Below are 233,921 nucleotides of genomic sequence, written 5' to 3' on the forward strand. Positions count from 1 at the left end.
AAGTCAAGTCTCTTTCTGAGGTTCTTAAGTTCTTATGTCCCACCTTCAGTATACTTATGACACTTGAAATTTTCCATATACTTACATAATACCTGATTCTCCCACCATACCAGGAGCAGGCAATTCTGCTACCATGGCAGAGTTGAGTGGTTGCTACAAACACTCTTTGTGGCTTGCAAAACCAAAAATATCTGACCCTTTAAAGTTTGCCAATCTCTGTACCTGTGTTTTCTATTTGAGCAGGGACTAGATCTGTTTTCATTCACTATTGTAATCCCAGAGCCTAATATAATACTTGGCACAAAATAGGCATCCAAAAAAGGCTTGTTGATTACAGTTTAGAGTCAATAGTGAGACATGGGTGGAACCTAAAGTCAGGAGGAATTTCAATTTATCAGTATGTTCAATTGAAAACATTTCAGTGGCTGAAAATGGTACTGATTTTTAATTGAAATTCTTCTAACCAATAATTTATTGACTGAAAATACATTTTCAGTAAGAATATGTATATATAATGTTAAGCGACATTCTTTTCATTTTAAATGATGTGAGGGGAACATTTTTATTTTTTCCCAAGTTACAGTAACAGAGTAACAGAGCTCATTCATCATTATGTGGTCTAGAACAAAGAAGTCATCCCTTATTCTCTTATTTGGCTCAGTCTATATGATTCTTAGACTTTGCCATACTGCCAACAAAGTTCACCCACTCCATGAATGACCAAGGGAGAATATGATGTCAGTATCAACACCCTAGCTCAGAGGCTGGCAAACATTTTCTCCAAAGGGTCACAGATTAAATATTTTAGGCTTTGAGAGGCACACAGTCTCTGTCACAGCTACTCTGCCATTGTAGCACAAAACCAGCCATATTTAATATACAAATGAATAAGTATGGCCATGTTTCAGTAAAAACTTATTTATGGACATAGACATTTGAAAAATGTTAATATTTAACAGTGCTTGATGCTGGATATAGAGATATACAGGTGTATATGTGTGTGTGTGTGTGTTTATACTTTTCACATGTGCAACATTTCCAAATAAATATTAACTGGAACTTGTTCAAGTGATCTGGAACAAGTGCAATTTAATTAAGAGCCAAATATTTACTTATACTGATTGCCTATCAAATGAACTCAAATTTTAATTAAATGACTATACCGTTTAGATGGAATAAAATGAATGGCGCACACTATATTGTCCTATTATTTAACTTTGGGGGTTTATTTTCATTCAAAGCAACTGCCACTCTATTCTGAATATGATACTTTAAATTAAAAGTAGAAGTAAAAATTGAAATCCCTGCTAAGAGACTGAATATTCAAACTGACAGTGGCCAGACCCTACATAATAGAACTCTGACCGACAACCTCCGTAACTGGCCCAGAACAATCATAACTTGGTCAATGGCTGACATCTTCCCTACTTTTTGACTCTTCTAACTTAGGACCAACCAGAGAAAGCCAAATACTCTCACTAATGGATCACAGAGAATGTCTTGCTTCTAGTTAGCCTGCTGCCAGCTTCCCCAGGCCGACAACCTCCAATCAATGTGTACCTGAAGGCTTCTCTTTTCTTTTTCACAATAAACCTTTTCCACTACCCTGCCTGCCTTTGAATCTCTGCCAAATGCAAGTAATGGTAACCCTGTCTCCCTTGCTCTACCAAGCTTTATGACTCTGCTTGTTCCCATTTGGGTGGTTGCCCTTTATCTCCACACTGCAATTCTACACTTTACATAGAAAAGTCAACAAGACAATCCTCAAAATGCATGAAAAGGGGAATATGATATTAGTTATTCAGTGGGCTTAGCTTTTCAATATAGTTTATTTAAATTTGCTTCAATGCAAAGATTCCATCAGGTTTCAGACAATAAATGGAAGATTCGCTCATGTAAAAAAATCCAATTAACATTTAGAGATGATTTTGCTCTTAAAATACTGCCTCATCTAAGTTGCAGGGATGGCCTGGCCTAGCAAAGGAAATGCGAAGTGAAGCAAGGCCCACTGGGACTTATTATACGTTATACATAATAAGTATCATCTGGCACCAGAGGGACCACCGAAATAGCTTTTGGATGATAAGCAGGCTTACGCACAAAATTCTTCATTGGCTGCAAAAAACATTATTTCTCCTGTCAGCAATATCCTCAGAACATTGTTTTAACCAATTAATTCGATCACTTTATCACATTTGACTTTTATTTTATCTCATTTCACTTTCTAAAGCTCACCTTTATAATTACTGATGTAATGATATGCTCTTTAAAAGTAAACTTTACTAACCTCCAATAAGCTCATACACTTGCTCAACAATATTGTTTTCATTTCACCACTCCATCTCTCCCCTGCATGCTCTTCTCCTGCCTTCTCCCCAGCCTTCTCTATCTCCACCATCCCACCTTATCAAGGGATTCCACCTTGGGACCCCTGGGCAATATCTGTGCAAGGGCTCGCCTCCATTTCTCACTGTAGCACTAATCTGAACAGAGCTCTGCAGCCCCGTCTAACATGACAGAGTAGGGATTAAGGATGAAGTTGATATTCCCCTGGAGAGACCAGGCTGCTTGTTCACAAGGCAGCCCTGTTATATAGGCTGAATGAACATCTCAGAAGCCTCAGAGACATCATTAGATTTTCAGAGAAGGTAACAGTTGGTTGTTTTTAATGCTAAACTCACCTTGGGAAGAAAAGATAAAATGATGCTCAATATCTTCTGTTTTAAGAAGACAAGGAAGTACATAAAGCAGTTTTAAAAGACTTCTTTGAAAAATATTTAAAATAAGAGTTTTTTAAAAATCAGGAAAATAAGATTTAGTTACTTAGAAAACTCAGGTAGAAGGGAGACTGATCCAACAAATGAGAATCAGTGTTTAGCTCAATGTCTGTGACATGATTTAGGGATGAATTACAGGGGATAATTAAATTATTTAATAGGCACTCTTTTTTTTCGGGGAGGGGGTGCTCTACAGTAAAAGAGCAGGAAGTTCTTTGTTACCCAAAGCTCTTGAGATGCTACTTACGAGGAAGGTCCACAGCTAATCCATGTTCTGTAAGAAAACGCAGCTCGGCAAGATTCCCTTGTAGCCAGTTGCTGATTTGCTCAATTTTTTCATCTCTTTCACATAGCTTGTCTGTTAGATTTTTTATTTCTTTCAAGGTCTCTTCACCATCACATACCAAATTCTAAAAATAAAAATAACATTTTGGGTGTGCGAGTATATAAATTGCAACAAAATAAATGAAAACCATATTCGATTGAGTGAATCATATCAAGACAAAAATATACATGCAAATTTGGTATTAGGCATGCAAAATAAATGGGTGTACACCGCATATTCACAAAGTTCCATAAATGATCTCAGAAAAATAGATTGGTAAATGAGAAGATTTAATGGATTAAATCTCGCTAAACTAAAATTATTTTTCAAAGGTTAATATTCTTTTATTGAGATATAATTGACAATATATTAATTTCAGGGGTAGAACATAATAATCCAATATTTGTATATATTATAAAATGATTACCATAAGTCTAGTTTAACATTATCACCACATAGTTACAAAATTTTTTCTCGTGATGAGAACTTTTGAGATCGACTCTTTTAGCAACTTTCTAAAATATGCAATACAGTATTATTAACTATAATTGCCATGCCCTACATCACCATGACTTATTTGATAATGAAGTTTGTACTTTTTGACAAATTTCACCCGTTTCGCACCCCGGACCCGCACCACCATCTCACATCCCCAACCACTAGCGTTCCCTTGTATCCATGAGTGAACTCAAATTTTTAACTGGATCAGACAGCGGTGGTGGTAGCATAAAAAGCCAGCTCACTTTCAGAGCAGCACAAAACTGCCAAGAAGACGCAGCCTGGCTTAATGTTTTAAGCGAAAGAATTCTGGAGTCAGGCCGAATCTATGTCCCCACTCGTTTATTAACTGTTTGGTCTTGGGCAAATTACTTGAACTCTCTGAGTCTCAGTAGCTTCATCTGAAAGAGGCACTACACTACACTCACACTTTCCTTAACCAGTTTTAAGAGTTAAACAAGGATCATATCAAACTTTAAATACTTAGAAAGTGGCAGAGCCAGGATTTAAACTCCAGCCTCCCTGCCTGCAAAGTGGAAGGAGTGGAGATGCTGCATGGCTGGTAAAACGTAGAGGATAGATGGAGTTCAGAACTGACGACTCTGTCCTAAAACAATGTGTTCAATTTGAGCTTGTAAAAAAAAAAAAAAAAAAAAAAAGTAGCGCCTACTTTAATTGAAGTGGTAGTGTGGGAAGTTTCTCCCAAAATTAAGATTTCATAGTGATATTTGGCACAAAGGATACATTTTAGTATGTGATGGTCACAGTAGCTCTGTCATTCCTCAGTAATCCTGTCCTCTGTGGGTGCACACACACACACACACGCACACACTTATTAGGTAAATATTTTTAGAAATATGATAGGGAGATAACACAAAAAACTCACCTTTATGGTGATCTGGAAGTCAGCCCACAAACGCAAATATTGTGCTAAAATAAAGATTTTCAAAATGCAAAGTTTATTGAAACAATTTGAACAATTTGATAAAAGTAATGCTATTTGTTTTTTCAAAAATTGTTTTTATCTACAAATTTCTACTTTCAAAATGACAGAACTGGCTGGACTTGCTCTCTCACTGCAAACAAGCAGAGAGTAGGACACCAGATCAGACATGCATGTAAGTCTTAAGATGATTCGAGTCCCCAGCTACTGAATTACCCCTCAGACATCAAGTTGCCCCAGCTGACATCATGTGGAGCAGATGTGAGTTGTCTCCAGCAAGCTCTGACCAAATGGGCAATTTGTGAGCAAAGTAAATGATTTGTAATATTTGTTATGCTGCCATAGATAATTGAGTCAAGACACTTCACAAAATATGGCATATGAGTGGCCAAAAGGCATATGAAAATATATTTGACAACCTTAGTCAATAGGGAAATACAAATTAAAACCACAATGAAATACCATTACGTGCCTATTAAAATGGCTAAAATATTAATGATTTAAAGTGTTTTGACAATTTTAAGTGTGGGTGAAAATGCAGAGTATCCTGTAGCTAGCGGAATGATAAATTTGTAAAACCACTTTGGCAAACTAACCTTAGGACCCAGCAATTCCACTCTTCAGTATTTACCAAAAAAATAAAAATAAAAACAAACATTCATAAAAACACTTGTAAACATACAGCAGCCCCAAACTGGAAACAATTCAGATGTCCTATAGCTGGTGAATGAATAAACGAAAGATATAGTAGACTACTGTTATACAGCTACAAAAAGGAACTAGTCAATGACACATGCAACAACACGGATAGATCTTACAAAACAGTTAGCTGAGTAAATGAAGCCAGGTACAAGTGTGCATACTCTATCATTCCCTTTATATCCAATCCTTAGCGATGGGAAGCAGATCAATGGTTTCCAAAAACTAGAGGAGGAGTGGGACCCAACTACAAAGGGACACAAGATAAATTTTTCAGGGATGAAAATGTTCTGTACCTTGCTTGTGGTGGTAAGTGGTTACCATGGTATGCACACTTGCCAAAACTCACTGAATTTAAGACAGGTGCATTTTATTGTATGCAAATCAGTAGCATTTGATTTAAAATGATTTAAACAAAACAAAAACTTTATTTTTTTGCATGACACATTACTTACTCTGTTGAGCTATCAGATTCCAAGCCAGGTTACTTGAGATGTGTGTAAAGTCTTCTTCTTCCTGTTTGTAGTCCTCTATCCTTTTCTTCAGATATGCAATGTACTGGAAATTAAAGGCATGTAATTGCTTTAAGAAGTTTGGTTACTGTAGATTAGTTATCCATGCAATCATTCGGCAAACATTTATTGATTCCTCCTCTGTGCCACCAACTATTCTAGGTGCAAGGGTAATGGTGAACAGAACCTTTGTCAAGCTTACATTCTGGTGAGAGAGATAAAGGATCCTGCTTTCTAGGTAGGCACTTCAGCACCCAAATAGACATGGAATTCTGAATATAATTTTCCACAAAAAGAAAATAAAAAATATTCTACCTAATGCATTGTGTCCACACACACACACAAATGTTCCTTATACAAAATGTGATGCAAGGAGTGTCACAAGGCAGCAGTTCTGCCTGACTGGAGGAGTTGGGCATGAGATCTCCAGGGGAGGATTCATTGAGTCAGGAGACCCCACAGAACTGCTCACTCAAGTCGAATGTTTCATCGGGTTGGGTGATGGTGGTAGTAGTGGGTTGGGTACTGCAGTCATGGCTTTCTGACCACTCTAAGTCCCTGGGAACTCTGAAAGTATGGGCTTGGGGATATAAATTTGCACTGGCCCAGTTTTAAGGAAGAAATAGTTAGATACTAGAAACTACTGACAAAAGTCTAAGAAATGGCAGCCAGTACCATAGAAGGAGTAGACATGGGACTATTTATGTTCCATGCACATGGTACAGGGTCTGCTCATGCAGCCTGGAGCCTGTGTCAGGCTTTTCATGGTTTATTGGTAGGTTTTATTGTAAATCAAAGTGAAAGCCACCTTAATCCAAGTCCAAGTCATCATTCCTGTCCCTCTTTGAACATGGACCACTCTTTGTAGACTTGTCTATACAGCTGGCCTCTCATAATTCTCAAATGTGTTGACACATTGAATTGTAATTATCTATTTATATGCACACTCCTCAGTCAGAAACGGTGAGCTTCCTAAGGTTTTGGTTCAGCATCCTATTCATCTCTGTATTCGCTGCATCTTCCCCAGGGTTTGGGACTCAGTGGGTGCTTAAAATGTTTGCGGAATGAATGGATGTAATCAGCAAAACAGAAAGTGGTGAGTGAACAAAATAACGGCACAGGGTCATCCAGGGATCACTAGATTGGACACTGAATCCAAAAGCAGAACTTTTAGAATCGGTCTTTTACGTAGTCATTCATTTGCTCACTCATTACCAAGGTGGCAATAAAATTTCAACTATTTTAATAATAATCTACACGATCTCAATAGGAAGAAAGTATAGTGGAATATTTCCATGGGTGGATGCAATTCCTTACAGGTTTGTTTCAAGGCGCAGAAGAATGAACATGCATTGCATGTGTGTGGGTTATTGATGATGGTCCCCAGGCTTTGTGTGGCGCATTTACCTTTTCAAAGTCCATTAGTACTTCTTATGCCATTTTAATTCTACCAAAAAACCTATGCTATTGGTGGAAAAACTGTTGCCATTTAGCTAATGACAGCAATTACCCAGAGAGGTAAAGGGATTTGCCCCTTACTTAGAGTCTTACTGCTGTGGGACTGCTTTTATTTTTCCAGTTATTGAAATATTCTAAAAAATGTAGAGCTTCAATTTCTTCATCTGTAAAAGGGGGAGAATGTATTATCCACATTATAAGATTATTGTGATCATCAAATAGGACTGACTCCTTCTTACATATGAGGGATTGTGCAAAACATTTGGAATACACTGATACAGATCCTGACATGAAGGTCATTATGGTTTATCAAAATAAATGATATGATCAATACAAAGCAGACTGATGTTTTAAATGAGCAAGAGACTTGAACAAGAGCTTCACAAAGAGGGTATACAAGTGGCCAACAACGTATGGATAGGTGCTTCGTTAATCATCTCGAAAATTCAAATAAAAACCACAATGTGACACCATTGTACATCCTTCAGAATGATTAAATTGAAAAAAGACCAAGTTTCAGAGAGAATGTGGAACAACTGGTGCTTTCATACGCTACTGCTGGAGTGGCCATTATTGCAACTTTTTTGGGAGACGGGCACTGTGCACTCAAGTGGACCCTACGCATCTCTATGGCTCTGTGATTCCACCTGAGTGTGTACCCAACAGAAACATATACATATGTCCACTAAAAAGCATGTCCTAGAATGTTCACAGCAACACTCTTTGTAATAAAAGAGCCCACTGGAAACTCTCTAAACCCCCATCAACAATAAAGTAAATAAATTGTACTACAGTTATACAATGGATTTCTATACAGAATTATGAGAATCAACCAACCATAACTTCATGCAACAATAAGGATGAACCTGACAAACACAGTGTTGAGCGAAAGAGTGTGTATTTTATCAGTCCAGATACATAATATTCGAAAGTAGGCAAAACTAGTCTATGGTGTTAGTAGTATGGTGTTGCCCTTGTGGGGAGGTTAGTGACAGGAAGGGACATAGGAGATTTTTAAATATCATTAACACTTTGTTTCTTGATCTGGGTGCCCATTACCCAGGTATGTTCATTAAGCTGCACACTTATGGTTTAGGAATATATGAGTTTCTGCATGTACTTTATGCTTCATTTAAAAACTTTTAAGAGCTATTCTCTCCTTTTTGCTCATAGCTATTATGGGTTAGGCAATAACCAAAATCACTCCAAATTGAAGTGCTCTTGAACTTACTTCTTTCAACTTTTTATTTTCCAGAAGCAAAGCTTCTGCTTTTAGGTCATGTACATAGATTTCATTTTCTAAGTTCTTTAGAATTTCAAAATGATTTTTCATTTTATGACTTTCTTGATCTCGTAATCCTTTTAATTCCTGTTTCAATTTATCCTGCTCAAACATAAAACCAACAGTTATCTCACAGAGTTTCACAAGCAGGGCACCAAAATATTAAATTGCCACCAATATATTAGGACCCACATTCAGAGAGGGGTCCTAATTAATTCCTGAACCATTGGCGGAGGCTACGGATACTTTGCCTTAGAAAAACTTGATATTAAAGTCAAAACCTGATTCATGGAAATTTATTCATGGACTCAGGTACATGGACCTCAAGTTAAGTTGTTAAGACAGCTTCGCAAAATAGAATATACATTGATATATAAACAATCATCTGGCAAAAATGGAGGAGAGGAGAGTGAAATTTATTGAGGCCTTTCAGAGAGGATTTAATATTTTTCAAAGTGAAGGAGTATTACTTTATGGATTTTTCAGGATTTTCTACTGTTTACTGAATCTCTATTTACTTCTTAGTTTTTATACTGTTATAAAACATATAATCTTTATTCATTGTATAATCATTACTAGCAGCACCTTATTAAGAAATAGAATTGTATATATAGTACATTACTTGTAATTTTCCCCTTCAGATTTCTCTATACCCATGACATGTTAAAAGTTACTTGTGATATCAAACAATAGAATGTTCCTATTTTTAACTAACCAAGTCCACATATACATGTTTATCATTAACTATTAATTATATATCTAAAAAGGTGGTAAACATTTCTTTATCTGCTCCCATTTCATCCACTCCCTCTCTACCCTGCAACCTCTGACCACTTATCCTTGTCTTCATAGGAAAATACTGGATCTAAAAAGAACCTTAGAAGGCATAATCCAATCTCTACCTTATAAATAAAGAAACTGAGCCCCTCCCTGCCAACCGCACTCAGTAAATTTCCCATGGTTACATGTTAGTTTCTCTCAGTGTTTATATGTACATATACACACACATACATGTATTTATGTATGTGTATATGTATACATGTGTGTATATGTGTGTGTATGTTGTGACTAAAATTTCAAAACATCAGTAATAAAAGGGTAAGTTTAATAAATGTGGGTTTTCTGAAAACTCCAATGGTGCCAGGTAAGTATTACCGTCCTTATATACCAGCGTTCTAATAAAAGAAAGGAGAATGAATGCGTCAGCTCTTTACCACGCTGTTAAAGTATCTTGAAAAGTCTTTTGTCTTTTGAAAAATGAGACTGTTCAGTAAATTCTGATCCTGCTTTAGTGCTATAAAAAAAGAGAAAGAGAGAGAAAAATAACTACACACAATGTTCTTTAGTTTAAAATACACATTAATCAAAATGAGACGTTTGTCTGGTTTTCAGAGTAAATACTACTATAAGGCTTATAACAAAAACCAGCAGTCAAGTGCTCCCTAATGCCGCATCCATCCCTGTGTTTGCTTCCTTAAAATCAATCGTTTTTAACTAATTTTAGTTTTTTCGTCTTTCATTTTCTTTAAAAATGCTTATACGGTTATTTCTTGATGTGTCATCTTTAGACAATTTCTACTTCCTAAAATAGCAGAGGAGGGCACAGCATGCTTAAACCCATCCCTGAATCCCCAGCCCACACCCACAACTCCACATTTTCTCCTTGTAACCTCCCCATGAAGTTATGGTTGTCATTTAAATGAAATTTAACTGTTTAGATCACTATGACCATGTTGATACCATTCACTTATGAGACAAATGGTGTAGTATGATTATATTTCCTTTCTTGTATAATTTGTTTTCTGGAGTTAAAAACTGCCTCACTTTATTTTTATTTGCTTAGTTTTCCATGTACATATCATAGTTCCTATCGAAATCTATAAAAGAATTATAAAATCTTTCCGAATATTACTTCCCACATGGTCAAACACCTGAGGTAACCTATCAGTTCCATTTCTCTTCCCTCCTCCACTGCTTTCTGCACTTGTTTTTCTTTAGGCCTGATGCACAGCTGATCTTCTGGGACTTCCCTTTGCATCTCCTGTTGGACCTCCTGTTTGCCGAATCTTATATCTTCCTCTTTTTCTTGATTTATTCCCTCTGTTTGTTGAAGCAAATTTTGTAGTAGTTTCCTGAGACAGAGTAAATGAGGTATTTTCAGATCCTGTATATCTAAATATGTCTCTATTCTCTATTTATACTTGACTAGTAATTTGGATGGGTGTTTAAGGCTGGAAATTAATTTCTCCCAGAATTTTAAAGGCGACGTCCTCTAACTTCTGGTAGCATACTGCAGTGAAGAAATCTGAAACAATCTGATTCCTAATCTTTTGTATGAGATATGCTTTTTCTCTCCAGGAGCCTTTAGGATCTCTTTCTCTTTTTTCTCCTAAAACCCCACAGTGATGTGGCTTAGTGTTCTTTTTTTTTTTTTTCACATATTGTACTGGAGATTTGATGGGCCCTTTCAAATTGAAAATACATATTTTCCAGTTCTGAGAAATATTTTTGCATTATCTTTAATACTTTATCTTTTCCATGTATTTCCGTTCCCTTTTTCCAGACTTCCTGTTAGATATTTGACATCTCAGAATAGTCAGATTTTTTTTTAACCCTTTTATCCTGTTTCTCTTTTCCTTATTTTCTGAGAGATTTCTTTAACTTTTCTTATAATCCTCTTATTGAGTTTAAAATTTTTACTTATTATACTTTTCATTTCCAAGAGCTCTTTCTCATTCTCCATTCTTTATTTTAAGCATCTTGTTCTTTTTTTTCATGAATGCGTTATTTCCTTTCACTTCTCTACCACTATAGCTGTGAAATATATTCTCTATAAACTGTAGAGACTATATTCTCTAAGAATATGTTCTAATGTGCTTTGTGTTATCTGTGTTGCCACCAGGTTCTGTGACAATGTTAGTGTCACATTGGAGTTTCTCCTGAGATGTCTGGTAATTTTTGACTGCCTAATCCTATTTAAAAATGAGGCACTGAAAGGTTTGTTTCCTGGATAAACTCCTCTATACAGTGATCAGGGAGGGACCAGCCATTTTTGTTGGGAGACCCTCAGATGTTAGATACTGTGGGGCTTTTCTCTGAAACTTCAGTTTCTTTAGCAAAGACTCTAACCATCTCCTTCTTTGTGGTGGGGAAGGGATTACAGAAGAGTCGTATAACACGACTGGCTTGGAGCCGTCAGCAAGCTGAGCAGTGCGTAGAAGGGAGTCTCAGTACGACATCTGTCTTCTGCCCTCAGTGATATCCGATATTCTACTGATATGAACCCTCTGGTCCAATTTCTCTGCACCATTGGGAGGAATAGTCACGTAGCTACACAGAAGAGGACATTTGACCTGGAAGTCTAACTGCTCATCAGAAAGACTTTCAACCAATCTTCAGTCCTATGACTCCTATCAGCCTTCACGGTATCAGAGTCCTCCGATAGCCAAGATTTCCCAGGTCCTGTGCAGGGAACTTTTTGCCTTCATGGTGTGCTTCTTTACAGGCATTTGCTATTCATATTTCTCTCTCTGCTAATCCTTCTATCCAATTACACCTTCCAAAATTTTGTTAATATTTATTATCTGCCGATGTTTTCTCTGCCAGTCTCTTGTACTTGTGGGTTTATATCTTTTTAAAAAAAATCTTTTACACACATTATATGAAGTTTCATCAGGGAGAAAAGATAGATGCCCATGATTTATCCATCATATTTAACCAAAAGCCACAGGATCCTTATGGGTCCTAGGTCCTGATGTTCCATCCTGTGTAAGTCTCACTGCTGGCTGGTGATGTATATTTTCCTATTCTTTGAAGCACATTGCTCTTATGGCCCCTTTCCTTCCTTTCTCCTGCCTTCCCTTCTTTCCTCTACTTTGTCAGTATTTTCTCTTTTCTTTACCGTAAGAGAATCAGTAGTTGCAATATATTGCTTACTTTCATACAGTGTTTCTTACAACCTCTACTTAGTGTAAGGATGGATCAGAGGAAATGATTTAAAAAAAATAGAAAATTGGAAATGCAGTACATATTTTTCATGAGTCTTGGTAAAAGTGGTCAAATACCAAGAAAACCAACCTGAGTTAACTAAATGAAAACCTGATAAGAAGTGGAAAATCAGCTGAAGCATGGGAACCAGATCAATTACCCAGGCATTTATTCTTATAAAAGTTTATGTTCTTAAAAATCCACCTCCTTGGCAATAACTATTTATTTAAAATATTTGTTTATTTCAAATGTGAGCATATTGGGTTTCCATATGACTGTCCCTTTTTGACATGGACTGTCTTAATTTCCACCCCCATATTCATCTCACCAGAAGATCACTCCTGTTCTAGTGCACAATTTTGCTCCCATTCCACTCCTTTCTTTAATTTTGGTTCTGGCCTTTCAATCCTCCTGGCGCTTCCTCCGCCATTGAGAAGATAGATGTTCTGGAAGCTGTCCTGCTAAACAACCTGTAGGGACTCCTTAGATAATGATCCTTATACTCCCCAAATGCAAGACAAGACTCATACCTCTAGGGATGATCCTAGATCTGTAAATTTGGGGGTGCTACGTTAGATGACCAATTCAATCTTCTGTGTGTGTGGAGAAAATAATGATTTTTATATTAAACACACACATAGTTATGCCATGTAATAAGACACAGAGCATACATACTTTCAGACACATTTCACATTTTCTACAAAGCCCCTAGATATGAGACAAGCTCTAATTTATCTCCATCTCAGGTAGGTTAGTGAAAAAAATCTGAAGGGTACCTACTTGATCAAAGTCATAGCTGGGTATGAGATATAATTGGCAAATTCATGGTAAGACACAGAAAAAAAATCTCCACATGGTACTAAGAAATTGGTTCTACCTTTACCAAGTATAGAGAGGAACCATATAATATAGTTGCTACTAATTCTTAATTTTAAATAGTCTTTAAAATAGAAAAGGAAAAATTTGACAGCAGCAAGATTCTGTAATGTGGAGGAGAGGAAGTTAGTAGATGAGACAAAAATGAGAGAATAGAGAGTTAAAGCTGATGGGGAAAATTGGAGGAATGCCAATTGCTTTGATTGCTGACCTGTCTCGTGTTCGAAGACAACAGTGTAATCCTTACCTGGGCTTGAGGTCAATTAGTAAGTGCTTCATATGTACCTGTGAGAACATCATTGAGCTCGTGGGTCTTTTTGCTTTTGCTCTTATACTCTTCTTCTGCCATTTGAAGTTGAGGAAGACACTCAAATAGTTCATCTTCCTTTCCTTTGGTACTTTCTGTTTCCTTAACAAATTTTTCCTTCAGAGAAAGTAAAGCTAAATGTGAGGTATGATTTTAGAGAATTTACTCCAGAGTAGAATATAAGTTATTCAAGGGGGAGAGTTCTGTCTTGGGATCCTGAGGCATATAGCAAAGGTACCAGGAACATACTAGATATTTAAAAAATATTTGCTGGCTGACTCATTGACTCTCTGGCAATCTATAAAGTAAGATTAGGTTCAATAGCTTTCCAAGGAGTTGCTCAGTTCTATTGCTCTATTACTATGATTCTATTAATGCTTCCGCATATGTACCCCAAAACCATTTGAGGAAATTTCTCGTTTGATGATATTTTTTGGGAAAAAAAAATACCCAACCAGATAGCAAAACAGAATATACACAAGTTCTAAGAAATGTGCATGTAAGTAAGAAATGGGGAGAGGGATAACAGTAATTGGATATAATACTCTAACCAATGGGTAAGAAGTGCCCAGAGCAAAACACGAAGTTGCCTGCTTAATTACTCAAACTCAGGTTTTATTTAGTTTCAAATGGAATAATAGTTGGATCTCTAGCAGAAAGTCAAGATAGGTTTAAAACAATGACGAAGGCAGAGACGGCCAGCTAACATTTACTATCTATTCTCCCGTCCTTGAATATCAGGATTCCTGAGCTTCAGCTACACGTAAGGCTGCTGGGTAGAGTATTTCTCTGTTTCCCTTGCAGGTGAATGAGACCAACCAATTTGTGAGCAGAATGGTATGTGCTACATCTAGGTCTTGCCCCTGCAATGAGAAGGGTTATGTGTTCCCTTGGCCCTTTCCTCCTGCCCCTGGCTGGAAGAGGATGAAAATGGAAGCCACCACTTCGACTTGCAGGTGTTAGCCTCACACTGAGGAGGGCAGAGCTGCCCTCCCAGCCTGGGATTGCCTATACTGAGACAGAAAAATAAATGTCTCTTGCTGTCACGACCAAATCAGTGGGGCTTCTCAACTATGTACGCAGACTCTTAAGATTTATTTAAATAGGCCATACTTGACCCAGTTCACTCTTAAAAACATTAATTTTTAATTTTAATTTTTATCCAAGTTGTCTGCACATAATTTGAAGAAATACTTGAGTACTACCAGGGCAACACCAGGCATGCTTCCCCAGCAGGAGTTGTCCTAAGACAGTCGGCCAGAGGCTGATGCCCTTTGACTCCACCAAAGGGCTAACTCATATGCAGGAGAAAGAGACCGACAGGGGTGGGTGTGATAGCCTTCCTGGCTTAGAAGCCCCTTGTTCAAATAGAAACCGACATCTCTCGGGCATATCTTCTAGGACCCTGCAAGGATGTGCCCACGTAAAGCAGGCTCCAAACCCAGGGAATCCCTGTATTCTGGTCTCCCACCAGTTATTCTCCCAGTCAAGATGCAACATGCCAGTCAAGGGCCATTCTATACAAACGATGTTACCTGATAATACACCTTTATCTGGCTTCTAGAGGAAGAAGCCAAAATGTTAAGCCAAGGTCAATTTCCCAATAAAGGAGAGAGGGTTGCTAACCCTTTAGACACATCTTGCTTGTGTTCACTGTATTTTGGCATCCCACTGATAGAGCAGCTTGCTCTCGCCCTAATTAACACAGTGGCCAGATACGACTCCTTCCAAATTGCCATTAGAATCCTTATAAATAAATATTCAAAGAAAAACACACATAAAACACCATAATTTAAAAATATCACAAAGCAGAATCAGGAATAAATTTCTCCAGACTGCATTTTTAAAAAAACTCAATAGTGAGTTATCTATATTATATTCTCTAAAAAAGAATAGCTTTGGGGGATAAGGAAGTATGCCAGTGCTTTAATTCATTCCCATTGTCTGCATGTGGCTTAGACCACCAGAGTTCCCCTGACAGAAACCATGCTCTTGTTTTATGCTTTGAGAGAGGGTTTGGGTACCAGGCACTGCTGCAGCTCAGGCAAGCCAGTGTTTGTCTTCTGGCTCAGCTTACTGGAGTGAGGCAGCTGGTCAGGCCCGCAGCTTCTTCAGTTCCTTCAAATTCTCCATCGTCTGCTTTCCTGACTCCTGAGCTGCACACACACTTAGCTCAGTGATGACCCACTCAGTGACGCAGCTTCTGCTGCAACTCGTTGGAGTCAGAGACTTGGAGAAGAGAGAGACCAATGCGGGATGCAGGTACCATTCCACACTCGTGAGTTCCAGCTCATCCTCCGACGTGCAGTTTGACCTTGCCTTTCTCTGCTTCCTGTTCATCTTTCTTTCTCAACTGCCTCCTTGCTGCCTTTAGGCCCCAGCTCCACATGCAAAGCTGACAGCCTCAGTAGACTGTGTCATCAGCTCTCACAATTTCAGAAGGTCAAATCCTCTTAAAAAGCCCCTTTCTGGTGGCTCTGTTTCTCCTCCTGAACCCCACCAGATACAGGGCTGTTGGACCCAGCAATCCAATCATGCTCCATATGTCAGTGCTAGATCATAATGATGTAGACTCCTGCTGTGAGCTCTGATTGAGAATCGGAGTGGAGGCCCCAGTAGTGGTGCCAAGTCTATAGAGGACTTAGGCACAGCACTCACTTTCTGGGAGGCAATACCTATCAAGATCTGGAAGTTTATATTTTAAATCAGTCACTGATATTCAGCACTATTTTCCTTAGACAGAATCTATGTGTCAGGGGCCCAAGTGGTGGCGGGACTTCTCACTATTAAACCTAATGCTTTTGCTTTCCCTTCCCATGAGTGTGTCAGTTTAGAGATCCTACAACTGATGAGAAGAATGATTCCACCAAGAGTACAATATTGATTCCATAAACCAAAATCTGAAATTGCTTCTACTCCATTTTGGGCTCCTCGTGCCACTAAACCAAAGACAGAAAATGGGATTCCGAATGCCCAGCATTATTGATGATGATTGTCAAGGAGGAAAAAGGTTACACCATTACCTTGAAAACGTGTGTTTTCTGTTGCGTTGCCAGGGACATGATGCCTCTGGGTCTCCCGGGTAATTTCAATGCCCTTTTTTGCCACCTCCCCCAGCATCCATGCCCTATTCTGTCCCACGTCAGCTCTTGGCACTTTCCAAGTCAGTACAATGTCCTCTCCCTAAGGAGGGTTCCTGAGGCTGGCCGGCCTCACTGGTCTCCCTTCCCCTTTGGTCAGGCGTCCCAGCCACTCTCATGCCAGCTCAGCGTGGCATCCTGCACCACTCCACCTGTCTCCATGGATTTTTGCCAGTCCGTCTATGAAACTTAGAGTGCATGATTTTTTAACTAAAAAAACTCCGACTGATTAAAATAGCATGAAATATACCCCCTCCCCTATATATAGCCATCTAAAATTATTCTTAGATGTAAAATAACATTTACCTCGTATTTGGTCAATTCTGCAATTAACTTTTTTTCTTTGATGACAAATTTCTCCTCCTCTTGTTTTAATTCTGTTGTAATTTTTTCAATCTCTGCCAAGTATTCATTGATCTCTTTTTCTCTAGATTTGGTCTAATTAGAAAATTAAAAAAGAGGATTTGTCATTTGTCTTGTAGTAGTCGTCCTTATATCTTCAAACAGCCAAGTAAATTAATATCTCTTTGCATGAGATTTGGCTCTCATTTCAGGTCATTATTTCTCAGGTTTTTTTTTTTTCTCTCCAGAGATTAATTTCTATGCCAAACAATATCTGTAAATGACATGAAGAAATGGAGAATGGGAGCAGTGGAGGATGGAGAGTGGGCAGAGGGAAAATATAGGAGCTAAATAAATGATGTTTGGCCTCTTTATTTTTAGAGATAGATTCTCAAAAAACTATCAAGTTTCTGGTTACAGGCTTTAAAAGCATATTCTGGAGAGAACTGCTACTTCATTTGCTAAATTCCTACATTTAATACACAGTAAATGGATAAATTTCTTAAGAAAGTTATATAATTCATGGTAACATGAAGTCAGCAGACAGAAAAATACCTTTTTATTACATTAAATATTGAAGGAAAATTATCGATAATGCAATATAGGGGACAAATAGCAAGTCTATTGAATTCCCTTACCTCTTGTAATAATTCAGTGCGTCTCAATTCTGCAGCCATAATTTTATCTATATATTCTTGTAATTCAGCTTTTATCTTGGCTATCCAACGTGCATGTTTTTTTTGCAAACAAGTTAGTTTCCACTGAATTATTACGCTAGAGATTAGAGCAAAAAGAATTAGCATTAAATTGACATAATAGTCTACAAAAAAGATGAAGGAATTTAAAATGAAGCAAATTCTACTACAATTATACTAGTGATGCAAACTATGCACATCAGCTGAAAAAATAACACAAAATGTTAACTGCCTCAGTGTCATCTCTGCAAGTTGCTTCAAAGCAAGAAGTTATGTTGGCACATTCAGTAAGACAGTGGACAAACCATACTTGGCAGTTTGCCTCCTTTAGGTAAAGAATAGAAATAAATGGGAAAGGTTCAGGGCCAGGAGGAAAAAGAAGAGGCCCAGGGGAAAATAGAAATGGAATTAACCAAACTACTCAAAGTGCTAATAAGAGATTTCAAGCTTCCGGGTTCTCAAATTTTTCTCTTAACCACAACATTAAAAATCTACATAACTGGAGAAGGCTGAACATGTGTAATTGGAGTTTTATAAATAATATTAATAACAATGACGACAACAACAATAACACAGAGCTAAGTTTTCCCAAGTGTCTCCTAGGTGCCAGGTGCTGATCAAAATACTTTACATGGATCATCTCATTTACCATTCACAGCAAACTTATAAGGTAGATGATACTATTATTCCCCTCTCTATAAGGATGGGAGCAAAGATGATTGAATAATGAGCCTTGGTTACAGAGCCAGTAAGAGGCAGAACAAAGTAGTCCATCCCCAAAACCTGTATTCTTAACAACTCTTTACTGTCCCTGCATGTCACCTTCCCTACTGATTTACACAGAAACCTGGATGAGCAAGGGGCACAGCACAAATCCTGGCAATTTTGCTTTTTGGTGACTTAAATTCATTTGAAGTGGAAAACTTTGGTTCTCTTCAATTCCCGCCACCCACCCCATTCCTACACCTCCCCCTCCCCCCCCCAAAAAAATCAAACTAACACATCTGCGTCGGAGAGCATTCACGCAATTAACTTAGGAAAATCAGTTTCTTGGATTCTAGCAACTAACAAGTACTTTGATTCCTCCCCAACTCCCTTCTTTGAGGCACTGTTCATTCAGAAAACATATATCGTTTATAACACAAAGGAACTTTTTTCTTTACCTTCTCTGATTTTCTCTTTCCAGGTTATCATTCAGGATTCTAATTTGTTTCCGATAGACTTCCATTGTTGCTCTAAAAACAGGAAAAAATATATTGGATTTTGCATTTGTGAGAGCTGTTAGAATATATAAAAGACTTGATGTATAATTGGTATGCACAATAAGGCTACTGCTTAATTGGTAAGCAAAATAAAACTTGTGAAACAAGTAAAGATTTTAGTGACAGGTTAATAAGAAGGCAATTACAATTTGGGGAAAGTGCAAACTGATTTTGCAAGTATTGAGGTATATATCCAAGGATAGAGAAGAATAGATTCTGATGCGGCAGATGAGGAAAGATTATTAGAGGTTAATGTTTAACAAAAGGAAGAATACAGATTGTCAGAATGGAGATGTAATTTCACCAAGGAAAGGATGTCATCATTTGCAAAGACATGGAGGAAAGGAACTGCAAGTCAGGACTCTTGTGATCAAGGCAGACTTGTTGCATACAAAGGACATGAATGCAATAACGCTGTAACACATTGTCAACAAATTGAGGAGGAACTCTGGATTCTAAATTGAGTTATAATTTGACACATCATATAATACAGAAAGCCAACAGAGGTTCTTGAACTAGGGGAAATAGTAATTAAGGTGACGAAAATGTATGAAAATGTTAAGACTCTCATACAGATATTAGAAGCTTTTATTATTTGTATTCCTTTTTTCCCCTATTAAATGCTTCATGAACAGAGACAAATTGAAAGCCACATAAACAAAATGTGACAGTATATATTTTTGAGAAGTAGAAATATTCATAAATGAAACTTAGAATATAAAATGTTGTTAAATGAACCAGAAACACAATTGTGCTTGTGGGGGTTTTTTCCCCCTCTATCTGAGATCATAGTATGGGCTCTCAAATTTTCTACATAAATAAACCTAATTTCCTCCCCTGGAACTACAGGGTTCTTCACACTCTGTGTCAACCTTATTGATTTTATTCATTTACATATTTAATTTAATCTACAAAACAGTTGAACTAGTTTAAAATAAAGCAACAGTAATATAAAAAATCCTAAATGGATGCCAATATTGGGCCACAAATTTGGTTCTGAGTTTCCAGAGTAATTATGACACTATAATTGATTACAAATTTGCATTAATCACAAGGAAATTAAAACCCCAATCAACCCAGTTCTATTTTCTTGTTTTTTATAGAAAAAAAGTTACAGTTTCCTTTCTGAAGCTAACATGATGAGAAATAGATGTTTAAATATATTATTTAACAATATATGAACAAGCAAACAAAAAGCTACACTTCCAGCCACATTCTAGATTTCTGTGAGTCAAATACTCATCACCACCCATCTTATATGTTTTCTATATGTTGGTCTCTTCATTCTTCTGCATTCATATTATTTATTTCCTTGTTTATGGTGATATTATTACCCCATTTGATAAGCAAACAAAAAATCTGACTTTCTAAAGTTTTAAATCCTTATGCAACAAAGAACTCCTTGACTTCACTTTCTTTCCTCTTTCTTTGATTGTTTTTTTAATAATTCATACTCTATTCTTCAGTCATACAAGGTTCATTAGTTATTGCATGTGTGTTAGTCTCGCTCATCTGCCCAACTAAAGTATGAATTACTTTATGCCTTGTGTCAGTGAGAGTGTAAAACAGTAGAATATTTACAAAGCACATTTTGATAATTATAAAAAAGAAAAATATGCAACACTCTTTGGCCCAGTAATTCAACTTTTAGGACTTTATTGTAAAGAGATAGTCACATAGGTGGACAGAGATGTATTTAATGAGGTTACCTTTGACAAATGTTTGTAATATATTTAATGAGGTTACCTTTGAAAAACGTTTATAATATAGGAAACAGAAAAACCCAAATGTCCATCAATAGAGTATTGGTTAAATAAAATACAGTATAATCTGCAAAAGGATACTATGCAGGTAGAGGGAAAAAATGAGGAAAGAGATCTAATATATATACAATTTTTTTAAATTTTGAAATAGCTTCAAACTCAACAGGTAAGTATAAAAATTAGTACAAAAAATTCTCATACATTTTCCACTAATTTCTCCAAATGTTACTATTTTACCTACCATATTTGTTTTATTATTGTCCTGGGCATAATTTTTTCCAGCTTTACTGAGATATAACTGACATATAACATGGTGTAAGTTACCCAAATATAATTATAAGTAGAAAAAAATCCAGTTATGGAAGAGTACAATCCAAGTTTTGGATACATACCACACACATATATTCAAGTATATATATTAAAAAGCATACATAGCAAACTGTTAACAGTAATTATCACTGTGGAGAGATGGAGAGATTAGGGAGTAACTTTACCCTCTAAGTTATCCATTTCCATATTTGAATTTTAAAATCAGATACAGGCATTGCTTTTTTTAATCAGAAAAATTAAAATTAAAGTGATTTAGAATAGCAGAAATGAACATAATAGTGGGGGTCAGTGTTGTAATAATGTTCGGGCACTTTCTGATTACTAGACCATTAACTGGTCCATTAATCATGTCTCACAGCTTATACAGCACTCAGAACTTGCTTATCCTTTCAATTAGAGATTCAATGATAATGACTTTTCTGGACTGTAAAACAAAGAGAGCTCATTATAAATCTCCTTTGTTATAGTATATTAGAAATTGACATAGATTTATTGTTACTATTTATTAAAAAATAAATGCAGAGAAGAATGAAGCTTAAAAAGGTCAAAGGCAACAAACATACCGATAAAGTTCATTAAGTGTGACAAGTCCTTCTTCCATATTTTTGATGTCCACTTTTCTTTGTGATAGGAAGTTTTCTTTCTGAGCAATAAATGCCATTTGTTTCTGATTTCTACCATAGGAAAAAAAACAGCTGTTATACATTAAAGGTTGAAGTAGTCATTTTTAACTCTTCAGCATAAGAAAACATGACTTCACAAATGAAAATTTTAACAATAGTTTCAAAAATTCAGTTTATGGACTATTTATCCAATGAATTAGTAAAAATAGAAGCAAAGTCTTCTTGCTTGTGGTGGGTAAATCTAAATTTATCAAACTTCCTAAGCCACGAAAAGAACATTAATACAATAGTAACCATGAAACAACAAGAGTAGCTCCACGGTGCTTCATCCCTCTCCTAATGATCAATTCTGCCATATTCTTTTGTGAAAGGTAAAGGAGTTCAATCAGATCAATTTTGAGTACTGGTTCTACTTCTTCCTAGGAATGTGACCTTGCAAAGAAACTTTACCTGAGAATGAGCTTATGTTTCCCCATCCACAAAATGAGGATTACAACACCCATCTCATCAAGTATAAGAATTAAGCAAGATGTAAAGTGCTCAAGCCATTGGGTAGTACCCAAGAGGCTTTTGACAAAAAGTGGTTATGTTTTCTCTAACTTACAGAAAGACTAGTGGGAAGTCTATGGTTTTGTTTACATTTCCAGACATTGACAGGAACATGCCTGCAACAGAAAGTACTCTGAGGGTCTTGTCTTCTTCAAAACTGTTGTGGACTAAATTGTGTCCTCCGCAAATTCATGTGTTGAAGCCCTAACCACCAATAGTGGTGGTGTTAAAGATGGGGCCTTTGGGAAGAGACTAGGTTTCGATGAGGTCGTAAGAGTGGGGCCCTCATGAAGAGATTAGTGTCTTCATAAGAAGAGACACTGGTGTGTCTGCTTTCTCTCTCTACCACGAGAGAACACAGTGAGAAGGTGGCCATCTACAAGCCAGGAATTGGGCTCTCATCGGAACCTGACCATGTTGGCATCCTGATCTCAAATATCTCACCTCCAGAACTGTGAGAAATACATTTTTGTTATTTAAACCACCCAGTTTATGGTATTTTGTTATGGCATCTCAAGCTGAAGAAGACAAAGCCCAATAAAGGTAGTAAACATGTTAGTGTTACAATTGTATGTCAGCACATTTTATGTTTCAAACTGATAACTGACTTAGTATGGATCTGAGAAAAGTTTTTGCCTGAAGACTATTAACAGTATTGTTCTCCATAGGCTGTTCAATTGGATGAGATAAAATGATTCCAACAACTCCCTGCAGCTTAATTGTAACAACAATGAACATGAACTCAGCTTCATACAAGCGGGTCCACACACTGTAATTACACTTCCATGTGATTTAACTTCAAGTGATTATTACTTACATAATTATGCTTGCAAGATGTTATTCTGGAATATTTATTAAGAAAACATTGGTAAATTCCCACAACCTGTTGAGCAATGTACAAGATCTTGGGGATATAGCACTAGGACAGCAACTGCCTTGATCTGTTCATAGATCAGTAGGACAAAGGGATTTGTACGTACCCAGTTGATTATAATGCAGTGACTGATGAAAAGGAACAGCATCAGAAGGATGTTTCAGAAGGATCATTCTGGTAGAAGGAAGGTAGATGAGATAGAGGTGATAAAGCATAGAGTGGAAAGAATTGTTAAGGGGCAAGCCAAACCAAAAAAGACTTGAAAGAGGTGAAAAGATTGAAGTTGGAGAGGAGGATAGGACATATTTGAAAAATATTTGGGAGGTACAATTGACAAGTTGTGGTGCTTGGATGGAGGCCAATGAGCAGTGAAAGAGAGGGATTTCCTTGAATAAGTTCCCAATCTCTAGGTTGGAGGATTGTGTCAATGACCAAAGCCTTTTCTGAAATAGGGAATACAGGTGCAGAGTCAGTTTCTGATGAAGGTAGATCTCATAGTTTCTCTAGATCATCTTATATGGTAAAAACAATTATTCCTTCAAGAAACCGATTTAGAAGTAAAAAGATTTGATCTGATCTGTATGAAGAAAGCATTACTTAATATTATAGAGGCAGATTAAGAGTGTGTTTATTTATTATTGGGTGAAGAATTGTTTGTCGTTGTCAGTAGATTTTAAACCTAGGATAAGCTTAAGTGGAGAATCATCACTTTGATAGCAAGGAAACACCTCCATTAACTATGACATGTTGGTTCATGTATGGATCATGAAAAGAAACATACTCATCATGAATTTTCCTTTTCTGCAAAAAAATTTTATCCTCCTCTTGTACGAAAATCATATATTGTCTGGTAATAGTATTCAATTTATCTTGTAGTTCTTTGTTCTCTAAATTAGTTTTGTGTAGTTTTTCAGCCATCTAGAAAAAAAAAAGGAATTGATGTAGAGGACTTGTTCACAGTTCCTTTAAGGGGAGTCAGAGTCAGGTAGCAACTCTCTAGGGCACTGAGCACATTGCTTAGCACACAATGACAATACCATAAATGTTGAGTGATCTAATTCTACATCAAATATGCATTTTTACACTTTGGAGCCTCTTCTATAAATTATGACAAAAGTGTAGAAAGGTTGTAAAATCTGATGCAAAACCACAGAGAAATATTTTTTTTATTGAAATAAGGATTGGGATTAGCAAACTGAGATCATTCAGCAAGAATCGTGTGTCTTTTTTCCAAGAAGATAAACTACAATGGGGAAATAAAGTATAATATCGACAGGAGCTCTTGCTCAGAAACTCTTTGGGTATTATGCTTGCTTCCTATTAAAAATTTCTATTCAAGAACAACAACAAAAGAGTACCCATTACTGTCCTGAAGGAGACAAGAACATGGTACTTAGATGTCTCTATTGAATTGCTTCAAATGAGGTGAAAAATATAGATTTACTATGCATGATGGGCTCAGTAGTTCAAAATAAACTTCTGACTGAGAATCACCAACCTATCTAGATGAAAACAGAAATTTTAAGTGTTGGAGAAATAATACAGTAATGAAGAATGATTGGACAGGCACAAGAGCCCTGCTAAAGTGAATCCTGCTCCATAAGGTAGGCCCCTCATCAGCCAATTCTCATAACCAATCAGCCCGAAAATCAACTTCTCCCATCAACATGCAAACAACAATCACGGCTCAACTACAGGAGGATGACTCAAAACCCACACAAGGGATACACCTTGAGGATCTTGTTCAGGTGACCAGGGAAGACTGCGCCACTGGGTCCCACAAGATGCCTACTCTACTAAGACTGGGAGACTTAGTAGCCCTACCTAATACACAGAAACAAACACAGGGCAGTAGCCAAAATGGGGAGACAAAGAAACATGTCCCACATGAAAGACAGAACAAAGCTCCAGAAAAAGAACTAAATAAAATGGAGACAAACAATCCATCAGATGCAGAGTTCAAAACACTACTTAAAAGGATATTCACTGAACTTAAGAGAAGAGTAGATAAACTCAATGAGAACTCTAAGAGAGAGATAGAAAATATTAAAATGGAGATGGAAAAGGGAACCAGTAAGAAATGAACACAATATCTCAGATGAAGAGTCCATAAAAAAGAATCAACAGGGTGGATGAAGAGGAGGATCGAATCAGCAATTTAGAGGATGGGGTAGCAGAGGACACCCAGTTAGAATACCAACAAGAAAAAAGAATCCAAGAAAATGAGAATAGTTTAAGGAGCCTCTGGGACAACATCAAATTTAACAACATTCACATCATAGAGTTTCCAGAAGGAGAAGAGAGACAGCAAGGAATTGAAAACCTATTTGAATAAATAGTGACAGAAACTTCCCTAACCCGGTAAAGGAATTAGACATACAACCCCCAGAAGCACAGAGTCCCAAACAAGATGAATCCAAAGAGTCTTACACCAAGACACATCATAATTAAAATGCTAAAGGTTAAAGATAAAGAGAGAATCTGAAAAGCAGCAAAAGAAAAGTAATTAGTTACCTACAAGAGAACTTTCACAAGACTATCAGCCAATTTCTCTACAGAAACTTTGCAAGTCAGAAGAGATTGGCACAAAATATTCTAAGTGAAGAAAAGCAAGGACCTACAACAAAGATTACACAACCAAGCTATCATTTAGAATTGAAGGATGGATAAAGAATTTCCCAGACAAGAAGAAGCTTAAAGAATTCCTCACCAACAAGCCAGGATTGCAGGAAATGTTGAAGGGACTTCTTTAAGAAGAAAAAAATATGTAACATAAATATGAATAATAAATGGCAATAACTATGTATCTATCAACAAGTACTTCAAATGAAAAAGAATTCAATGTTCCACTCAAAAGATAGGGTGGCTGAATGGATAAAAAAGCAAGATCCTTACATATGCTGCCTAAAAGAGACTCACTTCAGATCAAAAGACACACAGACTGAAAGTAAAGGAATAAAAAAAGATTTATCATGAAAGTGGAAACAAACAAAAAAAACCTGGGGTAGCAATATTTATATCAGACAAAATAGACTTTAAAACAAAGGCTATAACGTGAGACAAAGAAGGACCCAGTAATCCCACTTCTGGATATTTATCTGAAGAAACCTAAAATACTACCTTGAAGGGACATGTGCATCTATATGTTCATTTTAGCATTACTTACAATAGCCAAGAAGATATAGAGGCCACCTGGTGTCCATCAATGGAAGAATAAATAAAGAGGTGATACACATATACAATGGAATATTACTCAGCCATTTAAATGAATGAATGAAGAAATGAATGAATGAAATCCTTCCATCTGCAACGATATGGATAGACCTAGACAGCATTGTGCTGAGTGGAGTAAGTCATACAGACAAAGACAAATGCCATATGATTTCACTTAGATGTGGAATCTAAAGAACAAAATAAACAAAACAGAAATAAACTCTTAGATACAGAGCATACTGAGAACTGCCAGATGGGTGTGAGGTTGGGAGCATGGCTGAAAAAAGGGAAGGGATTAAGAAGCACAAATTGGTAGTTACAAAATAGTCATGGGGATGTAAAGTATAGCATAAGGAATATAGTCAATGATATTATAATAACTACGTGCAGTGTCAGATGGGTACTAAATTTATGGGGGTGATCGCTTTGTAAGTTATATATATATGTCTAATCATTATGTTGCACATGTGAAACTAATATAATATTGTATGCCAACTATAATTGAAAAATAAAAAAATATTTTAAAAAAAGAATCGGTAGAGGTCTAGCCCAGAGGGAAGCCATCCTTAATGCAGAGAGTTCACAACCGAAAATGGAAAGAATTTAACTGGTACAAATCATACTTCTGGGAGAGAACTGCCTTTGATGTCCCTGCCTCAGGGTCTAGGTGCAGACTTCAAGGGGGAGAACAAAACTCTTTGTAACAGAGGGACGAGAATTTGGCTATGGGGTGGTGGAGAATCCTAGAGCAAAAGGGCGAACAGGGAACTGCAGGAGAAAAACGAGATGCCTTTACACTCTACAATGAGATTCCTCCCTATGTTGACTCAAATTTCCAGAAAAGTGTTGTTTTTTTAGAAACTAGTGAAAGAAATAAATTTTACACTCTGGTTGACCAAGGGACAAAACAGAGGTAGAGAATGTAGGCAGGGGGTTCCTGACATTACCGGTACTGGACTATTGTAATTAAATATGTATATATGTATGGGAGCAGGAGGAGATGCCAAGAACATTTTACCTTCAATCCAAGAGGAAAGAAGCATTTCAGTGATACCTGGTGTGTGTGTGTGTGTGTGTGTGTGTGTGTGTGTGTGTGTGTGTGTGTGTGTAAATAAATAAGGTCATATTATGTGCGCAGTTCTATATTTGTCAATCAATAATATATTATGAACTATTACCTATTTAAGGCCTTTCTGTCAAACTTTAATTGTATTTTCTCTCTAATTGTTCAACTATCATAATAAATGCTTTGTAGAGTATCTTGTGAATAAATCTTAGTTTACATAACTCCTTTTCTGTTTAGAAAAAAAAAGTGCAGCTCGCTGCCAGCATTAATTTAATTTTACATAAACATACTCTTTGAGGGTGAAGCAAATCTGACTGGTTTTCAATGTGAAAATAAAATATAAAAACTTTTCTTGGAGTTATTTCTAAATAGAACTTGTCTCTAATCCTAATGTAACAGAAATGTATACGCAAATTGATTCATTAAATGAACCTTTGGCTAACAACTGTTCAAGAACGATGTTAATATCACACATAAGAATGCTGCGTTTTCCAATATTTGACATTTTCAGCATCAAATATAGAGAATAACTATATTTTGTAAATGGAAATACCACTACTGAAAACAGAATGTTAGGACAAGGTCCCACATTGTAGTGGTTAGCATGTCTGCCTTATACTCAGAAGGTCCTGAGTTTGCACCCCAGTGGAGCTATAGTCTATAGTCTATGGTCATGCCACCTTGAACAAGCCTGATGTCTGATCTCATGAAGATAAGCAGGGTCGGGCCTGGTTAGTACTTGGATGGGAGAACACCTAGGAAGACAAGGTACCGTAGGCATAAGTAATAATAATAAGTAATAATGATTTTAAAAAACCCTGAATGTTATAAACAGAATGGTGTTATTTGTTCTCAAAGACTGTTGATACACTAGAGTAAAGCAAGATATTTTGTGGCAAACTTTGGGAGTAAGTTTAGGACTGTAATCTGCGAGTTATCTCCAGGTAAACCTTGCAGCCACAGGTGCCGTGGCCAAGTATTCTTATGGCAAATGGGAAATTGATTAAAATATCATATTCCTTTTAAACTAAGTTCTAAAATGTCTAGATAATTCTCCTGCAGGCTAAATTTAACTCAAATATTTCACTAACATTATTAAGTGTAATATGTGTTGCTACACTTCACAGCTGCCACACAATAAGGTTCTAATTTTTCTAATTAACTGACCTGAAAAATGTCCATTAGTCATGAATATTCCTAATGTAAAATAACCATACCCACATGAAAAGTTACCAAAAAAAATGATTCATCTCCACATGGACAACTTTGTTCTTTTATATATTGAAAGTGCTTTGGGAAGGAATAAAATCTTTATTAATTACTGTGAATGGTCATGATTATTATTAGTTAATGAAAAATCTACTTTAGAAAAATTCCACATTTCTTACATTATTTAAAATATTAACTACAAATAAAATATAATTACAATCTAAAAATCATCATTTATGTTTTCCTACCTCTTTTATCTTCCGTAATAATTCTTCTTTTTCAAAATTTGATGTATCATCCAGTTTTTCCCTGTTAGTCTTAAAAAAATGTCTATGAACAAAGGAAGCCAAACATATTAAGACACATTTTCCAGCAAAGCCTCATCTCCCTATGTAACATATTCATTTGTATAATCACTAAAATAGACAAAAGATTTTACTGTTTTGGACTGATAAATTTATGTTTTGTTATTCTGGTCAATCATTTAAGAAGCAATTATTGAACACCTACAATTCACAGGTGTTACAGGTAGTAGAGATACAGCACAGGCGAAGTCCCTACTTTCATAAAAATTACATTCCAGTAGTCAGAACATAAGCAAGTTATCAAAAAAATAAATAGGTGATATATATCAGGTAGTGGCAAGTGCTCCAAAGAACACAAAGTAGGATAAAAGATAAAGAAATCCTGAGAGGAAGGATGCTATGTTAGACAATGGTGGTTAGGGAAGAGCTCTTGGAATGACTTGTGAAAGACTTGAACAATGAGAAGGAGCCAGATATGGTATCTGAGGGAAGAGCTTTTCATGTAGAAGGAACAGCAAGTGATGATATCCTGAGGTGGTACCAAGTTTCGTGCATCTTACAAAGAGAGGAATATGAGAAGACTGGAGAGGTAGACAGAGGCTAGATTACACAAGGTAGGTACCAATTTGCCTTTATTCTGCAAGTGCATCATGCTGGCTATCAATAATAATAAAGAACAAGGATTAAACTATCAATACATCCTGTGGACTTGTAGAGCATTTGAATTACTCTTCACTGTCTACATATAGAATTTAAACTCATGATTGAGTGATTTTTGTTTTTCCTCAATATTTTGACAACAAAGTAGATACTAAGCTTGTAAGTTAAAGGTTGTATGGGGTGAAAATTATAAGTTAATTGAAAGATAAGTTGTGTAAATTATTTTAATTTCTTAAATAATTCTTAAAGAATCTTATAAAACGTCACTGTTTGATTCTTCAAATCCACCAAGCAAGAACTAGGCTACCTCTCCCCACCTCAATGAACTAAATGAGAAAATAAAAAGAATACAGAGATTTTTTTTTTTAATTCGCCAAGCAATAAAAAGGAAAAAGGAAAGTTTTATTAATAAAAATGAGGGTAACCTATATCCTCAACCACTAGATTAATGAAAAGCACTTTTCCTCAGTGAGAGTCCACATAAATGAAAATGCTTGAAAAGCTGGGACTGGAGAAAAAAATGAACCATTAAAAATGGAAGATCTACAAATCTCCATTTTCTTCTTGAATATATATTTAAAAGAAGTTAGCTAATACTGGAGACTGCTTATAAATAAAACTTCATCGATGTAGCAAGGTTTCTAATCATAACTCCTAGAAATAATTTAAGAGCTGATCTATATCTTCTACTATGATTCTTTGCTTAGTTTTTCTTCAAAACATGTGTAAACTAAAATTGTTGAATCACTTTCAAAGGAAAAGATTTTCTATTTTTAATTTTAATTGTAGCAACACTTGAATTTTCCTATTAAATCTGGTATTAAGTGCAAAGATTACTGCCTATTTTATGCACTGACGATGCTGGTACTATGCAATTGCTGTTTTAGAAGATGTCATTTTAGTCATAATACATTCAAACCGTTGTATGTAGAAATAAGCCATATTATGACAGGATGCCACATGTGATGTTAACTTGCCTTTTGTGGAATCTGCTCGATTCACAATTTGTCTTTTAAACTGTCAGGGAACCCTTGGGGTAGGACCAGGAGCTATATTTATTTGTATTACAAGACCCCACCTTCTTGTCCAGAGGCGAGCCAAACAGCTTCTGATGGGAAATCTGGGAATTCTCCTGAGAGAGAGACTGTTGGTCAATCTCTAAAGATAGATGGATCTGTGGTAAGTAAACTCAAGAGGGTTTATAATGGCCATGCTTAGCCAGGAGCTCACCAAGAAAAGAACACAAAATGTAGATAAAAAGAGAAGAATAAAACACCTTTGCAAAAGGAAACAGACACTGTGGGCCTTGTGATAGACCAGAAGATTTCCTGGTCTCAGCCATTACTAGCTACAGAGTAACAGGGGTCTGAAATCCTAGAACTGCCATTAGGTTTCTGGTTCTAATCCTTCAGGTAAAAGTTTTTTCCTGAGGCTTTCCTATGTTTTCTCAATAAGTTTTGCAAGTCCCCCTTAACTAAGAGCAACTGTGACAGGTCTCACTAATGCCTTCCCCAGGGCATAATCATTTGCAGGTGGTCAGGAAACCAAGTGAGGATAATACCTTCCAAAGAGTCCCTTCCTTTTCCTAAACCGATTGCATCATCCCCAACATTTTCCCTTAATCATCTAAAAGACCAGTTAATTTCAAAATGAAGAGGTGCTTCTATAAAGTTGACAATCACATGTCTTAGTAAACTAGAAGATTATAATTTTCATCTAAAAATGTTTTTTAAGTGGAAGGAACATGAAGTCTAGAAATGTTTCAGTAAAAATAAGGTAGCATACTTACATTTTCTCCTCCAGGGTAGTACAGGAATTCTTTGTATCTTCGATCTGTTTTTCCCATCGTCTTATTGATGCCTGTAGTCGTGCTATCTCTAAATTGTGGTCACTGAGAACCTATTGAAAATTTTAAAGAATTATGGCATTCAATCATCATCAAATGATTCATGACAGCAGTTCAATTCACTAAATATTCATGCATCACTCACTCAACTTTTGCACTAGAGTGTCCTTTAGTTAAAATAAAAGGCAATCATTATAACTGTTTCTTCAAAACACAAATTTGGCTAAAAATAATTTTGAAATTATCAGGAAAAAAATTGAGAAGGAAGAACAATCAGATATAACTGAGGATGTGAAAACTCTAAGAACAACTTTCAAGACATGAATTCATTTTGACTATCATTTAAAAAAATAAACAAATCTATATTTTTATGCTCACCTTCAAAATATTATTCCAGGATCTAGAAATAATCATTATAAAAAAGTCAAAACAAATTGGGTCTTTTACTTTAATGGATAGCTATGTTCATGCCGAAAAGAATTTTTCTTTCTTAACTCTTAATCAGAAGTTTGGAAATGAAACAATAAGATACTGTGAAAATATGGATATTTTCTTCAATATGGATGAAGAAAATTCATAGTGAAATAGATATTTTCTTCAATATGGATGAAGAAAATTCATAGTGAAATAGATATTTTTACAATGCAGGAAGCAAACTTATGCAAGCTTGGGTCTGCATTTTGGCTGGTAAGGGAGAATGAAACTGGTCTAATTCCCCCTCTCCCTGGTAGAGAGTTACCATGGACAGATTATTTAAAGCCATTGAACCCTGCACATCAACATGGGGGCAGAGAAACACCTGCGGAGAGGATAGAGGTTCTCTCCACCACGCCAGGTGAGACAGGTGAGTGATAGCTCCCCCTAAACTATTTCTTTCTCTAAAGCACTCATGTGACTGAATTTCTCAGCCATTACTAGCTACAGAGTAACAGGGGTCTGAAATCCTAGAACTGCCATGAAAAATTAGCAGAATGTCTAAAGGACTCTGGCCAGCCATCAGGATTAGTGACTAATGGCTAAAGGCTGTCAGCTCTGACGCGGGTTACTGCTACCCTTCAGTCCTGCCTGCCCTGGACATGTAGGCCATCTTGAGAATCACACACTATTATCTTTTTCTGCCAACATGACTTCAGCTTGACCTGGCTGCAGAGTTTTCTAAACCAAAGGTACCATACGAAGATTAATCTGAAATTCCCTATTGTCTCAGTCCACGGTCACAATGTTTTCAAATCTCAGACAATAACAACCACAGACTTCACCAATTACAAAGCACTCAGCTAAAAGCCTTACAGGCATGACCTCTTTTGACCTCCACAAAAGCCCTTTGAAGTAGGCAATAATGTTACCACATTCTATAGGAGAGAAAACTTGGCGCTGGTAGAGCCAATATTTGAACCCAGGTCTCTGTGACACTCAAGCTTCTGCTTTAAACGCTATTCTCCACTGTAAAATGGGGTGGGAATTAACTAGCTGCAAGCTAGATGGGGGAAGGTGGAAAATGATACCTTCAGGCCTTGTCTAATTTGGCTTTAGAGATCTTTGGAGTACAGGTTAAGGAACATGTACTTCATTTTCCCAAGCTAGGGCTGGAAGAGGGCACTTGGCTTATGATTGATAAGGCCCAAACTGGAGATATGAACTTGGACCCACACATAAAATCTATTTTACAACCCCTATGTTCTCCTTTGAGCCCATACTGACACATGCTTCCTTACTATGTTAGTATTTAAGAAAACAGATAATGATCTTTTTAAATGCTCCTATTTCGTGGAAAGTTTTGATTTTATTAATGTTTTGTAATTGGATATCATAACCGATATAGTCTAAGATGATCAGAACCACCCTATAAAAAGTATAATGAAATTAGCTGAGTATTCTGATAAGAAGTGTGATGCTTCAGTATTACTGTTGCCCCAAACAGTTTTACATGTATTTCTCAATACAGATAGAAGAAATAAAGACTCAGTAATTTAACTAATTGTGATAGAAGATTAACAGGTCTTTCCATTTTAACTAACGTAGAAGTGTCATTAACATTAACCTCCTCAATTATAGTCACCTCCATAAGCTTTGGTTTTCTTGAAGAGTTCTGAATTATTTTTGAATTCAAATTGACAAATAGTCCCCTTTCCATATTAATCTCCTTCTACCCAATATAAATGGAGAGCCTAAATTCTATTGTATTATCACACATTCAGAATTAAGGAATCTTCTCATGGTTATTCATTTTGTTATGTAAAATAAAGCAATATCAAAGAAATGTTCTGCGCATCATATGGTTCTGTATGCATTGGTTGGTTCTCTGTACATCTTTTAAAAATCATCTTTTATAGTATTTTGACCCATCAAATGCAATTTGCGCCTGAGGCATGCAAAGCTTCCTCCTTTCTACCATACTCCTAAAGAAGAAAATGTAATTGCACCATAACGCTTTAAGTAAAGTCTCAGAAAATATTAACATGACAAAAATATTTTTCCAGAATGGCATGAAGATGAATTAAAATCAATTCCTTTTTTTAAAAAACATCCACTATCAGTTATGTTTAAGGTTGTATATATTGAGGTGCCTGGGTCAGGCTTAAAAAAGATAGTTTATTCTTTCTTACCACTGAGCTGGTAGTGACTGTTTCTTTAATTTTTGTCACTTTCTGACTTAATTTATCCAATTCTTTCTTCTTTTGACGAGTGTCCTGTCTCTTAATCTTACAGAGACTTTTATATTCATTCATCTGTAGTGACAAACATAACAAACCAATCAAAAAACATGAGGACAACAAAGTTTAAAAAATGTTTTTGTATTTTGTCAACCTAATTCAAATTCAATCTAAGCATACTATATTTAATCTAAATACATCAAAAAATAAAAAATCAATAAATCAAGGTTTGCCTGTTTTATAGAATCACAGAAAAATTAGCGAACCACGAGGAACATTACAAAATGTTAAAAAAGCAAATTTATAAGAGCAACAAAACAATGATCATTAATAGCAAATTATAAAAGCAATAGCCATTACTAGTAAAGCATCATAGCAGTAGTTACCAGATTTACAGTGTGCTACACAGATTAGGAGAGTCGAAGGAAGGAATGAAACCTAGTTCCACATTATTTGATGGGAAATAAGACAGACCAATGGCAGAGTAAACAAAATATTGACAATAGGGCTGCTTACAATCCTGGACAACTTCTTACCATTTTACCAAGATCAAACATTCAGATCACTTGTCAGAGCCTAATGGAGTAAGTCACCCACTTATCGAACACATTGATGAATTTGTCTGGCAAAATGAATTATCAAGAAAAGGTAACTGACAGAGTAGCAAGGTCTGAAAAAGCATGTTCAACTGTGTATTAAAGAGTTATAAAAACATATGTTTGAGTGGCTTTCTAACAAAACCACCGGCCAAGTCACCCAAAATGGTTACTCTGAATGAACGTGATCATAATGATCTCTGCACCAGAGCACAATTGAATAAAACTTTGTGATGAATAATTTTGCTGAAAATTGGAATTCTGTGTTCATGCTTTGGTCTAAGCCTTCTCCCAAGGTCTTGCAACTATAGAAATAGTGTTAGCAAAAAGCATTTTGTTTTGTATTAGGGGAGATCTCAAGGGTTTGAAGACTCTCTACTACTTGTAATAGTTTTTCCTCTCTCTTAGGAAGTAAAGAGAATTAACAGACTGTTACCACAGCCTATTGTGCCTTTAGCGAACATTGGTGGTTTACTCCTTCATATCCACTTCAGTTGGCCTAGCCCACTGGCACATGACATTCCTTTAGGATCCATTACTATTCCCAGGATGGGTGATGTCTTAACTGGGCTGGATCAGACACAGTGAGAAGACTTATGGTCTTTGATTAAGACAGGTTTTCCTCTTTTTACTTGAATAAGGAAGCACAGAGTCCAGTTGTCATTATTGGCAGCCGTCTTGTGACCATGAGGAAAACCAGGCTTCAGATAAAAGAGAGAGGAAGGATGAGTCACTGAATTAACTTGTCCTGGACACTGCCCTACATCGGGAATTCCTACTGGTGCACTTTCCCAGGGAGGTATACCAGGGGTAAACAAACTACTACCCGTGGGCCAAATCCAGCCACCACTTATTTTTGTAAAACTGCTCTCATTCATTTAAGTATTATTTATGGCTCCTGTCATGCTAAAATGTCAGAGTTGAGTAGTTGTGACAGAGATCATATGGCCCACAAAGCCCTAAATCTTTACTATCTGATCCCTTTCAGAAAAAGTCTGCGGACCCTGAGACAGACTATTCACACATAGAGGAACACGTTATGTTTGCAAATTCCCTGTTTGAAGCCCTTCTGAGCTTCCTTTCTTGCATTTTAACATTTATATTAAAAAAAAAAAAATAGAAAGGGTGGGGGAAACTTCCCCGTAGGACTTAAAATGAAGTTAGAAACTCATTCACTCACTGAATCGATACTATAGAGTGCCCACCGTGTGTGAAGTACGCCAGGCACCGTCCCTGGTGCTGGGATACAGCCATGAAGAACACAGAGAGAATCCCTGGCCTGCGGAGCCTTCCTTCCAGTGGGCAAAGTGCAGATCCAGGGCCACTGCTGACTGACCATATAGGTCCCAGGGGAAGAAAGGACAAGGGACAGGCTCCGCACTCCTCGCCCCACCCCCAGCTCTGCCCACACAGACATACCCCACTTTAGACCCCCATAATTTAAGTGAGTGGCTCCAGCTTGGGGGTCTGGGCTGCGCAGAGAGAATGGAGTCGTGCATTCAGAAAAGGGCCAGAAACAGTGGGGTGATCCGAGTGCTGCTCAGCCTCGTTGTCAAAAGGGCATGAAAACAGCAAAATGCCTTTTGGCTCTTGCTGTTCTGAAATTTCCATTTCTTTGTGATAACAGTAAAACCGAGTGAAGTCTTGCCCAGCGATGTGTGTCCCTCTCTGTTTTCGAGACATACACTTTAGCTGATTCCAGCGCTGCAGCTGGCTTCAACCCCCCTTCATCCAGCCCCTCTGGGGGAGCCGGGCTTTCACAAATTCAGTTTAGTGACTACAGCTGGCCCAAGGAACAACTGGCCAGCTGCTTTACAAAGTGCCTGTTCCAAGGCTGACTAAGGCCGAGCTATCTATACAGAAGAAAAATAATACTTTTAGTGTAGAACTATTCCAGAAGATGAAGGTGCTTCGAAGGATAAAGAAGCTTAGACCTGAATGGAATTTTTTAATAGCTCAAGTCTTATCATGGTATCAATCACCATAAGAACCAAATGTTGGTCATTGCCTGATTGTATTCCTCTAAATTTTTAATGAAGACTCAAGAAAAGCAATTTAATAATTTTTTTTTTAATATAGAAGTATTGTGAGCTCCAGTTCAATTTCCTGCATTTATAAACTGAGGTTATGGCAACTCTCATCACAGATAAGACATCAGGAGCTCAACAGCAATTTTCATCATGAGGTAGGCCCCCGCTACAGATGGAGAAAGAAAACTGATATGGGGCACTGCTAATACGGAGACAGCCCTGCTTGTCCTGGGGCAACCGGAAGCAGAACAAAGAAGAACCAATGGTAAACTATTCTGATGGTGAATTTTAATTAATATAGCCCAGCAGACAGCAAGATGTAGTCATTATTCCCTCTACTCTGCTCACAGAACCGGTGGTCTCAAAAGACTCTGTTGTCTTAGGGCCTTTGGCTCTGCCCAGCCCCTCTACTGGCTGCTTCTCTGAGATTCATTCAGCAGGAGCAGCAAGGTGGGGCAGGGCTGAACTCCCTGGTCCTGTCCAGAGACACATGGCATCAGAACTGTTGCAGGTAACCAGATAACATGGAAGCAAATTCCTTTTCCCTGTAGGGTTGTGTATGAACAAGGGGACACCTAATGTTACAAATCTTGTCATTCTTATTCTTTCTCATGAACTGAGATGCTGCTGTACGATCAAATGTATTCCCAAAGACTCCAGTGTCCTTGAGTCTCTACTTTATTCCCATCTCAGTGTTCACAGAAGATACCATGGGAGCACTGGCTGGCCTTGAGGACAAGTAAATGGTTTTCCATTTCCTGTCCAAGATTCTGTACAATTCTTTATTATAAAAAATAGATCATGCCACTTACCTCCTCATTCAACTTATGTTTTCTTTTCAAATAGTCTTCTCTTTCTTTTGCTATTTGCTCCTCTATATCTTGAATACATTTTTCTTGCAATCTTATTTCTTCTCTCTCCATATTTATTTTGGTATAAGTCTCATTGATGTAAATAGTGGTACTGGCTTTTTCTTGCATTGCGTGGTTGAGTGACAGGACAACCTTTTCATGCTGCTTCATCAGCTCCTCTTGCTCTTCACTAGGAGAAAAAAAAAAAAATCATCGCATGAAAAGTCTGGCTTTTAAGAAAGGAATTCAAAGTTTGGTGGGACGAACCACCACAAAGAGGGAAATTGTAAAGGATACCGATTTTAGAGTTGTATTTATATTAGTGATCGCCTAAACTTGATTGAGATGAGGACACAAGACAAGTGTCAACCTCGTCAATGTTTACCACTGTAAAAATGTCATGTAGTCCTGCCTCAATCCCCTCTCCCCCCTATATACCGGGTAGTAACTATGAGATATTTTGGTTTAAAGAATACAATGATTCAAAAACACTTTTGAACTGGTAAATGAAATCTGGCCAGACAAATGGTTTGATATGTAGCACCGCCATATCTATCTTATCATCCGGAGATATGGAGGGAAGCCAAAGAAAGATCAACATCCCACCACCCTTCCAGCCATCTTTTGATGCCATCACTCAGCAGGGAGGGCCCAGGAGAAAGCTAGCCTTCACTGATGGACAAGAGTTAGGGGAGGAGAGGGCTGGGTCCATCTTCACTGTTCAGAGGGTACCTGAAACTTAATTTGAACCCTCTTATGTTCTCTCAGCTACAGCCAAATCTGAGTTTAAGAGGGGACATTAATGTCACACATCAATTGGTTACATCTACTGGAGGAAGACCTTAAGACTGCAAGAAATATTTACCTTGGGGCTAACAATAAAAGATTTGGAGGAGGGATAGTTTGTATCAGTTTCTTTTTTAAAAAGCTCCTGCAATATAAATTTCTTTTTTCCTTTTCCTTTTCCTAGTCCCCAGTACTAAAGATGTTAGTTCAGGAGACTGTGTGCAAAGGTTCAGGAAAATAGAAACAGGTTGTTGGTAATTTCAATTTCCAGAAGTCAGGTCCACCACAGAAATGCAATAAAAAGAAGCCTCGGCTAGAGGGGGTTAGATAATGGGTCATTTGTGGGCCTAACAGAGGAAGCCTTCTAAGAATGAATCGAGTAGCCTCAGGGAGGCAAAGGGAAACAAAACTTGTCAAATCAAAAACCCAAATTATGTATTCTGGGATGGGTTGAGAAGATAGCAGACGGGCAACCTAATGCGGGACCTAAGGAAATTACACTCAAAAGCTTTCTTGTATTCAGTTTTTGAGGACTGTCAAGAGAGGACCACCTCTCAGAGTGTGGGCACCTTCACATGCAGCTTTTTTTGAAAATTGGGTGCAACAGTGATTATAGCTTGATGAAACTAGCTTATCAAGCAACCCACCTTATGTCTGCGATTCGCCTTTCCGTAAAGATTTCTCTAGATCAGTGATTCTCAAAGTGTGGTCAGGACCTACCAGTAGCATCAGCATCACCTGGGAACTTATTAGAAATGCAAGTTCTCACCCTCACCTCTAGACCTACCAAATCAGATAATTTAACCAAGGGTGTCCATGATAATTTGTGTTTTCACAATCACTCCAGGTGATTCTGATGCACGATGAAGTTTGAGAATCACTGGTCCGTAAGGATGTAATGATGCTGGCCATCTGAAATGAGTATGCCAGTCCTGCTACATCTTATTTGTTTAGAAATTGACAATCTAATTTATATAGCAGTCTCTAGTGATTGCAGTTAGCAGGCACCATGTGCAAATCTGCATTGTGAATCCCCAACAGGGGTTAGAGTATGCAATATTTCTCAAACTTATGTGATGATGAACTTTCTTTTTCATGGAAATTTCCCAGAACAGATGTTCTGAGAGCTTACTTCAGGAAAGGCGTCCCTGGACTCTGATGTCTCCACCCAATTCCTCATGCTGGATTGCTTCAGGAATTTTACAGGTCTCCTGGCTGCAGTGGTTGAAGATTTTCTGCTCTCCTTCCCAGCTCTCTACAGCCATCACACACCCCTCATCAGCCCAGGTCATCTTCTACAAGTGATCTTCATCTCTTAACTTACCCTGCACTAATTAGGCCAGATGGCAAACCCTTTAGGACAATTTTCTCACTCCAGCCCCAGACCCCATTTGCCTCAGGTACTGAATAAAAAAGGAGTACCTACCCCAAAGATTCATTAATTTCACGCAGATCAAGTATTGTCTTCTTCAGAAGCTCGATTTCATTATTCATCCTTGTAATTTTCATTCGTAATTGATTTATCTCAAAAAGATTTAATCTGCGAGCATCTCTGACACATTCTTAAAAGAAAGTGGAAATGTTACTAAATTATTTGAGAAGCAGCGCAATCGTAGATACTGACTTTTTGAATCATGAACAAATTGTCTTCCTTTGAAAAACTCTTTCAATTAAATTCCTGTATCAGACACCTCTTACCCCTTTAAACCCTTGTGACCTTATCTATCAATTATTTCCCTTATTTCAGCTCTGCTATGGTGACCAGCTTTTTATGGGCTCTGAGCAACTTCAGACTGGAGCAGTGTGACAGCACCTGATTCCTGCCTTTTCTATTCACTTCTTGCCTTTTGCCTAGGACTTCTGTTTCCTTTACCATGGGAATTCCTTAGACACCCATACTCATGCATGTGTAACCCAAAGTCGGGGAGATGGGGAAAACCCTTGAACCAATGATAGGCAGAAGCAGGTGCCTGGATGGTCCTAAGAAGAGGTAACTCTGTTCTCATACTTCATCAGTTGCATTGGCAGCAGTCATCTTGCACCCCAGATTAGCTCTGCCTTCTCCCTGCTTTGGTCTCCTTATTCCACCCTCCTCCTTATACTCCCTAATAAAATTATACTCCTTAATAAAATTAACCATCCAAAAGCCATTGCCTTTGGTTCTGCTTTCTGGGGAACCCAGTGTGTTAAAGCACTAATTATTCACCTATAAATAACAAATCAGTGTAATCACATAAGACTTCAGAGGAGTACTTCAGTGCATGATAGATAGATGGTAAAAATACACTCATTTTTGAACATTGCTGTTTATAAAAGTACTGGACGACCCATTTCTACACATCACATTTCCTAGAAATGAACTGGTACCTTCCCTGAGAGAGCTGGGTTACTTTTTTAGGCTGCTAGTTAAATTGCTCATTGTCGAAGGGCTTCTTGAAATTTCTGTCTCAAAAATGCATATATATCATTTGGGGATCTTGCTGAAATAGAGATTCTAATATAGTAGGTATAAGATGAGCCTAGAGATTCCACATTTTGTAACAAGCTTTCAGGTGATGCTGATGATTCAAGAACCATATTTTGAGTAGCAAAGCTTTATTCATAGGCCAATTAAATTTCCTTGGTTAAGTATTCCACATGTATCAAGAATCTTATAAGCTTATATGTAATGTTTTTCCTTCTAAAATATTTTTCCTTTTTTTAAAATAAAATTTATTGGAGTAACATTGGTTAATAAATTTATATAGGTTTCAAGTATACAATTCAATAATATATCATCTGTATATTGCACTGTGTGTTCATTGCCCAAAATCAAATATCCTTCTGTCACCATATATTGACCCCCTTTACCCTTATCTACCTCCACCCCTTCCTCCTTTCCCTCTGGTAACCACTAAACTGTTGTCTGTGTCTATGAGTTTTTGTTTGTCTTATTCGTTTGTTGATTTCAGGTTTTTTATCACACATATTAGTGAAATCACATGGTTCTCAACTTTTTCTGTCTGACTCATTTAGCTTAGCATGATAATCTCAAGATCCATCCATGTTGTCACAAATGGCAGTATTTCATCTTTTCTTACAGCTGAGTAATATTCCATTGTACATATGCACCACATCTTCTTTATCCAGTCATCTATTGAAGGACACTTTGGTTGTTTCCACATCTTGGCCACCGTGAGTAATGCTGCAATGAACAGCAAGGTGCATATTCTTTACAGATAAATATTTTAAAATTTTCTGGGTAGATACCCAGAAGAGAGATTGTTGGGTCACATGGTAATTTTTTGAGGAACTGCCATACTGTTTTCCACAGTGGCTATACCAATCGGCATTCCCACTAGCAGTGTGTCAGGGTTTCTTTTCCTCCATAACCTCTCCAATACTTGTTATTACTTGTCCTATTGATGATAACTTTTCTAACAGGTGTGAGGTGATATCTCATTGTGGTTTTGATTTGCTAAAATATTTTCTCTGGCTATAGAAGTAACTCAACCTAGAAAATAAAAAACCAAAGAGAACTAAACAAAAACACTCTTAATTCTACTGCTGGCACACAGATTTCTTCTAAGTGTTATTTTCTCTCTGCATGAGTAGTTTGTTGTATTTTCCTTGCCTAACTAGACTCACACCATGCATATTGTTTTAAAACTGACTGCATCACTGAGGGTCTACTTAGGTCATAGAAATTTTTATAGGAAATTGATAAGGAAATTTTAATATAAAAAATTATTAACTATAACAGAGGGTTAGAGTGATGAAGGAATGAATAGTAAGAAAGTAAAGAGAACTCTAAAGAATTCAGAAATAGCAGGCATAAGGAGTAGCCACTATTCCTAGGGCAGAGACAGAGTGCCCTTGAGGAAGCAGCATCTGCACACATGAGATCTAGACCTCATTAGAGGAGGCTGTGGCTCACTGGATGGTAAAGAAGTTTGTGAAATGCTGGGCTGGCAAACTTGCTGGAAATTGGGCTTCTGGGGTGTTGGGAAACCAGTCCAAAAGAGGTGCCATGCTTTAGAATTCACTGTGAAACCACCCAAGGGTGCTGGGGAAGCTGTTCACAGGGAGGTGCCTCACTGGTAGCAATCTACCATGAAATTACCCAACAGCTACTCGAGAAAGCTACCAGGCACTTTGGACGGCTGCATGCTGCAGGAGCCTGGCATGGAGAAGCTGCATGCCCTGCAAGAGTCTGCCAAGCCGAGCACCCTGAAACCAGGAAGAGAGCCTCTTCTTTCTCCAATCCCCCTCCAATGTTTTCTACTAACAAAGCTTAACATTGTGCCAGCTGAAATTTACAGGGTGCAGCTCCCTTAAGACAGAGCCGACAATAAAAGTAGATTTGGAGCTGCAAGGTAATAAGTGGATAACTGAAACATCTACTTAAAAAGTGTTTTGTAAAAAATTATTTAGACCACGATTTTAGGTCGGGATCCCAGGGAAACAGGTTCCAAAATGTGTGTGTAGGAAATTCGCTGGGTAGTGCTCTCAGCCAAGTCTCCTCTGAGGAAATAAGGAAAACAAGGGTGAACAGAAGGAGAGATTAAGTGGCGATGCACTTTCGAGCTGTGATGACATTTTGGAGTGGCTCTCCATCAAGTCAAGGGAGGTAGGCCTTGTACTCTCACAGTGACCAATCGGCAGCACCTGGAGAGGGACTTCAACCTGGAGTGAAGCCTTTCTCTTTTGTCAAGGGCAATTCCTGCAGAGGAACTGAGCTGTGTGCCTCAGCCGACACTCCTGGCGGCTGGGGAAATAGTGTTGGACCCTTACCTTGTACCAAACACAAAATTTAACTCAAAATGGATCAAAGACCTAAATGTAGGAGCTAAAATTATAAAACTCTTAGAAGAAAACATATGGGGAAGGCTTCATGCGATGATTGCTTGAATATGACACTGAAAGCACAGGCAACGATGAAAAAAATAAACTGGGCTACATCAAAATTTACAACTTTTATGCATCAAAATCACTATGAACAGAGTGAAAAGGCAGCCCATGGAATGGGACAAAATATTTGCAAATTATATATCTGATACGGGGTTAACATCCAGAGAATATAAAGAATTCCTATAACCCAATAACGATAAAATAAATAACCTGATTAAAAGATGGGCAAAGGACCCGAATAGACATTTCTGCAAGACAGATATACTAATGGCCAATAAGCACATGAAAAATGCTCGACATGACCAATCATTAGGGAAATGCAAATGAGAATCACAATGAGATATCACTTCACATCCATTAGGATGGCTATTATTTAAAAAACAAAAAAAAAAGAAAATAACAAGTGTCGGCAATAGTACAGAGAAGTTGGAACCTTTGTGCATTGTGGGTGGGAATGTAAAAAGGTGCAATCACTGTGGAAAACAATTCAGCAGTTTCTCAAGAAATTGAATAGAAAATTACCATATCACTATACAATCCAGCAAATTCCCTTCTGCATATATACCCAAAAGAATTGGAAGCAGCAACTCAAATAGATATTTGTGTGCCATGTTTATAACGGTATTATTCACAATAGCCAAAGGAAACAACCCAAGGGTCCATCAGTGGATGAATGGATAAATACATAAAACATAGTGTGTGTGTATACACACACACACACACACACACACACACACACGATGGAATATTGATCAGTCTTAAGAAGGAAGGAGATTCTGGCACATGCTACCACTAGAACGAACCATAAAGACATTATGCCAAGTGAAATACACCAGTCACAAAAAACAAATATTGTATAATTCTATTTACAAGAGGTACCTATAGTAGCCAAATTCATAGAGATGGAAAATAGAACGGTGGTTTGGGCATCAAGCTGCCTAATTTAAAAGGATAAATATTTATTTGGAATGGGCTGACTTAATATATCATTAATCTATTTAGAAACTAAATTATATAAATTTAAGTTATATATACACTGTTTCCACTGCAAATGTCAGGAAAAAAATTATTATGGATCTCACTGTGTGTGTGTTGTGTACTCTTTCTAGGTATGTTTTGACATGAAATAACTAAACTAATCTATTTAATCATAAATTAAACTCACCTCTTACAAGTATTTGGTTCTATTTTTCTATAAGAGAAACTAAATTTCTATAGTTATTAATTTCAAAGTACCTTCTAATTCTGTTCTAATGTTATACGGAAGAGTTTCCAATAGAAAATATAGTCTGCTGAGTTCCATGCTTTCAATTTCTAGAAGATCAATTGTGTCTTTTCTCATTTCTTCCTAAAAATTTAAATTACATATTTTAAAAAGTTAAGACATTAAAACAATAAGGTTTATCTCCTAATCAATGCCTATAAATGTTTCGAAGACCAAAATGTGATTTTCATTAAACACCTTCTGCTGTTATTTTAATTTGGAATGGAAAGTAGAAAAGGTAACTGTATTCTAAAATCAGTTTTTAAAGTGTCATTGTTAGCTTATCTTTTAATTTCTGATGATTTTCTTCTACTCAGAAATCATCTTTCCCAGTATGCATGTGTTTCTTATTTGTAGTTTCAATCAATTTAAAAGCAACGTCTCCAACCAAAAGGGTAACATTGAGAGAGAAAGCAACTTAGTCAAAAAATAGAAAATGCCTATAAAAATATGCATAGGTATAAAGACAATAATGGTTGTCTTATATATACTTACAAATCCAAACAAAGAGTCAGATGGGAGCGTTATTATTATTATTATTATTTTATTATTTTTGGTGGGGCTGTTTGAAAAATGAAAAATATTCAAAAATCTGTTAGTGGAAAAAATAGATAAATTATCTTTTAAATAAATGGTTGTAATGACTATAGTTACTTTATGACCCGAGAAAGTACCATTATATTTTATGATTAGTGAAAAGAAGATTATGTAATTGTGTATATAGTATGATTACTTTTCTATAAAAAATAAAACTCAGTACAGGCATCATCTATATCCTGAAAGTAGGAAAGCCATTTGTCAAAGAGTCAATTGTGATTATTTAATGGTCGTGGGGTCATTGTGGTTTTTACTTTCTTCAATTTACTTGTTTATTTTTTTCTAAGTTTTCCGGAATAAACAAGTAGTGCTTTTATAATAATGATAATTTTTTATTTTAAAAAATGGAGAGATTTATCTCTATTGAAGAGATGTCACAGCTCGGATATTAAATTGAGACATGCTAGATACTTGATTAAGCCACAAGAAATGTTTTGATCCCTTCAATTCCTGGAGAAAAACATAACTAAAAACAAAGCACAAGGAAAGGCTTTCACAAGACCACAGTGCAGTGTAATATACACGAACTAAGCACATGTATTCAAGTAAGTGTGATTATAAAGTATAATTCTGTAATATACAAACACAACTATACATAATTCCATAAAAATATAAAGTAATGAGATTAATTTTTATCAGCAGTCTGTAGACCCAAACTTATTTACTTTACAGCCATATTTCTATATTTTTAGATATTTGATATGTAGTAGATTCTTATTCAATATTTTTTAAACAAATGAAGAGACTTCACCATTCTGACCCTGCCAAGGAGGCATTGTAAACGTCATCCAGGACCAGAGAAATGTTTGTGATACTTCAAAAGGAAATTCTTTAAATGTTTATTTTGGGGGTCAAGTTAGTATAACTGAAAAATTTCCATTTGCTTTCGCTGAACAGCACAGTCTACTTCAGTGAAATAAGTGCCAAAATCTTTTAGCAGTTATATAAGAAATTGTATATAGAGAACTAAGTTAGTTGGCACCATACATGCAATTTATTTCAGAGGTTGTTTGTTTTAAGTGATGCTTACATAGTGGTGTCCCAAGCTTTTGCCCATTTGGCCAACCCCTTCACCGAGCTCTGTTATCACCAGCACCGCTCCTCCCTACCTGGCTTGCCCTCATCATAGCACAGGTCTTAATTCAGTGTTCTGTGTGGAAAATTGGGCAAACAGTCCATTGTTGAGCAATCCTGGTGCTTAGAAAATCGAAGGAACATTTTTTTTCTTTTATTCAGAGTAAACATTTTCCCTATTCATCTACTGAAATACCTTGAGCAGAGTTGGTGCTAAATTAAAGTTTGATAAGGAAATAAGTGGAAGATTGAAAAAAATAGCTCTTACAGATGATACAATACCAATTTCTTGACAGCTACAGCAATGTCTTTAAGAAAGGTCCTAGCTTCTTCGTCGCATTTAAAATAGTCACCTTGCAGTGATTGTTCTAAAAAAAAAAAAAATCAGAAAATTAAGATCTCCTATTTGTCTATCCAAATCCTAGTTAACCCTTTAAGATCTAGCTCAAATGCCTTTGTCAGCTGAAAATTATATCTTCTAGCTCTGAATTTCTATAGCACTTTATATGAATCTCTTTTGTACTTCTTATATTCTATTTCATAGTATTCTGGTTTAGGTATGTATTTTATGCTCCTTGAGAAAACCTCATTTTAAGAGTCCATCTTTGCATCTCTCGTGGTAGAATGAGGGATGTGTATAGGTTAGAACAAAAAAATTAAACAAATATTTATGAAAGGAATAAATATAAAAAGCCTACAACATAAGCTTGTTGAAAAATGTTTTCATATATATTTATATACATATATCCTAAATATAGTATCTTGCCAAAAACCACAGGTTTCATTAACTATATAAAAATTATTATGTCACTTTTATTTCTATGCCAAAATTTTAATCATGGGATGAGATCAAGTATTTGTAAAACTGGTCAGTGTGAGGTAGACAGAATTTCTAACCCTTTTCATCCACAGATATACTTTCAGACGTCTCCTTTTCTCCCACACACTGTAAGTGGAAAGCACATGAGAAGAGAGGCTTAAGAAATGTTGGCAAAGGTAATGAAGACAGATATAGAATAGGGAAAAAGAAATAAAAAGAAAGGATCAAGAGAGCAGAGAGAACAGATGAAGCTCTACTTACCTTGGTTCTGTCACTACTGCATTGAACAGACTAAGTGGATTCCAGGCCTGCATCCTCGTGTGTGGGAAGAGTCTGATGTGCTTAATATTTTACATATATTATCTAAGTCGATTCTTATAATCTTATCAAGATTCCTATATCATAGGTGAGAAATCGAAGACTTTGCAGTTGTAGGTTCTAGGTCACAAAGCCCATCACTGATAGAGTCTGGATTCAAATGCAAGTGGCACGGCTCCAGGGTCTATGCTCTTAATGGCCACATTCACCTCTCTGAAGAGTAAATAGCAATTTCTGGGAACTTGGATTCTCTTAATGAACTAAGCTCTCAAATCAAGTGAAAACCAATTACTGAGTTTGTAAGCAAGTGCGTGTTAAGGAAGGACAGACATTGCCTGCTATTTCCTTTCCTTTCTTCCATGGAATGAATGAGCACAAGTTTGTTCCCACTTGCAAATGGGCTGGAGAGCTACATATTTCATAACTCACATTCAGGGTAAGAGGCTTAATGAAGTTTTTTCCTATGGAAAACTCTCTGAGGGTCCAGGAATTATTAGCGAAAAAAGTATTTGTGCCTAAGTACTAGGGTTGAATGGACACGCTGAGCCAGATGGCCACATTTCAGGTCTCTTCGGTAGTTAACATTTTAAATGAAAATACTCATCCAAACTTTTCAGAAGAATTGTAAAGTTACATTAGTTCATCTAAGAAGGAAAAAAGAAACTATGCTAAACTGAGTAACATTATGATAGATACCGATATGATTGTCTTGAAACAATGAGATGATCAGAGTAAAGCAAGGAGATGCTTTGTTGTTTGGCATACATGGTTTGTGAGCTGAACAAGACATACCCTTTCCTGAACTGTAAGCTTAAGTGACTTGATTAGAGATTCAGCTTTCTAACTGAAGTATTTTAACCGGACTCCATCCATGGTTATTGTCCAATTGCATTTCATAAACATCCTTCTCTATCTAATTTTCCTTGCCTAATATAACAGGAGCTTCTTAAACATCCTCTTTCTTGTTTGCCTGTTAAATTCTCAAGTTTGCCATGGCATAATGTTGGAAGAAATTAACTTGCAAAGAAAAGGCAAGAAGGACAAAGCTGAAATTGAATGCATAATCTAAATGTAGGCGGGCACTTCAATGGCTGGTAAATGGCAGTGGCCTAGGAGTCGAGGATTTCCCAGGATTCGCCACCACCTACTAGTGTGAACTGGGCTGAGTCACTCCAATGACACCGCAGCATGAGAGTTGAGCCATGAATTCCACCCTGTCACCTCTCTCTCCCTCCAGGAGCCGAAGAAGGCTCTGTCCCAGCCAGAGATGCCCTGGGTTCCGCGAGGAGGGTCCCTACTGAGGGTTCTCGCTGAGCGCCACCTAGGCGCCACTTTTGAGGTGACGTCCCTTCAGGCTCTCCCGGGCCTCTCACCCACAACAAAGAGTTGCTCCAGCGCTGCGGCCGCGACCGAGGAGCCCAGGGTGGAGGGGAAGGTGCATAACTCCAGGGAGGGGCCGGTGGAAACCGCGGCCTTCCTCAGCACCTTCTCACTGAACCCCAGCTCTGGAGACCAGGAGCTCAGTGCCATCTTGCTGCTCCTGCGCATCGCCAGCCAGGCCGGAGGCAATGACTACCGTTGCCACGGGCAACAAGGACGTCAAGGCCGGTGCGCTAGCTCGTGGCCCTTGTGGCCCTCACTTGGGGTGGGTACCTTCCCATGCCTCAAACTTTAGCCACAATAATTAAACCATCCCGGAAGTATGAGAACCTCTTTAGCTCTTCTTTCCTTCTTTCATTTCCATTTCTTTAGTTCAGGTCTTGTACCTTTCTGGTGATCCATTGGAATCTTAATAATGATCACCTTTGAAAATTTCTGCTTCAGGCAATACAGGAGGAGCTTCATTTTCACAATGGCTTTATGAGGCAGGTTCTTTTATTACCTTCACTTTTACAGACACTGCTAATGGTTTTAGATCGGCCTAGGTAATTACAGGGCAGCGAGGCATTTTGTGTTTTTACAATATGTACATTTTTGCAACTGCTTCCATGACTTATTTAGTCTTTATCATAACTCTTCAGATACCGAGATGAGCAACTCAGTGAACTGAAGGAAAAACTCTGACCCTTAGAATTGAACAATAGCAGAGCAGTCTGGACTCCAGGTCTGGGGCACCAGCATTTCTGCCTGAGCTGCCTGCGGCTATTGAGACCAGGGAAGAAAGCTGGGTTGGAGTGGGGAGTGTTCTGGGTTGGACCGGATGTCAGCAGAGCCAGGATGGTGTGGCTGTAGAACATGGGGTGCATGGAGGGGAAAACCAAGAGTCCAGCCAAAAATTTGGGTTGTGATTTCAGTGTAAAGGGCCTTGAATTCCAGACTCAAGCGTTTGAATTTTATTGCTGCAGGCAATGATGCTGTGAATACAATGATGGAGAAAAGATTAAGCTGCTCCCTGCTGGCAGCTGCTTGGTAATTCAGTTTACTTCTGGTTAAGATAACATTTCATGGTAAGGTAGACTACTATCCTTGTAAATTACAGCCAGCATGATTTTTTTTTTTCAAGGAAGAATCTGCAGAATAATCAGAAATTAAATTAGGCCCGAGATAGCCAATGACATATTTATCAAGAATATATTTTATTATTATTATTATTTTTAATTTTATTATATCACTGATGTTTCCATTGGCATCTTCATTTAGAAATGTAGCAGTGGAGATTGTTAATGTCGCTTAATAATTTCTTAGACATTTCAAACACACATGATCTTAAAGTAGCAATATTCTTATTTTCCTTATTTCTTCTTAGTTTAATTAATTTAATTCTTATTTTCACAAAATGTTTTAGATATGATGATTCATCTGAAGATGATTCATTAAAAATCACTGGAGGAGGTAAACTCTCCAATCTGATTTAAAAACCTTTGTCCTCTCTCTCTCTGGCTGGGGTTCGGGTGACTGACCATTCCCTTACATAGGGATGCAATAAAGAATTTCCAGAGCTCATTTGGAGAATAAAAATACAAGTAAGTCATTGCTGCTTTCAATTCATTTCTTCCTACCCCCTCAGGGACCTTCCTCAGTTAACTCCTTCCTCACTGTGTCTTCCACATGTTCCTTACAACTCATGCCATTTTCTCTTACTAAATCCGTCTTTCCCAAACCCTTCTGCAACCCTACCTCTCTGCTTCATTACCAAAATTCTTAAACCTGTGGTCTATATCTTGACTATAATGCATTCCTTCACACTGAATTTTAAATTGCCTCCTCCTCATCTTCTAAGGCCTTTTCTCCAGCCCCATTCCAACTCATCCCCTTTCCTGCAGAAGTCGACACCAACTCTTCCTTGATACTCACCTCATCGATTGGTTTCAGCTATTCCTTCTTCGCTTCCTTCACTGGCTTCCTTGTCATTTTCCTCCTGTTTGCCAAAAGCGGACATTCTGTCTGGGCTCTGTCCGTGGCTTCTTTCATACTCTCTAACGTCTTCCCTCAGAGTCGAAGCTACACAAATAACTCGTGGGTTTTATCTCCTGCCCAAACTCTCTTCTAAGTATCAGTCTTGTAGACTAAACATTCTCATCCAGTTATGCTGCGAGGATATCAAATTCAACCTGTTCGAAGTCTGAATTTTAGGTGGTTTATCTGCTTATTGAAATCACACTTGTATTGTCAGGCCATCTGAAAAGCTGTCTCATCTGAAAATTTTCTTGATCCCAGTATCCACAAAGCCTCCAAAACACTTTGTTCAAACTTCTTGTAGATGGTAACTATGTTAGGCTGAGTGATTTTACAATTATTTCTGTGAATAGTTTTATTACTGAATAGCTTTGTAAACTTTATGCCTCAATTTCTCATCCACAAAATGGGGCCCTCATTGTAGGGTAGTCATGAGAATTAAATAAATTAAGATGAAGTGTTTAAATCAATGCCTGGAGCAAAATGAGGCACTGTTATCATCTCTGTACCACTAGGAACTCTATAAAAAGGGGACTGCGTTGTACTTATCTTGAATCTCTTGTAGCACTGAGTACAGCAATTTGTACACAATAGGTGCCTAAGGTATTGTTGAAATGAATAATAGCAAAGATTCTCATTTTTCAGGATTTTTAAAAGTATAGAGCTCAAAATTGTCTGCAATTCAGGCTTTATTAGAAAAAGAGAAATACTAGAGGAAAAAGGCAACTTTCTCAGGCAGTCACACTGCTCTTATGTCTAGGCTGGTGTGGCAAGAACTGACATTCACAATGGCCTTACTGATCATTACTATTATAAGACCCTGAAGCACATTTTGAAACCCCAGATTAAATTGTGTATAGTTAAAGTTTGGTTCTGAGTGAATTTTATTATACCAGAATTATTACTTATTATTTTAAAAATGGTAACTTATTTAACTGTGATTTCAAAATTAATCAGTTCTCGGCTTTGCCAGATGAATGTCATGGTTTCAACTATTTCTTTTCCTGTTGCTGTGTAGAAGTGTGTTCTGATTCAGGATGTAGGGATATATGAAATTAAGCCAGGATTTAGAGCTCTTCAAGATTTGCACACTGTCCTTTCTGCCTCTATTCATGGCAGGGATTTTAGGAAATGGCTGAATTTAACCACTTCCGTTTTTAACCACAAAGGTCAAAGCAGAAAAATGGTGTTTGGAAAAATACTCAATTTCCTGCAGTGAAATCCTTAGACTCCTTAGGTTCTTCCAATAAATGCCCATTTGTGGTTAATATTCATTAGTGAGTTTCTTTCCTAGTAACCAAATAGCCTTGCTGAGGCTGTATTGCTCTGAGCTAGTTTGTAAGAAGGACAGAGAAATAGAGGAAAGGCAGGACGGCTCAGCGGAAGGAGCCCAAGCCTCAGATCAGACAGACGAGGTCCCGAATTCTTACTTACCAGTTGTATAAACTTGCGCCAATTATTTAAACATCTTTAGTTTCAGTTTTCTCACTTGGACAATAAAAATAAAGACATTAATCATGGTTTTTTTTGACAATCTAAGGATTAGAAATGTTTGTAGAGCCCAGCATAGTGTCTGGCTCAGTGATGCTATATTATTGCTAAGATTACTTTAATAGCCTTAAAGTAATTGGCTTAATGTAATTTATTAACTAAGAAATCAAGTAGCTAATTTAATAGTTAATTGGCTAAATTCACTTAATATAATAACCAATTTAGAAATTAAAGAACAAAATTTAAAACAAGGTAAATTTGTGTGAAAAGGAAAAAATGTTAATGTACTTTATCTAGGAAGAAATTCTTTCCTGGAAAGCCAGGAAAGAGTGTTCTTGGTTTAGTATTATTCTTCCCAGTAAAGATTTATCTTTACGGTAAAGATTCTACTATAAACTTGACATTGGAATGGGTTCATGAAAATAAGTTAACAGACTGTAATAAAGTCCCCGAAGAAAGCTCCATTTATTCTGTTGGAAATTTATTTTGTGGTAGCAAGCATCTGGGTATTCTCTCCCACGTAGGGGAAGCAAGGAAAAGACGAGCTATATTCTGTCGAGCAAAAAGGAATGCGGGATTAATTTGCCACCAAGAGATTATAGAGTGGTAGACCCTCTTCTAATTTTAGAGTGCTTACGCACATTTATTGAATAGAGCTAATGCTATAGAATTTCTGGGTATTTTGATGACTGACGTGAAAAATTACATTATTGCCTATTTCAATTTACAGTTATCTCAAACTAGATGCATCATATTCATTAGGTAATTTGTCCTTATAAGAATTTACATACTGAGGTTCTATTTTGTAGTGAACGATTAATAAGTGAGTATCAGAAAGAAAATACAGATAAACTAGAAGTTTGTGACTTATATGCCCTGGTTGGGAAGGGGGGACCTCACTAAACTCAGTGGATCATTTAATTTTGAATTTTTGAAGTAACCTTTTAAATATAGACCTGAAATAATTTTCTGTGATAGTTAAGAGAACAGTGAGAAGATTATTACCTGGGCTTTCTCCATGATAGTCTTGGAGGGCTGGGTGCCTCTGTCCTCTGAAAGCTTCAGTTCTATCAGAAGGCCCACTCCACGTAACGCCACTTTCTCTGGTTCCAGTGATATTAGAGAGTGAACTGAGAAAGGCTGGCCTAGGCTCCTCTCTCCTTGTCATCCTGGCCTGTCCCCAGACTCACCCCTGCTCTGTTCCCCTGAATTGTGAGCTCTGCCTAGTGCAGGGGTAAGGTGAGCATCGCCAGTAGGAGAATTGGGAGAAATATTTCCTACCAATTCATAGGTTGCCTTTCCTTTAGTGCAGCTTTTAATTTGCCGTAGTCACATTTGTTTATTTTTATTTTGTTACTTGAGCTTTTGGTGTTGTATCCAAAAAATCATTGCCAAGGCTGAAATAAAGGAGCTTTTTCCTGTGTTTTCTCCTAGGAATTGTACAGTTTGGGGTCTTATGTTTAAGTCCTTAATCTATTTTTAGTTGATTTTTGTATATGCTATAAGATAAAGGGTCCAATTTCATTCTTTTGTACGTGGATATCCAGTTTTCCCAGCACTATTTATTGAAGAGTCTATCCTTTTTCCCATTGTGAATTCTTGGTGCCCTGGTCAAAAATTAGTAGACTATACATGCTTGAGTTTATTTCTGGGTTTTCTATTCTGTTTCATTTTGTCTGTGTCTTTTTACATGCCAGTACCATACTATTTTAATTACTGTAGCTCTGTCATAGGATTTGAAATCAGGAAGTGTGATGCCCCCAACTCTGTTGTTTTTTCTCCAGATCGCTTTGACTATTCAGGGTCTTTTGTGGTTCCATACAAATTTTAGAATTGCTTTTTCTACTTCTGTGAAAAATACCATTAGAATTTTGATAGAGATTGTATTTTACTTTGGGTAATATAAACATTTTAACAATATTAACTCCTAATTCATGAACATAAATTATCTTTCCGTTTATTTGTGTCTTCTTCAATCTCTTTCATCAATGTCATAGTTTTTAGTGTATAATTCTTCTGTTTTGCTAAATTTATTCTTAGGTATTTTATTCTTTTTGATGCTATTGTAAATGAGATTGTTTTCCTGATTTCCTTTTTGGATAGATCAATGTTGGTGAAAAGAAATGCAACTTTTGTATGTTGATTTTGTATCCTGCAACTTTACTATATTTTACAGTTGTGTATGTGTATGTGTGATCTTTAGGGTTTTCATATAGGATAATGTCATCTGCAAACAAAGATAGTTTTCTTCTTCCTTTCTGATTTGGATGCCTTTTACTTATTTTCTTGTCTGATTGCTCTTTCTAGTAATTCCAGTGTTATGTTGAATAAAAATGGCAAGGGTCGGCATCCTTGCCTTGTACCAGATCTTACAGGAAAAGCTTTCTGTTTTTCTTCAGTGATTATGATGTTAGCTGTGGGCTTTTCATAACTGGCCTTTATTATGTTGATGAAATTTCCTTTTATACATATTTTATTGAGAGTTTTTTCTCACGAACAGTTGTTGATCTCTGTCAAATGCTTTTTCAGCATCTAAGAGGATCATGTGATTTTAACGTAGTGTATCGCATTAGTTGATTTGTGTATGTTAAACCAAGCTTGTATCCTAGGGATAAATCTCCCTTGGTCATAGTGTATAACCTTTTTGATGATGAATTCAGTTTGCTAGATTTTATTGAGGATTTTTGCATCTATGTTCATCAGATATATTGCCTTACAGTTTTCTTTTCTTGTGGTGTATTTATCTGGCTTTAGTATCAGGATAATGTGGGCCTCATAAAATGAGTTTGGAAATATTCTCTCTACTTCTATTTTTTGGAAAAAGTTAAAAAGGATTGGAATTCATTCTTCTTTGAACATTTCGGTAGAATTTATCTGTGGAGCCATCTGGTTCTGGGCTTTTCTTTTTGGGGAAATTTTTGATTACTATTTCAATCTCCTTATTTGTTATTGGTCTGTTCGAGCTTTCTATTTCTTCTTGATTTAGTCTTGGAAGGTTGCATTTCTAGAAATTTATGCTTTTCTTATAAGTTATCCAATTTGCATATGATTGTTCATAATAGTGTCACATGATCCTTTTTATTTCTGAAGCTTCTGTTATACTGTCTCATCTTTCATTTCTTATTTTATTTGAATCTTCTCTCTTTTTTCCTTAGTCTAGCTAAGGGTTTGTCAATTTTGCTGACTTTTTTCTTCTATTCTTTTTCTATTCTCTATTTGATTCATTTTTGCTTTGATTTTTATTATTTCTTTCCTTCCGCTAAGTTTGGGTTAGTTTGTTCCTCCTTTCTAGTTCCTTGAGATATAAAGTTAAGTTGTTTATTTGACATTTTTCTTCTTTTTTAATGTAAGCATTTACCTTTGTAAACTTCCCTGAGTACTGCTTTTGCTGCATCCCATAAGTTTTGGTAATTTGTGTTTTTGTTTGATTTTTCTCCAAATACATTTTAAATTCCCTTTTGTTTTCTTCTTTGATCCAGTGGTTGTTTACAAGTATATTATTTAGTTTCCACGTATTTGTGAATTTTCCCATTTCTTGCTTTTACTCATCCGTTTCATCTCATAAAAGATATATGGTATAATATCTATCTTCTTAAATTTGTTAAGACTCATTTTGTGACCTAACATGTGATTTATCATAGAGTATGTTCATGTGCCCTTGAGAAGAATGTGTATTCTTCTACTGTTGGTAAAAAGTCCTGTATATGTCTATTAGGTCTATTTAGTCTATAGTGTTGTTCAAGTCCATTGTTTCCTTAGTAATATTTCTGTTTGGAAGGTCTAGCCATTATTGAATTGTGGGTGTTTAAGTCTACAATTATTATATTGCTGTCAATTTCTCCTTTCAGATTTATTAAGATTTGTTTTATATATTTAGGTGCTCTGATGTTGGGTGCATATATATTTACAACTATTGCATTGTCCTGTTGAATTGACCCTTTTATCATTAATCATTACATAATGACCTTTGTCTCTAAAGACAGTTTTTGACTTAAAATCTACTTCACTAAGGAGTTTCATACTTCGTACTCTTGTACTGCTGTTTAGTGTTCTTTCATCTCTACTTGAAAAGTTCCCTATAGCATAGTAGGGAGCAACCAGAGAGAGCTAATTCCAGCAGAATTCTTTTAAAAGGCAACTGTGACCCAAGACACAAAAGAATTCATCTCGATTTATTCATCAAAGAAAATTTGGCCAGCCAAATTAATTTTATGATATTGAACATACTAAACTAAAAAAAAAAAAAAAAAAAAAGAACTTAAAGAAAAAATCATATTGAAGAGCCTGAAGATAGTGCCAATATAAAACAGTAGAGAAGCAGATTGGAGAATGAAGACAAAAGGCCTTTTGCTTGGCTCGGCAGAGCTTGTTTATTCTCTATTAAACCACTACCACATTGGCTAATAATAAAACACCAGTGGTGGCTCTTCTACATCCCCTGCCTGCTTCTCTACATTCAGAAGAGTGCTAAAGTTTGGGTGCTCAGAGCTGCCTTATTTAAGGACAATGTGGCAATTGCTGCATGGTAGCGATGTAGGGACCAGCGCTTGGCCACGAGTGCATTTTGGATAAGAGAGGAGCTGTTCTACCACTTCTCAGCAGTAATTCTTTACAGTGATAAGCAAGTGGAGAAATAGATCAGGGCTCTGACAAGAGGGAAAGTCTTCACAGTGATGTAAGGGCCAATGTACAGCACAAGATGGCGTTATGGGTTTAATTATATCCCCCAAAAGGGTATGTTGAAGTTCCGCATACCTCAGAATGTGATCATTCACAGAGGCATTCAAATTAAAATAAGGTTATTAGAGTGGGCCCTAATACAATATGACTGGTATCTTCGTAAAAATGGGAAATTTGGACACATATGGAAGACGATGTATAGAGACACAGGAAGAAAATGGCCATGTGTCTGGAGTGATGCATCTACAAGCCAAGGAATATCACAGATTGCCGTAAACCACCAGAAGCCAGAAGAGGTAATGAAGGACTCTCCCTTAAAGCTATCAGAGAGCATGGTCCTGGTGACACCTTGATTTCAGACTTCTAGCCTCCAGAACTGTGAGAGAATTAATTTCTGTTGTTTTAAGTCATCCAGATTTCGGCACTTTGTTAGGGCACCGTGTCCTCACATTCTGTCTATCATCTTGAATATCACCTTGACTGATGCTCCCTGTAGAAGCAGGATGTTATGGGCCCCAAGTTCCATTTGGTAAAATTCTATGTCCATACCTATCATTTTGTAAGGCTGGAGTTTCCTCGGGAAAGTTTTTTCACCACTGTTGGCAAATGGAATTCCTCCTTAGATTCTCCTAATGAGCAGCTGCCTATGAAAAGAATTCTGGGCCAAAAGGAGGGAGGAAAAGGCTGTAAATGAAGATGTAGAAGAATATACACAATAAAGCCATTTAGGAGGAACTTTATCAATGTTTGGAGATGGAAAAACAAACATAAAAAAGTATGTAGTAACTTTAAAAAACTATCAGGTACCAAACTAAGCTTATTATCTTCCTTTCCCAAACCAACTCTTCTGGACTTTCTAAATCTCAAAAATGATACTACATTCTCCTGATTAGTTAGTCTTAAACAGAGCCGAGGCTAGCGTGAGGCAAGTGAGCTGCCTGGGCTGCAGTATTTCAGGAGGTGCTAACCTAAAGGGTCAGGCTTGGTCTTGAAACTCCGCATCCAATTAATCACCAACACCAGTCCCATCTCCCTCCATGTCATCTCTCTTAGCTGCTCCTCTGCACACAGTAGGTACTTGACATGTTAGGCTGATAAAAAAGATCGGGGAAGGTAAATATTTCCTTTCTGTTCTCACTGCAGCTACTTTGATAGAGGCCTAGTCATTTGTCACCCGTTTGCTGTTAGTCAGGTTACAATTGTCTCCTGTATTCTTCTAATCACCAGTATCAGGTGCCCTCATTGTGTTTGTGTGACTCTCTGAGCTCTAAAGAATTAAGACCAAACTGCTTGGAGTTCAAGTTTATTCCTAGTGTGGTCTGGACACAGCCTTTCACCCTTGCCTGACATGACCGTTCCTACCCCAAGCACCTTACAGCCCAGTTCAGCTTATTACTCCCTGCATATGCCACGCACTTCCGTGTCTTAGCGCCTGAGTTCATGTTCCTTTTTCATACTGGAATGAACTTTCTCTACTTGGAAAAAGCCAGATCAGGACCCAGCACCCAATTTCACCTCTCTGTTGCTCTAGTTTTGTGCCGCAGCTCTTGTTTCACGCTGCCTTTTATTTAATTAGCATTTCCACGGAGCCACCTCCCATCTCCACATCTTGACTGTCGACAAAGAGTCCAGTTGCCCTCTGCTTTCCGTAAGTGCTTATTTAACCTATGTTTAAAGCTGGTCAAAGGCAGCTTTTGTCATATAACTATTCCTTTTTCTCCTACTTCTTTTATTCCTTTTCATGCTACTACTTTCAGCCACTTTTACCTCATCATCCTTGACTTTTGACCCGAATGGTGAAATAAAATATGCAACTGGACGTTTACAAAAAGCCGCGAGTGCTTATTAGAAGACTTACCATGGTGATGGCAGGAATTGTTGCCTCTCCTATTCACATCCCTATTCGCAGTGCTTGGTACACAGTAGACAGTAGGTACTCAATAAATAATTACCAAAAGAGTGAGTTCATAACGATTATAACTGCTTCATGCCAGTGTTGTGTTGCATATTATTATGATATGTTTACGGAAGCATTTATATCACTTTCAGGTTTTTTAAACTATTCAAAATATCTGCATCTACCACACAGTATAATATGAAGAGTGTTTTCCAGTTTTACTACTCTTCAGTGATTTCTGTTAATAACTCAAAGCAGCCATGTGCCCAGTTGGGGTTGAACCATGTAGTCATGGGACAAGAGTAAAGTGGGCACTTGGTCTCAGCCTTTCCAGCATGCCCTCAGGAGATTTTGTCTCTTAGAACTTTTGCAATTTCTGGTAAGACCAGGAGACGAGAGGGAGAAGTTTTTACATTTAGTAACATTTATTTATGCATTCAGTATCAAGTACATAAGTGCAAATATCCAGAGTCCATAATTAAGTCCATTAGGAACTACAGAGAAAGTAATACAAATTTTAATAAAGTTAACATGCTGGTACTTTTTAGTTACCATACATGTAAATCAGCCCATCAGTCCCACACAACAAAAGTACTGCATGTTTGTTTTGGATTTATTCATTTGTTTAATTATTTTAAGTTATACAAAACTGATTACCATAAGTACGGTCGACTGTTTTTATTTTTACGCTGTATGTGTTGGAAAAACACGAAAACATTGGTCTACAATTCTATATATTGTGATTAAAGAGTAACCCAACCAGCAACCCAAGGACATAAAAGCGATTTCCACTATTGCATCAGTGCACTCAGCAGGAAAGGCCTAGCCACAGGGAACATTGAAAGCTACAGAAGCATCGCAGAGAGAAGAACACTGAGGAAGGAAAGATAACTTGGGCTCTCACCATCATGCACTTTTTTTTAGTAACACAAAATTAAAAACCACATCTAATACACTTTTCTCTATATTTTAGTGCTTGACACAAGTGACTCAAATATCCTAAGAGTACAGGAACAGCGTAAAAACAGCTGTTTTAAAGTTTGTCTCTAAGATTATGGTACTGGGGGGAGAAACAATCGATTTGCTGTGACATGTAAGAACAGAGCTGTTACCACTGCAGACATTCCTATTTGTATCCAGTCCCGGTGAGATATTGGTTTACTCAGCATGCCTTTTAGCACCTGGGATTTTAGCCTGAATCCTAAAAAGACAATATTAAAAGGTAGTAAATCATGAGTGTTATTTATGAAATTATTTTATGACTTCATTATATGTCATTGCTTTAATTAGCTAATTGACCAAATAGCTTAATATTTCAAAATACATCATTTTTATGACTGTCCATGCAGCAATAAGAACATGCAAATTAGATAATAAACTACCCAAGAAAGCCTCATTCCTTAAATTATAACTTTTTAGGTAAATGAAGATGTCGATCTATTTCAGGATTCCAGGATTCTGCTGTGATACAGTTAGGTGACCGTTTATCACTCAAGCTAGGACACTTTCGAAAGAGAAAGATGGTGCTATTACTATTCCAGGACAAGGCGCACAAACAGGATGGTTCCAGGTAAAGGAACCTACGGTTAACCTCTACATAGACAAACTACTCAGACCTGGAATTAATAAACCGACTCCTAGTCCTCACTGTGCTACTTACTAGTTAGCTGTGTGACAGATCAGATGAGCTAATGAGCTTCCCTGGTCGTAGAGCATCCATCTTTAAAATGCAGGTCTGGATTAGATATCTCCAAGGCCCCTAAAATTCTGTGATTCTCACAGAATGGCAGCATTATTTTAGGGTAAGTACATACAGAAAGCATTTTGTTTTATTAGATCAGAGCTTTATGAGCTCATCATGCAGACTTTTACTGAGACCGTCCTCTGCACCAGGCAACCTTCTAGATGCTGGAGTTCAGTGAACAAAAGAGAGAAGGTGCCCGCTTTCAGGGAGCTGCCATTCTCACAGGTATTGAGGAGCCAGAAATAAACAAGTAGACAAACAAGAGCAGTTCAGATGATAAAAGTGTTATAAAAGAAAACAAAACAAGGAGGTGTGCTAGGCAGTGAGGGAGCAGCAGTGAAGGTGGGCTGTGCCTACTTTAAATCCACTGATCTGAGAAACATGCTCGACGGGCAAGAAGGGGCCACCAGACAAAGATCTGGGCATGTAGTGTTTCCGGAAGAGGAAGCAGGGAGCGCAGAGGCCCTGAAGTGAAGACAGACTTAGGGGGTGAGGAGAGTCGAGGTCAGTGTGCTTGAGGAGTGGGGTGAGGAAGTCTAAAAGGCAGGCAGTGGTCAGATGGTACTGGAACTTGTGGGCAGTGGTAAGGAATTTGCATTCTATTCTGTGTCATTTCCTGTTGGGTCAGAGTCATAACTCCTTCTAGCATTCAATATTTGACCTCAGCCTCTCGAGATGCTTTCTAGTTGATCTTTCCATTCATTTAGCGTTAGAAAAACTCTCTGACTCAGTGTTTACTAAGCATTACCTCCATTTTCATGCTTCTGCCTCTGCTTATATTATTTATTCTTCTTGTAATGCCTTTCCCTTCGTCATCCGCCTGATGAATGTTTACTCATCCTTCAAGGCTGCTATAGACTGAATGTTTGCATGCACCCCTAAAGGTCACATTTGAAACGTAACCCCCAATGTGTTGGTATTAGGAGGTGAGGGGTTTGGAGGGTAATTAGGGCATGAGGGTGGAGCCTTCAAGAATGGGATTAATGTCTTATAAAAGAACAGTTGTTCCCTTATGTCTTCAATATTTTATACAACTGAATTGTAATCTTACATTGTCTAACAGTTATTCCTTCACTTTTGTCTGCAACCGTAGGCTGAGAGCTCAGCTAGGGTGGGATCATCTCACTCATCTATACACCCTCTGTGCCTGTTATATGTGGTACCTGGGACATAATAGGGTATCTCTTTCTGGAACCAACCAAGCAATTGGCCAAATAAAAAATTCATAGATGCTATTTGTTCAAGATCGCCAAACTAAGTATTGGACAACTTAGGACTAGAACTTCTATCTTCCAGTTTCCAAGCTCCCATTCTGGTGTTCTTGGCTACAGCTCCTGAATACAGTCTTCACTGCCAAAAAGTCACCTGCAGAGTCATTAAAATATAGATTCCACGTACCCAATCCTAGAAATTCTAATTCTATAGGTCTATTGTAAGAAATTGAAAATTAGTATTTTTAACAGATTCCCTAGGGTTTTGGCACTACCAAGTTTTATACTATACCATGCTGTCATTTTTAATACAAATGACTAAATATCCTCAATTTGTTGATTTTCATTAGGTATTGGTTGCACTGGGTCCTGATAATTTCAGGCATTTTGAAACAATCAGATACAGATCCAAATTCACCATGAACTTAAGAGGAAGAATATAAACAGTACACAGTAAAACACGAGATCTTTGTATACTTCAGGAGAGAAATGTAACTGACAATTTACAAATCTAATAGCAGAGGAAGTTTAATTTAAAGTAGTTGTTTTTTCTTGTTTGTTTTGTTTTATACATCTTTGGCTATCTAAAATATTTCCCTTTAATTCTGACCATCACCTAGGTCCAGGCACAATATTCTAAGATTATTAGAGGGTGTTCCTAAGGACAAAGACTAATCCTTTTCCAACATCTATTTGTAGGTGAAGTCTAGGTCAGCTTTTGATTAACAAAAAATCTTGAATAATAAAGACAACATAAAAACTATCATTTTAGGCTGAGAGACAGCTAAAAACATTAATATAAAAATTAAGGAAAGGAAACTTTAATGACCATGTTTGCTATGGATACTTATAACTGGAATCTTTATCTCCTAATGTATAAAGTAGTCATAAAGTAGAGTCTATCAAAGATTCAGGTTTAAAAATCCATAGTGTTAATTAAATAAGCAAACAGACACACACACTTGTTGAGTTGAAATAGTGTAATTTAAAATGCTAATAAAAGTTTTAGATTTAAAAATTTTTTAAAGTTTTCAAAGTAATTTCAATGGTTTTAAAAGCAGTGATATTTGTTGTTTAAAAGATTGAAAATGTTTGTTGATGTGTTTTTATTTCATTTAAACTGTTGTAAGTTAATTTCACTTTTCTGAATCAGGTTTCCTTCTTTCCCCCACCCAACCCATCTTGGTTTTAAACACAAGCCAGTCCCCAGATAGAACTTAATATCATTCATTCTAAAACTCGTTCATCATGATACCTGAAATAAACCAATCAAAGTTTTGTTTAATTGAGAGTTTTAAAATTTATATACTTATTTTTTGAAATAATATCATTGGGAAAGGCATGAATATGGCCCAAATAAATGAATGATCATAAATCAACCTATTGTTTTATTCTTTTTACTACCCCTACCTAATGCACTGAAATGTCTGCTTAAGACAGTCTCTCCTGCAGTTTTATAAATTGCACTAAGTAACTTACTTTGCCACAACTGTATTTATGTGAGTCCTCACAAGTCCCAGGTATTGGTCAATCTGTGCCTACAACAAGGAAGAAGTCATGAGCATATCCAAAGGTCACAAGGTCAAAATGTAATGTGAATGTTTGACATCGTATAGGACTTACCTGGTGCTTAACATACACTACAGGTAGAGTAAACATTGAAACCACAGCTGGGATGAAAAACAAATATAGTATTAAAATTCTGAGAGTTATCATTAAGAATAAGCTTATAGATACGTGTTTATATAGTTCTATAGTTTATATAGTTTGTATAATTCTAAATATAAAATTATTTATTATAGTTAACAATCTAGATAAAAGATGACAGGGTGGTTCATAAGGAAAATAAAGAAATGCTAAGCCATTTACAGATATTAATTATTCCTGGAATAAAGGCAGACTGTGCCCTCCCAAGATGAAAACGGATTTCTGTCCATAACTGCCCTGGTAAATATATGTATTAGAAACCAAGTAAAACCAGCTGTGGTTGAAGGGGAAAAAAACTTCAGACTAAGAAATTTATTATTTATATGTGATTCATTATAATACCATTTACTTAAAGAAGGTCAGGGGAATGTGCACTCAGGGATATCTGACATATTTCTGTGTTCCCAGAAATATGTCGAGACAAGCTAACAACCAACAGCTTAGGAAGCTTCATGCTCATGGAGTGTGTGAAGGAAGACAGAACATGCTCTCCTTTCCTTACCCATGAGCAGCAGGGTCAGGCCATTGAAGAGAGCGCCAACGTAAGTCAGGAGCCACATCAAGACTGCAAACTGAAAAATGAAATGATTGGCACAGCTTCTAGATCTGCGATGGGTAAGGGTCTCATTTCATTGACATTTTTTAGATTAGAATTTGAGGCAAAATTTTCATGATGTCAACAGGGAATGTAGGAGCGCTATTAGCTGATCACAGAATTACTGAAAGAAGATCCACTCTTTGCTTTTCTTAGAACCTTTTAGATCTCCTTGTTTTAAGACTTGAGGACTCAATAAAATAATCACCTAGGGCAGGGATTGGCAAACTGTGGACCTTGGCCTGTTTTTGCATGGGCCCCCGAGTTAATGGATTTTACATTTTTAAATGGTGAAATAAAATCAAAACAAGAATAACATTTCATGATATGGGAAAAGGATATGAAATTCAATTTTCAATGTTCTTAAATAAAGTTTTACTGGCACATGGCCACAGCCATTCACTTATATATTATCTGCCACTGTTTTCCTGCAATAATGACTTAGTTGAGGAGCTGTGACAGAGATAGTGTGGCCCACAAACCCTAAAATATTTACTGTATGGTTCTTTACAGATAAGGTGTGCTGACCCCTGCTCTAGCCTACAGTATTTACATGATAAATACAAATAGAAATGTCACCTTAAGCCTGATGGTTAAGTAATTATAATCTCTCTGGTATCCCTCTTTAGTTATTACTTGGCAAAAGGTTATTCCAGGAAGGTACCTTGAGGGTCAAGGCCACGGCACTCACTTTTCCTTCTGTCTTTCCTTGAACAGTTATGCAGCAGCCCCTGGTGCAAGGCCCCTACCCGGGGTGTACAAAGTGTTCTGGAAGCACTGGGAACTCACAACGACCTTGCCAGGGCCCTAAAGCATCGTGACTGATTGACTTCGATTTTACATGTAAACCTTAGGGTGGTCAAAACAGCTAATAGTGAAATGTCCAAGAAACCCCATGAGTTCAATGAAAGCATCAGGAATAACACTCAAGTGCTGAGGGCCTTTGCCCTTCAGTGGTCAGCCTCACAGCCCACACTGCTAAGGACACTTGGACGTTTTACTAGTAGCAGAGTTTTTCAATGAAAAAGCACACATGTGCTTCATATTCCCCAAACTAGGTTTTATTTTAAAATTAATTTTAGGAAATTGGCTGAGAATTTTAAATGGTAAGGAGAAACAACCTGGTGTGTTATAAAAAGTATGGAACTAGAAGCTGTGTGGCTTGGGTTTGATCTCATTTCTGCCAATGACTCACTGGGCAACCTCAGGAAGTATCTTAACCTCTCTGAGCCACAATTCTAGCATCTGTAAAATGAGGGGATTCAACTGGATGAGCTCCATGGTACCATACAGCTAGAAGTTTTCTGACTCTAAAATGTAATTAATACTTGCTTTTTATTCTCCATTATGTGGTGGTTTGTTATATTATACCTTTACAAAAAACAAAACTCAAGGCTGTCAAGTGAACAGCTTAAGCAACCATACTTTTAAGGAATCCACCAGGTCCTGGACGAGGAAAAGCCTCCTCAGTTCTTTAAGTGTGTTGTTCACATAGAACTGCAGGCAGTCCGTGTACTTCTGAATCTGCTCTTGAGAAAGGGTGATCTCGAGCTCCAAGTAGGTCCTGTCAACAAACCATCCCCACAGAGAACGCCATCAGAGAAAAGCACGAAAGAGCTAAGTTTTCCTTCTTTCACTCTGAGCATGACAGCCAGGTCACCCTGGGGGGTTTACGCTAGCCAGTGGGCTGCAGGGCACCCTACTTGCCCTGGGCAACACAGAATCATGGGGCCTAGTGGGGCGCTGTGACTGCTCTGTCTCCCAAAGACAGCATTGCAGTGTGAGATGATATCTGGAACAACTGGCTGGAAATGGAGAAAAGTCAATCCAAAATCAGCTCATTTGCTGAATTCTCTATAAATCTCCGGCCCATGATGTAACTGTGAAAGTCCTCATTTCTCCTTGGCCGAGTGGGGAAAAATTATCTTTTTAAATAGTGGAAATATCTGAAAATCCCAGTTGCCAATTATTATTTATCATCTAAAACTTTTAAGATTTCATATTTAAATTCTGGAAAGTTCTTTCAGATTTTATCTAGAAAGCTCTAAAAACTCAAGTGAGCTGGGCCATATTAAAATGTTCCCTGGTTCTATTAAGAGTGGTATTTTTAATAATTGCATTTTTCATTTGTTCAAATGGTTAAATTTAATTCTTGAGTAGATAAAGGAGACTCCTCGAGAGTATAAAAACCAGTCCACCCTCCTGTTCGGCCATGTCTCCCACAGGGGTCCATCCTCGCATGTCGTCTGCTGACCCAGAGAATGTCCCTAGAATTCTCACAATGTTTATCTAACTCTGGAATAGTGCTAAAAAGAGGAAAGCAGCACTTGGCTTGAGTTTTAGGGAGTTTAGAAAAAATAGAAAAGTACTGATTTGTCCAGATAAGACATTTTGATTCAATATATATTTTGACTCAGGTATTTCTTTTAGTGACAAAACAACCAGCAGGGAAGTTCGACATTTTAAAATAGTCTCCTAAAGGAAGATAAAGTAGTTGAGCTAATTTGCCCCTATGGTTGAGGGCAGAGGCTGGGTTAGGGCGAGACTCTAAATGTGTGGTTTCTGGCCACAGGCTGGGGTCACTAAGCAGGTGTGGTATTCACCCTGATAAAATGAGTCTCCACTTCTCCCATCTTCCCACTTTTGGGATAGAAACTTGTGTAGCCACGGTATAGCCCCAAGATCCCTTAACTCTCCAATAGATGAAGGCCAAATACATCCCAAGGGCAAGAATGCTCAGACTATAACTGGGTTTGACACTGAAGTCAGGAACCAGAGGGTGGGAAGGGTCTTCCTATATGCAGCCTTTTCCCCTTTATCAACATGTCCCCATAACACAGGCATCTTTGCCCATTTTAAGAGACTTGGTGTCATGATGCCTTGATTTAGCTGACTGGTGAGGGTGAGCCAGGGAGGTCTGAGGCTTTCCCAAGGAATCACTGGGACTGGCTGAGAAACCATTGTGCAGCAGCATCTGCATGCCTCATCCAGGACGCAGAACTGTCCCTCGGTTACAGAAATGGCCTGCACTCTGGGGCCAGCACCAGGTGAGCAGTGACTCTGACAGTCAGTGCCAAAAGTACCTGGGTTCACAATCTAGAATCAGGAGATAAATTGGGGTGGAGGTGGGTGGCGTGCAGCTGGCAGTGCTGATACACCCCTTTGCCACGTTTCATATATCCTTTGAGTATACCGTCTTTTAAAAAAAGTCCTACTTTTCAGTGTTCATTCCAGTCAGATTTCCCTATTATAAAAATGCAGGGGAAGGGAACATTATAAGACTGTTCATGCATCTTGAACCCTTCAGAAGTTTGGCCCGTTGGTATTAACTTCCAAAGAGCACAGAAATAAAAAGCCAAACACCCTAGTCTTGGCTCTGTGCTACTTACTGGCCATGTGACCTTGGACGAGCCACTTTATTTCTTAGAACCTCAGTTTTTCCACCTGTAAATAGGGATTAGAATGCTCTGCCTTCTTCACAGAGTTGGGAGGATTAATTGTTGAAACACTCTTTAATTAAACATTATTTATATATCATGGATTATGATGACTATTAGCAATAAACATAAAATATTAATATTAAATATAACTATATTATATTTGTTATATAAATTATTTAAATTTATATCAAATATAAAGTATTTAATTAGTAATTGAAATATAAAAACTCAAAACAATAAGTGTTAGAATAGAGATAATTGAGTTTGTCCTACAAACTCACCAGAAATACCAGATGTTAAAAGGTAAGTGCTAAAGGAGACTATAAGAAGCCTGTTCTTTCTCAGAGAAACATAACCCAAAGTGCGCAGGGGTGAAACAGAGGCAGAGGGAGAGTCCCATGAGAGGCTGGGCAAGGGCTGGTCCGGCTGGGAAACTCACTTGAAAGGGTGGCCCTCGTCGGTTTTCTGCACAGCTTGTAAAACAGACTTGTAGATGCGGAAACTGATGGTGGCCGAGAGCGCGGCCAGGGCCAAGTAGGCCACGACGCTCACGACGCTGAACTGGGTCAGGGAAAAGAGCAGCAGTAGGAAGCTCCCAAACACGATCCCAGTCTGCTTGATGTCCCGCCAGTACAGCAGGTCAATAGCTGTGGGGAGGAGACACAATGCACACACCACTTAACAACGGCGGGGCCCTGGGAGAGCTGCTGTGGCTCATTCACAAAGCCAGGGCTGCTGCAGGCTGTCACCGGCCTTCACGCAAGTGAGTGGACCAGGGCTACGCCCAGGGCACTTACTGTCGCTTCATTTTGCTTTGGAAGAATCATTTCGATCCCTGACAACTGCTCATAAATTCATAGATAAGAAAAAGGCTGCTGAATCTCCAGCGACCGTCTCTCCATGAGCACATCTCAATGGGCTTCGCCATCTGCACAGTGGCCCAATTTATGTGATTTTGAAACAAAACTGAAACCACAGAGGACTCTGTGAGGAACCTGTTTTCCTCTTTTGGATTGTGTGCATCTTGATGCCCCGCTGATAATTTTATGTCTCAGTGGTGGCCTGTGGATGTGTACATCAGTCGCACAAATGTTCCTGCTGCTGAGAAAAGAGAGGTTCTGGAGAAACTGTGCCTTCTGAAGCAGGGCAGCGGGCCTGGGAGGTCCCAGCCAATGCCAAAGGCATCTGACTGAAAATACGGCCTGCCTCCCAAACTGCAGAGTTATGGGCTTTCTCAAGGAACCCTGGAGCTGACATTTGGATTAAATCACTTTGTACATGATTTGTTCACTTAAATCTTGTGCTTAAAAATCTAGAATACAAGCTTTAAAAATCTATATCACATTTATCATTTAGTTACTTCCCTCTTTCAACTTAGGAAAAAAAATTAAATTCAAAAGAATAAAGCCATGGTATTCAAATGTGATACAAAATGGAAATATTTTGAGTAGTCCAGTTACCAGATTATTTAAAAAGCATGGAAGTCTTGTTTAGAAATGTACATAAATTTATTCTCTAATTAGGCAAGTAATAAATTTTTTAATTGCAATATAATTGACATAACATTGCATAAGTTTAAGGTGTACAGTGTGCTGATTTGATATATTTGTATACTGTAATGTGATTACTACCATTGCATTAGCTAACGCCTCTATCACGTCACAGAATTATAGTTTCTTTTTTGCAGTGAGAACATTTAAGATCTAGTCTCTTAGCAACTCTAAAGTATATAATGCAGCATTGTTGACTATAACCGCTATGCTGTGCATTAGCTCTCTAGAACTTATTCATCTACTAACTGCAAGTTTGTGCCCTCTGACCAACATCTCCCCATTTCCCTCAACCCCTAATGCTCAGTAGTCACCATTCTACTCTCTGTTTCTATGAGTTTGGATTTTTTTAGATTCCACACATCAGTGAAATTATACAGCATTTGTCTTTCTCCACCTGACTTATCTCACCTAATACAATGCCCCCAAGGTCCACCCATGTTTTTATAGAATGTTATGTCCATTTCCAGAAAGAGAAAATAAGTCATAAATTTTCCATCTCAAACCAAATGAAAGTGGCGGTTACTTACGCTGCCAGCTTCATGTGTGGGGCACCTGAAGGCACCTGGTTTACAGAATTAGTTGCCAGTTTTTGCTCACAGGAAAATGAAGGTGACCAGGTTGAAAAGACCAGGGAGCTGCTTCCATCATACACAGGCATGTAACTAGCTCAAAGAACAGTATGAAAAGGTCCCATAGCCTAATGACAACCCTGATGCTGTAGAGGGGACATTAAGAAATGTCGCAGAGCAAAGTATGACCCGTGACAGCAGGCTTACCTTGGGCTGGCTAGGGAGAAAACCAGAGTTTTAAAGGTGGGGAGGCTGTTTATAATAGGCTGAGGAAACCCTAGCAATCTGAAGCTGGAAAGAGAACTTCTTTTTAAGCTCATCTGTCATCCATCCCCACCGACTCCCCACTTACCACCACTACCAGGTCTACCAATGACGGGAATGCAGCAAGGTTACTGTAGTCAGCCATTTTCTTGGGAAAAATATTTGTTCATTTTTTTTTTTTCTATAATACGTATGCAATACAAGAAGTAGAGAAGAGGATCACAAGCACGTTTTGGGGTGAAACGAAGACTTTCTTTTTCTCTTTTGAGTGGGGTCAGTTCCACAAGCAGGTTTTCAGGGGCAAGAGAAAAGTACTGCTGCTTCGAAGCCTCTCTTCATCCCAGCCCAATGCGAGCAAGTGAACCCGAGCAGTTCAAACCTGTGTCGTTCAAGGGTCAACTGTATTTTCCATCTGTGGTTGGGAATCCACGGATGCAGAGGGCCCACTACAGTCATTCGTGGATTTTCAACTGCTTGGGAGTTGGCACCCTAAAGCCCTGTGTTGCTCAAGGGTCAGCTGTACATGATATGACAACATGATCTGTGCTAAAAGGGGAACACCTAAGTGCTAGGGAAAGTGGACTGACCTACCTCTGGAATGTGAAGGGCATGGGAGACTCTACAAGTAGCTTAAAGACCAAGAGGAAATAGAATTTGCTTCTTTCAATGGCATCCCCTCTAATCGAATTGCTTAACATCTATCAAAAATGGTACCCTCTAAAAAAGCCTTCTGAATATCTGGACACCTGTTTAAACAGTTCTAGAATGACAGACACCAGGAACATATCCCCCATACATAAGGGGGGCAACTGTATAACAGGAGAGAAAGTTAAAAGTGGAGAAACTTGTCTACTGACTAGTTAATAGGAAAAGCAAGATCAAACCCTAAGTTTAAAGCTTTTTCCAAAACTGTTGCTTCTCTCATATTCTATGGTTATATGCTAAATGTCCCCAAAAGCATGCAAAATTAATTCTGGCAACCCAATTATATTTAAATCTGCTTCCAGTGCTAGATAGTTAAAGTGAAATTTTTTCTTTAAGCAAAAATGAGTCATTATCCACGGTAAAAAATTATCGGTCATCTATTTATCTAGTAAGCACAAGAATGAAGAGATTGTAAAATTTTGTTCCTGCTTTTAAGACTCTACCTAGGAAGATTCAACATTCATTTAAAAAATGCTGCATCAATGCCAATATATCTTGTATCGGAGGCAGTAAAAGTTCAGTTCAAGGAAGGGATAGCACTGGGATCGATGAAAGAGGATGTGGGCTGGTTTGTGAATGTGGGGAACAATCTTTTAAGGAGATGGGGTGGATGAAGGGAAATATTATGAAGAATTAGTTGACAAGAATGGTGACTAATTAGCTGTGGGAGAAAGGGGGAGAGCTAATTAAGGGCGAAAACAACATTTCAAAGCTGGGTGACTGAGTGATTAGTATCACTGACAAAAAATAGGAAATCTGAGAGTGAACTGGTTTGAGAAAAAGCTGACACTTGTTTCTAAACCTCCAGGTTCTGATGTGATGAGATGAGGCTGACAATTACACACAATACATATTAATTTTTTTAAAGCTTGGAAATTCAATTTCTTCCCTAGGGTTTGTTACAGTAGCCTTGAGTTAAATGGACAGTAATATCATATTCCAATGATTTTCAGATGATTATGTACAGTAGGCAACTGGAAATACAGCACTGAATTCTAGTAAAAAGGGCTGAATATTTACATTTGGGTGTATTCTGAGTGAAAATGATGACTGAAGTCATGAGAATAGAGAAAACTTCCAAGAGAGGAGAGACAAAGGTTTGCAATTGTGGATAAAACCACAGTTTAAGATTCAAAGGAATAAGTGGAGCTATAAAAAGAGTCCTGTGTGATGTCAGAAGGTACCACATAAGCGTAAGTTATGGCAACCAAGAAGAAAGAAACTTTCCAGAAGAAAAGGGTTGGCTACGGTACAGAATGCTGAAGACGTAACAAGGGAAAAGTTGACTGAGAAAGGACCACTGGATTTGGAGCTGAAGGTCACTCCTAACCTACCAGAGACTGTTCCCAGCAGTGAGGATCGAAGCCATATTGAAAAGGGTTGAGTAGGTGGTGGGAAGTTCAAAGTAATAAAGAAGATGATAAACAGAATGGCAGTTTAAGGAGTAGCAACTAGTTAACCTTTATGTTGCACAAAACCTGGGAATGTTAGTGGAAAGAGAGGAGGTGAAGATTCTGGAAAGGAGATATTTGATTGAGTAAAGCCTCAGAGAAGATGAGGAAAGGTTGGGATGAGTCATAGCTCTTTCTTTTCAAAGAAGGGAGGATGAAAGGATGGGTAAAGAGGGAGAGTCATTCTGAGAAAGTATGGCTGTGGCCACAGATATGTGTTGAGCTGGAAAGGGAACAACATAAAGTGGCTGGAGGTAGATCTACACAAACCTTCTCTGGAAAATGAGTCCTGAGGTGTTCCAGAGACTGAGGACGGGGTAAGCCTTGAAGCAATTAGGAAAAGTCGAGACCTGTGTTGTTCAATTGAGTAGTGATGAGCCACACGTTGTTACTGAGAACTTGAAATGTGGCTGGATCCATTTGAGATGTGCTACAAGTGTAAACTACATATTGGATTTCAGGCATACCAAAAAAGGATATAGAGCATCTCATTAATGCTTTTTATATTGATTTTTTGTTGTTGTTGCTAGGCTAATAGGTTATGTTGGAATAAATAAAATATATTATCCAAATTAATTCTGTTTCTTTTTATTTTTAATGTGGCTATTAGAAACTTTGAAATTACTTATGTGTCTCGTTATATTTTTATTGGACAGCACTGATCTAGAAAAGCACAGTAATGATTCAAAAGGGATTGGATAAAGGACGGCCAGAAAGTAAAGAGGGTTTCGTTACAGTAAAGGGTCTTTAATGGATCCAGTCAACAGGGTTTGAGGCTGGGTGTTCTGAGCAGTGGGGCTGAGCCAGGGCTGGGAAGTGGCACAGGGGGCATGGCTAGAGAAATTCGAGATTCAAAAGGATATTCAAGAGGATAGAATTGAAATGAACACCATGGGCTCAGGCTGGGAACGACAGGAATTTGATGACCTAGGAGAATGGCCATGGCCATGTGTAGTCAGAGCGCCAGCAAATGGACTGAAGCTTTGATGATTCAGTGGGAAGGGTAGGAAGTGATAAAGTGTGATCAGAGAAGAGAATTTCTGTGTTCCAAATCTGCTGTGTAAATGCCAATTTTTTACATTTTAATTTTGCTTATAATGATGTAAGCTTGTGTAGGAAGTTTATGGTATCTGATCCAGAAAAATGAATATTTGAATAAAGTTCCCTTAGAATCCAAGTGAAAATACATATATATCTATATCTATATCTATATCTATATCTATATCTATTATCTACCTATCTATCTATATCTATATCTATATCTATATCTATATCTATATCTATATCTATATCTATATCTGTAACTGCAACAAATTACTCCCAGTAGTCTTTGGGTATAGATAACAACAAGGTATAGATAACTTTTCTCTTCCTTCAATATCCTCCTTATGTAGAAAGATCAGATGAGAGTTTATACAGCTGAGTACACTTTCACTAAACATACTCACTGGGGTAGGTAAATTACTAAATTGTTTTGCCAATTATAAAAATTCTGTTACTCTGCTAAAAATCAAGGAGAAATGCATTGGCTTTGAAATGAAAGATCAGTGTCCGCTATCAATTCGATAAATGGACTGGGCTTGGTGATTTCATCTTAGTCCCCAAACCACAAGTGGGGGCACAGACTGCAGCCTGCCTGGGGCTAACTTAGTATTAATTCAGTGAAGAGTGAACTGGTAGATTTGGCAGATTTGAAATGCCGAAGTCAGTGCTACCCTCATTTTTATAATCCAAGCAAGAACAAAATAGAAAAATAAAAGTGATCCAAAGGTTGAATTAAGAGCTAAATGGAAATAAATGCTATGTCAAATTTCTAGAAAAAAAGCCCTTTGCTGTAATCCAAATTTTTTTGGTTTGAGAAACTATTTTAAACGTCTTTGATTATATGATCCAATAGTGGCTACAGTATTCATAAAGTGTATTAAAAATGTATGAACCAAAAAGACAGCAGTGGAGCTATTCATATTTTATTTACAAAGTAAATGTGGTATAAGTGGATAATATAAAATGGGAATAAATTGCGCATAAGTATCTGCATTATTGTATCATATTCTGAACTGTATTTATTTATATTTCATCTTGGCCCAGACAAGATTTTGGGTAACACTGCTTAACTTGCTATGTGAAAAGTTAATGCTACTTTTTAAAAGGCCAAGTGAGAAAATGTGAGAAAATCCCTATTCATAGCATTTTAACAAAAGCATTGTTGAAAAATGACATGGTGTTGACTTTCATTTGTTTTTTACCAAGTTTCCAATAATTGACTATAATAATTAACTACCTTCTAAAAATGATTAAAAGTCTAGAAAAACCTCAGTTCTTTACAACTCAGTGTCCAAAGCAGTAACAGAAAAGTCAGTTTCTCTGGTCTTCATGAGGCAGATAAAATATCATCACAAAAAATTAACAAGAAGGAACAGTAATGATTTTTCCTACTTAAACTTTCCTTCATTTTGCCATCAAACTTGAGCAACATAATAGAAACAGATGTACGGAAATACTTTATACATACAGAGAGACCTTCAAAGATGACATCTTTTAGTCAATGAATCCATGAGTTTCCTTTGCCTTAAAAAGTCTCTTACATTATTTAAAACTTTAAATGGTAACCCCAGGCACCTTGGGCCCAGAGAGGAAATTGCTGTAAAGGACTTTTGCTAACACACCTGCAGTGATTCCATTTTCCAGTCCCTTCCTTCACATCTCCTAAATGCAGCCCACATGACTGTCAAGAGAAAAATGCCAGCACTATTTCTAGATGTATAAATAAGTCTGTAGACATTAGAAAGGGGAGATACATTAAGCCTGGTACTCCATGTAGATTAAATAGAGGAGCACATTATTTAATCCACATGGATGATCCTCTACTCTCTATGAGCTTTTGTGGAACCACAGGAAATGACGGATTTGATTGCTAAAGCCAAAGCCAGCAATGATCTCTGGTACTTTTTTTTTTCACGGGAGACAAAAGCAAACACATTCTTCTAATGACTATCCTTCAGATTGGACTGAACACCAAAACTGCTTTTATGTTTCTATGACTTTTGTGAAACAGCTGAATGTGATTTGTTTACTAATTCTAAGCACTAAGACTACATTCTGGTCTCCATGCTGCAAAGTGAACACAATGATGCTTAGGCCCATAGTCACAGCAATGGAGTAGGCCTGGCTAGGACATGGAACAGCAGGGCTCAGTATTTAAGACATTGCTGCCAGCTCCTCTGGCTAAACCTCCTGCAAATAGGCTCATTTGGAGGGGTCTCCACAGGACAACTGGCATCGAAGGAAGAGACCGCCATATGGAGAGAAAGACAGGATTTGGACACATGGTAGTTGAGAGAGGCACCCAGTAAGATTTGCAGATATTGAATAATAAATGTCTTCACGTGCTTTTTCTTTCTTTACGCTTTCTGGCCGGATGAAAATACAAAACTATTTATGTGGTCGGTGGTCATTAGTCATAATTAGCCACAAAATCTTAAATCTGGGCCACACCTTAACATTTATCATTGTATTGGAATAAAAAAGAAACATGGAGGTAGACAGCTATTGATTCTTTATAAAAAAAAAATTAATAGATTTAAATTTTTGACCAAGACCATAATGGCAAAAATATTTCTTCAACTAAAAATATGTAAAACGAGAAAAAGAAATGATCTCTCTTTGTACCTCTGTTCCATTCAATAAAATATTATGTCCTTCCTGAGTCTTATTAGAACTAGATTTGATCTGTAGTTTGATGAAATATTTCTGAAGGCAAGACATACAGTATGACCGCGTTTGAAGCCCACGGTGAAGTGGGTGGAACTGCGGTATAAGTTCTAAAATTAAAACCTGTTCCATTTCTACTTTTCATTTGTTCAAAATTAACACCAGTTTGGGCAAGTAACTTGTAAGTAATGCTTCAATGACTTTCTCTCTTTGGCAGTAAAGGAAATAAAAAAGAGTTTAAGGATTCGATTGTGTGAAACGATAAGACAACCTTGCTCAGATTTAACTTCAAAGTATAGCTCAGGTATACTTGGAGGAAACAGAACTTTACACTTCTAAGATCTAAAATCTCTAACAATTTTCTTATTTTATTTGAACGATACACTATAAGTTTGGAATATAATTACAATTATCAAGGTTTTTAATATACTTATTAATTGTCACCTAGGCAGAAGATGGCTTTTAAAGAATTCTTAATGTCAAATTCTTAGCTTTCAAATCGTGAGCTTAATTTGAATGGATACGTGTATTTTCATAACAACTGGAAAGGTGACAATATGTAAATATTAATACATGGTTAAATATGCACATAGCTTAGGAGATCAGGTTGAAAAGGGAAATGTGGTGGTGATGTACATTTAATCAATTCCAAAAAGATAGGTAATATTCTGAAAGCTATCTAATCATGTTAGCTTTTGTTTGCTGGATTCAATCATTTTAGAATTTTATTATAAGCTTTTAAAAAATAGATCAATTACTTCACAGAGTGTTCCTGAATGTATTAACTTATCTAAAAATGAAAAAGAATTGAGTAAAGAATGTAATTCACATGTAAGAAGAAAGTGGGAGTGAAGAAGGCATAGAGAAGGGAAGAAAAAGAGAAAAAAACTTTAAAAAATGATGCAGAAGGAAAGGCCTGCTGATTGTATGAAAGATTTCATCCACAATCCCTATCAATATATAATGTTTTAGTAATAGTAATCATACCGCTTTATTTATAGAGTATTGGGAATATTAATATTTTTAAGTTAAAGAAATATTAATTCATGGAAATCTGAGAAAAATCATAGATTTGAAGACGGGGATTTAGATCAGCATTTTTGTCAACCTTTCTCACCCGTGGTGGATCTTCCTTTTGAAAAAAAGGACACTGCGGAGAGTCCATCTGTACAGTCTAAAACCAAAACGTGTAATTTAGAAATGATTCCAACCTATTGATGTTTATCACAGTCTTTTCTTTAATTTTAGTAATAGCTTATATAGTAAAGAAACAGGCATTTATTTGAAGTTCAGCTATTCTTTCAGTTTCAAGTCACTTTCTTCCATTAAATTATTTCAAATAATTTTCGAGATATGTACAATCTTGTTTTATGAAAGCTGTTTTGTTGCCTATCTAGCCCTCTAGCTTCATTTTATATGTCATAGAGATATTGGATAATATTCAGAAAATATTAACATGATTAACTAAAAGTGGTAGGAGTTTGGGTGATTTCAGTCTTTACTTGAACCTTTTTGCACAAATGGAAAATTTCATAATATGTGTTTATCATTTTTAGAAGAATAAAGCCATTATTCGCTCCCCAAACTTTGAAGTGTTCCCTTATAAAGACTCTCCTGAAAATGATAATACATAGTGAAAAAGAATACTTTTATTTCTCAATGGAGTAATAACTACCTGCATTTGGTATATTATCTGTATAATGAAAGTTTTGTTTCATTTAAAAAAAAATCCCGAGATCCCCTGCTAAGCCAATTTTCCTATTAGATCTCATTAGAATCTGAAGAGAGGGAGTTTAAAAATGTAATTATGTTATAATATTTGTACAGTATTCTAATGATGTTAGAATCCAAATAAAATGCTATTTTTGATAGAAGGTGATATTGGTCTACCTTTATGTTTGTAAAATTGTCTTTATCAAAGTAAGATATGTCACAAGAGCTTAGGACAGTAACTGGCACATAGATAATATTAATGGAGACTTTAGGATGACTTGAATGTGATAATGATGACGACAATGGCATAAATTGGTTAAGATCACTGGCATGCTAGTAATGTTTGCTATTTGTAGAGAGAGAACCTATGGAAAGATACCTCAGAGGGGGTAAATGCGAGTTTACTTTGGGTAACTCAGCATTAGTAAAAAAGGCGGTGACTGTTGAGAGGACAAGAGTTCTAGATCTGAAGCCAAGAGTCATCTTTTCACCATTCACTTTACCACTTCTCTAGAACCCTTGGGCAAATCGCTTAACCTCTTTGAGCCTCTTGAGGTCCAAGATTAAGCTGAAAATCTCCAATGGGAAGATGTTTGAAAAATGAAAACTATGTAAATGTGTGGAGTTATTAATTCCCCACAATCATCATCACCTAGATAATTCACATTTTTAGAAAAACTATTGAGGAAAAGTCATCTACCATTGAAACAGATGTTAAGAGCAGTGGTGAGTGAGGGGCTCTGGGGTCAGGTCGCCTAGGCTTGAATCAAGCCTCTGGCATTACCAGCTGTTTGCCTTGGTGGAAGCCACAGTTCATCACCAGTAAAATGGGTAATAAAACTTACACATCATAGAATTTGTGAGGATTATATGCAATGATGCAAGTAAAGTGTTCAGCAAAAGTATCTAATAAATACTAGTATTATTGTGGTCTATAGGGTTACTGTACATATAGGTTTTATTAGGTTATTGTTTAACAATCTTTTCATTTTCACTGAGTTGAGTGGGCTTTTGGTTTATTGGGCTTTGGGTAGTAGTATCATTGTTTTTTTAATTGGAAGCAGAATCTGTGTTGATGTAGTATAATGTGGACTTTAATCTCTCTAAACGTTCTTGTTTGTAGCTGAAATCATATTTATTAATAAATGTAAGATTCTTTTGTATGTATAGTACAGTTCTTATGATATATTGTATTGGATTCAATAGAGTCTTCATGTAATATGCCACGGGCTGTACTTTCTCCATGCAATGTTTAATAACATGGAGGAAACCTGAAGCTCACTTTCTTTATTTCTTTTTCTAAGCAAAACTTTCTCCTTATAATATTTCTGGAGGATATTATCAACAGTGTTACATGAACTTCTTTTAATAACCTTTGCAACTGCTCCTAGCTCGCACTCATTTCATCATTTGCATACTGGACCTTTCTCTATTAAGTCTGAGGGTTGGGCTCACTAAGAATTATTACACACCAGTGGCTTTAACCCTGATTATGTATTAAACTGAGAAGCTTTTTAAAAAAATATTGATGTTTGACCCAATTGATTCAGAACCTCTAGGGGTAGAGCCCCAAAATCATGTGCTTTCTTAAAGCTCACTATGTGATGCTAATGTGTAGCCAGGGTTAAGAACAACTATTTCTGATAATAAGGGAACTACAATAAAGAAGATACATTAAAAACGCTAACCAAAAGTCTTATTGTGGATTTAATTTAGATGAAAAGTTCTAGTGGGGAGAAAAAGGGATAAAGTACTTCTTATCATTTCTTCTTCATTCCTATAAACCGACCCACCTTTATTAGTCAATTTTCAAGATAATCGCTTTGTTCTATTTGACAAAAGGAAATCAATGGTACTGAAGGCTACCAAAGGTCACTGAATGTAAAGGACCCTCAATGATCTTGCAATAATCTTCACAAGTAGCTGTATATTAAAATGAAAATGATTGTCTTCAATGGACGAATAATGGCATTTTGTGTCATTTTGTGATTATAAATGTCCATGCTTTTTTTACTCCCCGCCTCCCCCTACCCCCCCCCCCCGCCCACCCCGGCAGTGAGAAGGTCAACTGAGCCAAAATGCATAGGATTGTGATGAAAAAATGTCTTATATTTATACAAATAAAACAGAAAATCTGCCATCTTTTGGTATCTACTTTTAGTAAAAAGATACCCATAATCACAGTCTAAAACCCAACTTTGTTATGTCGTTGTGTCCAACTAAATTTGATATTATATGAAGCCATAGGTGGTTGTTGAGTGTGTATATCAAGCTGGATGAATCTAAACACATAACAACAATAAAATATTACCAAGAATTTTCACACTGCCTTCTGTATAAAACATACGCTATTCCATGTCATTGTCATCATTCTCTAAAATTATACTTCCGAATTGCCATACGTTTCTTAGATCCTGGCTTTTAAATCTACTAGGTCCATTTATTTACTTTTGACAGCTGTATTTCCAATAGATCCACATAATTTGAACTCGACTATTGTATTTTATGTCATTGACATCAACAAAAAAGCAGCAGAGAAAATGTATTCTTAACTCTAAGGTTGATGTTTACTTTTTCTTTGCTTAAATGTTACCAAAGAAAATTTCCATGGGGCATTAAAGATGAAAAGGTATCCTATTCTTTCTGTTACGTAAAATTATAAGGAGAAGATGCTAGGTTTTTAAAAACAAAAACAAAAACAAAAACAAAAACCAGCTTCTGCTCCAGAGTATTCTTGGTCCCCTGAGTGATGCTGCAAGCCTGCAGGTTAAGTCAAATGCGCCTTCTTCAGAACCATATTTGTTAAATATTAAAAGACACCTCATCTTACAAACACCCAAGTTTACTACACATAATTCATTCTTGCAAATTATCTCTTTCTCTTTATAATCTCGAACTGAGCTAGGCAAAGGAGAAAATCTTAATGTAACAAAGGAGAGATGGATGTGTGAAGTATGAGGCTGAATAAAAATGGCTGAAAAGCAATCCAAGCTAGGCTGGAGGGTGGCCACACCCAGTGCTAATATGGACTGTTTCAAAATAAATCTGTTACACCAGAGGGCAACCAGTAGTGCTTTTTTATTTCCCTCCACTTGTTCCACAGATACCCATTATTAATAAATAGTAGTTACAGATTACCCCAATGACAGACAACAAAAAAACCCTGAGATATTTCCAAGTGAACCATCCTAATATGTGGCTACGCCATCATATCTTCAGGATTAGGAGAGCTAGTCTGCATTTCCAGGCTCCTTTGTGTGACCACAAATAGCAACCCTAAAATGGGTGTGTCCCTCTTAAAAGGCTGTACTAGAGCCCTCTCAGTTAATGGTTCTACCGGGAGATTTAGACCTTTAGACAGAAATGAAATACAGTGGGATGCATGGAACAATAAGAAAGCATTTTAACTTCAGGGAAGAGATTAAACAAGTACTAAATGATCAATGGATCCCAAAAGAGCTCCCGGAGGAGGCAAATGATGCATTATTTAAAATATTAGCATTACAACAAGAAAACAAAGGGGTAGAGGTGGTAGGTTAAAAGAAAAAGGAAAAAGAAAAAAAAAAACATCAAACACCATCCATTTTGATTTTTGACATAACAACTTTACTCCCCCCCAACGGAAAGCTCTTGGGGATAAAGCATGCATAAGTCCCACAGGTGAAATGATGCACAATGGCCGAGTCCGGGTCCCAGGGTTCCCGTGCGCCGCAGGCATGCATTACTGAAATAAAGAGAATACCCTGACTTTTCCAGTTGCTCCACACACAGTCCATCTTGGTGGAATCAGCAGTGGCCTGCATCGTACGGGCTTTGGAGGCTCGCCGTTGCTGTCCTCGGGGTTGCAGAGCCGGCACTCAGGCGTCGGCGCCCCGGCAGCAGCGGCTGGGCTCGCGGTGGCCTCGCGGCTGCAGACAGACTGAGGCTGCACCAGCCCGCGCGCGCCGAGGGGCGGGCGCGTCGCGGGCGCTGCAGTCTCCGCGGCAGCGAATCAGTGCGGCGCGGCCCCGGAGCTGCCTGCGCGCACGGGGATGCGGGCGCCGCTAAGACGCGAGAACGTAGGCTTGGTCGCTCAGGGTGTGCTGCCCTGGAGACAGTTAGGCCGGTTCGGACCGGGAGGGCACAATCGCGGACCGGGTATGAAAGGTTTGGGGTAAGTAGAGGAGGAAAAGGGCCCAGGGCAGGGAGAGAGTACAGGACTGGCTGCTCCTGGGAGCTCCTGACTGACGGGGTGCATATTCTAGAAATTTCTTAGAAAACCGAGAAACCTGTTGGATAATACAGAGTCGATGGCAGTACAAATGGCAGGCATTCAGCATAATGTCCCTTAATTATCGCCATCGTTCACTCTTTCCCCAATTCTTTACATTCTGGCCACACTTTATTTTAATTGCTTGGCATCTTCAAACAATTGCCAGTTTCTCCCTCTGTCTTTTGGAATATTCCGCGGCTATCCAAAATCTTTGTTGGCATGCCACAATCACTGTAAAGAAATCCTACTGCTCAATCCCTGAGGGCTTGTGTATTTCTCCTGCTGCCCCTATTCTCCAGCTCTGCTTGTGGGTGGAATGAATAAATAAGTATCAGAATGCAGTGCCTGTAGGCATCAGATCTAAGCCCCTGGACTCTGGCACATGGAGTTACTGGTCCCTGCAGTGACACTCCAGTTGTGGGACATCCAAACAGAACTTAGGAAAGCAAAAGGCATTCTGCCTCAACAGCAGCTTCTTTGAGGGCGATGGAGGTGAAGAGTGTGCATATGGGAGATAAAGTTGGTTTCCAAGTCCAATGAGTCAGGGATTCAGAAGTCCCCAGTTACAACGCAAATGGCAATGTTAGGAACGGAACAATGATGGTGACCTACTACCCAAATCTTATCATGAAATACTTTATCAGATCATACATCAAAGCCCTGAGAGAATGGACAGGGGATAGGTATGTTTCTGATGAGGAAAGGTAGAAATAGCACAGAGAAAGGACTGGAATGGGCACTGTCTGGGAAAGGATGTCCTGGTGGAGGGGACCTTTGAGGAGGCAAGATATACCATGAAGATGGAGGACACTTTGGGGGCCAAAGGGAATGAAGAAAGAAGAGTCCCTGCTTCATTTGTTGTAGCATGGCCTTATCCGTTGCATATGATTTCTTTCCCCCTCTTGGAGAAGTGGACTCATCAAGATTCCTCCACAGTTCCCAGTGGCTTCCTTCCCAGATCCAGATCTACATTTGGGTATCCTGTGCCAACAAGAGCCTCAGGATAGCAATCTCAAGGTTATGTTTGTAGGCTGGATTTATCTTTCATTTTATGAAGCATATACACTTTAAAATATGATCTTTAGGATCATGCAGGTTCTTTTTAGGATATAAGCTTCCAGAAAAACCAGCAAAGCCTCTCTGGAATTATTCTTAAGGAAGCTGAATAGGAGTGGCTTCAGCAGGATAATTTGACACTCGTGGACTGCTGAAGTCTTCTACAAAAGGGAGGGTGTCACGGCTCACGGGACTGATGGGAAGGAAGAACAGCGACCACATCATTTCAAAGCACTTTTCAAAATGACCTGCTCTAGAGACATTAGAGACTTTTTAATATTTATCTACCCTACCCCCTGCCTCCCAATTTTTTTTCATCATCATGTTTGGGAATTTCAGTCAGCAAAATAGCAAAAAGACTGGTGCCTGATGATGAATTCTCACTGCATGATGTCCAGCTGCATGAACTGCAAACAGGACTCAGAAGGATGGGGAGGGAAGGAGTTGCCAGGTTGGGCTGCTGACCGCTTTCAGATGGAAACCTTTGAAGCCTCGGCCACTGTGAGGCACTGCCAGTTCAATGATAGTCCCTGCCATCAGTCTTCAGTGCAGAAGGTGCCCCCAGGTGTCTTAGTGGTGAGTATTCACCGTCCACCACGTTACCACAGCCAGTGAATGTTGCTAATATAACTAGTACTGAGCAACAAGTGAGAGCAGCAAGTCCCTAACGAGGAAGAGGAGGCAGAGGTAAGCTTTAAGTGGAGGGTAGCTGTGTCAGACTTCCTGGGTCATGCATTTTCACTGGCCACAGAGTTGACCTTGGAATGTCAGCTTATGTGAAAGACCACATTCTTTTCAGTCATGCCAAGTCTGGAGAGAAGCTTCATGGCACCTCAAAAATCAATATAGCAGTTGGATAGTTGAAGATTTAGAAGGTAAGACATCTTGTGCCACAGACACACGCTAATAAGAATGGGGGGGGTGCTTTAGATTAATGCATAGGTGGTAAGGGAAACATCAGTGAACTAATTAAAGGAGAATCAGAAGACTATGAAGACCGTGACTGGGAATTGGAGGATGTGGGTGTTAGATCCACCTGTGTTGCAAAAGTTAATTATGTGGCCTTCAGCAAGTCGTGTATCATCTCTGGACCTCTCTCTCATAGCATACAAATGAATTACAGCTTTAGATATTTGTTGCTATGAAAGAATAAGGATTTATTTCCCATAGACATTATAAACAGGTGATTCCTTTGCACAAGTGCTCATACAGTGGTAATTAAAATCTCTTCCCAAGATCAAAAGGATAACATGGGAAGAAAGATATGTAAATTGTCCTCAAGCAGTAAAGAAAACAGAAATCGAGATAAAGCTTGCTAAATGCAGGCAGGAACTGCCACTGTCTTTAAACCAAGAGAGAACAGACGGGCTTTGTGTGCAGCCAGTTTAGAACTCGGTTTAGGTGCCTGCCAGGAAAGGAAGTGATTTCTTTAGTTTTCAGGATGAAATCATGCATTCGGCAGTCTGTTCTAAGGAAAAGCAAAACAGTTAAGTTTTGTAATCTCATCCCAGATCAAGATGAATGTTGAAGGCTACCATGCCCAAAGTGGCTGTATTGTACCTGTCTCCTGTAGCACCAGGATTTCACCGATGAGAATAAGGCACCTACCTACATTGCTACATTTATTCAATAAATACTTACTGAGTACCTCATAACAGTATGCTGGACATTGTTCTAGGCATAAAGCAAAGTTCCTAAAAATAAAAAGTTTATATGCTTTGTGTATATGTGGGGCATATGATAATAAAAGAGGTAAATATATTTTTCATTTGTGGACAGTTGTACTGTGGAAAATAAAAGAGGTAAAGGGACAGAGAATGGAGGTGGCATGGAAGTTTGCTATTTTATAAGGAGGGTCAGCAAAGGACTAACTTATAAGGTAGAATTACAGCAGATACCTAATGGAAGAGGAGAAAGCCATTAAGATAGTACATGGGAGAAAAGCATTCACAGATACACTGAGAATAGACAGAATGTAATAGTTGGTAATCTATAGCATTCTTATAGAACGCCTTGATTTTTTTTCTTTTTTTTCTTTTTTTTTTTTTTTTTTAGCTCCAAGAAGTATAGCAATTAGAAAAGGCACAGAACCAATTTAAAGGAATAACCAGTCTGGTGCATAACCCACTGTAGAAAAATAATGTATGAACTGTCTTTAATTCAAACAGCAGATTAGCACTTGTTATTTGCCAGGTGTTTTCTCATGTAGTATACATTTAGTTATACATATGCTATATATATGTTCTACATTTAGATCCTTATGAGGTAGGCAGTGTATGCCATCACGCATTCATTCAAACTACAAACATGTACAGAGCCCATACTTAGTGCCTGTCTCTATAAAAACTAAGGGAACTGCCCACTAGGAACTTGAGTCTCCTATGGGGGAGGTTTACATATAAATAGATAAATGCAATCAACTGATAGATGTATGAGCCTGAAAGACTGGATACCAAAAAAGTGGTTAGAGGGAAGAGGAGGTTCAAGAAAGTCTTCCGAGTAGATGATTATTAAGCTGTGTTATGAACAAGAAAGAGAATCACCAGTTTGAGCGATGAGGCTTTCCTAGCACACAGATATGGAAACTTAATTACAGACATGTGCAGGGGCCAGATCCTGACAGGCCTGAGTAGTAATACTGTCAACAAATGAGTGAGACACTGCAGGGTTGCAAGGAGAGGAGCAACATGAGAAGTCGAATAATTTATCCAAATTTGGCTGATAACTTTCCAGAATTGGTAAAAGACATAAATCCTAGCCTTGAGCAAGACAAGAAGAAATTAGTACCCTGCTCCCCATCATGGTGAAACTGGAAAACATTAAATACAAGGAGAAATCTTAAAGGCAGGCATTAGTAAAAGACAGATCACTTCAGGAAAACTGTTAAACCAACAGCAGTTTTTCATTAACAGAAGCCAGAAGACAATGGAATAATGTCCTCAAAGTGGTGAGGGAAAAAAAACCCAGTTACCTAGAAATCTATACCCAGCAAGACTAATACAGGGATTTTCAAATATGTAGGAAATGAGAGAATTTTCTAATTGCGGACTCTCATTTTCTTTTGCTAGTCTTTTATTAGCTCCATAAAATGGAAGCTTGGATTATTTTCACCATTTCTTCTTTCCTAATATGTTCATTTAACAGTATAAAATTCTCTGTAAGCATTGTTACAGTTGTATCCAACAAGTTTTGATACATTATGTTAATGTTAAATTGTTCAGTTCAAAATATTTTCCAGTAGTCATTGTGATTTTTTTCCTTTGGCCCACTGACTATATAGAATTAAGGATTGTTCTAACCTTATTGTTTATTTTCAGTTTAATTCTTCTCTAGGCAAACTGTACAATTTTAATCTATTGAAATTTGTTGAGACTTGCCTTAGAGCCTGGGAAATGATTTATTCTGACACACATGTCAACTGGACTTGAATGTATATTCTGAAGTTTTAAGGGAAAATATAGGTGTCAATTAGGTCACACTAATTAATAATATTATTCAATAATCTATCTCCCTACTAAATTTAATCCCAGCTAGATTTTTTTTGGCAGATATTGACAACTCGTTCCTAAAATTCATACAGAAATGCAAGGGACCCATAATAAGACAATTTTGGAAAAAAAAAAAAAAAGAACTAAGTTGTAGGCTTCTCATGTCCTGATTTCAAAACTTACTACAAAGCACCAGTAATTAAAACATGTGGTACTGGCATAAGGCTAGACATACAGATCAATGGGATAAAATTGAAAGTCAAGAAATAAACCCTTACATATACATTCAATTGATTCACAAGGATACTGAGATTATTCAATGGAAAAAAAATAGTATTTTGCTGGGACGGTGGGATATGTAAAAATAACAAAGTTGGACTCCTAATTATACTATACACAAAAATAAACTAAAAAAAATCAAATACTAAATGTAAAAGACAAAACTAGAAATCTCTTAGAAGAAAACATAGGCATAAATTTTCATGAACTTGTATTAGGCAGATGTTTCTTAAATGACATCAAAAGCATAGGGAACAAAAGAAGAAATAGATAAATTAGACTTCATCAGTTTTGAAGAAAATTTTTTTTCACTTGAAAAGAACTTCTGTGCATTAAAGGAAGATATTAAGAAAGTTAAAGAATAACCCATATAATGGGAGAGAATATTTGTAACTCATCCATCTGACAAGGGACATGTACCCAGAACATATAAAGGACTCTTTCAAATAAACAACTAAATGACAACCAAATTTAAAAGGGGGCAATAGATTTGAATGACATTTTCTAAAGAAGATATACAAATCACCAATCATCACATGAAAGAGGCTAACCAGTATTAATTAAGTAAATGCAAATCAAACTACAATGAGATGTTACTTCAAACTCAGGACAATGTATATAATTAAAAAGATAGAAAAGAACTAGTGTTGGTGAGGATGTGGAGAAAGTAGAATCAATATACATTGCTGGCGAGAACAGTAATGTGGGGAAGCCACTTTGAAAACATTTTGGCAATGCCTCACGAAGTTAAACATAGAGTCACAATATGACTTAGCATTTCTACTCCTAGATATATACCCAAGGGAACTGAAAAGAAAGCGGAAGGGAGGGAGGGAGGGAGGGAGGGAGGGAGGAAGGAAGGAAGGAAGGAAGGAAGGAAGGAAGGAAGGAAGGAAGGAAGGAAGGAAGGAAGGAGAAGGGAAGGGAGGGGAAGGAAAGAAGGAAGGAAGGAAGGGAAAGGAAGGAAGGAAGGAAGAAGGAAGACTGACGCATTCCTTGCACGCCCCCCCCGCACTTCCAGCAGCTCGCTTCTGCGTCCCCCTCCCTCCCTTCCCTCCCTCCTCTCTCTCTCTCTCTCTCTCTCTCTCCATCCCCTGTCACCTCCCTTCCATCCCTCTCTAGCTACTCACTCCCCCGGCAATGAAGGACTAAAATGAAAAGAATATTAATAAACTACAAGAGCTAGTACGAGAGAGCGAGGAAGGGTTTTCTTTTGGGAGTCATGAAAATGTTTTGAAATTAAATAGTGGTGATAGTTGCCCCACTTTGTAAATACACTAAATACGACTGAACTGTACACTTTAAAAGGGTGTGGTATGTGAATTATATGTTGATTAAAAAATGTAGAAGAAAAAATTAGAATAAGATTCCCCTTCCAGATGGCCGCAGTGCTGCATCTCAGCGAGAGGCTTGGTGAACAGTGTGAGCTGGAATCGAGCCTCGCTTGCTATCTTGGCCAGACACTCTTACAACGGGCACCCTGACAACCTCACCTGGCAGCCTGGATTGCTTCTTAGCACCCTCTAGGCCAGCCTTGTGCCTCTCCTGACAGCACAACTCCTTGACGCAGACCAAAAATTTCACTCTGGAACTCCTTGGCAACCTGAGTTTATTGCTCTCCCTTTACTGGTCCATCTTTCCCATAGCATGTGTCAGAATCCTCCTGCCGGACTTCCCAAGCACATAACTTGGATTGGTTTCTGCATTGTGCACACTTCCACCAAACCCAGACACGATTGTATTTGTGGGTTTTTTTTCTCTTACTAAAGTTTCGGTTCCTCAGACTTGCTTTTCACACATCCTTGCCATATGACCATGGGTGGCTCTAATTTTCTGTGTCTTCTTTGCTACATGGCAGTCACTGGCTGACTCACAAGAATTAGCATGATCTCCACTTGTTTTTCTCAAGCATACATAAAACATTTCATGCTTATAGCAAAAAAAAGCATGGAGTTTGAAAGAGGGAAGGCTGTGTTTATCAGAAATTAATATAGCTACTCCTGTTTTTATTAATATTTATATATTTCTTTTCCATTCCTTTAAACCTACCTATGTCACTGAATTTGAAGTGAATTCCTTGTAAGCAGCGTGTAGTTGAGTTGTGGTTTTTATAAACTCTGCCAATCTCTGTCTCTTGATTGGTGTACTTAGACCATTAATATTTAAGGTAATTATTACTATGTTTTAAATCTTCATATGATTATTTGTCTCCACTTTATTTCCTCTGGTTCTCCTTTACTCTGTTTCTCTCATCTTGCTTTCCTGTGAGCTACTGACTTGAGAATTTGTAGGATTCCATATTATTTTATTTATAGCATTTTTTGAATATATCTCTTTATATAATTTTCTTATTGGTTTCTCTGGGTATTACAATATACATATATGACTTACAACAGTCTACCAGTGCCAACATTTTACCACTTTTAAATGAAGTGTAGAAACCACTTTCATTTTCCTTATTTTTAAATATTATTATCTTTAGCATTGTGGTCTTCAGCATGTGTATTTGTTTTTGTTCCAGTCACCAATTAGGTTTTATAAAAGTCATAAAAAGTAGTCTATTTTGTACACATATTTCTGCTCTTTGTCTTTCTTTCTTCCTTTCTAATGCTCCAAGTTCCTATTTTCATTTCTTTTTCATTTGAAGAACTTCCTCTAAGCCAATCTTTAAGGGGAAGTCAACTAGTGACAAATTCTTTTAGTTTTCTTTCATTCGAGAATGTCTTTATTTCTTCTTAATTCCTGAAGGGTAGGTTCACTGGCAGTTCTTTCCTTTTAACACTTTAAAATATTGTGCCAACTCCTATGGCCTCTGGAGTTTTAGATGAGAAATGTGCAGTCATTTGAATTGCTGTTCTCATATAGATAATGTCATTTCTCTCTGGTTGCTTTCAAGACTATGTCTTTAGTTTTCAGAGGTTTAATTATGATGTGCCTTGGAATGATGGAATGTACAGATAGATAGACAGACAGACAGACAGACAGACAGATAGATAGATAATAGATAGATATAGATATATGTAGATAGATAGATAGATAGATAGATAGATAGATAGATAGATAGATAGATTTGTTCTGTTTGGGATTTGCTCAGCTTCTTGAATCTGTAGCCTTGTCTTTTATCAAAAATGTTATTTTTCAGCCATTATTTCTCCAAATATTCTTTCAGCCCCACTTCCTCTCCTCTCCTTCTGGGACTCTGATGATACAAATCATGGATCTTTTGTTATTTCCTAACAGGTCTCTGAGGCTCTATTCTTTTTTTTATTTTTTATTTTTTGGTATATTTTCTCTTTGTTGTTCAGGAGAACTCTGTTGTTTTGTCCTCGAGTTCTGTCCTCTGTCATCTCCATTCTAGTATTGAGCTATCCAGCAATTAAAAAAATTTCGTTGCTGTACTTTTAGCTCTGTCGTTTTCATTTGGTTCTTTTTTATAAGTTCTATTTCCATTTTATTTCAAAATAGGATTTTCTATTTTTTCATTTGTCTCAAGAGAATTAGCAATTGGTGTTGAGCATTTTTATGATGGCAACTTTAAAATCCCTTTCAGATAATTCCAACACCAGAGTTATCTTGGTGTTGGCAACAGTTGCTTGTCTTTTCTCATTCAAAATCTAGTTTTTAGTATAATGGGTGATATACTCTATTGTATCCCAGATGTTTTATCTATTCTATTAGGAGATTTTGTTTCCTATTTAAATCTTTTATTTTAGTAGGCAGGCACTTTGTTTAGGTTTATGTGGGGTTTGGTCAAACTCTGTTAACAGTTGTTCCAAATACCTTTGAAACTACAAAGATTAACTGGTAATCTTAAATAGAGGGGGAGACAGAGAGCTGGGGCAGAAGAGCTAACAATATAATGACATTTTTGTTCTCTCTCTCTCTCTTTTTTTTTTTTTGGTAAAGGGATGTTCTAATATTTCTAGGAAACTAAATGATGGCCAAATTGATTCTAAGGAAACTGAAAAGTCCTGAAAGGGAAATCTGGAGCAAGCTAGAAGGTGAGGTTGTAGCAGATAGGTCTGCATGTATTTATAAATGTGGTTGGCCCACTGTGGTAGATGCCACAGTCATTTCAACCCCTATTCTCCCATGTCTTCCTCTTACTATGGAGCCTATAAAAAAAAATAGAGTAACATATTACTATAGGACATGTCTGTCTGTCTGTCTACCTATCTACCTACCTACCTACCTACCTACCTACCTACCTAACCTAACCTATCTATCTACCTATCCATCTACCTGTCCATCGACCTATCCATCTATCTATCTATCTATCTATCTATCTATCTATCTATCTATCTATCTATCCTAATCTAATCTAATCTAATCTATCCATCCGTCTATCGAACTAATCTCAGATATAAACATATAGCTTTTCCAGAATACCGTGCACATAGGAATGGCAATGGAACTAGGTTTTAGCCAATGAGATATAAAAGAAAGTCTACTAAAGAACTTCTGGGAAAGATTTTTTTTCCTGATGAAAAAAAAGAAAAACTCTTTTGTACTCTGGCTGTCCCCAGCATTCTGTGAGGACATGATGTTGGAACCGTTGCAGCCATCTTGTGATGATAAGAAGACCCTGATAACTGTTGCGGATCTGTTGAGCCACCTAGGTCTCTGGTATTTCTATCTCTAAACTTGTTATTAAATGAACAGTCGGTGTCCTTATTGTTCATACTGATGATAGCTGGATTTTCTGTCACTTGCAGCTAAAAGCATTCCTGCTGGTGAATCACTGACTGACTGAGATTCAGTAGCAGAATTAGCATAGCGTTTTCTGGTCCCCTCTTCATTATACAGACTCCTTGTACCAGTGAGGACAGCAACACCCTCTATATCCATTTTCTACTCATTCTTCCCACCATGAATGGGTTAGATATTTTAAACCATTTTTTTTGAAGGTCATTATTGACCCTTTGACAGAAGCTACAGCTAATAGAATAACTAAATGAATGGGTTGCTATTTCAAAATTTTACCTTGTACATCAATATAAAAGAAACATTATCAATAAATCATCATAGAAGGGAGATACTGATGATTTTGCAATAGTGCCTCATTAGTATATAGTAACCAAAAAAAAAAAAAAAAAAGTTCTGTCTGCTGAACATGCATTAAAGAACAAGGACCAGAAACTAGATTTAAAATAATGATCTCATTAAATATTTATAGCACAGCAGTATATTTTTGCAAACAGTTGCAATTTTACAAACCACCCCTAACATATCTAGAAGGAAATCTTTAAAAATATGAAGCTGAAAGCCCAGAAAGCTGTTGAAGCAGCACTGAATTTTTTTCTCAACAAGAGGCAACCTGAATGTACAAAACCAGAGTTTCACTATTTAAGGTTTGGAATTGCAGTGGAGGGCTTTTGTGTTAGGGAAAAAGTATGACAAAGGATGAGAATAGTCCATTATATGGGGAATACGTGTAAGAACAAACCCACTGCAAAGTTCTGTAGCACACAACCACAGAAGCACAGGAACAAAAACACTAAGGTGGAATTGATACACTTCTTAAGAGTATAAAAGAACTTCTCTCCACCCTTAGCTAACCTCACAATCGTTTAACCTCTTACTCTGTCTTGTTTTAACGTGTAGGATGCTATCTGTGTTACAGTGAGTCTAGATGTTTCAGGGACCAGAAAGGTAGTCTTTCTTTTATAACGATGGGTATCGCAAGTCCCAGGCTAAAAACTCATGTGAGGTAAGTATTAAGAGATGCTTATAAAGACTCTGTGGTTGTCCAGTGACCCAGCTGTAATGGTTTTGAAATTGATTAACTAGAGATCTAGACAGATGAGTCGTCTCATAGGTCTGCAGAGCTCGATGATATAGTTAGGGCCACTTTTTGATTTAGCTTCAGTGTTCTTAGCAAAAACTTAATTTTGCACTATAAAATAAAGATAGACCTGTGCTCCAGTTATATTCTTATTTTCCTTTAATTAATCAAATATTCTAAGTAATAATAGTTTTTTAAAGTCCTGAAGGTTAGAGACACTAATTAAAGGTAATTCAGCAAAGCTGACATCTGATGTTCAACTCGAAGTGAAAAGAACTCTGGCATGTTTTGACCAACCTCCTTTAACTGTGTTTCAGAACCTGCATAGGAGTACAGCAGTCTTTCTGCCCACATTTGCTTGAAGATGAAAACTATGTGCTAGTATAAGCTGAATAAGTGTTCATACACCAAATTAATATGCACAAAGAAGGTAGTAAGTGACATCCAATTATCATAAATGATATCATATATTTTTACATGTATATTTTGAGCCATGTCAGAAGGTGTTTACTGCAATCAAGAAGTTGGTTTCCTTGGAATTCTCCTACAATATCAATATGGTTAGTAACCAAGGCTTTTATGTAATTGCCAAGAGAATACAGGCGAATTGAGCAAGTTATGCTTGCACAATATTTGAGGACTTTCTAACCTACGTTACCACAAGAGCTAAACTCCATTGAGATGGTGTTTCCATCACCATTTCAATGAGCACACAATACTCTACCCCGTCACATTCTAAGTGGTGGACTCTACAAAAGTACATTCTGTTACAGTTTGTGCTTGGGTATATGTGGAAGTGTACATGGGGAGGAAAGTTATTAAGTTTTTAAGAGCTGTTTGTCTTGCAAAGACACAAGCCAAAGAGTCAAACTTGTGAAAAGAAAAGGAGAAAATGTCAAGTGTCAAAGTCTTCCTTCTTTGAACATTCTTTTATAGTTAGTTATACCAGATTTGTGGAAGGGGATTCTTACTTCCTATTTTTTACCTCTGTTAGTTAAAGACAAACCATCTGGAGTTTGTAAAAAGAAGTCTTTATTCTTCCTTTTGCAACTGTAGGATACCATGGAATGAAAATTGTGTGTAACTCATACATAAATCAAAGAACAGAGAAAAACATCCCACACTTGTAAGATGGAACAAAGGTCTCAAGGCTGGGCACTTAACCAAATGCTATTCTTGGTAAATGTTAAAATGCATTTTGCAGACATAGCTGTAAACAGGATGAGCTTGAGAAGAACTCAACCAAATAAGTGTAGCCAACTGCAAAGAAGAAATCAATGTGTAATTAACCATGTTATATGTATATATAAGCAATAGCTAAGCCTTCCTTGGGAGAGACCAAGCTTTGGATGTGAATCCTGTCTCCTTTACTTGCTGCAAGTAAATGAAATGACCTAATGACAACCATGTCTCCTTCTTGAATAGAACATCCTAAGTGGTGAACTCCTTTAGTTCAGTAACACACTTAAAAGAATAAGAACAATACCAATATTAGCACGCATTTATTAACATATACCAAGTGACAGATGTTGGGCTATGTTTCACATAGATTCTCTAGTTTAACCCTCACAACACACTTATAAGGAAGGGCTGCTAAAGCTCCCATTGTTCTGGGTTTGGGAGTGGGAGAGTCTCAGGCTCAGACTCAACCTCCAAAGCCCCTTGGTGGCAAAGTTCGGTTCAGACCTAGGTTTGGTTGGCTTCAGAGCTCCAGCTGTGATCCCGATACTTTATTGTCCACTGACATTTTCTAACAACCACCGTCTGCACCAGAGAAGGCACGTGCTGGGCAAACAAAGGGTTTACACCTCCCGAACCTTAAAAAGCCAATTCCAAAGTAGAGGTCAGTGTGTCCTTCCCATGAAGCTGGATTGGATCCAGAAATCCATAAAGAGAGATGATATCACATGTTTAATGTTTTGTTTTGCCCACAAAATGAAAATGAGAAAGCTCACATATTATATTTGTGACATCTAGTTCCTCCCTTTCTCTTTCTAGAAACGGGCACCACATAACTTGATGTCGCTGTGATTACGAAGTGATCTGTCAGGAGCACAAATGCTGAGAGTCTCTGAAGTCAGCTTTGTTTTCTCTCTGGGCTTTGGGATGTGAATCTAGTCTGGTTGAGATGCAGCAAGGGCAGTGGAAAGACTCTGGCTCTGCCACTTACGGGCCTCACTACTTCAGACACTTAGACTTCCCGAGCTCAGGTTTATCAGCGGGATAAAGAAGATAATGCTCACCGCACATATGTAAATAGGCCAGCACCTGGGTGTTCCTTAACCAGCAGCTGGGGGCAATTCAGAAGAGGGTTGAATTAGTGCACCTCAACGTGAAAAGCCATTCCACAGTAGCAAGTAAAGCACCATTAAGTTGCCTCAGTTGGATCAGAGTCAGTGTAGGACCTTAAAGGATGTTACCTTAAAACATTGTTACGGTCCAGGAAAAATGGTCTTTCTACTATGCTACTTTGACTTTCATATAATCCACATAAAGGTCACACCATGTGGCAAATCATTTTCCAAATTAATATCAAGGAAGGTATAAACTTGCTCAAATTATATATTTTTAGATAACGATAGTTATTTAACAGGTAATTATTTGTTGAATAAATGAATGAATACAAAGCATATCTTTTTTTGCCTTGACATTTTGCTCAACCGGGAAGCTCAAAGCCAAATTTAATATAAAATCCAGAGAACTATACTAACATTTGCAATCGTGCATTTACTTCACCCACTTTTCTTTATGGCTCTGATTTTCTGTTTCTTTTTTACTTTCATTTTTTAAATTGACATTTTTGAGACACTTGCAGATTCATCTGCAGTTGTAAGAAATAATACAAAGACCTTCCTTGTATACTTTGTGCAGTTTCCTCCAGTGGTAATATTTGCAAAATTAGAATATAACAGCATAACCAGGGTGAGGAAATTGATTCAATCCCCCAATCTTATTCAGATTTCCCGAATTTTAATTATACTCATGTGTGTATGTGTGTGTAGTAAAAATAGTGAAAAATCTTCATCTTGTATACTGGAAGACGTTCATGGCTTCATACTGTAAAAAGAAAGCCACCGAACATGAATAATGATAAATTGAAAGATGCAAACAACAGAGGACATACCTAGCCAAAAAGGAGGAAAGCAGCAAAAGAAGTCAATAAGAAGTACTTCAAAGACTGCAGATGGCAAAGAGTGAAAAGACAAGTGATCTGTAAAAAATTATAGTGGGGAACCCGATAAGGCTAGAATAAGTGCACTAAATACAGTCTTCACCCATAATTAGGGGAAATTTGATAAATTCCTTCCTTCATTCAAAAATACTTATTGAAACCTATCATGGGCCAGGCTGTCTTCTAAGTGCTGGACGTAAAAGGTGACCAAGTCACACGCGAGCCCATGTAGCCTGCCAGAGTATGTAGATGAGCGCACACACTATCTCCATACGGTGGGAGAGGCGCCCCACCTAATGGGGAAGGACAGTGAATTACGGTGACCATGAGGGGGGACACTAACCAAGACATGGTGAAGAGGGTCAGGGAAGGTTTCCTGGCAGAGGTGATGGCTACACAGAGTCTTGAAGGATGAACAAGCTAAGTTGCACATGGAGCATGAGCATAAGTGGGTGGGGAAGAGAGAAAAGGGAAAACGGGATCCTATGTGCTCAGTTCTTGAGGCCAGGGAGTGTTGAGGCAAAAGTCAGAGTGCTCAGCAGGAAACCAGAACGCTAATTTGGGAGTTAAGAGACTAAAGTAAAAATAATCATAATAATTATTTGAGAAATTCAGGAGTTGGAGAAAGGAGAACACTAAAATTTGTTGAGCATTTACTATGTTCCAGACACTGCACTAGATGCCTTTTCATATGTTATTCACAACAGCCCTGCGATTTAGGTATGCTTAATTCTGCTTTACAGAGGAGAAGCCTCAGATTGGGAGAGATTCAGGAAACTGTTTCCAAGCCATGCACTGTATAAATGATAGAGGATCCACTCCCAACACCCAGGGAGTGGATCCTCTATTTTTATCGATTTTTCTAATGCTACAATCAATATAAAAATCACAAGAAAATAAATTCTGGAGTTTTGTTTTAAATAAAACCAACCATCAAGGAATGATCTAGGGGAGGTATATTCAGCCCCCATTCAGACCTTTAGTCCTACTTTTAGCTTCAGTTTTCCAAGGGGCCTCCTGCTAGCTCCTCGCCCCTCTAATGCTGGATTAGGTGCCACCACATACGCGTTCGTAATTCCCTTCGGCTTCTCATCTGCTCTCCAACTAGATTGTAAGCTTCATCAGTGCAGGTTCATCGGTGTATCATTAGTACCTAGTGCAGTGCCTGACAGAGAGCAGTTAGTCTACAAATATCCATTAAATGAATTTTCTAAATCAAGGAAAACTTTTTTAAAAGGAAAAAATTAACATTGGAATGTGCACTTATGACCAATTTTCTTCAAATGGAAAGAGGAAGGAATAATTTTAGCTAGTTTTTTCAGAGACTATACAGATTTATAAGTCAAGGTCCTCAGAAAGGGTGTATGTAGCAAATGCTACTATTTTTCTGTGATGTAGAAATGACCTTGAGAATACCATCATCATTTGTAACTGCAGTGGCAACAATTAAGGAACAGGTTCAATTAAATATAGTAGCTTTATGGCCTGAGAGATAAGTCAGAGTTTGACGCAAAGAAACACTAACAAGATTCTGTGAGAAGCCCAAGAGAGAAATGAAAGCTTAAGCAGATACCTAACTAATTGATGACTAGAAAAGACTTGAGGGCAAAGGACACATGCACAAACATTTTGGAGGAATGCCAGAAAGGAGGCACGACAGTACGAAAGATGGAAGCATAAGAAAGCAAAGAGTAGGGAACTGTAGCTTTGTTGATTTACTTACCAGCTTTAAAACCTCTTGGCATATTCACTGAAAGTGAAGATTTCTGGATCCATCCCCGATTAACCAAATCAGAAGTATTAGGGAGGAGGCCCAGGAATTTGCATTTAAAAAGGCTTCTCAGGTCATTTTTAAGCACTGAAAAAAAAATGAACCTCTAGTTCTTAAATCTATGAAACATGATAAATAACCACAGCATAGAAAGTAATGAGGTTCAGATATGCTTATTCTCTAAAAGCTAAGATGAACAGCCCAAAGATATTTTTTCGGAAAGGCACTATGAATTCATGCGTTGCGAACAGATTCATCATATGCTCAGGAAGGCACATCTCTCCACATATCTGCACGTGTGCCATGCTCCACTGCTCATCTAGCCACAGTCCCCTAAGTGTGGGGGTTTGGCTACCCCCTCAGGATTGTCTTCCTGCTCTTTCTCCTTGTGATGTGCCTTATGACCCCCTTCTTCCAGAATCCCAGTCTTTGAGTCCTTCTGTAAAGAATATACCCATAGGTGCTAATAGTTAGATTGTGTTGGTTTGATGTATTTATGGTTGTTACATCTCCGTATTTAAAAAAGCAACATCAATTTTATTTTTCTCAGCTTCTACCAGGCAAAGGCTCTTTCCATTTGATTTTCACTCTAGGTTATTCAGGACATCTTTTACCAGGGATAATGGTACCTCACTGCTCTGGTCAATGAGGAAACGGTAGTTGTAATTTGGAGATAAAAGCAATAAATAAAGACATGAAGAGAGATTTATGATTTGAAATATAGCCAAAGGGTCAAATCCTGATTAAGTGGCTAGAGCATGATGTAGAAGGAAATGAAACAAAACAAAAGACTGATATTAATACTGGAGATTTTTAATCACTAAAACAAAACTATCAAAAAAGCTGGTCCTGTGAAGGGAGATGATGCTGGTGGTCATAACTACTCAGCCGAAGGAAGATAAAGGCCTAATTTTCACAGGTTGATGGAGCAAATGAAGCTGGTGTTGGTTTTTCTTGAGTTAATTCAAGCAGTTGGCAAGGCCCATGCAACCTTCCAGCTTCTAGAGGTGGCCATAACTCAGGAATCACACCCTCACTTCAGAGAAAGTGGGAAAGTGACTAACTACCCCACGCATGTAAGGCAGTCACGTGAATTTTAGCTTTGCAAGGAAATTTTCTAACAAACCATATGGCCCATTTCTGTCTTTTAATGTTATAACAATCCCCTAAAATAGTATTTCTGACAAAAATAACATTCTTTTCCCACCCAAGTATCTTGGCATCTAAATGCTATTCTAAGCATTCTAGAAAGATAAATTAACCAGAGCTATTTACGACAATGACTAGCACTGCTGTGGCCAGAGATAGCTTCGCTAGAATTGCCAAGAAGGGAACAAGGGCATCACATAAGCCCTGGAAAACAAGCCAAGGGGACCAGTCCCACTCTGGGCTCCCCAAGGATTTGGAAGACTGCCAAAGCTTAGGCAGCCACACTGGGGGTACACAGAGAATGAGAAATGGAGTCTTTTCTCCAAAGTTTTGGATAAGGATTGCATACGAATGCTTAAGTGGCCCAGCTCAATTATTTTAGCTATTTTAGCCTGGCCTTTTTAATAGCAAGAAAGAAACCACAAGTTACAAAACTTTTCATTTCTGTAAAAGGCTGGAGCCTAGTCTTTGTTTAATGTATTCTGGTTTCCAATATCTGGGAGAAGAAAATTGATTTAAACACTTAGGCAATTACAGATGACTCTCACCAACTCAGGAGCCAATTATTCAGATTTCACGTCACCGTTTCTCTGTTTTTCTGCTTTGTGCCTCTTCCTCTGGGAATACTGAATGCTTGTTGCTTTTTCACACATAGACAGGTCCAGTCTGGGTCATAGCACAGGTTGGGACCTCAAGGGCAGAAGGCTCCTCGCTGGGTTTCCAGTCACAGTGAAGAGGAATTTTTACTCAAAAGGCTAATCAGCTCTTTGTTCTGCCTCTGTAGATATGCTTGCTGCATAGGCTATACTCGAAATTAACTAAAGACTCATCTTCCCTTTTGCTTGTTCTGTCTAAGCTATAAATGTAACTGCCTGTACCCCCCGCCCCCCGCAACTCCCTCGCTTTATAACTCTTTGTAACTGTCTGCAACCCATAGCGACTCCCGTGCTTTATAACCATATGAGGACAAATTAACCAATCAGCCCATGCCAAATAATTTTTATATAAAGAATATTGCAACTCAGCTCTGGGCCCAGCAGATCTTCAGAACACTAGCTCCTCTGGGACCACTGGCATAATAAACCTGAGTTCTCCAACTCTCCTGAGTCCTGCTTGGTTTCTCACCAGTCTGATTTTTACAACTTTTCTGTAACAACAGAGGCACACGATCCCTTTTCACTAGTGCTACCTCTCTAACTTCACCATTGTCCCCATTATGATCAGGACCACATGCATGGATGAGACTGACAAATTCCTTCTCGAGAGTATCCAAGTGAGACCCACACATCGCCTGCTTCAGAGGCATCAGAAAAGCTGTTTAAAATGCAGCTTCCTGAGCCTCCCCCCGGCCTACTAGGTCAGAATGGGGGCCTAGGAATTTGCATTTTTAATATGTTCCCCAGGCACTTCTTATGCACATAGAGGGTTAAGAACCATCATAACCACAGGTGCAAAGTCTTAGTATCTAAATCTGTATGGTTCTTGAGTTCAATAGTGCATCCAAAAAAGCAAGGAATAGCATCTGGATCTTGCTGTTTTCCTGGGATTTGGAAAGTGAGAGATTGGACTGTGAGGGATAGCGATACTTGAGAAGGACTGGGAACAAGTAGGGAAACAAGTAGGAAAACAGGTAGGAAACAGGCAATGTAACCCCTAACTTGACTGTATCGAGTATCACATTTTAGTGTAATTGTTAGGGAGGCTTGGGTACGAATTGAGGGAATATTCTGAACTTGCCTCTTAAGCATCAAGAGTTCCATAGGTGCTCCAAAATTAAACAACAGTACAGCTCTCTCTGTTCAGCTCTATAATCTGTGAAGCAGAGCCATGATGGTAACCCTCACACCTTTCACTCAGGTTTTGTCTTTGCCACTGCATCGATGTTTAGAAAATAAAGCTAGAGATTGGTGCTTTAAATTTTATGAATGCCTTAGTCGAGACCATCAGGTTTTTATTTCTTCTCTATGCTTTAATTTCTCTCATCATGGAATAGACAACTTATAGTACCAACCATATGTACCTTTTAGGGTTGTTAAAGAGGGCTGAGCAGTAAAAAAAACGCAGGGCACAAAACAGGTACTAATACTAGTAATCACTATTAATTTCACATTGTCACTTTAAAAATTAACACTGAATTGACCAATGAGGAGAAGCTGAACTGCTTGGCTAAAGTCTGGGATATATTTATGGATTTAAATTATCCACACTGCCTAGCACCTATTGGCACAGATACTTCAAAATTTTCAGTTCTTTAGAACATCACATAATTTTCATATAAGGTTCCACACAGAGCTGCTTATTCTTTTAAAAGATGTCCATGAGCCTTGCAAACTGCTCTCATTTCATTTTAGGTCTGATAGGATAGAGGTTGTTTTTGTTATTTTTTTAAAATATATATAAAAAAAAAAAATCTAGGTCAGGCCTATCGACGGGATCTAAATAAGCCTTAGTATGTTGGACAACCCCTACAATGTAGCAACAATAAAATGTTGGCTGCACCTGCTGCCCTCATCCCCAAAAGCATGTACAATACATCTGACAAAGTGTGTCTATTTCCATGGTACCTATCACCATGGTAGCTGAGCCGGATTCTTTCCAGAACAATCAAGTTAGTAACATAGCCCTTGGTTACAGCCTCCTAAAAGCCTTGCTCTTGAATAAATAAATGGGACACTTTGTTTGTTTTTAATAAGCCATAAAACTCTTCAAAGTAGACAATTATTACTAAATACTGCTTAATGTTACTAAAAACAAAATGACAGCCATCTTCTCCTTGATACCAGTTAGAGAAATATTTTGTTTCTTTCTTTTAGAGATGCATTTCCAATCTTCATGACCACGCAAAATGTATAGAATATATTGTGCTTTGAACTACAGCTCAAGATTCTCTTGCTTAAAGGTTAAATAAGAAAAGAGATAGTAGTGATTGTTTACCATAAGGCTGCCTTTACACTAATTTGAACTGATCAGTGTATTTATTGAATCAATAAAGTAGGATAGTGCTAATTCCCAATAATCCCAAATACGGACTTTAGAATATGCTTCACAACATTGCCATATAAAGATGATGGAAGTATAACTTGATATTGTCTTCCTAAAAAAGCAATTTGACAATAGAAGCCTTAAAATGTGCACTCCTTTTATCTTAGTCTATTCAGCCAGCCGGCTGTAACAAGATACCACAGGCTGGGTAGTTTATAAAAAAGGGAAATTTCTTATAGTTCTGGAGGCTGAGAGTCCAAGTTAAAGGTGCCAACACAGTCACATTCTGGAGAGAACCCTCTTTCTGGTTCACAGCTGGCACCTTTTCGCTGTCCTCACATAGGAAAAGGAGGTAGATAGCTCTGTGGGGTCTCTTTTACCACCAAGTCCATCTCCAGCCTGTATCTTGCTCCTGATTCCAGGCTCAGGTCACCAATCGCTTACTAAATATATCTTCCTGAATGTCTCATAGGCATCTATGAACTCATCCTTTCTGCATCACCTTCTCTTCACGCTGTGTTCTGATAACTAGCGCTCCCATTCCCACAGTCGATCAATCCAGAACACAAGGATCACCACGGATTCTTTGCTTTCTCCCACTGTCCCCTTCAAGCCCATCCTCATACATTGATTTCTGCTTCTCACATCTCTCTCAAATTCATCATCTCATCTGCTACTGCTTTAGTTTAGAGTTTAAACCCTCATCACCATTCAACAGATTTTCGTTATGATCTTCTAAAAATCTTCTTGGTTGCCAATCTATCTTTCACATGGAGAAGTCTTTCTAACTACCTGATCTAGCTCCTTCCCATCCGCCCCACTACATCTCCCATGGCTTCACCACTGACATCCTACTTTTCGCACAAACGAACCATCTTGATTCTGAACCCACATGCTATGTCCCCCTTTTGGGACTTCGCACATACTCTTCTCTTCAACTGGAATCCTCTCATTTACTCGATCTCTCCACAGGCTACACATTTTCCTTGACTTGGCTCATGGTTCAATTCCTCTTGTTTCCCTTCCTCTGTGGCATCACTATTTCTCGCACGTACTCTCGTGATATTTTATTTATTCAATCAAAATTTGCTAAGCATCTAATATTATGCCATGCCCTGTGCTGGCTGTTGGACATATGGACAATCTCTGGCCCAGAGAAAGAGACAGAAGGACTGCCATCACCTTTAATGCCCTTGCTTATTTACATCCTTTTTTACACTTTGCTTATTTACACTGCTCTGGACTGCTAGAGGGCAGGGACTGGATGCATCATAATGACCTTTGTATCCCCAGAACATGGCATAAGTATGGAATTAATAAATGTATGTTGAACCAACTGAAATTGTACTGTTTTGGCTACGCCATCAGAGTGATGAAACTTTAAAACTGTAAAAGTAACTCACCATTTTCAATGAGTAGTGTTTGATACATCGTGAGAGTGAAACACAACTCTATGTTTCCATGGAGTCAGATCAACAGTGTTCAGAGGGCACATGGTTCAGCAGTCCTTAAAGATGCTTTGGGATATAAGTGGATAATTTCAGGTTCCCTCATAATCCTATGAGAAAAGTGACTGAGAGTAGGGAATATATTTAGTCCCATTGTAGTCCCCTTCCAAAAACTGTGATTTCTAATCCGCACTGCATTAATTTTCCTGATAGAAATCTTACTTGTAAGGTTATTCAGCATTTAAGAATACAGACAAAAGAAAGGAGTAGGGATTTGAATTATAGATAAGGGAGTGCCATTTTGGTTCTTGGCTAATATTCAAAAAGTGTAATGACAAAATATATGATGACATTTATTTACTCTGTAGTTGATATACGAATCTGAAAACCCCATTTTCTCTTACTAAGGCATTCTTTTGGTTTTATACTCAATCTCATGTTCTATTTCTATTGTAAATTATTAATTGTCGTCCGTCTTTTACTTTTTTTGCTGAAGACATACATGGATTAATTGGTTTTAAAGTGTACAAAGGTGGTATGAATTAACGTCATGACTTATTTTTAAATTTAAGTATTTCCAAATCATCCGAGGGTAGAGGAAGTAAAAAATTGCACATTTGCAGTATGTTTGGAATGGGAAACATATTTTGCAGATTTGAAATGATATAGATTCAATATAAATCTTTACCTGTCAATTTATTAAGCATGTAAGACTAGAATTTCTTTCATTTTTAAACTTTCTTTTAGAAAATTGAAAGAAGCTTGGTTGGAGCAATGTCTCTGGCCGGTTCCAAAACACTTTCCAATCTACTTTCCTAAGATCCATTCACTGTTGGATTGAATGTCACAAATGAGTTTTACCACATCTGAAAACTTTCTTTGTTCCTCAAACCAGGTGAGCCAAGTTACAAATCTGTTTATTCTTTTCTATTTCCTGAAAGATTAGATACTCCAGCTCAATAGCACTTCCCTTGAAGGGCTCCTTTCACTTGCTTTAGAATTACTCTCTTATTTCCTTAATCTCTTTGGTTTCAAGAAGTTGACCTTATTGGTCAGAAAAGTGTTTCTGGTTTTTGTCTACCATGAAAGAAAACTGATGACCCATCTAATTTGCTCTTCTTGGTTTTCTATTTTTGTTAAAGCCAACTCCCTTCACTATGAATAGTACCTCAGTTTTTTGATAGTCTTCGCGTTATTCTTATTATCAGGTATTGTGTTCTGAGTAGTTTCTTAAAAGTAATAATTTTAGCGATTGACTTTCACAGGCTAAGAAAGCTTCTGCATTTAAAGATTTATAATGAATTAAGCAGATTATGTAGAGTGTACATTTAGTTTGCAATGGTGCAATCATACAACTGAGAATATGAGTTTCAATTAGAATAAAGCTTTTTTTTTTTTTTTTAATTTAAAGTCTTCCTCACTCCACCCATTCTTCCTACCATGTTTCTGTTTTTTACTTATGGTGGTTACTATGATTTACCCAAATTATCTATTTTGCAACTGTTTCTTGATTTATTAATACATATCTATTCCTGGATTTGCTACAAATCAGTTTCAATTATTGGGAAAGTAACAAAATATGTTTATGTTGGTTCTCCTCACTTTTAAAGTAAAGAAAGTTAATAAAGAGTAGTACAGCATTAATATTTAAGAATTCAAAAATTTTCTTTAGTATCATAGAATTCTGCCACTATATGAAAATCAGGGTATCAGCATAAAATTTATAACACTTCTTTAAAATGGAGAGGCAGGACTCATGTGTATTATATAGCTAGAAACCTGCTGGCTCCTCCAAAGTTAAATTATCTACTTTAGAGAAAGAACTAAAATAGGATAATGTTCAAGCAACTAACATGGTAGCTACTTTAGATTTAGTGGTCACAAAAGGCCTCTTTAAGGAGGTGTCATATAGGCTAAGAATAGAATACCAAGATAGAAACAGCCATAGGAATATCAGGAAAGGAGAGAATGCTGGGTGAAGAGAACAGCTAGTGTGAAAAGCCAGGCAGGAACGAACTTGGCATGCCGGAGAAACATAAAGAAGTTCGGTGTGCCTGGAAAATGGTATATGAGAAGGAAAGTGGTAGAAAGTAAGGTCAGCAAGTGAGGCAGAAGTTAGATGCTGCAGGGTGTGTTAAGTCACAGTAAGGAGCTCAGATTTTATTCTGAGAGCACTGACAGGACAGTGGGTGGTTTTCCACTGGTCACTGACATCCTTGGAATCACATTTTTGGGGCTGTCATGTTGAGAACAGCCTTTTAGGGGCAAGAACGGAAGCAGAGGACCTAATGAGCAACCTTGAAGATAAGTTTTTGCACAATTTACTAGACTATTTATGAACATCTCTACATTCGTTTAATTGAATGTGGCTCCTGGTTTGGGCTGTTTTGTATAAAGTACGCTTTAACTCTAATAATAGTCCAACTCACTGTGAATGTTGCTGCCCCAAATCGTTTTTCTCCCTATGCCTTACCCTTGTTTATAATGCATTCAAACAAGGCTACTGCAGAAAAATTCATTCAGTAAAAGAATCCCTGAGAGTCCAAACAAAGGCTAATCTATGCCACAACAGGTAAGCGAGTTCACCCAAAAAAAGGAAGTTTGCCTGCTCCATGGCGACACATTCGGAGATGATTTCTGCCAGATCCTAACATGCTCAGAACCAGACTTATTTCTTCAGTTTCTGCCACCTTTGACCACACCTTGATTTGATTTAAGAAGATGCATCTCAAAGCAAGTGGTCCATTTGGGTTCTGAAACCTTACTTTGATTCTAAATACTACCTTTCACCATAGGGTCTTCATTGTGCTTGCCTTCCTCAGGTGTTTTGTTACTAGGCATTTTTCCCTTAGCTGGCCAGTCACATTTTATTTTTTAATTCAGGATTTTTTTTTTACTCCATAAAATACTGATCATAGTCAATTCTCAATAAGGGTAATGCTAACATGACAATTAAATGCAGCAGATTACCTATCTGAAAACAAGGAGAACCACAGTTCAGGAGAGGTGGGAGGGAGGTAGAAGTCACTCCCAATGGATGTAAATGATTGACAAATACTACAGGAATGCAAGAAAAAAATAACACATGTGAGTGTGTGTGTGTGTGTGCGCGCGCATACGTACATATGTGTAGCACTCTTCTCGAGTCAGCATCTCATCACAATATACTTCATATGACAAAGGATAATTAAATATCTTTTTAAAGAAACATTAATTACAAACTTCTGAAACTAGGTCTGAAAATTTGCATGGTGCAAAGACATTAAAGTGCATCAGTTACAAAACAGAAAATGCCATATGGTGTCTTAAGGCCTCAAAACTTCAGGTTGAAAGAAAATTACTGTTATATTCTTATACCTTCCATAATATTCAAAATTGATTGCCAAACTCCCAAGGTTATGGGTCAGTTTATAGTTAGGATACACAAATGACTTGTGACACAACACAAAGTAGCCTGGTAAGGTTGTGAAGTTACACCGGCTGCTGGTTCCCTCCCCTAAGTCTGACCCTGGATGGTACAGAAAGGAAACGGAGACTGACAGATCTCAGAGACTCATATAGAAATTGGGGAGCTCTTCAGGGGAAAGGAGAGGTTGGCTTTCAGTGTAGGCAGCAGACAGCAATCCAAAGTGGGAAAGAATGGGCACCCACAGAGGAAAGACTGGAACGGAGCTGCCCAGTTTTCTTTTCCTCTTATTGTCCTGGGCTAGATAACTGGAGGCAGAAAACCAGCAGTACCAGCTCTCAGGGGGGCATCAGAGCATTCCGTTCTCCTCCAGGGTGAAAAGACAGAGAGGTTCCCAGAAAGGCAAGGTCGCTGGGTGGTTCCACGGTTGAGTGATGGGGAGGGCATAGTTGGCAGTGAGATAGTGGGACAGGAAAGAAAGATAAGCCCAAATCGTAACAGCAGAGGCTTTCCGCTCTGAGGAACATTCCCTCTGCCACTCCCTAGGCTTACGGTGAGGGGCCCGAGCTAGAATCTCAAAAGATATAAAGCATAATTGATCAAACTACGGAGTGAACTAGATTAATCAAAAATTACAATTGGAAAGTTTAAAAAAACCTGCACAGAAACTCATAGATCAAGCACAGAAAAATTAGCAAAAATATATCAGATTTAAATATCATCATTATAAGCTCAAACTAATAGAGAACTTTACATCCAACAGATAATATATATTTTATTTTCTTCAAGCACATATGAAATATTCACAAAAATCAAGTACTTGTTTGGGTATGATCAAAACCTTACTGAATCCCAGTGAATCAACATTATAGACACTCAAAACTGACAAAAAATGTAATAAATTAATAATCATAGGGGAAATTATAAAAGCTTAGATCTGAATGACAGTGAAAACCCATGTCAAAATTTGTGAGTTTTAAATATATGTCAAAAATAAAATGAAAGCGAATGAGCTATATTTTCAACTCAAGGAGAAAAGCAACAGAGAAAAATTCAAAGAAGTAAGAAAGAAGGAAAATAATATCAGTATGAAAATAAATCAATGAAATAGAGCAGAAAGCAACAAAAATGGGGAAGATAAAGGCCAAAAGCTGCTTCTTCGAAAAGATTAGTAATATGAACAGGACTGATCAGTAAAAGGAGAAAGAAGCAGTGAATAAACAAAACATGACATGACAAAGAAGAAATAGCTACAAACATAACAGAGATTATGAAATAACATATGCAACTATACATCAATAATTTGCAAGCTAGAATAAAATGAATACATTTTGGGAAAACAGAGTACAAGTTAGTACAAAAAAAGAATCAAGAATCAAAATCTTACACAGAAAACAACCTTCAAAGAAACTGAAATGGTAATCAAAGACTTCCTCTATACACCCACACACACACACAAAAAACCCATTAGTTTCAGATTTACATTTTAGTGCTACCACACTTTCAAAGACTAGATGATGCCTATTTTACACAAGTTGTTCTAGCAACAGACAAAGAGGGAAAGTTAGCCATGTCATATTATGTTGTAAGTATAAAGATTGCAAAATGGGACAAGGGCAGTATGAGAAAAAATGATTATAGGCTCTACTCATTTACAAGAAGCAGTAATGCACAGTGTGTAGGAACACAGATTACAGAGCCAGGCTCTCTGGGTCCAAATTGAAACTTCACCATTAACTAACTAGCCGCGTGATCTTGAAAATGTTACTTAACTTTTCTGTGTCTCAGTTTCCTTACTGGTAAAATGAAAATGACAAATATTAGTATATCTGTCATAGGTTGTTGTGAAGATTAAATGAGCTAATTATGTAAAGTCTTTGACCAGTGTCTGGAATGGAATAAATATTCTGTTAGTGATTATTAATATTGACATGAATATCAAAATTATAAATAAATATTAGCTAACCAACAGATGTTAAGATGCTACATAAAATAGTAGTTAACCAAAATGGTGGCAGGCTAGTGGTGAAACAGGACTCGTAAGTGCTCTCAGTTGTCACCAACGTGCCTCCTTCAAGTAGGTAAACTCTGATCACCTTCCAGTTTGATATCCACCAACACACTATTGCCCAGCCTTGTGGGGAACTACCGGAAAGGAAATGCTGGTATTTTTTTTCATATTTTTATTTACTCTTTATTTCCATGTGGTGCTTAGTATAAAGCTTGCAAGTTATAGGTATTTAATCATGCTTGCTGAATGAGTGAAGGAATAAATCTATGCATGATGAAATTCCCTATTTGTTTAAATGACAGGCAAAGAAGAGATTGAGAGAACATGCTTGTAAGTTATATCAACTATTTCTCATCCCAGAGATGTGTCTATCAGTGTCGTTTCCGCCTTTGCCTTTGAATAGGAGTTGGCCACAAAGAAAGGGACTGCCAAAGAAGATTCTTCTCTGACACTCCTCTTGTCTTAAGAGTCTTTATCAGTGGCACTACTCTCCAAAAACATTCAGTTCTAAGCCAATTTGTGTGGAACCAATATGCCAGGCTGAGGGCTCAAGAGGCAGAGATAGAAGGGGCAACTAGTAATTGTTACTTTTCTCCCATTGGATCCTGAGTTCCTCTGTGTCAAGAAGGACATGGTGCTAGGCAGAGAGTATATAAACAATGAAAAAACAAAACATGGTCCATGCCCTCCTAGAGCTTACATTCTATCAGGGACACAGTTATTAATGAATGAATATAGGTATAAATCTGCAATTTATAAAACCATGGTAAAAGCTACAAGGCTAGCAGAAATTTAATGTTATGAAAATTTTACTTTTTAGGGTCCTCATTTTATTCTCGGCTTCTCTAGAGATTTAGACAGCTTTAGCGGGTGACTTTGTCGAAGTTAGAACAACTATTCAGCTAAGTTTGCAACAATTCAGGTAAGTTTTAAACAACTCCACTTCTCTGCTGTCAACAGCAATTTAATACCTGTATTTACTTGCCTGGCAGCAGATGAGGACATGTGCCTTTATGCCGAGGCAGCAGGTAGAATGACTTTGCTTTTAAATGCTGCAGGATCATTGCTAAATGGAATGGACACTTCCGACCAAATGAATGACTTGGCCCACAGCACAATTACTTTGTTGTCTTCAGATGGCTTTCTGCCCAAGCCACTCATCATTCCAAGGGCCAAGATAACACTTAAAGGGTCAGAAGCATAACTTAATAAAAAGACAAGTTCTTTTACAGTCTCAGGTCTTGCTGTGAAAGAAAAGAGACTGTTTTAATTTTGTTGCAGTTTTTAAAGGAGTAAATCTTTTGATGAATTGATTGTTCTTGTAGAAATATTAAATGGAAAATGCTATTCACTGCAGCTCCATGAGCTGGTCGTAGGGTCAAGACTGGCAGGCCTAGTGACAAATCGATTTGTTGTCAGCAATAAATTTTTAAATTTCTAGGAAGGTGTGGAGTCCACTGTTGAGTCTCAGGGGTCCCAAACACTGGTTGAAGAAGCTGGAAGCTACTATAACCTACCTGTTGAAGGATCTAATCTGAACAAGAGTTCTTCCTGCATTATGGATGAGTCTGTCACAAGGCAAAGATTCAGATCAATAAAGAGTAGCCATCAAGAAACAATTTTTCAAGATTTTCTATTCTTGGCTTCTAAGAGCTTCCTAACCACCTTCAAGGGGCAAAGAACAGGAAAACACAATATCTTGGAAATTTTGAAATAGAACTTCCCATTTGGAAAGATTTTGATTGCTATGTGTTGTGAAGTAACCACTGAATACTCTCAATTTAGGTTAGGTTGGCTAATATTTACAGTGGTAGAATCTCAATTTTTGGTCTACTTGCTCCTCAAGGGAAGAACTCTCAAGAAAAATAATATTTTGTTTTCCTATGGACAAATGCTGATTAATGAATGGCACTCAGACTCTCCTTCTCCTTTCCTCTCACAAACACCTCCTCTTTCAAGACCTGGCTCAAATATCACCTCATTTTGGTACACATCATTAACCTTCCCGGGTAATTAATGGCCTCTCTTCTGTGTTCTTGTTCACATCTTTGTTACTGTACTCATTATTGTATACTATGCTTATTTCTGTGGATGTCTTTCTCTCTATATAGAGCAATAATTTGCTTGAGACTACCATCTTATTTTGTTTAGTAGTTACCAAGTACATGCCGAATAAATGTTTATGGAATTAAATTTAAGTCTGGAGAGAAGAGATCAAACTGGTGGTTGCCAGAGGAGATGGGGTAGAGGAAATAGGTGAAAGGGAGAAGGGGAATTTAGTCACTAATATTGTGATAAGTTTGCACGGTGACATGTGATTACTAGACTTGGTATGGTGATCACATTGTAAGATCACTATAATGTATACCTGAAATGAATATAAGATTGTATACCAACTATACTTAACTAAGAAAATAAGAAATAAAAAAATCTGGAGAGAAGTTTCTAACAGCCCATCACAGGATTTGGACTCTCGAACCTTTCATAAATAATATGTAGGAAGCAAGTAATCATACCTATAGATAATGCAAAAGTTGGCAGGGATAGTAAATGCACTGAGTGATAGAATCCTCCCAAATCTTGACAGATCAGAAAAATGGGGTAAACCTAACAAGATCAAGTTTAATAGAGATAAAATGCAAGGTCTAGTACTTTGACCCAAAATGCTAACCATAATAATATGAGCTAAAGGAAACAGAGCTTATTACCAGCATATATAAATAAAGACTTATGGGTATTAATGATATCAGTTCAAAACCAGTCGACAGTGTGATGTGGCTGACAAACAAGTAAGGCGTCCATAACTTGAACTGGTAGAAATTGGGTGTCCACAGTAAAGGAAGCCATGGTCTTTTTATAGAATGTACTATCCTGCTCACGTACTACTCAGAAAGATGTTCTGCTTGAGCATACCTCTCAGAAAAGGGGTTTGGAGAATAGAGGGCATACAAAAGGGAATAAATGGTATATGGATTTGCTATCTGTGTTGGTTGACAGCAATGGAAATTGATGGTCTAGAAAAGTGACTGTTCAAGGTTAACATGGGGGTTATCTTTTTATTTTATGGCCCCACACGATGCAATAGGATTAGTGGAGAAGTAGCATCAATATTTGAGATAAATTTCTGAACTGACCAAGCATGAAAAGTCAACTTGAAAGATGGTGAGTTCCCTGTCACTGAAGATATTCATAAGGTCTTTTGTATTGGTTCCTTCTAACCCAGAAATTCTCCGATTCCGAGCTCTTCAATGAGTCAGGTAAAAAAAAAAAATGAGAATATTCCTTGATTTCCAGAAAAAGATAACATCATCTCAACACTTGATCATTTCTAATATTATGTCCTGCTAGAACACATGAATAGCCAGTCATAATAGCCTGCCATTTCATTAAGAAATTACAACAGCTAATTTTTTGGTAAAGCATTCAGAATCAAGGTAGAAAAATACTGTGACTGAGAAAGGCCTCTTTTTGTAAGCACTAGATTTAATTAAAGTTTGTTTTTCAGATAATCTTAATTTCCCAGATAATCTTAATTTATATTTCTGAAGCAGTCAGAAATTATGATTGGAAGTTATGATTGGAAGTCTGCATTTTATCTATACAACCAGAGTGTTGAGTAATACTTTGATCCAATTTGGTGTAGTCATCATCCTTCTGGGCTAGATTCAAATATGGAGCAATGGGAAACCCATTTGAATCTGTTCCAGCTAGAAGCTTGTCGCCATCTATACCAACAAAATAGAGACTGCAGGAGACATATGTTGGTGGCTCAAGCTGTTGCGTTCTCCATCTCATTATGGTGAATATAAATGTGTTCTACACATTTATGAGCCAAACTGAAACACCATTACCAAGAAACAGAGGTGATGTCTTTTTTGTAAAAGAATAAGAAAACAAAACAAACGTCCCAATATCACCTAATACTGAGTAACTAACATATTTTCCTACACTTAAATTTTTATGAAGAAGAAGCAAATGGTATGAAAAGAAGTCATAAAGGCACATCTGGAAAACTGATGGGAAGAATTTAGTGGGGGAAGTAGGGAAGGAGCAACGTTTAGATTATATCTCTTAGTCAGAGATTTGACTTCCAAGTAGTAAAAATGAAAATGAACAGAAAGGTAGAAGTTCTGAGTTTGTGGCCTCGTTCTTGACACCGACTCTTCTATTGACATTATCAAGTCACCATCTTCCCTCATAAGAAAAGGAAACTAAAATTTCAAAGAAGTAAAACAGAATTTCAGAGACATCAAATAGACAGAAAACGATGGCCCAGGATTTGGACCTAGGTCTCAATAACTCCAAAACTCACCCTATCCAATGTCATTTGTATTTCTCAACATTGAAAAAAATGACTCTGATTCCTCTTATATCTTACCAGACAGCAGGGAGAAAAGAAGAGAATCAGAGTTTTCTGAAAACAAATTATGTTCTAGAATAGAGATTAGCAAACTTATTCTGTAAAGGACCAGACAGCAAATATTTTAGGTTTTGTGGGACATATGGTCTCAGTTGCAATTACTCCACTCTGCCCTTGTAGCGCAAAAGCCAAAGACAATATGTGAGCAAATGCGTGTGGCTATGGACCAATAATAGTATTTTAAAAAACAGGTGGTGGTATGATAGAATCAAAAAGAATAAAGTAATTACGAATAAATAAAAGAAGTACAAGTTGTGTGCAATAACTATAAAACATTGTTGAATGAAATAAAATAAAACTTAAATAAATGGAAAGATATTCCACGTTCATGAATTGGAAGACTTATTATTTTTCAGATGGTAATACTCCCTTAACTACAGATTCAACGTGATCCCTATCAAAGGATTCCTATCAAGGTCCAAGCAATCCCTATCAATTTCTGTTTTTCAGAAACTGACAAGTTGAATCTAAAATGTATAGGGAAATGCAAAGGACCCAGACTAGCCAAAACAATGTTGAAAAGGGAAAATAAGGTTAGACGACTTACATTTCTAGATTTCACTTACTACAGAGCTACATTAATCAAAAGCAGCATAAGGCTAGACATACAGACCAATGGAATAGAACTGAGAGTCTAGAAATAGACTCTTAAATTTATGATCAATTGTTTTTTGACTAGGATGACAAGACACTGTAATGAGAAATGAACAGTCTTTTTAACACATGATTCCAGGACAATTGGATGCCACAAAGAATAACATGGGACACTATCTCACACCATTAACACAAAAATTAACTCAACATAGATCAAAGACCTACATATAAGAGCAAAAACTATAAAATTCTTAGAAGAAAACATAGGAGTGAATCTTTATGACCTTGGATTAGGCAATAGTTTCTTAAGCATCTCCCAATGGCCCCGCTTCCTAATACCATCATCTTTGGGGATTAATATTTCAACATATAAATTTGGGGAGGGGAGACACAAATATTCAGACTATAACATAATCCCAGCATAAAAATCCCTGAATTCTAATCCCTTTAGAAACACCCCCTGAATAATCAAATCTCTGCCAGATTCAAAGATTTATTGAGAAGACCATGGAAGAATGCTCAGAAATCCTATCCAATATTTAACAACATTCCCTTTCAGCCAACTACTCCTTATGTTTTGTGAACATGAAATGAAAGAACAGTGGGTACAATATGGTCTGCCATCAGGAGAAGAAGAAATAGAAACAGAGTTTTAAAAACCTGCTGGAACCTAAAGAGTCAGCTCTCAGAGGTCCAAAGGCTCAGAGTCACTAGAATCTACACACTAGTTCTGATTTTTATTGACAGGGTATTCCCATGATAGAATGAAGTGAATCCAGCCTTGTCCTCTGCAGACAGCACAGAAGTAAAGGAAATTGGAGGAATGATTAAACTACCAGCTACTGAGAAAGAGATGGGAAGAGAGGACATGGAAATGGCAGTGAAAGAGTCTGGGGAGAGAGAGCCAGTGCTGGTTTTGGAGTTTGACTTGCTACTGCTGTTTTCTACTGATTTTCCCCGAGAGTGTGATAAGGAGGAAAATCTACCTCTCACAGAGATGCTGCCACAGACCACAGAAGTATCATTTTAATGCCAGCTGAGCATATTGGTTTGGGGGAAGGGAAAAGCGGGTAATCAGAGCTAGATAATCACTATAAACACTCAGCGAGAAGCAGCATTTACAGCCTTTAGTTAGCTCAACAAATACTTTCCTGGCTTTGAAAAGTGCTACTCAACTGGTTGGAAATTTTACATACAGTAAGGGTAATATGATAGACTTAAAGCTCTCCCCAGAAAAACCTGATTAAAAGCACACCAAGAGGTTAAGGAAGATATGAAACAGCCTCTCCCTATTCCCAAACTCAATTTCACTTTTGCTTCCATGCAAGTTATTACAGGTTCCCAGGTGCAGGGCAGGTGAGTACCGTGCATACTTGGAAGTGAGTATAGGCCTACCTTCTTCAGTTTGTAGCTACTCTGTAGTCAGCCTCTTCTGAGGTGAGCATTTACATTGAATAGTACAAAGGGCTAATGAGTTTCTAAAGTTGTCCAACTAACTCCAAGTACATTGTATAAACAGGAAAACAAGAATCAAGTACATTCTTACCTCTTGCTTCTCTCCTACTAGAATACCATCACTGCAGTGTCTGATCATGGTACTCAGGCTATTAAAGCCATTCTGTGTATGTAGCTCATTTCCCAGTAAGCCAAACAATTATCACTTCAGGATAATTCAACCTTTCTCCTTAAAATAAGAAAGGGATAGGAATCATTATTCTGCTAATACTTCTCTCTACTCCAGATTTTTTAAGATGTGGGAAAATAGGCACAGAATGGTCAGAATGCTCATTTGAATCAGTAACAAAGACAGGACTAGGGCAAGTATTGCTTTCATTGCTCCTATAACATTTTATTATACTAATTTGTTTACATGTATGTCTCTACAAACGCGGGCAAGGACTATGTCTTATTCTTCTCATCTTCCTTAGCCATAGCCCAGTCACTCACATGCAATAGGCACCTGAGACTTCATTCTTGAATGAGTGAATGAATGAATGGATGAGCATGTGCACGTGTAAATGTGTGAACATGTGTGAGTAAATACACACACACATTCACACAGGTTGTCATGGTTCTAACACCTGACTCAGAATCTCCTTTGTTTCTAATGACAGGAATATTAGTAATGTCCTTGGGGCTTAATGTTCAGCTCAAACTGCTCTTTAAGAGACTAGGTGAAGAAAAATGCACTGGACATCATGATACTTCTCCCTCCTTTAAAATCCAATATGATTGCACTAGGATTGATAACATTTGTAGTGATAGTTAAACATAACTGTACCTGGCATTGTTATTTAAATGTTTCATATGCATTCATTATATCCCCTGGATAGGTTGAGGGTTGGTGAAGTATTCAGGTAAAAGCTCCTCCTGGAGAGACGGTCCTGATTTAAAATTATCCTGTGTTCCCCATGGAACCCAGCAAAGAACTAGACATATACAGGTGCTCTAACCATGTGCTGAATTACAGAACTGTCAACCTGAGGAAAGTCCAAGGTTCATTCAGTTCCACAGCAATTATAAAAACTGTCTGGCAGCTTTCAATGAACAGATTTGTTTTTCATCTGTATAATGCATCTGGTTAATGTTAAAAGATAACTAATTAGCTATCTATAAGACTAGTCTGTCTTTAACAAGAGCCTCAAGGCACAGGGCTGGAAGGCGCATTTGTTGTCCTTGTAGCAACCATAACACAATAGACATGTCCATTGCAGTATTTTAGTTCTATCGTGTGTCTTTGACCATCCTATTTAAAATAGCTCCCCTTAGCCTGCTTTATTTTTCTCATTCACAGCACTTGCTTCTAAGTGATAACTGTAATATGTGTATTTACTTGTATACTGTTAGTCATCCCCACTAACTGAACCCCATGGGAGCAGAACAACTGCTTTGTTCTCTATGCTCCTTCTCTGTCACTGTGCCTAGGAAGGAGCCTGGCACATAATAGGTTTCCGTAACTTTTTATTTATTGATGTTGCTTAATTTACAAATGTTCACTCACCAAAAGTCAAGCTCACTTGAGATAAAGTAGAGAAGTCTAGGAATGTGTCAGATGCTTGTTAATTATCACACATGCATGTGCACATTCCACTAAGCTGAAACAGAAGTCTCCAGGAAATGAACAAACACCTAGAGCCAAGGAAACATATTCATCTGATAAAAGTCTCATCCACTAATCAGTAGAAAGAAACAGGGCCAATCGGTGTAAAAGATTTGGAAAGAGATTTGCTGTGTTCTACTGAGACTGAAAAGAAAAAAAGGGGAGAATTGCTGCATATAAGCCAGATGGGGTAGAATGCCATGAAACTTACAGCAGATGGCACTAAAATATTAAACTAGCATTTCTTTATGCTCCAGGCTGAGCTCTGCGTTAACGCTGATAAGGAGAGTCGGTCTATTTAAAAACATGCAGATAAAAAACAAATCCTGTATTGTTAAATCTTTCTGCTAAAAACAGCTCCAAGCATTAGCTTCTAATGTGCCTTCGCACAAGCAATATGCTAATATTGTTCAGGCAAGGTTATGTCTAACAAAACCAGCCAGCATAGGAGGCAGAAAAGCCCACAGTATCATGAATCTGTTCAAAACAAGCTCAGTGTGGTAAAGCCGTGAAAATCTGCTTCTCTGATCTCCATAGCAACAACAGCTGCCCTCAGACAGACGCCTTAAAAGCCAGATTTGTTTTTCTCTTTTTCAAGTACCTTTGCATGATATTTTTAAATAATGTTGAAATACAACTGACACTGAATAAGGTGTAAACACACTACTTGTTCCAATTACTTCAGTATTAGACAAGGTGGCTTGTCATTCTTAACCCACAGTAGTTATGCCACTGTCACGAGGTAGCACCTGGCTCTCTGGGGATGGGCCCCCAAAATGCTGTCAACTGAAAGTCAGGCTTAATAATATTTATAGGCTGGCATGAGCTACCTAGTTGGAGGAGAAGATACTCTTAAGATTTATGAACCAGGCAAAGTAATTGGCATATTATCCATCTGCTTTGCAAACATTAAGGCTCCCATCTAAAAAGAAGCCATAGAATACTGACTTTCTCACTGAATCGAAGGTATAGACACTATCAAGTTTGTCACACCAAGAAGTCAGGGAAAGAATTAAAATTAGAACCACATAAACAAGTGTGCAATGAAAAATTCTTTCAACTATTTTGAATTTTTTAAGATGTTCATAATAAAATGCTGAGGAAAAGGAAAATACATCTGATCATCACATCCTATAACAACCAAGGGAACGTTCCACTGTTCCATATTCTTATTACAGTCAATATAGTGGAAAAAGTAGAAGTTGAGAGGTATTTGTTCACTGGCTAATTAAAAGTGACCAACTGAAAAAAAAATGGAGGATTCTTTAGGGAATTTTAATAAGAATTGGGCATTAGATGATGTTAAAGTATTTGTTTTATTAGATTGTAATAATGGTCCTGTGGTTATGTAAGAAAATGCTTTTATTTTTAGAGATATTGAAACCTTTCGAGAGTGAAATGTCTTGCTGATTGTGACTTAATTTAAAAATGTTCCATGTCCGTGAGTAGATAAAATGAATGTGAAAACTGGTAATGATTGTTAAATTTTGTTGATATATATTTGGAAGTTCATTTTACTATTCTTTCTAATCTGTGTATGTAACTTTCCATAATAATCTATCTTAAATATCTTGAAATTAAAAAAAAGAACCATGAGGACTCATTTTCAAATCACAGATAAGAGTTAAGTACTTAAGGGCCATCTCTAACCTTGTCTTCTTAAAAGGATGATTAAAATATAAACTATTTTATGCATAACAATTCCTTGTCAGTGCTTGTGAAATATCTTACATGGATTTTTGGAGGGAGTTGATGCATAATTATTTTCAAAAGCATGAAAATGGTGCACAAAGATGAAGCAAAATGCACAAAACAAGCAAGATGTTATAAGAAACATCCCTGGAGAGAGAGATAAATTCTGCATAAATCCTGCCCTGGCCTGGGATCAGTCTGCCTGCCTTATAGGGGACTGGGAAGACAAGAGACTGCCCTAATTTGAGGGCACGCCAAAGTTTACTTCCCACCTAGGAGAACTGAAAGCATATAACAAAATGGAAGAGCTTTTTGAGAGAAATGACAGTCATTTGAAGCATTTCACATAAGCAACAAATCCCCAAGGATTTGTCTATCTTCTCTAAAGGGTTGATTCCATGTTTATCACTGTTGAGAGTATATAGCTAAACCTTACCCCCAAATATTACTTCAAATATTCTTAAACGATCTGATTGTCCATAAGAATAAATCATAGGGATGAACCACCTTCTTTGTGGGTAGAGTTATACTTAGGGAAACGGGGAAGAGGAGCCTGCAACATTCCAAGCTTGCCATGAATTCAGTCCCTGTTAAAGGAAAGTAGCCCTAAGAGTTCTTTCCGCTAAAGCTGCTACCACCCTGGTCATTCTTCCTTATTGAGAGAAATCCATCCTGCTAGCCTGATAGACCACAGTCGGGTCTTGAGCTAGATATGGATGAGGGGGAATCATGTCTCTGAGGTAGGCTGCGACAGGTGAGTACTGGATGGTGATGAAGCAGTTCTTGGGCATCAAGAATGCTGAGTGCACAGAAGGGCAAGCTGTTGATGGAGCTTAGGTGCAAGGCTGGGCGGCCATGGCTGTACTCCATAGGCCTGCCATACAGCCACCGTTGGAAGACCAGGGGGCTGATTCACCCAAGAGAGCCCATCCCTGCTGGCCCACATTCTCTCATATCCTTGGTAACCCCCATTACTGACTATAATCTGGATGCATAGCCCTATCTAATACAAAAAAACATGCTCTAATCATAAAATATGATAATAACTGCTGACACTTATGATATGTCAAGTCTTCTACTAAATAAAACTCCTTAAAAATGTTAGTCAATATCTTCAATGCAAATCTCATTACAATGCTAGGGAGTAGAAATTATTGGCCACATTTTATAGATGAGGCCTGGGAAGTTTTAGGCCAGCAAGTGGTAGACTAGGGTTCAAACCCAAATCTGTCCTATTTCAGAGCTCATGCCTTAATCACTATGTAATACTGCCTTTCTCTATACCAGCCTTAATAACAAGCCTCGTTTTTAATTGGGTTCTGCTGTACTCAAAATAACAAGCAGCAACCACTGAAGAATGTTTTCCTATTTTGTAGGGGTTATAAAGTTTCAATAGACTGGTTCTGTACAAATTCCATAGGCTCAGCAAAGAAAGGCTGAACACAGGCCTACAGTGACATCATCTGCTTTGTCAACTCAAATCTAATATTGGCTATGTCAGCTGAATCTCAGAAAGCATCGTTCTCTGCTGACTGCACTTGCCCTTTCCTGAGCTGATCACTCCAGGGGTGCACAGCCAAGAGGTAGAAGAAGCTCTTCCTGTGTTAACAGTAAGGGATCCACACACAATGCTTTTTTTCTTAATTGGCCTATTATTCTTTAACCTTTCATTGGATTCAATAACATTTAAATGAGATCTTGGAAAAGAATACGCAAGCTATAAAACACACCAAATTATAATAAAATCTCATCATATACTTCGGTGGCTTCACCTATGTATCTGGAGTCGCCATTATTTATTTATTCATCAAATGTTTATTAAGTCCCTACTACTCACCAGGCACCATGGTAGGTGCTGGAGCTACAGCAGTGAAAGAGTGTGTGATCTTAAAGAACTTAAAGTCTACATGGTAAAGACAAGCAATAAACAAATAAAACGCACATATAATATATTGGGTGTTGATAAGTGCTACAAAGATTGCAAACAAGAGATCGTTGCAAGAGGTCTGCGATATGGACTTGACGCTCATTAAATTTCCAGTGTGCCCCACGCATCAGGGGAGAGTCATGTTACTAATTCTGGCCAATGGACCATAAGCAAAAGTGACATGTGTCATTTCCAGGAGGGGACTTCGAAGAGCTAGAGTGCCCCTCTACTCCCAGTTCTCTCGTCCCCTGGCATGACAACCTAGGAAGCCATATGTTGATATTCCTGGGAAAGGAGCTTGGATCCCTTTGTAACTGGGTAAAGGAGAACCCCTACCAGCTAGCATCGGATTTAGTGTGAGCTAGAAATAAACATTCGCAGAGCTTAGCCACTGAGCTTTGGGGGGTTGTTACTGCAGTACGGCCTAACAGAGGAGACACAAGAAATGGGATGGAAGCTAACAGGAGCCTATGCACCACAGATGGGGTGAACTCAGCGCCTATAAATCCTGGATGGACGCTTCAAATCACGTGGGGATACTAAAAAATGCTCATCTACGGATGTTACACCCGAAGATTATACTCTGGTATATTTAGGTTGGGGCCTAAGCATATATATTTTGGAAAAAAAAAATTCATCAGAAGATGATAAATTGGGTCATCTGGCTGTAGGAAACCTTCCCAGAGGCAACCTGTCCACAACGTGCTTGGGAAAGAGCTTACTAGTGAGATCAAGTTAACATCCTTATTAGAAAGCAGTCAAACCATGACACATGCAGAAAACCTGTAAACTTATTAATTGAATTTTGATGAAAGAGTATGTTGCATTAAAAATTCTTGCATTAAATGAGTAACTGCACTAGATTCTTCCATAATTATTATTCATAATTATTCATTGATAATTATTATTAACATAGAATTTTAAATAGTAATAAAATAAGACAGTAACTACTTAATCTACTTAATCTAAATTATCTCAATTAATCCTCACAAGAATTCCGTGATGCAGGTACTATTCTCTCCTTTGAACAGATGACAAAACTGAAGCGCTGACAGGTTAACTTGCCCAAAACCACACAGGCAGCAACACGAATGGACCCAGGATCCAAACCCAGCTGGCCCACGATTCCTTGTCCCAGTGAAGAGAGGGGATACGCCATCAAAAAACACAGAGCATAGAAAAAGGGAGTTGAGGCAAGGGGTCAATGGAAGATAAAGGACCTCATTCAGGCATGGGTTCAGGGAAGCCTCTCTAATTCTGGGTGAGAATCCCCGTCCTCAAGAGAACAGAACAGTTCACAGGCTGCCAGAGTGCGACAGGCATTTCCGATGAAACGATCCGCTCTTCTTGCTCCAGTTCTCTGCTCTCCAGGCAACAAGGAGGTGATCGCCACACCAGGATGGAGTTCCCCTGGTACGTCTCCAGTGTAAATGCATAAATTGGCATTCTGGTTTATACCAGATTCTGATGTCTGAACACATAGCGCTGGGAATGGAGTCTCGGGTTACTTACTACTCTCTAAGGCAGTACACGAGCTTTGCCCTAAGGTGCCTCATTCCTTCAGAACTTCAGAGACTTTTGGAGATCTGTTTAGGAGGAATCACACACTAGTTCATTAACACATGAAAAATAATGGGCTTATCAAGTCAAACCTGTATAGTTTACGAAATGGAGAGCATGAGGACCTCAAGGATACAGGAAACAGGGAATGTGTGTTTTGAAAGGGAAACTGGGAAAGCTCAGGAGCAGTGGTCTCCATAGTGGGGGTCTCGAATGGCTGAGGAACAGCATTGAGGCTGGGGATACATGAATGGTGGGAAGCAAAGGTACTGTGTTTATTTTCCAGTTTTGCCTGGGGCTAGCCCTAGACAGAATTCTCCGGTTCTCTAAGTGCTCTGTCTCAGAGAAACTTCTTGTGCTTCTGGTCTGTTGGACCTGAAGCTACTTCTCACTTTGCACAACTCCAGGGAGCACCAGCTACTCACCTTGTGATTATTAACCCATTTCCAGTTTAGAAAAAAAGTACAGCTCTCTGCCAGTGTTAATTTTACATAAACATGCTCTTTGAGGCTGAACCAGTTCTGACTGGTTTTCAATGTGAAAATAAAATATAAAAACTTCTTGGAGTTATTTCTAAATAGAACTTCTTTCTAATCCTAATGTAACAGAAATATATCCATGAATCAGATTCATCAGACAAATCTTCAGCTAACAACTGTTCGAGAACAATGTTAAACATCACATGTAGGAATGCTACATTTTCTAGGATTTGACATTTTCAGTGATTGAGAATTACTATATTTTGTAAATGGAAATAGCACTACTAAAAACAGAATGCTATAAATAGAACAATGCCATTTGTTTACAAAGACTATTAGAGCAATGCAAAAATAATAAAAGCAAGATATTTCGTGGCAAACTTTGGGGGTTAGGTTAGGACTGTAATTTGCACGTTATCTCGGGGTAAATGCTGTAATCGCAAGTGCCGCTGGCGAATATTCTTGGGGCAAATGGGAAATGGGCTAAAGATCTGTTCAGTTTTTATGAAAATATTTTGGGAAGTAGCAATAAAATGTTCTGAGGACAGAGAAAAGACAAATGTCATATGATTTCATTTATATGTGGATTCTATAGAACAAAGTAAATGAACAAACAAAACAGAAATAAACTAATAGATATACAGAACACTTTGATGGTTGCCAGATGGGAGGGAGGTCGGCGGATGTGTAAAAAAGGGGAACGGAGTTAAGAAATACAAATTGGTAGTTACAAAATCGTTTTGGGATTACAAAGTATAGCATAAGGAATATAGTCAATAATACTGTAATAACTGTGTATGGTGTCAGATGGGTACTAGACTTATCGAGGTGATCGCTTCGTAAATTATATAAATATCTGATCGCTATGTTGTGCACCTGAAACTAATATAATATTGTTTGGCGACTGTATTTGAAAAATAAAAAAATTACTTTAAAAAATGTCTTGAGGACAGAATTAACTTTTTCTAATTTGCTCAGAATTACCCTACCAGTTTTTCCAGCAGTAGGGCCAATTAGCATCAGCAAAGGAGAGTACAAAGGAGGAAGGTATAGGGGAGAAACAAGATATAAAATTATGGGGCATATGTTCCAACGTACATTCTAACCTCTTTCTCAATCTATGTTACATAATGGGTTATCATATTAATGAGGATGAGGCTGACTACAGTAACAAATAACTCCATAATTTCAATGGTTTAACATGGGAGAAATTTATCTTGGACTAGCTTCATAGGTCAATGTGAGTGTTCGTTAGCTAGCAGCTTTACTCAAGGTAGTCATTTAGGGACTGAGGTTCCTTCCTCTTTGACACCCCCTAGGTCTAGAGCTTAGAAGGAGGAAAAGGCACAATTCCGTCTTCATCACCTTGCCCCAGATGTGACCCACATCACTTCCACTCCCATTCCATTGATAAGAATTAAGCTCATAGCTTCACCTCCATGCAATGAGGGCTAGGAAATGCTGTCCCAGACTCTGTGGCCACTTCCTGGCAATGACTCTGGACTATAGAAGAGGAACTATCAACTTGGTGGAGAGTAACTCATCTTTACCTGTTACCAACTGGACATCATATATATTACAAGGGCAAATATTACATATAGTGGAGATATAAAACTTAAATTCAATGGAATGATCTTATGTCTCATCCTAGAGGCAAATCAGTCCAGATTTGACAGATGAGCAAACAGTAATGCTGAAATCCAAAAGGTGTCTCCTTTACAAAGGACTTTGCCCTCAGCCTCTAGGGTTTGGCGCAGAGATTTCTCCATCAACAAGGCCTCTTGCATTTTTTAGCCACACTAAAGGGGAAAATGTGGTCTCCAAGGGCACCAGAATGTATAAACCACGAGAGGCCTTTCAAAAAGGCCAAAAAATGTGGACCCCAAGAAAGGGAAGAGAAAAAAATAAAAGGGAAAAATTGACAATAAGGTCAATTTTCTACTATCAAAATTATCTAGAATCAAGTTATTTATGATTTTGTTTCCAACAATTGAGAAAACTATAACTCTATGTAAAATTGATTCAACCAGCGGTTGGCTAACCTAACATTTTTTAAATTAAATTCTTTCCAGGTGATTAGATTGAATTTCCAGCTGATTGACCACATTAACACTTGAACTAGCTGTGTGTGTATGATTATAAAATTATATACTTTGGATATTAGATATATATTTAAGATATTAAATCTTAAATCTCCAAATTCTAAGGCAACAGAGTAAAGCACTTAGGTTTGCTTATAAATAAATCAACTACCTTGAAATCAATTTAGTTAGAAAAAGACACTGGATAAGAATCAGGAGATCTTATTTCAAACACTGGTTTTTCTATTCCCGTAATACCACCTAGAATAACTGACTACCTCAATCTTTGACCTCAGTTTAAAATGTGGGTGCTAATCCAAAAACTCTAGTTAGTACAAAACTATGGTTCATAAGTGCTACATAGCATTATATCTTATGTTTGGATACAGGCTTAAAATTAATGGGCCAGCTTAAAATTAATTCTGGTAAAAACTAAGTTACCCATTTAGAAATATTTTTGGAACCTCTATCCTTGTGCTTTTTCCAAGGAAAATACAAATGGTGATTCAAATGATTGATGACCACATAAATGACCCAGCCATGTGGACATTGTAAAATCATTCAAAGACACATTTTCTTACATCATAACCCAGGAGACCTATAAATTTTAAATCGTGGTGATTTGAGAGGAGGTTAAAAAGCAGAGAGGATGGATATTTTCATCACAACCACTGGATGGCAACAGATATTAACAGTGAGTGTAGATAATCAATAAGAAAAGCTACTACTGTTCTGCTTTAATTGATTTCCTCCCAAGAGTTAGATGCAGAATCCAACAAATCTCCCGGAGTTGGTAAGAGGAGGTAAACAGTAATGAGTTTGGAAGTAAAAGAATTAGTTTTGGAACACATATTCTGCTTTTATAAGTGCTTTGTGTGTAGAGAAATCCCACAAGATTTCAGTGCTCATTGTAAGAAAATGAGGTACTCGCCAGAAGGGACGAGTTAAGCCAGAACACTATATTTACCAGAATACACAGTTTTGCACTGAATAATGTATTAGTGGTAGTAAAAATTTTGATCCTATGTAATAAAATCGAGCTTCTACTCCCCATTTGTGACTGAAAGCATACAGCTGAATCCCACCTTCAGGCATATGGCTGAATCCTACTTTCAGGCCTTCTCCCCTCCCATGAATTTTCCAAGCTATGGAGGACCCCTCTGACCCGGGATGCCTCAAATTACTGGGAACACTAGAGGCTAGTTATCTGTGTTCCCACCATGGCCTTTTGGGGTCTTTGTTTTGGAACTCTGTGAGGTGGAGAGATCTAAGGAGCATCCTCCAGAGTGAGCTGGTGAGGCCAGGGCATACTCACATTATCTCCCCTCCACTTCTCTCATGAAGACGTGGAAGTCTCAGAGTTAATAGTATAAATTTCATTCTAAACCCCACACATGAACCATTTTAACTAATATCTAAGCCCAAATCAAAAAAAAAAAAAAAAAAAAAAACCAACAACAACTTTCAGCATTCTGGCACAGGCCCCGGAAAAAGTTGAAACACTAGAGAAAAAACCTGTCAAAGATTACTGTGAGGGCTTTGAAAAATCAGCCTCAACATAGTCCTTACAATAATAATTCTCAAATTCTGGTGTGCCTAGGATTGACTGGGGAGCTACTTGATGAAACAGATTCCTGAGCCCCTCCCTGCGAGATCCTGGGGTAAGCCTAGAAACCCGTATTTTAACAAATGGCTTCTGATGTAGATGGTCCATACCAAGCACACTGTCTAGAAAAACCAAACAGTTCCACTGAGCCCCTAATCCAGTCTTCTTACCAATTTCTACAAAGAGAGGGAAAAGTCCTAGATCAGTATTTACCTGGAAGAAGAGAACCACCCTCTCAAGCCTAGATCATTTAACACTTGGAAGAACTATTACAGAGGCAGTGTTGGCTGAGGAAGCACTGAGTAATTGCAGATAAAGATAATGGTCAACTGCAGTGATGAGGCGAAGTGACTAGGCCAGTGGTATGTTTGTTCCCACCTCAGAATGCAATCTGAGTCTTCCTTACAACTACCTTTCTCTGACTTGAACCTCTGCTCTCTGGCAGGCTGCTGTCTTTTCTTTGCCTGTTAGTATAATTCTGATTCATATTTTAAACCGTACTTTAGACTTTCTGAAGCTTTTGTGAGTTCCTGACCCTAGCTAAACTTGTGTCTTACTCTATTTAAATAATCAACTTGCTTGTCCACAATCCCTGCCTATCTCACTACATGTCTTTTTTAATCTCCACAGGTACCATATTTGATCTTCATTCCACCTCCAGTCTCAGTCACCCAAATATCACTGTCACCTAAACACACTGATGACTATTACACCCTTAGATACTTAGTCACGGAAATATATCAAATATAGAGCTCAAACTGTGAGAGCATATTTCAGTGCCATCGTAACCCAAAGGAATGATTTTCCAATAGCAGACACAAAAAAATGGGTTCGATGACTATTTTTTTCACCATAAATATTTTTGCATCTATTTATTATCAATTTGGTGATAGAAACTGAAAGATAATTTAAGAGGTATTGGGGATAAAGTCACCCCCACAACCAACCCAATGCTACAGTAAGTCCTATTAGGTCGCTCCACAAAACATATCTCAATGTACTCATTTCTCTCCATCTCCATCTACACCCTCCCCCAGTCAGTTATTTCATGCCTACACAATTTCAATAGCTTCTTAGTGGGTATTCCGTCTTCCATGCCTGTCTTCCTCCAATCCTTTGCCCCACAGCTCCCAATATGACTTCTAAAAAATGCAAAGAAGGTCATGTTACTTCCTAGTTTAAAAATCTTTCAGTAGCCTCTTCAATGTTTGGGATAAAGACCAGACTCTGCACCCTGGTCTGGGCATGAAAGGGCATTGCCAACCTTCCAACCCCATTTCTTGCTAGTCTCCCTTTTGTCTACCACACTCGTAGCCTCACAGCCTTTTTTTCTAGAATGACCCCAGAACTTTCCTATCTCTGGTGTTTGCATTTTCTATTGTTTGGGACTTTTCTTAATTATTTCTTGCCATAGTTGACTTCTAAATTTCCTCCTTTTCTACCTTCCTACCTAAGAGTCACTGCCACCAGGTATTCTCTCACACACCACTTTATTTATTTCCTTTTGAATTTTTTAACACCTCTACCACCCACAAGGTAAGCCCTGTGAGGGATGGATTCATGTCTGCCTTGGTCACCTGCTATATCTCTAGTGTCATGAACATAGAACTCCCTATTAGCTCAATCAAAGGAAGGATGAATGAATGAATTGGTAAGGTCTTGCTTTGGCGTAGCTGGCATAACCTTGAGTAAAACTTTTAAGTGTTTTACAGGGATTGCAAAGATAGAATCCAGAAGTGCAGAGGCCATATTTTTGAGTTTCCCAGACTTCAGAGGAAAGTGAGCACAGCATTTAAAAGGGGGTAGAGAATTCCCTGGAGCCAGTGTTGGGTCTGAAAAGTATGTAAATTAGTATGTAAATTACATCATCCAAGGCCCTGTGATTGTATTAGCAAGTGAAGATGATTTATTTGATAGATAAAGGGGCTGTATAGGAAATTGGGATCACCATCTAAATTGGGTCATCATTCCTTAGAAATATCAAAATGTTTGCCATCTGTGAACTCTACAGGCAAGTTCAAGGTTGACTTGAATCCATCTAAGGAGCTAATTTATGCCCCATTTTGTGCCTGGACAAAATCTATTAGGAAGGTAGAGTGTACTATGACCAAAAGAATTAGTATCAAAATGTCAGAGAGTACAACAACCATTTTGGATCTATATACACACCCTGGGGGTGAGTGTCAAGAATATCTGTCCCTAGAAATAGTAAGTGCTGGGGCCACTAAGATTTGGAGCAACTCTATTCAAGGCGGAGAAAGAAACCTCCCCAGTGTTTTGAAGCCAACAATTGAAAAACAAAGATCAATATCCAATCTGGGACAATGCTAACGTTGTGACTGCCACCAAAGGAAAAATCAGTGAGGTGAGCTGGCTACTGGTGGCCTCATTCTAGAAGGCCTAGACCAGGAGAGTACCTTTTGTCACTGGGCAAAGTCTCACAAAAGTAGCTTAATGGCTTTGAATAGTCTAAGATGGAAGGCTCACTGTCTCCCTCTGAATATTTACATGGCATCTATGCTCACAGAAGCCAGACTTTATCCAGCAGTTACGGGCCCATCTTGCAGAAAGCTGGCATGGTGGCAGCAGCCGTATAACAGAAGGGGCATAAATCCTCAGGCTGATTCTGAAATCTGCACCATGAAAGAAAGAGACTCTCCCAGAGTCTTCCCAGCCTGATTCATGAATTCAGTCTCATGAAAGCAAATAAATATGGGACTAGAGTATAATGTCATTTTTAGAATTGCGAGAAGAAAAGTAAATGGGTCACTTATTTTGCTTCTCTCCCAAATATTTTAGGACAGAAGCAATATCTGGCATAATAATGAAAAGTAACAATAACCATCATAAATGTCAGAAGATCTCTATCTGGTAGCCTTCCTGCAAATCATTCTCCCCAAGGAGGAGATAAGCTTTACTTTGCCACAAGGAGCCGAGCCCTGAAAGCTCAGGCTGTTGCCGCTGGTGTCCATAGAGAGAAAGTACACAGTCCTGCCTCCCAGGGCCCAGGAAGGGATGGAAATGGCTGAGAGCCCCTTTGGTCTCTCTAATTAAAAAATACCATATGCCTAGAACAATCTCACCAAGATATCTTTTTTTTTTTTTTTTTTTTTTTTTTAAACAACGGATCTGGGCTGTTTAGTTCATCTGCTTACAACCCAAATTCTCTTCTGCATGCTTATAAAAGTGCAGGTTGATGCCTGGGTCCATTTCGATTCTGTTGTTCTGGGGCAGGGACAGAGCCGAACCTGCGTTTGTAATCCGTACTCCTGGAGAGGCTGATGAGCCTGATGCCCAGGCCACATCTTTGCAACCACTGGCTTAAACCAACATTTCTCCAGCTGGGGTCACTGGTTGCATCCTTGAGAGTTCCACAGAAAGAATTTTTACATTTCGTACCTTTATTTGGATAATAATTTCTCAAATATTAAGAATATCCAGATTATTTTGATGGTAATTTTATAACCAAACGCTATTACAAGACTTCCACTAAAGTGTTTATAATCAGTTCTACTTTTAAATTCGTCTCAGGCTGACGAGTCTTTACACAGATCTAGACCTAACTTGTTTACACCAAAGCAAAGCCTGAACGATGATATCCTTTCAGGATAGTAGGGGGAGGTAACAGAAGAAGGAAAGAAGAAGATTTGATGAATAACATCAATGTATCGAATTGGGCTGGGGGCGCCTACCAGATGTCTAATGAACATGAGAAAATGGGCTTGCATGGAGTTCAGAAGATAAGACTTCTTGTCTTGAGAGTTAGGATACATATAGCAGCGACTGAAAACCTGCATGGGTGAGAGCCAGGAAATGCGGGATAAAGAAAGACAGGGATATAACTCAGCGGTGAGACAGAGGAACTGGAAGGAAGGTAGCAAAAGACATTGTAAAAGAGGGCAGACAGTAAGAGGAGAACCAGAAGGGGGAAACATCAGGGATGGAAGGGAAGAAAAAGTTCCGAGAAGGAGAAAACAATGTCTGTGTGAGCAAGTGTTGTCTACAATTTTACTGTTAAATGGCAAGTAACAAAATAGTTACAAAATAATCTGTTCAATATGATATCACTTGTGTGCTAAAAAATTGTCTATGTCCAAATACTTAAAGAAAATGTCTGAAAGTAACAAGAACAACAACAAAAACAAAAGAAAAGCCTATGGTTATCTCTGAGAATTAGGAACAGGATGGTGGAGTAGGGGAACTTTAATTTTTTATTTTGTACCATTTTTAGTTTAAATCTATTATTATGAACATATATTACTTTCTCACTAATGTTTTAAGGACTGGTCAGCAGTATAACATTAAATTACCAGAGAGGATACGAAAGATGAGACTCAAACGAGGCCATTTTAGGGGCAAAAAAGTTGTCATTTGTGACCTTCATCAGAATGGTTTCAGGCAGCAATGTGAAAGCTGACTGCCATAATCCGAAACGGTGGTCTCCAACCTTTTTGGCCTCAGGGACCAGTGCTCCTATGACAATCTAATGCCTGATGATCTGAGATGGAGCTGAGGCGGTGATGCTAGCGCTGGGGAGCAGCAGCGAATACAGACGGGGCTTCGCTCGCTTGTCACCTCCTTCTGTGTAGCCAGGTTCCCAACAGGCCACAGACTGGTACTAGTCCGTGGCCTGGGGGTTTGGGGACCCTTGGCCTACAACACTGCTTCTCAAGCTTTAACCTGCATATAGGAATCACTAGGGGATCAGGTTAAAATGCAGATCCTGATTCAGTAGGTCTGGGTGGAGCCTCAGATTTCTAACAGGCTCCCACATGATACACACGTGGCTGATCTAAGCACCATACTTCTGAATTGCAAGGTAATCAGAATGGAGAGAATGAAAATAAGTGGGAAGAGACCACTATTTCCCAAAAAGTGTTCCCCAGAGGATGAACCCTGAAGCTTGCTCTAATAAAAAAAGATTCTACAAAGAAGGTTTGGTAAATACGACACACGCCCATCCTGACAGTAATATATTGGGTATTAGCGTTTTATTGAGACTTTTCTTTGTTGGATTGTCACTCAGATGTTCATAACAGTGAAGGCCAACTTTTCAGCAATGAAAATTTATCCCTGCTGTCAGGGTCTAACGTTCATAACAGGCCATCTGGAAGGTACGGGGAGAAGAATTACAGGGTAGCAGGGGCTCAGGGGTGCGCAGAGGAGAGAAACTGGAATGTGATGAACAGCATTTTGTCTCCAGTACAACAGCAGCAGAGGTCTCTGAAAAGTGAGGACGTTCCCCAAATAAACCTTGTTAGGGCATGTGCACCAGTAAAGCCTGACACTACTTGACAGTACCTGCGATAATGCCATCAGGCATCTGTCGAGCCTTATTCTAAAGATTTCTGGACCTTTTTGAAACTTAGCCCAGCATCAGCAGTATGGTTCTGGAACCAGTGGGATAAGCGTACTTGTGAAAACCTGAACTTGAAGGCATTTTTACTGCTGGTGGCTTCACTGGCAAGAGCAGGAAACCACAGAAGCTGACTTGACCTCGCTGCTGAAAGGAGGCCAGCTTGACAGGAGCATAATGCTACTGTCCACTGACAAGTGATTAAGAACTGCCTGGGGGAGGCTGGGCAGCACTGATCCTCTCACCCGCTGAGATGGAGCAGGTGAGACCAGAAGGAACCTCAGGGTTCAGATAACATGCTGGCGGCAGTGCTGAGTCATCCGCCCAGTGCCTCCAGTGTTTGGCTGCCCCAGAATGGCTGTTAGACTCCTTTCATAGGTAATGCAGCTGAGCAGTAAGTTTCAGTGGGAGACTGGATTTCAAAGGAACCCTCAGTGAAGAGGAGAACAGAGGTCATTCATCCTGGCATGCCTTAATCGTTTGAAAAGACTGTTACTCTCTCCTCTCTGACATCTAAACTTGGCAGCAGAGGGTCCAAGCCATATGGGGCAACTTGTGCAGAGATTAGAATGACACTAGAATTGGCCATGAAAGATGCTCTGAAGCCTCTGCATTCACAGCTGCAGTTTTCTATCACCTCAGCTCTTCATTGGATGTCTGGTCACTCAGTCAATCCCAGCTGTTGCATTCATCTCTCAAATTTACTAGGGAGGAAAACGGGTCAATTCTGTTTTCTCTTTATTAGCCTTCGATTTTTTTACTTTTGCAAATATATTTGAAAAGCTCTGTGCACGTGGTGACTATTCCAAGGACACTAGTTAGGGGATAAGATGGAAACACATGCCTCAGGATGGCAGGGGGCCACAGGTTGTTCGTGCTAATGCTGTTTTGTGAGGCTCCCTGCAAGGTGCAGGGTCCTTTCCCAAAAAAGAGTGATGGCAAAAGAATCCAAATTAGTTTCAATAGTCATCCAACGAATACACGTTTCCTCTGTTAAATCTGTCATCAAATAGCCTCCCTATTGGATACACTAAATACACTTTAAACTCACAGGGAAGTTATTTGGGAAATCAAGATCAATTATATCAGCCCCCACATAATGCCATGTGTCTAAGCTACTACCAACCGTGCTGCAGGGTTATCTTTTTATTACATTCCTCTAGGTTCCCCCATTCCAATGTGTTAATTTTAAAGAATTTAAGAGCTAGCTTCTCATCTATAATGAGAAAGATGTTACCCTCTATTTTTATATAAAACACTTTAATTGCTACTAACATCATTGAAGTTAGCACATACACAGGAAGGAGGGTGTACTCTGGAAACCATGTATCCCCAAAAGGCAAAATACTTCTAAAGAAACAAAAAGCAGAGGACATGGGTGGGAGGGAAGCTTGAAAAAAGTTGTGTTCAAGGTTTGTTTTGAAATTCTACCTGGGTGTTCTCCACCCTGGAGCTGGGGAGAGGTTCTTAACCTTCATTCTATGTAGTCCATTAACCAGACTGCACAGGGCCTAATTTATTCATCTGACTTTAATTCCTCTCCTGGATTCTATAATACAATCCAATGTGGTTGATGATTTTGGAAGAAGAATGCCTCTATACATACAATGTCTGGAAGATAAAATAATGACTTCCATTTTTCTTGCATTTGAAGACTTCAGATTTCTCACGGAAAATAAAACGGCCACATTAAAATCATTCTAAGTTATAAGTAATGTTAGAAATTAATTTGTCACCTTAGGTCTTGCTTAGGGACAGGAGAGACTCTGGAACCCACTAGTCCCTGTCTTTCCAACTAGCTGGGACACAAAAACTTTATCAAAGTCCAAATTCCTTGTTCCTTGGGTAAGAGAAATGATGGCAGCAGAGATCAATTCACTCAGCCCCTATTAAGAAGCACATTTGGCTGGCAGAATGGATGTGCCTAATGGTAGGTTTCAGTACCTGGAGAGACTGTAGCTATTCCACATCACAGATGGGGTGGCAAAATGGAAATGAGCTTGGAATATAACAACAACAACAACAACAACAACAACAACAACAACGAAACACATCCTTTGCCTAGAGAGGAAACTCAGCCCTGGAATGAAAGGAAGGATACATTCACCCCATTCAGGAGATCGTGGAAGATTCACAGCACCGTTCATTATTGGAGATACTCAGGTCTTGCCAGTACTAAGCCACTGCTTTGAGCACATGGTTCTGCCACCAGAGTCTCTGCTGCAAATCTGAATTCTGCCCTCTCCTCCCGTCCCCCTGGACTTGTTCTCTGGTGACCATCTAGGACATGACTACAGGGCTGAGCCTGAACCGCCCTTGTGCTGAACACATCCGAACACCCTGAGAAAGAAGGCGAAGCAGACAATCTGCTTCAATCGGGAAAGCTGTCACTTTACCTTTTTGCTTATTGAGAAATGGCAGAGGGGGCGCGACACCAGGACCTTGTAGTCCAGGGACCTTCGTGGCCGTGGAGCTTTCGCTGGAACTCTCTGCAGGTTTCTGCAGCCCTGCGGGCTCTTCGGGTGCCAGGGCTCCATCTCCGGAGGGCAGCTCAGGACCAGTTTGGGGGGCAGGCGAGGGGAACTTGAGAAAGGGGCCCTGTTCGGCAAGGCCCCGCCTGCTAGGTGCTCGCTCCTCGGCCCTGGCGCCAGGCTCCTCCCGGATGGCGTCCAGGGCACCTGACTTCATTGAGGGTGAGTCCTGCTCCCGCTTGGGGCTCTCTTCTGAGGCTGAGGACGCATCGCATGATTCGATGATGAGCTCGCTGTCCAGCTCAGCCTCGCGCTCCTCCCTCAGGATGCTGTACTGGATGGACGGTGAGGCTGGCGAGGGCGGTGGGCCGCCCACGTGGCCAAAGGTCACATAGCCAGAGGCAAGCGCATCCTCAGTAGCCAGTGGGTCCTCAGACACGAGCTCAATCTCCGAGTCCCCTGACTCTGCACTGCTGGCCTCGTGGTCCAGGGGACTAGGGATGGTCGGCAGCCCGGACCTGGCCTTGACCTCGGGTCTGTCGGCTACCTGGCCCACTGGCCGTGGGCTCTCGGCTGTTTCATATGATAACCCCTTTGCTTCTTTAATGGCAGTGATCAGCTCATCCTCCGAGATGCTGCATTTCCCCTGGGATTCTGCAGCAGATGGTTCTGTCGTTCCACAGAGCAAAGAAGAGTCGGAGAGGCACACACACCCGGACAGACAGATGGCCAGAAAGAAGAAATAAAACAAAGTTCCATTAGGGGAGATGTTTTCTCCCTGGTTGAGAAACACATATCTCATTAGCACAAAAATAGTCTATTTCCAGGGCTATGCTGGGAAGACAAGCCACCTGAAATAAAAGGCTAATTACTGTTGTGGCCCAATTAATCAGTGTTTTACTTACCTATCTATCTTACTCTAGCTATTTAAAAAATGACCCAGCAATTTCTTAGCAACAGCATCACCTCAGTTGGTTTTTCTGTTTCAACATGAAAAAGATTCTAGAAGTCATTGTTTTAATTTATGATTTACTCTCCCAGGAAAGTTCTCCAATTTCACAGATTTCATCAGATAACCTGATGGATATAACTCTAATGTAGCCCACCAATATCAACAAATCATCTATTATTCCATGTGCATTGCTGTGTGTGTTCCTTCCTTTAACAAGACAAAAAAGAAAAGCTACTTTGGATCCTTATATACTACTCACTTTCTGAGCTTTACATTTCCCCTAAGAAACAATAATTGTGCCCCTTTTTAGTGAAAACTGTAACTAGGTGGAGCCACATAAGAGTTCTTGTTCACTCTACCAAGCCTGCTGTGCAGATGACCATGGGGCACAGTCCCACAGAGCTCCTAATGTGCAGCCCACAGCTATTCTTTTCCCTCTCTGCACCTCCTCCTGAGAAGAACTAAATCCGAGAGTGCCCCCTCCCCCACCCCACTGCCTCCTGGGTGCATGCCTTCCTTCTGCCTCATGTTTATCCAGATGGTCCGAAAACCTTACTGGCAATCTTGCTATTATTTCCGTCTCTCAGATGAGACTACCTGGGATCACCATGACAACACTTTTCAGGAGCTTGGTTTTCCCTTGCTTTATTTCAGAATATCCTAGATAGTGATCTCTGGCCCTTTTGTTAGCGAGAACTACTCTGGAATCGTCGTTAAGGGGTACAGCGTTTCTCTTGGGGGTAATGAAAGTGCTCTAAAATTTACTGTGCTGACAGATACACAATTCTGTGAATATAGTAAGAGCTACTAAAATGTCCACTTTAAATGTGTGAATTGTATGGTATGTGGATTATATTTCATTAAAGTTGCCTGAAAAAGAAAATGGAGAGATGGAAGGAGGCTTTTTCTCTGAATTAGCACTTGTAGGAGAACTGCCCTTCCTGTATGAGACCGCAGTATGAGCGAGAAGAAACTCTAATTATATTAAGCCACTAAGAACTGGAGATTTGTCTGAATCTGAAAGAATGTGCCCTTTCAATCTGGATTCTGCTCTGCTTGCCTAAGTTCACTGATAATTCCCAGATCACTTTTGAGTTCTGACCCATTAACAGGATACTGCAATTGTTGAGAGCAGGAGTTATGACAACCTAATGAATTGTGGTGGTCATAGGGGTGAAAAAGAGAGGATATTCAAGAGACACTGAAGAGAGGAAAACCATAGGCTTGGGGTCTGATCCATGTGGTGAGTGAGGAAAAAAATGGGGTGCTGGAGGTCACTCAGAAATGGGTAGCTTGAGTGAGTAAAACAAAGACGTATTCCATATCCAGAAACATGGAAGTCAGAACAGTGAGCTGCTCTGAGCGAAGAAAAGTCTTATTTTGGAGATCTTCCCTTTCTGTGGCTCATACTCTCAGTTTCTCATGCCAGAAGCCTCTGTCTGATTATTTAAACTGCTAGGACTGACCAAACTCCTGCCTCTTCAACATTCCCAGGAGACTACAGAGCAGGCAGGCAGGTAGGCAGGACCTTGGGCTCAGAGGGCTACAAGTGGCCCTGCTGGGCAGCCCAACCTGTGAGCAAGCCAGCCAGGTGATACCAGGAGACCGCCTGCTGCTCACTCATCCTGCACAAACTAGGAGCTCCTGGGTGGTTTGTATTTGTTTGTGATGCTCTTATTAATGTCTGTCTCTTCACCCTCCCCCAGTCTCCCTGGCTGCAGACAGAAAGCACCAAGAGGGCAAAGGGCAGCCAAGGTATTTATGTTCACTATCATTTCCGGGACCTAGTGCAGTGCCTGGTACACAGAAAGCATTAGATAAATACAGCTCATATGAGGACTAGCTCAGCTCCTCATTTACTTAGGAGTAAGGATGCTACCAGATGGCTGTGGGGTGTGGGAGGAAGGGGCTTGATGCGTTTCATCTTGGGCAAGTGAGGTGCTACCTTAAAAAGAATCCATCCTTATTATGAGTCGAAAAAGACTCAGTAGATATTATAGACATTGCCCTTCATTCTTAATGGAAACTAAAAGTTTAACAAAGTGCTAGGAGGAATCAGGAAATAATTTAGAACAAAACAGAAGTTTTCCTACTCTTATTTAAGACCTTATGGGCCTCCAGCTAAGATACTGGTTATTATGTGTCAAAACTGACACAGCAAAGCTAGAAACAGTTAATAAAGATAATCAAAGGAATCTAGAAACTGAGGAGGTTAGATTGCCCTACCTGGAAAGATATGTTTGCTGCTGATGTTAATTATGATGATATAATTAAGAAGGATAAAAGGAAAGGTGAACATGAGCCAGTTTACCAAGTTACAGTTGTCGGTGTCCAACTGTGAATGACATTGTTATTCAGGCCTGCCCTTTGCACCTGGCTCATTTTCCACTCATTACTCAGAGGGATCATCTGAAAACACAAATCCAATCCTGCCAGTCTTTCCTTCCTTCTCCCCACTCCTGCTCCATTGACCTTCTAGCTGCAATGTGAATACACAGGGCATTCGCAACTCCGGGCCTCTGCGTTAGCTGTCCTTCCTCAGCTATCTACATGGGTTACTCTCTCACCCTATTCAGGTCTCTGCTCAAGCCATCAGCAGAGAGAAGCCTTTCCTTACCACCTCTCCATCACTCTCTTACACTCTATCTTGCTTTATTTTTCATCACACCCATTATAACTACCTGATTTATATACATATATATGTAATTATTATAAATATAAATATATGTAAATATATATGTATGTGTATATATATATAGTTCGTGTGTACGTCTTCCTACTAGAATGAAAGCTCCTTGCAGGCAGTGATCTTGCGTTGCACCACTGTATCTCCAGTGGTAATGATGAACAAAAACATAAATGACCCCTGCTGTCATGGAGCATAAAATCTAGTTAGACGTCTGGATTACTGTCCTTTCTGAGGGCAGTACCTCCAGGAACACCCATGGTGGCTATCACGTGCTCTGGGTGTTTTTGTCAAAGGCAACGTGGTGCCGATAGCCATAGTCCAGTACATCAGGGCAGTTACCAAGTTTAACTAAAATGCTCTGCTTACACTCACGACTGATCTTTGCTGAGAAAAATTTTTCAATGTTTAAGATGTGAAAATGTTTGCCTCTGGACCTCAGGGTATATTATTAAATAAGATGAAAACAGTTATGTGTGTTGGAGAAAGTTACAAAATGAAATTATTGGAATTAAAGAGAGTATATTAGACTCTTTGCTTAAGTTTCAGGGTCTGTGGCTAAAACTGTTCTAAATTAGAATTTCTCCTGATTCATAATTCACATAATTACAATTATCCCAGAATTGATTATTTCCTCACTTATTAAACAATGATAAACAAAGCTCCTTTTGCTTAGAATGCTTTCCTTTCCTTCAGTTTCTGTGCAGGATTATTTGTAATTCTTGGTGTTTGTCTTATCTGTCGGCACTGGAAATGGCAGAATGACCCAAGACCCAACAGATGTAACAAAGCTCAAATTTTCCAGAGTCTATGAGCAGAGTGTCACATGATGCCAGAGACTCATAAGTTGGAAAGGAGGTTAGGTTAAGGAATATCCCAAATCTCAACCTTTGTACAATGGGCACAAGACTGAAAAAGTTGTATGTCAATTAAATCAATTAAGCTGAGACTTAAGGGGACCCTCTAGTATTCTGAATGCAAATCTTCATTCTTCAGCATTCAGATTTCCACATGCTGGTTTTTTCCAAGGCAAGAACACCAGTTTCCTTACCTGTTCCAGAAGATGGGGGAGTGACGGATCCTGGGCTGTCATCCTCAGGCTCTGAGACAGTGACAGTTGGGACTGTATCAGGACTTGGTTTCAGACAGATATCTTGCTTTTCGGGGGTTTTCTCTTGGGTAGCAGTTTCAACGGAAGGCTCAATCTCAGTAAGTGTGATTTTGACAGGGGCAGTGATCAGAGGCACCCTGTGCTGCTCTTCAGAGAGATCATCTACATAAGTTGCAAATGTTGATTCTTCAAATAAATGGTCCTTGAGGATTTTTCCCTCCACAGGAACTGGTTTCTCTGGCTCACAGACCTTTTCGGATTTTGTTGAAATTTCTGTCTCCTTATTCTTAAAATCCAAGTCTTTCTCTTCCAACGTGGGGCGACTCTGCTCCTGATATTTCACCTCCTCTGGCCTGGTTATGTCAATGTATTTGTAGGCTTCTGCTTTCATCTGGTCCAGGGGGTCTGCTAAGATCTTGCTCACTTCGATGGACTCTGCAGGAGTCATCTCTATTCCAGAATCAGAACTAAATAAGCCACGAGGCTCTGTCCCAGGCACATCTGGTAAGGAGGGCCCGGGGGTGCTCAGTTCCTCAGGGGTCTCTGACGTGGTGGCGTGGCCATTTTCCTTTTGAAGAATTCCTGTGAAATACGTAGATTCCTCCTGAGATGGGTAACAGATGTCGGAAATCAGAGACGTGTAACACGTTTTTTCCCCACCTCTGGATGCTGTTGAAAAGGGATGATCTATGGCACTGGAGACATCTGCTGCCCCTAGGAAGCAAAACAGCAGCAGACGGTGAGTGGGCTCCAGGCTTTGGTTCTCCCTTCCACCTAACCCACCGCCCACACCTGCCCTAGGGAGACACGCCATCCTTTCCCTCCAAGACTTCGCAGTTCCCTCACAGCACTGGCATGTTCATGTTCCTTGTCTCCCCAATAGTAGCCCACGGCACTGATATTTCCCCGGCAGCAGACCACAGAGGCTCACGTAAGCTGTCACGCCCAGAGGAGTTGGAGACAGATCCCAGAGGACTAGAAAGTTGATATTCGATATCTACCACCTCCGTACACAGTGACTTGGCCTTACTCAGTGTTACTCAACAGATGCCCTCTTTGGATTACTCATGACTCTTTAAGCAGAGGTGGATATGTAGGGCTAATTCGGGTTTGTAAGTACAACAGGAAAGTAGCCTGGGAGAGGCACTGTCCTTGGAGACTCCGGAGACCCTCTAGTTCAGCCCTTTCCTCCAGGGACTCCTGCTCTGCCTGGGTGGACAACATCTCTTCTCTGTTTAAAGGTCCTCAGAGAGAGGGACTCCTACTTTTCTGACGGCTCATCCCCCAGTGGTATCACCTTAATGCTGCTCTTCCCGATTCCTTCACTTTTCCCCTCGCTTTGTCTCACTCTTCATTCACTCATTCACTCATCTACTGCCCACCCTTTGCCTTCCAGGGATATTCAGAAGGACTCACCAAGAATTTTTTAGGGCCACTGGTGGTGCTAAGAGCAAAACAAGTTTCTAAATTTCAGTCTATTCAATATTTTCACCTGGCCTTCATTCTATTCTTAAATCAACCAAAGGTTCATTAGTAGCAAGCAGAAGAGGAAAAATCTCTATTATTTTTCTTACTGTAAAATGCTATCAGAGGAAGAAAATAATGTTTATTGAGGTAGTACTATGTGCTAAGCAGTTGGATTTGACCTCATTCTCATAATTATTTTATAAATTAAACCCCACACTATCCACACACATACAAACACACACACACACACACACACACTCACACACACACACACACACACACACAGAGCTCTTAAGATGCACCCAAAGCATTCTAGATTATGACACGAACTCGTAAAAGTAATAAAAGTAGTAGCAGTACTGTAATAGTAATAGCTGATATTTGAATGCTTGCTATGTGTTAAACATAGTTCCAAGCTTTTTACTAATATTGACTCATTTAATTATCAAAGCAATCCTAGGAGATTGGTACTATTATTAGCCTCACTTTACAGATGAGGAAAATGAAGAACAGAGGGCCTAAGTAACTCATCTAAAAATCTTACAAGCAGAAAGAGGCACTAACTCCATTAGCTTTTTGAGCTCTGTCTTGCACTCTCCAATTCAAACTCTGAGCTCTGGTTAATATAAACTACCCATCACTACTTTATCCTTCCAATCTTCACCTTTTAACCTCAAGTCATTAAAGTTAAGCAGCTTTAAACATCCCCTTCTTCATGATGAATTTGCTGACCACACCCATCAGGACCTGACCCCCTCCTATTGTTCTCCCTTTTCTTCATACAGCACTTCATTATACTGCTCATGTGGCATGTATGACATACGACTTCTCTATATCCGTGTTATTGCCTAGTAATTTGTCAGCTCCTGGAGTCTGAGGCTCATGGCTTGCATACTAGGCACCCAATACAAAATTAATAAACAAATGAATGGACCCATCGATCAATCAATGGACTTATTCTATGCAGCTATTGAGAACAAACCAGGACTAATTGATGCAAGTTACAAAGAGAATGTTTTTAATCTATCAAGTGAAAGAACAGAATTTAAGTTATCCAACGAGACAGAGCTGCATCTCAGAAACGAGTGTTTTGATCCAGGTGGGCAATCAAATAGACAGGGGGCTCAGCGTCTGTCAAGGCAGGCTTTTGGTGGAAAGTTGGATGAGCTAGAGAAGTCCTTTCCAATTTTTTATGTAATTTTGTACTGCTCAACTGCCACTGTAGTCAGACACAACTTGCTTTACTTCTTCCTTACCTGTAAAACACAATATCATCTTCCTCGAAGTGAGGCCACAGCATACAGGAATTTCTCAGATGTATGGTAATAACTGAGAGAACAGAATCTAGAGTACATCTAAATTATTAGAGTCTATAAATAGAATCAATCAAGAGGAATTCGCATCCCTGAAATTCTTATCCTACCATCTCTGTCATGTTCAGAGAGCCCAGCATGAAATGCAAAGGACCCCTTTGCCATACTCTTCAAATATCGCCAACTAGAGGAAGAGGAACGAGTGACTTGTGCAAATTACACATTTCAATAAGACCATGTCAGAACCCTCAGAAAAGCAACAAATAATCTAAATACTTTGAATGTGGCCATGTCCACTCTTTCTTAAGTTGCGCTAAACACTCTGAAAGATTCTCTTACTGAATTTGAAAATGTACATACATTACAGGGTGCCTAGCAGTTAGAACTCTTGAAAATAGAAAGTCCTTCTAGGCGGCAAATTATGCGATAGCAGAGTCCTGTGGGATTGCTGGGCCTGGGAAGCAGAAGGAGCCTCAGGCTCAGGAAAGCCCATTAATTCCTGTCAGTGCTTCCTGCAGAGCTGCCAGATTGGGGACCAAGAGGGAGAGGATCAGCCAGTTACCCCAGGTAGGAACCAATCTCGTTATGTCGTTAAATACGAATTCACTAAATAAAAGTGCTCTCCTTGTCTAGACTAGAAATTACTACTTTCTTCATATAACAAAAGATTCCTTGGAGCATCTGACTTCTTTCTCTCTGGATATTCCCATGGCCATCTAGAAGTCTGATTCGTGTGGCGGCAGATACACAGTGGGTGCACTCACAGGCGGGCTCTCAGGAGGTGACTGGGACAGGAGGGCACAGCAAATTCAGTTACCTGGATGAACTTAAAACGAGACTGATTTTCAAATTTTTGTTTACGAGTAACTTTTCAGGAAAGTACTTATAATAAAAATTGAAGGATCCAAAGATCACTATTTCTAGTCAAAAGCTAAGTGGAAGAAAGATGAAAAAATTAAGCTCAAACTATTGCCATTGAATCACATGTGGTGAGAAAATCAGGCTTTTGTAGCCATCAATGTCCTAGATCAGAAATACTAATCACAAGCTAGGGAAATTCAGTAATCTCATAAAGGATGTTTTATTTTTTTAAATTCTCTGGCAATCCTACAGAATGAGACGACAAAGATGCCTTGCTGAAGATGGTTTTACTTTCCCCAAGAACAGTTTCAATCCTGGAATTCTAGTTCTCAATTCTGACTAATCCTCACAGAATCGAGATCATTTGATTGGTGGCCTACAGCTTAGGTTTGTATTCAGGCTGTACTACTGTGAGTTGTGAGACTCTGGGCAAGATAGCTTCTCTGAGCCTCAGTTTACTTGTTTTTAAAATGGGAACAATAATAGTTCTTGTCTTATTTGGCTGTTATGAAGATTAAATGAGATGATACACACAGTACGCAATAAATGAAAGCTGTAGATTTTATTCTTACCTCTATTTTGCAGGGAGGACACTCATCATTTACAACATATCACCTATTTATTAATTTGATACTTTATAACTAATTAAATGTAGCCAATCCACATTCATGCTGTCCTTTAGGATCTGCCTTGGATGCTCAAGTCCCTAAAGTGCAAGGTCACAGCTGTCTGCAGAACTCCATGAGCAGGTGGTTGTTTGTTAAGTACTTTCTAGTGAGACAACTGACATAGATCCTGTCACAATCGTAGTAATGACTGACAAGTATGAAAAGTTGAATTTACCAACACGATATACAGAAAATAAATTACAGTGTTCAATACCCATGGATGAGCTTTCCCCCTTGTGGATGGAGTCCATTCTGACTCCTCAAGATAGAGATAAGGGGTCCATAGTTTAAGATGACACTTTCATAACTCAATAAAGCCCTACTGCTCTGAAATGGAAACCTAGCGAATGCCATAAAGAATGATATCACTTATATGTGAGATAAACCTAAAAGCAACAAATGAGCAGGACAAACAAACAGAGACTCATGGACATGGACAATAAATTAGTGGTTACCAGAGGGTAGAGGGGAAGGGGGAAGGGGGAGGAAGGAGGTAGAGGGGGTAAAATGGGTCAAATATGTGGTGACAAAAAGAAATCTAACTATGGGAGGTGAATACACAATGTAAATATATATATTTGCCTTACTGTTAAAATGTACAGCTGAAACTTATTGGATTTCGTTAACCGATGTCACCATAAAAAATAAATTAATTCGTTTAAAAAAAAGAGAGGAAAAGAAAAAAAAATACAAACTGATTATACCAAAAGGTTTTCTTAGCACACAGGTTGATATGCTCCATTAGAGAAATATCTGGATTAAAAAAAAAAAAAAAGGCAAAACACCAATTATTGTTTGAATAGAGCCAATACTAACAGGCATAGGTGACACTGGTCCCATTAAATTAAGAAATACTTTTTAAAAAGGGGCATAATAATAATAAAACTAGAAGGATAGTGGGAGTGAGGAGAGAGATGCACATTAAAATTCAAGAATTAAAGACCAGAAACAGTGACCCAAAATCACTCTGCAGTCCCTTCTTCCAGAGCCATCTGCCCTTGAGTTGCCCGAGTGATGGATGGCAGTAGCCTACACAGAGGTTAGGCAGTGAGACATTTTCCCTGAAACTCCCACTCGTCTTTTCTGAGTGCTAAGAAATCAGCAGGCCCACAGGGTGGAGTCTGTGACACATTTGACAACAGAGCCATCTAGGATGGATGGATATGCCAGGGAAGCTCCAGGAGCCTCTAAGTCACCTAGAAAACACTCTCCTTCTGAAATTAAGTGGCCTGTGATTTAACATGACAAATGGGTGTTGAGAAAACAAGGTACACTCATTCTTTAAAATTTTACCTATGCGATTGGTTAATAGAGTTTTTAAAAAAATGAGACTGCATTCTCTAGCAAACACTCTAAGCCAAAGCTGATGACATGCTCGGGAGGTTACGAATATAAGGAACTACTCTTTCTTTCCCCAGCTCGCTGCCTTATTTAAAGCTTGCCTGCCTGAATAATAGATTTAGCTGTTGGGATTGCAAGATTAATATTTAATAAAAAATGATTCGGCAAGTTTTGGGGTTTTCTTTCCCTCTCTGAAGAGCTGGGGCTTGCACTGCCTGTAGAGTTTTCACTTCAGCTGAAAATTCTGTTAGAGAAAATAATCTGGTCTGGCAGACAAACTGCTATCTAAGTTTCTTTGACAATTCCCAACAGTACCTGAGAAAGCATAAGAGGCAGAGTGCTGAGATGGAATGGGAGCGGAAGTCCTAATGAGCTTGGAAGTGTGAGATATTTTTTGCCTGCTGTCCAAAAAGTGAAAATGTGATTCTATGGCTTTCTTTGGGGGTCAATTTTTTGGGGTGGGATGTTTAAAATTTACTTAGATCTTAAGAAAAGGTCCTTAAAACCCTATGTAGAGTCTCATTGCTTTTTTTAAAATACAACTTTATTGGGTTCTTTTTGGTAATTCGCAAACCATAAAATTCACTCAAAGTGTACAATTTGGCAGTTTTGATATATTCACAGAATTATGCAACCAGCTCCACTAGCCATTCAACTAATTTAGATGCACTCTGCTCTTCATGTTTTCAGTACAGAGGAAGCTCTATAACACCTTTACCACGCAAAGAATTACTTTTGGAATAAAAACAAGAACTACCTCAATCTATTGATCATTTGTTGATAGAATTTTGCTGTCTGATTTCCAAAAAGAAAAATAATTGTTCTTGGTCACATTTCCTCAATGCTATGTGTACATGGATAGTAGCAAAAATAAATAAATAAATAAAATGTGTACTATAAATTTCTATTGGTACTTTAATGGTTCTTTGCACCCTTACCCTACACAGAATCATCTAGCTAATCTCTATAATTCCTTTTAAATGAACTTTATCCTTCTAAACTAGACTGTTCTCACCTTCTACTTAAATGATTACGATAATTTCCTAAAGTGTTCTCTGACTTCCAGCCTCACCTCTTCTGTGTGCTACTTTGCATACTGCTGACATATTTGTCTCCCTAAACATCACTTTTACCATGTCATTTCATTATTCCAGAGCCTTTGGTGACAATTTTTGCCCATCCATTGGCTTAGAATTCAGCATCCTCATCAATGAGGTCCCGTCTGCCTTTATAATTTTATTTCTGAGACTGCTAAAGAAACACACTGTTCAAGCCCACAAACATTTGATTTTCAACTTCCATGCTTTGGCTCAAGCTCTTCCCCTCAACTGAAAGTCTCATTCACTTCTCCTTAAATCCAGATAAAGTCTGTGATGATGTCTTACCTCCTCTAGGAAGTCTCCCTCTAAACCCCACTCCTCAATGCTTTCTCCCTCATCTCTACTCCAAGGGCTGTGACCATTCTTTTGGGGTTCATGAACTTTTATATTTGCTGCCCCGTATATTAGTTGCATTGGAGGACAACTAAAACATGTAGGGATGTGAGTTCTTTTTTTGGTTTTTGTTTTTTCTAAATAACTGCATAATTCCAAAATGCACTTTTTGGCACAGTACTGGGTATATTTCATAAATTTGAAAGACATTAAAATCAGATGCAAAGAATTTTCACGATAATTGTCTAAGACCTGCATCTATCAGAACATACTGAAGAAGATCCTAGAAAGAGAATTTACCTCGGTCTGGAGTGATTCACACGATCAAGCTAAAGCTAGAGTTAGAGTTTCTCATTAGAATGTTACTTTATTTATTTTATTTTATTTTATTTATTTTATTTATTTTATTTTATTTTATTATTTTATTTTATTAGTTTCAAGTATACAGTGCATTGGTTATACATTTATATAGTTTATAAAATGATCCCCCAAATGCTCTTTCTCTCCTCTGGCTCTCCACCCAGCCCTTACATTAATGCTAAGTGCATTCCCTATGCCATGCTCTCCATCCCCATGACCCTTTATCAACTACTTCTTTAACCTTTCACCCCATTCTCCCTGCTCCTCTGTCCGTCAGCAGGTTGTCCTCTATATTTGTGAGTCTGTTTTTGATTAGTTTGTTTTTGTTCCTTCGATTCTGCATATAAGAGAAGTCACATGATATATGTAAAAATTTATTCTGCTAGGTATACAGAAAATGACCCCCAGAAATTGCCATACTAATCAAGAAAAGTGGCAATAAAGATTAATGTCCTTTATCAATAACAACATTCATTTGGCTTCTCTGAGATATCTGATCTATGGGCCAAGGTAAACTGTGTGTTTAAAGGAAGACAATAACTCAGTAGTTGACGTGCTAGAATTTGGAAGTATTGATCCAAGTGGCTCTGAGTGTTTGGTCAGAAAACTACATCAAGATTTCTTTTCTTCCTGTTTTCTTTCTTTTTAACCCCAGGAAGAAAAAGGACAGTAAATAATAAGCAATAAATTCAAAACATGCATAGTTTCTGACATCAATGCAAAATTTCAATCAACTGCACATTCTAGTATAATCTACCTACATCATGATCAATACAATGTGTTTTTACAAAAACACATTGTTTTTCTAGGAATTTGGAGAAGTGTTTCTATTGTGAGGAAGAGTTGCTTGCACTGTGTCTTTGAAAATAGGTATGATTTTAGGCAGAAGGAAGAAGTAGGGAGTTATGTTAGGGTTAGAAATAATATTAAAGACAAAGGTGAAGTAATGAGTAGAAAAGTATCTCGGCTCCAACAGGAGAGCTTGGGAAGCAGTGGGAACTCAGGCCAGAAGGGATGGTTGGGATTACGGAGCCAATGTGATGGTTTCATAGAGGTGGTGGGAGACAAGGATCCAGTGGTTATTTTAGAGCATAGAAGTACTTGAACCATTAGTCTAATAATAGCTTCTACAATTGCAATATACAGGTTTAGTAGTCATGTCAAACGAATGTGTGATTTTTTAATTATAAAGAAATAATACATGATTACTATAAAAATTTTTTAAAACATAGAAGTACACAAATTAAAAAGAAGAATCTCTATCCTTACTCCTATTTCTCAGAAATAAGAACAGCTATTTGGGAAGTTGTAGAAATTTTATTATTTTCTTTGTGAGTAGGATAATTACATATATTTATATATACTATACCAGATATATATATTCATATATACTGTATACACTATACTAGGAACACATATATTCTATATACTATATACATGTATATATACTATATGTGTATATTTACTATATATATGTATACATATGTACATATGTGTATATATGTATGTACTGTATACATGTATACTCTACTTACTATATGAAGGCCATACTTTCACTTAGGTATACAGAGAGCTACCTTATATTTTTAAAAGTCGGTATTCCATAAAATGAACAATCTAAAATTCAATCTAAGCATTCTCTTTCTGTTGGACATTTATGTTGTCACCACTTTTTTTGTCATTATAAATAATGCTGCAATGTATATCTTTGGAGTACATAACATTTTAATGAGACCACTGAGGCTCAGCAATGTAAATATTGTTAAGTGTCTTTTTACTGTACTACACAGTTATTTGAAAATGGACTAGTAAAATACTCTTCTCTGGCATGTCAAACTGAAAGAAAGTGAAAAACGTATCAAAGGACAAGATTCAACAATACAGAGACTAAGAAAAAGAGTGCTTCCCACGGAGGCTATGAAATATAGTGACCATGCACCAGGCCTTGCATTTAAGTAAAGCCTGGAGTTCTAGGCTCCAGATAGAATAGCTCTCAAAGGGACTGGAGATGGGTTCCAGAGCAAGTCCCTTTACTTCGGAAGTGCCCCGTTAGGAAAATTTCACAGAGTTGAAAGAATTTAAGCTCAACTCAAGGATATGGAGGATTTGTGTAGGCTAAAGAATAGGTAATCAATTTCCAAAGACAGAGGGTTGATGCTTTGATGTTCAGCCCAATAAATTCAGAGAGTTATTTGAATTTCTACATATTCCATTTAAACTTTAAACACCATCTCACAGTCATCCTTTTTGATTTGACTGAAATGGATCTGTCATGTTTGAGGGCAAAAACAGGCTGCCTAAACAAGCTAGTATGTGAACAGTTAAAATGGTGTAAGTAAAACTCTAAATAAATAAGAGCTTGCAGAAGACATTGCATTTTTTTGTTTTGTAAGATTTCATAAATTGAAAGCAGAAGCCAAAACCAAATGTGTCCTGGAAAAGGAACCAGTAACCAATTACTATGTCAATAAATCAATATAAGCATTAAATTTTCATGGGTTTTTTTTAAACTTCTAAAAATAATCTGCAGACATTATCTCCTGTATCTGGTGAGAGTCCTCTAATCATGACTCCTAAGAATTGCACTTCGTTTTAGTTAAGGACTGAATTAACAGACTGATCTCCAAACAAAAGTCAATTCCATTTAAGTGCTGTTTTTTTAAAAAATTTAATTAACAGCTGGAATTTAAATATGTTCCTCAACACAAAGTGGTTTTCAAAGTAAATGCTTCTTAAAAACAACCGTTGGAAAGAAATCAGAGAATCAGGTTTTCCCCTTCCTGAGTGTGCAGAAACAGGCCGACGTCAATAAACTTTGGTTCTATTTCTGTTTTTATTATTTTTGCTCCAAACTTATGTATGTTATTCAATATATAATTTTTTATTTACCTTGAGGTTATTAACACAGATTCTCTTATATTTGGAGAAGAAGCCAAGGATTAAAACAGAGCTATCCAGTTGCCTGTTACCTACTGGTCACTGTCGGTTGACCCCAGAGAGGCCTGGTTTTTGAAAATAAACCCCTTTAAAGAAATTCTTTAATACTTCAGATTTCTTCTCTGAATGGCAAGATGGATAATTTCAATATTATTTCCTAACATATTTTTATATCTTATACATGAATCTTTTCTTCCTGACTAAAAGAAATGAAAGAAAACTTAAAATTTATTGAATACCTGCTTTGTGACTGCCAGTCACCATGCTAGGTCTCAATCAATGGCTTAAAGTCTCAATTATGCCAATCCATAAATATGTGGAAATTCTAAAGTAGGGCTTTGATAAAACCACAAGAATTATGAAGATAAGCTGAACCTATCAATGAAATAACAAACATGATATTTGTGAAGGTTTATTGAACTTCATTCATCCAATTTATACTGAATACCTACTATGTGCGAGGCATTTATCCCAGTTTCTGGGGATATAACAGTGAATGAAGCAGATATATAGCCCCTGGCCCCATGGATGGCAAAAACAAACAACAACAAAAATAAATTATGCAAGCATGGCCGAGACTGTTAACTGTCCCCCAGTGTCCAACCTGTTCTTCCTCCCTTTGGTAATTGACACACCTACCCCAGCCCAAGGAATTTTAGCCTATGGCCACCCAGCTGAAGATTACATACCCTTCCCAATGTCCCCTTAGGTGTGAACACATGATAAGGATGTGTGAAAGTGAGGTGTACTGCTTCTGGATACTGTCTTTAAAGAAGCTGATTGCCCTGCACTCTTTCTCTGACCTTCCCATGAGTTAGCCCAGAACGTGGTCTCTGAGCCAGCTTTAACAATGCAGATGACAGCAATGCTCGAGGGGTTGGTGGGATACCAGACAGAAGGAATCGAGAGCCCTGGATGACTTCCTGGAACTGACTTTTACCTGACTGCTCACCTGCCTCTGGACTATTAAATAAGAGAGAAGTAAACTCGCTTATTTGAACCATTCTGTTTTTGTATCTCTTTGTTATAGTACCTTTAGCTATATTCTAATATAGCAGACAAATAAAATAGCTGACCGTTATAATATATGCTCTGAAAGAAACAAACAAGTGGATAAGAGAAAAAATAAAAGGTTTTCAGTGAGGAGGGTTGAGTTACTTTAGATAAGATGGTCAGGCCATTCTAGAGAGGTGACATTTCAGCTGAGACCTAAAGGATAAGAGGAGGCAACATCCCACTTTTTTGTTTCCTTATGATGCCTTCTTTCAGTTCTTTCCCCCTCTCTATGTTTTGACTGCTTGGTCCTTCTTACCCTTGTCCATGCATCAGGGTTCAAATACCAGACACCTATCTACAAGCCCCAGATAGGCCCTTACTGAAGTACTGATCTTTCTGAATGTGCCACGGTTGTCATCTTCATGTGAAAAGACAGAAGCATCAGTTAACCAGCTCATCACAAATGTTATTGAAGGGCTGTCCACCTTGTCTAACAGTCACACTACCCTGGGAGATACCTGAGGGCAAGAGTGGTCATATTTTCTTTGCATCCCTAGCACAGTACTTAGCACTTAGTAAAAGGTCAATAAAATTTTTTGAATGCCTACATTTACAAAGTAGGAGTCATCAAATATTTGAAGAATTCCCTTTTCTTTGGTAACACAAAGATATGGCCTTATAGCAGCTGTATCTTATATGACAGTTCTTCCAAAGTGTGGTGTGGCCCAATGACTAAATTCAGGAGTTAGATCATCTGTCCTGCCCTCACTTGGGCTGGACAACTAGAGATAACTGAGGTGAGGCCCTATTGAAGAATGTAGATGCATCATGGCTCTTGATCTGGTTTGTTTTTGTCGTCTTTGCCCACATACTACAGAGTCCTAGATTGCACTTAAAGGGCTAATCATCTGTGCTCTCATTGCCCCACCTCAGTTTCCACTCCATCAATAACTCAAGGATGAGCAAGAGGAGCCTTAGCTATGAAATGACTATAACAGGGCCTTGAACTGTGTTATTAACATATTAACACGGCTCTGTTCCACTCCTTGCATTTAATTGTGTGTCTCACTGTATGTGTGTGTACACACACACACACACACACATACACACACACACACTAATAAATAGTATGGCAATTGCTGGATTTATTTAACTTTTCTGTGTGCTAAATGCTGTGCTGATAGCTATACATACATTAACTCATTTAAGCTCTATAACAACCTTCTGAGGCAGGCACTATTATCATCGCCATTTTACAGATGAGGAAACCGAGAATTAGAGAAAGTAAGCCACTTGACCAAGGCATCACATTTCTAGGGTGACCAAGACCAAGGGGTTTTCCAGGATATAGGGCATTCAGTGCTAAAACTGGGAGTGTTTTGAACAAATCAAGACAAGTTGGTCACCTGTAAGTCGCTGAAGAGGAATTCGAACCTGGATAGTTGAATTCTAAAGCAGTTGCTCTGAACTATGATGCTATACTGCTTGATTCTTTTTTAGGCATTCACTACTATTATGGACTGAATGTTTGTGTCCACCCCCAATCTACATGTTGAAACCCTAACCCTCTAATGTGAAGGTATTAGGAGGTAAAGCTTTGGGGAGAGGCTTAGGATTAGATGAAGCAGAGCCTTCATGAATGGGATTAGTTCCCTTACTAGAGTCAAGAGAAGCTGCCCTCTGTTCTCTACCATGTGAGGACACAGCAAGAGGTCTGCAACTCAGAGGAGAGCGCTTACCAGAACCTGACCATGCTAGCACCCTGATTTCAGATTTCAAGCCTCTAGAACTATAATAAGTTTCTGTTGTTTATAAGCCACTCATTTTATGACATTTTATTATAGCAGCCTGAACTGATGAAGACAATTAATAATAATAATAATAATAATAAAATAGAAATTCTTTCTAGGGGATCTAGCAAATGTTAAATAAATCAACGATAGCCAGAAAGATTTTTACATGAAGTCATATCATTTTGCAGTGCAATCACCTCCAATAATTAAAGAATTTTTCAAAACATCATTAACATATCCACTTTGGAAAGGACAGTTTTTGATTTGGTGCCCGAATAAAGTCAGTACCAATACATAGCAATCATTTCTGAGGCTGTAAATTAGGAACATGAATATAAAAAGATTCACTACTAACCCTCATTATAAAGTAAAAACAATTTTCATGGACATTTTCCCCAGCAATGAATTGTTTTGCCTCTAGAATTCCAGAATAATTGATGAGAACTCTGCTGGGAACCCTGAAGGAGCAAGCCATGCTCCTTGCAGAATCGATCCCACCATGAAGAAAGCTGAGAAAGCAGAATGAGGAAATGCAGTCTTATAAGATTGGCCAATCAGATTTGTTTTGCATTAAGATTAAAATTAAACAGAAGATTAAATGGGTTATTTCTCTTTGCTTTTTACCACACAATGGTGGTCTACACGATCCATGACAACATCAAGGGCCTTGGCACCTCTTGGTTGGTTGAAGGGAAAAAAGTCTGCTTTGGTTCACCACGTGGTCACTGCCAACCCATCTGCCACACTGCATCAATAAGCACTCTCATGAAACCAAGGTAAGACGTAATCTGCTGCCTTCCAGTTTATAATACATTGGTTACAGCTGTAACCAAAGGTAATGAAACAGAAGATACAGGAAGGACAACGTGCTATGGGAATGCAGATGAGGGAGCGGTCCTCTCTGACTTGTGGGACATGGAGAAGCATCTCAGAGGAGTTGGTGTTTGGGTGGATAAATGGGACTTATAGTGATTAGATCAGTTGCAGGTATTTAAAAATGAAAATAAAGACTTAGATTTTCAAACTAGGTTTATTTCCCACAAGGCTTACCAGCTTTGAATATTTTATTTAAAATTGTGTAATGTCATGGTTTCCTTCTTACAGCAAAGTCACTCATTATCAATGGGATCTGTATTTTGAATTATGTCTCTAATAACTCTGATTGATTTACGATGACCCTTTTACATCCTCTTTCCCCAACTGACATTTTGCATATTTGCAAAATGTCTGGGTAGAAACAGGGAGCTACCTGTAGCCGTGAAATCCATCAAAACTGCAGGCCTTTTCAGGGATCTTCAGCAGGCTTCTTATCAAACGGGTTGACTAAAAATAAGAATTGCTGGTAAACCCATCAGTCCGAACTATGTACAAGAAGTGCAGGCATTGCTTTTTAAGGTGCTAAGTTGGCTTCTTAACTTTTACAAAATGAAAACCCAAGTACATCTGTGAGCACTATGGAAGAATGTGAATCATAAACATTCATCAAATGTCATGCCTAAATTAAATCTTATCATCAAATAGCGTTTATTAAACGCCCACATACTGCATACACATGGCAGTGTGTAAGGCACATTATCACCGGAATGCTGCATCTTCAGCCATGAAAACAGTTCATAATAAAATGCTAAACTGTTGCTAGAGGTCATAAAGATTATTCTACATGAATATTCTCATCATAAATTCAAATGAACAATGGAATGGAGTAACTTTTCCCATATGGTGAATCTTCCCTGAAGTGCTTCACATTCAATTATGTTTATCATAAATGAAAGGCTTATATGCAATTCCAATTATGCCTCTTGTGGACATTACAAGACATTCTCACAAGAATTAATTCTTGTCAGGTCATTTGATGTAATACTTTTAAAATTGCGGGACAATAAGAAATGCAGCGAAGCAAAATATTTACACTTAAATTTTCAAAGTACTATTTTGTTTTAGACTCAAGTAAATTATTCATTATTATTTGCTATTGTTTTTTGTAATTACTTCTGATAATACACAGACTAAAAAATTTCATAAAAGCTGAACAAATAGAATGTTTGAAGACAACAGCACCAAAATTACTTTTTATATCTGGAAGCTGAAGACATACACAATTGCCAGAAAAATTTTTGGTCACTCAACCAATGTTTTGTCTACAAGATTTTTTTTTTAAGTTTTTATCTCATATAATTGACTTTTAAAAAACTAAACTTATGAATCATGTTGTTTCTACATCTTTTAGAACAAGATCATGAGATAATTTTAAACCTGAATGAGTTATGTTATTCCTCACAAATCTTTTCAACCTCCTTAATCCCTTTCACTCACAAATGTGCCCATTATAAGCTAACTCCACTGTTCAACTTATCAACAAGTACATTTAACTGCTGTCAGTGTGCTCAGCACGCTGTTAGGTAATATAAGTACTACCAAAGAAGCAAAAGGAGGTCAAAATAATAGTTTGCACCTTTCCAAATTAAGTTGTGGGACAGCCTAATTCCCTCCTATCCTTCTCCAAGATTTACAGGGGGAAATCAATACACTAAGAGGAAATTTTTGCTGCTGCCTGATTCCTTAGGTAACATGATGTTAAATCATAAAACTGACTGTGCATCTTTTCAGTCACTCATTTTCAGCTCCTGGGCTACGAACAAGATGAACAAGACTGAGAAACAGTTCTTGTTCTTCATTATTTAACATCTCAGGTTTTCAAAGAACTTGGGCAACCCACCAGTAATATCCTTATTAGTCAATAAAGGAATACTTTCTCCATTTTAAAGATAGAGAAGTTTAGGGCTTAGAAAAAATGGAAAGATGTATTACTTATGAAACCCTGTGGCTATGTCTCTAGGATACCCGTAAATGAACCCCAGGCAAATGGCCCAGGCTGAAAATGGAGCTCTTTGGTGCACCAGTCATTGAGCTTCCTTGGATGAGGTTCAACTTATGCCCAACTTATACTGCATTCTCTCTCTAATAAATAATGTCACAGTAAAATCTCAGAGTAATGAGTTTCAGATGGTTTGCTATAAATTAATAAAGTAGTAAATTTGTTAATTAAGGACATAATGCCTTATCTTAAAGTAGTTCATAAGTTAGGTTTTAATTGAATTATCCTTTCCTTAAGTATTTTATTTTAAGTGGCTTCTCATGTAAGAGCCCTAAAGACAATAAAGAATAAATCTATGAGACGTATGGGTATTTTACCTCATTAGCTATAAACTATACCATGTCTAGGTAGCTATATTACAAAAAACATTCTTATCATTTATTTCTTATTATAGTAAAAATGATATATTATATCTAATTAACAAAAAAACTAAAGCTATTACTATGTCATGTAATTTACTGTTGTGGTTCCAAGAAAAAAAATGAAGAAGTATTATATATCTCTTGATACAAAAATCTAATTTCTGATAAATAAACCAGGACAAAAAAGAAAACTCATTTTAATCCAATAACAATATTAATTTACAGATGATAAATAGTCTCATTTTGGATTAAGCCATTAAATGTCTCAGGAAAGGTAGTTTTTCCATAGTTGAGTGTGAGAAGTAGTTTTTCCAGCAACTGAAGAGTCTCCTGAGGTCATCGACTCATATCTCTATATCTAAGATTTAACAGGAACAAGTACATTAAGTTAAATGTAGGTGGAAGCACCGTCATTTCTCGGTTATTTAGGGGCTGACTTATCTTGGCTTTTCATTTACTGTCTTTCTTCTTCCATTTACCCTGCTTTTGACCATCTCATCTTACCCAAAAGAAGATGAAAAAAAAGGACAAGACAAAAAAAGAAGTGAATATTCAGCCCATCCTCTGATACCACATTTTTGGCACTTTCAGAAAGAAAGATCATAATAGGATGATGGAATATAGTGACTGAAATGAGAATTTTAGATTATCTGAAGCTTAATAAAGAAGAGTTACTATTATTTCTTCATTATCGAAAGCCTGGGATAAACCTGTATACATAAACTAGAATGTCAGATTTACAAATCTTGGGCTAGTATACACAATATGGTAAAAGAGTATCTATAGCGAACTGCCAGTTTCACTTAAATGAAGGGAAGGCTTTAAGTGCCTTAAGTAGCACGGTTTAAATATAATACAACTGCTGAGTTAATGATAATACAGCTGTTTATTGTGTGAAGGCAAATAATGTGAGTTTCCTTTAAATGACTTTAAAATTTGCTGAATTCCCTTCCTCCCAAAGCATTCTACATCCCGCTTGGTATAATGTGGAACCAACTCTGAATAAAAAGTGTGTAAATGTGACTTATAATCTATAAAACACTATACAGATTATTATAATTTGGCTCTGGAGGGTTGTTGGTTTCTTTCAACCTCTGCAGTTTTAGTTGGGTCACCCGCTGTTTTAGCTGTGTCAACATGGGCAAAATAGAGAGCTGAAGTAATTAGGCAAATAACTCAGGCCAAAAATATGACTGAGTAAGAAGCTATTTGGCAGTCTCTCTCTGCACCGATCAAATTCAGTTTGTAATAGTCCAATTCTTTATTTTTTCTCCCAAAGGTCTCAAATAAAAACATATGAAGTCAATGAAATTCAAGTATTTTCATTTGGAATCTAATATTTATATATGTACTCTTAATGCTTCCCTTCTGAATAAACCACAATCAACACAGATAAATTAGGTCACACTACTTTATCGCCACCAAAGTTGAGCTTTGGGGAGTGGTAGGTATTTGGTAAAGTCAGCCAAGAGCCAACTCACAAAACATCCACAAATATCCCCACAGAAGGATGGCATATTCCTAAATTCCTCCTCTAGAAAATTTTTTTTTCTGATAATCCAAGTACCCTCTTTTCCTCATTAATTGAAGAGGCAAAGATGGCCAAGAAACCACTTCTATATTGCTTTACTGAATTAACATTTCAGGGTGAAACTGTTGCAATAATAAACAGATACCACCTGCAAAGCTATCGTGGCAATGGCTGCCTGTCCACCTAACACTTATGAACTGCTTACTATATGTCACTAAATCCTCTATAGGTATCAACTCGCTCAATTTTATAATAGCCCCATGAGGTAGGTACTATTCATTATTTCCATTTTACAGATGAGAACCCTGAGACACAGTGAGATTAAGAACACATAGTAACAGAAATTGAACAAAAATACCAGATATATCTCCAGACCAAAAATAAGACATTTTTTACTTTATATTTTACACAACAAATATCAAGGTCTTCTATTTCCATGTATATTTTATACATTCTGTAAATAGGCAATAAAGCTGTGAGAAAAACATCAGGTACCGAGCCACTGTTCTCCTCATTTCTGATGAGGTCCATAAAGCAGAAACTTCCTTCGTCTTGGAAGTGTTTGGCAAGGGGAGCCCTTTAGCCCTTCTCTCTGCTTCTTCTGCCCCTGCCCAGTGAAGAGGCTGAGCCTTCCTCTGCTGGGTAGGGGCTAAGGAGCTTCGATCTGCCCTCAGGGCCCTGCCTCTCACCCTCTCTGAAACTTTTTTTGGAGCCACACACCTGCCCCTCTCCCTTATCCAGTAGAAGACTGCTGGGGACCAGATGGAAAATTCTTTTTGGAATAAGTAAGAAGCCCATTTTACCATCACCAAGTCCAAGCTGTGTCCTCCAACCTAGGTTTACTAAAAATAAAGCAATCGTGCAGTCTTAAACCTGAGGGGATTAGTTCAGAACTCGGAAGGGAAGGAATGAGATTAATTGGCACTCTGAAACTCCCACAGTATCCTATAATAATAAATTATTTGAGTTATAGCTCTCAAACTAAAAATAATCCACCTATCATTGCTGACAGGAGAGGACATTTAAGTGTTTATCATGGGGCAACATGCTCCTCACCTAAGAAGACTGAATGTGTCAGCATGAGCAAACATGGTCCCTTGGCAGGGGAACCTCAGTATCAGAATTCTGCCCATACGGCACAAGAGCATCTTCACCTTGCACTCTCCTTTGTCTGATGCCACGTTATTAGAGGAGAGCAAACGCTGGATGTCATCATCATGGGTACGATGGTTCACCCATCTTCTCTTGGTTTAGAGGTATAAAATCTGGGGAGTCTGCTTACTTTTTCTGTATGTTTGTTTGTCTTTCATCATGGCCCGCAGACTTTTTACTCCTCAACGCTTCCTCTTCTATCAGTAATATTTACTCATCAGTTGGAAATAGAGCACACTATGTACTTACTAAAGCTGCAAGAATAAGCCCAACCCCTTTTTTAGCAGTGTGTCTTTTTAAGATTCTGCTGACCTAGTGGTTTTTTTTTTTTTTTTTTTTTTTTTGTCTAAATGTCCTTCTAATATGACTGGTACCTACTACTGGCTTTTTATTCCCTTTGGCCATTAACTTGATGGCACTCCTTCCAAATAATCTCTTTCTGGAATAAAATGAAAGTCAACAATGGCTTCTTTGACCCAGCCAAAGGATGTTTTAATGCTGGACTCTGGATCCCAGCCCTTTGCATTTTTTAAAGAGTTAGGACCAAGGGGACATCCTCTTTTTTGTGAAGAATGAGTAGGTGTCTAATGAGATTGACACTACATTTTTAGCAAAACAGAATAATCTTTTTTCCTCCATTTTTTCTCTAAGTCTTTAGAAATCAAAGATGAGGGAACGTCAAGACAAGGGATTATGTCTTTCCTGTGCCAAGTTACGACTGTATAGTGAAGCCTCCACCTGCCTCTGTTTCATGCTCTACATTCACCTCTTGCTTCCCAGGGACACTGGCTTTCTTTCAGTTCCTTCAATGCACTGTGCTCTGATGTCCACTGCATGGAAAATACTTTCCTACCTCTTCACCTGACAGCTCCTCCTCATCCTTCAGAATTCTACTCACTCATCACTTCCTCCAGAAAGGCTTCCCTGACTTCTCTGCCCAGGTCAGTAGCTCCGTCATAGACTCTCCTGGCTCCATGTGGTTCTGTTTTAAAGCACTGATCGCAGTTCTAATTTTACATTTATTTTTATGATTATTTTATTTTCTCCAACTAGATGTTATGCTCCATGACAGCAGGGGTCATTTATGTTTTTGTTCATCATGGTATTTTAATCCATGCACTGAATTAATGAATACATGACTTTCTTTAATTCTCAGGAAAAAAAAAACTGTGCTATAGATGTTTTAAACTTATTTTTTTTTAATATAAAGAAGCACTGATGCTGGATTAAATAATTTGTCCAAGTCACAGTAAGTGAAAAAGCCCAAGACCATATTTATTCATACATTCATCCAATATTTATTGAATGTTCACTGCGTGCTTTGCTCCGTACTTAGACAGTGGACTAAAACAATCAATAAGTCACAATTCTTTTGGGAGCTCCTAGTCTATTTGAGCAAGAAAGGTTTATAAATAAATACATCAAATAAAATATGGCACAGGCTAGTACGTTTGTCCTGCCCGTAGAAGACATACATAAGAAAGGATGGGCAGGTCTACAGGAAGGGCAGTGAATCCTAAAATACAAGCAACTGCTTACCAAACAGACCAGTAGTAAGGACATGAGGGTGGAGAGAGCCCTGGAAGCAAAAACATGAAATTCAAGACCATGAAATCGAGACCTCTGAGACAGGGCAAACAGATTAGAGATGCAGGACACAGGTTATGTGGCTGGAGTGGGCAGGAACAGATGAGTCTGGAAAGTGGAAGATCAGAATAAAGGACACAGCAGTGACCCAGGAAAACAGCAATAAAGACCAGAACCAGAACAATTGCAATAGAGATGGAGGGAAGTAGATACAGAAGATGTTAAAGGAAGAGAAATCAACAGGATTTGATACCCTTTGGGTGTGAAAGCTGAGGGTGAGGGAGGAGTCTGGGGTGATCCTTGATTTCAGATGTAGTTAATGGGTAGAGAGTAATAGTATGTTCTTGCATACAAAGGGCAGAAAAGATTTAAGACGGAAACTTAATTCTATTTGGGATACACTGAGTTTAAACTCCCTGGGAAACATACAAGTGGAGTGGCCCAATGGGCTAGAAAAATATATATGGGAAACCTCAGGTTAACACTGGTAGGTAGAGCCAGGGGTGTAAATGGGGTCCTGGGGAAGGCTGCAGAGAGGGAAGGTGGAATCCCAAGGAACCAAACCTACATTTCTGGTGTGGACTAAGATGCTAGAGTCAGCAAAAAAGACCAGGATTCCCACCATTATTACTTTATACAATAAAGAATGGCAAATGGCTCCTATCATATTAAAAAATCATACTCTCTTCCTCATAAATTATGTTCCTTTTTCAGGCATTTTCATTGTGTTTTGGCACATTCTTACCAGGATGCTTAGTGATCTTGCCTGACCTGTTTTAGAGAAACTAGTCCAGCTATGTGAATACACATTTTAATTGTCCATATATTGCTAAAGTCTTTCATTACTGCTCATAATCTCATTGCTTTTCTTCTTCCCCCTACCTCTACCCCGAAATCTCAGAGAACATTAATGCAAAGATGTTAAATGATTTAGCAAGGATTACATCACTAGTCAATAGCAGGATGGAACTTAAACCCAGAATCATTAAGTTTTCCTTCTTCACTCAAAAGAAAAATTCATAGATACCCCTGCACTGATTGGTATTTCCTGCATATTCTGGCCATGGTTCTTTATTCACCATTCTTGTGCCGGGCCTTGCTTAAGTACAAAGGATAAAAGGGAAAACACGTGATTCTTGTCCTCAAGGAGCTGCCCGGCTGGTGGGGGGCTAGGCTAGTTGACAGCTAGAAGACTCTGGGCTATGTGCTGTGAAAAGGAGGTCTTTGCAGATGTTAGCAAAAGTGGAGAGGGGATGTCGAATTCTATCTTGAGGCCTAGAGAGGAAATGCAGTGTATGCACTGAAATCCAACTTTGTTAGCATGTAAATATAACCATAAAAGCAAATAAATTCAAGTAAATTAAAGAGAATCTATGGCAAATATTAACAAAACTTATCATCTTGGATTTATACCCAACTGCCATGAAATGGTGAGGAAGCTTGGGGGGAAAATCATAACAAAAGCAAGTGTTACCTAACACTGCCAACCATTTAAGAGGTCATCAAAGCTGATTGATAGGTTATCAAACTCTAGAGAAAATATGGAACAGAACCATTTTAGCTGAATGAAGAAGCTATAGAAAGTAGAGAGCCACGGTCTGGGGCAGATCCCAGATCTCATACACTTCACCAGTTTTCCCTCCTCCTCCTTCCTCCCTCCCTCCAACTGTATGGAACTAGTGTCCTATCCCCACTATGTGGATAAGGAAATAGAAGAATTAAAGTTGAAATGATTTAATAACTCTCCATCAATTTTGACAGTGCAACTTTCCCCTCGGATGACAGCGCCAGGACCATCCTAAAGCACTAATAAAACATCACCACACACAGTTGCAGTGGGAAGAGTCAGCCTTTTAACCCGTCTCTTACCTACATTAATTATTAAGAGCCAACGAAGAGGCAAAATGTAACTAAATGGATAAGGAAGAATAACGTGCGATCATGATTTTCTAAGAGGCTATACTGTTCCGTTTTTCAGGTCGAGGTCCTGATTTATAGCTGCTCTGTTACTGCAAGAAAAGGCATGCACTTCACCAGCTTTTTCAAGTAGCTGCTATAGAATGTTGCTGAATTGCAGCAGTTAGTTATGTCGGTGCAATTTTTCTCTCTCCTGTCTCTGCCATGAGCTTCCCTTTTTCTTGAGGAGAATGACTGTTTGATCATCGCCCACAAAGGGACAGTGGAGATAGTTAGATCCAAGTTTACCCCGAGGCTATGTTGAATGATAGTTTGGTGATGGCTGCAGTGACCCTGATGACCGTGCCCCCCTGGGCTGTGCTAAGCACTTGGCATACTTTGCATATATCATGTTGTTTATGCCCTACCGCAGCTGCATAAGGAAAGCTGTCAATCTGATTGTACAGATGAAGAAAGCAAGACAGAGGCTAAAGAAAGTTGTCCAAGGACACAGAGTGAATAAGCTAAATTTCTAATCCATTCCTATTTCTTGATCTTTATGCTATGTTACCTCCATAAATGCCTAGGTGTATGTGTTTTTAGTCAGTCAATCACAAATACCACCAAATTTCCACTGTATATTCAATAAGATGGAGAAAAATATGCTCACTGAAGTTCTGGGTGAGGTAGGGAGTAGAGAAGGAAGCAGGCAAGAAAGTTACCTTACAGGAGAAGTATTTGGAGTGGGGCCTGGGTTATACTCACCAAAGAGCTGGGTGTACGTAGTAGGGAATAACATCACCTGAATTTGGAAGAAGTGGAGGATGAGATGACCAGGAATGGAGAAAGGTGGGGGAGAGAGGAACAATAGGTGAGGTGGTCAAAGCTGTGATGTGGGATGTGATTCCTCCTATACGGCCTTACGATATTCAGGAGAAACTAAACTCACAAAATGCTCTATGTATTTGGATTTCTTATAGAGAGCAGTGAAGTAACAGAATCTCATAAAATCTTATAATTTCCCAATCTAGTGGTCAAAAAAAATAGTATTTCGTGGTTCATATTTGTATTTTCCTGATTTCCAGAAATGGTATGAATCTTCACAAATGCTTATTGGGTATCTGTCATTTCTTCCTCTGTGCACTGGGTTTTCATAGCCTTTGCACATTTTGTATCAGGCATTAGTTTTTCTTCCATTATTTTATTGGAACTCTCTATATATTATTAATCTTGTCTTTATACATGTTTCAAAATTTTCCTTTATCACTATTTTTCATTTTAATTGTGATATTTTGGGTTACAAAGAAGTTTAAGTTTATATGTGGCCAAATCTGTGGATCTTTACCTCTATGTTCTTTGGGTTTTACTCTAACAGTATTGGTGTATACTTTGGGAATATGCTTTGGTCTAGCCTTTTAAAAAGGCAAGTCAGCAGTGTTTCTTTTTTCATACTGAAAATTCACTTTTGTGAAACATGCCATTCCCTCTTCATCTGAATATTTTAGGAGGAAGAAACTGTATACCATATGCAAATTTGTATGGCTGGGATAGTTAAGGGACTCTTAGTGACTGAGGAGTAAGTAATTAATGACTCTTGATTCTGTAAGTACTGGGGCAAATATTGCAGAGACAATGGGATTGAAAACGAGAGTAGGAAATGGTAAACTTCTTGGACCACGAGTTATACTTTTTAATTGAAACATTTTAATAGCAGAAAGCCTTTCTGAACCTACTGATAGATTTAAATATATTTCTGATTGTCAGTTTTTCTTCCAATTTCGTCTATTTTCATAGATTGGACAACATTGTAAAACGTGTTCCCGATGAATCCTGCAATAACTGCTTCAAACGGAGAGGTGTCTATGTCTTACAACTGTTAAATATGCTGGCTTATGTTCCAAATGGCTGAGTTTTTAGCAGTCTTTCTGCAGCCTTGGTTACCTTTTCCATTAACAAAATAATGTGTTTCCCAATCTTTATGTTAATCTGATTAATACTCATCAATGCTCAAGCTATTTCATTTTCATTCTCCCTACAACACTGATTTCATTTATCTTCTTCTTAAAACAGACTCATTTTGCATTACGTGAGTAAATTTTAGTAACTAATGATATAAGTACATTGCTAAAACCCATGTGAAAAGTTATAACAAAAGTAAAACATGTAAGATCTAAGTGCCAAGATAAATTTTGTCATCTGGTGCTTTGTCTCTACCTCAATACATTTGTTTCTCTCCCATCTGTTTGAAAATTTATTTAAATAAATTAACATTTCTCCCAGAATTAATCTGTCTTCTCTATCAACTGGCAAATACCTTTATTTGAAGAAACTTTGCATACTTTATTATTTAGTCCCCATCATACACTCTATGTTGTAACTATAATTATCACCATTATACAAATAAAGAAACTGAATCTGGAAAAGGTAAAGTAGTTGCCTAATGTTATACAGTTCTTAAACAGTATAACTGGAATTTGAGCTAGTCTTATCTAGCTTCATACCCTTCCACTCAACATGAAGATCAGGATGATGTTGTTTGACTCGGACTCCGGGGTTAAAGCTCTCAGTGGTCTCCCTTAGGAAAGAGTATATGTGAGGGAGGTCGTAAGGGCTGAAACTCCAGCTGGCATGGACAACACTGGGCCACCCGTGGAGGCAATCCTTTTTCTTTCAAAAGGAAGAAAGTGCTTTCTCTGTGCTTTCTCTCATTGGACACAAAACCTGGTAAACTTCCCCTCTAATCAGTAAACAGGAAGATATAAAAAGCAGCTCTCTGTTTCACCATCCAGAAGGTGGAAGACCCATCAATAACTCACAGGAGTCAATGGCCCAACAAGGACCACAGGCAGCAGAGAGTAGAAAAAGGGACCAGCACTTTGCTAGATATGACTATGTCTATTTGTCTGTCTAAGATGGCCCAGTTGAAACCATCTCAAACACAAGTCCACAAAAGAATAATAAACTTGCAGTCAAGGAGACCTAGGTTTGAATTTCAGTGATACTGTTTATGTGACTCTGGGTGCAACTTTTAGAGCTTTTATTTATCTGTAGAATGAAGTAAAGAGAACCACCTCAGAGCACTCAGTAAATGGCAGTTAACATTAAAATTATTAATAGCAGACGTGTAGGCCTATGCTTCTCTTTCTTCTATGCAGAGAAATAAATGATACTGACTATAAAGTACCTGCAACAATGCATGCTCATAATGGGCATCCAATAAGTAATTATTATTATTATTGTCATCACTATTACTATTAGGAGAGAAAATTGCAACTGGTCTTGTCAATGTCTCTTTCAGCTTCTGGATTTAGGGAAGGGCAGAAAGAGTTATAAGAAAAAGGGTATAAAGATAAAGAAGAGGGAAGAACACAATCAGGCAAAAATCTATTAACTACGGAAAAGTCCCCTTTAGTTTCTGTTCAAAGAGTCTGATGAATATGTAGTCTAAACTTTATGATCGACATAAACTTCTAGCTAATTATTTTACATTTGCTGTCCGAGCCAACATAGCCATTGTGAGAAAAAAATAGTGACTTGCCTGGGACTGTGTTTAGCTGTAAGAGTCATCATGTCATCATGTCAGAACTTAGTGACTGAATGAAAGCAAAAATACACCTTTAAAGTACCAAAAATAGTCCCTATGACTATAAAATTGAGCAATCGGAAATTATTTGGGGAAAGTGATCAAGGGACATAGAAGTACTTAAGGCACTACTACTGTATATGTAGTATTGAAAACAAAATAACATTAAGTTCAGATGGTCCTCAGCCTTTTAGGGAGTTGTATTTCCCAAAGGCCACCTGAGTCAGTATTTGGAACCTGAAACATATATCCCCACCAAGAAAAGAATTCATAAACAGCGGCTTGCCTGGGTCCAGGGAACACCGAAACTGAGGCATGCTTTGAAGAGTGCAGTGGAGACAGTGCAAAGGCCTCAAAAGCTCTAGCTGGGGTTAGTTAGGCACATCAGGCTTTGCACCCTTGACTTGGCTTCTTTTTAGATAGGTAGAGCCAGGGCAAATAACTACATCTCTATAATCCTCAGTCTATTCTCCCTCCTTTCCCTCCCTCCACCCCAAGTTTATTGATGTATAATTGGTATAGAAAAAATTGCATAAAATTAATATATATGATGTGGTAAATCTGGATATATGCATACACTTGTGTTACCATTACCACAATCCAGGTAATAAACATAGCTATCATTTCCAAAAGTTTCCTTGTGTCTCTCTCTTTTCTTTTTTTTTTCTTTCTTCTCTCTCTCTCTGTTCTCTCTTCTCTCTCTCCTTCCTTCCTTTTTTCTTTTCTTCTTTCCTCCTTCCCGCCTTCCCTCCCTCCTCCCTCCCTCCCTCCCTCCCTCCCTCCCTCCCTCCCTCCCTTCCTTCCTTCCTTCCTTCCTTCCTTTGTGGCTGCAACACTCGACATGAGATCTACCCTTCTAACAGATTTTTAAGTCCGCAATACTTTATTGTTAACTGTAGGCACTGCATTGTATAGTAAATCTCTGGAACTTATTCGTCTTGCATAACTATTACTTTATACTCACTGAACAACACCTCCCCATATCCTCGCCCCCCACTTCCTGGTAACAATCATTCTATCATCCACTCTGACTATTTTAGATGAGGAATCACGCAGTATTTTTCCTTCTCCGACTGATTTATTTCCCTTCGCATAATGTCTTCCAGGTCCATTCATGTTGTCTCGGATGGTAGAATCTTTTTGTCAAATGGGCTTAAAATTAGTACCAGTCTCACGAGCGCCTGTGAGCAGGAACTGAGGCCATCCTGGAATTGCTCAGCACAATCAGCACTGAGTAAATGTCAGTGACTGCTAGCGTTGTTAACAGAAGTGTGGGCCTGATCTCTAACTTTCTTCTATGCAGCTTTTACCTGGCAGTGATGTCAGAACTAAAGAAAAGGCCATGAACATGATAGAGGTGTACTCTCCTAACAGGAAAAAAAAAGAAGAGCTGATGGCAAGACTAGTGTGGTTGGGGTACCATGCAGACTGGCTGATATGTGTAATCTTTACACGTGCACATTGTTAAAAATGCAAACAGGACAAAAGACATAATATGGGAACAAAAATGCTTCCTCTCCTTCTGATACCCCATCATTGAATATTCTCATGTATCTCTCAGGGAATTCTTATATGCCTAAATTAACCTAAATTGTTCTCTATACCTTTTTCTATCCCTATATTGGTGTCAAAACCTCTAACTATTTACACAAAGGAATTATGCTATATATGTGACCTTTCTCCCGTTTTTTTTTGTTGTTGTTGTTTGTTTGTTTTTACTAAATAATACATCTCAAAGCTCTTTTTGCATGTACAATTATAGGTCTGCCTCATTCTCTGTAATGATTCAGACATGCTCCATTGTATAAACATATTTTAATTTTTTAACCTAATTCCTAAAAATGGACACTTAAATTTTTTCTCAGCATTTTATAATAACAACTGCAATGAACAACCTCGTATACATAAATTTACATATTTCTGAAAATTTATCCAGAGAAAATAACATCTTTTAGAATTTTCCTATTTAAAAATAAAGTATACATTTATATAAATCTTCTCGTATGTCTTTTGGTAGATTTTAAATGTTAATTTTACATTGAACTTTTGCATATTTTGTAAGATTGTTAATTTTTTCCTCCATCTTTGTCATTCGCTATTGTGACAAATAAGATCTCTTCTTCCTTCATATTCTGTATTACTTATGTCTTTACCTTAATTATATAATGAGCTACCTTATATTCCGTTAACATTTTAAACAGTTTCTTTAGTTTGATTCTCTCAGATTTTCTTGATACATAGTATTTTGCCACCTCTTTTCTTCTTATTTCTGTTAATTTATTTCTTAGGTCTAAGTGTATGTGCCAAAACAAGAAAATGCTAAATAATATAGACGGCATCTGTCCGTGATTTTAATGAAAACCATTTAATGTTTTATGATTTATGTTCTTTAGTTTAAACTAATGTTAAGAAAATATTCATCCATTCCTATTTTGCTGAGTTACTTGTTCCTTTTATTCAGTATTAAATTTTATCAAGTGCCTATTTGGCATCTATTGAAATGATCATATGGTTTTTATCCTTGAAGAAACTTTGACAAAGGAAAACAAAATGAATCATAAGAGAATACTTTGCAAACTTTTATGCAAATAAGTTTGAAAGCCTGGTTGAAATGAATGCTTCTCTAAGAATGATACTACTGGAGACAGTGTATGTTTGACAATATTTTGTTATCCTTAACAACAATTTGGCTGGGTATAACATGCTTGAGTCGAACTAAAAAATGCTCAAATCCTGAAACTCAGAAATTCTGATGTTTACCTTAGAAGAACATTCACATTTGTGCACATAGAGACACCTAAGGATGTCCTTTACAGCTTTATTTGTAAAACTAAGAAAAACAGAAAAAATCTAAGTATCTATATATAATGTAATAAAATACATAAGTTAAAAATAGGTATTAATGAGGACAGATCTAAAATTTTTGGTCAAAAAATAAAGCTAGTTGCAAAATGATGCATATAGCATGATACCATTTATCTACATAAGAAAACATTAAAGTATAGTATGGTCCTTATTGGTACATTTCATATAAATGTATAAAAAATGAAGACTGGAATGATATATATATACTGAATTTAGAGTCTAGATGTGCTTCTTGGGACATTTTAACTTATCTGTAATTTTGTAACTTTTTAAATGGTAATGATGTAATCATTTTATATGACACACACTCAGAAAAAAGTGGCAGGAATGTGGCAAAACATTATTAGTAGTTATTTCTAAATGCTAGCAACAGGAATTTGTAATCTTTTTTGGTTTCTGCTTGTTTATATTTAAATTTTAAACTAATTATGATATGAAATTCTTGAGCCATTTTTTTTCTTTAGAACTTTGTATAGTTTGCCCCATTGTCTTTTGGCTTTGTTACCTTGAAGAATTTTGAGGTGAGCCTGATTTTTCCTACTTGTAGGTGATTTGTTTTTATGTGTGAAGAAGACGCCTGAAGAACTGATTCTCTACCAGGTGAAAAAAGTGAAAGGATCAAGAAGTACAAATTGGCAGTTACAAAATAGTCACGAGGATGTAAAATTGTATGGTTTATGTTTGTATGATTTACAACACAGAGAATATATAGTCAATAAAATCGCAATGATGGTAGGTACTAAACTTATCAAAGGGGGTCACTTCATAAATTATATAAATGTCTAATCGCCATCCTAGATGCTTGAAACTAATATAATATTGAATGTCAACTATAATTGAAAAAATTCTTAAGTTTTTTAAAAAAAGATTTGATTCTCTAGCTTCCAACATCAAACCGAGAATTCATGTTTTGGCATTAAGGCTTCTGTATTGATTTTTCATGGAACATAGTATGTTCTGATCTAGAGTATCAGTGATTTTAGATTTTTAGTTTTTCAATTCCATTTGTTCTATTTTCCAACTCAAATATACCAATTTTTCCTTTTGCCATTATCATCTTTGAGTTCCATAACTATTATCTTCTAATGTTTGGATTTCTTCTTTCCATTTTACACCTACTGATTACTCCAAATTTTTTTCTGTGTCATTATTTTAAGTTTTATCCATGTCTCTCCTCTTCCTCTTATTTCTAATTTATTTACGACTGGGGTTACAATATTGTTTTGGTCCTCTGTTTATTTCCTTGACTCCGGCATTCTTTTTGTCTCATTCTTATAGCTTTATCATCTTGCCTCTAGTTCCCTTTTTATCGAATGAATAATATTTTAAGTTTTTTATAGCAAAAACCAACATTTAGATAATATGCTTCCATTTCATAGTCAGTATTCTTCCAGAACAAATTATTTCTCTCTCGTTGGCATTCTATCCTCCCCTCATTTTTCCTTTTTGCATCTTTACTCTTGCTTAGTTTCCAAGCATTTTATTTTCACCTTGCTCATATTTAATAACCCAAATGGCTCTGTCAAAAGACTATAGTTGCTTTTTGGCTCTCCTACATACTATCTGACTCTCATCTTCTCCATTATTTTTAGTCTGAGAGTTGGGAGGTTCAGGTTCTATCTGGGGGTGAGTTTAGCTGGGACTACAGACAGCTAATGGTTAATAGACCTGGCTGCTGCTCTAGCGTCTCTGCTCCAAATAAATAAAGATCCTGCATCTGGGTCTACACCTTTTAAGTCACCCTATGCTTATCCTCTCTATTATCATGTATGTTATCTTCTTTGTCTCAATTTCCCAAAAAGGTGGAGCCAAGGAAGCTTCATTTAGTCAGACCCAGTGTCTACTTTCTCTGGGTTATACCCCTCTACCCAGCAGGGATCTATCTCACTCTCTTCCCAGGCAACAGAGGTCAAAGAAAAGCATTTCATCCAATTAACATGCTGTTAAAGTCTAACAAAGGGGCCCTCCACATCCCTCTTCTTCCAGGCTCCTGTTTCCCCATTTACTTTACTCTTCCAGTCACCTAAATTACCCATTAGTCCCAGAAATAATTTGCTCAGGATAATCAGAGTCACTCCCTATTCCCTCTCAGCTTGCTTTCTACCTGGTCAGTTTCATAAACGTTAGTACTGATGCTTTTTCTTCCTTTGGTGAGACACTGAAGGCTTGGGAAGGGCTTTTAATATTCTTTTAGGAAAAACTGAACACCCCACAGATGACTTCTCTCTAAATGGAGGCAGACTGGAGACACTTCTTAGGGCTTTGTTCACTTATACTCTATTCTTTCAACTGCCTCAGGGGAGCAGGAAGGGAATGACATCAGCAGCCATGAAGGTTCCTAGAGACTTGTGGTTCTCTTCTAGATTTCCTGGAAGTTCTAGTGAGTATTTTTCTGTCATTGAAGAGAATTGTTAAGAAGCTTTTCTTTTGTGTCCCCCAGAATGAACACAAAAGCTCCTTTTTCATTCTGTGTCGTTCTGGATTGAAATTACCTATATTATTTCATGTGCCCATAGCAAGGTAATAAGACAATGAAAACCTATCTGAAATCATGTGACAATCTTAGACTGATACTTTTTAAAAGGCCCTAAAAATACCATTTCAAACAATAGATCCATTCTGGCCCCATGATTGAACCATGACAACCATAGAGAGAAATTATTGGAACTGGCCAAACCTGAACACACATCATAGTATTCTACTGAGAAACAATGACTTACCATTAACATGGCTGCCTTTAATAATTCATATAGAGTGCACATTTTAAAACCAAGATGTAACATTTTACTTTGTTGTAGATGAGACTAAGATTTTTTTCCACATAAATTTGATTTCCCAGTTTTAGCTATCCTGCCAAGTGACAGAAGTAGAGGTCTATGTTGGGCACAGCCCAATGATTCAGGATATATAAACTATATATATAAACTATATAAATTATAGTCTCCATCTTTACTTTCAACTGCCCCTAGAATCAAAGGTGTGCTTAAACTATAAATGCAGCCATTTTTTCTTAAGTACAGAAGCACCTGGCTCCATTCCAAGTCTGTTCAGCCAAGGCAAAGCAGATGATTGTGTCAATTGTCTGGATAATTTAGGTAAAATTAAAACAGGAACAACAACAACAACAAAATACCTGATTCATAAGCTTTAAAATTTAATAGGAGACTCATTACTGTATGTAAGTGTGTGGATGTGTTTTTAATCATATATATTTCATTCTCTGTGCCCAGGGCCTTTTATCAGAGAATTCACAAAAATTCTATTACCTTCTCAGGAACACGAATGCTCACACCCGCACGCGGGCATGCCCGCGCACACGCTCACACACACTCACACACACACACACACACACACACACACACACACACATACACACACATAAAGTAATAACATGAGGAAAACATACACATTCCCTTAGACCCTCTTAGGAGTCACTATACTAATTTACACTTGCTATTGTGCTACTGTCAAAAATTACCTTCATCTAGGCCTGCTTTGGCCTTAGCCCAAATGCCCTAATAATATACAAAATTTTGATCATGACTTTCAAACACTTTCTGTAGCAGTTCTACACAATCCTATATACATCACTCCTACACCTCAGCATGTGTATTTTACTCCTGTGCCACATAAGCCCCATGCTCTCTCCTTAGGTCTGCTCACCTTTAGTTGTAGATATTGTCTAGATGCCTCTCCAGCATCCATTACATGCCTCTCCCACTGCATAGTAGCTGTGAATCTTGAATTAGATGGAACCTTCCTCCAGTCCCAGGGATAATCATTGGCTTAAATTTTTCAGGATGATATCTCCTTTGCCACAATTATTGATAACCCAAAGATAAACCAGTAAGTATATGGCATTATCTTGGCCATACTGATTCAGGTATAGATATATGACCTAAAATTATTCCAGTCAAAATGAAACTCAATTCCTTTTTCAATGGTTTAAAAATAAAAAGCTCTCTGCATGACACCCCACCCCAAAATGAGAAACTAACAAAATGCATGTAGCTTTGGGAGCTGCTAGCAGTATCTTACTCACTTACTGAGGAAGAAAGATGGAGAGAATTATGGACAAAAAGCATCACGGCCCTGAAAGTATTATAAAGCAATGAGTTAAATCACCCCTGAAGCCTCTCTACCTCTAAAATTTCCACTATCATTAGCCAATAGATTTCCTTATTGTTTTTACCAATCCGAATTGAATTTTTGTTACTTGCTACATAAAGACTCTTGATCGACACATCTTGTTCCTACTTCCCAACTGTATTAGGATAAAGTTTTATTTGCTGTAACAAAGATCCAAAATAATAATGACATAGTCCAGGACCAATATGGTGGTTTCATGGTGTTGAAGCCCAGGTTCTGTCTGTCATGTTGCCCCGTCACACCTTAGATGTGTTGTCATCTGTATGGCTGAAAGTGGCTCATCAGCAAGTCCACATTCCTGGCTGAAGGATGAAGAAGGAAGAAAAGAGGAAGGAAATAGTATACCCTTTTCCTCTGAGAGCATAATTCAGAAGTAACACATACCACTTACAGTCATAATCTATTGATTAGAAGATGGTTTTATGGCCACATGCAGCTATAATGGAGGCTGAGAGATGTAGTTTTATCTGAGCAGCCCAGCTAAAAGTCTTCCACTATGGAAGAAGAAAAGAGTGGATACTGGAGGAAAACCAGCAGTTCTGCATCCTGACTTTTAGCACAGATTGTTCCAAATAGGTGCAATAACCTGTCTGCTATGATCTACCAAATCATTTCCATTTGTTCTTTTAAACCTCTTTAAAATCCACTCCCATCTAGCAGAATCTCAATTCCCATCTGCTGAGTTCTACATGAAAATAATTCCATATTGTGTGTATGTTTGTGTGCATATCAACTAAAGTTCAAACTCTGGCTAATTTCAATATTCTGTGACTAATTGTAATCTTTGATAGGACAAACTGGAGTTAGCCTAATCTGATTTCACTTGATGACATGAAAGATTTTTTTAAAAAAATAGGTAGCATAACAAGTGTATCCACTGACTCTCCAAGATCAATTAATGACAGAATGGTTTGCTTTTTAAATGATTTCAAAATGACTAGATTAATGTTAAATGTTAGAGACAATGGCAACCTTAGCCACAATTCTGAATTTCTTCTAATACATAATCCATCAGTTTATATTATCTATTAGTGTTTATCTGCATTATGGTGAATAACTTCCCCGTGCCTAGGAAGCTGCATTCACTCATAGAATTTTGAAGCAAACATCTCATTAAGGTGTTTGCTAAAAGGTAAAGGGCCAAACCTTGGCATTGATACTTGGTACATATACATCACATAGGTACGTTGAATGTCAGATTTAGATGTACATATATGTAGTTATTGATAATTGTCATAGAAAATTATTTTGTTTTTATCCTAATGCTTAGGTAGGAACTCTACTCAGGAATATAATATGTTTTTAGGGTGAGGAAAAGACCAGAATTGGGATTTATAATAAATGATTATTAAAATAATCTACATCAACTATTTTCCAAGTACTATGTAGGTACTGGGGCAAATAAAGGAGAATAAGACAAGGTTCCTGCTCCAATGATATATTCAGTCTGGTACTGTAGGCAATGTTGTTGGTTCAGTGTACCCACTGCTTGCAGGAAAATAATCCTACTTCTTGGCAAGATACACAGGAGTTTAAAAACATGATGGCTCTTGTTTACTTGACACTTCCTTGTAACAATCTACATCCCATCCTTACATCAGAACATTGGAAGCTATTTCACATCTCTATGGCTTTACATAAAGTCCTAGCTAGCCAGGTCTCCCCATCCACTATTCTGTCTTCAAGATTCAGCTCAGGTTTCACCTTCATTGTGAAAAAAATTGTCTCCAACCTCTGTAAACAGTATCTAATTCTCTCCAAAAAAATCATTCTCTCTGGTTGCATTCATCTCATTATTTCTGATAATTTACTGATAATTTACTGACATTTTTCACTCACTAGACTGTGGGCTTCTGGGAGGCAGTAATTTTATCCTGTCCATCTTCATACTTTTTGTGCATAGAATAGAGCCCTGCACAAAGTAGGGGTTTAATAAAAATGTGTTGAGTTACTGAATAAAAGATCAAGCACGTTAAAGCTATAAAGTAACTCAATGCAAACTCCTATAATCCAGAAAAACTTCTTCAAATTCTAACAGAGTCGCTTGAATTCTCTGAACACTGCCCCATCACTGTTTCGAATAAAAGAAGCTTTTGGCTTCCACAGAGGATTATTTTGGAAGATTTATTATTTATTGTGCATGATGCAGTTCGAAGTCCTTATTCTATGTGACAAACTATTGCTAAACACTAAATCAATCTTCATCACCACCACTCTGCACCATTTTCTGAGCAAATTCTACAAGCACAGAGAGCATGAGATAATGAAAACTATGGGGAAAATCCCCACGTCTAACAACCACCTTGGGTTCCCTAATTCAAATGCGCTAATTGTATTGGTAATGCAACCTCTGTGCCATTTAAAAGTCAACATTGGTAAGAGTCAAAGTGGGAAACAGTAGATTCTGATTCCAAAAAGGCAGTGCATCATCTGGCAATCTTCTCTCCTATGAAGCTGTAGAGAGATCTTTCTCCTGAGCTATTCAAAAGTCCATTGTACAACCAGTAACCAAAACCTACTATTTAGTGAGAAGAGTAACCCAGGGGTGCTTCGCAGCATAGTTAAAGAGACAGCTTCCCACATGGCATGATATTAAAGTTATACAGAAGATCTGAATGCTGCCAGCTCTCTGCCCACTATTAGAGTCACTCTTTTGGTTGAAGGCATTAGGTCCACGTCTTCCTTTCATGGAAGTAGAGGCACTGGAGTCATATTAGAGATGAAAGTCTGCTTTTTCATTACCTTTGCCTAGCGCCATCTTTGTTAGGGCCACCGAGGAGTAGTATTTTATAGCAATGAGGATCCCAAGATTTGGAAGCACGTATTTCTTGGTACAAATCTAGTTCTTCCACCAATAGCTAGCTGCATGACCTTGGGCAAGTTACATCAACTTTCGGAACTTCAATAACCTATAAAGTAGTCATAATAATTACTTCTAAAGCTATGAGGGTTATATGAGATAACTGTAAGTGCCTAGCATAGAATATTGCTCACAGTAAATGAAAATACATTATTGTTGTTGTTGCTGTTGTTGTTACTACAAATAATAACGACTTGGCTTTGAAAGGAGCATTAACTCATCATGACCACAAAATCTATAGTGAAGAGACAATGTATTCAATATTAATCCAGGAAAAAAAATGACACAGGAAATATATTCCTATTATAAGGATAGGAGGTTATCTATTATTATACATGATAAAACAGGGCATCACAGTAAATAGCTAGGATAAAGGGTATAATACCCACTTTCCCAGGATGAGAGGCCACTAAAAATGAAGCACAAGAGAAAATGATGCAATCAAGAAATGTAGTAATACAAGATGCAGGAGGCTACTGCTAGCATAACAGGGCATACTGTTTTACAGCAAACTTTTTTATATAAGTAGAAAGAGTAATGATAAAAAAAAAAAGTATAGTTTCGTAAATACATAAACCAGTAACATAGTCATTTATTATCATTATCAAGTATTATGTACTGTACATACTTGTGTATGCTATACTTTTATACAACTGACAGTTCAATTGGTTTGTTTACACCAGCATCACCACAAACGTGTGAGTAATGAATTGTGTTATGATGTATGACAACTATACGTCGCTAGGTGATAGAACTTGTTCAGCTGCATTATAATCGTATGGGGCTACTGTCATATATATGGTCCACCGTTGATCTCAATGTCGTTATGCGGCCATGACTATATATATATACAGTTGATCCTTGAACAATGCAGGGGTTGGAAGTTTCAACATACGGTCAAAAATCCACACATAATCCTCTGCGTATGTGGATTCCCAACTGTCATTTGGCCCTTGGACAATGAGGGTTTGAACTTCAAGGACCAATTGAACTGCGCCAGTCAAATGAAAAATCCACGTATAAGGGGACTTACACAGTTTAAACCCATGTTGTTCAAGAGTCAACTATATTTTATATAGATATAAATGTGAATACAGACTTATAATAAATGTGGCATTAGTTGAAATAGTGTATCAGTATTGACTCATTAATGATAACAAATGAACCACATGAATGCAAGATGTTAACAGCAGAGGAAATGACATGGAGCTTATGGGCACTCTCAGTATTCACAACTTTTCTGTAAACCTAAAACTATTCTAAAATAATGTTTAAATAAACAATTATTTTTTTTAAAAAAAAAAACAAGAAACAAACACAATTCTACATGGAAAAAGAGAGACTACATGGAAAATAAAATTTTATACGGAAAATTCTACATGGAAAATAAAACAAATAAAAATTTACATGGAAAAAGAGATTCTCTATCACGTATAGACAACAAAGTAAAGACTCCTGGGGCCTCAGATTTCTGAATCTCCACGTCAAGAGGCCTAGACCCCCCACCTGCTTACTGCTTCATTTGCTGTTTACTACTGTTTCTCCCTTGGTTCACAGGTAGTGCAGCTCAGAAAAAAAGAAAGAGCTGTTTAGAATGGAAGTCAAAATGTAATGTATCCAGCAGAAAGAGCGCAGCGGGGGCGGGGGGTGGGTAGGAGTTAGATAAAAGTGTGTCACATTAATACTCTCACCTCTCACTTATCTGAGGCAGTAAATGATGCCAATTTCCCAAGTAAGAAAATGTCCGGAAATCTCAATCCCCCCAGAATTATATGGGAGACCAGATCCTGCAAAGAAGATTGCCTTTTAACTTGAATAATTCAGGCCAGAGTAGATTTGGGTGTCCTGAATTATCTGGATAGTTGCCCTGATTCTTTGCTTTGACTGTGGAGTCCTGGCCTTTGAGAGAAATAGGCCATTCATTCCCTGAGATACTTGTTTCCTTTCTGGAAGATAAAAACTTACTGAAGGTTCTAGAAACTTTCACATCTAAATTTAATTATGAGCTCATAAGGGGATTTACCCACGTAAACTCCTCGAGAGGAAAGACAAGTCACACACAGCACCGTGACTTGTACAGAATTGATTCTCCCTCTCCCTTCAACAGGCAGTCAGGTGAGCCAGCTACAATCACAGCTCCAGAGGACTCTGATTACATGTGTCCTCTCTCCAGCTGTTTTTAGTCATACGAGAAGAGGAGGCATCCTGTCTTTGTGATTTCATTTAGATAGACAGCTATTTTCCGCCTGGCCTGTGTGTTTTACCTCAGAGTAAATGACTTGTTATCTTCATCGGTTTCACCAAGGGGATGGTGGATTGTTGTATAGGTCCTTTTTCTAAGTGGTGAAAGTTGAAAGAATTAAAAGGCACCTGTAAATTCCCAACTCCATTTCTCCTCTTAGTAAGACTTATCTTTTATAAAGGGCTCTTTCCATTTTGTTACTTTGAGACAGACCAAAAGATGGCACCTGGCCAGCCTCTGGCTTAGCAAGGTTGTGACATCACCCTTGATAAAGAAAAATAATTTGTCGATACAACTTATATTAGTTGCTATTTTAGCAAGTGAGATTTGGGTTTAGGTTATGGTCCGGTATTGGGAGGGAAAAACCTGTGAAGCTTCCCCAGTGGTGACATTCTCGGACAATCCAGAAGCCTCCTTCTTTGCTGTGGCTGCCTGGATAACGGAAATGGCAACTAAAGAAAATCTAAATTGCTGAATATATAAATTCTAAATGTATTACTGAATTCCAAATGCTTACTTCATCTAAAATCATATATAAACATGAAATTTAAGGAGTATGTGTTAACAACCAGAATTCGGATAAAGGATTGTTTTCCAAGAGGCATTGAAGCAAATGCAAACGTGGATACTCATACAGCTCAGATTCAATAGACTTAAATTCAGAAAGATTTAAATTACATCTCCCACCATAAAATGAAATATAGAAAGTCATATTTCACTCTTTGGTAGCCTAATGCCCTGTATTTTTCTAGCTCAGCACGGATTGCGATGCAGGAGGTCTTTGAATTAGCTTGAAATTCTGTACTTCGGTCAAGCTCCCAGGTAACACTGATGCTGCCAGACTATGGACAACACATTGCCTAGCAATGTTCTACCCCTTTTTCCTCTGAAAAAAATCACAATTCTGTTTATCAAGTTTTTAATTAATCCATCTTCCAATTTTCCATGACCTTATTTTTACCAGTAAGTAAATGGAGCCAAAGATACAAAATAGCTCATTTTTTTTCAGACTTCGTTCAATATTAGTAACTTTATCAGTTGCTTCAAAAACGTCCGTTGCCTGTGATGTGCTATATCCAGGCACCCAAGTCACATCCCTTAGAACACAAGTCGTGAGATGTTTCCACACTCAAACGTGTGGGGAATGCTGTGCAAGATGGAAGAGCACATGAATGGGCCTCAGAGGTTTCCTAAGAACTGTCTGACTCCAAACATTTTTTCAAGGTTTACCCATGAATTACTGAGATGTTACATGGAAATATATGGGAAAAACTGAAAATAGTGGAATTTTCTCTAATATCTAAGTACAGAAGACCTTAACTTATCATTATCTTCGAAAAATATTAAAATATTTTGTCTTCACGTATAGTCTTATCTAGTCACAGATCTCTTTCACAGAGAGGCCTACTTTAACCATCCCACCTAAAACAGCACCACCAAACCCTAGTCTCTATCTCCTTATTCTCATTTTTCTTTTTGATACTTACACACTGTGACATTGTTCATTTGTTTATTGCACTACCCCACCCCCAGGATAATGTAAACTTCATAAGAGCGGGGACTTTTCTTTATTGCTCTGCCCCTAAATTCTAAAATCATTTCTGGTGCACGGAATCCAGGCTCACAAGCATAAGCAAGGTTGGGGAAGAGAGGGAGGTCACCAGCATGGAGCACTTAAGAACATTGGGACTAAACCATGGCTACCCACCTATTTCCCCACAAGGCCTTGATTTATATCAAAGGACAAAATATTAAGAGCATACGACAACAGCTTAAAACCAAAACCACTGATGCTCAAACTAATCATACCCATACATGAATCTTTTCTTGGAAAGCTGACATAATATCAAAAACCTTGATTTTTTTCCACAAAAGTTTGACCTAATTGCAAAATGTGATTATGTTTTTTGCCACATAAGATAGCTGTTTTCTTTCCCAACAGCGACCAGGCATGTTATGAAACAATTCCAGCATTCATCCAGGAAGCAGGGAAGAACGGGTCTCCTAAAGCAGTGGGAAAGGCCTCAGGAGGCAAGAACAAAGGTTTTGTTTGATGCCTGTGAGCCCTGCTCCTTCGGTGCACCCTGACGTATATTGTTAATTGGTTCTTACTTGTAGTAAATAAAAGTGCTTTCATCTTCATAAGCATGTTGGAATTTCCCAATATTTTACACCAGAGAATCAAGTTGACCAAATACTTTCTTATGCTAATATCACTAAACCAAAGTAAAAGGCCATAATTTTACAAAACAATGGCTTAGTGAGATATGAGTAAGTTGAAGCATAATTAATGAATCTGTTCATTGTCCCTCCTCCTTGTAAGCATTAGCATTCAGTCTTTAACTGTAACATATCCAATGGACAGGAAATAACAGAGTTCCACAGGAAAGTGGTTTTTTTCTATGCAGGTCTTCCTGCCTTGGGCCCCACCCCCACAAAGTAGCTGAGCAAAGCTGAGGACTTACTGAGTACAGAAATATGACAGAGCTTCCAAATGCCTCTGATAAGGTAGTGAGAGTGTTTCTGGATGACTTTCATGCTTTTTTGCATGCGAAAAGAAATTGGTTGCCATTCAAAGATTTTGAAGGGAAACTTTCTGAAACAGGCACTTTTTAATTTCCTCTCAATGATTTTTTTTTTTATTAAACTTCCAGTTGCTTTCAGTCGACCTTCAACAAATATTTACTGAATACCTACATTCCCAGCCCTGTGCTTGCTGCCAGAGAGAGAGAGAAAAAAAATTAATGCTGGTTGATAATTCTCTTGCATTTCTGCATGTCTTATGATGAGGTGTTCACAGTTTTGTTAACTATCCTTTTAAGAATACTTGTATAAAAATTGGGGGGTGGGGAAAGTTTGTAGAGCAAACAGCCTTGGAAGGTAGAGTGTCTCCCTCCCAGTCAGAGGGCAGGTTGTTTCCCAACAAGGAAATGATGCCTCTGGGCAAAGGTGTGGCGAGTCCCCTAGCAGCCACAGCCCCTTAGAAGACTGAATGTTTTCCTAAACTAATAGTGTTTGGAGTGTGACACAAACCCATTGTGTATGCAGCACCCATCAGCGCTGCTCTGCATTGCCCTGTGGGATTTGGGGCTGGCAAACTGATGCAAACATGAAGTGCTTGCTGTGCTGTGAGGAAAGGTCTCTGTCTCTGACCCAGGAGTCTCCAGTCTTCTGCTAGCACCCAATAAACTGGCAGGCGAACTTGTTAGCTTGCAGACAGGATAAAATCTCCAAGAATGCCACAGTTCTTGACATTCAGTTACTCACATGAAAGGAGCCCATGGTCTTTGAGGGCAAATAAAAACAAGAAAAATTCTAAAATAATGTGTACGTGGAATAGAAATACGCTTCAGGTGTTATGAGTGCATTATAAAATCAGGGAGGAGGGAAAATCAAGATAGGTTTTCAGGAGGTGATCAAATTTGAGACAGAATCTTCAAGTATGCACAGGTGTCAGTTAGCCAAGTGAAAAAGAGAATAGTCAAATGCAAAGGCATGGCAGTAAAACAACAAGGTATGTCCAGAAAACTAAATGATTCACCAATGCGGGAGCACCAAGTGTGAGCCTAGGATTGACCCAGACTATGGCTGGAATGGTAGGTAGAGGCCAAATCATACCCTTTATATATATATCTCTTCGCAGGAGCCTAAATTCTAGTTGCAGCCCTATGGTCTCGTAAGAGAGGCATACAAGGCAAGAGACTGTGGCACTGGAAGAAATACAGTGGAATATATATATCTATATATATATACACACACACACACACACACACACACACACATATATATGCAAATATATATTTTACACACACATATTTTATTGAAAAAATAATTTAACCTTATTAATATCTAATACTGGATTGACACTGACTCCCTCACTTGATTTTTTGGTTCTCCTGTGTCACACATCACATGAGGATTCCCGAGGGAAGAGTGTGAAGCTCCTCAATCACTAGCATGTTGTGACATTGCAGTCTATGAGTACTCAGATAAGACTACGTGCCTAGTTTTATTAAGCTAACCCTCACAACATGCTGGGCAAGTGGCTTAAAAAGATTATAGCAAAGAAACCACAGACTGATGATAGCAGTAAGAACAAATACAAATGACACGAAAATGAGTTGTTACTTCTAGTCTGAGGTCTTCTTCGGCCACATTACAAGCTAAAATCAATGGCAGTTAAATAAGATCTGAATATAAGAATTTGCATCTGTATCCACTCTTGTTAAAGATAAACTGCATTATAAGTGTCTGTTGATTCTTGAGATATTAACTAACGTTTGACAACATTTAAAAACTGAACATCTTAACTATGGAGTCAACCATTACAATTTTTTCAGTGCTGCTTAATGTTTTATGTGCCTCGAATCAGAAAATTTCATTGGAAGATGCATTAAAAATATTGCTGCATATTTGAAGAGTTGTATTAGTACAAATTATACAGTGTGGGAGGTTTGTTACACAGTTGGATGAAAGTACTAAGATTTCAACATATCTCAGTTTATGGTATTTGCTAGTATGTTTCCAGTGATAAAATACAAACAGTTTCTTTTGGTAAAAGACTCAAGCAGTGATTCTCAGCTTTAACTGCACATTAGAATTAACTAGGTAAGTTTAAAAATTGCTCATGGCCAGGTCCCTTCCCAGACCAATTAAATCAGAATCACTATAAATACTTCTTCCTTCTTCAGTTAGGAAGAGAAGGAAGGAAGGTTGCAACAATAACGTCTCACTGTGAAACCCATTCCTGAATCACAAGCATATAATATGGTAAACTGAGGCAGCTGAAGGCTGTTGAAGGGGGGTGAGAGGTGCTTGATTCATCTACTTGCTGCATTCACCTAGATTCACATAATGTTTCTTGTGGATGAAACTGCATAAGCAAACACAAAATTTGTGCTTTGTTCAAAGCGTGCCCTAATATATCAATTGTACTGGAATGAATTCACATTCTCAAATAAGCTTTATAGCACAACTGAATGTACTTAGAAATAAAGCATTATCTTTCAATGATTTGCAGCGAGATGGAGGGTAACCAAAAATGTTTTATATCACACCAAGGTTTTCTGTTTATCACATTGTAAAGATAATAAAAAAATTATTAAGCTTTCAGTTGAGTTACTCATTTTTATTTTACAAGAAAAGACGTCATCTAAAATTGCTAACCTCCTCTGGTATGATAAATACCTTCTATAATATAGTACAAAGTAGATATTTTAATAAAAACACACAAACACAAATTCTCCCTTTATCATAAAGGTGGCATTTTGACCATAAGAGGGGAAATAAAGACTTTTCAAAAGAGACTTGGGCTCTGGAGGGAGCATTTTGAAAATGAATAACTGGAAATAATTCCATTATTAGGTAATTTTTTGCTTAAAATGATGTGTGCCATACATAAAAACTTTCACATCTGCACACATTAAATTGGAAACTGAATTTTCCAATCCATTTAAAAATCTTCCACATGAGGAGCTTCTGTTTATAAGTTTTGAAACTCACTGGACAAGTTTAAAAAGCATCACTTCCAATTAGTTTTCAGGGAAAGTCATCAGGGAAGATTGAGGTTTACTAGCCAAATTTAATCAAGAACCTTTATTTTATTGATAAATGGGATTGAAAAATGAGTATCTAGATTTAATAAGTTCAACCAATGATCTACTATTCCTCCTGGACATATATATCTTTGTAAAAAAAAAAAAATCTTTTTTTAGATTTGACAGCCAATAAAAACAAGCACAGAGCTAAGCTAACCTTGAAGACATCATTTATTTCATCACAAAGTGTTAAGCTAAGATTTTCAAAATATTTGAAAGCATATTATTAAATTGCAAGCACATTGCTCAGTGTCAAGAGTAAAAAATAATTTGTATCATAAATAAATACAAAAATACAAAATTATTATAAAACATCTTTAACTTTTCCCATTCTCTTTATGTCTAATATACGACTATGTGTGAACAGTTTATAAATAAATAAAAATACAAATGAATATACATGTTCACATTTTCAGTTTTTTTATCGATAGACAACATCATCAAAAAGTTTTAGAACCACTGCAAGAACTGATAGGAAGATGAAGCGGTTGGGACTGCATTTGACTGTATCTTATCAGAAATCCCATTTTAGGTTTAGTTTTCTCATGTACAAGAAGCCTAGTTGTGGGCAGTCCCAAGCTGGGACTCATGCAAGGTCCAGACTCCTATCTTTCCACGAGGCTTATTAGAATATGGATTTGCCCTCATGCACACAGGATTGCTGTTGCGCCCTTAAGACATCATGTCCACATTTCAGGCAAGAAGAAAAGGGAATGGTGGAGGGAAATAAAGACAGAACATGTACATTGGCTGAAGGCTTGGATGGATAACCCACGGGTAGGCATCCAGGGGAAAAAAATCTAGGGAGGTCAACTAAGGCTCGTACTGTGCTGCATACACACATCAAGGAAGACAACAGAGTCAGAGGATGAAAGTTGGGAATCAACAAGAGTTACTGAAGAAAAGCGATCAGAAAATCTGATTGCTAGCTGGCTGCATATTGACAGTGAGGGGCCAAGGTAAGCCTTGTCCTAGAGTGGGGGCAGGGTAGCTACACCGTGGGGTCTTCCTCACACAATAGCCTGGAGCTTGCTCTACATCTAAAGGCAGAGATGCTGAAGGTACAGAATCAGCACTTTTCTGGAAAAAGTCATCAGTTCACGGTAGAGAAAAACTATGGGGAAAGAAAAGCTAAATGAGTTTCTCATAAACCCCACTCTTTCTCACAATTTTTTTTAACCCATTAACTCATTTTTGCAAACCATAGCACATCAGAGCATCGGTGACTTTAACAAGCCAGACTGGTGCCTACTTAGAAATATTCTTTGGGAAAACCCTGATTGAAAATGCTGAAAGTTAGTCTGTGAATGCTCTCATTTACCTATATAAAGCAACCTTAATGATTTTAGGCTACAATTGGCAACCCAAACAAAGAAATAAATATAGAACGCCCACAGTTTAGAACGGCAGCTAAGCTTTCCTTGGGATAATTTTATCCTGATGAGAAAAAGTTATCCTGATTTGTATTCTGCCTGATTTTCTCATATATAGCATTTTTGAGATTTTTTTTTTTTTTTTGCTCCTCAATATTTAGAATCAGCTACTTTGTTAAAATAGCAAAAATAGTAGCATTTAAGGCCAAGGTTATATACCTCTCCCAAGAGTGTGATCAGCCTATTTCATATTGCTTAGGACGCAAAAGTCTTGTGCATTATTAACTCCAAACAGGACACGTAAAAAATTACCACTTAGAACTAGACAGTTCACATTCACTCTTAAAAAAGAGCTTTTTTTCCTCTGAGGTCACTGTCATAGGCATTCATGACCTTCCTAACAATGATGTTTATTCTTTACCTTCCCACACATTAAACTGTATAAAGCTCCATTCTATAACTTGAAACGGAAGCAGAATTTTCCCTCTTGGATTTTACACTGAGGGTAATAGCTCTGGAATAACTAAGATAGAGTGTTTGGGGGCCCCTCAATACAAGGTACAAGTCTCCTTGCCCACAGGGGCCCTCCCTGCCACTCAGAGATGTCACTCCATTGCTCACCCTATCTCCTTCTCAAGCTTAAATTCTCTTCTGATTTTAAAAATCCCTGCCTGAATCCTATATACCCCTGCATGTATGAGATGATCTATCTCATTTTCTTCTCGCCAAGATTCTCAGATGGTCTGTAATCTACATTGTCTTCACCTCTCAACTACCACTCTCTTGACTCACCACAGGTTCCTGGTCCATCAACCAATACCTACTGAGCTGTCAATGCCTATTGAGCTAGGCACTTCTGCAGAAGGTATCTGTGGACTCCTGCCTCCTCTGTGCCTTCACAGGAGCACAAAGGTGCTCCATGGTGGGCTCTTCTTCTGTGTCCAGTTCTCCATCCTTCGGCCCTTCTCCAGTCCCAGACCAATTTCACAGTCCTCCCTTCCTAACCCTGATTCTGTGGTCAGCCTGTTCAATATCTTATCTCCCTTCTTAGAGTCCTCCTTTCCTTCTTATTTATTTCCATAATTCTGATGTCCAGGCCTTGAAGGACCCTGTGGGCCCTTCTGTATATCTGCACCCTTCTCCAGTTGCCCAGTTAATCTGCTCTCTATGTCCTGTGTTGTTTATCAACTCCAACTTCCATGCCTTTGCTCAGGGTATCACTTTTGCTAGCAGTTCCTCTTGTTCCTGCCACGGTACAGTCACTTGTGCCTGCCACCCTTTCTTAGACAGAGGTATGAAGTGCCTCCATGTGGCCTTCTCTGATTAATCCTCATACCACTTATTTTACTCAAAATCACCTAATACACAGATGCACAATTTCTCCCTGATGCTTGAGTGTATGATGCTTGTCTCCTATTTATTTTATGATTATATTTAATGCTACATGAATAATTTTAGAGACTAAGGGGTATAAACATACACACACATACACACACATCAACACAATAGATACTCAGGTGATTAATTAATTCTAATTCGTATCTTTTCTAAAGAACAAAATAGCCATTCCCTGGAAGCCACCCTCCACCCTCACCCATCTCCACTAGTACCCTGTCCATTTCTCTATCACTACAGAGCTGACTATGTGGCAACGCAGCTAATTGCCTGCCTTCTCCAATGCCCAGGGAGCTCCTAGGAAACCAGAATGGAATCAGCTTTAGCTCTGCAACTCCAGCACCTCATACAGCGCCTGAGACAGAGAAGGGGCCTAATAAATATTTGTTCCACATAGAACTGAGTTTTTAGATGGAAGACTCAAACCAAGTTGTGACCAACCTCCAGGATAAAATTAAGATCTGGTGGGGGTAGGGTGGGGCAGGGAAGGAAGTTGTGTAATAATGATACTGTGAAGAATCAAATTATAAAATACCCAGTATCAACAAGAGTTGCTTTATGTATGTTTTAAAGGTGAATCTCAGCACAATGAACAATATTTGGACTTACAAGAGAATAGGAGAGGACATTTTAAGAAATAGTTCTGTTTTGAAGGCAATAGTCAAACATGGAGCTCAACTTCTAATATATAGGCACCCACTTATTCAGGAAATTGTTGGTAAGTACCTATGTGTAACAGGCACTGAGCCAGGCACTGGGATTACAAGAGTGATGGTCCCTTTCCTCGCAGAACCTCTTAGAGTCTAGTGGGGGAAACAGACAGTAACAAACTAGAAATACGAAAAAAATAAAAATGTAATTGCAAATGGCAGTAAATGTAATGCAGAAAAAATAAAGGAAGCCATGAGCCTGACTGAGGTAAAGGTTGATAGGGGAGAACATGCAATTTCAAAAAAGAGGCAGGTAAAAAGACAACAAGATCAGTATCTAAACGAGTGAAGTGACCTGACAGTCTTCTCCAAGTGTCTTACCAAAATAGCCCCCACAGTGCACGATCCTGACAATGGGAGTGTCCTGACGAAGATAATCTTCTTGTTTCTTATTTGTAAAGATTGTCATGTAACCCCCTAAATAAATCAGTGGCAAAGCCCTTTGCACTTCTTTATTAAGGGGAGATTGCTACTATACTAAAACATCTATCTACAGATTACTCTCCCCTTTCTCCTCCTCTAATGTTAAACACCTGAGGTATCCAGGAAAATGTTCTACCTCAGAGTAAGTGGATGAAAAAAAAAATAGTTAAACTGTATATCCTGGTGTTTCAAAGTTTTATCACCCTGAGGGGCAACTGCCTGCTATGCACCCCGCAGTATGAGAATACAGCTGTGTCCCATCCGGGCCTTCCAGTCCCCAGCAGCACTGCCACTACAAGGCCAGCTGGTGTAGCATGCATCAAACCTTCGAGCTCACACAATAGTGCATATTTTAGACTATTAAACATATGAGAGGATACTTATGCTTCTCCACTAGACAAAAAAAGAAAAGTTGATAGAAAAGCATTAAACCGCAATATCAGGAGATCGGAAAAGAACCAACAAGAAGAGAGAGAGGGGAAGAGGAGGGAGGGAGAGAACACACATTTTTGAGCACAGTTCTCAACATGATTTGAATACTGGCTCCACCACTAAACAACTCGGTGGCCTTTGGTAAGTTACTTAAACTCTCTGTGCCCCAGCTTCCTCATTTGTATAGTGAGTATAATAATAGAACTGACTTCTTCATATAGTTGTGGGGATTAAATGACAGTGTCTATAAAGTGCTCAGCACAGCCGCTGGCACACAGTAGGCACTTTCCAACTATTAGTGGTTATTCCATCTTCTAGCATGCTATGTGTTTCATCTCCACACTCAGACCACCGTGTTGCCAGTCCCAGTGTGGCCACAGAACCATAATTTTTACCAGCTCCTTAGAAGCCTGAGTTCCTTCCAGACTTTGCATTGGCTCATGGCTCCTGGAAACAAGTGATGAGGAAGACAAAGGTCATGGGGATAATCTCCCTGTCTCACAGTGACCCACATCTGCTCAGTAAATGCTTCTGAGCCCGAAATTCAAAATTCAGAGATGAATAAAACACAGGCTTTCCCCACAGACAGCACACAGTTTTTCATTTAGCAAAATTTATTAAGCTCCTACTCTGTGCAAAGATCTGTACTAGTCTCTGAGGATCCATGGAAAAAGGATAGCCTCTGATGTCATGATTATTACATTCTAGTGACAATTAACAAATAAGCAAAAACGTAGTATTGGCTAGTGATGAGTGCAAAGAAGAAAATAAAACAGACTTGGCTGACAGGGAGTGATGAGAGGGCAGGTGGTATTTACAGTGGGTGGTCAGGGAGGGGCCCATCTGAGAAAGTAGCATTCCAGCTGGTATCTGGATGACAAGAAGCATCCAGCCAAGTGAAGGTTTGGGGGTACTAAATGAGTTACAGCCAACGAGGGTGTGCACACAAGTGGTTCTTATTGCATTTTCTTCTTTGCATCACTTGGGTTCATTTTCTCACTGGACTTACCCTCCCATTGGCTGCCATAGCAACCTGGGCAGACCATTTTATTTTGCCCACCCAGTCACTCATCAGCCCACACTCATTGCATACCCAATCCTAGCAACTAGTCATGGAAACATTATTTAGAAAACAATAGACTCCATAACTCTTTACATCAGCTCCAAGGACTATTCAGCTGTAACTGAAAATAAATCAGGCAGCCTTCTCCCAGGAGAAATTCTCGGTCATTGCCTATCCTTCACAAACAAAATGCTCAAACTAGTTTCTACCTTGTTTTCAAAAGCCTTGGGTTGGCCAACCCAAGTGACCCATAATAGCCCTGAATGATGCCACACAATGCTTTTCTCTACCCTTCTGCAGCTAAACTTCCCTGTACTTTCATTCTGGATTTATCTGAGACAAGTCTTTTAATTTAAATATTTCTGTGAGACATATTTCCACAAGTTGCAGCCTGTATAAGGTTTGTTTCTACTCATCTGTGATATCTAATTTAAGTTCTCCCATACAAGCAATAAACAGGATACTTCCATGTTTAATGAGCCATGTAGGATCAAAATAAGTTACCACCTAATTTATCTCCCAGGAAATGCATTAAGGGAAGGCAAGTTTACTTTTGTTCACCTCACAATGGAATGTAACTTGGTAAATGCAATCTTATATCTTTAAAGATAATTCAGAATCATCTCTTCTGATATGGACACTCTTTCTGTGTAGTTTTGCAATCAGTTCCTGATGACCTTTTGTTTGTATTCTAAAAGGAGAGCTACAGAAATAAACAAATAATAAACTTGAACTAATCATTTACTCAGCATTGGGTTAAGTATATCATTAGAATGGAGAAAAAGAGAGAGAGAGGGAAAGAAAGAGAGAGTGAGCAAGAGATCAAGACTAGCTGTAATACCTAAGCAGAAGCCAGGGATTGTGTTCTGACTAGTCTGACTCTCCCTGGAGTGCTGTGCTCATTTCTGGGCTGGACAAAACCCACCTTAAGAGGACTGTGAGGACACTGGATAGGAGCTCAGAGAGAGGATGGCAGAGGCCTGAAAGAAGAGACTGGTGATGAGCTGGTATTACGTGGCCTGGAAGGAAGGCTGCACAACACCCATTTGCATACCAGCAGCACAGGCACTAGGAACTGCCTTAAAACCAGATGCTAGAGGTCCAGTTACCTCCCAGTTTGTGTCTTAGAAAATGGCTTGCTACAGATGCAGCTCCAAAAGGTTCTTCATTGTAAAACACCTGGTCAGCTGCTCACTGCTATGTCACAGGGGGAAATGCACTGCTGACTTCAACTGACTGTAATTTTTCACCCCCACAGCTCAAAGGTAGATAGATGGTTTCAAAAATCTAATAGTGGAAGAGGGGGAAGTATCATGATTTCAGTATGAAAATCTTAACTCTAAATAGACATATACCCACAGAGAAATTTTCTAAAGCACTGAAAATCTATAAGCAATACAGAGGCAAGGTGGACTGTAAATGGTACAGGGCAGAATTCTATGCCTAATGGAGTAAAGCTGTAAGCTACGAGCCTTATCTCTGGTCACCCCACTTCTGCCAAATATTTTATTATTCAACCTCCTAGGCTTTTACCATATTTCTAGTTGATCTCATAGCTCAATATTGAAGCAACAGGATAATGATAAACTTTAGGATTTTTCACCCCTCTTGGGTCCCCAGATGAGCTTCTTATTTCCTATCCTTTCTATACAAGAGGGTATCAGCTACACAGCAATCCATTTGTTCACTAACAAGCATTTTAGAGCGCCTTCTACAACACACAATACTATGTTGGAAGGGATTCAAAGATCAGTCAGATGTGCTCTCTTAGAGAGCTTATGGTCTGGCAGAAGGAGAGTCAAAATATACATGAGTGACTACAATACTAGGCAAAACATTTTATTTGATCAAAGAGGGGGAAATCTAAATGTGATTCAACTTTAGAAGAGTTTCATGTCTCTGCAATTAAGGTGTATATTTAGAAAGAAAGAGAGAAAAAAAGAAAGAAAGAAAGAAAGAAAGAAAGAAAGAAAGAAAGAAAGAAAGAAAGAGAGAGAGAGAGAGAGAGAGAGAGAGAGAGAGGGAGGGAGGGAGGGAGGGAGGGAGGGAGGAAGGAAGGAAGGAAGGAAGGAAGGAAGGAAGGAAGGATCTCTATCAGTCAAAGTAGAATTGATAATGCTGAGGTAACCCCAAAATCTCAGTGTGATAGTTATGTGTGATAAAACTGTTGTGGGAAACTGGGTGAAGGGTACAAGGAACCTCTCCGTACTATGTTTGCAACTTCTGTAAATCTATAGTTACTGCACTGTGAGAAGTACAAATAAACAAACAAGTAGGTAAGTGAGGGGGTACAGAACATTTCGTTTCCTGCTCATGCTGCTTTCCTGGCAGGCTGTCTGGGGCACAGTGCTCTGCAGTCCTCATGCACTGGCTGGGCTGATGAAAGCTCCACCTTTGCACTTCCAGGAAGCAGGAAAATGGAAATGTGGTAAAACTTGCTCTGACTCTTAAAATTTCCATCTTAAAGAATCAGACACTTCTTTCACGTTTCACCGGCCAAAGCAAATCATGAGGCCATACTTAACTTCCAGGGAACAGGGATGTGCCCAGAGGAAAATCAAAAGTATTTGGCAAATAGCACTCATGAGTACTGTGCCCAAGGACATAAACTATATCATCAGGCATTGGTTTTTGTAAAGTTTTCTGTGGGAAAATAAAAAAATCGTAGATATTTTGGGCACTGGTTTGATCTTTTTTTAAAAAAATAAATTTAACCTGTAACACTGTATAAGTTTAAGGTGTACAGTGAGTGACTTTAATATATTAATATATCGTAATATGGTTACCTATCTACTGATATTTATGATATTATACAATTATAGTATGATTTTGTCTGTATTCATTATATTGTATATTAAATCTCTATAGCTTACTATTTGTTGTAAGTTTTTACCCTTAATACTATCACTCTTATTTCCCTACCATCCCTGGATAATCACCACTTTATACTCTATTTTTCACAGGTTTAACTGTTTTAGATTCCACCTATAAGTGATATTACACAGGATTTGTCTTTCTCTGTCTGACTTATCTCAGCACAATGACACATGTTTAGTCTTAAGTGTGATTTTCTTATAACAACAGATCCTGAAATGAATTTACCTGTAACACAGTCACCCAAACTGGTCAGCCACAGAAGCTGCGAGTTCAGCCATCTGCCCACCAGCACACATTGCTGTTACAATGCCTTCCTGAAGGCATTATAGAGAATCTCGATCGATGTGGCTAATGCTGACTGGAAAGCAATCCCAGCTACATCGGAAATTAGTCTGAATTTTAAAGTGGCCAAACATCTTCAATGCCAACATTAAAGATGGTTTGTGCTGACTCTTCGAGTGCATGCTGTAAGAAAATGATCAAACAGCAAGCCACAACAAGACTAACCCAACCCTCTCACACAGAGTCTATACCTGATCTTAGCCAAAAGGCCGAGAAGCAGAGTCTAAAACACTAACATCCGCTAATAAAGCCAAGGAAGCTTAGGGAGTTCTCTGGCCCAGGCAGTGGTAGGAGAGTGTTGAATGAGGACTGAGGAGCCCAGGGGACAGGTGATTATAGTTAGATTACAGAGGGTAGCAGGTGCAGAATCAAAGGAAAGAACCCAGGATGGGGTGACAAGTGCCTGAGGACAAATCCCACTTCTGCCTCCTGGAGGTCATGCCTCTGAGCAAATCATTTACCCTCTTCCAGTTTCCTCTTCTTCCTCTTTAAAATCAGAGGATTGCACCAGATCATCACTGAGCCCCTTCCTAATTAAGAACCAGTTCACTGGTGTTTGAGTAACATCTCTTGCCCCTAACGATCAGCGTGACCCCCAGCAAGTGCATAACCTATCTCAATTTTCTAGGAAATGAGGATAAGAATGGACCTAGTTCACAGGGTAGTTATAATGAATAAATGAGTTAACACAGTTAACATCCTTAGAACAGTGCCTGGCATGTAGTAAAGGCTAAATAATTATTATATATTAGAAACAACATTCAGAATTCTCAGTTCAATGTCCTGGACCACTTCACAAAAATATATAAGCATATTTTAGATCAGTTTCCCAATGAGTATGGGTTTAAAGATAAAAGTTAAAAGTATGGGTCATTAATTAAAAGAAAAAAAAATTTCAATTATTACTTTGTTAGCTTCTTAACTTTAAAAAGAACGCAATGCTCTTCCCCCATACTTGAAAGGAGGGCCATACCACCTCAACCCAGCCAACATTCTGCCCTCTTCACTGCTCTGGGACATAGATGATGGCCCCCTAGTCAAGGCCTTAGAGGGAACATTTTCCTGGTGTCACAATGACAATCCCTGTAGATGCCGGTAAATCTATCTTAGACTCAAGACCACAGGCTTCTAAGTGTCATAGTGCATGCCAAGCACCTGAAAAGCAGAAATGGAAAAAATTATAATTTGAAATTACAAAAGGGTCATATTTATCTATAAATATAAATAATTATATTTTAATTTTTATAAAGGTAAAAAGATTAATACCTTTTATAAAGATAAAAGTAATTATATTTGCTCTTCAATTTATCCTATGAATAATTAGTAGGTGATTATAATTATCTATAATAAAGCATAAATAATTTTTTTGTCTTATTTTTTCTTATCTATGAATTTCCAGAGCTCATAAATGGTCATTGAATCCACTTTCTCACTTTTCCCTTCACTCCCCTGAGAATCAAAAAAAAGAACTATGCAGAGCAAACTGAGACTGTACTCTAAAAAGACTGCACATCAGGAAGAGTCTTTATAATTGAGGTACACAGAGCATGTCTGGAAGAGAATATGACAAAGGGCCTCAGGAGAAAAATAAATAATAAGGCACATCTGGGTAACTGCCAAACTGAAGCTTGAACAAATATTTTCTAAGAAGCAGAACCTACAAACCTAGAGAAACAGCTTATAACTCAGAGATTTATCTGAAAATGAGACATTTATATCCGCGAGGTTTCACATGGGGGATATAAGTCTAGGAGGGACAAAAAGAATGAAAATGAATATAATAAATATTGACTCTCTCCCTATGATTAACAAATATCCAAAGCAGTAATGTAAAACAAAAATAATTATAGAAAAACATTAAATAATAGTTAAAAGGTTAATGACATGACTTATACATTTGTTTTAGAGAATATACATGCTCTGGTAAATAATATGGTACTTTCCATTTATTCTGAGTACAGACAATAAGAAAGATCATAAAGACATGTTTGCTTCCCCAAAGCAAATTCTAGCTCTGAAATATTGCTTGATTCTTCTAAACAGTATTTTGGAATTTTCCTTTGATTTAAAAATCATTTCATTAAATAAAGAACCAAGAGGAAAAACACTACCAAATTTCAAAACTTATTATAAAAATGCAATAAACAAGACAGTGTAGTATTGGCTTAAAGATAGACAGATCAATGGAATAAAATAGGGAGTCTAGCAATAGACCTCAAACATATATGAACAATTTATTTTCAATAAAGGCAATCTGGTGAAGAAAGGAGAGTCTTTCAACAAATGGTGCCAGAAAAATTGGATATCAACATGCAAAAAAAAAAAAGTAATATATTTCTATCCATATTTCACATCATATACAAAAACTAACTCAAAATGGTTCACAGACCTATATATAAAATCTGAAATTAAAAAACTTCTTGGAGAAAACCTTTGTCACCATGGGTTAGGCAAAGATTTCTTAGATACAACACTAAAATCCATAAAAGATAGCAATCCATAAAAGAGTAAGTTGATAAATTGGGCTTCACAAAAAATAAGTCTTCTGCTCTTTAAAAAGACTGTTAAGAGAATGAAGAGAAGCTATAGACTTGTCTTTTGTTTGCAAATATTTAGAAAATATTTGCAAATCATATCTGATAAAATACATGCAGAATATATAAAATACACTCAAAATTCAATAAGACAAAAAATCTAATAACTTAGGGGAAAGACTTAAACAGATATTTCCCCAAAGAAGATATACAGGTGGCAAATAAGCACAGATAAGATGCTCAACATCATGAGTCATTAGGGAAACTCAAGTTAAACGCACGATGATACCTACACAACTCTGAGTGGACAAATTTAAAAAGACTGGCAATACCAAGTGTTGGTGAGGACATGGAGGAACTAGAACACTCATAGACTGGTGGTGAGGACATAAAATAGTACAATCACTTTAAAAACCGGTTCGGCAATTTCTTACAAACTTAAAACTATATCTACTTCACGATTCAGCCATTCTACTTGCAAGTATTTACACAAGAGAAATGAAAGCATATGTCCATATAAAGACTTGTTCATAATGTTCATAGCGGCTTTATTTGTGGTAGCCAAAAATCAGAAATAATTAAAATGGCTATCAACAGGTAAATGGATAAACAAATTGTGATGCATCCACACAATGAACTCAGCAATAAAAAGGAGTGAAATACTGATATACACAACAATAGAGATTAATTTTATAATAACTATGCTGAGTGGAAAAGCTAGATAAAAAAAGCACATTCTGTACAAACTGTACAATTGCATTTATATAAAATTGTAGAAAATGCAACCTGGTATAGTAACAGAAAGCAGACTAGGGGTGGGAGTGGGAGGAATGGATTACAAGGGGCCCCAGGAAACTTTCTGGTGTGAGAATGTTCCTCGTTTTGAATGTGGTGATCATCACTCAGGTTTATAAATATGTCGAACTCATTATATTCTTTAAATATGTGTACTCTGTTATATGTCAATTATACCTCAATAAAATTGTTTTTAAAAAAGAAAAAAATCATTTTATTCATTTATTCAACAAAAATTTGTTTAATACCTACTCTGTACCGGGCACCATTATACATAGGTATAGAATACAATAGTGAACAAACTAGACAAAATCCCTTTTGTAGTCCTCTCTAAATAAAAATATTATCTCTTTTTTTATAAATAAAATTATTTGCTTAAGGCCAGAAAAAAATGTGTTAGAAACTGGTAGAGTCAGAAGCAGGTTCTCTCCCAACATTTGCTGAGCCTGGGGCAAAAGTAGAAATAGAGGCTCATAGCACATATCCAATATATAAAATCAATAAATCAAGTCATGCCTCTTCCCAGTCCACATTCTCCCCTGGCCTCAAGAGGTGGAAGCCCCAAAGAGCTGCCTGTACTGGGCCCACTCTGTCCCTTCCAAGCCTGAGTGAGAGCAGAGAACTGGGCTGGGGAGAAGCCAGACCTTCCTGAACCCAGAGTGAACCCACTGAACCAAGCTCCTCTCCAGGCCTCAATTCCCAGACTCAGGATCTCCAGGTACCTGCCAAAACTACACCACCCAAGCAGAGCAGAGGACAGGAGTGTTATCACCTGGGTATCCGGTCTGCTGGACAAAGGCTATAATTTTCTTCTTCTTCCTCTTAGATTCTTGCTCTCACCTCTGCATCTTTGCCTGGGCACAAAGCTTCAGAAATCCTCTCATTTGCCCAACTGGTTTCTTGAAAAAAATAAATTTTACAAGATAGAAATAATTTTTTCAAGTCTTTGTGTCTCAGTGTCTGTGATACACAGAGCCCTCTTAGAGCAGGATCCAGATCAGGTTCCCTCTGGCTGGATTTAAGGGTGGCACTGATCAGGGATAGAATTCCAGTTTCTAGGAAACCACATGGATTTCAAAAATCCTGTATGCAAATGATGTAAAAGGTAAATTGGAAACATACAGTAACAGGAAGCCCATAAACATAGGGCCTTAAAATGACACAAATTAATTACCGTACAGTTTCTAAGTACAGGGTGAGGCAGAGAAATAGGTGTTACCTACATATCCTGAATTTCAAATATGAGGATGTTCAAAATCAAGGAGCATTTTAGTAGGGAAAAAAATGGAGAAAATCTAAAGGTCCAAAGATAGGTAACTTGATATTTGTAGGACATCTATAAGATGAAATACTAGGCAGACTTCAAAACTATGCTGACGGAGATTAGCTAATGATATCAGATGATGTTGAAAACATCCAGTAAAGTGAAAAAAATAAGTCGGTGTACAGTATGTAAATGACGATCCCAGATGTTTTTGGCACATGTGTGTGTACAACAAAATATTAATTTACCTTAATAACTGAAGTTCTCCAGGGCAAATAACTGTGGGCACCACAACCATAAGATTTAATTTCAGGTGGAAATTGAGGGAATGCCCAAAAAAATCAAATGTAATACTTTGGCCATTATAGACATATATGACTGATGATATTAAAACCACTGAAATACAGCGGTGCTTCTGACCTAGAAAATGTCCTGTGAAGCTGCCTTTGTTTTTCTCAAATATTGCTGTATCACTCTAGAATGGTCCAGTTTGGTTTATTTAGCCCTTTCCACTGACTTTGTAATATAGTAGATACTACTAAAGTTTAATAAGGAAACAGCATAAGCCAAAATTAAAGACCTTTCTCCACACTATTTTACTAGTAAAATCTTCCAGATTTCTCATTGAAATTTCTCATTATGAATTGAAAAGACTTAAAAATTACCAGTAGAATTAGATTATCAAATCAATGAATTCATTTGAATAAATAATATGTAGGTGGGGGATTTTTTGTTTTGTTTTGTTTTTTGCTATCATTTTTTTTCATGTTTCTAACAACTATACACTGATGAAACTTGGTTTACACTATAAATCAAAGAGCTATATATTTATTACTATAAAGATGTTTTCTGATTACAAGAACTCTGTTCTCCCTCTAAGAATGTTTAAAACACATTAGCTTGTATTTACCTTTAGCTCATAAAATACGTTATGATATCCTTTCATTATTACTAAAATTATTGCCATTTCAAAGTAATGCTTGCTTATTGTAACCTGTCAAATGACTCAGAGAAATATAGAGTTGATAATCTTCCTCCCTCCACCCAAATCCCACCCTCCTAAGGAACCAAGGTTAACTGCTTGGCCTTTATCCTTTGGCACTCCCTAAAACACATGTTTTACTTTGGTTTTACAGGCTTAAAAAAAGCAAAAGTTCAGACCATTAGCAAACTTCATTGTGGTTTTGCAAGGTATCAACCTACACACTTATAACAAAAATCAATGAAAATATATCAGAAGTGTTTCAAAACTTAGCTAATTCCAATTCAGAAGCAGGAAATTTTTTTCATAAATTAAGGCTAAAAATTCAATAAATTCAGTTCAACCCACAGGGAAAATTCATTTTTTTCTCTCCTTCTAATACATATAATTAATTTCAGATAATGAATTCTAATGTAGAATTTTCATTCACAGAAAGAATTATCTGTTTTTGGCATTAAACATACAGGGGAAAAAAAATTTAATTGGTTCTTTTCTACCTTGCAAACTTAACCTTTCCTAGGTTCTAAAGTTACCTGATTTCTTGGTATTCTATAATTAAACTTTCTATCTTTTGCTTTTTCTTTTTCTGTTCTCCCAAACTTTTCAGAAGAGGTGTCCAGAATCATTTCTAAACTCCCCCACTTCCAGCCTTTGGGAACCTGCTTTGGCACTTCCTTCAGTATAGTTTGGCTTCTGATGAGAATCCACTTGAGGATAGTCACTGGTCCCTGGTCATTGTCCTGGTCACTGGGATAAGACTCGGACTCAGCAGATTTTTATTGACAGCCATGTTGGGTGCTGGTGAGCTCACCTAAACACTGTCTCTGTTTTCTCATCATTAAAATAACTGCATTTATTGACCTCAGAAAGCTATTATAAGGCTTACATAAACTGAAAACCACTCTCCGCTCGCTTCCTTCAATTGCATAGTAGTTCAGAACACAGACTTTCGAGTCAGCCTCACTACTTCTTTTTCCAGGTGTGTGATCTTGGGATCTTTGTATCCTCTCTGTACCTCAATTTCCTCATCTGCAAACAGGAAATAACAAAATACCTGCCACAAATGGTTGTTGTAAAGATTAAATGTGATAATATTTCAATTCAGCAATATTACTTCTGGGTACATATCCAAAGAAAATATCTCCAAGAGATATCTGCACTCCCACGTCCACTGCAGCATTATTCACAGTAGCCAAGATATGGAAACAACCTCAGTATCTATTGACAGATGAATAGATACTAAAATGTGGTATATGTATATTTACAGTGGAGTATTATTCAGCCTTAAAAAAGAAGGGAATCCTGCCATTTGTGACAACATGGATGACTTATGCTAAGTGAAATAAGCCAGTCACAGAAAGACAAAAATTACATGATCTCACTTATATATGTAATCTAAAAAAGTCAAACTCATGAAAACAGAGAGTAGGAAAGTCATTATCAGGGGCCAAGGGGTAAGGGAAATGGAGAAATGTTGGTCAACGGGTACAAAGTAATAAAAACAAAGAAAAGAAGTGATAGCTTTTAAAAAGTGCTTAGTACACAGTATGAGATCAATAAATGTTGGCTACCTTAAATTTTTACATCATTTCAGCCTTTAACTCTCATAATAAATCTAAAACTAAAATATTCTTCCTTCTCCAGCGTTCAAAACATTCACCAGTTTCCCTCTGTAATTCCTCTTTCATGAACTGGCTCTTTTGGGACACATTAATAACATTTTCATTGATTGAAGAGATTTTTTCAATGAGAAAGTAGCCAATCCTGTAGCCTCTAAAGACTAATCTCTTTCTATAGAAGCGTTTGATGATAAATCACATGGAACTTTCACTAAGTTCTTAGTACATATATTCTTTTCACGCCATTAATAAAGGTACTTTGAACAAGCAATGACTATATGGAGAGACCCATTGAAATAAATATTATCAGGGCCATTTAAGCATCTAGCATTCTTTAGATATCATTGCTCCAAATCTTCCCATATATGACCTTAAGCAAATTGCTTACCTCTTTGGGCCTATTTCCTCATCTACCTAAAAACGTCTGGGTAATAGCACATACTTCGGATGTGGAAATTAAATGGTTAAAATGCTAAATGTCAACTCTAATTGAGTTCAATAAGTTAAGGATATTAGCTATATAGCAACCATTAAAAATAATAGCTAAAAAGACAACAGAAGAAATAAAACGAATAGTAATATATTTTTGATTAACTCAAAAAAAGGCAAAAACAAGATAACAGAAGAACAAAAACCAGAGGAGATCAACAACAACAAAAGGTAGATTTAAGCCCAACCATGTCAATAGTAATATGAATGTAAGTATCCAATTCAAAAAGGAGATTGTCAGACTGGATAAAACAGCAAAACTCAATGGTATGCTATCTATAAGAGACATGTTTTGTAAATATTTAGATAGATTGAAAGTTGGAATAGACAAAGATACACATGCAAATAATAAGCATAAGAAAGCAAGTAAATGAGGTACACTTCACAATAAGAAGTATCAGCTTAGTTATACAATTATGCAAGGTTCAATTTATCAGAAAGATATACCATTCATTAATGTACATGCATCTACTAACACAGCTTCAATTATATGAAGCGAAACTTGAGAAAGTTAAAGGGATAAACAAAAAAATCATAACTAGAGACTTAAAAATTCCTTTCAGAAACAGTTAAAATAAGTACGCCAAAAAAATAAGGACCTAGAACTGTCTTCCTGAACTAGAAATTTAAGCACTAAAAAAATAATTAGGGAAATCATTTGATTTGAGAAGTGTGCAAGAATTTTAAGCACTTAAAATATAATTTGAAAAATTTTCTTTTCAATTTTCCCAAAGATAATATATAACTAGCACCATTCTAGATACATAAAATGGATGTGTTAGGCATTATTGCTTATTTATCTGCATAACCCCAGTGACAAAGAGTTGATAGAGAAAATATGAAATGCTGTTTATTCCTTTGACCTAATTGGCAGTTACATTTATGCCTAAAAATAGATTGAAGTGGTGGTTACATGGTTTTAAGTGTTTCTGAAGACACATCATCCTGTACACTTAAAATAAGTGCATTTTATTATATGCAAATTTTATCTTGATACATTTTAGTGAAAAAGAAAACCACATGAAGATTCTACAACCCATCCACTAGAACATCTGAAATTAAAGAGTCTGATGATAAGAAGTGCCGGTGAGGATTTGGAACAATGGATTTTTCATGCATTGTTGATAGGAGTCCAAAATAATACAACTGCTTTAGAAAACTCTTTAGGAGTTTTTAATAAAACTAAATATAGGCCTACCCTACTATTCCTTCCCATTATATCCCTAGGTACATAATCAGGAGATATGTCTTCATAGGTCCACAAAATGATATGTTTAAAAATGTTCATAGCAGCTCTATTTACAATATCCAAAAAATAAGTGTAGAACTCAAATGTCCATCAACAAGTGAATGGATAAACAAATTGTAATATAGTCATACTGTAGAATATTGCACAGTAATATGAAAAATAGCAAACTACTCTCAATACACATAATAACGTAAGTGAATCTCAAAAAGTATCTAATTAGGCAAAAAACAAAAAAACAAAAAATGCCCAGCAAAACTATTCTGTGGTGATAGAAGCCAGAATAATCATTGCCTCTGGGAATGAAGGGTTAACTGGGATACCTGATATGAATGAATGAAGCCTTCTTAGATGATAGATATGGTCTTTCTTGATCTGTACAAACAAGTTTCATTGAGCTGTACAAATAAGATTCATTTACTTTTCTGTATGTAAATTACATCTCAGTATTTTTAAAAGATTAAATAGTATAATTAAGGTAAATCACAGAATCAGCTTGACACATGGATCATGTTTAATAAATCATAGCTATTTTTGTTATTCTAACATAAATACTTGTCTAACATCTGCTAAGCAAGTATAACAGCACACTTGGAAAGATAAGCTAAAACAATAGAAAAGGAAGACCCATGTAATTTGATAAGGGAAATTATGAGTGCAGTTTCACAAAAGATACTGAAAGAAATGAAAAAATTGTAGTCCCTGTGTCCTATGAATGGTTAAACTGCATAAAATGTTCATAAATTAATAGTCATTGGAGTTTTGTCACTAGTGTCATCTGTTTTCCAAGTCTTCCATTTAGAAAGCAATGATTATAGCATGGTGTTTTTTTACAAACATTTTAAAGCCACTAAAAAAGAGAGATTTATTTTAAGAAAATAAATGGGTTAAGATTTAGGTCACCATCCCAAAATGATTTGTGTTTGTCCTTAATTTGCTCCATGAAAAAGGCTGCTTTGAGAATTTCAGCGTTCTCTTGGGACCCCCTTGCTCCCTGCCTCTCTGCAAGAATACAGGCTGGCTAACAAAGGAGGAGTGAGTCCTGTCAGGGCAATAGAACAGGAACAACTCGTGTGTTTTCTTGCAGGCACAATTACACAGGTCTTATAAACACAACAGAGATGGAGAGGGGATAAAAACCAGATTGTAATACTGGTCTTGCTATTCATATGAGAAGAGAAAGAAGAGTTTGTGATTATTATGTAGAAAAAGTATTTTTAAATGGAAAATACAAAAGTAAAATAGGCAACGTGAAATGAAAAAACACATGACATCTGCTGAATAGGGAAGAACTAAATGGACTACCTGGAAATTTTAGGTCTTAGACTTTTTTGTGTCTAGATATCTCCTGTAATCTCTCCAAAGAAAACTAGCCATTCGTTCATTTATTTTTTCACTGAACAAATATGTGTTGAGCACTCTTATATGCCAAGCATTGTTCTAGGCCATGGAGACTCAAACAAAACCTGCGAGGAACATAGTTTCCAAATATGAGAAATGAACCAAGTATTCACAAGTGAGTTGTCATCCCCAGGTTTCTGAATACAGAGCTGCTGGTATAATCCTTGCTTGCCTCACCTCGTCAATCAGAAAATACTGGAAGTAAGTGAAGGTCAAAATCTCTGTTCTTGGGGAAAGAACAACCCTGTTTTAGTCTGTAAATGTGGAATAGGAGAGAAATGTTAACTGAGTAGGGAAGGGGTGCGGAGAACTCTTGAGTTTATAACCAAAGCAATTAATTTCTTATACTAAGCCCTGCAGGAAGAGGAGGGGTATTCCAGTTCATGTAAAGAAGAGGAGGGTTCTGACAATTTCAGTTAGTGTCTATGGATGCTAAATCATGAGATTATAAGGATACAATTGTACAATCAACCTATATGTTCAATCAGTAGAACTAGTAGAAAAACATATGTTAATGTTTTTCCATATCATAAAGAGCTAATGAAGTAAAATCTATAACCAAAGTAAAAATTTAATCACTTTGTACATGAATTTAACATTGTAGGTTCCCTGCATCAATTAAAAATTAAAAGTGTTCGTAGTCTGCATTTTTTATTCGGTGTTTATAAAAGCACTAGCTTTGTGATTCCTAATGGTTCTCTACATCTGTATAATCAATACTGTGGATAAACATTACCTTAAAGACAAGATCAGCGAAATATGATTTTAATATTAATACACTACATTTGCAATGGAATGCTATTATCTATGAAAGTGTTTTACATTGATTTTCTCTTCCTGTATCTGCATTTCACTTAAAAGCATCACTGTGCATCACATGTCCAAGCCAGAAACTGAAATAAATCTTACATATTTTTCATCTCCAAGTTCTATCCACTGTACTTGATAAAAAAATCTCTCCATCCCAACCCCTCTTGCACTCCACTGTCACAGTTTTGGCCTTACTATGTCTTATGGGACTGCTATGGAAGCCTCTTAACTCATCTCCTACCCCTCTCCATGCTACCACCCCAACCCTCCACATGGCCAGAGTGCTTTTCTTAACACAAATTTGAGAGAGCATCTTGCTGAAAAACCTCAAATAACTATTGTCAACAGAAAATAAAATTTGAAGTTCTTAGTATATCCAACAGCTTTAAGTTTTTCACAGTCCAGTCCCTAACCATCATTATATTCTCTCTTCCCTTTCCCCAGGAGGCTCTAGGCACACATAGAACCACTTGTCATCCCATTGTGCCAGCTTTACAATTCTATTCATTTGTACTCACTTTACCCTCTCCCTAGAAGATTCTCTCTCACAATTTTCCAGCATATGACATCTTTCAAGGCCCAGAAAAAGAAGCTATTTCTCCATGAACGATTCTATGGAGGACATGCTAGAGGAGAAAAAAATATACCAGCATCACGCAATAATAGATTAGGAACAGCAGTAGTTGGAACTATAAACATATAGTTGATGAAGACTCTATGTTAAAAATATGAACTTGTAATAATTGCAAATAAACCAAGACTTCTCCATAATAACAGCCTTGATGTCTATAAGACACTAGCCAGGGGTGGGCTATAATGGGCCATGAACCAGGCTGGGATGTGAGGCCAGTAATGTTGCAAAATGAGGATGATGAAAGAAAAGAACCAGGACCAGAACCATGATATCTCCCCTACCCCTTCCTGGAGAAACAGAATGATCTAAGGGATAAATCTTGGTCTAACTTTGCTTCTTATCCTTCTCGTTTTTCATCCATGGCAGGCATCACACGTCAATCCCAGCATTCCTTTCCACTGTGTTCTTCTTATCTCTTCACCCATCTCTATGAGTGTACACACACACACGCACATGTACACACATACACACTTATCTGCTACCTTTTTCCTGAGGTTCTCAGTACTCACCCCAGAGCACCTACCCAGACATGTTCTGCCTAGAGTCTCGAATATTTCCAACTAAGTAAGCATAATGGAAAAAGAAAAGTAAGTGTGTATCCCAAGGGCCTATAGATGTAGTCTAGACATATGATGCAGGAAGTTTATGTAAAGTCTACATTTGAAAACTGCATGTGAATTTACTCTTTAATGCATCCATTTATTTTGTAACAAAACAGTGTTTTAAAAGACTTACTACTGGAGAAAATTGACTTTGTCTAGTATGTTTTCGAGTGCCCTTGGTCCTTAGCCAGGTGTCTCCAAACCTTCTTGTGGTTCACAGTCTGTCCGATTCTGAAAGCCATATGCATTCTCAGAGAAGTCACTTTGAGGAAACTGACTTTTCTTATGAACCAGGAATAATCTAGGGGCTTGAAGACAAATGCAGCTAAAGAGCTCTATGCCCCTTTGTCACCATTCTAGAAACCTAGAGTCTGAGAGGCAAAACAAAAACAAAAACAAAAAACAAAACAAAAAAAAAAACAAAAAAACTCACAAAGGATTCCTTTTTGAAAAACCAAGAAGAGAGAAATATGGTTTTAAGCAATGCTATTCTCTCTGAATAGTCTTCTTCATGCCTTATCCTGCTAATTTCTCATCCTTTGAAATTCGGTTCCAGAACCACTTTCAGCAAAAAGCTTTTTCTAAACTTACCTTTAAGATTTTTGACATAGCACCAGTACATACTTCTATGTATTTCTTCATAATAAAATATAATTGTTTTTTTATTTCCCTCCTCCATTAGACTATGAGTTTCTTGAGAAAAGACGTTTTTAAAACTGTTCAAAAGTATTTAGCATAATACGCATGTAAGTGAATAAGAATGAATAATTAATTCCCATCTCTTTATCATTGTCCACTATGAGCAAACTACATTATAAAATATTTTTGTCTACCAATAGTATTTTAAAGAACATAATGATACACCAATGTTTCCATTTTATTAATCAAAGACATCTTTTTTTGAGCATGGCATTAAAATAATAAATGAAAGATATTTTAAGTATTAAAACTGTTTGTTAACTTAGATTATTGGTGTTTCGATTTGCTCATATGGGCTAGGACAAGTTTTAGCTAAAAGAATAAACCCTGATATTAAAAAGTATGTTGTCATTTCAAAGTCATTCATAGGACTTAGTGCATAACAATTCCCTGCTTTTGTTATAAAATCAAGAATTAAAAAGGCTATTTGAAGTAATCTAGTTCAACTTTGCACTTGAACTAGATCCTTTTAAATATCCCTGATAAGCGATCACACAGTCTCTGCCTGAACTCTTCCAGAGATGGACACCCAACTTCATGCTACATTCCTTTTTGAGAAGCTCTAACTCCTGAACCCATAGACTTTTGCTGCCACATAAAGAGAAAGCAACACACATAGGCAGGGCAGAGTAGATATGGAGGAAGCTGGCACAGATTATCCAGCCCAGCAGTCAGGAAGTGGGCCCAGGGCCTGAATTCATATACACATCTCATATGAAGACTTTCAGCCAGTCCATCTTTGCTGGGGCACCTGAAATAATTTCTTCACCAAGCCCAAACCTGCTGTTAAGCACCATTTCATTGGAGCTTCTTTCATCTTAAGTAACTACTCAGATTTCAAAAGACTAAAATTGAATTAAAAAGACTATAACGTCTTGTTGCCCACAAACTAATGCAAGATTAATTCACCATGTCATTCCTTTATTAATAGAAAATGAAGCTCTAACTTGTAATGGTCGCACCTCAATGCCTCATCCCCTTTTAGACGGCAGAGCTGCCAGGTGAATTGCCAGGTGCTAAGGAGGAGCTGTAAATGACAATTGTGTCAAACTAATCTCAGAGCAAACTCTTACAATTTAATATGTAAATTCTCAGGATAATTGAACACCTTATCAAGGACATCCATCCAATTAATTTTTTAAAATATTAACAGAATTCATTTATCATCAGATAGTTTTAATCATAACTGTGAATCAATGACTTTGAAAGTTTATATAAATGTTTTAAGCTCCCAATATGGTATTATGGTCTTTTTATGTAATCAAAAAATAAAATAAAATAAACCATCAAATGATGAAATTCTGACACTGGTATATTTGACTCCCTGCTATGGATTATAGAGACTATTAGAGACATAACATCTACCTCAAGGGACTGTCTAGAGAAGGAAAAAGAAACACTAATGCACTTGATACAATATGAACAAGTACATGTACACAACTTATCATCGACGATAGGATAGGAAGGACCCCAATCGTTGTTTGACTATTGAAATAGGCCCCTAAGAACAATGTGGTTTAAATAAACATTCCTGAATTTGCACCTGTGCTACCAGCTAGGATTTAAATCGCAATATTTGGTACCCCATCCTGAACAATCTATCAGGAAAGGCTGACTCTTTTTCCATGTTTAGTTTGTGGCCTTGGTTGGAAACAAATAAACAGAATTATGCAAAATTAGTGGTCACCATTACTCAGATTACCCAATTGATAGTGCAGTCTTCTGCTACCTATTCAGTAGGCCACAGGATCCAAAAGCTAATCTAAGGTATATAAAGTTTTCACAGTGACTGCCTGGCACTAAGTTTTAAATAAATGTTAACTTCCTTTACTTTTATCTATTTCCTCTTTAACTATCCCTGTTTCCCAATCAAGGTACAGTAGTACAGTTTCATAATTATTTGAACATGGTAAAAGAAAAACCAGTTAACTCCCTGATATTGCTATCCAAACCACTGCATTTGGCAATCTCAGTGCTATTTGTGCAGGGAAAAGTTTACAAATAATCCTTATATCTGAAGGAAAACCCTGTGTTAATTCTCCATTTAGATAAAATGAATGTGAGTCCTTTGGAAAATCCCCAGGCAGAGGAAGGAACATTTCAGCCCACAGGCCTGACTCAGCCCACCGCTTGATTTCATTCAGCCTGGGGGTGAGAAAGCTCTGGGAAGCCCCAGACAGAACATCCAGAGAACAGCTCCTACCGAACCCCCCAGCCCCAGGGGATTTAAATAATTGGAAAGATGTGAATTACATTTTCAGAGGGAAGTAAAACTAAGAACACTGGTCTTACTCTAGATTCTAGAAATTAGGAAAAGTTCGTTATCCACTTCTCTTTTCCTTTTTTTTCACAAATCAATTCATATATATGTTTCTTTTGCTTCCTCAAAAGGCCTTCCTCTCTGTACTTTCCCATAATTCTTTTTGCTCCTTTTTCCATGTCTTCCTCTACCTCCCCTCTTTTCTCTCTTTGCGTTTATTCTAGGGGTCAAGCTTCCTCCCTCTACCACTATTCCTGGCCATCCCCATTGCCCTCTCTTTTCTCTTCCTTTTTCTCTCCTTCTTGCGTCTCTTTTCCTATCTCTCCAACAAAGTTTCCTCCAATTATTTCCTTCTCTCTCTGCAAGATAAAGCTGAATTCCAAGTCCTGATGCTGTTGTCTTATAAGACAGTTTTGTTTTCCTTATGGTATATTTCCATGGCGGAAAGGTGGTGTGGTGCCAGTGGAGAACGCCTGAGACTTGAGAGTCAGATATGTGGCTTTGACCTTGCTCAGAGTCAGCATTTGTAAAACGAGGCACAACTAGATAAACATCAGTGTCTCATCCATTCTAAAGCACTAAATGAAGGATAGTGATTCTTATGCAAATGAATAAAATCGACAGGGAATTAATGACAATTGTAATAGCAAATATTTATATAGTCCTTAATATGTGCCAAGCATTAAAAAATATTAGCTCATTGAATCCTCAAACCACTGTATGAGATTGACACTAAGAGCTGGGCAGAGGGTGAAATTTTAAGATTTTTCTCTTGCAAACATTTCTCTTGTTATTGTTTTTACAATTTTAAAACAAGCCTATGAAGTTGAACATTTCCATTTCACTAAGAAGATCAAGTAAATTAAATTGCATTTTACTTATATACAGTCATCTGCTAATTTTTTTCTTTTCTTTTTTTTTTTTTTTTTTGCAGGATGGGGCCCTTCAAAGAAAAAGTTCTAGCCTCTTATGATCCACCTATGTACCAACTTTGCCTTTTATGAACTGAAAATTATGTTACACAAGATTCATAATAATTTTATTATATGACAGAGTATATCAATATCAATTAAATATTCATAAGACATTTTCACACAAATGATCATTATATCTTAAGTGACACATTTAAAGGTCCATCTTGATATCCCTTATCTGGCAGAATGTTAGAGCTTTTATGTTATTAACAAATTGATAAAGGTTCCTTTTAGGAACCAATGTTCCTGGGAGTTATTACAGTGATTAAATAAGTACCAAGCACACAGCAGCTTACTACACTTGAAAAAAAAATAAGGTAACACAAATGACCTTGGCCGGCCACAAATAGTTCCCTACTCCTAACACACATTCACCTTCAAGACATTCCTCTAGAAAGTACATTACCCCTCTTTTTAAAAATGTTTTTAATTCCTCTACATTATTCATGGAAATATTACCAGTTCTTACTTCTGAGACTTCTGATATGCAAACATCCGAATTTTAAACAGGAACTGCTTGGCCTTTAAAAGACTGCACAGTTTCTAGGAGATAATACTAGGTGTTTATCCTTTCTCACATTTCTGGTAAAACAAAGTAGAAAGACTTGTCTAATGCCATGGATTCAATTTAAAAAAATAAACTCACACAAGTTTAATCCTGGTAATGTAAACATGCTGGATTGCAATGTACCCTTGTATTATCAATAATACAAAGTTCGTTAAACAAATTAAAAGTACAAGTAATGGCAATGTCAAAATTTCTATATATAAATGCACTTAGGAGCCACAGTTCAGCTGGAATGAAAGCCAGTTGATTTCTTTTGAGGCTGAATTTGTACAGGAAGCATTCTGTTTTTTACTTTGATGATGTGTCCACACATAAGTAAAAGTAGTACATATTTTTTAAAAAAATAAACATAAAATTAAGAAAACGTCTACATCAGAGAATATTTACTTACTTACTTACTTACTTACTTACTTACTTACTTACTTATTGTGGCTTTAGGAGGCTGATGGGGATTATTACAGGGAGAACTAACATGTTACCCTCTCCTGATAATAACAGTAAACACATGTTGCCTAAAGTAAAAATTGGTTCCAAAAATTTAAGCAATGACTAAAGTGTACACAGAACATGCAATGTACACAGAAGCAGTGAACAGACCAATAATACATTACTTATCTGGACACTAAAGGTTAACAAAGACCCACCATTTAGCCCTTCCCACAAAGGATGAGATTAGCCATTGAAAGAGCTGAGACTGGAGTGCAGTATGGCATCTTCCAGTCCATGCTATTTGTCCCACTTCGCAGTGGCCAATTTGGAAAGAGTGAGGCTCCGTAACCCTTTGAGAGTCACAAATTCAGTTACAGTATATATATATACATATATATGTGTGTGTGTGTGTGTGTGTGTGTGTGTGTGTGTGTATTTGAAACTAACAACACTTATGGAATGCAGCCTTTTTCTTAATCGGATTGTTCTTCCTCATAGTCTGACTATATTGTTATTTTACTGCATTTATTTGTATATTCTGGTTACGCATTTTAGTGTCTCCTACTCAACTATATACTTTGTATATACGTACGTATGCAAACACACACTCATATAGGAAGTGCTTAACATATTTATTGAATAAATAAATGGATGATTCAGTGAGATTTTATTGAACCATAAAACTATTGCCCCCGTGTAAACAGTGATCTATAAGAGAGCATCTGGAAATATTGATTTCTAAGAGTTAGAAAGTTATTTACGTCCTCTATCTATAAAAAGACTCTGAAACAAATGCAAAATTTGTGTGCAAGATGGTGTTTGCAAGTGTGTTTTCCTAGGCAGAGATTCCAAATCTTTCATCAGATTCTGCAGTGAGGATCTGTGATCCTGAAAAGGTTAAAAAAAAATAGTCTAATGAATCCTCTCTATTATATCCCCTGTGTCATATAAATGACCAGCAAAACTATGTTTACTGTTTACACACCTCCTGTGACGAACATCTCACTGCCAGATGGATGAGGCACTCCAGGCTATTTTCATATTTTTCAGCTTAATTTATGATTGACTACAGTTCCATCTTCCAGAGTCACACAGAGTCACATGTCCGGTCCCTAGGCCACTTGACAGCCCTTTATGAAGAGAGCTGTCATAACCCATCCTATTTTCTCTTGTGAAGGTTGTAAATCTTCAGCTTTTTCACCCAGAGTCAAAGTTCTACTACCACCTCCACCCTGCAGCTCTCTGTGCACTCAGAACTCTGCCCAGCCCCCATGTGCTGGACCCTTCGGAGAGCCAAGCACAACTCTCTCATCCTCATTCTGGGCACCCTGAGTTAACAAGTCCAACAGTTCATCACCTCAGGCAGCTGGTTCACCCCACAGACTTACAGTTAACTTAACTAAAACGTTTGTATTTTTTTCTTCATGTGTTTTCCAGTTTCATCATGACCCTCCTGTTCTGTTTATGCGGTTCATTTGAGGATCCCATTTCAAGGTTTTACAATCCTCCCTGTCAAATTTCCGCTTTTTAAATGTAACTGCTTCTCTCGGCCGAGATTCCTGAGATTCTTACGGATTCTCAAGTTCAATCATTCCAAGTTTAGCAACTATCCTCTCACACAGCTTCTCTCTCTCACTTTAATTCAAACAGGTTTTCATATAGGTTGATGCCTTATAAATATACAACCTTTACAACATTTTTTTCTTTATCTTTTATATAATATCCAGAGTTTTTAGCTGTACTGAAGTGTTAGCCTATTTATGAAAGACATCCTACAGAGCTATAAAGCTAGCCGGTAGATACCTAAAAGCCCACAGAGCCAGTTAATTTAGCCTGGTGGGGTGGGGTGAGAGGTGGGGTGCAGGGGCTGGCTTTGGCTGGGATACATTCTCTGTGAGAGAGGCAGTCTCTTCCAGACTGACTCCCAGGCATACTGGGGCAGCTTCCTATATTTATTGCCCTTCCACTGAGCCAGAGAATCAGAATAGACTCCATCTTGTGTCCTCCCTACCTCCAGCTAGCCCCATGGACACACGTTATCCCTGTTCCAGATCATTCTTTAGAACATGAGGAATGGAGCTGGTCACCACTCAAACTGTATTCCTTATAGTCAAAAATGTCTTCCACTGTGGATCGCCAGAAGTGAATTCTGCCCACACCCATTTTTCCTCACTCTGCTGCCATTCCCCACTGATATCTGGCTGAAGTTCAGATAAGCAAGCAAGATTTTTCTATTAAAACACCTAAGGCCGAGAGAGCATGACTTTTTCTCAACCTTTGTTCTCCTAGACCTCTTTTGCATCTGACAGTGCTTCCTATTAATAGTACCTTACAGTACATAGTTATTTGCCATTTGCACATACCCCCTCATGTCATTTCATTTTATCTTCACAACAGCTCTGTAAAATAGCCGAGGCAACAGGACTATGCCCGCTTTATATACGAAGAAACTGACACATAACGCGAATTAGCCTACGTTGACAGGATGTTAGGTGCCAAAGCAAAGACTAGATAGATCTGCTTTCTCAGTCAGGACTCATTCTATACCATGCCATCTTGGCTTATATGATGCTACAATAATGAGTAGTTACCACTGGATTGCCAGGAACTCTACAAGACCTAGTCTTGTAGACATACACTTACAATGGAATCTGAGGTTTAGAGAGGTTAAATAACTTGCTTAATACCACACAGTTATTAACAAGCAAGGAGCTTATTCTGTTCTTGGCCCTCTGTTCTCCTCATCTCTTTTTCAAAAACCTAATTTATTCTATGGCTTCTCTTTTTTCTAAATCTGTATCGACCATCCTGCTTTCATCCCCAAAATCTATTCTTTTATCTACAGTGCCAAGTAGAGATTTCCACTCAAATGGCTTTTCAGCATCTCAAGCCCCATATGACTAAAAATAAATTTGTTATCCTCACCTCTCCAACCAGTTCCCCCTCCCATCTCTCTATAGTACCAACATTCTCCCAGAACTTTACAATTGATTCATCCCTCCCAACATCCCCCATGTCCTATCAGTCACCAAGTCCTATCGAATGTTTCTGTAAGGCCACTCATCTTTCTTCTTCTTTATTCTCGTAGTTATTTATTCAAGATCCTGAAATTGATGTTATTAGGTCAGTCATCTTTCAGCAAAACGTGCAGGTTTCAGGACCATTCCCATGGAGTTCGTCTTCCATGCACTGTTTAATCTTCCTTAATATCGCTTTATAATATTACTTCCCCCATATATAAACCTTCGAAGGTCCCAGAATCCATAAACAATGAGTCTAGAGTCTCATGAGTAGCTTTCAAGCCCCACAGAGTATGCCTCCCCCTACCTGTCTGGGAAGGATAACCCAGCCTAGCCAATGCTCATCGCCATGGCATCACCCACGTTTCGCCCTGTACCTACACCACCTTTCTGCTTGCTTCTGCTTATTCCTACTCCATCTACCCTTTCAAGAGACTAGGTACTCTGGAACCCATAAAATCATGAAATTCCTGCAGCGCTTATAGCTTGTACCACCCACCCAAGTACCAGGCTGTTCTAACTTGAGTAGTTTGCCTCTCTTTTGCGTGAGTTAGTCACATCTCCCATGTGGATAGTAAGCTCAGAGGAAACAGGGGAATTGGGACATAGCTCATGTTCCTCTTTCCCCCACAGCTCTTACAATCCTGAGCATAAAGAAGGGATTCAAAAAATTGGTGCCTCTTAAAATTGTAATATGCACTTGGCAAGCTTGTTTCCCTGGGTTGAGATTTGTGGATCATCTTATAGGATCTTGAAGTGGCTTTTTATCAACTGCATTATGAGAAGCCCTGATTTTTCAGGCTCAGTTGAAAAATTTATGCCAAAGGTATATGTGACATTGGTTTTTATTCTTATATTTAAGTTATTAGGTCACTAATAACTTGAATATACACAATTTTCTGTTGTTTTTTATAAAGCGAATAAAGATTTGCTATGCATAAAACAAAATTTTAAAGGATGTGAGATATTCAACAAATTCCCCCATGTTTAGGAAGCAAGAATTTGGTTGATAGCTGATTTTAAACTAATCTCATGCAGAAGATGATTTTGAAAATCCATTTGCGGACTGGACATGGAAGTTAGAATGCAGAACTGTTCCAGCTAAAATGTAATTCATTAGGAAACCTAACAAACATGCTTTTACAATGAATAATCTGACATAAATATGTAGATAGTGAGGCAGAGGACTAAAGATAGGCTCATATGACACTTTTAGCATTATTTAATGAATTCCCAAAACATTTTAGAATATGTTGCATATTTATGGAATTAGATACAATAGAAAAAAATGAAAAAGATAGTTCAGGAAAAAGAATAAGTAAAAGAGATACTTGCAGGCATGTTTCAGATTTAAAGTTAATAACTCAAAACTGGATAAAATTGTACAGTTCATAAGAAGCAAGTATGTTATGTGATAGAGTTTTTCTTGACAATGGCGAACTAGAGAAGAATTTAAAGAGTGTGATGTACACTATTTCTGGTTTCATTAGTGTACTGCTCACTTTTGAGAAATATACCCATGTTAACAACCATAATGTAAAGTTAAGGGTATTCTTTTCTTTTAGGAAGGTATAAAGAAAGGTCTTAGCATAACTAAGACCTTTCTTTCTAAGTTTCTCCAATAAACAGTAACTTTGCTCTTACTTGAATTATCGGTAACTAGGAGGCAATCTCTTTTCTGAGCAGTTCTAATCATTAGAGCTTTCTCCTTCATTTCACAGAAATCTGCTTCTTGGATTTACCCACCAGACCCAATTCTGCCCTGTGAAATCACCCAGGTTATGTCTTCTTTCTCTGCTTTATAAGAGTTTGTCTAGGATTTAAATTTAACATTCAGATCTCCTTTAATTTTTCTTTTCTTCTGCCTAAAGATTCTTAATCTCTTCAACCGTTTCTCAAATGGCATTTTCTCTAGAAGCCTCACCAATCTAGTTACTCTTCTCATACCATTTTCTATCTCATTAACTTCTCACAGAACATGGCACTCATCATTTAGTATAAGACTCCAACTTTGGTTGGCCCAGAACAGAATCCAGAGAAACTATTACCTCATATAAAGTGTACCCAAGACTTTCTATTAATACTACACAAAATTACATAAGATATTTTAGTAATTTCACCATGCCACTAGCTCATATTTAGTTAATTATAACCCTCAAAGTTCCCATCCCCCACAATGAACTATTTTAGTTGCATCTCCTACGTTCTATACATATTAAATAGAGTTTGCAGAACCTATAGTCAAGACTTTACATTTATAATTTCACAGGCAACTGTTCTTATCTCCTCTCTAAAAGCCCCTAGCTTTTCAGCCCAGGCCACTTTGTTCTTTCCTAAAGATATAAGCACTGGGTTCACTGTCACTCTCTAAACTCTGTCACGGTTCTTTGTGATTTTAGTGCCACACAGGTGATTATTTCACTCCTAGCTTTTCCATTTTCCTGGACTCCGCTCCTCCAATGACCCTGTCCTCCACTCCATCTCAGTCTCCCACTCCCCTCAACAACTGTGTCCCCTCCTTAATCTCTGTCTCCAACACCCACTCTTTCACTGCCTTCCACATGTTAGTGCCTTTTTCAAAGCTCCCTTGGTCACTACTAGAATAATTTACTTCAACTTTAAAATAAAAGCACAACTAACTATTCCAGAGATTTTTGAGTAATATTCAGCCACAGCTATTTCTATGATGATGGAATCAGATAGATGATAGATAGATAGATAGATAGATAGATAGATAGATAGATAGATAGATAGACAGACAGAGATTTTATTTTCCTTCAGCCTTGTGTCTGAGCAATCTGTGCTCGTATTTATACTGTGTTGATCTGAGAAAACTAACTCATACCCTCGTGCCCATGTGGTTAGATTATTATAATGCCCTTCTAGTCTAGCTCCCAGCAATGACTTGGGAATGAGGAAAAAGAAAAATGACACAAAAGGAACTGTTTAACTAAACTAAACACTAATGTGAAACAGAAAGGTGCATATGTTCTAGGAAACCACAAACTGTGTTTAGCACAGATCCTTACATAAAGGAGGCGTTCAATAAATATTTACTAAATTGAATTAAACCGCAATGGTTTCTCACTTTACAGATAATACAAACTTTCTATAATCTGTGCTATCCAGGATAGACAGTATAAAAAACAAGATAATACACAACTCTTCTCCAAACCCTCAGAATCAGAAGTTCATGGATAGCCCAGAAAAGAGAAGGGGGCAGGAAAGCCTATGGTGTATTTGAGGAGCAATGAGTATGATGGGTTTCCTGGAACAGTGAGTTCATGAAGAAGTTATGCTGAAAGCCTTAATAAAATGTATTTATCAATGTATTTTTAGGGTATGTATTTCCAAATTTAATTTAACCTAATTTCAGTTCCCTATATGAAAGGATATATACTGTACTTACTGCCAGAAATGTTGTTGATTGTATCCTGAGGCTATGTCCAGGGAAATAAATTGCATTAGAAATTATTTTATTCTTCTGATATGTATGTAAAATACTGTAAAAGCCAAGTGTACTGCACCTCCCTCTTTCAATAGAACTGCTGCTTTCTCAAAATATGGAAAAAAAAAACCCAGAGGACTGCAATTTACACCTTCTGAAGGGGATTACTAGGAATGATTCAAATAAAAAAGTGCACATACATCTATCAAACATGTACATAAGTAAAGACTGTCAATTCAGCCTCCACGTGGATTTTAGAAGTTGCTTGGTGATGTGTATAATACAATATATTATATTAAACAAAATAAACATGGATATATCATCATTATGAAAGTTACTGAAACCATGATTGACTAAGAATAGGTTTTCCAATAGAGTATCACATTCAGCATTTGAAAAATGTAAATTTATGAGCACTGTGGTCCATGTTAACATAAAAGTCAATATTACTGAAGCAAATCATACTGGACTGATTTCTCAAGACCATTTCGCATTCTGTTCATTTTGCCTTCCATGCATGAAGCAGTCAATGAGTTAATTTCCCAAATGGCTAATGAGTAAACTTCTCACTATTGCATTTTGTTCAAATGTTCTACTTTAAATTCTTCCTTTAAACAAAGGGCTATTCTTCTATCCTTGTGTTATTTTATGTTCTTCTTGAATAGTTTCCAGGAATAAAATAACTAATCAAAAAAAAAAAAACAGTTGCTCTTAACACCCTTTGTATGAAGTTATTAGATGATGGCACTTATTCAAGATTAACAACTCTAACATGTTGTAGCCTACACATGGTGTATTACATGTTCCCTTGGCAACAGACATCATTTCACATACCCATTATAAACTGTAGACATGAAAAAATTATAGCTTTAGAGGTAACTGTTACTTTTTGTTAAGAACGTTACACCACAAAAGGGACAGAAGCAATATGCATATATGAAAATATAGTACTGGTGGAGTTGCGCTGTGCAACTTTAATGATGTTTAAACATATATTCATTCCAGGGCACTAATGAGAAATATTTTTGGAAATGTTTCTTTAGGAACTTAAATTACCATCAATGTATAAAAAATGAAAATAGAATTTCTGTCCAGATGGCATGATTTGTGGTGTCTTTCAAAAAGAAAAAAAAAAACGTTTAAAACACATCAATGTCTGTCTGACATTTTATAATTCCATATGAAAAAGAAACAAAATCTGTTTACAGTAAATCATGCTCAAAGTCTAACTTACTCTTTAATTTGAGTCCCAAAGAGCACCATTCTCTTAAAAAAGTATAGTGTGTTTAATAGGCTTCCTCTAGATTTTGTTTCTGATAAACTTGAAGATGCACCTGCCGATTTTGCTTATAGCAATAGAACTGCCAAAATAACATACAAGGAAACTGGCCCAGATTCTATTTGGATTTTTCAAGATCCAATTATTTATTAGATATCATTTCTGGCGTCTGGATCTCTTACAACATCCCATTCAGTCTACCAAATTAAAAAATACAGATTTAAAACATTATACAATCAACAGCTATATGAGAAGTCCCTTCAAGCAGAAATAATAAAACTGAAATTTTTCTATGTAAGTATGCAAAATATGTGCTCCTTTCCCCTCCCTTCATTCTCCCCACATCTAGACTCAACATTGATTTTATTAGTGTATTTGTTGCCTAGAATAGGAAATCCCTAAGACAGTCAAAATAAAATATTTCCATAATAAAAATGATGTTAAAAATTGCAAATTTATACTTTGTTACTGGAGGAGTTGTTCTAAGCATTTTATATACATATATAGCAACCTATTTTAATCTATAGTATGTAACTAAACACAGGGCATTCAGCCTCTTTTCCCTAGTTCATCTAACCTTTGTGACACTAATAGAAGGTGGCAATATCTATAAAAAAGGTACCTTCGTTTGTCTATTTTCTTTTGCCCTCTTAGTTTGCAAAAATTTTTTTCTCTTCATTTAGATGAAGTCCAAAGACAGGCTAGGCAGCCATTCATAGTCTTAAATCCTGCCCCCTCCAATGTAACCATATAATAACATGTAACAAATGGGTTTTTCTGTTTGTATTTCTTTCTTTATTCTTTCTTTTCTGTTTTGTTTTCTTTGTTGCTGTTGTTGTTTTTATGTAGTCTCCACTTTTTCTCTTCCCTTTACAATGCTGACATGTTTTATTCAATGCATCCTCCAAACCTTTTCTCGCCTGGAATCTTGTACTGGAGCAGAATTAAGTCTGCTTAAGGCCACATCACCTGACCCTTAAGAGAGGCGGTGGATTAAGGAAAGTTTCCTCTAAATGAGCTGCCAGGAACAGGAATGCCAGTTCCGCCTCCTTTCCTCTCCTCTGGGAGCACCCACCACCTGGGCCTTCTAAAGCTACATTTCCAAAACTATGTACTTCCATTCCACTGTCAAAAAAAGCTTTTCTCAGGGAACAACACAACACAGCACCCTCTACCCTACTCCCTGAAAACACAGTGCTAACCAGGCCAGTAGCCCCTCCCCAAAACGTACCTCCTACATCCTTTGGCCAGCGTGCTCCAAAGCCCTCGGTCCCCTCTGGGCACCTGCGCGCTGCGGCTCGGAAGCCGGGGAGTCAGGCGAAGGAAGAGCGAACCCAGCACAATTTTCAAGTGCACGGGCAGGTCCAAACTGTTGGTAAACTGTACCTCGTCCACTTGCCACCATTCCTGTCTTTTAACACCACAGCCAGGCCGGCAACTCTAAGGGGTTCCAAGTTGCAATGCTCCTTGCAAGATAGGGGTATGCGGGCAGCTGGTAATGAAAGGTTCTGGGCAGGAGCTGCCACAATTCCCAAACCTCTTGCAATGCTGTCCTCCTGAATTAGACACACACACACACACACACACACACACACACACACACACACACGCGCCTCTTGGGATTTCTGTTTTCTAAGCGGGGAGAGGGGGAGATGGAGGGTGAGAAGGGGTACGGGTAGAGAATAGGGTGTGGCGATTCGTGGAGGGAAGGAGTAGGGAGTTAAAGCCACATCTCTGCCAAGGACAGCGCCTGGTGTAGGCGCAGCGCGCCTTCCCGTCGCTTTGTTGTCAGCGTCCCGCTCGCTGGCGCGCACGCTGCGCGCAAACACGCCCCCCAAAATCATCGCACTGGCCAAGAGGGCCCTGCAGCCCCTAACCCCTTTGCAGAAGTAAGAAACTTGTACACGGGCGCCAGGATGCTGCGGTTTGTCTATGAGGACGATTTTCTAAATAATGATGATCCTTAAATTAAAGAATCAATAGTATTTTTCTTCCACTTCGTTGGAAATACAATTCCTGTTTTCTATCAGTCCTCTAATATGTGGCGAAGGCGGTGTGTGGGGGGTGGGGGGGGAGGGGAGATTGGTGCTCTAGGCAGAGAGCGCGAGGAAGGTGCAGAGGCGAGCTGCGAAGAAGGGGACCGGCTGCGGGACCCGGTCCCCGACGCCATTTGCGGGGCAGTGGCGCCCGCCTTACCTGTGGATGCAGTCTCCATGGCAACGGGAGGCGGCCGGGCGGGGCCGGAGCCCAGGTCCCGCGGCTCAGCTTCCCCGGCCCTGGCGCCCAACCCCCGGCTGGGCTCCCCCGCCTGCGACACCGCTTCGTCCTTCCCCTCCCTCTGGTCCCCGAACCACTGGGACCCGGGGCCGGCCAGAGGCAGCAGCTCGTCTTGGGGATCCGGCGGCGCGGCCATGGCTGGCGGTCCCCCGGGCGCGGCGACAGCGGCTTGGCTGGGCCGAGGTGCGGTGGCTGGCGCTCCCTGCTGCTGCCCCCGCCGGGACTCGGGACTTGGGGAGGCTGCGGTGTCAGCACCGCTGCCGCCGCCGCTGCTGCAACTCCGGCCGAGCTCCTGCCGCTCTCCTCGCGTCAGCTCCTCCTCCTCCCCCTCCTCTTCCTCTGGGCCCCACCGCCTGCGCTCCTCCTCCCACTCCAGGCACCGCCGCGGAGGCTGCCTCGCTACTCCCAAGCCTGTTATTACGCAGGTGAAAATGGCCTGCTTTGGCCGAGTCCTCCTCAGCACACGTCAGCCCCCGGACGGCTGTGGCGGGCCCCGCTTAGGGGATGTGCCAAATCCACCTGAATCTTCCTCTCATGTGGGGAGGAATCAAAGCACAGGATGCGCAGGTAGAAGCAGCCCCTAGCTGGTGTGACTGATTAGTCAATCCGCCCTTTCAGCTCATAAAGTTGAGCCCGGAGTGGTGGCCCGGGACCCAAGTCTAAGAAAGGAAGCCGGAAGTCTCAAGGCCACAATTCTGGAGGTGACCAGTATCAGCTGTGGAGAGGGCGTAGATCTGCGCGGGGAGATGGGTGTTGGTGGCAGATAGAGACAAGGGACTCTGCAACTCCGAGGTTAAATGCCGCGTCCTTAAATTGTTGTTTCCAAACGGGACTGAAAATAGAGTTACAGGAAAGAGCTATCAAAAGAGTCTCCAAAAAAAAGCTTGCCAGACCTCATCCCTACCAGCACTGAGGGCAAATAGGATGTCATAGGCAGCTGTGTTTTCTTTCAGAAACATTGAGCCAAAGCCAAACAAATTATAAGCTGTCTATTCTTATATTTACTTGTGCTATTTTATTTGAGAAGTTGGACATTCCAGGAAGCTTGCTGCTTTTGCTTTCTCTTTGTTTCCCCCTTTACAACTCTCTCTGATAAGGTGGAACATATTTGACAGATAAGCCAAAACTTGAGAAGAGAAAGGATTTGCCTTGTAATGTATTATTCCCATATTTAAACCCATCCTTTCAAACAAGATTCGTGCTTTATTGATTCCTAAGTTGTCTATAAAATAATACTGTTGGAAAAAAAATAAGGTTCAGTCCATACAGGGGTACATGAATAGTCTTGTCTGCTGCTCCTTCTTTAGAAAAGATGAGGCACGAGGTTACCCTCTGTGAGGCTTTGTGGGATTACTAAGCTATCATAAGCATATTGAGGATTTCATACCTGTCGATTTTATATTCAAAAGCCAATTTCAGCACTATTGAGATGCACCTCAAAAATACTAAAATTTAAAAGCCTAAATTTTGCCCAACCTTTGTTCTGCTAGTACGTTAATGTTTAAAAGACATTCAGTACATTTATGTTTAATAAATTAGAGAAAATGTGTTCATTCAATAGACAATAAATATGGCCTACTAGTGCCAGATGTCCCTGAGGACAAAATTTTACATTATTAATATCTTCAAAAATTATGATGGACACGTTCGTCATCTTGATTGTGGTGATAGCTTCATGTATATATACATACATCAAAACTCTTAAAGTAGTACACTATAAGTATGTGCAATTTGCTATATATCAATTATACCTCAACTAAGCTATTTTAAAAAGTTGCCCCTTCCAATGACAACCACCCAAAATTCTTGGTTCTCATGAATCATTGTGGTTTTTGAAATATTTCCATAAGAAAAATGAGCCTATTTAATAAATCTTTAAGATTAAAAACTACTTCACTGCTGTGTTTCCATGAAGCTTAATCACATTGGGTAATTGGGGAGCACTCATGAGATTTTTCAAATTTATTGTTTAGAACTCCCTAACGTATTTGAAATACCAGGCAAATTTCTCGCAGTTTCATTATTGATAACATGCCAAGAATATAGAAAATTCTAATGATATTAAGTGGTTATTGATGGGTACTGAATCTTTGGGAAATATTATAGCAAGGCAGTTGCATACAAAAGAACATGGAGTATGCTATTTTGTTTCTCTTAGAAACATTAATGAAAGTCATCCTTTAAAAACTGAGTAACTATGCAAACCTCTAGCTTCCATATGCCTAACTTGATAGAGTTTGGGGATATGATTCTAATCATTTTCCATATTTCATCAATATTGATCACTAGTCAAAATGAGTATGTGTGGAGGAAATAACCAGTTAAATATACTTAGACTTTGTGAGAGAAAACTGAAATTTTCCATTTTGATAGAAAATTTTAATCTCCAATTTAATTAAAATTTCATTTTGATAAATGATTCTATTTTGCTCTGCTAAAAAAAAGTAGTCCACGCTGTTTCAGTTTTAGCAATTTTCACAGCTATCTTTACTTATTAGGTTCCACTTCTGGATGTAGAAAAAATAATTTTCTATTTGGGGAAGAAATTTTCAGGTTTATGCTATGGTTTAAAATTATCAGTGTTTATCATTGTTATTTATTTTACATTTTCACCTCTGTGAACTAACAAAGTTGAGTAATTTGAAAATTTATAGGCATAACACAGTCAACAATGGAATTCCAGGGCGTGCATAGCTGCTCTAAGTTATGAATTACTCTAAAATGTTTTTGAAACAAAGAAAGTAAGGTTGGCACTTGGAAAGGAATCTTAGCAAGAAGAGTTGAGACAAAAGAACTCAGGTTTTCCCTTCAGCTATTGTTTTTTGGGAAAGAAGTTTTGTTCATTGTTTCGAAAGCAGGAATCTGGTGAGGAGGACTTATTCAATACTAGAACACTAGCTTCTTATCTTAGGCCAAGCCTTATGTCATGGGGAAAGGGGTATGAGGACATGCAAGAAGAGCACCACAAGTAACAGACTGTAACCAAGATGAAATCCTTTCTAGCCTCAATATTAAAATTACTTAATAGTTCTGTTCCTCAGTTTCCTCAACTATAACCCAATTGATAGACACTATAGGCTGATGCACAAGACAACTGTGTATTTTTATTGTACCTTCTGCACAGGGTTTAGGGGAGCATTAAATGGGTTGACATGATGTAAAGAATATTATTAATTAAGATATAATAGCACATGCCAAATTATTTCCAGTAAATAGTTTATAATATTAAAATCTCTACCTGGGTATTTATATTTGTAAAGACCAAAGAGTCAACAGGTATTTAAAGCAAATTAGATGAGGAATGATCCCTTATCTTGAGTTACTAAGGGTCTATTTCTACTAGTAGTTCCTATATTCTGAAAGGCAAATTATACATAAAAATATACTTCAAAGGTTCTAAGTAATTAAGTCACACACACACACACACACACACACACACACACACACACTCAACCTGGAATAGCTATACCAGGCATGACAAACAGAGTTCATCGATTGATTAGTAATGGATGCTTGGAGCTCTGTGTTGACAGAGTCTTGAGCCATATTCGGATCCAGTACAAAAAAAGTGTCTAGGATAAGCAATAACTATATTCAGTCACGTAAAGGGGGCATGGCAACACATGCCAAGTATTTGTCTTTTCCGAGCTTAAACAAGCTTACCAGTACCCAAGCCAAAAGCCTACTTTTGAACCTGTATAGGACAGAATATAATCGTAGACTCATCCCATTGACTTAGTAAGATAAGCATTTGACCCAAGACGAGACTTACTTTGGAGCCTCAAATTTCTCTAAAGTTGTGTTGGGTTGGTTCAGGGCTTAATTTGTCTATGTGGAATGCAGCTTATTTTGCAACATGGTTTTCACTCTTCTACAATGTATGGAAGCTCTTGAAAAGAGTTCTCCATTTTCTGCTGCAGTGAAATAATGTTCAGATTGAAACTAATTTATAGAGGGTATAGGCTTCTGTACAGGACTGCTTTATTTTCCCCTAGAGACCACTACAGCACTCACAAATGTGGCACAACACATTTGGAACACACCAGAATCCTCCTGTCCATGGGGAGTAGCTGCTGTTACTTGATTCCGCCATCTGAGAGGATAAAAGATAGATGCTTTTAATGTCCTCCAGTAGGGGTGGGAAGAAGATAGTTGATCACTTTTTATTGAAGCCTGTTTTGTTTTCTTAAAATGTACATTTGAGTAAAATTGCACAATTTTTTTTTTACTTCTTTGGGCAATAACATGAATTCCGAGATCTGTAACTTGAATTCTCCATGCTTTGTACTCACAATTAAAACATCCTTTAAGATATTCCAAGCTTGAGAAGCAGACCAAAGTATTCATGATAGAGGTTAATTGCCTTTGAACAGTTCTTTGCAGTTTACAAACAGATCTCATTTAACACACACACATGAATAAGACTCCATTGTAAGGATATACCACAATTTGTTTATCCATTCATCATTTAGGTTGTTTCCACTTTTGGCTATTATAAATAATGCTGCTATAAGTGTGTTCAAGTTTTTCGTGCAAATGTTTTCTTTCATCTTGGGTCTATAACTAGGATTGGAATTGTTGGGTCATATGGAGACTCTGTGTTTAATTGTTTGAGGAACTGTCACACTGTTTTCTGAATTAACTGTCTCATTCAAAAAGTTCACTGGCAGTGTATGAGGGTTTCAATTTCTCCACATTCTTGCTTTGCCAAAACTTTCATCTGTTTTTTTATTATTATTATTATAGCCATCTTAATGGGTATAAAGTAGTATCACACTGTGATTTTGATTTGCATTTCCCTGATGGCTAGTGATGTTGAGCATCTTTTCATGTGCTTATTGGTTATTTAATTATCTTCTTTGGAGAAATGTCTATCAGATTCTATACCCGTTTTTGAACTAAGCCATTTGTCTTTTTATTATTGAGTTATAAAAGTTCTTTATACATTTTGGATACAAGTCCTTTATCACATATTTGATTTGCAAAATTTCCTCCCATTCTGTAGATTGTCTTTCACCTTCTTGATGATGTCTTTTGCAGCACAAAATTGTTTAATTTTTATGAAGTCTAATTCATCTGTTTCATCTTTCATTACTTGTGGTTTTGGTGTCATATCTAAAAAATTATTGCCTGATCCAAGGTCAAAAGATTTATAGCTATGTTTTCTTCTGAGAGTGTTATAGTTTTAGATCTTACATTTAGGTCTTTGGTCAATTTTGAATTGATTTTCATATGGAATGTGGATAATCTGTCTTTCTTATTTTGTGAATTTCCCTTTATGTCCAGTGCTTACTTTTCCAAAAATATTTTCTCAAATATTTTTAAGTGCTCACTGTATTATATTTTTGTCATTATGTTGCAGATATTTTCCATATTTAAGTGGTTAGGGATGTTGAGAAAATCAAGGCTCTGAAAAATCTTTCAAAGGCTTCTTTAAAGTAGCATGACAAATGCAGCTGTTACTAATGTCTAAATCTTCTGACTAAACCTCATGCTCTCCAACTTAAAAATCCAGACACTGTATAGTCAGGTTTTCATTTGGCATGCAGTATGTCATGAATAAGAGCCTGGCTCAGCAGCTCAAGGTAGTAATCAAGATTAGTGATCACAGACTATACTCAAAGTGATCAGAATTTAAAGCAAAATCACCAGCATTAAGACCAAGGACAGGAAAGGTTCTGCTGCCCTGTGAGAAAGTCAGAACCCTGGACAGCTCAGAGTAGCACATGAGCAAAAACCATTCTTCTAACTTCAGACTGCAATCACTGAAACTCAAAATTAATGGTTGGCTCGTACCTTTGGGGGTTAGTTTCGACTTAAAGGGCTCTAGCCTTATTCATATGGCCTCAACATCTCCTAGGGGAAAATGCCATAACATCTTCCAAGAGTCTGTAGTCTTTGCGAAGTGACATGGCCCTTCCTGAGGCCTGTCAAATGTGCTAGGAAATCCCAGATCCCTGGGGCTCATTTGGGGTTAGGCTGGCTTGAGGAGATGTTGTTTTCTTTCTCACCTTTCTTGGAGCTTTTTATCCATAAATCTGCCTTTCCATCCAATTTCGGGCCTAAGCAGAAATTCCACTGTAAGTGAGGACCTGAAATGGAACTTGGCAGAAGCTTGCCAAAGACAGTTGAGGGCAATAATGATGTAAAAAGACTAAGAATCAAGCTGTATTTATAATTCTATATACACCATAATACAAGTTTAACCACTGGTGTCAGAGCAAATAGGATCACACAAACTCTGAGGCTTGTATGCACGTATGAATTGTCCTAAGTAGTAGTTGGGCATCTATCTCACTGGTTACAGATGTAACATAGTGATAAATCAGGATAAGCCTATCATGACTGGGAAAATAACCTAAGTGAAGGTCCAAACTAAAGTCCTTAATGTGAAGGTAATCCAGGATACTTAGCACACAGTCAATAAAGAGACAGAAACTCTTTGGGTCTGTTTTGTTCCCACCTGAAGAAATAAGCAGACAAGGGAACATTGGATTTTGTCTCTCTGAAATGGGCACAGCATACTAGAACATCAGTCGAGGGGTTAGCTTTCCGTTTTAAAAGCAATAAGCCAATCATCTTGTGTAAAGAAACAACCACTCTGCAGAAACATCTAGATGATCCTCTGGAATAATGTTACTCTTCACCAGAATCATGGTTTCCCATGCAGCTCCACTCTGGAGACTGTAGAAAGATCTTCCTGCCAAATGTTGCTCCTACTCTAGCCTGTCACTGATGTTGACTTTATAAATTTGGCCAGTCAGTACCGTTGTTAATGGCAGCATCCCCAAATAGGTAACTTAGCATTCACAGAATGCTCATATCTCATAATGAATTATCAGACAGCTTTACTAAGCTGAGCTTAGATTCTGATAAGGGAAGAAAACTAAAACTGGCACTCCACACAGCCCTGGGAGGACAGCCTGTGGGATTGCAACTGCAGGCCCTTGACAGTCAAAGGAAGATGCTTAACTTCCCCAGGGCTGAATACATTTCAGCAAATAAGAATATACTCAACAATTCGTGCAGATTGTAATATCACAGCAGAAGTTTTCTCTAAGATTTTGAAAATGTTTATTTTCTTCTTTAAATTTTTTCATCTTTTCTGACTTTTCTAAGGAAAAAAAAAGAAGCTATATGTAAAGTCTCTAAGGTAATCAGCCAGCATCATTTATATACTAAAAAGTTTTGCTTGTAAATTTTACATGTAAGGTTATCATAAACATCAAGGATCAATTCATGAAAAGAGCATTACAGGATGTCAGTAATCCAGAGATAGATAAAGATTATGCACCTGACTGCATCAAGAAAACCCCATGTATACTTTTTAATGAGTAATGTAGCTCAAATGCTTAACTTCAAATTCTACCTGAAAAAAAAAAAAAACCACATGAAACTACATGCTTAGTAAATTACCAAATGGGCATTTTAAGGAAATAGGTTTTTAACCCTTTTCCTGTTTTGTTTTTTGTTTTTTTGTTTTTGTTTTGTTTTGTTTTGTTTTTTAAGTGCAGCTTGCTGCCAGCATTTAACATCAGAAATGCTATGTTTTTTAGAATTTGACATTTTCAACAATGGAATCACTAAAAACAGAATGCTATAAATAGAATGGTGTTATTTGTTTTCAAAGATTATCGATATACTAGAGCAATGTGAAAATAACAAAAGATATTTCAAGGCAAACTTTGAGGGGGGGGGTAAAGTTAGGACTGTAGTCTGTGAGTTATCTCGGGGTAAATGATGCAGCTGAAAGTGCTGCCAGCGAGTATTCTCAAGGCAAATGAGAAAGGGGTTAAGATAGTTGTAGAAAGACTGTAATCAGATGGTAGACTACTTATAATCTGATGATATTGTCCTTTTCATGCAGATAGCTATGAAACTAGAACCTCCTATAGCATGTGGATCAAGCTTTGTGAACAGTTCCAGCAACACAATAGCACATATCTTTATTCGTTTATTCATTTGTTGAATACGTCCTCTGTCATATTAGGATAGGCTATGCTGTGGTAACATATTAACTCTAAAATTTACTGGCTCAACACAAGAGAATTCTTATTTAGGCTCATATCTAGTACAGTTCAGGGGGAGTTCTGATCCACATAATCAATCAGAGACTGAAGCTTATAGAAACTTCACCAACTTGCATCAAGACTATCTGGAACACATGATGATCACAGAAGGGGAAGGAGGAAGAAAGTGAAGAATTCTCATCTCCTCCAAAATACCTCAAACTTGAAGAGTGACATATCACTTTTTACAGAATATTAGCCAGAAGTAGTTATCTGTCCCAAGTCTAATAGCAAAAGATACTGGGAAATGTTTAGTGAGTACATGGAATTTTGGTGAGTCCCATCAACTTTGTCAAATTTTTGTACCAGGCACTTCGAGAATACAAAGATGAATTGATTTTCAGGATGCTTATTATCCAATCATAGCAATAATAAAATGTTCATGTATATAATCAAAATCCAAAGTAGAAGGTGATATGCATCAGGAAAAAGTCACAGATAAAGTGCTATGGCAAATCAGAAGATATAAAGATTACTGCCATCTAGACAGATCAAGAAAAGCTTCATGGGAAGAGCTAAGCTTTGAAAGTTGTAGGATTTATACATGAAGAACTGATGAACAGAGATCATTCTGGACCAAGGAACAGCAAGGGCGTAAAAAAGAGAAATTATAGGGCACTTACAGGGATGCGTGATTAAGTTCATTTTTCTAGAGAAAGAGTAGATAAAGTGGGAAATAAAATTAAAAATTTGGTTGAGCTCAGACTGTGAAGGACTTAGAATGCTAGCTTAGGGTGTTTAGGGGTTTTTTTAAAAATAGATAATAGTTTTAATGAGACATGACAGATGTCATTCAGGAAAAGATAGCAGCAATTAAAATGGATTGGGGGTGAAGAAAACTAATGGTAAGAGGCAATCTAGCAGGCTCTTAAAGTTATTTTGATGAAGAGCACTGGGAAAGAGGCAATAATAATAGAAATGGGGGAACAAATATTAGAAATATTTTAATCAACAGAATTCGATAGCTGGTTAAATGTAGAAAGAGTAGATATTGACTCAAAGGTCTATAATTTGGGGAATGAAGAGTTCATAAATGTCATTAACAAATTAACAAGAAAAAGAGGAAGAGAAGCTGGTTGTAGAAGAAGAACTAGCTAATGTTTGGCCATGCAGAATTTAATGTGCAGATGTGTCACTTAAGTGAAAGTATCTGGCTACTAGAAATATGAAAAGGAGGTCAAGGTCAAAGCTACTGCTTCGGATTTAGGAGTCACCTGGGTGGAGAAAATAAACTAAGTCATAAAGTTGGATGATCTGCAAAGGAAGACAGCATAGAGATGCTGAGAAGCCAAGAACATATCCTTAAGAAATATAGATGTAAGAGGTCGAAGTAGAAGAAAGGAAGAATATCCAGGCAGGTAGGGGGAGAGTACAGCCAAGGGAGGAGTTTCAAGTGTGAGCACCTTCAGCAGTGTTTAATCCCACGGAGAGCATGATGATGTTGATGATGATGGTGATGATGATGATGATGATGATGACGACGACGACGATGATGACTAAATTGACCATTAAATATGGCCACTGAGTTTGGCCACTGAGAAGGAAGTGGGGAAAAGTGGCACTTGTGTAGTGAAGTTGAAGGATTAAGGGAAGGTGTGGGCTTTTGGAAAGGGACAGAAAATAAAAATGTATAGACTAAGGCGGTGGACACAATGGAAAGGGGAAATTCAAGAAAGAGAGGAGATAATTGATTCTGCCAGTAGATAAGAATGGAATCAGCACCGGTTCTCCTCACCTGCCATACCCATCACCCGAGAAGCAGCAACTACCTACTCACTCCCTTCTTCTTTGCCTATGTCCCAAAGCATTTCATTTGGATCCACCAGCACTCCACTTTCTGGTCTGTTCCTGCCTTTCTTGATCCTGACTGGTTCTCTGTAGTCTTGAAGGCTCTCACAGCAGATGATTGATACTGAACCTCTGATACTGACCTTGGCCTTTCTTTTGGTCCACGGCTCACACTCATCCTTAGAATGCCAGCTCCCATCTTATCTAGAAAAATACCCTGCCTAATCTAGTCTCTCCTAGATAGGACCCTACACCTGGTATGGGCATTCGAAGGCAAGGATTCAATTTAGAATGTAGGAAATCTAATTCTTTTTCAGAGCTAGGAAGAAAAGAGAACACAAGAGAGATGAAGATTGAGAAAAGATTTGAGCTGGAGGTTCATATTCAGGAAGGGTCATGTCAGAAGACCTGTAACTTTTCAGTAAAGTGTAAGGCAGAGTCATCTGCAGATAGGATTTTAGAAGAATAAGATAGGTTGCATTCAAGCCTAATACTTGTAATTTATATTGCTTATTCCAATAGGTTCCTATTATAATTTTATAGTATGTTTTTATTCAGATCTCCTACGCTTTTTCAAATGGAGAATTCCAATATTATCGAAGAGCTTTCTGATTGCTCTGTATCAAAGGCATTCTAAAGCGCTCTCTGTAAGGCAATATAGTCAAATGAATAATCGACTTGAACTTTCACACACAAAGCATTATAAGATATTCTGTATCTAAAAGTTTTTCAATAATTGAATACCTATTGCAGCACTTACTAGCAGTAGAGTATAGTAGGAAAGAGCAGAAGGGCATTGTGGCATCAGACTTCCTGGGTCCTGCTTGGATACTATGGAGAAGCCACAACTTAACTGGGGTGGATTTGGAAGGGTGCCTAGAGGTGGTGGCTGGGTACGAAAGCTTCAGTATCGATAGCAGAGCCATAGCTTAGTCTTGGCCTGGACTGCTCATTTCATTTAGCTCAGTTTGGAATGGAATAAATCCATTTTAGATAATAAGTTCTGAATAGTCAGTCCATTTGGGCCACCTAAGTGAAGACAGCTGTGATTCTGTCCAGCTTACTGTACTTACTGATTAGAGCTGATTCAATGCTCCTTAAATAGTAGCTCAGGTATCTGCATAATTATTTTCAAACTTAAACTGAGTACTTAGGCTGACCTGACTCTGCTTTCTCTTCCTCTTTGCATTTGGGCAGGAAAGCCACCATGCCATTTATAAACCCCAGTGGAAAGGAGTGGTGGAAAAAATCAGCTCTGGTGTAATGAGGCCCCCATCAAAGGATGACTCTCATGACAGAGCAACCCTAGCACATGTGTCCATTACTCTACAATTCCCTAACAGCTCGACCAATCTAGGAAGTTTCAGGAACTATGAACTTTGGCTGATAATGAGAAAGCACATCTATATCTGCCTAATATAGCCCCCAATGTTACCATATTAAAAATATTCCATAAAGCTCCATGTTCATTGCATTCTCTGTGAATGACATTCTCAGAAGCCAAATACTACATCAGCCCTTGTTGCTCCACTGGAATTAAAACCATTGGTGGCCAATCTTGAGAATTAGCTACTAATGATAACTATTCAGTTTCACTAAAAGACTGTAACCCTGAATGTAATATATCCCTACTTTTTCCTATAGGCCTCAGAATTTATTGGCAGTTTGCCCCCTTGACAAGGCCTATGTCCAGAAACCAACATCTACGCAAAGCATTCCTGAGATGTGCTGGAAGTATCAAAACTTCCAGTACACTTGTAGTTAAGAACCATGGAAGCTACCAACATGGTGCTAGAAGCCTCACTTCTGATAGATACAGATGCAGGTACTCCGAGACTTTCTTCCAACCAGTCTATGACAATGCCCAACTGAGGAATATTATTTTGGGGTACATTTTGGATTGTGGTGCAATCATATTCTAGATGATTGTCACACAACTCCAGGGACCTAGCGCATCCTTCATACAGCCCTGAATTGCTGCTGGTAATACTGGCTCTTTGCTGAGCTGAATCAATCCAAATATGAGACTATAAAGATCAATTTTCTAGAATATCTCCCCTCAAGACATTCGATGACACACATGATTGGGGCAGGCAACCAAGCTCCAACAGTCTTTAGTAAATTTGGTGTTTGTGTATTATGAAATAGAGTGAGATCTATAAATATAGTTCTTGCCGTATTTATCCATCCTGATTTCCAAGCTTTCCAAAATGCTTAAGAAAAACAAGCCAAGCATCATAAAAGACACAAAAGGCATTTAAAAATCACAAAGATGATCCACCCTGCATCTATTCTAGTACTATCAGGGTCTTTCCTACCCCAAGCATATGTTCTGAACACACCATAAAGGAAAATTTCTCAAAGTATGGTCTAGAGACCAACTACATCAGAATCATTTGACATTCTTGCTTAACATGGTTGTTCCTGGGCCCTACTCCAGGTATACTGAGTCAAATACACTGGAAATAGGCTTGGGGATATGTAATTTAAATAAGCACCTCAAGTGATTCTTATATCCACTAAAGTTTGAAAATTTTAGCTGTAGCAGAATCCTTCCTAACTCAACCCTGACTCAGCATTTTCAAAATTTACCATTCCTCACCCCCTGACTCACCCAACCACCCAGTCAAAGTTATATGATATGAAGAGGAAGTTCTTGGCCACTAAAGCAGCAGAAAGCCTTAAAGCATTATTTGGAAGACGGCCATGTTTTCACTAATGACGAAAACCGACTATTGCAACCGAGGATAGCATCCAATTGTTCAAAGATTAAGCCAAAGGTCAATTCATTGGTTCTGTATCTTTCCTAGTGCCAAGGGCAGGGCAAGCTAGGCCAAGTAGAGATAGCAAAGAGCAGCTAGCCATAGGCATGTTAGTCAGGTAGGTCAGGGAGAAGTGTTCATAGCTAAAAACTCAGAAAGACTGGTGGAGCTGGGAGCATTTAATACTGAAGGTAGCTGTTTGGATATTTACAGCAAGGTGTAGTGTTAGATGAGCTAAGACAGAGGGGGTGAAGAGATACTGAGGGCAGTTAAGGCAGGAAGAGGACATTGATAACACCCAGCAGAAGAACTCAAGAAATAGGCTAATCTAGTAAAGGCCAAATTAACAGACATATTAAGACAATATACAGACAGGTACAAAGATAAATGCACAACTCAAGATTTATAAGATATATTAGATGTGTACCTGAGGTTGGGGTAGGGTGTAGGACTGGAGAAAAAGTCAGAGATAAAATAAGGGCCTAGATGGACAAATGATGATAATGTGCTGCAACCTGGAGAATACACTCAACTTTCTGAGCCTGAGGTATAAGTAAAAGATACAAAGGAAAAGAGGTAAAGAGAACACAATTCTCCACACAAATACTGGTCAGCTCTCTAGTGAATTAAGACTATCATCCCTACTTAAATTCACTGTCCCTCAATTTGTCACCTTAGAGCTAAATACAAATATAACTGGGATGGTAAAAATGAGATTATATTATCTGAGAGAAAGTAAGTGCCTCTTTACAATTCCATTCTGGTTGCCTTTTAAGACACGCCATTAATTACATATCAACAAATCATGGAGAAAGATTATTTAACTGTTTTAGATAAACTCATTAGACATAGCATTCTGTTGGTCTAATTAAAACTTTATCTCAGAACAATTCCTTTTAATTGAATAATATATATTCACTGCCAGACATTAATAAAAAGAGGATCTCTGCTGATGACTTTAGATGCACCACATAATTATCTCTTCCACTGCCAAAGTAAACCCTAAGTTATGTTGTATTCGTTCTTTTATGATAAATTCAAATGTGTGACACAGAATTTCATAGACAATCTAATAAAATCATTAACTGGAAAATATTCATTTGCATAAGGATGTCAACAAGAATTAAAAAATTAAATTAGCATTTGAAATCTTTAGACTTTTGCTTCTTTGGAATTAAACTTAAAAGTATTACGAAGCCAAATGTAATTTAAATGTCTTCACAGTTCTCTACCAGTAAGGATAAGGCTTCTGGGGAAATAAATTTAACAATCAGTTTAAAAGGTTTTAATAAACAAATTATTATGCAACTTGAGATTTTCTTATTTAGGTCTGTAAAGTCACCTTTATTTTGTTTAAACGGTTTTTCTTTAAATCAAGCAGTGATGCAGTAAGTTTGTTATAATTAGTGATAATATACCTTCCCGATCATTTTCAGTTTCAAAATAACTTTACCCATAAATAAAGATTTAAATTTATATTTTGGCTTTTGTTCACACAAACAGAGAGATGAATGAAATAAAGTCTTACTTCACTTAGAATGTTTATTTAAGTTGCTTGACTTTCAGTGGTTTCAATTTTCATCGTTTCTTCTACAGACACACAAAACCATATTATAAAGAAACTTTAAAGTGAGAAAAGGAGATTAGTAAGACTGATCATTGTTTTTATATTCCTTCCATGGCTTTTAACTGTAATCACCTTTTGCTCTAAACACTATCTGGAACATATTGACAACATTCTTCCTTTAAGAATTATTCAGGACAAAGGCTTTAGTTTTGCAAGTCACCAAGGATTGTTAGTCTATAGCTATACACAAACTCTGACCCAACTGCTGACTGGCCAAATCCTTGAGCTTAACCTAGAAATAGTGTTCTTACAGTTACTCTTTTATATAATACAAAGAAAACTGTGTTAGCTTTCTCTCTCGATCTTTTACTGATTAGGAAAGTCACAACAGATTTCTAATAATATACTTTGATAATCTCTATACTTTTATCTACAAGAGCTGCATCCCCTAAACCAAGAAGCTTGATGTAGATAATTCACTTACTTGATTTCTGATTCAACTTCTTAATCTAACAAGTTAGACTTCTAAATTATTATCTAGTCTTTATACTCTAAGATAAAAATTTGCCCACACAGGCCATCTTGTTCAACTAGATTTTCAGAGATGATAACACTAGAAGTAAAAATATGAATCGGATTTCTCCGTTATTTGTTTTAAACCCATAAGCGACAAATATTTTATTTATTTTTAATTAATGACAGACTGAATCGGAAATTCCTGTGAAATAAAGTAAAGGGAAGATCATGTACTATAGAATTGTTCCCCCCCCCCCATGAAACTTAGTTGATGTCGTCCCATTAAATTTAATTTTAAAATAACGAAAAAAAGTTAAAGGGAAAATTGGTTTATCTTTTTTATGTGTTTACTTGTGTATGTTACCACGGTCAATATTACAAATAAAATTAATTGAATCATGCCAAATATGTTTAATTGTTGGTAGTTGTTAGATTAATGAAAATATTTTTAAAGTCTGCATTCCTATATTTTTCTTGAGAAAGCAATTTAAAACTAGCCTATTGAATGAGGTGGCCATCTGGTGACGGAAGAGAGCAATGCAGACACTATTCTGCATAAACAAATGTCGTAAATTATTCTATACCTGCTGTCCCCAATCTTTTTGATACCAGGGACTGGTGCTCCTATGAGAATCTAATGACTGAGGGGCTGAGGTTGTGATGCTAGCGCTGGGGAGCGACTGCAAATACAGATGAAGCTTGAGTAGCTTCCCCCATCTCACTACTCACTTCCTGCTGGGCATCTGGGTTTCTAAAAGGCCAGGGACTGGTACGGGTCAGCTGCCAGGGAGCTGGGGATCCCTGTTCTACACGCACCAAACTGAACTACAAAAAAAAATATAGTGGCGCCATCCAACAAAAATATAAGTCACATACGTAATTAAAATTTTTCTAATCAACACTTTTAAAGAGTGAAAAGTAACAATATTAATAAGACATTTTTATTTAACCCAAGATAACAAAAATTTTATTTTAACATGTAATCAGTACGAAAAGTTTTTGGGGTTTTTTATGCTTCAAAATA

At 37.9% G+C, this 233,921-nt stretch overlaps 2 protein-coding genes across 3 annotated transcripts; both read right to left on the minus strand.

Moving 5' to 3' along the window:
• Positions 1–2,906: 2,906 nt before the first annotated feature.
• Positions 2,907–48,974, minus strand: CCDC175 (coiled-coil domain containing 175). Its single transcript, XM_016162426.2, has 19 exons — positions 48,795–48,974; positions 46,566–46,651; positions 44,585–44,696; positions 39,885–40,020; positions 37,634–37,862; positions 34,148–34,270; positions 31,485–31,594; positions 28,979–29,060; positions 24,024–24,160; positions 21,760–21,870; positions 19,005–19,076; positions 17,785–17,920; positions 17,111–17,242; positions 13,643–13,781; positions 9,709–9,788; positions 8,444–8,596; positions 5,698–5,800; positions 4,487–4,530; positions 2,907–3,187 (listed from the first exon to the last, which is right to left on the minus strand). Exons 1-19 carry the CDS (start codon positions 48,967–48,969, stop codon positions 3,017–3,019), a joined length of 2,331 nt encoding a protein of 776 aa, XP_016017912.2. The 5' UTR covers positions 48,970–48,974; the 3' UTR covers positions 2,907–3,016.
• Positions 48,975–59,291: 10,317 nt separating this feature from the next.
• Positions 59,292–218,496, minus strand: RTN1 (reticulon 1). Of its 2 annotated transcripts, XM_016162407.2 has the most exons (9): positions 218,115–218,496; positions 138,323–139,096; positions 133,559–134,302; positions 68,022–68,229; positions 65,568–65,706; positions 64,050–64,119; positions 63,464–63,510; positions 63,320–63,378; positions 59,292–60,086 (listed from the first exon to the last, which is right to left on the minus strand). In XM_016162407.2, the coding sequence occupies exons 1-9, from the start codon at positions 218,329–218,331 to the stop codon at positions 60,044–60,046; spliced, it is 2,301 nt and encodes a 766-aa protein (XP_016017893.2). In that variant the 5' UTR covers positions 218,332–218,496; the 3' UTR covers positions 59,292–60,043. The 2 variants fall into 2 exon arrangements, with proteins under 2 accessions (XP_016017893.2, XP_016017894.1); XM_016162408.2 differs by lacking the exons at positions 133,559–134,302; positions 138,323–139,096; positions 218,115–218,496 and adding an exon at positions 81,291–81,652.
• Between the last annotated feature and the right edge of the window lie 15,425 nt (positions 218,497–233,921).

This window comes from Rousettus aegyptiacus, unplaced genomic scaffold (assembly GCF_014176215.1).
Source record: "Rousettus aegyptiacus isolate mRouAeg1 unplaced genomic scaffold, mRouAeg1.p scaffold_m13_p_3, whole genome shotgun sequence".
Taxonomy (NCBI): domain Eukaryota; kingdom Metazoa; phylum Chordata; class Mammalia; order Chiroptera; family Pteropodidae; genus Rousettus; species Rousettus aegyptiacus.

Bases quoted from the DNA above. Each gene is read 5' to 3' on its own strand.
- RTN1 (XM_016162407.2), bottom strand. From the start codon at position 218,331: ATGGCCGCGCCGCCGGATCCCCAAGACGAGCTGCTGCCTCTGGCCGGC. The intron at 65,707-68,021 runs GTGAGTTTCCCA...GTTTGTTGACAG, and splicing joins GACGAGGGCCACCCTTTCAA to GACCTACTTGGAGCTCGAGA. The intron at 63,379-63,463 runs GTAAGTCCTATA...TCCTTGTTGTAG, and splicing joins TAGTGTATGTTAAGCACCAG to GCACAGATTGACCAATACCT.
- CCDC175 (XM_016162426.2), bottom strand. From the start codon at position 48,969: ATGCGCAGGAGCAGCAAGATGGCACTGAGCTCCTGGTCTCCAGAGCTG. The intron at 5,801-8,443 runs GTAAGTTCAAGA...TTTAATTTCCAG, and splicing joins AAAATAAAAAGTTGAAAGAA to TACATTGCATATCTGAAGAA. The intron at 4,531-5,697 runs GTAAGTAATGTG...TCTTTATTTTAG, and splicing joins GAATCTGATAGCTCAACAGA to CACAATATTTGCGTTTGTGG.